We start from the raw sequence: 273,374 nt of genomic DNA on the forward strand, positions 1-273,374 counted from the left end.
AATGTTCAGAAGTAGGGAACTAAATAATGCTAGTCAGCCCAATACTGTGTTTGGGAGCTCACCAAAGCATTTGGCTTGATGAGCAAGATTTTTGATGGCTTCCTGATGGCCAACTGTGGTTGGGGTTTTTTTCGGTTTTTTCCTTTATGTTTTATACAAGCAGAGTTATGGAATGATTGGGTGTGTTTAATTATGATAAGGTTTGGAAACAGTTGCCTGTTTAACAGATACTTATGCAGGGACTGCCTTATGCAAAGAAACTAATTTATGACTTTGGATATAGTTGTGAGTAAGGAGGGGTAAAATACCGCTTCCTGTCCTTCCTCTAGGAGAGCAGAAAAGGCAGGGCTCCTCGCAGAGGCAATGGTACACAGTGCCTGCTGCAGCACCTGGCCTATGCTGACTAATCTACTGTGGTGTTTTCCTGGGGTGCTCATGCTCTCTTTTCCACAGGCAGCCAGCTCTTCTGCACGCCTACAGCTACTCCTCCCTCTCCACTTCTCAGTGGTTTTTTACAGCCTCTGAATCTCTAATTATATTCACTGACTTGACACAAGCTGAGCAGTGCAAGGATTTCTGGAAAAGAGCAGTTATTCTATGCTTTCATACTCCCCTGTACAAAGAGTGAGAGCAGCATGCAATCCGGAAGAAATATACTGAACAGAGATGAGTTTGACATTTCAATAGTCAAAGTGATGTTTTGGCTATATCTGAAGATCAACATTTATAGAGAATAGATGTGTAAATCACTTTTTATATGGTTCTTCAGAGGTTGCTTTCAGAAAATTATTTACTATTCCAGATGCCTACATACTCAAAGACATTGACTGACTGGAGAGAGTTCAGAGCAGAATAGTAAAAATGATCACTTAGTGCAGATGTTTTGATTTATAAAAAAGTGATAAAAAGATTAAAAGGATAAAATACAGCTTCAGGCTGGGCTAAGCGTTGAGCTAGAGAGGACACAGCCCTTTCCAAATATGAATAAACACCATGAATAAAACAATTACATATGGCAGTATACCACAGGGTAAGCAATGCACACACAACTCAGTCCCACAAATTATTCTTCCATGAGCCAAACTAATCAAAGAGAAGATGAGGTTAAATCTTCTGTCAAACATATCTGCACAGACCTACTCAAAGAATTGCAGAAGATGTGGAGCTTGGCAAAACAGAGGACAAGCTTCTAGCACTACAGAGGCACCAAAGAAGTTTTCTTCTTGAAAGTCTGTGTTTCTGCATCATATCACAGAATCACAGAATTGTTAGGCTTGGAAGGGACATTTGGAGATCACCTAGTCCAATGCCCCTACCAAGGCGGGGCCACCTATAGCAGGTTACACAGGAACACCTGCAGGTGGGTTCTGAATGTCTCCAGAGAAGGAGATTCCACAACCCCCCTGGGCAGCCTCAATCAACAATATTCTCTTTTATAGTAAAAAATGGCACAATGTTCACTGTCTACTTAATCATAAGATTAAAAAGATGCTGGCTGTCTTCATACCATAGGAAATTTCCTGCTGACATCAGTTTGCCCTTTCCTAGTGACAGCGCAAGAGTGAGAACCTATCTAAGAGCAAAGTCTCAGAAGCCTGACTTTGTACTGACTGCAGCACCAGGACATTTTCATCTCTCCACTGGTACTGTCCAAGACCCATGTCTCCTCATGGCACATAGGACAATTACACCTTTAAACCCATTCACCCCTACTCAAATGAGGAGAGCAAACCACTTCTCCCAGCACTCAGCTTATTCATTACTTCATAAATAGTTTTAATGATTTATTAAGTATCTTTACTGGAGTAGAACCTGAGGCAAGGACTTTGTTACGCTAGGTGCTGCATAAACACAAGACAAATGCGTAGTCCCTGTTAATTTACAACCTCAATAACAAAGCAAGAGGTGGCAAACAGCAGACACAAAAAGAAGTACAGAGGAGTGCTAAGAAAAGATAGGCCATTCTGGTCACACAAGAAAAATAATAGCTGCTATTTCCTATGGGACCTTAACATCAAGGTTTTAATATTATCGCTCTTCCTTGTTTTCTTTCTCTTGCTTGTCTACAGTTTGATGCACTACCTTGCTTTGCAGCCTGCATAAATGCACTCTCTGAGTGAAAGCTTTAGCTAATCTTGGTAGACTGTGATTCCTAAGGTCATGGAGTTTGAAATTTTTAGTTACACCTTCTCAAATATACCAGTTACTACAGGTATAGGATAGCTGTCATGCGCAACTGCCGAATGCCACTCTCATTTTCTCCCACAGGTGGTAGAAGAAATTCTTTGCAATTGAGCTCTCCTGTCACTCCAGTGAAGTGAAGCATGAATTCGAAACACCCAAAAGAAACTACTGGAGAGATTGTCTGGATGACTGATTTTCTAACAATAAAACTGAAATAACAGGAATATACCCTCATTTTCCTACGTTAGTGATTAGCTCCAATACAAAATAAGTCTGGGCTACTTCTATTATTTCTAGTATAAAATTACATTTTAAGAAATTAGAAGACATTCCAGTTGTAAAGTGAGTGACTCCTAAGCTAGGAGCTGTCAGAGGAAAGTAATTAACCTCATGCTGTTTGTGTACTGTATTTCAATCTTCAATTATCAAAGCATTGCAAGGAGATCACAAAACCCCACAATGAAGCACATGATGACCCTAAATCTTAGAGTGAAAAAACAGAGACTTTATGATGCTTTTTTTCCCAAGTGACTTTATGATGGGTTTTGGTTGGTTTTTTTCTCTTTTTCTTTTCTTTTTTTTTCTTTTTTTACCATGAGAATAACTCTGTTGGAAGAACTGAACAGTTAGTTATCCAATGTTTCCTTTTATCAGCTCAATCTGAGATAAACAGAATCTGATTTATTCAGGGTATTTATGATTCTGTTTTTAATCTTAGGAAGTTTATATAAGCTTTTATATATTCCAAGCATATCTTCCACCAAAATGAATAGCAAGAGAAAGTGCTTTCTCTTTCTCAAGCTTCTGCAAATCCACTCCCAGGTGGGTATCAAGAAAATAAAGAATATGCAGTTAGGTGATCATCAGTGAGACTCTGGTTCTTGGATGGTCTGTCCTGCATTCATCCCAGTGGGAGGAGAGCAACAAATGTAGGCGTGGGATCAAGTTCATCATCTTCGAATTGCCACACTCGTCTCTTCCTGCTAGCTGAAATCAACACTTCACTACTCTTGTAACCGGCTTGCTTAGGGGTTCATGCAATGGTGTAAGAAAAATCATACCTTGAAAAGGGGTAAGGCCTTAATTCAGAACCAGAAAAAGGGTAAGACCTGGCAGAAACAGGATAAAGCCTTAACACAGAACTTGTCAGCTGTGGAAACTTAAAGAGTGTTTAAAAATGGACGAAACTGTGTTTTTATTTCTGCCACTACAACTGAAGTAATGAGCTAAGTAAGTAGATAAATACAAATCAGCTTTAGACAAGAAGCCGTTATGAAAACTGCATCTATGTCTTTATGTTGGCAAAAATGCAAATGCTCCTGTAATGGGATCTTCCAGGGAACTTGATGTGCTGAAAACGTTCTAATTTTTTTTAATCTTTCTATCTTTATTTATTGAAAAGGAACAGTTCCTTGAAGAATATTGGAGAGGAATGTGACGATACCCAAAATCTCAGAGCCGGTGGGCAGGTAACATGGCAATGCCAGTTCCAGCCCTCTTCCTCAGCGGCCTCAGGCCTGCAGCCCCACCAGGCCAGCTGGAGAACGACGGGAAGGAGCATCACTCGTGGCAGCCATTTAGCACCAAACCCCAGAGTCCTCACTCCTCCGGCCGCCAGTGCTGAAGCCAACAGAACGGTCACACTCTGTACAGCTTTGCCTAGAGCCGCCCAGCCTGCACCGCTCCCCGGTGCTCCAATGGGAGCTCACGCCGACCACTGTTGCTAGGTAGAATAGAGATTTTGCGCCGCGTCCAACCCCCAACCCGCTGAGAGCCCTGCACCCAATGGGAGGGCTTCGAGGCGGGTTGACGCTGAACAGGGCGTGGGCGCTCGGCCGCCGGAGCAGCCAGTCAGAATGAGAAGAGCGCCCCACCGCGCACTGGGATAGGCTTCAGCGTCTGAACTGACGCGAGCAAAGCCCAATCAGAGGCGGGAAACGGGGCGGAAGGCCGTGGCGATTGAAGTGGCGCACAGTTTGAATTGGCGTGGGGCGGAGTGGGAGCGTGTGGCGGCGGCTGGGGCATGCGGGGCGCCCGCCGTCCCCCGGCGCCGCGGAGCAGACCGGGCCGCTCGCCATGGCCTTGGACCTGGACGAGCGGCTGCGGCAGAGCAACGCCCGCTTCGTCGCCTCCATCCAACGCATCTTGGATCGGGTGAGGGCCGCGCTCACGAGCCGTCCCGGCCGTTGGGCAGGGGCCGCTGGGCACCGCCCTGGGGCGATGGCGGCGGGGAAGCCCTGTCAGCAGCGCGGCCGAGCCCAGCGGCGCCTCCAGGCTGCTGCCGCTGCCCTACCTCGCTCACCTTACTCGGGCGCGAGTTCTGCTTACGGTTTCCTTCGCGGGAATGGCGTGTGGGGTGGTCGGGCCTGGCTGCCCCTGTGCGTCCCTCTGGAAGGCTGTTGGGCAGCACGGCGCTCTGCGCGCCTCGCCTCAGGCAGCGGCAGCGCCCTCCGCTCCCCTTCTGCCTGACCAGCTCTAAGTGCCGGGGTGTCATTACTGACAGGTTCCATTTTCTATCTGTGCACTAATGTGCAGGAACTAAATTCTCTTGACAGTTAATTACTTGCTGTGTCACAACCTATTTTTCCTGGCTGCCAAAAGCAGCTGTCACCCGGGGCTTCGTGCAGCTTTGCAGTTTGTCCTGAGCCGTGCACCCCTGTGCCTTGGCATGAGTAAACTAGAAAAGAGCCGGCTCCTCGAATACGTCCATAAGACCTATACCCCGTACTGCCAATATTGAATTAGTGACTTAATTTTAAGTCCAAGTTGTCTTTATGGTGCTCTTAACCCAAATTAGCCAGTATTTTCAATGAAACTACAGAAAAAAGTGGGTGACTCCCTCCACGAATCCTTACTTTAGAGCCATTTTGTATTAAAAGATGTGGGAACCATAAAGCTCTGTCCAGGGTTGCATGTATTTATTCAGGGATGTCAACATTGCCATTGAGGGAAGTGTTTTATGCTAATGTCTTGGTGCTGGCGTAAGGCCAAGTCTGGAATTTTTGCATGTAGGCAGCTGTAGTTCTAGGCTAAGTGACTACTACCAGTTACTAGAGGGGAAGTTTAGAAGAAACTCTGTAATAGAGTAACTTAACCACTTTTGAAAACTCCCTGAAAACTTTTGGCTGTGACTGGTTTATGCCTTGAAATTAAATGACTTGCATATATGCTTAAAATAAGTGTGTTTCCTCTAAAAATTGATAGTTCCAGGTTGCTGACTTCTAATTTCAGCCAATAAAACAACATATTGATAATTGAACGTTTTGGTTGAAACAAGATTGTTTAAAAACAATACTTAAAATGCATGCTAAAAGCCTTTAGTCATTTATTCTAATCTTTAACGGTCCTTTTTTTATTTAGTATAATCATCCTTTTGAAGATGATTTACTTGTTTCCATGGAAACTCTCACTTACGATACACCTGATGGTAAGAACTTCTCAAAGCTTTGATATTTACATGCTGTATATTTAGACTTACTAAAGCATGCAATTGTTGGCAGTCATATAACATTTAATTACAACAGATAGTGTATTTTGTCCACTTTGGTATGGCATGTCATATGTGAACTTTTATACATGCATGTAATACCTGGGGAATTCGTTTATATGCCCCATGTTAGTCCTGCATGCTGGTTTAGACAACAGAAAAGAGTTATTAGCAAAGTTGAGGATAACAATAGTTAATATTTGGATGACTAGAAAGAGAAAGAATCAAAATGGAGAAGACTGAGAGGAAGCAGGTATTAGCAGGAAGTTGATAGGCATGAATGGATTGTGTAGTTCCTGCTCAGAATTCTGAAGGCTGCTCTGATAAGCTTCGGTTATGTCAAATGTCAGGGTGGACTGGGCAGATAGTCTCATTCATTTCCATTGAATGTTGCCATGTGGTTAGTGTAAATCTAACCATAACCATACCACGTTGTGCCATATCATATTTTTCCAGTGTTTCATTATAACTGTTGATCTGTTATAGAGGTGATAATGCTTATGGAAAGCTTACTGTGAAAAAAACCACTGCTGGTCTAAAATATATTGCTTAGGGTTTTAGTGGGACTTGTGACTTAGTGTCTTGGTGGCTTTAATGGGAAATGAAATGTTCTGCCATTTTTTATTATCACTGAAATGAGGATTATGATACGTAGATTGCTGTATCAATTCTGTAAAGTAGTACTTAGTGGACATACACATGAAGTACTACCACAGTGTCAAGCCCAATATAATTGTACCAAATATGATTTACTTTCTAAAGGGTTTTACAGACTGGGAAGCTTGTATTTTACAGCATTTTATATACATTGTGCATCTGGAGAGGGAAAAAACATGCACGCAGCACTGTAATACACAGTCTTGGATTTGTAAAGGCTTGTGTTTAGTAACCTCTATTCAGTATGGGATGAGTATGGATCTCAGTCCTGTAGAGCCTAAATTATGGCTTTAACTAACCTCAGTTACCGTGTAGTGTTCATGGCTTAAATAACATTCAAAAAGTAAAATAATTTGCACTTTTTTTTTTTTTTTTTTCCCCCCTTTCTGTAGCATCTGGGTATTCTCTTATTTATTTTCCTGTAAGTTTTTATTTCAGCAATTGTACTAGATGGAATTCAGGTTTTGATAATATTTTGTTGCTATGTAACATGTTTTTCCTAAATGTTTTTTTTGTTAGAATGATACTCGGTATTGGCAGTGTTATGAGAAAAGCTATGTTCATATTGGTATCTCTTGTTATTTCTAGGAATAAAACAATGGGGGCAAGTGTCAACCAAGAAGATAAATAACTGGAAGAAGGAATTATTTAAGGTACCTAATAATGTAGCCCTCCTATGCAGTCAAAATGTAGCAGTAGTTTTCTTTTATATATAGGAATACATTTTAATCTTGCTGTGCCATATAATATTTGCAAGAGGTATTGATCAGTGAAGCCAACATCTGCTTTAAAATAGGGTTTTAGGATAGATTGGTTAAGTCTGTCAGATGAGGTAGACTTAAACAGATGATTGTTTTACTAGTGGTTAGTACCACTGGTGAACCTGGAAAAATATTTTAAAATGCTCTCAGATGGGGGAATATACTTTTGGATTTCCTTACAATATTGTCATGGAAGTTAACATGCATTGAATTGATTTAGATTGGTTCAGGTAATCAGCTTTTAAATTCTGAAGGGCTTACTAGTTTAATCTTTGGACTTTTTTCTGTAAAATAATGCTAGAGTAGTTAAAGTATCTTTGCAGACTCAGCACTCGCTATTTGTGCCAGTCTAAAGCCATTACTGCTGTGGGCATATCATCTGTATTTTTTTGTGCTGAGTATTTATATTAAACAAGCAGTATTTTCTTTTTCTATTTTTTAAATTCCCCCTTAAGCACTCAGCAGCGAACTTTGTCAAAATCTCTGTGTTTCTCACAGAACTATCAGAATGCACCTTGTTGCTACATTCCGATTATTTGTCTAAAAAGTCAAATCGTGTGGTGTGCCTTGGCACTTAACATGGAAGTTCTGTGTTCTGTTCTGAACCCCACAGAGTGAGGGGATGAGGAGTGAACATCAGTCTTTGGGAACAAGAGTGGATTTAATGGAGTCACAAAGGAGTCTGTGTTTCCCTTTCCACTCCTGGTAATACTTTGTGTGTCATCTACTAGGCATTGCTGCATGACTTTACAGACTACATCTGTTAAGGACTGTAAGAGGAGTTTTCTCTCTTAGCCTCTTATGTGAGCCAAGGTAGCTGTAGCTTATGTTCTTGAAGTGATTTTAACACCAACCGTATGAGAAGAACTGAATGATGGGGTAAGTTTTACCATGTATTTGTGGCTTTTCTGGTCAGGCAGTGTGAAACCTGAAGGAAATCAAATGGTTGTTTATGAAGTGCCTAATTGTAAGGTGTACCAAACTAAATAAAGGTATCAGTTAAGATAATTTTACTAGTCTAAGATTCTTTCAACTTTTTTCTTTTTTTTTCTTTTTTCTAATTGCAGTGGAATAGAGGAAGCCAAAGGAATGCAGGTAAAGTGGTTTTAAATGAATAAGTGTAATAAATTACCATATCCAGTCTTCACTTAATAGAAGCAGTCCTGATTTTATGCCAAACTTTAGGATACTGTTTGGTTTTTTTTTTTTGTGGGGAGAACCACTCAAAAACACAGCAATTCTTACATTTGTAAGGATTTTGAAATGTAGTTTAAAATGTTTAAGATTAATAAATACATTATAATTGATGTTGCTATCATCACAAATTGATTAAAGTAATCTCCTTGTATTGGTTAAACGGACAGCTTTTTGTTGTATTTGTCAGTTCTGTTTGATGTTCGTCTAATCTAAGAATTCCAACTCTGACTTACACTTGCATAAAAGTGGAGAAATTTGGAAGTTGCTATCTTTTTGAAAATAACTAGATAAGGAGGCATTTTAAAAGATGTGTGTTAAAAGAATCTCATGAAGTCACATGATGAGCTATCAAAAATCTAGCAGATTATTCTGTATACTGAATAAATCAGGCTGCCTGGAAGAAAAAGTTGTGTATGTTTATTTTGTTAAAGACCAAGTATCGTGATGGAAGTCAAATCAAGACTGCACAACAAAATGTAATTCTTATATTTCTGAGAGAGATATAACATCTGAATATTTTCTCCTTGTTCTGGAAAGGAGCTGCGTGTTTCAATAGAACACATTTTTTTATTGAGATAAATGACAGGGGGGATATTATGATGTGTAGCACAGCAAAGGTATTTTGGGCTGTATTTTCTTATGGTTTTGACATGGGGTTTTGTGGTTTGGTTGGTTTTTTTTGCTGTTGCTTATTTTATGACATTTATCTGAGAAGCTCATGCTGAACATCTGAGGACAAAACACAACCTATAGCGTCTCTCTCCCTTAGAGTCCTACCAAAAAACTTGTCCATACAGGGTTCAGGTATACATTTTGTATCAGCCTATTAAATTAAAATGTTGAGACAGGAAATAAGGGTGTGATACAAGAAGATTCAGGTTATCTATACCTTTGCCTCTAATTTCTAGAAAATATATGCTGATGGGTCTAATGTATTTTAAAGGAAGCATTACTGTAGTTTTCTGCAAAATACTGGACATAAATTTCCTGAGGCCAGAGCCTTTCAGTGGTATAATACACTTCATTAACTTTGTATGAGAGAGTGGTTTTATAGCCCAGTTTCCTACTGGTTGGAAAACTGTGCTTAGAGTAGTTGTCAATGGTCTGTGCCCAAATTGAGGGGAAAACATGAAGGATTTTTTTCCAGGGCTTCTCCTGAGCAAATTATTAGCTTATACTTTACTTAAGTAAATAGAAGAGGGGATGCCCTTAATTAACTTGCAGATACCAAACAGGGATGACCACTGTGAAAGATAATCTGACAAATTGGAGCTAAAACTTAAAGTAAACTTAGTGTAATTCCATGCAGAGAAGAATAATGTAATAGACATGCAGGAATAATTAAATGCAGGAAGAGGCAATTTTGGAGGTTGGTGGAGCCAGCCAAGAATAGTGCACACTGTCCTAAAAGATATGCACAGGTGCCTGGTATGCATAGCACAAAAGAGGTTTTCTGTGCTGTGTACCAGTGATAAAGCTTCTGGTGAAGTACCTTGTTTTGTATTCGATAGTAGCTTGCCTGGCTGGAGTGAGCCACAAAAGGGGGGAAAAGATTTTCTAGAGCCACTGGTGATAGGATTTAAAGGGGGAGGGAGAGAAAACAAAAGTAAGCCTCTAGGTTAAATATTAGAAAAGCTTTCCAAATGTAAACAATAAGGAAGTCCTGAAGTATTTTTTTTGGAGAATATGGAGTTGCTCTTAAGAATGGGTTAGACTTCTAGAGGTAAGTTAGGTATGGCTTTAAAATGGAAGAAACAGTAGATGACAGCTTTAGATTTCTTTATGCTTTAAGCCTTCAGAAAAATGGAGGTCTTTAGATGTATGCTTGGCACTATTAAGTAATATGAAGTGTTTATAGAGGTAAATGGTGCATATGTGCCTGAGTTAGGTAAGAGAGAAGTTTTCTCACAATTTAACCGAAAAAAAAAAAGGGGGGGGGGGGGCAAAATTGTGATATTTGTCATCAGCTTCTCTGGAAACAGAAATACAGGAAAGAAACCAAGGACAACAAATTCGGCATTAAACAAATTTGCTTAATTTAGGGTGAACATCTGCTAGAGCACATGTATTATTTTTATTTTTTAAGTTGAAGTTTGTCACATGCATCCCATCTTGAGAAGTCCCACTGCAGCTTTAGTACCAGCAGAGTCATAGATTTGGAGACAAAGATCTTCTCTTCTGGGAAAGATTAAATTTCTGTAATGTATGCAGTATGAACAATAGATTTATGAAATAATTTTTATGTGCACATCATAATCATATGCACTGTATACTGACTTGAAAGGTTGTAGCTTGTTACAGATAACTTTAAATCTAACAAGGCAACAGTTAGAAATGTAACTTTTTTCAGCAATATGAAAACAGTTTCTGGTCTGAGTAATTTTAGTAGCAACAATATCTGGCTTAGAGGCTGACTGTGAAATAAGCTTTTGTGGAAGTCACATTTATTTGAAGATAGCTACTTTGTGAGTCTAATATCTTTTGAGTTTCATTTAAATCCATTTGAGTTGTGACAGCTAATGAAGAACCAAATATAGATTGAAATGTAAAAAGGGGAGATGACTCCTAAATTAACAGCTCTTATGCTCTTTATATTGCTTCCTATGAAATAAAGCGGCGGGGGGCAGGGAGAGCGGGGAAACAACCCACAAAGATTGTGGGTAGGACTATCTGTGCAGGAAGACAGGCATAGTGTTTTGGAAAGCCCCCAAAAGCCAAAGTTCACTAGAAAGATGCAATAGAGTTTTTAGGCTCTACCTTCAGGCTTCAGGAGTAGTCAGTCTTTTTCTTGTCCTTTCAACCTATGCCGAAAAAAATTCTCAATAAGTTTGCAGTTGTCTTTTTCAATAAGTGATACCACTTGATAAAGGGACAAATTTTTTTTTCTGTGGTGCTTTATGGGTTAAGAAGAAAACATGTAATACAGTAGATGTACATCTCTAGCCAGAATTAGTATGCTGTGTTTGACTAGAATGTTGTTCTGTTGCTTGTCTATTCTTTGCTTCAGTCCTATGTACTACATTTGTTAAGTGTTTGTTAAACGTTTTTCCAAGATAAGAGTGTATACAAATGATGAAGTAATGAGTTCAGGTACAGCATTGATCTACGACATATCAGATTGAAATAGAATTATCTTTTTCCTCCCATGCGTGCTAAGAAATCTCAAAGGAACAGACCAGTGATTTTGAAGACGAACATCCAACAGTATGTCAGGTATGGGCACCACATTGCATCTACTTTTATAAACCCTCTTTGAGAAAATGTATTTGTGTACTCAAAAAGCTAAGAAAAAAATCATGAGCAGGTGCTCCTGTACCATAGCTGTAAAATTAGATTTTAAAGACCTACTAATTGTGGAATTGAATCACTTTATTCTCCTCAAATAAGTACTTCGGGGGGGGGGGGGGGTGAAGTAATTGAGGGCTTAATGCAGTTCTTTCACTGCAGTTCTTTAAACTGTAGATATCTTACTAAACAATTGCTTTATATTTCCCCTCATGTAGTTCCCCAAGTGTAGTTGCATTATTTTAGGAAAGATGTGTCTTTACTTACTGGGTATGCGTTCATTTAAAATTAAAATCTTCAGGTTCTAGTTAATGTTGATCATCTGGTATACTTCCCCTGATTGTTTCCTCCCCTGACACATTCTGTGCTTTGGGATGGTGATGAACTCAAGTTTTGGCTTGTGTATTTGGTGGTCTAATACATTTTGTGATGGTGGATTCATGGATTTTTTTTATTCTTTTTATTTTTTCTTTTTTTTACGATATCCCTATACATGCTGTTTGTGTGTTAGGGTTTGCATATGTTTCATATAATTACACATCCCCCCCCCCATTGTAATATTTAAGGTATAGAGTAGCAGCCATATCAGCTATGGATTTTGGCAGAATTCTACTCTTTTAAGTTTGTATAAAGGCAGAGATATCCAAAGGCAGTTGGGTATAGGCTTTAAACCATCAAGTGTCTTTTTTGTTAGGCAGTGTGCGTGTCTAACTTGTTAAATTACTATTTTTAAGGTCATCTAGAATAACTTCTTTTGACTTCTTATCTTTTTAAGGAGAAAATATTCAGCATTTGAGGAGTGATATGGGCCTTCTCACTGGTCACTCCTAATTTTTTGTTCTACATAGGTGGTAGTTAGAATTGTCTCATTTTATTGATGACAACCCCCAATATGCTAATTTTGTGTTTGGAAGAGCCAGAAAGGATTTAGATTTTTTAATCTTTTTTCAAGGAATTATGAAGAATATGGTGTCAGATGTAGACTGTAAACATTTAGAAAAGGCTCCTTATCCATATAAATGAGCTTTTTATGCAACTTCTACAAAATAGAGCAAAAAAAACCCCCTATTTGAAATACAGTATCAAGATTATTTGAAGTAGGCAATTAAGAATTGTTTACAGTGGGCAGTTTAATAACTTGTCTTATTATTTGGAACATGAATAAGAGAAAATCTCCTGTAGATACAGGATTTGGTGATTAGAATTCATCTGTCAACTGTGTTTTGCTCTTGTATAATAGCTTCTCCTTTCATTGTTTGTCTGAATACAGAAGGGCTGGGAAGAAAACAGTTTGCTCCATTGAGGAATGAGATGTGAATCAAGACAGATTTGTGTACAGATTTGTTAATAAAGATCGTGTCATTTGGACATAGTTTGTGGAATATGACTCAGTTTGTTTCACCAGCACCACCGTCCCCAAAAAGTTGAACAAGTAGTGAGAGCAGAAAATTCTACAGACTAGTTAATACAGCTTATGCTACCAGGTCTTAAAATTACTTTCATGTGCTTTTAAGGAATTTCCTGAGAACTCCCATGTGGATACATCTGACATAGGTGGGTTTTTAATTTACTTTCTATCTACCTTTTTTTAAGCTTTTGAAAAAAATTGCAAATAACTTTTTCATAATTTTCTAATATAGTAAAAATAATTTTAAGTGTTCTATAACCTTTCAGAAAGTAGAGAATAGGAACAGCCAAAGACTGAGGTACTGGTAGTATTGTGAAATCAATATCCCTGTTACTCTTTAAAATCTCAGTCCTGAATCCCTGATATGTTGGAAAGTCAACGTGGAATATGTTTAATTGCATTTTCTTAATCAAGAAAGGAAGAGTAAAACTTTGGCGTAAGTTGCAATAGAAGTTTTATTAACGATTACAATATATATATTAATTTACAATTACGTATACACAATAACTTCTAGTGGTTTGGTAGACACAAACATTGCATTCAGCTTGTCCTGCAACAATAAGTCTTCAGTAGTGTTTGTAACAGTTTTAACATCAGTCTTGTGCCTTGTCTGCAAAGTTTTGGGTGGGTTTGACCTTGTATTCCAAAATAATTATTTTATTGTATTAATTAGTAGTAACAATCTTTGACTGTTGTTTCAATGTTTAAAACTTGTATTACTCAAAACCTTTTTGTTCTTGTGCATATAAAAACTTACTGTTTTGCATCAACTGAACTATGGCTAGGTGGTAACCAGCATTTTATGATTAAAAGGGTAGTTGCAGCAAAGTATGGTTAGGTGGTGTTTAAATACTCTGGTGTATATTAGGTGATTTGTTTGCATAGCTGTCTCCAAGGCAGATTATTTCTTCTCTGTTAAGGGGAAAATAGCAATCTAACTCATCCTCCTTTCATTTGAGAGGATGGGAAACAAATTTGAGAGGCATCTGTAGCTTGGCTTCTCAAAGTGTCCTTTGTGTCTTCTGCACTCATGGGATGAGTGATGCAGTTCAGGCTGTGGTGTCTTTGTAGCAGCATACAAGAATATGATTATCCAGTCCTCCTCCTTCTCTTCTGAATGTTCTAGGAAGAGACTGGAGAGAATTTATAGCAGCCTTGGTGAGTCCCAGCTATCTCCAAATACAGTAAGACCTAGAAATTAGCTGCTTAGAGATGTGGAATTGGATTCTGCATTTAAAAGTGGAATTCACTTAGGTGTCTTGTGGTTTCGTTGTTTTGGGTGTTGGTTGGTTTGTTTGGTTTTTTGGGTTTTTTTGGTTTTTTTCTAATAAAAGGTTAACAATAGGCCATACTAACTTTTTTGTTAAAAGTATGTCTTTAGCTGCTTTAGCTAAAACTTTAGCTTTGGCAGGTTTTTCATCTTTAGTATTCATGTAGAATGCTTCCCACGTCTTGGGGAAGGCAGTGTTTTTTCCAGGTGTTATATATAATTTTTGTTCCAAAAGTATGCAAAGCCTATTAACAACAGGTACAAATAAAGTATTGGTCTGCCGTGGGGGTACTGACTGATGGCCACTGAACGTAAGCCAGCTTGTGCCCAGGCAGCCAAGCAGCCAACAGCATCCTGGCCTGTATCAGAAATAGTGTGGCCAGCAGGGCCAGGAAAGCGATCATCCCCCTGTACAGGGCACTGGTGAGGCCACATCTCAAATCCTGTGTTCAGTTCTGGACCCTTCACTACAAGAGAGATACTGAGTTTCTGGAGCAGGTTCAGAGAAAGGCAATGAGTCTGATGAGGAATAACTGAGGGAACTGGGGTTCTGAAGAAGAGAAGGCTCAGGGGGACCTTATCACTCTCTGCAACTACCTGAAAGAAGCATGGAAAGAGGAGGTGGCTGCTCTCTTTTACCAAGTAGCAAGTGATAGGACAAGAGGTAACAGCCTCAAGCTGTGTCAAGGGAGGTTTAGACTGGATATTAGGAAAGACTTCTCCTCCGAAAGGGTGATCAGGCATTGGAACAGGCTGCCCAGGGCAGTGGTGGAATCACCATCCCTGGAAGTGTTCAAAGATGTGTAGATAAGGCCATTAGTGACACGGTTTAGTGGTGGACTCAGCAGTCCTGGGGTAAGGGTTGGACTTGATGATCTTAAAGGGCTTTTCCAACCTAACTGATTCTATGATTAACATTCTTACTGCTTCCTCCACTATTGATGCTTAGTAACTGATTTCCTGTAGATAAAGTGACCACAATTTCTATTAGTCTTGTGGGAAGAAACTTTGATAATCTGACAAGTATGGGATTCAGTTATTATAGTTCTACTGGGGCCATGTAGACTGTCAAAGGCAACCCTCCGGTTGCTCAACGTTTTCACTGGAAGATGTGAAATTGGCTTGTCTCCCACAAAGAGACAATAGCATTTCTTTCATATATATCTTTATCCTAGCCCTGTGGCAGCAGCTGTCTGCAGAGCTTTAGATGATGATTACACTGATAGGGAACAAAAAAGGAAGATGGGATTAGCTGGAAAAGATTTTCATTCTGATTTTAGTAATTTAAGAACAGTACAGAAGAGGCAGCGATGTGGTAGATATCATAACCAAGATTATTTTCACTCATTGTTTTCCTTTTCAGGGTTGCTCTTTCCCTCCCTGCAGTGAACACAATTGTGGAATAAAGATATAACAGCCAGGAAAATTCAGAATTGCAGGCTTACAATGCAGTTATGTGTTTTATGATCCTGAAAGACGGAGGCTTTAGCTAATGATGAGTTGGATAGTCTGTTGCATTTCATTCATGAAAATACCCATAGAACACCTAAAAATTGAATTGGAAGGTTTGAATTTGCTTTCTAATATTTTCAATTCTGTCTTATTTCTCACCTTGGCAGTTCTAAAGCAAGTCTTGATAATAAAAAATCAAGAAAAAGTCTTGATAATAACAAACTAAGAAAAGGAAGAATTGTAGAAGGTCCTTACTATTTTTGTTGGGATACTTCGGAATGTAGTGGGAAATAAGAGGGAATGCATGCATTGATGAATCCTGCAGAGCAATACTTTGAAAAGATTTTACTCTCCAAAATAGTTCGCATGAATCTTGAAGAACTGGTTACAAAAAAGTTAGCTTCGCTCGTCTTGAACCCTTAACTATGGTTTTCAGTTGGACTTGAAATGAAAATGTAATACAGATTAAAAAAATTCTAGTGTAGAAAAGTCTTCTAAAATGAAACCAATTTAGTAAGTTATACAGGGTGTGTCTAAAAACATTTCTGTTTTGATTTTGAGTTCAACTGGATTTTATTTTTTATCATCTTCAAACTATAGGTGAAGAAAGTGATGCCGATATAGTTTCAGTAAGAAGAAAATTTGAAGACATTCACTTCCAGGTAAAAATATCTGGTGTCTAATGTAATGCTATAATTTTGTGTTCAATAGAAATGATTGAGCTATTTGAATAGCTTACACATGCCAGTGAGCAGAGTGCTCTGTGTAGTCTGCATCTTAATGCACATTTTTAGTCAGTATAGCAAATGAGAGTGTCAATAAATAATGTCATGAAGACGAATATGAAGTAATATTATGTCTTGGTATTATCAGTATATCAGAGAAAGCCGTACAATATATTGCATAAAAAAGGCAGCTCTGAGGAAGGCTATTATAGGTATAGAAAAAGAATAACCAGATGAATCACAAAGTGAAAACAGTTATAGAAAATATGATCATTCACCTGAGAGTCCAGTATAAAGAGGTAACATGATTTAGAGAAACAGTTAATCCGAGATAATGGCTGCCATAACAAAAGCAGACTGGAATCTTCTGCTGTTTCCCTAACTAGTCAATGGGTATCAGAACTACCCAAAATAGTTACATTGATGGAGAAAAATACAACACATGCTTTGTGTGCACAGCCATTCTAATCCTGTGTTGTTCTTTCTCAAATACAAATTACCAAAAAGGTAATTTAATTTCCTTATTTGTTTAGCATAGTACTAGGTATTGTCATACCTTTGACAACAGCTGATACAGACTGCTTCAGAGAGTGGGAGTTTTGCTAAGGAGAAACATTCGCTGTTTATCACCAAATGCTTTTAGATTTGGCATAAAGGTGCATTAGAGGGTAGATCTTAATTTGTATATGAAGTCATGGGGTGTGAATAATACTTGTAAAGATTTGCAGCCCTGATTACCAGTGCTTTGTAACCTAACACTAGGGCTTTTTTCCTTGTGTTTGTTTTGCTTTTATCAGGTCTTCTGAGGCACTGTGTGCTTTTGCCTATGTCAATAAACTAGTTAGTTATCTCTTTTTGTTTTCTTTTTATATGTCTTCAAATGCAGTTCCTTCTCAGTTGCTTGGAGGTTTTTTCTCCCCACATAAAATGTATGCATTAGAAACAAGTTTATGCTGGTAGGGTATCCTCATCTGAATAACACTGGTTTGAAACAGACCTAAGTAATATGTTTGGCTTTGTCAGTATCAGTAACTTTTATGTGTTTTAACTAATCCCACCCCCCCCCCCCCCCTTTTTTTTCCCCTTTAAGAATCCGAATGCAGATGATGGGAAAAATCAAGAGAAAGTAAAAGTTCAAGTGGATGTGATAGTACAAGACAATGCTAGAAATATTCCCAAGTGGATTGCGGTAACATGTTTCTCCTGTTCTAAGTTATTAGCTAGTTAGAATAAATAAGAACTCTCTAACGCTGCAGCATAATGAATTCTAATACAACTTCTCTGATGTTTCATTGTTCCTCTTTTGCTCGCTGTCTACATAAATATCACAGTATCTCACGTCTCTGACAGCAACGATTTGTAAGAAACAGATTATACCAATTTTTTTTTTTTTTCTTTAATTTATACTTCTTTGAACCCTGATGTTTGAGTTGATCTTCAGTAAGTTTTCTGATAAGTCTAAATTTGAGGTTTGAAGAGAAAATTGGTGGTTTAGCTTTATTTTGGTTTTGGGGGGTAAAGGGAATTGGAGGGAAAGGGTTGTGTTACATGGAATGGCTTCTGTTTCCTACTGGAGTTGCCAGAGATGTATAGATTATCCTGGTGTATATATACATGTGTAAGTTAGTTATATTATCTGGGAACAGGATTAGCAGTGTTCAAGGCCAGGTTGGACAGGGTCTAGAGCAATATGGTCTAGTGGGAGTTGTCCCTGCTCATGGCAGGGGTGTTGGAACTAGATGGTCTTAAGGTCCTTTCCAGCCCTAACCATTCTATGATTCTATGATTAAAGTATGATACATAGCGTAGAAGTTACAAAGATGGTAACTAGCTTTCTAAGATTAAACTGGTAAAAACAATTCTTACTGAACTCTTAGACTAAACTTTTTCCCCGTTGTCTAAAATTAACTAAACCCCTTAGAACCATAACTCTGTACAGGATCTAATATAGTAAGGAGATAGTAGAAGGAGTCACAAATAAGGTTTTGATGTTACTTTTAATGTGCAAAAAGATCAGGATATTAGATTATGTGTCTCTTGTTTCTTTGTTCTTCAGATAGCACCTCAACGCTCATCAGAAGGTCTTCATTTAGCTTCACCAGTGCAAGAACTGATCGGTACAGCTAAATCTTTTGGGTGTTAGCCAAATACGTTAGTTATGAAATGTGTTTTCCTTAAAATTTATTAGAAATAAATATTTAACTTATTGAAAGCCCAGAGGTACTGTTTATCCAACAGGAAAGTTCAACAGGCTGAATTCTTGAAGAGAAGTTAGACATGATTTTGCTTACGCAAAATATATTTGCAAAATACAAACTAAATAACTTGTATACATAATAAGGGCTCTTCTTAAATAGCCCCAGGAAAAAAATGCATAGCTACAAAATTCATCAGCATTAAGCTCAATGAGATGAAATTAATTTTTTGCTTCTGCTTATTTTAAATTCAAGGAACGTAACTGAATGGCTTTGGGTCTGCTGGTACTCAAAAGTGGTACTTTGCTAGTAAACTATCTTCAGAAGCTCTCCAGACTTGATGCAATCCTATGATAGAAGTTTGGTATAAATGATTTTAAGCCCAACAGCTACAACAAGCATGGTCTTCATCATGCTTTATGGCAAGTAAAGCTGCACTGGTACTAGCTAAGTACTAAGATTTGAAGTAATATGGAAATAGAGTAACAAAACCTGTAGGATAAGGCCATTCCTCTTGCTCAGAGATCCACAAAGAGCAAAGCAGTCTGCCTCGATTATGAAAATATTTTATATCGATATGTTAACCTAATTTATTTAATAGTTTTTTCCAACACATTTCACTTCTGTCTTGTGTAGTCTGTTAATTCAATATAGCTAGCAAAAACCTTGTAATTTTTTCAGAATGGATTGTATGTTAATCATCCTCTTAGCCTGGCAAAAATGCTTACTGACATATGCTATTACAGTAAGACTATCCATACCGTATGCAGTTGTTTCTAAGTCATGTAATATGTTACTGGAAGTGCCCTAGTGGGTTTGTGGGTTTTTTCCTTCTTCTGGTTTCTTTTGTGATTCATTTGCATTTTTGTTTTGTTTTTTGAATAGGCAACCAAGCTGCCATTAACGGAAATAATGTAGAGTTTTCAAATGAATGTTCTTCCAGATCTCTATGGTTACAGTTTTCTAGTGTTCCCGTTTCACCAAATACAGTAACCATACCCAGGCATCTGCCTTCTCCAGAACTGAATAAAAGTTGCTGGGATAGTGTCTTGGAGGAGTACCAGTCTGCAGACGAGGAATGCTCCTGGAGCAATGTAACTCTTGCAGACTTGTATCCAGCGATGGTAAAGATACTTACAAGGCTTATGACAAAGCAGTCTCGGAGAAAAGAGTTAAAATATGTGTTTGGATGCTTAAGGCACAAAAGATGGCATTCTAGAAGACCAAAGCTCAATGTCACTGTAGACAAAATAAGAGGGTTCAGACCTCTTAATCTGAAGCAAGCACAATCCAACATATGTAGCAATAGAAGTGAAGACATCCAGAATGAAACTTTTGGAAATGAGAACAGAGAACTCTGTGATGACGAGTGTTCCAATAACAATTTATCAGGTCTGGTACCTTATTCTTGCATTGATACAAATGAAATCAAAGCAGACTACTCTGACTCAAGTTCAAAACACCATTTGGCATCTGGAAAAGGCCAGAGAGTTTCCAAACAGACCCATTTTCCTAATGTTATGGCTAGAATGGGAGAGACCTTTCTAGTTGAAGATGAGTTACAGACTACTGTCTTGCTGAAGAATTCAAAATGCAAAGAAGGTGAAAAATTAGCTTACAAATCAGAACATTGTTTTATAACATCTACTGCCAGTTCAGGGTCAACAGCACTTCACCTGGTAAAAGAAAGTAAAACTCAAAAAACTAACTTTCCTTATGGTAATACCTTAGGGCTGTGTTCGTCTGCTTGCAGTTCCTATGGCAACAGTAACACTTTTGCACCAGTCACAAACTGTTCCCTTGCAAGAGCATCAAATACTTTGCTAGTAAATCCTGAAAACCGAACTTCTGAAAGACTAACTTCTTTCCAGCGCAAGCTCTCGTTTTCCTCACTGCCTATGGAGCAGAGTACTTCAAACGTGCCCCAGAAATATGAAGACGCATTTGAAAAACTCTACTACAAACTGTGTTCCAAAGAAATCCAAAAGCCTTTGACATCGACAAGACCTCTTTCAAATTCACAAAACCTTGAAGAGAAAGGAAGATTAGTGAAGAGTAATTTAAGTAATTCTGTGAGCTTTGATACGCATTATGATAGAGAATTTGACAGGATCTATGAGCAGTTGTGTAGGGAGCCTGTTCCAAAAGTTCCTGGGTTTCAGAGAGCTTCAAATTTAAGGAAATATGAAGGAATACAGATGTCTGAAACTGTAAATGCTCTTGTAAACTCACCTGTTCGAACTTTATTTGCAATTCCCAGAGTTAAAAGACTAGGAAATTTTCAAAATGATCTTCTTTGTTCACCAGTAAAGCGACTGAAAAATATCCCAGAACATTATTCTCCTTCAGCAAAATGTCAACAAGTTTCTCACAGAAACGTCAATCTTCAGACAGTTGGCATGGATTTTTTGAACACATACAATGACAATAGCCCCAGGTTTTTTGACAGTCACAACTGTCAGAGTCAGGTACTTAAGGACCTTTTAAAAAGTAAATAAATAAATGGTTGTGCACTCTTTGCTGATATTTGGAAAAAAAAATAGGTTAGGTCTGGAATCTGTTTAAACTTATTGACAGTATATGCCTGGTGCAATTTGGTCAGTAAAGTTCTTTTACAGGTTTGGTGTTTGAGGGGGAAATTGTATCAGTTCTCCTGGATCATGTAAGGAAGCTCACTATATTTCATAACCTTGAAAATGGTTATAAAATGCTCGGCAAGAGATTTTGTTACATTTTAATAGACTGTGTCACTGCTTAAACTAATCTCAAACAGTGACCTTTTTAATTAAGATGTTGCTCTTCTGAAATGATGATGTTTTATTCATTTTATAGATGGACAAGGTGAGGCAAACAAAGCTTTACTGGGTTCCATTGGAGTCATGAGACTTGTTGATTTAAATATTAAATCAGGCCCTTATTACCAGGTTCCCAGTTATTTTCTTGGAGGCAAGTTGTGAAATAATACATGAGTTTTTCCATCAATGTAATCTGTTGATGCTTTATTTTCAGGACTCTGGCTTTCATGACTCTTCAGATAAAATCACTCTTAGTATTCCTGGAACTTCCCTGCAAGGTTAGTTTCAGAAACTTTATGAATTGCTACTTTAGCAGTCACGAGCAGTTCTTCAAAGGGTAAATCTACAGATCTGAAAAGACCACTCTTTAAGTGACAGCCTTTTTTTCTCAGTAATTGAGTATGTTTACGTGTTCCAAAAAGTATAGAATCTATACAGAAAAGGGTTTCCTGAATAGCATGTTAACAGCTGTTTAAAAAGCTTTTCTCTGGGTTAGCCAGGACTTTTTCTACTAAAGATGTTGCTTATTATCAGCTGGTTTTCTCTTCCTTTTTTTAATCTTTTTCGAAGTTTGCTGTTGCTTTTACTTTCTGCATGTAAATGGTCAGCACGAAATGCATAGCTTGTTAATCCTGCGCTTTAATAACCAAATGCTTTTGTTTGGATTCTTCAGCTTTGCAAAAACTTGGTATTGAGTTGTTGCATGACTTCTGTCATGTGCTTAGGTAATTAATCTGGATAAAAAGACTTTTGCCAATTCAGGACAGTAGAATTGTATTATTAAAAAAAAAAAATAAAATCCTACATTAGTTGGAGATTTTAGATGTTAATCTTTTAATTTCCTTTTAAAAAACTGATTTTCTTAAAGCATGTTTATAACGCAACCTGAACTTTTTTTCTTTCTAAGTAAAATCACTAGTGTTTATTTTTCCATATTTTATGAACCCTATCATCAAGATAACAACTAACATGTAAAGGAAAATACTAAGGAAGGTGACTTGAAATATTGTCGGCTGGTATACAATAAGAAAATGGCAGAAGGAATACATTTATTTGCATGGTTCTTTCCTTGTTACATTTTCATTACTGATTAATTGTAAAGAATTTGATTGAGGTGTACTGTCTTATTTTTCCTTCCTCAATTTTTAACTCATACTTTACGTATTACATTTTTTCTGGACTCAACAGTTTCTTCTCTTTCTACCTTTTTCTAATGGTGATAAATTATAAGTATTTTGAAACCTAGCTTATACTTCAATATTCAGTGTATAAAAATGTATTTGAAATTAATTTTTACATTAGAATATTTTCATAAGGAAATTTGCTCATTGAAGTATGCCAGCAAAGTATTACCAATGCCTTAATAGGCTAGTGTTTCAAAAACATAGTGTAGTGCCTGTGCTACTCAGTGTTGTTCTTGCCCTTTTCATACTACTGTTTTTCATCACCAGAATCTGGGATTGCAGATGTCCACTCTGGTTGGCGTGGGGCAATGAAGAATTGCAACTATCCCAGAAAAGCCTCGAAGTGTCACCAAAGGTAAGTGCCTTTGGGGGGGGGGGGTGTGTGTGTGTGTGGAGTGGAATTTCAAAACACGTTCTTGCTGCTCTGTATCTGTATTAAAGGTATGGAGGTTGTAGCTTACACGCATACTTCTAGAATGAAAATCAGCATGGATGCTTGGGAGAGCCCAAGCTAATCAAACGTGGATTGAATTTGAACACTGGAAGGTAAGTGTCTGTGGAAAAAAAACTAGCCAGCCTTCAGCATGGATGGCCAGTGAACACGAGTTAATAAGATGGCCTAACTGAATAGCTACTCTAGTCCTTATTTTGTGTTCACTAGAGAGGCATTTATTATTTTAGATATAACTATAGAATTGTTTTGATTCTAGCTGTGTGTTTGAGCTAACAAGTCTTCTCAGATCCTTGGGGTGTGGAGAGTACAGTATATTGCCAAAAAAAAAAAAAAGACGACTTTCAAGAGTTAGCTTCTGTACACTTGAGCATAGTTACCTGCATTTTGGTTCTGTATAAACAGACAGTGGCTCTGGAAGATATCCAAGATCCTCTCCTGCTGCTGTTCTTATTTTTGGCAGTGTAGTTACATCCCTGGAAGGCGAATACTCCTTCCAGCTTCCTGGATACTGGCCTACTACATCTGCTTTTCTTAGAAAATAAGTGACTTTCAAAGCATTCTCAAGTTCCAGATTTCTTGGAATTTTAATTACAAACCAACTTAATAGACACCAGAATTAAAAAAAAAAAAAATCATTGAGAGTTCTCTAAACATGTTATCATTTTATTTTCCAAAACACTTTTACATGCTTTCTGCCTCAATGTCTAATTTGGCACCACAAGATATGCTGCCTTCCCAAACTCAGTCATGATACGCTCAAGATGATCATACAGCTGATATAAAAATTTTCTGACAATGCTGGAATTAAAACTTCAAAGGAAGCCTGAATGCATTTTTAAACTTCTGTGGAGAAGTTAACTGGAAAAGAAGCTGCATGGTTTAAAGAAAAAAGCTTCAGTTTAAGCAAAGATGGAATTCTAACTTAATCTTGTATTACAAATACATAACAGTAATTGTTCTGAAGGAAAAGGTTTTTCTTTCCTTAATGCACGTAAGTAGAGAAGTTTTTAAGAAAGAGTAGGAAATCAGGATTTCAGAGTGCTTTCTTGCCAAGCCATCTGGAATAAAATCTATTTCTTTGTTCCTTAATTACACAAATGCATGTTTGCTGATTTGTAGCCAAAATGGACTTCAGCTGGCAAGCTTCCTTAGACCTGTGGTGTGATATTCTTAGCCTTCAATGATTCCCAGGAGTGAAGGTCTTCTTCAGTGGCTTCAAAGCCCTCAGAAGTTTTATGCCTAAGCCATGTGGCAAAATGCTGTATGTTGTAATGAATGGTTGGGGAAAGAAAAAGAATATCATCTTCCTGTCTGGAACTTGATTGCCTTTATCTAGAAGATGATTATGAAAGATATTTCGGAGAAAGAAATGTTTATAAGTAATAAACTTTTCTTCAGCTCTGTGTGAATGCTGTCCTACAGCTATACTGCTATACTTTATTGTCAGATGTAAACCAAAATAGTTTAAAATAAATGTTAAAAAAAATTATGACATTTATTAAATTCTATGTAAGGAAACAATATTACTCTGACTTGTCTTTCACTTTTAGCTATTTGTGAATACATTCAAAGATTACATCTCAAAGTTCAGCAGATATTTATATATAATAGGTTAATGTAGTAGCATTACCGAGACATCAAAATGACATAGGATGAAAATTTTCCTATCCAGCTGAAAGCACACAGGAATGCAGATAAGGAGTCCTGCTGCTGTTCACAGTCAAGATTTTCAGATACCTTGCTCCAGTGACTTGTTTCAATTTCATTATGTTCAGTGTAGCTTCAGAAAGCATAGCATTTTTGCATAATTGATTTTATCATCTGAACAAATCTTTTCCATAGGGTATACAGAAAACTAAGCTACACTGATGGCAAAGACCAAAATCCTAGCAATCCCTTGGGCGACTGCCTGGTCAAAACTCACCAAGGAGCATTCATGGACTGCTGCAGAGAAAACGTGTTATAAAGTTTGGTTTGTTTTGGTTATCTTTCTTCCTCCAAGAATCAAGGCCGTGTTATACATATATTTAATCCCAGTTTATTTCCCTGTAATAAAATCTTCAGGAACTGGTTTATCTGTTCTGACGGGGTACTGCTTACTCCTTTGGCTTCATCAGGTATTGCAGGGAATCAGGGTTCCTTTCTATAGCTAAGTTTAAATTATGTATTTACTAGTGCTTATAATAACAGAATATGATCTATATTATCTTTTATCTGCTAATTAGCTTTGATTCTTAACATATTGTTAACAAGCCCTTTCTGCCGAACTCCTGCCTATTCCTGCTTTATAGATGCGTCAGTACTAAATAGATGAAAACATCTAAACTGGGCTTGGATGATCCAAATGCAGTATTATATTCTGTGATTTATAATATTCCTGCTATGTAATTTTAATGTTACATTTTCTAAGTAACTCACCAGAGTTGATTCTTAAATAAAATTTTATCTTTTTTTAGTGGACTTGATAGTTATTTGGTGTTCTGACAAAACTGTATCTAACACAAATTATATTTTCAAAATAAAAACCTGTTCTGAACAACTACCTGCTTTCAACATTTTATTTCAGGTATGTGAATTCTCAGGAGGAATTTGTATACCTACAGCATATACATGAAAATGATGTGGCCGGGTCCCACAAGTTTTCATTGCTCTGTCAGTTCTTAGCAAGGAGATTGTTTAGTGGTGTGGAGTCAAGTACATTCTGTTTGATTGGCATTGCCCCTTGTCAGCTTTCTGAGCTCCAGAAAAGGAAACAGTCATTCTCCTTTGGCTTTACTTTCTGGGCACACAGGAGTGCTCTATTTTAGCTCTTAAAACCGAGATCTTGTTCTCTTAAGTGTTGCTCTTGAATAGAACAAGAAGCCAGCTTCAGTGAGGTTTACTCTGCGATAAAACAAGGCCTTCTGCAACACACACACACGCGCGCGCGCACACACACACACATTATATCTCTCATCGTTTGTATATTGTATATTTCCTTCAACAGCAACAGAAGATTGTCTTTTGGAAATGCTTTTGTGGCTCGCTTTTCTTGCTGTTCCAAACATGGATGAACTGTAGGGAATATACTTTATGAACTACCTTCCCCTTGAATTTGTTGAGGTAATTATTTCCCAGTATTTCTCTTTATTTCAGGATTGAGAGATTGCATAACTCCATTAATGTTTTCTGTCCTGAAGCAACTTAAAGGTAAACTGGAATTGGGTTTTGGACATGTTCTGATTCTGATTATGACTTCTACACAGCAGCCTGAATGCAGGCTAACTCACATAGGAAGGTAAGTTTATTCAGACAACATAGCAATTGTGTCCCTGAAAATTACTTTGAAAGAATTTTAAGAGGTAGTTCTCAAAAAACCTTGAGGTGCTATAACGTAAGCTCATCCCAATGCCACCTTTTTGGTGCTAGGAGTAGCAAAAATTGGGAGAAAGTTACACAATTATTTTTAGAATTTGATTCTCCAACATCCATTTGAGTCAGCAGACTCTTAAAAGTATGATGCAAACAGAAGCCTGTGTTGTTTTTCCTAACAATACTGTTTAAACAGATAGCATTTGACCATTGCTGCGGATGTAGAATAATTCCTGGATTATACCTTCCTGGACTTATAAATATTTCATGGTGCTACTTGATGTCTCTTCTATCTTGAGCTCTATTCTTCTTCCCTTCCAAACATATTTGCTCCTTCCACCATATTTGCTTGTTTACTCTTCCTTCACTGTTTCATTGAACCGATATTTGAATGCTAAGCTTACTGGTAATAAATCCAGCTTCACACTGCTTCCCTCTGCTTCAAAATTTTTGTGAAGAATACTGGAAAAATGGCTTCAGTTACTAAGACAGTATAAACAAAGCATCTCCTTTACTTATTTTGTTATAATTAGTTGTACTTCTATATGTAATTAACTAATATATGATGGCTTATGTAGCTCTTTCTCTCATGGCTTGAAGATGGAGCAATATTCCATGTATAAGTTCAGTAGTCATTTGAAACCTATCCCAAAAGTCATTAGAAAATAAAAATAGGCCTTTTGCTTGCTTATTTAAGTAGACAGAGGGTAAAGAGCTGGAGGAATAAGGCGAAATCTGGACTGCAGCAGCGTTAGAAATGCCTTGGAAACAGCTGATAGGCCGTTAAAGATGATCCTGAAGTGGGGTCTGTGAGAGCAGCAGTGAAAATTGAATGGAAGCAGTGATTAAATATTGAAAGGAAGCATATAATGAAGGGGAATATTTACAGAAGCGCCGTGGTCTTTTAGCAGGCTATGTTGCAAGGGAAAGCGGTTGCTGAAAATTGTCATAAATAAATAGCTGGACTAAACAATGAAGACAAAGAATACTGAGGAAACTAGATGTACCTAAATCTCATGAAGTGGCCTTATTGTTGCATGTACCCTCCATGAGAAAAGTGTGTACTTCATTTCCATTAAATTAATGATCAGGCTGAAATCACAGGTTGAATTTGGGTAACTCAGAAGTTCTTTGACTTTGGAATTCTTAAAGGGAAGGCATAATCAAGATATTGCAAATCCTTTGAGAGAAGTGGGAAATAGCAACTTTTGTACAATAGCAACTTTCAATTTATATTGAAAATGCAGCATTCCTTGTTTTGTGTGTATGTTGGAAAACAGTGACAAAGGACTCAGGCCTGGGCTTATTGCTTGAGAGATTGTTTAAGAATTCTCTCTCTCTTAACTGTCTCAGAGGGCTGAGTATTGCACCTGATTGGTGCCAGCTAAATTGCAGTATTTTATATAAACATTATACATATTAATGCTCTTCAAATAATTTTGATATGTGATTCTAAGCAAAAGCATGTTTATGTATATTATTATTTTGTTCCTACTATAACACAAAGTATAATTCCTTCCAATCTAATCAAATGAAGTTAGTACTTCATGTGCTGATATCTTGGTGTTTAGCTTTGGATCTTTGGAACTTTGGCTTTGCCTTCCTGCTTTTCCCCCTTAGGATCTTAGTCAGGATTGTCATTTAATATGGTTCTCCATTAAAGTGGGTTTTATTGATTCTTTAACATTATTTATTTTTGCTTATCCAGTGGTGGTTGGTCTAAGACCATGAGAAGAGTCACTTCAATTCCAAGTCTACCTTGTTTCTGGGGTGTAACAGCCAAACATGTATTGACTTGATTTTTGCACACAAAAGCAAGTGCTTGCACAAGACGGACAGTTCCACTGCACGGCTTTGGCTGCAGGGATTGGCCCTTCCGTTTGGTCTAGCGTAGACTTTTCTGTTTCTTTTATCTAGATCTTTTCTTCATAAATTTGTCCCATCTCTGGATGTATCCATTCACTTCTGCTTTTAGAAGAGGTGTTGGCTCTTTGTACCATGGGGTTTTTGTTTGTTTTGTTTCACGTAACTGGTTTTAGGGCTATTTCCTTCAAGACAACCTGAAACACTTGCAGGGCTCTGTATGTGCTTGAGAGTTTCAAGCTCCTTGCCACTGTGCCCTGTGTAGATTTTAAAGGCACTAATCCTTTTGTTGAGAAGGATGAACTGTCTGACACCTAGAGGTAGGCATATTGCATCAGCATGCCTTACTGTTTCCTGCTGCTACTACTAATTAATTGCTTCCAGAATATAAAAATAAACCCCTGCTCCATGAAAGTTTACCATCTGATGAGTTTAAAGTCTTAAGATGAACGTTCACACAGTGAATTATTTGGGGAAATAAAAAAAAGCTCTTTCTACTTTAGTAAAGTAGTTGGGAACAACAACAATGTAAAACCCAATAGGAATGTAAACATGACATAGAATATTAGAAGAAAAAAATCCCGCCTAGGAGATTTATTGTTACAGATCATTTACTAATGTCTTTGTGGACTCTGAATACAGCTGGATACAACATTACGTTAGTAGAGGAGTTGAGATTTGAGATGTATCCTGGTATTGCTCACAGAAGGAAACTAAAGATAGGGATGTTGTTAGATCTTGCAAGATGTACAATTGCTACTTTAAACAAGCTGTTAAATTATTCTCCAATTATCCTTAGATATATTGTGTTGTTACCATAGACCAGTCACAGTAGGAAAGTACACAGTGTTGAACAGCAGATCAGTTTTTAATTGGGGAAAACAACTAAATCATTAAGTGTGCAAGTATGAAACATGATTTCCTTCCAAAAGTATTGCTAAAACCTTTATGGAAGAGAAGTTATAGTCTGCTAAAGCTCTCCAGAAAACAGAGTGGGTCTTTTGCGACTGTCTGAAAATCGATAGTTGTTTTAAACAAAGGATTCTAGGTGGCCCTGCCTTGGCAAGGGGGTTGGACAAGGTGATCTCCAAAGGTCCTTTCCAACCCTAAAGATTCTGAGATTAATTTTTACTGGGATCAGTACCATGTGAATGCTGAGACACCAACTTCTACGACTGCCTTGTAAAATGTCTTCAGATCCTTCAAAGTCACAGTCTGAATCTGCATTTATTTCTTGTTTAGTCTGTAAATATGCTTGGAAGACACTTTGGGAACACTTAACTTACCCATTTTATACCATTGTTTGGTATGTCAGTTTGCCAGGATATTAGCTCTAGTCGTTCACTGTTCCTCTAGAATGAACAAGCAGATCTCACTTTCTGATTACATATTTGGTTCGTGAAGACAATTCAAATGTTCTCTCCTTTTGTAGTATGAATCAAACCCATTAATCTAATGGGGTCATCATGAATGGCTTCTACTTTTGCTGTGTTTTCAGCAGCCAGCTGCTCACTATTGAGGTAAATGCTGACTTTGGAAGCCATTGTGGTGTGGTTAGATGATCTTTCTTCATCCTCTTCTAATGAAGGGTCTGTCTGTCTTCTTGGTTTTCTGCGTTTTCCCTTGACACTGTGATCAAGTGAGGCATAACACATCTGATTGGCAGACTCCACCTAGAATGAAATTTAACATTCAGTAGTTATGCTTGCTTTAAAATCATATCTAAGACTTTGAGTATGTCTGTATTCTAACCATCCATAGTGGCTGAAGTTTACCCCAACTAGCTGTAAATGAATTCATTAAAAATAAAAATGATACACAGGATTAAGCTGTGGCAGTACAGAAAACAGACCAATGTAACCTAATGGTAAATGACTCATGTTCTTAGGATAGTGGCAGTAAGGATTGTGGGAATGAGGATAGTTTACATATCAGTCCAAGTTCTTTGGGATGCAAGACATTATTTGATCTGGTTTTCTTCTCAGAAAGAAAAGAAAATCAAAGATGGATGATTCTTGTCTGTACATATGATCTCATTTTCTGTGCGAAATGTATGCTTTGTGTGTCTTTCCTCTAATTCTCTGTGTTTTTCAAGCCAGATTGCCAAGCACTTTTGACATTAGAATTTTCCTAGTTTATTCTGTTTCCATGAAGTTAATGAAAACAAATGTCTAGATAAGAAAAGAGTATTTCTATCCCCTAGAAGTATCCTGAGAGATAAGGCTGGAAATCAACTCAGGAAATTGATGCTAGGAATGCTTCACTCAGAGACAGATCTTATTGAAGCTTTCATGCTTTTAGGCATCCAGGTATCTCAATGAAATAGAAATCAATAGAAAAACAGCCTTCTTTCATTTGTTAAGACATATATATTTTGTGCTGGGCCAGAGAGAGCAGTCAAACTCCTGATTATTGTGTGATGCAGCTTGTGTTTTCACTTGATTAATTTCCAAACTAAACAAAATTAATTCTTTACATAAGCCATGGCACTAGATGCAGGCTTAATTCAGCCTGATCTGTATGCCTGTGACTGAGCTTGATCATGCCATATGGATGGAAATGAGCTGCCTGTAATTCTCCTGCTCTCTCATTAATGACCCAGATTGAACAAAGGGTCAAGTCTGTGCTTAAATTCCCTGATGAACTGAGACACTAAGGCATGGTAATTTTCATGATAAGCAGTGTAAAGGTTTTTTGTTATATATTGTCATGGGATAAACACAAGAACTCTGAGATAGACCACATTACCCTAATTCAGAAATCCAGAATTAAAATTAAAGGTACCTGTAGTTGATTAACTGGTCTTTGAGGCTGGGATGTCATCTGTTCATAACAACATTCCTCTACAATTTATCAAAGCAGAAAAATGTTTTAGTTATTAAGACACATTACTGAGTCTTAAAAGATCAGATCAACAGATCCTCCCTGTTACAGAACTAACTCCCCCACACAGATCTCTTCTTACAGAGGGGCAAATAGCTGGCAAATTCAGACACACATACTGTGAAAATGAAAATCATTTTCTGCTCATATGGATAGGAAGTTTCTCATTATTCACTAAGTGGGCATCAATTTAGGCTGCTAGGAGGACATCTTGCTGTTAGGGGTAACCATATACTGGTGTATTTTTCAGCACAGGCAGTCTTTTCTTCAGGTGAGAAAGATGCTTCGAATTGCAGCAGCTAGCGATGAACTTCTGTTCCTGCCTCTTCTTTGTTTTCTATAAGTTTGGTTCAAGTTATTTGCTCACGTTCTGTCTTGATTTAGTCATCAGTAAAATAGATTACTTCCTTACAGTTTTCAGACTTTTGTAGTGTCAGTGCAGTCGAGTGTTGGCTTAGTTAAATTTATGCAAACCCCATATAAAAAAATTTGGGGATTTTTTTTTGTTTTTTTATTTTACAGTTCAAGTATTTTGGTTTTGCTTAACCCCGCATAAGGCTAGCAAAAAGTTGTGTTCATGTTGCTTAAATACTGCTTTAACACTGTAAGGGCTTCAAGAGACATACCCTCATCATATCTAGCTCTCATGCAGTTACATGATGTTATTGCGTTTAATGTTGTATCTCTCTGCCAAGGATTATCAGCTACAGCCCACTAGAGCAGAGAAAAGCTATGTGTGCCTGCCATTCAGCTGCTGGGCTTGTTTCAGGGTGTTTGTTAATGTTGCTGGTGATCTGTGGATAGCCACAGCAGAGAACTGGTAAGTGTCTGTTTCTGCCAGCTTCTGTGGGAGCATTGACTCTGGGCAGTGAGTAGTTTATGTCTTGAATTGCTTTAACATGCTTCAATGCTATTTCAACTCATGCAGCTTTACATGTACAAAAGCTCTTGGTTTTGAGATATTTGGCTGAACAGAACCATTTGGACTGTAAAAAATCAAATTCAGTATGAGATCTGGCCTCAGTAGTAGTGCAGAATGATGGTCTGCAGTTCTATCCCAAGTAGGTATTAATACAGCAATTGAAAAGCAGTGGATTCTCAGGTTTGAGAAACACAGAAAATATTAGTCAGTGATCTTTTAACCACACATGCTCTTAAAGTGAAGCTTACCTAAAATGTCTTGATTAAGGTTGCCATAAATTGGGTCATCTTCTGTGTAATGGTTATTGTAGCTAGAAGGGGAATGGAAAAATACTTTTACTTCATAGAATATACTTTATTTAGGATTCCACTGTTTTACTCTAAACATTTTACACACATGTAACAATAGCAGATTGCATGCGATCTAAAAAACAAGAACAAAATTATCAGGAAGTGAGGAGAGCCAGAACTGGCTATGTTTCTGTTCTACTGCTTTTGAACAACATGCGTAAAAGAAGAGTATGAAATGTAAATACAGGTAGATTATTGCTCCACAAGTATCAAATATCAGCCTAAAATTTATTGTTTTCTGAAAGTTCTTTTAAATTATTATAGATTTATTGAGTTTGATAATAAATAGAGGTTTTGCTCTATCTTGCACTTCTTTCATATAGAAAGTTATCATATAAGCATGCAATTATTTCATTGTTGAAAAAATGACTGGAGTATATCTCTCCCACATTATTTTTTTTTTTTCCTATTTTCCTTGGAAAACTTTTTTTTTTCCCCACAATCATACTATTCCCTAATATTTCCAGACAGGCTGCATGAGATACTGGATTTTGCCCCATGCCATCCCTCCAAAGCCATCTGTCATTATTTATTGCTTATTTCATCCCTGTCAGAAAGAAATATTTTTGTCCAGCTTACCTTGGACTGTTGTCTTCATAGTCTTTATATAATTTAGCTGAAATATTTGTTAAAAAAAATAAAGTTAAGAGAAAATGAAAGGTGCTCTTTTAGAGCACTGCAGCAGAATTGTATTAACTTTCATACTTCTGATTACTGTAGAAAATAAAATTGGAAGCTCTGGGCGCTGAGGACCTTTGGGTGTCCCTCTGCTTTTCTCAAATACTTTTGACTAATACAAGAAATGCTTGTTATGACCCTGTGCTGTGGCTATAGAGTCTACATTAGCTTGCAGCCCCCAAAAATGTATTGCAACATGTGATTAATTCCTTATTTCCTCCTCCTTCTGCTTCTACTTCATCTTTTTCTCTGCCATGGAGGGGTGCATTGTGTTTCTATTACAAGGTGAAGGATTTATTTGTTTTACTACTTCTGTTGCTTGTATCTCTGAGAGATATCCTGTGATCCACACAGATGAAGAATCTGAAACAGAAAGGCAATGGCTACAAAAAGATTTGTTGATAGAGCTTGATTAATAACTCAGGAATGCCTGACTTTCTACCCTCTGCTCCAGCACTCCAGAATTTACCATGGTTATCTCCAATCCCATGACAACACAGCACCAGCCAGACTGACCGAAACCTTGCTCAAGGTTAGTTTTGTGAATAACTGTGATATTTCCTTATAGAAATACCTGCCTAGTAGCAGTAAAAGACAAAATAAACCAAAAAGCCCCCCCATCCCACAACACTCGGCAGCTCTTTTAATATCTTGTAATAATCTAATTCTTTTATACTTTGTGAGTGCAGTTTATAACTGCAGACCTTCTGTTCATGTAGATCATATATGTACGTGTGTTTAACGTGGTTGAATCCACCAGTTTGCCTGCCCATCTGTATGTGTATAGCACCAGTACAGTTTTCCCTGTGTAAAAGCAGTTTTCCCTGAGTGGGAGTGGTGAGGATTGTAAACTTAATATCTGTAGAATTGCATGCATACGAGAGGTTACATTGGCATAATGAATTCTGTTAAAAAAGTCATAGTTAATTTTAACAAAAACCAGAGTATGATTGTAGTCACTCTCTAGCATAAATTAAATCAGTTCCTTATTGTGACACATTGATTTAAGAGCTAGATTAGGATGATGAAAAGCAATTAGATTTTATTTTTTTTTTCCCTCCCAAAATAAACTGATTAAGTACAAAATGTGTATGAATCTGAAATTCAAATAAGCATTCAGGAATTTGGGGGGGGGGGATTTTTTCAAATTTATTTTGTAACAGTACACTTAAGAAAAGGAAATTACAGATGTTAAAAATATACTTCATAATTTAGCCAGAACTAGATTCTTCACATTGTTGGTTTGTCTTCAGAGCATGGATTTGGGTAGCTGTTTTTAGCAGTGGATTAGGCAGCTAGCGATCATTCTGTAATCATACCTAACTCTCCTAAAAACATTTTTAAGTTATATCCTCTCTACTAGAATCCTTCTTGCCAAAAGATAACTTAATGATTCAAATGAGTCAGTTTGTTAACTTGAAATCTCCCAGCAATGACAGCTTTCGCTACAGACACTACAATCACTCCAACTTCATTCCTTACTGAGAGACAACATTACTTACCTTGCTTCTTTTTCATATAGTGTGAAATGTTCAGTATCAGTGAAATAACCAGGGCCAAACTCAAAAAGGCCAAAACTCCCCAGACAGAAATATGGCAGTCCATGTCTGAAACTGAAAGAAAATAATTTTATATTTTGTCGTCTAACAGTTTGTATTCTCTGTGGTTGATTTTTGCTTTTTGTGATTGAAGCTGCTATTTTGTTGTTTATTCCTTAACAGCTATTGCTATACAAGCTAAATAATATTAAAACCAGATGCTAAATAATAAGAAAGCAACATCAATAAAGTGTTAGCAGAACTACTGCTTCATAGGAATTCAGCCAAAGGTTGGGCTACTGGTTTGCCTGTAAGATGCAGTAAAAATCAGAAATTGGTTAAGAAAAAAGTAATTTTAGTGAATAGCTTTAAAATTATTTTCATAATTGTCTTTAACTTACTATTTGCAGTAAATTTTTGGCTAAATTTTGAAGTTCATGGATGTAGTTCTGAAGATAAAGTCAGTCAAAATGACTTCCTTCACTTGAAATGTCTCTGAATAATAGCTAAGGCCATCATGTTTTAGCAATACCTGCAACAAATTTCAAAGGTTGATATGTGCTTTCTTGCACCTCCTATTAAAACCACTTGTACTTGTATCCTCGCAGTCCTTCCTGAGGAAGCAGAGGATGTAGTGGCATAGGATGAGCAGTAGCTGGGAACCAGTGAACCCCCCAGAATGACTGCAGAGAGAAACCCTAACAGCTCCTGAAGCATCCCTTGGTGAAAGACAGGTCAACTTCATTGAACAAAGCCTCTTTTTGCACTGAGCTTGCCTCTCCTTGGAGCGCTATCAGAAACACAGGAGGGAATCCCCCCACACTGAATGTATTTAGTCATTTAATTAATTCTTCGATTAACCTATCTGGTACAAATTTTCCATCATAAACAATGCTGAAGAAAATAGCCCGTTTGTGGCAGTTTAATGGCCAGAATGATCATTGTGGCTGCAAATTGCCTGCAAAACCATTCCCTGACAGAGGAAATGATGAGCCAAATGTGTGAGTGAAAGGAGTTTGAAGCTAGATTTTTCAATTTCCTCAGAGGCATGTTTATGTTTCAGATTTGGAGTGCTTGAAATAAAGCCTTCTCCCAGAAACTAATGAACTCCACTAGTATCACACAAAAATTCTAGCTGGAGCAGAGCAGTCAAGATGAGAGATTGGATGATGCTGTCGGAGATTCAAGGAGGTCCTTAGTACACTGATTTGGTATTGATATAGCTGAATTCCTTCAGGAGGCTGACATTCTGTTGGCTTCTTAATGGAAGCTGAGGTAAGGAAGTACAGGAATACATGTTCCCATGTTGCCAGCCAGGGGTGGCAAGAGGCAATGCATTTGCCCCTGCTGAGAAAACAGAACTTTGTTCCTTGGCTGACCAGCTCCAGCTCACTTTAGGAACTGCTCCTTACAAGTTTCGTTCCCTAATTATGCTGGTGTTGCAAAAGCTTTTTTAGTTTTGTTTTATTCCAAGCCACAGATGTTTTTATGATGATGAAACAAGATAAGCTAATACTTGGTAGTAAAAATACTCACAAATCACATGGCCTTCTACAATGCAGGTTTCCTTCCTGATCAGAACTCTTTTCAAAGGAACAAAACAGAGCACGTAGGCTGTAACTTTGACTTGTAACTGATTTTCACGCATGGTACTTCCAGTGGCCGTTTAGCCTTCCTTTTAAACTAAACATCCAATTTTCATTCCTTTCTTTTCTCCTACTTGAGTTCTCCCAAAGGTGTTTCAGGTTTCTCCATCACTGCAATACTACTTTTTCGCATTGAGAGGCACTTCTTTTCCCAATGAGATACAGACATTCAGGAGGAAAGACAACACGGCCATGAAACAGCTATGTATTATTCCTATTTTTCAGAGAAGAAATTGAAAGAAAGAGAGATCCGACCTGGAGAAGCTATTATCAGGCCATATGAAGAACCACCAGTGTTTGGAACCTGGTTAGTCAAATATTGGTTCAATATATGCATCCTATGCAAATCCTATATAAGTCTCAATGTAGTGCCTAAATAATGTCATCTCTCCTTCTTCTCCTGCCCTTATACGTATTCTGAAGTGATTGTTTTCCATTTTTCTTATGTTTGTTTTGTATTTCTTTTCCTACAAACTCTTTTTTTCTTTTGCAGGAATCAGAGGTAGTATTGTGGCCTAAGAGAAGTGAAGTGCATGTAACTGTAACAGAAACTACAATCCTGTGATTCATTAGAAGAAAAAGAGTGAGTAAATACCTAAAGTACGGTCCTGGCGTAAGTATGTACCTTTTTGCTCATACTGAATGCTGTAATTTATCTTTGTGATTCAGGAATCCTATTTTTCCCTGGCATTTCCAGGGTAGGAGGAGATCTCTCCGTTTCAGTTTGAATGTTTTCAGCCCCTAACTGAACTAGAGGAAACCACATTTTTTATGACAAGTATGATTTTGATTTAAATTTAAATTATTATCTAGAAAATAGTAAAGATTGGAAAAGAGTTGTTTCCCTTTTCAGTTTCAAGTTTAACTTCTACAGAACCTGAGCATTCCCACTTCTCTAGGACTGACTTTAAAAATATTTGATCAAAACAGAAGATATGAAACTTGAATTTCTAAGAAAACATACCAATGTTATAAATCTCACAATCAGTAGTTCTTAAACATGAGTTACAAAACTGCATGGGTGTGGGGAGATTAAGAAAACAACATTTAAATTTATTCCTAGCTGAACACTGCTTGTTTATTTTTGAATTTATTTACCACAACTCTGACTTAAACATCTGCTTGTATATTTCAGTAGAATCTATTCAAACATAAGTGTGACTTCAGTATCTTTTTTAGGTTTTTTGTCTTTGCAATATGAGCTATTTGTTTGTCAGACAACACTACTTACATTTCAGAAACAACAGCCGTTTTTATTTACCCCATAAAACCATAGTAAAGACCTCGATCAGACACACTGGTGCTGCTCTAAATGCTCTATGCTTTTCTAATGTTAGTTTCAAGTTAATTTCCAAGTACAAAATGTGAGAGATTTTGATTTTATATCTTAGTTTTACATCTATACAACTCCCAGCTCTTTCCAGGTGTTCTTGTACTACCCTTATAGTTGTTGCCAACATGCTAACTATTTACAACTGCCTTATTTAAATATTTACTACTTTGACAATAGGAGCAGTAGAAGCAAATGTGAGTACCTGTGTGAAGAATAATTTGTCTCCTCAGATAACTACACTGATGTCCCTATACGTAGAATAGCAGATGCAACCTGCAACAGTAAACTGGTAAACTAAAGACAAAAGAAAGATACGGTGAATGTGGATGGAGAGTGAGAAATAAACCAAAAAATAAGTCTATCAATCATTATAGTCTGTTCTGAAACAGTGTATTTTATTCGATTCTCTAATTTTAATTCTCATTCAAGTCATCTACTGTCAAATGTAGAAAAAACAGAATCTTATTTTTAATATATTACACGTTTATTCCGAAGAGCCCATAACATTATTTTGACGGGTATTCTTCACTTAATTGTTGTCAAATTGAATATTTTTTAAAATTTTGCTATCTTTTTCAAAAAAAGTCCTATGGAAAAATTAGGCCCCTGAGAATAGTACTCTGTGATTCTAATTGGATATGCTGAAATCCATCGAGGTTTTCTGTGATAGTCTATCTGTGGTGGGAAAACCTAAGAGTGATAGTAGTTTGTTTATAAGAAATCATATTGAAGCTGTTCTTAAAGTAATGTGCTCATCTGTGGAAGACAAGAGTTCATTGTATATCCAAAGGTTCCATGGCAAGGCCTTGGAATGGGGACTTCGAGCAACCTGCTCTAGTGGAAGGTGTCCCTACCCGTGGCAGGGGGGGTTGGAACTAGGTGATTTTTAGGGTCCCTTCCAACCCAAACCATTCTATGATTCTATGACAATTCTCATTTTATTGTTAGAAACAGTTGGGATGTGTGAGTGGGGAAAGTACTATATTTAATTAATATAAAGATGATAGTATTTTGAACACGTAATACCAGAAGCTTTCTAGTATTAATGATATGTTCCTATTCCTATTCTGCTGTTCTTTCATTTCTGTTTGGAAACAGGGTCAAACTCAGAGTTGCATCCAAGTAGAACATCTATGTTATGTAGTTTACTCCATCTGGATGATGTTTTTTACTTTTCTGACTTGAGGGATGGGGTTACTCACCTCTTAGAATATTTTACACTGCTACAAACTAAAGGTACTTTATTCACACAAATGAAAGACTTTCTAAAAACACAGTTCATTCTGCTTTTCCTCCTGTTTAAACCTGTTGATAACTTTCTCCACCAACAGAGACAAGACATGGAAATAAACAGACTTTTGGGCACTTGTTCTTAGGCTTTCTCTTTGCAGGCTTCATTATATTGTAATTGGAGGAAGGTGGGGGAAGAAGCAAACAAAATAAAATAACCAAATAAACAAAAGACCCCAAAACATTCTAATATTTCCTGGATGAAGTTTTGCAATTCAGTATTATTTCAACTCAAAGGAGCGGACAATTCAGGGCTAGAAACGGTTGTTCATCCTCCTAACAGCAAATAATAGGTAGCAGAAGTACTAAGTTTTGTTCCTACTTGTTTTAATATATTTTGTTTAGAGAAACCGTCACAAACAATAACAGGAAGGTATCATACTTCTACCAGTTTTTCCTACTGAAAAGTACATGAGGTAGGTAATAGAGATACCTGTCTAGCTGGACATACCATCTATGGTATCAACTCATTCACAGAAGCAGATTAATTACTTTGATTACTACCAGATTTAAGGTGATGATCTGGAGCACAAAATGGTTTGTTTCCTGTTGTTTCTATCTTCAAATTTGTCAAAGATGAGATAAAATTAGCTCTTCTTTTTTTTCCCCTCTCCAGTTAAATGGTGAGATAAATAATATTCTGTATTAATGACCCTTAGAAAAAGAAACCCATTAAGAGACTGATGAATGTTAAATTAGCATTAAAGATGCTTCCACCTGTGTGAGTTTTTAAGGCAGGATTAATTCTCTGGAAAGAATTCCTTAAACTGCAATTAGTTATTGCACAACTAATTGCTTTGCAAGATTCAACTTCATACTTCAGAAGGGAAGCGGCACAATGTAAAGTAAGAAGCCCTCAACACAGTAAATATTTTAAGTACAAACCTAACACCAATGCTTAGTCTTCATTAACAAACCTTAATTGATGCAGGTTTAAACTGTCGATGATGACTCATCATCATGATTATTACTAATAATTTGACTTCAGAGCCCTGAGCAACCTTCTTGAAGACTGGTAGTCTGCCATAGTGTGTTTTTACTGCTCCTTTGTTCACAAGTTTATAATACTGAAAAGAGAAGGCTTACCTGTTTTTGTTGTTTTGAGGACTACTCCCTGCCCCTTTATCCAACAGGAAATCAAGTTATGTTGGCAGATCTTGGATGCTCTTTTGTTTTGGACCTGGCAGCATGAATCTATCTCTAGAGTAACCCTCAAATTTTAAATGTCTCTGGTCTTTTTTTTTTTTGTTCACTTGCTTTCTTACAAACAGGAAATGTGGCTCAGGCTTTTACAACCTCACTAGCAAATGGGCAGGCTCCTTCAGTGTTTGCCTCCAAGACAGAGAGAAAATATTTATGTGTGCACTTGCATTTATTATCCACTTGTCTTGCCAGGGAAGAGCATGTACAGGACTGTTAGTTCAGTTTTACGTGATACAAACCTACTTTTGCAACATTCATACGAAACCCATACTCTAAGCCTTCCAGTTTGTGATGTTACGTTGAATTCCACAAAAGTATTTAAATACCTCTTAAACTAAATTACAGAACTATTTTACCTATGAGTGCTCTTTGACTCTTTCTCTCTTGAGGTTTCTAAACCATGTCTGAAAGTCCATTGCTGAGAGAGCCAACAGTTTGTCTGAAACAGGATATAGAGATATGATGCAGAAATTATACCATTGCCAGCTCTGGGAAGGTCAGGTCAGGATGTCATAATATGCTTCTTCCGTTCTTTAAAGTCTATGAATCATCCCACAATCCAGAACAGTTGAGGAAAGAGAGGGTAAATCAACATGTGGCTTACTGTGTATTTATCTTTTTAAAATTTAATGAAACATGCTTGTGTTTGGGTAGAGAAACCATTCTATTCTCAGAATCAGAGTAGCTTCTTCCAGGGGAAGCTTGCACTCTGAGCATTGTCAAAGAAGCTTTCTGTTAACTTTTGAGGATTTCTTGGGTTTTTTTCTGCAGAGCAAAGAAAGAGATTTATTTCCAATTATGTATAATGTAGAAGTGGGAAGGGTTTCTTAAGAGGAAAAAATGAATCGCATTACAATGTTTGCCTTTTTGCAATGCATACATTGAAATAGCCCTCAGTGTATTCTAAAGAGCAATTTAAAACATTGCTCTTCAAGAAAGGCTCTTATGTGAGAAAATGTCCTTTGCAGCATAGGCTTATTTGGGATGTTATTACCTTGGAATATTATTCTTATATTAACTGCCTTAGATCAGTGCTGAAAAAATATTTTACTGGATTAGCATCTTATTTGTACATGAAGGAGCAGGTTAGTCTTGATTAATATAATATACCCTTCCATTCGAGTCAAAAGGTGATAGACTCCTAACTACTTGGAGCTTCATCATAATGAAGTGAGCTGATGAGAAGAAATTAATATAAGAATACTGAAAATTGTGGCAATTCTTACACTTTATACTGGTTCTGAGGTTGTAATTATCATGATGAAAAAATTACACAAAAAATTATTCTATTTTAAAGTGGACATAGATTTGGCATTTGCCAGCAACTGAATTTAGACACCCCATTCATAAATACAGGTAGAATCAAAATTTCTCATTGTTCAACCAAAAAGCATGGGTTCATCACACTTCACTGTACCCCAGAATATAGAACTAGAGCTCCTTTCAGCAAGTAATGTATTCTGTGAACTTAATCTAAACTTTTGCTTTAAGAAGCTAAGAGATCCAGTTTTGTGGGCACTGCAATTTGTATTTTTGAAAGTAAACGGTTTGCTACAAGCCTACAGAAGGAGAAAGTCTTAACCAGTTATAACAAATGGCTTCAGCAGTTCCATGTTGTATGATTGAGCGAACACAAGAGTCTCAGGGCCGGCTGGTAAGAGTATGTATCTCAAGAGGAGGCCTCTTGTTAAAAAAAAGAAGGATCCTGAACTGAGAGAGAAGCTGGAAAGGCTGGGAGATATGCATTGTAAAAATGGAGGCAGTTGCTTGGTTTCTATGCTAGGAGCATGAGGGGTAAATCTGAGATCTGCAGAGGATTAAGAATGAAATGCTTATCAGCCTGAACAAGAAGCTTATAAGGAGATAATTAGGTGCATAATAATGGAAAGGTGGACACTGAGAATGCAGCAGGGGATTTCTAGGTTTGTAGTCCTGGTGGTGTGTTAATAAATCTGCCCTCCAAGAGCAAATCATTGTTGTACAGTATTAGCTTTGACTGGCTGGAGAAGCAAAGTCTACTGGATTGGATATGAGCTTGGTACACTATTTTGGGCAGCCTGCAACAGACTGGAAGCTCTGTTAGATAGCAAGAAATTACTCACTGCAGGCTGCAAAATCCATCGTGAATATAAGACTTCTTACTTTTCTTTCTTGTCCTTTATTTCACTGCTACGTTAAAAAAGGTAGTGAGCCAGTAGTCTGCTTAAAGTGGTGTTATTCAGGATAATAAAGACAAGGACAAATCATGCCTAACCTTAGAAAGAACATAAGGTAATGCCACTCTATCCACATCTACTGTGTACAAAGGCATTTCCTCTTCTTTTGAAAGTCTCCTCCAAGCTATAAACTGGTGGGTGCGTATTCTTGGAAAGTGTCTCTGGCTGCTTAGCTGCTTGTGTGATCTTTGGTAAAGATATGCTGCTAGTGTCTCCAAAATAAGAATCTATGTCAAGTAGATATCTGACTTGGTCAAGAATAGCTCTTGCTATTTGCATTCTGGGGGAAGGTAAATGGAGTACTATTAAATATTGATGTGCACAGATGTATGTGAAGGAGCAGGTCTGTGCTTAAATGGAGTCAAACAAACAGTATTGTTTTGCAGAAGACTTGAAGGATCGAGTGAAGCTGACTGAAAGATCACTTGGCAAAGTAAAAAAAGCTTATGAAATAGTATTTTGTTGTTTTAGAGAAAGGCAAGCAGAAGCATCCTAAAGGAGGCATGAAAGGCAACTTGATGTTGGGAGGGGAAGCTACGCTTAGAAAGGGATCTTGAATTTCTTTCTTTGCTCTTAGCTGAGTCTTCCTAAGCTTGTTATTAGTCTAGAGAAGTAAAAAAAGAAAGTATGTTATGGATGTGTATGGGGGGATGTGTCTTGAAAATGCATGGTGCTATGTACAGAACAGAATAGTTAGAAAGCCTGGAAGTGGCCTGTTAAGTACTCATGCTCTAAGAGACAGTAACACACTTACCATTAAGTTATTTCAACTTGTATGGTTATGTATCAGTGGTATATATGAGCTTGAAAGGTTTACACTCATTTTTTGAGGAAGGAGGTATGTGGCAGCAGCCAAACATGTTAGGTATCTATATCTAATTTCTGTGATGAGATAGCAGACTGTTTCCAGGGAGCATGGAGCTAAAGCAGTAGTTGACCAAGGAAAGATTATAATATTGCTGGAACACCAACATAGGAGTTCCGCAAGTTTCCAGAAGCAAGAAATTACTAGAAATTTTATATTTAAAGTACTTTTCTGGTTCTAGGTGAACCATGGCAGGATAGAATATTTTTCTGTGGTTTCTTAAAAAAGAAAACAATACCCTTGTAATTCCCAGCAGTCTCCTCCAAGCCTGGAACTTGCTGTACATGACTGGAAGTCTCAAGGGAAAAGAATTTAATCTGACAGTCATTTCAGAGTTTGTGGCTTTCCCCTGAAAAGCCCTCTTGACTCCTTCCTCTCTGTTTTCAAAGACAGAAGTCTTTGTTATGCTGCTAACAGAAGACTTCTGGGGACTACCTTAACTGATTCTTTGGAAATGAGTATTAAAACTAAATATTTTTCAAGTGTAGTTGTAGAAAATGCAAATAGAATAGGCAGCTGGCACAAGGCTCCAATGCATTTAACTTGATAAATCTGCATCTCTTATTTACTTAAGAAGTCATTTAGTTCAGTATGTTTTTGCAATGTATGTGTGTTGCTGGTACTTTTCTAAGATCACAGGATGCATGTTTGTTCTAGCTTCCTGAAGGTGAAATAAATTGCACAGCTGACAATAGAACCAGGCCTCAAATGCCTACTTTCTCTATCGCTACTCAAATTACAATCTTTCTTTGAAAAATTGATATTTTTAATGCCAAGTGGTATAGTGGAAACCCCCTTGCAAAGAATGAAAGCAAAACTGTAGTAAAAGTCTTGAAAAGTGTAGGTATTCCTGCAAGATGTACATGACATTTCTGTTTGAAGTGGGAATGTATTGTTAATAACGAATCTTCTAGGCTTTGCTGGGGAAAGTAACTAGAGCAGAAATGTTTTGAGGGGAGCTTATGCTGAAGTGGAGTCTGTTCTGGTTCTAATCGCACAAACGCATCGGAGAAGTAGAACTCTTCTTTCAAGCTTAGCACGTGGGCTCTGCTTAGGCTCTGCTTAGTTTGCAGGTGCAGACCTGGTGCTCTTTGTGTAGTGAACATAGATGTGTAACAATGCTACAGAAAGGTTGGCATAAAATACCTGCCAGAAAAAGTGAGGCCTTTCAAGAGAGCCTCAAACGCTGCAGAGAGCTCGACTGACTCTTACAGTGAATTTTGTACTTAATGATACTTAAAAAAAAAAAAACGGTGTCATTTGTGCATTGTACACAAAGTCCTGAATTTCACCATTTTCTTAAACCAGTGTTAAGCACAATGCTATCTATCTCATTAACTGTGCCTGAATTTATGGCTCCTATTACAAACAGTATCATGGGTTTCCTGTGGAGAAACCACAGGTTTTTCTTTTGAATGCTGCAAAACCTTGTTATCAAGGACTGTAAAGAGAAAACTTCTTATCTTGGTAATTCTGCACTGTCAAAATTTCCATTGAAAGCTAACTCTGTACACTTGTGCAGCTTTGGCTGGGTTTTTTTGTGCTGTGTGCTGTGAGATAGCTGAGCAGTCTCTGCATAACTAGCAGAGAGAAAACTGAACAGATGCCACTTCATCCAAAACCGGCAGAAGTGTGGCCTTTCCATTGACTTCAGTGTATTTTGTTTTCTGCTCAGACACATGCTGTATCCTGAGAGAGATGTAATCTCTAATGACATTTTTTTCAATAGCCACAAGAAGAATGAATGTCCTATTGAAGTTGCTATAATCCATTTACCTGGGTTTAGGATTTTTGTAATTCCCCCTTGACACACTTATACAAAGAGTGTGAGCAAATATTTTCCCCTGGGAAGTCAAAGATCTGATCCTGCAACTATTCCTCATGTGAGACTCCCTGCTGAAGCCAGTGGGCCCTTCTCAATGCTTGGTAGAAAGCTTGCAACTCTACCAACATTGACAACAGTGCAAGAAGAATTTGTGAGCAAGATATTGCTCCTAAAATACTGAGCTTGTGCTTTTAAAAGTTGCTTGGGACTACTGTGAGTGTCCATGTGGCTCAGTTAAAGCTAGCACCAAAATCATATTTATGTGGCCTGGAGCCTTGTAGAGAATCTCCCCTGGCAGTCGAAGTCCCTTCCTAAAGCAGTAAGGCTGAGCTAATACCTGACTCCTCCCTGAACTGTGCTTCTTGCTAAAGTGATTAAGCTGATTCCAGTTCTGCAGTATGCCCTTTAACCAGCTTAGCCTTCATAGTGGACTTTCTAATCCATTGCTTCTGGCTTAAGTGTTTGGCTAAGAGAATGTCAAAAGCTTGTTCTCTCTCTTGCAATGAGTTCAATTTGCTCTGCTTTAAGTGAAGTATTCCCAGATAGAATTTTGAATGAAAATGCTTTAAGCAACACAACACCTGCGCTCTAGTGAATAACCAGAGTAACAGCTAATGAATTGTTGTAACTCAGGCTGCTGTCTCTATGTTTGAACTCTAAGTCTCTTCCGCCACTTCTTGAAGCCTGTGTTACCACAGCATGGTTCATGTTGGGTCTTAACTGGACTTTGGTCTGCTCCTCTTCTGGACACAACAGCAATTCTGAGCTCTTTAAAAGTCACTGAAGACCTAGGCTAGACTGTCGTAGTGGGGGTTAGAACTCAGGCTCTGCCTTATATGTGTCTGCCCCCACCTCCTTTTGCCATGACAATGGAGGTAAAAAGCATTTAAACTATGTGGTTTTCTCCTCTGAAATCCTTCCTGCATTTTAACCCAGAGGGACACTGTTCCCCTAATGTGATACAGTTGCCAGAGGGCAGCAGGAGAACCGCAGCACTGGGAGTCAAGAAATGCATTCATGCACGTCTGTGAAGTAGAAACAGTGATGAAGAATTACAAAAATGCAAATAATCTGTGATTACATATGTTTAACAATAAGCCAAGGTATATTTGCAGTGCAGCCAAACAACCACTTAGATCTAGTTAGTGCACATGTAGATTAAGATGAAGATTTGAAATAATGACTGTGAAGCTAACGCTTGGAAAGTGGTCAGTGGTGTATTGGAGTAGTGAATTTGAACTGAATCACTCAACTACTGAACCTTTCATCTTAACAGTGTTGTGGCTGCATCTCTATTTAAAGGAATATCTGGTAAGCAGATAACAGCGCTTGTCTCACCACATTCGTGGCTGTTAGAACTTTTTTTCTTACTACTTCCTGTTCAGCAGTGCATTCGATCACAGCGAAGCGTGTCCTAGCTTCCTTGTAGTGTAAACTGTCGGTGACTTGTTAGCATTTGCAGAAAGAGAGAGCAGAGGTGCATGGAAAATGGCTGTCTTGTCCCACAAAATGTTGTAAGGCTATGAAGTGATTATTTGACATTGACATCCACATTTTGGCATTTCTCAGAGGCCAAAGTAAGTATTACATATGTTTAAGGTGTTTTCTTTAGGCGTGAGAGTCTTGGGTTAGTGTTTCTGCATGGAAAAGGCAAGACATGGACTGAACTTCTGTCTCCATGTAAAAGCTGAAAAATGCAGTCATGGACCCTGTTGGGTACCATGGGTGGCCTTACTCTGTTATGCACAAATGCTGCATCCTCAGCAGGAGGACGTTTTCCCAACAGAAGTGTCATGACACATTTCACTAAGCTTCCTGGCTAACAAGCACATATTCTCTCAGAACTATGGCATTGCTGAAAACTGATCATCTCTAAGTGAGCTGTTTTTGCTACTTCAACTTTATAAACTAGCAGAAAAATCCCATGACTTCAATTATTGCTTTGTTTCTAATCTAGACTACTGTGGTCTTTCCATTCATGTCCTGTGCTTAATAACTCTTATTTTAAGTCTGACTACTTAAGAAAGGAGTTTTTCTCTTTTATGAAAATATGCTGCTTAAGAGTATTTTTGTCATCTTTTTTTGTGTGTGTGCAGCGCCCACTTCTATAGTAGATGCTTAGGAAAGAGTTACTCTATATGCAATTATTGGTCCCAGTAAATTCTTGCTATGTTGCTTAGTCAGTACTTTATTTGTAGCACTGTCCAGAGATGCAGAAATATTTGCATGAGTGGCTTTTCTGCTTTTATAACCTAAAGAACAAAATTACATTTAAATGTGATAGGCAATTGTGCAGCTTGGTTACTATTTAGATATTTCTGTTCAGATGCTGATTTAACTGACGAATAAAAAAACCTCACATCCTTCTATATCACTACTGATGTACGTGTATGTAGGCTCAACTCTCTGTGTCAGACAAAGAGTGTGACTGGATAGAAATTGAATGACACCAAAGCATCCAGCAGTGCTTCCTCTCTGTGTGAGCACTGTAGAAATAGATGGCATTTCTGTCTTTAAAACTGGTTGGTGGTTTAGCAGGAAGTGTGCTAAAAATATGTAGCTTGTAGAATACTACTTAGGCCACTTTCTGTAGCTGCTGAAAAGAACGGTTTTTTCCAAATGGAGTTCAGAAACTTGATAGCATTCCCTTCAAGTGGAGATGTGTAGAGCAAGCCATTTTCCAACTTTACCTACGCCTCTCCAATAGAGAGTGTCATGTTAGGAAGGCATAAAGGGGGTATAGGCAGGTGGATTAACCCCTGAAGCTTGAAAATTAAATGAGGCAAGCAAGGGAGTTACTTGCTACGCTAACTACAAGTTGGCGTTACTATTTGATCTTTGTGCACTGAGGTTTTTTTTCTCCTCAGTACATGACTAAATGTATGCTTAAAGCTGTTCATCTTTGCTGTGAGCCAAGCATCCTGCATAAAGCATCGGTCTTACATGTTGCTGTAACCTGTATTTGAAGTGAAACTTTATTTTAGGAGTTATAGCACCATGCTAAAGTGGAGAGAAGACTGTCAATTATTTTCTGTAGTTCTTGGAAACAGTTCTCTATTTTAGCCGAACAGTCATAACCTGGCTATTGCAGCTACTGGGGGGGGGGAAAAATTGTGGTAAAGGCTGACCATTCTGGTTTGCAACTTTTGCTGAATGCTTTTGTTCCGTGTTTGAAACATCGTGACTTTAGATTGTGGGACAGAGGGTTCACGCTGCGTTCACAGAGGGTCACTTAGTCACACAGACGTGGCAGGTTCTGATGTGCCTTGAACGAGTTTTCCTGGAGTTGTGCTAAAACTCAGTAGCAGAAACAAAACTGTGGAGTGCAAAAAGAAAGCTAGAATTTTCTATGTATGTATATAAGACTGCTTTTCTATTAACCATCATTAACTTCTAGTATGCATCAAAAGTTTTCACTGATAACACTGTTGAATAAAAAAAGCAGTGTTGACATGCAAAATCCAGAGGTTTTTTCTCCATAGCCAGAGGCTAAAGACATTCTTCAAAAAAACCCAAAACTGTTGATAGTTTTTGTTGGGTTTTGTTGTTTTTTTTTTTTTTAATTGAGGAAAAAAACCAACTCCAACTCTGGGTGAGGCCATTTGTAGCTCGCAAAGGTTTCTATTTCACTGGTGAAACAGGTACAAATTGGATGTGTGATTCATGCACTAATGCTGTGACTTGACACTGATTTTTTTTTTTTTTTTTTTTTTTTTTTTTTTTTTCCCCCTGCTCTCATATTTCAATGTGCCCATTCATTCAGCTTAGGCAATGCTGAAATCCAGAGACAAGGTATACAGAAATGAATCTGTACTGAAGTGATTTTAAGGCTTGATATAAAAGACTTCTTACTGGACTGTCTATGCTTGAAACATATCAAAACACTGTATCAAGTGGAATCAATAAATGCTGTGCATGCATACACAGCATGATCATACACCCACCATCAAATTGCAGGCAGTTCTGATATAGAATACATCTCTTACCAGCAGAAGCTCTGTGAGATTGTTTAAAGCCATGATGGAAGTGTATCGTTGAACGAGGAATGCAGGTTGGCTTTCCCTGGGGTAGTAACATTTTTTCTTCCATACACAGAGTAATTTTTTTCTCTTTGTACAAACAAATCTAGGATGCATATGCAGAGTCTTGGCTCTGATTTTTCTCCTGAACATTTCTATATTTGCAAGTTCGGACCTGCAATGACTTGCTGAAAGCACTGATCCACATCTAATTTATCACAATACAAATCTGGAGATTTAATGTATTTAAAGCTAAATGTGTCCAGGTTTTCAGGAAGGGCATTATACTAGTACTTCTAAAATTCCTGGAGTGAGAGAGTTTCTACCCTACCTAAGAGGCTTTTAATGTGACTTACATAACAACTTAGTAATATTTACCTGTGGTTGTACAGAGCCTGACAAAGTAACCTTGAAATACTACCTGTACTTCTCACTTTGAAGCCAGTGTTTTTAAATATGTTGTATTGGTGATTTAGGTGGTTAAATTTTAAGTCTGGAGAAGCAAAGGATGGAAGCAGAGCACTATTAAAAGGAATTTCACAAATGCATGCATGGCTAGCAGCACTTATAGTACCATCCTTTATATCTCTGCTTTCCCAATGTGACATCTGCTGCTTTGACCATCCTGGTCATGAAGGGCGTGAGGGGCCCCTGTCCTGAGCTGCACGGTTAGTAGTTTGCTATGGGCAGGCTACATTTTGAGCACTCTTTCCTGACCTGCCTTCCTAGCTGCAGCGCAGGGCTGGGGTGTCTCTCCTGCACTGATTCACAGGGTAAAGCTCTAATGATGGTGAAGCATATGCTGGGTGACAATTGAGCAAGGTTGTCTTACCCCATATGAGAGACCTGACAGCACTGACAGGAGAAAGAAGAGGCTTGTTTGCATGCATAAGCCTTCAGCAGTGTATCACTGATGTCTCCTATTAGGAGCCAGAGGGGAGGGCATGCAAATCTTCAAAACTTAGAAAATGCTGGCCAAGTAGTTAGATGTATCCACTCAATTAGCACTTCTTAAAGCAAACTAGCTTCTTCAGTGGCCAGAGAGATGCTGTATTACTATACTGCAGGGTTATTTTGTACAGATCAGCCATATCCCTCCCTCCCCTCACCAGCACACTGAGGTCGCCAGTTAATTGGCAGCTGCCTTGCTGTAGCTCAGAGATGATGTTTGTTATCCAAAAGTGGGATCAATAACTGCTGCTTTATGTCAAATGTCTGTGATTTATGGCAAGCACATTTTTCTGCTACCTTAACCCAAATTAAAATTTAATTAGAGGATTTTAAAATGGTCAATACATCCATCTGTCCTGTGCGAAGACTGTTATGATGATAAGCTGAGCAGCCAGAACTTCAGACCCTTCCAGCAGACACCTGTGTTAATTTGAAGAGCTTTCCAAGCTTCTTCCTTTCAGGCCAGGTCTGTTCTATTCTCATCTTTCTGCCTTTAAGCACAGAACCAGTCCCAATCTCTCAGCAGGAGCTGGAGTCTTTTCCTAATGACAGTGAATTGTCTCATCCTCCTTTGTTTCCATTTCCTCTTCCCATCTCTGTTCAAAGGGTGGCTTATCTTGAGAGAGCAAAGCATGGAGTGAAAACAAACCAATATGTATGTACAGTAAATGTCAGGTCAAGATACCTAATCCAGTTTACCACAGCAGGGTGGCAGTTCTGAGACAGGTGTTCAAGGTACAGGAAAGGATTTTCTGAGCTATCAGATACATGGCTTCTGTTAGAAGTAATGTGGTTTGTGGTGCTTCATTAGAATGACGAACGAAAAAGCAGAGCGTGTTGAGTGCCAAACCATATTTATCTGCATGCTATATTCATCGCTTTCTCAAGGTGAATGTTCTAGTTCAGAAAGAAATTGTGAAAATGCAGACTGGGGCCGTGAGTTCCTAAGTCTCTGTGCAGCAACACATTTAAATGCTTTGCTGTTAGGAAATTCCTCGGGATATGGATTCTTGAGTTTAATGATGAACTGGTTACATCAAAGATTGAATGGGAGCATGGGTCTTTCTGGAAAGGGCAACTGGGTAATACTGCAGGGCAAAAGAGGCAAGATTTAAGATGAGGAAGACATAAGGAAAAAAGAGAGAGAGGTGGGAGAAAGACACAGAGCAGAACTCAAATCATTTCAGTAAAGGACAGACAACAAAGGTGCTCATGATGCAGGACATGCTTCTTTAAATTAGCCAGAGGCATTGAGCCTTGGATGGTGGTGCTAATGTGTCCTTGAAATCTTTGTGAGGCCCACTGCAAGAGGAAAACTGACTCCATACGCAAGGACTGTGCCAGGGCAGGGACAGCAGGTTAGAAACAGGTAATAGACATATAAACCTTATCCATTTATGTTGAAAAATCTGTGGAAGTGTTGAATCTTGCCACTTGACAAAGACTCAAATCCCAGCTACTTGCTACTCCCCCTCAGCTGCTCTGAGGAAATACCTTTCCTCCTGCAAAGGGCACAGAGCAGGCTGTGCACACCAGGGCAAAAGTCTGACTACCAATATAAAACCAAGGGGATTTTCTATGTTTAAAAAGGGAGCAGCTGTGGAGGAGCTAAGTCTTGAGGATATCTTAGTTTTCTCCATGTGGTTCATTGTGGGTTTCCTTCATTGCCAGAGGTGAAGACTCAGTCTCAGGCCTCTGAAGAATAATAACCCTGACCAGGTTTGCTATGGAATTAAGGCAGCAGTAAATGTCACAGATATCTCCTTGGGTTCTGGGGATATTTTTTGAGTTGTTTTTTGTTTGGTTGGTTGCTTTTTTTCCCTCTGTTGGGAAAGCTGATTTACAAGCACTGCACTGTATTGCTACCTCAGTGGTGCCAGTGCCACTGTTTGTGGTTTGTGGTCTTACCATTATTGTTATTGGCTGAATGCATCTTGTGGTATAGGTTAATTGCAGGTCACTTCATACAATAGAAGTGACCTGGAATTAACTTTAGAGCAACTTCTATCACCAGACTCAATAGGAAGCCATGAGAAAAATGAATGCCAGTGTGGAAAGTTATAGTCTTAAAAGGCAACTGGGAAAGGACAGAGTCCTGCACAGTACTGCATCATTTATAGCACTTTTATGTAAGCTGCCAACTTCCTTGATTTATGTGTGTATATTTGGGCTTATTTTCCTCCGATTATCCCAGAAATTGATTCTGTTTCGTCATGCCTCTGAGGCTATTTAAAGACTGCATGATATTCCACCACCTGCCTTAGTTACAGTGCGTAGACTGGAACAAATGCCCAGATGCTGCATTTCCAGAGGACAAGGGCATCTGTGCCTGTCTGTGGGCAGCTGGTTTTGCTGTTGGCTGGATCATGGATGCCTCTGTTCTGGGGAATCAGAAAAAGGGCTGGTATTCATGTGAGCTTCCCAGCATGTGTCCTCCCTCATTCTGCACTTGCAAGCTTTATCTGAACATGACAGTTCAGGGTGTTTGAGGTTTTAGTAGCCTGATAGGAGTAAGCGGTGTTACAGAAGTGTGCAGGATGGTTTTGATGTGTCTCCAATGTGTCAAATTCGTATGCTGGTTCTGAACACTGCACACCCACAAGCACTGTGTTTTGGCTTTGCCAGACTGGGTGTCACTCTGCTGCTCAGCACATTCCTGCCGGGACAACCATGGACAGAATCATGGTGAGATGCATTCAGGGACACTTAGAAAGGGAGGATCACATTAGTATTTACTGAGTGGTAGCCTTCCAGAGCGGCATAGAAATCCTGCATGTTCTCTGACTCCTTCGGTTATTTACCATGACAGACTAATCTAAAGTTCGTGGTTGAACCCATTGAGTGCTAATATGATTATTGTCCAGCCACTTTAGAGGGAAGAAGGTCTGGCAATTTAAGGGGATGAAAAGGAGGGTGTAGAAAAAGCACTTCGAGATTTCACCCGCGGGCATAGAAGCACTTTCTCAGAAGTAACCTGTGATAGAATAGAAACAGCACCATCTACCGATGCAGTTGATGGTGAACTATTTGTATACAAATACAAAACTATCTGTATACGAAGCCTTTTGTATGCAAACACAAAAAACGAACTATGTGTATACGAAGCCTTTTTTTAATTTTCCTTCTTAGTCAGGGTGTTGGTGGCTGAATGCAAGCTCTATCTGGATTTTGGTTGTCAAGATATTTTAACTATTGTCTCCCCTTTCTAATGGTGCTGATAGATAAGATGGTATGTTTTATCTGTACATGGTCTGTCCCATCCATCAGCAACCCCAGCAACAAAGGGACCTAGTTAGTACTCTCGGTACGCATAAATATGTCTGCTGAATATATCAGCTGCTTCGCTAATCCTTATTGTTGTGACAGTTTCATTCAGTATTAGCTTAGAAAAACATGTTGAGCTTCCACAGACGTGCGTCTCTTTCCACGTGTGCCAGCTCCCCTCAGTCTCCTGGTTGATTGCTGAATAATTTGTGACAACCTCCCCTGACAGCTTTATGTGTTCCATGCTGGAAACACTCCACTAACTTCAGGGGCTTCATACTGACATAGTTTGCTGTGTGTGAAAGCGGGTCATGAGGGTCCTTTCTGCTGCCAGCTCATAGGCAGACTGCTCTGCATGCACCTTAGACATCTGGCTTCATCTTGAAATGAGGAAAATGTTTCTAGAGTACTCTTCACTCACTGGCTCTCTGGATCTCGGTCAGCCTGACCTGACCCCCTCTGCTATGGAGGACTGTCTGCATTTTCAATCTTGTGTCCTCATCGCTTACTGGTTCTTCTTCATCAGAACCTCTTGTTCAGTGCCAGAATGGGCATGAAGTAGAATCCCTAAATTAGTTAATTTTGCCTTAAGTGACCTCTGACAGGAACAATGAGATCTTCACAGATACCTGGGCCTCATATGTTGTAATATCTCTATTCTGTTAGTGCTTGATGATGTATGGAAAAAGGAGCATGACCTTACCTCCTTTTTTACAGAAGCAGAAGGCTGCCTTTTTTGTTGTACACCAGCACCACTTAGTGCTGAGACATTCCAGAGGTCACTAATGGAAAAATAAGTTTATGCAGGATGGTATTCAGTTTCTAAATGAAGCCCAAGTTCAGGAGGCTTTGTTCATGTAAGTTTGTAGGAACACCTTTTTTTCTTGTTCCATCTTTACTAGCTCTTCCCTCCCTGCCCCAACTTTATACAGCTTGCAGCATCTTTTCCTACTGTAGAAGGACATCTGCCAAGTACACAGCTTATCCACTGGAATCTAGAGGGTACAATTAATTTCTTGGACCACCCTTTGCCAGCCAGCTGCCAGTCAATTCCGAAACTATAGATTTGGCAACCATTGCAGTTACAAATTTAAAGATCCGCTTCTAAGTTTCTGTGACCTCTCATGGATATGGACAGATTGAATAAATTCAGAATGTAAACAAGAGAGAGAGAATTTTAGACTGGTTATTCTGGTTGGGGCAAAACCCCAAAAGTGATCTTCTGGGTAGTGAAGTGCTACCAGCTTGGGATTTTTTTCCACTCCATTAATCAATTGATTTTGTAAGAACCATTTTCTTCTTACAAACCTTGTTTTGTAGAAACAGAACAATCTGTTGGGTTCAGTTTAGCGCAGATGATTAGAGAGAGGGACAAGGGTTTGTTTGTTTGTTTTCCTGCTTATCTATTTTCACTAAACTGGAGAAAAAAGTCAGAGCTGGAAACATAGCAATATAAAGCATCTCCTTTCCTATGTGGAAAAGAGACAAGTAAAGTTATTCTGAACCATTCTGAACATATTCTTCCTGATGTCAGGGGAATGGAAGACTGAAGCTACTGCTGCCTTTACTGACTCATAAACAAACGAGCAAAAGGAAACATGTGAGACTTAGGCATTATAAGCTTATAGCAACTGATATTTCTGGCATCTTATGTATTTAAATAAGACACTGAATATAACCTCAAGATGTTTCATAGCTAATTGTTTCCTTTTGTTGCACATAGCATGTGGTGGTCACTTTTCGACCAAGTGCAAACCAGATAATGCTTGTTTACAAACAGAAGCAGCAACAGCTCATTTCCTGGCTGGTAGAGGCAGGGCAGAACCATTTGCATCTCATGTCTAGCACTAATGACCTTTATAGATGTGTGTACCCGTGATAATGCCATTCTTCTGTGCTGTCAAATTTTATATTTGCCACTTCTATGTTTACTTAATGACTATATGAAAGGCAATATACACTTTTTTCTGTTCGAGTAACTTGCCTAGAAAGCTTACAATTAAAGTTGGCAACAACATTTACTGTAAGAGTTTTCCACCAAAAGGTCACTTTAAATAAGATTTAAAATTTTTCTTAAAAATTGTTTTGATATGTCATTCTTGAATAGCTTGAACAAGTATTTTTTGAAGGCCCACCTGTTTCAGCACCGTTTCACCATACGATTCTTAACTATTGTGGATAAATACTACTTACTTTTCAGAATGTCGTTTTAAATGGATGACTTTTTGTCCCCTTGCTCAATGCTTTTTGAAACCTTGAACTTCTTCAAAGGGCAATGTGTATTGTAACTACAACTAGTCAGACTAATGTGTCTTTACACTGCTTAGCACAGTAGACACCTTCATTTCAGTGGCACCCTCTGGCTGCTACTGCAACAACTGCGTAATCCATTTACAGAAAAAGGGAAGAAAGAAAGTCAAGTGCTTTTCTAAGTTTATTATCAAAACAAGTATTTATTACTTGGAGTGAGTCTACAGGGGAAAATGGGAACATTAAATGGAGCAAGGACTGAAGAGACAGAAGGCTATGAAATGAAAATAATACATAAATGTAAGGGAAGTGGCAAAATACGTACAAGGAGCAGTAATTAGGGCAACAAAAGATATATATCCAAACAATGAATAGCACTGAAGTTACCTGGATCAAAGGGGACATGTCTATAAAAAAGAGGACCCAAAAGTAAAAGGAAAGAAGGATTTGTATCACTGTTGAAATGAGATGTGAAGAATTACAGGGAAAGAGAAGTGTGGTGAATTTGTGAGGAAAGGAATGTAGGTGGAGGAAGAAAAGGGGCATCTTCTGTTGGTGCTTTAAGCAGGTTCAGGCAAGCTCTTCAGGAGCTGGAACATTTCCATCCCCTACCTGTAGGAAGCAGCTAGCATGTACTGTAACTGGTTAACACCTGTTGAGATGTTAAGTGGCTTACTGAAGACTTCAGTGAACTGGTGTCTGCTACCTCCTCACTATTCCAAATGCTGCCTGCTTCTGCATGGTAATATTTCTCAACAAGCCAGAGAGCACCCTGGAGGAAAACGTTTTTATTGGGGCATTAAGTAATGTGCCTAGTGGTCAGCTTCCAGGGTACGGCTCTGAGACTCTCAGTGGGTGAGAACGGTGTCTCGGAAATCACAAAGGGATTTGTGAGGCCAGATTCTGTGCCTCACAGATGTTGAACACAGCTAGGCAATTTAGAGGACTTGGGTAATGGTTAAGAAGATAAATGCCAAAGGTACAAGAAAAGGTCATTTCATAATATGCAACCCTTGTTATCAGCTCTGCTACACAGTGAATATCCTAGTTTCTTCATATCAGTGGCCTGACTGGATGATAAGGCCATTTAAACCTTTGCAATTCAAGCCAATATAACTCACCATACCCTCTTCACATCCTAATTCTGCCCTCTATTCCTATCCCCTATTTCAGCTCTGTTAGAAATAAGTGAGGCTAAAACCTGAAGAAATTAAAGGCTAGCTAGCCACACTGTGCAGACTCCTTGTAGCAGTACCTGAGCAGTCCGTTTGATAGCAAAACCTGTGTGTGGCTGGAGATATGGTGTCCTGGAAAATTAATTTCCTCCTGAGAGTCTTAGCAGCATGATTTCAATTGGGACAGGCCCCACATTAGTAATTCTCAGCCAGTATCTTGCACCTTAGTCTTTCTCCTTTTAATTCCTAAGAGTAATTTGGGCTGGGGAAGAGAGTGAGAAATTGGCTCCCTTTTGAGGGTCAGGAAGAAAGCAGCTATAAGAGCTCTAAGTAAAGCAAGCTTGAACTCATTAACCAGGAGCCACACAAAAGATTTACGGAGTTGCTTGGTGGGCGTATAAACTAACTGATGGAGCAGATACCAGCGACATCCATACGGAGAAGGGTTACCATGGCAATTCTAGACTAAAAAAAGGGACCCAATTCAAAAGTCCTTCCCTACTGAGAGTTGTGAGAACAATATGTGAATCCTGCTTCCTCCTTCACCCACACTTTCATTTGGAATGATAATTTATAACGAAGAAGTAAACTGGCTTGTAGTGAGAACAGAGCAGGCTCCAGGAGGACTGGTGACAGGATGCCCTTCACCTGAATGGCTTGAGCAGAGCATAGCAGGGCAAATGAATGTCCCCTTCAGTAAGCTGTTCTGAACACAGAAAAGGTGAGATGTGAACCTTTGAAGTACCATGTCTTATGGCAGGTAATTATAGTTTCAATTTCATTCAGCCTTTATGAGCTCTCATCATTCGGTCAGTGCTGGCAACCCAGGGCCTAACTGTTCTTAAAACAGTTCTGTATATTCTTGTAGCTACAGTTTCAGCTCTGCTCTTCTTGGCTCTGGCACTTCATTGCTGTGCTACCATAAGAGGGAGCACAAAGAGCAATCTTGCTTTTACCATCAACTGATCTTGAAAAGGAGTAGCATTGGGAAAATGCTTGGGTTTACTTCCAGAGTTTGTCTGAAGCCTAAACATACGTCGAAAAGGAGGCAGGTTGGAGGGACATGCATACAGATCACACAAATACCAAAATCTGGTGTAAAAATGACAGTACTATGTAAATTTTGGGTATTATAAAAATCTGTTACCCAAGCAGTGACAAAGTTTGGAAATTGTCTGACTGCAGGAAATGACTGGTTTACCTAATCTGCTCCCTTTCTGCTTTGCAAGAAATACCTGTCTTGTAAGTGGAAATTTAAGTAGGGAGCACCACTTATTTCTTCCTGTGTCTTCTTTTCTTCCTCTTTATGCAAGGCTGTCCAGGGAAGAACTGAACACCTGGATGACTTCTCCGTATGTGCATATCCATATTTGTCTCAAATATGTAGCTTTTGTATGCTACTTCAACACAGAACTAGCTTAGAGATCTAGCTTACAAATAGAAAATAGCTTACGAGGCAGACAGATATGTATGTGGGTTTGGGGTTTCTTTTTTCTCGTTTCAGGTAAAACCACTGCAAATTGGAGAATGTCACTGTGATGAAAACAACTGCAAGAAACACTTGGTTCGGTGATCGCATGGCTTACAAATGTTTTATGAAAAAATTGTATTTTAATACTCTTGCATACATTTTAAGCTTCAGTGCAAAACAACTTTATTTCAAAATTTTCATTACCTTGGACTGAAAGTTATCAATGTCTTTGGGAAGCTTCCTTGGACTGAAAAGCAACACATTTACCTCTTAGTTTCTTGAATTTTTGTGTCAACTTGAGTTTTTCAGAAAGTCTTCCTATCCTAAATCATAGAATGGTTTGGGTTGGAAGGAACCTTTAAAGGTCATCTAGTCCAACACCCCTGCATCTTCAACTAGATGAGGTTGCTCAGAGCCCTGTCCAGCCTCGCCGTGATCATTTCCAGGGATGGGGCATCTCTCACAACCTGTTTCAGTGTTTCACCATGATGAGTATAGTAAAATGCAGTTCCATGCAAAGCTGTCTTTTCAATAGGTTGCTCATGTTAGCAACACAATATAGTGTTGCTATGTGTTAACTTCAAATCCTTACATTTACAATGGAGACATAAATCCTGTTTCACTGTAGGGATGGAAATTAGAGATCCATAAGAATTGTCTGTCTCTTGGTCTATTAGCGGTTTCCATGCTAGGTGCTGTGTAGTGTGTCCAGGATGTCGTGACTCCTGGTCAAGTCACTGAGAAACAGGCATTGCTCTGTGACATCCAAGAGTAAACCTGTGTGGAAGACAATAGTATGGCGTAAAATACGCAGGGTAGCTCTCTCGAATCCCTGTATGTATGCGAATTCCTGACTACTTTTACAAATGCTGGCTAATAGAACCTAGCAGGAATTATAAGACCTGGTAGTTATTTCTCATGCTAGTGAATAACAACACGTTATTTTAGCAGAAGGGGAAAGAAAAAGACAGTGATTTGTGGCGTTCAACGACTATTGCATAATAATGGATTGTCCTGCAAAGAGCTATGAGGTTGGTCCTTAATCGCTGAGAATTTCTTTTGTTTTTTTAGCTATCTTTAAGAGCAGCAACACCTTCCTAGAGGTATTACCTATTGTTTGAATCAAATGGGAAAGAACATAGCATCTAATAAAAAGTATTCATGAATGGAGGCATATTGAAATCAAACATCCAGCTAATACTTGACCTGAATGGTAGGTCTAAAAAAATATGCGGCTGTGAGAATCGCTCCCTGGATCAGCTGGGTGATCAGTGCAGCAAGCCAACAGTATTTGCACCCCTACTGCTAGAGGAGTTCAGCTTGGGATTCCATTATTTTGATTGAAAAAAGAGCTGTTAATGGCTTGTGCTAAGATAATTAACATTAGAGCACTTAAAAAGAAAGACAACTTTTTTTTGGAGGCCAAAGAACAAAAACCACCCTGAAATCTACAGAAAACTTCTAAGGAGGTTGACATGTGCAATGAAATAACTAGTCCCTTTATATCCATAAGACTTGGGGATCGCCTTAATTCCAGGAAAGTGAAGTACCCTATTGGCTCTGAGCCTGGCTTGCAAGTTGCTATACAAAATCAAATTCTAATGCTCTCAAGAAAAAAACCACAAGTGAGGCTTGTGCTACTTGTATGCAGTGCTAAATCAATAGGGTTTTCAATATAAAATGCACTACATCTGCATTTATAACTTTCCTAGCAAGATACAGGAATATTAGGAGAACTCTTTTTTTTAATTTTGTTCAAGATCATTCATCTTTCACACTTGGTGCTCAGTCTTCTGATATTCATGTCCACATATACCAAGGAATCTCTTGATGGCTGTGAATGTGATCTAGCAGATGGAGATTTTCTTTGAAGATGGAAAGAACATAGAGGAAGCATTGAGTTATTTAATGCATTATTTTATTCTTGCAGTGGTAAAGGTACATCTTCAAAGATTTGGAGTTAGATTTTCTTGTAACTAAGTTATTACATCTAAAGTTTAGGTAAGGATGTTATATTTCCTGGGATGTTAGAAAGAGGAGTGCTGTTTCAAAAACTAGATGCTGTACGTAAGCGACCATCAGTATTACGTTGCTTGTCAAACATTGCTGCAAAAGCATGAAAATAGGAATAAAGGACAAAATTTTTCTATATTCTAAATATTACACAGTCTACCCATATGACTATTTGTACTTAAAGCATTCTGGACTAATATACTTTTGAATATGTACGTATGCATATATGTGTATGTATACACACATATGCATTTCTTTACATTCCAGTTCTCAGAGTCAGGCTTCCAGAGTAACTTAGCTGTTTACAGGCACAACTGCTATAATGTTTATGTAAAATCTTGTCACTGTTGTAATTTATTGCTTTTTCCACCCAGCAGTCTCCTTTCTCTGAGGACAAAAACATGCTGGAGGAGGGACTGAGTTTATCTGTGGTTGCAAAGTGCCAGAGACAGAGTTAAAAATAAACTGATAATAGGTAAGTTATTTGTGTTCTGTCCCCCTATAAGTAAGGGGTTTGGGCTCATAGAGATGATAGGTAATACCTATTAAGCTATTTTCAAGTGATCTTTTGAGAAAGCATAAAGCGGAAGTATCTTTTAGTTACCTTTGTCTTCTTCAGAAGCAAGCTATCTAGCCTATAAGTGTACCTTTCCCCCCCCTCCATGTTTAAACATTTCTGAAAGTTTGAACATACTAACATCTGAACCTGTTTATCTAAGTTGATGTTCCCTCTCCAGCATTTAGAATGCAAATGCTGTGAAATAGTGTTGCATTCGAAAGTGCTCAGCATAAAACACTAAAATGAAGAGAGTGTAGATATAGGTTATCTCCATCAACCTACTAGATTTTTCCTAGTAACTTTCTCATTAATTTACGAATACTTCTAGTCTCTCATGACTGTTGAATGAGTCACGCAATAGTTAAATAATATGAAAAGACTGAATGCATTGCAGATCTCTAAATGGCCACTTGAAGTTATTTAAATCTTACATCTGTTTTTCTTACATAATGAAAGAACTCTAAGCATTTTGAAAGCTCATCTTTCTTCTTTTTCAATATAAAAGGAGATCAAAACTTAGTATTGAATGGGAAGAACAGAGTAAAAGCTTAAAATGTGGAAAGTTCCTGCCTCCCATTACTAAACAAGAGATTGCAACAGATTCAGAGGGGAGCGTGCTGAGTTTTGTAGTTACCAGAGAGACCCTCCATGCTTCAGTAGAAGGAAAAGGTGACTCAGAACTGTTCTGGGTAGTCTCACATCAAAAGAGAATTTGGTCCCTGATTTTCACCATCAGCAGTCAATAGGAAACATTCCCATTTGAATATTTTTAGGACTCGGATCTTTTCAATCATTTTCTCAAAGCCACCTTAAACCCCTTTCACTTTTTTGTGGTACATTAGATTAAAAGGGTTGAGAAAGTTGAGTCATAGAGAAACTTGAAGCAATGTATCACTAAATAGCTTAGAGTTGAGTGGTTTGTAATGATAAACTGACTGAACTTCCTTCCAGTTTCCCTGTTTTCCAAATCTGAGTAGCACTGCAAAACAGTTTTGTCACACTGAAATTTTAAGACGCAACCTTAATTGTGTGTCACATTTCCTTTGCATCTAGATAACAAGGACAGCAAGAGAGAATGCAGCATCATGTCCAGCATGAACATTGCTTGGGTGTGTCTTTGTTCAGATTATCAGGATTTTGGCAAAGGAAAAGGACAGGAAACATGACAAATTCAGAAGAAAAGAAGGGACATGTAGCAAAAACTGGAGTAATAAAGAGTTTGAGTTAATTAATAAAATCTGACATTGTTTGCAACTGGTCACTTCCATATCTTCAATAAAATTTTCCTTAATTTACACCTGAGAGATGCATGTAAGAGACATTTTAAAATGTATTTTAGATCAAAAAAAGCAGCTGCTTCTTAGTAATATTTGGCTTGTTTTCTTTAGCTCAACAAAGTGTTGCTCAGATCTACAAAGAGGGTTCAGAAATACTTTGCTGAAGACCCTTTGCTGTATCCCAACCTTTATTTTTCACACTATTTGGGGCCAAAGTATGGAATGTCCATTTTGTCATGACTCAGAACAGCTGTTGCAGGTGCTGTGCCTCAGAATTTGTGGGATCTTATGCTGGTTATGGCATGAGAAAGGAATTGCTTAAATTAAGCTACATAAGTCCATATGCAAAAAGACATTGCTCAAATTTAATTGGGTAGGATTACAAGTAAAAATGGTCTTCGTTAGCATAATGCTATTTTTAGGATACTGTTAGGAATTAGAAGTTTCTCTGGAGAACATACAGACTACATTCATCAACAGAAAGCAACAGCAATTCTCACTTCAAGAAAAACTTCTGATTTACATAACTAGCCTTGAGTCATGATGCAGGTTTTATAAATGACTTTGTCAATCTAAAAGATGCTTGCTATTCAAATTATGAAGCCACTGTGAGTACAGGCACATTACTTTGAATACAGAGGCCATAAAAACATCAGTAGCTCTGACATAAAACTGATGTATTATGTAATAACATTTCATGTAGAACCTGGAGCTTCATTTATCAGCAATGTCTGTAGCTGGGGTTTGTACAGGTTATGAATGAAACCCTGAATGCTTCAGTCACATCACAGATGTTAATAAAATGGCATAATAGAGAGGCTGAGTGAGATGAATTCAGGATGAATGACTCCTTCAAGCCAAATGCTCCCAAAGATTAGTGGAGGAGGATGGATGGGAATCTCTACTTTAGAATGATGCTGAGTGTCTTCCTACTGATAGCAAATTGAGGCATCTGCTACGGCAGATGCAGAAGTAAACAGGTAAAAGGCAGGTTTCTTACTTAACTGTCAGCTTGCATAGTTCAGCTCATTCTAGCAGCTTCAATATTTTACTAGTTGCTGTTCTTGGCCATTAAATTTGCCTACATGTGGGTCAAAATTATAACTGGGAAAGTGAGAAGTTAAAATCCAACAGAATGCACATTTGGGAGAAAAGGTGAAACAAAGCATAGAACAGGATAGGAAAGAAAGGGTAAAAGAGCCAGGATTCAGAAAAGTCTGAGGAAGTTAAATTTAGAGCTAAAATGCAAACCAGCCCATATAACTGAAAGCTGCTCTTTTTGTCTTACAATAATCTATGTGAATATTAACCAATTCAGTGACTTAGAGAGTAAAGAATTAAGCCTTCTTGACCACAACCTGGAGCTGGAACTCCTCTGACCAAGCACTTAAGGCTTAATTTCACTTCTTCAAGAGCTCTTGGCACATGTCTGCAGCATGGGAATAACGCTGCTTCCTGATAGCACTAATTTATGTCATGTGTGAGTAGTTAAGACTCCTGTACACAGGAGGTCAAGCCTATTTAGTCTGGCAACTTTCCTAAGTAATGTACCCCGCTTAGTACCTGGAAGCAGCTGAGACAAAATTAAAGCAAGCAGTGCCTCCTGTAAAGCACACCTGCCCTTTCCTTTATGTCTCTTTAAATATACCACTCCCTGCTCCTTCTTCTCCAAGCGCTCTGCTCATGGAAGGGAAGAAAGCTTTTAGAGGTATCCATTATAGCGGAATGTCCTTACCTAGAACAACATCTTATATCTGTTGTCATGTAGATTGCATTCAGATATAGTAATATTAACAAGGCTGTAACAGAACTGTTAGGTAATATAACTTAATTTTTTAGTAGTTTGTGTAAATGGATCTATGGGCTCCTGTACTAGTATGCTTCTAATTAACTAGAAGGCAGTGTGGCTTCTTAGTATCTCACTATTCAACTTGCTAGAAATTATTTATTCTTAGAATAAAGGGAAGTAGCTATATAAACTGCAGAATTCTTGCAGACGTATCAGGTACCTTTGGAATTGTTTCTGAGACAAAATGATAAGTCTCACCTGTTTCTGTTGCTATTTTTCTAAGGAGAAAACTAGTTCTACTTTTAACAAGAATGTAGAAGAGCATACAGTTTCATTACTTTGTACACTGAAATCTGAGATTATAGTTAATCCTGTGCTTTTCAGATTTATGCTTTTGATTCCCACAGGACTACAAATCTGCTCCTGAAAGCTTTTTTCTCCCGCCTCTCTCATCTAGATCCCACATGCTGTTTCTCAAGGTGGCATGCCGCTCTTCAAACACAGGAGGAGGCGGGGAAGGAAGGGAGAGGAGAAATCATTCCATTATAAATTGGTGCAAAATGAAATAAGGCTTCAAAATGTTGCAAAGATAACATTTAATCTCCCAAAGTATTACAGGAGCAGTAGATCCCCACATTCTGCATCCCCCTAATCCTATTAGATACCACCAGGAATAAGCGGCTGGTACAATAACAAATGCCAAACAAATGCTTTTGAACTACTTGAAAGTATGAGAAAAAAACCTTGAGGTGGATATAAAGCACTGGGAGCGTGACAAGAAGCTGGGAGTATACAGCCTCTAATCTTCTTCATAATTGCCATCACTTACATGTGTCCAGTTTAGACTTGAGAAGATTCTCCCAATGGTATTAAATCCACTGGAGACTTTTTGAACTGGATATCATCTTGCATGAGGGTTTTTATGAATTTCTGCTTTCTATCAGCATTTTGATGATGTTTCTTTCTCAGCTAAATAGTGTGTTTACCTGGGCTTTGCAATTTGAATAGGTTTTCAAATAATACGGCTGTGTGAGTGCACATCTCTGTTTTCTAACATGTCCTGTGATTCACTAGGCAAGAACGAGGAGGTATTGAGGCGCTGCTGTTACCTGGTGCCCTGTTCCTTGGAACACCCTTTGCAGCAGAATGCTCTGGTAAGTGTCCTGGTAATTGCTGAGATTTTGTTGTTTTCCTTTTTAAATCTAATGCCTTTCCATTCAAAGTATTTGCACAGCTGTCATTTCTGCCTCTCAGAGGAAGTTGAGGCAGAGAATAATTAATGGAGACAATGTTAATGCAGAAAAACGATTTACATTTTAGTCCCTGTCTTTTCTCAGCCTAGTGAATTGTTCCTGTCCTCCCTTCTCCAGTGGCATAGGGTTAGTCACTCTCTAACAAAGGGAAGCGTGTTGAGGCCATAAAATGTTCCTTTCAGATGCAAACTCTAAAAAGCTTCCTAAGCATCTAACCCCAACAGCCAACTTATACTTGTAAATCACACCTCTATTAACACAGATTAAAGTTAATTTTTAACACATCTGAACTTTGAAAAGGCAGACGTGACTGAAGATCTCCTACTTCCTTATTCCATCTCAATATGGATAAAAACAGGTGTTTCAAAAATTTCTTAAGAAGATCCCTTTTTTTAAGGTGAGTAAAGGCCTCGGATGGGCTGTGTTAGGTTTTTCCCACCCCTTATGCCCCCTTCACATAAGGAGAAAATTCAACGTGAACAGAATCTTGTTGCCAATAAAATATCACTCTGCTACTTAGGACATATATGACTTTAAAACAAATCAATTACCCGTGCACAAACTGTGCATGGCTGTGACTATGACAGATGCACAGGTTACTACAATTGTAATGCAGATGACAAACTTAATATCTGATGTCTTAGAAGAGGCTTGCGACATGTCTTCTGCTCGGAATCAAAAAGTAGCACAACCTTAAAACTGGGCTCCAATGCAGGTAACTTTTGGTACACTTTCCTATAATTAGGTCAATGCATGCCTCCAGCAACAAGCAGATCCCAAATTCAGGAACTAGAAAGGAAAGAGAAGGAAGGCTGAAAAGGTTTCATTGTGACAAATCAGACCCGCATATTGGAAAGGAGATGAAAAACACACACCTGTGATAGGAATGTTATAAAACAAAATCAATAGCAAGTGTATGCACTTTTTCTTTAAGAGTCCTTTTTGTTTCAGAGCCTCTGCAAGCTGTAAGCCAAAAGGTATATGTATACAACTGTTGGTTGCTGATTGCATGGCATAAGTGTGGCAAGGAATACAGGATTTCATTTCCAAGATTTAAACTTTTGCTTCTTTGGTAAATGAGAAGTCACTTTCAGTGAACCGATATGTGAAATACAGGATTTGTCCACCACTTTGCCAAGATTTCTATAGCCACAGGACTTTCACCTGTTATAAACCCATGACTAGAGGACATCTTCATGTCAAAACAGGACTATAAGGAAACCTGGGAATTATTCATGGTCACACAGGGTCTCAGCCTGTGGATAACAAGCACAGGATTTCAGTATCCATGGCTACCGTTGCAGGTTTGAAGATTTGAGATAATGATAAATTTAACTTATATTCATTTATTGCCCGATAATTGCATCTTTTTCTTTTGTGTAAGCACCCCGTGTTTTAGCTACATTTTGGGAAGAAGGGCTTGTAAACAGAGGTTAGTAAAACCCTACCATATGCATATGTTCCATTGCTGCTTGCTTCCAGGTATGGAGGTGGCATTAAGCATGCTGCCTGGCATGTGTAGGGTCCCTTATCCCTTGGTGGAGATTCTTCACTTCCAACAAGGCAGTGTCGCTCAGAAGGTTGCCTTTAAACTTGTATTTCCCATCATCTTCGGAGAAGATGTCTTTAGCTCTAGCCTGTGCATGCCTATATCACAAGGCTAGTCTCTTCTGGGTGTTGTTTAGCAGCTGCATGTTCCAGCAGACTTCAAATTCAGCCTTAGATAGAGACTTGAAATCAAATGTACAAGCAAGTAGTGCTGATGTACCATATTTAATATAGGCTGTACTGGGAAATTGCCTTCTTGTCATAAACGGATCACTTAAAAGTTACGTCTTTGTTCTGCTCTTTTTCTAGCTCTTCAGTTAATGTTTCAAAATTAGTTCTAGGTTTTCATGGTAAGTTGAAGAATCGTTCACATCATGGTGTAATCAGCTACTAGTGTTGCGAAAATGGCTTAAAAATACCCTCTATTATAAGCCTAAAACATCTGTTAGGATCGTGGAAGCAGGAGTGTTTGTATTGTATAGCGCTTGTCTGCTGTACAGCCTTAGAGTGAGGAAAGTCTAAATAGTTGCCCAACACTTATCCTGCAACCAGTCTAACATCACTGATTTTCGTGGAGGTGGATGGGAGAATACTGTTCAGTTTGTAGTTCTTAAAAATTATTTATTTTGTAAAAAGAGAGTTTTTGAGAGGAATCTACAACGAGGGCTCTCACATTGAAAATTGTCTTAAATTAACACTGATTAAGCATCACAGCTGGATACCTGAAGTCCTTTTCTATACTTCACCCACTGAAGAAAGCATAATCTGCCTTTTTACAGAGCCAAGTGTGGTGCTACTCATTGTCATTTGGAGCACTTCCACTAGCACTGACAGTTGTGGGGAAAGCAGTGAGTACCTGCTTTGTGCTCCCACCTCAGAGGGGTGTTATGCATTTGCACGTCACTCCGAGATAATGAAATTGTTAATCACTGCTTAATTTTGATTAATGTCAAAGCACTGAAGAAGCCTAACTCCAAGTGAGCACCTTTGCGGGAAAAGTCCTTTGCATGGGACTTGGTTTCTTTACACAGTGAAAGAGCTATTGCATTTTTCCAAGCTATTCCAAGGCTTAGAGATTTCATACTGAATTATTTCAAAGTAAGTTATTGGTGTGCTTAGTTTAATATGGAGCTGCAAAGTATACTTCTAAGTACTAAGGAGTGCTTGTGCTACATGAACTGTGAAGTACTCTACAACAGCAAAATACACTCAGAAGTCAGCACACCTTTGTCCTCCTTAGGCTCTGGAGCATTTCTGAAAATGTTAAATTCCGATTCAGCTGCTCAAATGTTACAGCCAGAAGTTATCCTATCCACGTTAGTTTCCTGATTCAAGAAAACTCTGCCTTTTCTGCACATTTTTAAAGTGAAAACCAGCTAAAGATTTCTTCACCAAAAGTTGAGACCCTTCAGAACTGTCTGAGAGGTGACTAATTCAGGTATCTTGGGAGCACATGCAACTAAGGAAAGGGACCAAAATAACTCTTTTTGCAAGTTTATCTGTAATAATCACTGCAATCAGTGAAAGGTGATTTTTTTCTTTACTAACATGGAAAGCAGCTGGCTGTAAGTGGAACACTTACAGAGAATACTAATGCTTCTGTAGAACAGGTATAATTCAATTTACCATTTTAATGTTCGTAGCCAGAACAATCACGACATTTTTGTGCAAGATGCATTGAAGAAGTAGGCGGAGAAAAGATGGAACTTTCCAGCTAACTCCTGAGAGCTGAAGTTTAAACTCTTCTGTCTGTAAACAAGATGGGTATATTTCCTATGAGGATAACAAGATTTATTTCTTCTTCCCTTTCTAATCAGTACACTTCACCAAAAATTTGGCATAATAATTAATCTAAAAGCTGTAGGGAATATCAAATGTAAACTTTCATCATATAAATTAATTACAAATGTTATGCTTCCTTTTTTTTTTTTTTTTAATTTCCTTTTATTTATAAGGTTCTGCATACCAGTTTAATGGCTTTTTTATTATTTTTCAATTAATTGGTTCTGGTTTCTGTGCTCCGTTATAGATGTCTGCAAATTACTTTGTGGATGAGTGAGGAGGAGGGTTACAGAAGGTTCTGCTTCCATTCCTTTTTCTGAATAACAAGCTGGTGAAATGGAGTCAAGCATTCAGCATAAATTAAAAGCTCACACACATGAAATTTGGAAAGTATTTTGTAACTTGTTTTAGCTGTTATTGTGGCGTATGAAAGGCACGGACTCAGAGCATCTTCATGCAGCGAATCACTTTATTGCCTATTGCTCTAACTTTTATACCGTTCTAGCAAAGCTATCTTTAGCCTATTGCTCTAACTCTTAATGCCAAACTATTTTATCACATCATGTTTAGTTCCTGGTTTACAGTTTTGGTTTTTTCAACATTCTTCCTCGTTTCGCAAACAGTCCCAGAATAACCAGGTCCTTATCTTTCTGTTCTCCTACTCCTGTCCAGCTGGGTTGCTCTGCTCAATCACACAGTGTACTTTGCTGCTTCTTTAACTCTTTCTTCTCCAGCCAAGCAGTTACTTCTCTCTGGCAATAATGAAATAGTTTCCATCCTCTCCTACAGTTATGATAGAACTGAATTGATGCAGTAGAAACAATATACTTGGTGAGTACTTGAAGTTTATAGAAATTGCCTTGCTGCCAAAATGGCTTGAAGTACAGGGGATTCAGATTTAGCCCAAGAATCCCACCCAGCTGCTTTACTCTCATGGTTTAAAATGGAATGTGTTTTATTCTCTGTATTAGGAAAAAAACCAACCAAAACAACAACAAAAACACATTACAAAAAACAGCACAGAATGTAAATGAAAGTTTTAAAACATTTGGGACAAAAATTCAGACAGAGGTAAACTGCCTTCATTTACTCCCCCTCTCAAGTGGCTTCCCAGAAAAGGTATGGCCTGTCACAGCAGCAAGGATACAGTATTCGGTCACACAGCAGAAGTTGCTTGTGATGCCATATTGCCTTTTGAACTGCTGATTGAAGTTTTTAATTACCGAAGTGCTGTGTCTGAAGACAGCCAATACTTGATGTTCCAATAGCTGATAAACATTTCCTGCGACCCATAAAACTGCGGGTTTTCTCTTGCAAACAGCCTGAAAGAAGAGGACAAAAAAAAAACCTGAAAACCAGCCACTATTTATTTTCCTAGATGGTGAGAAAGAATCTGCATTCCCACTGGTAACTTGTAAACCATTTACTTTGATTATTTCTGGTGTTTAGCTTCCTCCACTGCACTGCGTTAGTCCTACATGGAATAACAATGCTCTTGTGAACTAAAGAGCAGTACTTGGCAGGAGGGAAGGGTTAGCTGTTCAATGATCTGCAAAATGTCTATGAAAAGGATAAAAATTCTTGAAAGTCATAAAGGTTTTCTGAAATAGCTGGAGGTTCTCTAGCAGAAACACAAGCCACAAGCAGTGACCTGAAGGAGGCACTCTTGTGCACATTGTATTTTAGCTACTTCAGGGGCAGACATACCAAAATCTTAGCTGATCATAATTAAGTAAACTCCAAAGGCACCAAGAAGTCTTTTTATGGCATGTAAAACTATGGAAGAGTTACAAAATTTCAGATTTCTTTTACAAAACCAAATAGAATGTAAGCTTTTTGAATAAAACTGGGACAAATGCAGGTGCCCATTAAGAATTTTGGAAGTTCAAATGTCCCTCATCCTCAGAACATAAAAAGTATCAATGTTGCAGTTCTTTTTATAAAGAAATGCCAGTATTCCATATTATAAACAAAAACTTTTCTTTAATGTATTTTTATCTCAAGTCTGGAAATGAAGAAAGCACAGAATCCTAGCAGTATAGAAGGAAAAACATGAAGATTTCCTGCGGACTGAAGTGCAGATTCTCAGACTAAGTTTGAGGTCATAAAAGGTGTTATTGAAAACTCAGATTTTTAACAATGTGAGGCTAACTCAGACGTTATTTCAAATTCAGGTGAAATCAATTTGCTGTAATTTTGTATGCATGTTAAGTAGTAAGACAATTGGAGGAAAGGGAGGTAGGAGTGAGTGAAATGTATTCAGTTGAAGACTAATACATCTCATGTTTCACTAAATCAAGGAGAAAAAGGAGCAATCTGGTATGGACTTTGAGTATTGCCTGCCTACAGCAGATAGGCAAGCTGCTCAGGGGAAGCCTGTGTGTTTCTTGCTTTGCTTGTAGTATTTTAATATAAACTGCTATGAAAGCATGACTTAATGACTAGAAATGGGGCCTGTCCCTGGAACCTAAAAGTGATTGAGATGGTTCAGAGCAATGCCAGGAGCTGCTATTCAGACTGGGTAAAAAGGACAGATTGCAGTCCATGCATGAAGCAGGTTACCTCCCAAGTCCTATGGTTTTATACGCACCAAGGACTACGTTTGGTCTCTTTCACTGCAGTGTCCAGGTGTTAAAGTGCGTATACAGATATGATGTTCTTATGCTGAAAAGAAGAGCCAGTATCTCTGTTTTATAGATAGAAACTGAAATGAAGAATAGTTTTCTGCTCACTCCACCGCTAACAAATGCTTTCAGAACCTAAGTTCAACCCTGCTATACCTCAGACCTCAAGAGCAGCATCTCTGAGTGTGTGAGAAGGTTGGTTTTTAGATTTTTCAGGAAATACAGCAGAATTTTCAGATCTTAATAGTCAGTGAGATATGAGGGGATGTTTTGAGGACTGCAGTCTTAAATGAGAGTATCAACTGAATGTAATTCCTGTGTCTAAAGATGTATGTGATATAGTGTGTTCCTTTACTACAGCTCCCTGAGGATTGATGTAATAGGTGTGTCCTGGCAGCAGTCATTCCCATGACTTCTATTAAATTTAACCAAAGCCTGGTCAATTATAAATGGCAGAGAGATGCTTGTAAACATTCTCTCTGTGGCAGCATATCATCTATTTCACAGAAGTGTAAGATCTGCAGCTGGAGGGACTGAAGCGGTCTTGCACTTTTGCAAGTCATTGCACGACAGCCTCGGTGGTCTGGGGGATGTGAGCTTCACCTTGCCTGATGCCTCTTGCCTGCTACATCATGCTGGCCTGCTCCTGGGCCAGAGAAGTGTAGTGTGGCTGCCTAAATGGGAAGGCCAAACTGCTACAAATCCTGGAAGACCCTGTTCTGCTGGGAAAAGAACGCTGCTCCTGAAGGTTGCATTACCGTCCTCTGTAAGGGACCTTTGGAAGCCACAGCCCTCAAAACACAAGTAAGGTAAAGCTGTAGTATGAACTACAGAGGTTTGGGGCAGATGTCTCTGGCTTACTAAAGAACAAAGATTTTGGATTGGAGAGCCCTCAGGTTTGGTTAATTGTGTGCCTTGCCTCTTCTTTAGCTTGTCTCCCTCCCTCCTTAAAGACTTGTTAGGGGTATGGGATGGGGAAGAGAGGAGGTGGATATATGTGGTTTAGAGCCCATCAGCAAGTTATTTGTTTAGCGTCGTCTGATCCGTCGCTTTTAATCTGACATTCACGCCTACCCATCAAAGCAAATGGCCAGCTGCTCTTGTATCAGTAGTGCTATTAGCTTCTGAGATATTAAATATGTGATTCCTCTAGCCTCTGCCTGTTTAGTTGACTGTTCCTTGAGCTAATATTGGCGTAGGACACCAGAAGGAAACACTATTCACTCCATTTGAGCAACTCCTAAATAATCATGAATACTCCCATCCTGGTAAGTCTATTAGACGCAAACTTCAGCGGTTAGTGCTCAAGGCCTTTCAGGTGCTACGTACCGCCTGTGCTGGGTGATTCCATCAATATAGAGTATTGAAGGTAAATACCTACCCATTTATTTCTCTTCATTCTCCTTCATTCAGAGAGGAAAACTGTCTAAACTAGGTGGTACAAAATCCTCTTCTTCTCAGAGTAAAATTTCTTTAGTTAGTGAGGACATATGAACTAGTATGACGTATTAACTGGTATGAATGCTTTGAGGTATCTTGTTGATTATCTCCTAGAAGCAGCAGGATTTTAAAAAGTTAATTTCCTGGCTGGCTAGCATGCACTTCTTGGCTGAAAGAAAGCATGCCTGGAACCAAGCAGCATGCACCCTGTTGCATCTCACTGCTTCATTACGTCTTAATTCCTGTCTCCTCCCACCAACCCCAAGATACTTCAGACTGCTTCACCAAATAGCTTTGGCTTTTCTTTCTCGCTAGCAAACTTTTCTCATGCCCAGGAAAATAGGAAAGAGAAAATTGGCAGCTGAGGTGCCAAGTCATTGCAAAAGCAAGATAAACAAATTCACTGAAACCCTAATCATGTTTCAGTAAATGAGCAGAAAAAAAAGCTTGAGTGTTCCCATGGTAAGTTAAGCTCATTTACCAGTTTGTTGTCTCTTGCCAAAATCCATAGATCATCCTTAACTGTGGAAAGAAGGATAAAGGGAAGAACAGGGGATTTAAGATACTGGTGGATGGAAATGCAAAGTGTTTGCTTTGCTAAGGCCATCTTTTCCCAGCTTGTCCTGCTGAGAGACTGGAAGACCTTTAAAGCCTGTTCTCCAACATACATGATTTTTCCATTTAGGACTCCTGATGGCTACCTCACTCAGCATAGGAACCTGTCTCTGTGGCAGCCCAATCTGAGTGGAGCCAGACATCCTTGTTAAATACACAATTCAGCCAAGCTACCTCTAGCTAGAAGTAAATTCTAAAGACAGGGTAGGCTAGGCTGTGTGGGGGTTTTAAGCCTCTGCAAAAGCTGCATGGATGAAAAGTCTGATTTATCCCTCCTCTGATTGCACCTCCTCTCTTTTCTGCCTAAAGTCTTGCTCAGTCTCTTCCTACCTGTCCCAACTGATGATTTCTCTTCTGTACTCCTGCAAATCCCAGAAGAGAAAAGGAAAAGGTAGTGTATAAGCAGCAGAGGCCCTCACAGCATGTGAGGGAAGCAAAGCTATTGCAAAATTGGGGGACAGCCTGGGCCAAACAAACATCTTCTATTTACTAGACTAACTGCAGAATCTCTGAAGACTGCTGTTACCCTGCAGCTGAATATGAAACTATATCCTGGCTCACACTGAGACACAGAAGACCACAAGCGAGGTTCGTTCTAACAGAAATGGCTCTGCAAATAGTTGCACATGTGAAAACACTTCACATTACTGAACTAGTTGTAATTATGCCTTTTGCCTTCCAAGATGAGCCTTAAAAAGTACTAAAGATTAAGGTCCATCCTGGACTGTAGTCATGGGGATTGATTAAATCTCACAGATCTGAAGATAGGCTGTTTGTGGGGAATGCGCTTGTTCCAGCTGCAGAGAAGGTGATGCATGAGCCTGGCCACATGAAGGTCTTGCCTTTAGCCCTATGTCTTTCATGTGACAGAAACCTAAAATCGTTTTCTCTTTGCATCACTGACCATTTCTGTCACTACTGTACTGGAAAAGTGGAAAGTGGAAGAGCCTAAGGCAGGCTGGACAGGTTCCTATTCACTATGATATTCTTTGCAGTTTTAAAGTTGGGAGTACCAGTAGAAGAAAGAACAGTACCGAGCTGAATATAACAACAATATTCTGTCTGGAATTCTTGTTCTCTATGTATGTTGCCTAGTGCCAAAACATGCAATATACAGTTTGAAGTTTCAAATTGCTTCTTTTCTTAGGCTGAAATGTTGCCCTGTGCAGCCTGTAATAGCCTTAAAAGTGATATTCCCATAAATATCAGTATGAGTAATAAGGACAATGGAAATAAGCCCTGCGTGATGGGATCCTGCAGGTTTTGTGCATTCTGGTCATGATTCAGCTAAGCACTTAGCATATGTTTTTGTCTTACATGCATATATTGAACTCGGCAGGAGTATTTGCATAGTTAAAGGTAAAGCAGTCTACTGGATTAGATTCAGAGCAATTCTCACCTGTCAAGATCCTGTTTACTGCAAATAACGTAGCAGATTGTGCAAGAGAGAAACACTCATGTTGTACCGGAAAGCACTGCTTTACTCTTCAGAAACCACCAAAGTAACTACCTACATATAACCACAGTTCAGTTATGAGGGTTCCTCCCAGGCTATAAATATGTTCTTAACGGACAGGGGAGTGTTTATGTACAAAACAGTGTGATACAACTAACTACTTCAATTCTCAGTCTTGAATGTTGCTATGATAAAGATGAATTTTAAAAGAAAGACTTCTACCTACAGAAATCCACATAATGTTGAAAACAGAGAGAGTTATTCTAAATAAATGCATATGTACAATCAGATTTGAACCAGTTTTTTGAAAGTTGGATGAACAGATCACTGTTACCGAAATGAAGTTGTCACCACCACCATTCTGCTCTGCCTAAATCTAAATAGGTTTTATTGGCATGTCAGTACTAATCACTGTATTTCTCTTAAAGAACTCATTATATCCTTTGTCTGTGAATCAGTAAAGTTTGTTTCTAGGTCTTTTATTCTTGTCTTGCGTGCAATTCACAGCAAAATATTTCCTTCATTCTAAAGTCACTTCAAAAGTGAAAGAAAGTGAAAGGGGAAACAGTTTTCAGACAAAATATGAGGCAAGTCTTTTTCATCAGCTACTGTATTGGGCTTTGTTTTTTAAAATGTTGTTTAGCTTTGACAATTTTATATGATAGATCCCATGAAAAATAAAATCATTTCAGTCAGTCTATTATTCTCAAAGTTTAAATATTCCATGTTGAACAAAAGCATTCAACTAGTCTAATGACTCTTAATAAATAAACTTGTGATATAGGAATCCTGAAAATCTTCCCTTTCACTAAAGAAAACAATATTCTTAAAGAAGAAAAGCATGCAAGTCAAGTTTGCCTCTGACCATTAGTAATATAAAACAAGTATTAATAATACTTAGTTCTTTATTCGAATCAACATAATAATGATCAAGTAAAAGTTTAGACAGTGTCAACAGCTAAAAAAAATGTTTGTAACAAGTATATAGGGACCATACCTTCATAGTGGATGGGTAAGCTCTTATAACAAGTTTTAATTACACAAATGTAAAACAATGCAAATAAGGCATGAGAATACCTTGTTTTACTGTGGCTGCCAAGTTAAACAAATGGCACCTCTCATACACACATGAAGTGAAACTTTTTTCCTCAACTCTGTTGGTAATGCAGAAAGCATTTTCCAGCCACTTATGTGGGGCTTCTCAGTGGGGAAAGAGAAAAGTGTTAACTGTAGAGGAAATGTGAAGCTAGACTGCTCTTAAAGTGGCTGGAGGGAAGGGCAGAGATGGGAGGGCTGTAACGAACAACAGTAGAGTAATGAAATAAGCCCATGGGTATCACCAGTCTGTAGGTAAATAAATTTGAAACAACCTTTAACCTTACGGAGATTACATTTCATTTAGACATTGAATGAGCCAGCTGCAGCAGCAAATCTATCTCAAGGGTTACCATTTATTCCTGCCTGATGTTGAACTCTGTTACAGGCTGCAGGCAATGAAAATTACTAATCAAAACTGTGTTTATAGAATGTTTGCAGTGGGGTCATAAACTTCAGTGAGCTATATTTGATGGTTTTGGGGGTGAGGAAGTGTACAAGTGATAAAATGGTTACAGTTTCAGTTGTTTGTGATTCTCTCTGGCTGGATCACAACTTGCCTATCAATTCTGTCCTTCCTGTTGAAATAAGATTGCATGGGCTAGAATGTAACCAAATACTCTGTTTGCTTGTGTGTTTTTTAATTCAAGAGCTCAGCCAACAGGACTTTCCCACTCGTTTCCAGAAGAGTGGCCTGTAAGCAGCACCCTTGCAATGGGACTATTGGCATGGCTGCAGTAAGAATACTGCCTGGTACAAAGTAGAACGATGAGGGAGGAAGACACCCTTTTACTAGCATGTTAAACACATGGGAAATTCTCCAGTTCAGTGGATCACACACAACCTTTTGCAACCGATACAAGTCAAGAAGAGAACTCCAAGTGCAAATCATCTAACCCTCTTTAATCCCAGACACAGCTTATTTGTTGGAAGCAGTTTCTTCTCTAAAAATTAAATGCTTGAAATTACAGTGGATTCATAACAAACAATGACACGACTAAAGATAAGAGATACCATCTCCAATTTTATAATGCTGTATGTTGTCTTTTTTTGGACCTCTTGTTCCTCTTATTTGGAAAATAACTTTTAAAATCTGAGTTGTAAAAAGTTTTTCTCATAAGCAGTGTTGAGGGACATTTTATTTCTGCAGCCCCATTCTGAGCTGACTTAGCATTTATGACAGACTTCTTGAGGGTTTAACCCTCTAAGTTTTGGCAATTGTAATGGTTGTCACAATGAGTCCCAAAGCAGGGAATAAAGAGTCCAAACAGTCCTGCTTTGTTGAGGATATTTTAGTGCTGGGTATGTGCATGCTGAATTAAGCTCAAGCAATTAGTCTGGTGTATAACTTGCTTCAGCGGTAACTGTGTGCCTAAGGAGAAGGAGGTAGTACAATGAAGTGTTAAATTGTTAGGGAACCCTTTGTAATATAAAAGAATACTCACTACTTTCTCTGAAACCCAGCTCTTTCTTCAACAGATACATATGTATGAAGCATAAGCAATAGTTTAGGTCTGCTCCTGAATGGTCCCAGAACCCGATGGTTTAAGACTTCCATTCCAAATGCAAAAATATGGGATGATTCCAAGCCATGCTTGGACATATGCGTGTTTGTTCTTTTCAACACATGCCCCAACATCAAGCCTGCATTATTTCTTGTAATATAATTGAACATACTTTATTAAAAAGTAAGGATAAAGTGTGTAAAGATCTTGAGAACCCATAACTACTGTATGATTTTAGAAATGGTTTCTGTCATATTGCTCCGCTTTTCTCTATGCGAACTGGAATTTCTTTCTGGAGACAATGCTTATCTGTAATGGGCAGCCTGGTAGGCTACATGAAGAGTGAATGATGCCTATCAGACCAGAAAGTGCTAGTTCTTCCTTACTGATCTGGAGCACATAATCACAGTCAGCCTATGAAGTCATTCTGGGCAACTGTGGAAAGGATAGGACACTAATGGGGAATACATGTTTTGAAGTTGGCAGAACAGGATTGTTGGGGAAGTGTCATGCTAAAACAGTGATACAAAGAAGAAATCTTTTGAAAAGCAGTGGCTTCATGCCCCAGGCTTGTCAGAGGAATTTCCATGAAGTAGCCGTATCTGCTTTTTCAATCATTCTTTTCCATGTACAGCGTGGGGCAAAGATTGTCCTTGTGTAACACTTACGAGGGCTGAGTTTATTAACCAGCAAGGCTAGCTGAAAGCTTTTGCTTTGTCTCAAAGCACACGATGGTAGTATAATTATAGTATTCAAGACTGACACCTGGAGTTATTTTGGCCTTGGTGACATAAGCAAGGTTATGTATGGTAATGCAACTCCAAGTACAAAGAACTTATCCAAAAAGGCTGAGTAGCAGTGCAGAGGTCAAAGACATTATGAAAAGCCCCACTGCCTGTATCACAAAGTCACCTTAAAATATGAAATAATTAGCTTGAGAAACTGGAGAAGAGCCCCAGTTTCAGCTTCTTGTTTTCAAATAGGTGCTGTTGAATCTTGTGCTTGCAAAACAAAATGAGTGGTTTAAGAATAATTCTCCAGCTTTTTAGCCAGAATCCTCAATTTGATGCTAAAGTTTGGATTTCTCTAAGGAAATACTGTGATTGAGCTTGAAAGACGTTCTTCTTATGAAACAGAGCCTGATTTGACAGTTGAAACAGAAGTTGTCTCTGTACACAAAAAAAGTTGTGGTTTTGTCCCCTGAATACCCTGTATAACACATCCAGATATGCTGCAAACTGAACATCCTATTTAAACAAGGCCTTTGATTTTTGTCCTTACTGCAACTAGAAACAGTAATGTTCTCCAGTTCCTATAATTTGACTCCACACTAAATACCAGAAATGAAGAGTTATAATTAAGTGTTATAAAACGTGTGGGATTGACTACCATATAGGTTGCAGTCAATTGTAGCTGTCTATATCAGGCTTAAAAGTACGTAAGATATAAAATAATAATTACCTTGTTATTGCACAAAATTACTAAGATCAACTCTTTTGGAGCTCCTTCATTTATGCCAGTTTTGCACCATTATTTTAGTCCCACAGATCACCTCCTGACTTGCAATGGAATAAAAGAAAAATTGAATCCCCGTCTCCATTCAGCAGGGACCAACATTATGACTGGATGTCTATATCGGCAGAGATCTAATGTCGAAATTACAGACTGCCAAATTTAGCAATCACAAGACCTTTCCTCTCTCTACTGATAAAACGGACATTGATATTTCTTCTGCAAGTCATTGAGGTAACAGGCCAGAAAGCAAACAGTATTCATTTCAAATGAATAAATCTAAAATCTATATGAAGAAAGTAAACAAGCAAAGGTGAGCCTTGTTCCTTCTGTGATCACCAGCAAAGGAGACAAACAGATTGCTGTAAAATGAAGCACGAAAAGCATCAGAAGCACACGAGTAACATCAAGGAAGCTGAAGCAGCTGCTGAAGGAGGTGCAGCAAAAGACTTTAGCGATTCAATAACACTCAATTCAATAAGTCTGTAAATTTGTACTAGCACAGTATCTCTTAGAGATAAACAAGGAGACATGTGGGCAGGAAAAGAACCAAGAACAGTAGCTGAGGCTTTTAGGGCATGGTAAATAGACTGGACTCCAAGAGAAATTGTTGCCTTTCTGGAAATACTTGCACTCAACTAACCCCATCACATCACAAGCAAAAATGAAAAAAGAAAATTCACATAAAAACCAGGAAAATTCCAAATTAAAATGCTGAAAACTTGTAATGATTCCTTTGATTCTAAAAATCTCACACAGCTCCAGCAAGCCCTAGGCCTGGGAAGGGTGTCCTGACAAAATGGAATCAAATGCAGGTTTTTCCTTTAAGGAAAAAGAAATTATAAATTGCTTTCACTTATAGCAAATGTTCAATTGTAACAAATCTCAATAACTTGAATCTGAATTATCAGAAAAGGGAGGAATATATTCAGGCCCTGTGTTCAGAAGCACAGGAGTGCTTAGTTAGATGGCTGAGTCAAATGTTAACAATTCTCCACTGCCAACTAGGAGGGATTACTGTACCCTTATCCAAATGATTACAACTGGTACACAAGGGCTGCTCTCTGTATAATCTCCCACAGTCTCATTTTGCATGTAGAAACTTAACTTTTCCAGGACAGTCAAGCATGAAAAGGCACAATTTGTAATATCGAATAGATATCAGAGAAGCTTCCCAAAGAAGGTACTCAACCATTTATTTCCTCATGTCTGTGCCTGGGGTGTGTAGTGGAGCAGCTGCTATGGGAGCAGAATACCAAGGTACCTGAGCCCTGTGATGTCTGCCAAAAACCATACATCGACAATGTAAGAACAAAGTGGCTGCTCACTGCTTCTGCAGGCTGTTACACGCAGGTCCTCAACATGCAGGCAAGCAACACTTTGTTGTGCCTCATTGAAGATGGCAGCATCCCAACTGGTACAGGCGGTACAACCAGGGGAAGCTCTGCTTAGGAGAGTACTTTACCAAAATATGTCGGCTAGCAAGAAAGAACATAGTTAAACCAGCTGATGCAGAATTGATCCTGAAGATCTTGAAAAAAGAGCTGACTGTAGCCACCGCAAGCTCAAAAACATGGCATAACTTTTCTCTGATGCAAATTCCCATTATACACCTTCCAATGCTTTCTAATTATTCCTTCATTTATTTCCAGAGGAAAGTTATGGCATAACCATAAGTAAGGTCTCTGTTTATGCTGAGTTTTTGTTCTATCATCTACTTAACTGAAGAATACTTACATCAGTTCTCCTTGATTTAACTGGAGAATGGTTTTTTCAATAATTGCTTAATAATAAGTTCAAACAAATTTTGTTTAACGAAATGGAAGAAAATCACAGTGCATATCTGGACATTTGCTAAATGAATTTCCAGAAGAAAAAGGCTAAAAGCTAAGGTCAAGGGACTTGCTTTTTTAAAATGTTATTGCTACTTATGTGGTTTAAAACTTTAAAAGTTCCATCTCTTAATCTATTAAAAAATTTACTTATTATGTCATAGAGGTGGTGTATTTCATTTTCCCACTGAAATCTGAAACATAAAATTATGAGTTGGCAGTATTTGTTTATTATATTTGTATGGATTATCCTTTTACCGTAAAGGTCTCTGGTCCCTCTTGAGTATTGTGAAAGAAAAATAGCTACATGGAGAGATTTGTCTAGGACTGAACGGAATTCAATCATGATCATTTATTTCTCCCAGTCCTCTTACTATCTTGGTTGCCAAGTGTGCTAAGAAATCACTATCATCAAGTCTGAACACAATCTTCATCCATTCTTTGGATGACAGAAACTGAACCAACTGACTGCCTCAGATGCGGCACCATGGGCTTTTCTTAGGCTTCTCTTTGGTTTCATAGCGATGAAATCATCTTTGTGCAAATTGGAAACATTTGGCTTGAAGTTAGGAAAGACGCATAGCTGTGCAGCACAGTGAGTGAGTGGCAGAACAGCTTAGGACTGGTATGTGACCACAGAGAATTTTATCATTTTTATTTGATAACTTTATTCCTGCTGCTGTGTCTTCATTATAACATTTGTCTGTATCTCCTGTTGAAACATGGTGTGCTGACATACTGAAAAGACATACCGCTATTTAAAAGTATTTATTAAAAATGAGAGATGGTTATATAATGCACTGGTTTTTTCTGTGGGTTGGAACAGATTAAGCTTCTTTGTTGAAAACTCTGTTCTCTCATCCTAATTTTGTAATGTTCTTAGAGCTGATATCCAACTGCAGCCCAAACACACAGAATAATTATCCAAAATGCTAAGCCTGATCTTTGATCATGACAGCTATCATGCTGCTTTCCATTAAGGAACTGTTAGAGGCTTTTATCAATATAAATCAGGAGGTGACTAAATACCAATCTCTCTGATAATACAGATCCCTGTGATCTTGAACTTGCCTTTGGTTTGTGCATCACCCACCAGCTACATTAGTGTTTCTGCAAGTATCCGTTCTGAATAGTAATGTAGATTGGAAAGTTGATTTACATTTTAACACTTTTAAAAGATGTTCATTTCTGCTTCGGAAGCAGAAAATATATTAGCTCTACTGACTTAAGACATTGAATAATATATTTCTCCATGCCTTTAGCACAATGATGGCTAGCAGCGAAACACTGATTGATCACACAGATACTCAGCAATTGTGAACAGCCAATTAACCCGTCAGGTAAGTGTTTCTAATCTGACATAACAACCTGGCTATAGATATTACATCCTGAGAGTATAGTGACTGAACGGTCACTAATTAGCTAATTAGCTAATTCACTTTATTCAGGAAAGAACATATAACAGTACCCAGCTGGCTGTATTTTAGTATTAACTGTGGACAACCGAAGAGGGTGTCTTGCAAAGCACAAGCTTGTGTTGTGACCCAAGAAATAAATAAGCACCATAAATACAGCTATTATTACACATCTGATATATAAAGAACTGGAAGCTAGTCAGTTGGCAGCTGTGAATTCTTATCCAATTGGCAATGCAAACACTTTTTTAGGGTTGTTCATTTTAGATTAATCGTTATCTAGAGGCACAGTGCCATCTAGAGACCACATAGAGATTTTGAACAGCTTTCAGGTCTTAGAGGAACAGAGAAGTCTTTGTTGTCGTACTTACGTTTCACACATTACTCCTTGAGAACACCACTTTTCACTGAAACAATGACTTGCTTTGTGGTTATTATTATTCGGTTTTGAATATGGGCCTATCACTTGTTTTTGTGGGGATTTTTTAAACGTGATTTTTTTTTTTCCCCTGAAAAAGCCAAGTAGGCTGGGGACTGGTGAAAGCAGGCTTAGACAAAACTAACCTGACAATCAAGCTCTATCCCTGAAGTATTTGCAACCTGAACTGCAGCTGTGGTGGTATGCACCAGAAGGCACACAAGATAATCCTTGTGAACTTCCAAGCTAATACGGGTGGCATATCCTCCCCCTTTCTATATTTATTGGGGAGAGGGGTAAGGCTCAGATAGAAAGTACTTTGCATCTCCAGCCTTCATAGTAGGACTTGTGTTGGGAGGCCTGTCTGCTCAGCTCTGGCTAACGTACCCTTTCCAAGCAGGCAGCTTCACAGCTATCACAAGGAAGGGAAAGCTGCAGCCACAGTGAAGCGAGTGGCTGGGGAGCATTACTTCTGCTCCTCTAAGTAATCTGTGGGGAACAAATGCTTGGCAAAAAAACATATACCAGAAGGACCAAGGTAAACAATCTGGGATGAGCAATGGAAAGAAGAAACATGTTTTAGGGTTGTTTTGGTTTTTTTAGTTAAATCCAAGAGGTTTAATTAATGGTCTGTAATGACAAGGAGCTAGTCTGAATTTTCCTGAGACCTGTAATGTGAGTAGAGATCTGACCCTATTAACAATTGCCTGTGGCTGTGTCAGAAAGTTTGAGATTCAAGCAGCCTCACAGTGAAGAGCCAGCATCAGGAGCTAGATGATATGGCTCTGTAGATCATCCATGGCCATAGTTTGTGTAATTCCATCAGGCATCCAAAATCAGTTGGGTTATGTCTCTGTGGAGAAGATGCAAACATTTCATTTAATCCTCAAAAGAGCACTCAGGACCACAGAGGTGCTGTTATTTATGCTTAGACTTCATATTCTCGGTGCTTTGAAGAGGAAGGGAAAGGAAGGTTTGAAGCCCTGGCAGGACTTACAGATTATGTAGGGAAGCCCAGCAACTCCACTGTGCTAGCAATCCAACATCCAGCCCTTCTCAGTGTCTGTAAAGCTACTTCAAAGCTGAGATGACAGCTATCCCCATCTCTCCCAATTTGTTACTTTACACTAGCTGCTTGACTACATGTGTCATCTTTGCATACCAAGCAAGTTTAAAATCTTCAATTTTTCCCTTTTAAACAGAATGTAAAATGGAGATGGGATAGCTGCATGATAACAATAAAATACCTTGTGGGTTGAAGGAAAACCACTGGCAGGCAACACTGGGCCTTTCTGGATCCTCATGTCTCTCAAAAGTATGTCTCTACATCTTCTTGAAGAGATTGCTCTTCCCCTGGCAAAAGGAGACCATGCATTTTTGTTGCTCCAGGGATGAGCATGTGAGGGCATTTAGCTGTCATATCCTGATCTCACTATGTTGTTTTGGTCTCATGAAAGGGTTCTTTTCCTTCTGGAAATGAAGGCAGGACAGCAAGAGGAGCTTGACAACTGCCACAGCCAACCCAGGACCATCCTTCTGCAGGGAGAGAAATTGTGCATATCTGCATCCAGGGTCTGCCAGGTGATCACCACGCAGTGTAAGTCTCAACCCTTCCTGAGATGGCTGACAGAATGTGTATGTGTTGGGAGCATTCTAGGATTGTGGAGCCAAAGGAAGTCCTTGATAAAGAGCACACTACTGCTTTTTTGTTCATGCAGTTGCTGTGCGGTGCATGGGGCAGCCCTGCACCTCCTGCACCATCACAGTGATGCCTCTGGAGAAACCAGGGTAGCCCCCTGCTGAGGAGAGTGTACAAAACCCTGCCTTGCTGTCTTCTGTTCCTGTTCTTTCACAGGTAAGAATCTTTTTTTTTTTTCCCCCCACTTTATATAAAAGTGGAATTGATCCATGAAAATGGGACATACTGAAATTTGGGAACTGGCCTCAGCATCCTGCTGCAGTCCTCAATCTAGGGAGTAAAGTCAAAGCAAAAGGGACGCAGTGCATTTGGGGTTATCAGTCACCACCAGCCACAGGGTGCCGTGTACCCATTAACTTGACTCTTTCCCATGATGATAAAAAAGAGCCTTCCTTTTTTCTCTTTTAACTCAGCTGAGTGAAATGTAAAAAGGGAAAACAAAATGACAACATGTCCCAGTCAAAACAATTTATGAAAGGGAGCCCTGAGGAAGTATCTTGAGCTCAGTCTCAATTATGGATCATGTCCCTTCATATGCCTTCACAGGGCACGTCTTAGAATGGCAGTAAAAAACACTCTCTGCCTTTGTCTAGATAGACATGTAGACAGATGTGCATTGCTTGATTATAATACACTAACACAGAGAGGAGGTCTCTTTATGTTGCTGGTTTATATCAGTTACCTTGTTGGTTCCTTCTTAGTTTCTCTGCATAATTTAGTCACAGTTTAACAGTTTAACAAACAAGTGGACAAATTCCGTAATATTATCCAGAAATATGTTTTCTTTCCCATTATGAAAGGAACCTCTCATGTGTTTTGGGGGTCTAAAGTTTAACAGTTGAGTACCTTTCCAAAGCCAAAGTCTCCCTGCTGTTTGCCCAATATTAAATGTAAGCATTGCATATTTGCCTATAACAAGCTGAGCAAGGTGTTATTTTATGAAAGCTTTTGAGGAAAACTACAGAGCTCCTTTCAGTTTGACAGGGCAATTTGTTGAATCACTTCAATGTGGCAAATCAGCATGACAGACCTGTATTTTTCGGTAGTCAAGAAATAACTCCACACTAAAACAAAATGCCCAGCATGTATCAAAAAGCGAGGGCTGTGGAGCAGAGGAGTCTAATTGGGCTCTCTTAGAGGGTGCACAAGAAAACCTATCTACTTGATAGTTTGCTGATAGCTCTGTTAAAAATCACTTTACAGTTTGAGACTAATAATACTCAGATTTGAGAGGAAGTCTGTGGGTAAAACCTGGGTTTGGTGTAAATCCAGATGTTTTGCTTGTACGGTTTTACAGTGATGTCCAGGACTTTCTCCGTGGGGATGTGGACAGGGTCGGACCAGGCAGGTCCTGCTGGAACCAGAGTGTTCTGATGGGCCTCGACTGAAAACAGCTCCTTGGTGCAGGTTGCTCTCCCTTGGGGGCACACAGGGCCCCTCTCAGCCATGCCCGCCACCGCATGGCAGGGCTGTGCTCAGGGCTCTTGCAGTTTGTAGCTGAAGAGTTTCTGCACTGCATTTCCTTTCTCTTGGTCCTATCTACAGTAAGTGAGCATTTGGGGGATTTTGCATATATTTTAAGTAGTGTCTTACAATTTTTTTTCTTCACAGGTGAGAAATAAGGTCCTTGTGAATTCATATCTGAACAGATGTCTTCTCTAGATCACAGAAGTGAGGCAGTGAGCTGCAAGTAGGACAGACTCAACAAAACAAACCCGTGAGGGCTTGCCAAACATACTACCAGTATGTCAGGTTGCAGAGCTAAGAGCTGAGACACTGGGAAAATTGCACGGTAAGATTTGTTTTGCTACTTTTTAATGGAGCGCATCTATATACATAGATTATATCAGTCTTTATGCGATCACATTTTCTTATCCTTCTCTCCTCTACAGGAGCTAAGTGAGCTTTGCTGATAAACTCCCTGATTTCCAAAGAAAAATCTAAGTGTTCATGCCACTAATTTTCATTCCAGCTTTCTTGTTCATGATTAATTTAACCAGTGTAGTGGAGTTATTTTCAGAGGCACCAAGTCAGAGAATCATTTCACACAGCTTTCATGCTGTGAGATGGAGCATTTGGGTTTGAATATGAACTTAATAGTAGCAACAGTAGCAGTGGGAAGCTTTTTCTGCCAAAGGGAGTCAAAACGAAACAGAACTGAGAACTCCATCAGCAAGAGTTAGTTACAGCTGTGCTGCCATAGTTCAAGTCCTTTCTTTTTCCCCTCTTAATCAAGTGACAGAAAGTGTTCCTGCCTGGCTCAGCAGTTCAAATCCAAGTATGCTGTAGAAACAAAGCCCTTGATAAATGTTGGCCTCTACTAATTTATGTCAAAAGAACAGAGGCTGGCTAACTAGCCTGGGGATCTAGAAGAGCTAATTTTGGCTCAAGAGCTACATTATAATCTGGTTTCCTAAATCTCAATCTAATTCTTTGCAAAATAATGAAAACTAGTAGAAGACCAGCTAGGGGTTAGGGAGAATGTTTGTCACTGAGACAAGGGCATGCCTTCACAGGTAAATAGTAAGCTGCCAACATGATGCTCTTAGGCTCTGAAATCCATGAAAGAGGTGGGAATCCTCAGACGGCTTCCCCTCAGGTCACTTTTAGAAACTGTCCTTGAAAAAAAGTTCCTCTGTTCAAATACAGCCATGCTGGAGAAGATCAAAACTAGCCTTGTGAATTTAATCAGAGAAACTGATCAAAAAGCTTCTCTTACAATGCAGGATAACCATATTGCAGTGCAGTTCATGGGTTATATTTACATGAAAGTCATAGTTCTAATGCTTCTGTGGAAACAAATGTGCTTTCTATGTCTTGAAGACCATGTTATCATAGTAGTGTAGGCCTGTTACAAACAAACATCTAAGTGTTCTTCTTACAAAGATCTATGCCGTTTAGGATGGATTGAATTCAAGTAAATCATTTTCTGGGTGGAACTGGTGTTTCACTGAAGTCTACAGAGGGATTTTGGTGGCATCTAGCACCTGGAAGTTGTTACCAGTCAGCCTGAATTGTTCCTCTGCATTTGCACAGCAGCTGAAGAGTCCAATGCCAGTGGGATTCCACATCCCTCAAGCATCTGTTCCCCCCAGCTGACCAAAGTCTTTCTGGAGGCACCAAGGTCTCTTTGAGGGGCCTCTTTATGCCACTAGTTTCGTCAGTTTAAAAACACTGAAAACTCTTCTAAAAACTCTTATGACAATCGAAACCTTCTTTTTTCTTTTTCTTTTTCTTTTTTCTTTTTCTTTTTCTTTTTCTTTTTTTCTTTTTCTTTTTCTTTTTCTTTTTCTTTTTCTTTTTCTTTTTCTTTTTTCTTTTTCTTTTTCTTTTATTTTTCTTTTTCTTTTTTTGTCTTTCAGTTTTTCTATTTCTTTTCCCCCCTCCAAGAATAATATTAACTTATATACAAAAATTGGAACTCCCATAAGCTCAGGGAGTAATTGAATATGGATCACTGAGATCCCTGACAACAGGGTTGTCAGTGAGAAGGAAAATGTTATTTTGTGACTGTATCTTGCAAGTAAATTTTTAAGCAAAAGTCTAGGTAATTTCAAGACCAAAATCCACTATTACACATACTCATGTATTTCATAGATATAGATAACCTTTTTAATTGTTTGGTTCTATGAATTTTTAATTCTAATTTTAGCACAGAGAAGTTTACATTTTGAAGGATCATTTTCCATTTACTTGTATTTTAAAAAACAGACAACATGTTAAGAGGGTTATAAATCATTCTTTTCCTCATAGGTTTACATTTGATTAGAAAGCTCATGGCAGAGTTCTGGAGCCTTGGGGAATTATTCTGGCACTGCAGAGACAGCTCTAGCACCAATCTGTAACAGACACACTAGTTAAAGTTTGTTCTTGAATTTACATCACGATTTTTCTTTTGGTCTAAAGTAAATCCTGCCATCAACAAATATCAGAAAAACCCTTTGTACCCAGGTACAATACATTGCAAAAGTACAAACTGGTGTAGGTATCATTGCTACAGTTGTGATTTTTTTCAAAATTAAGCATCATTTGTTACTGTAACTGTACTTTTGCAAAAACCTTTACTGGTTCCATTTGTATAGTAAGCCACAGTATTGTAACTGCCTAGTGATACAGTTCAATGAGAACTCAAATTTTCAAGAGACTCAGCTTGCTTCCTATTTTCTTATCTTGTGTTTTTTGCTGTCTGATCAAAACACAAATGACCCTTCAGCTTCCTGTTTTATTCATGACAGTTTTCATGCACACTGGCTTTGCTTTTAGCAAGTTTTGACTACAGCTTTCAATCTAACTCTGGTCTCCCACACCCTCCCCAGTTACTCACTGAACACTTAACCCTCAGTACTGTCAAGCAAGCCAACTCTTCCTCAGATTCCCTATTCTTGGAAAAGGCACGACCAAGAGTTTTGCTGTGCTAGAGCTGCAGCAAGGAGAGGTTAAAGAACCAGAGCTCCAAATGCGCACGGTAATATGAGGTGTCATAATGAAAAGCCACCACTAAGTCCCCCAACAGAAGGCAAAACTGAAACTGGGTAAAGGTAGCAGTATGGCAGAAAACAAATTATATATCAGGACTTGACACTCCTGCCAAAATGTTGCAGGTCTTGTTTCTGTAACAGTTGTTCTATGTAAGGAAGAGTAACTAACTGAAAAGAGCTTTTTGATTAGCTCTTCTAATCAAAAGGTTTCATTCAAATTTAGGCATCAAATTTTATAGAAGTAGTAGCCAAAGTGGTGTCAGAGAAAAGCAAAGTGAACAACTGCAAGAAAATGCAGCTTGTAGGAAAAGACTGAAGGAAGTGGTTGCGCTTAGTTCAGCAAAAACCACAAGACTGAAGGCTGTAAGTGGTGTGATTTTTAGGAATGGATAATCTAGATATATTTTCCCATGTCAGGGTAGAAGCAGGCCAGCAGGCAGTCTCTCAGGAAAAAGAATTTCACTTTTTCTCCTTTTCTCTGATATCTGATAAGCTAGTTAGTCACTGCAGGAGGCTATCCTAGGAACTGTGACCTCCTTCAGTGGATGAGAAGCAAAAAAACAACTTAATACTATTTTGGAGCAGAGTAAAATGATTTTAAGATCAGATTCACAACAGCAACAGTTTGGATTAGTGTAGCTAGGATTTGCCTGATAATGCCTCGAGGCTCAGCCTGGTGTGACTGGCTCAACATCTCAAGCCCCACTGCCTTGGGGCATCACTGCCATTCTACCTTCCCAGGCCCCTTATCAGAAGCTGAATGGAATTTGGAGCAGTTCCTGGTCTTTTTTTTCCACTGAAATGAAAAGACCCTATTGTCATAAACTGTCCACAGCATGAATTTGAGTAGGTTCAAACTCTGTCACTGCTACAAACACAGACAACATGAGAATGAGTTGTAGGTGAGAAATGAGACCAGGCTCGCCTACTGTGGTTTTCACCAGGCAGGTTTACAGCAGCTTCCAGGAAAGGGCTCCTTTGCACTGACCAGAAGCCCCATCTCCACTCTGGATGCACAAAAGTTGTTATGCCATGCAGTATCCCAGATTCACTGAGAAAGACTCTGCTCCTAACTGTCATGTAGGCAACAACCCCGCCAGTTCTCCTCTATTCAAACAAGAGCCTCTCTTAACATCAGGCAGTCTAGAAGTCTCTATCAGTGAACAGTGGTGAGGAAACCCAGTGTCGCTCTCTTTCTACATTCCCCTGGCCTATAAACTGAAATACACGCAGATTTCATTGCAATTAATACCACCACCTTGTATTTCTGACCACTCCTCAGACTCAGCTGAGATGCAGCCTGGGTATGCAGGTTCATGAAAGCCAAAAATACTTGCTAAACTTGTTAAGCCAGAAATACTTGTTAGGAAATGCTTGCCCAGAGTTTACAGCTAAAAATGGCCCACAGAGATATACTGTTACGTGATCCCAACATACTTGGTAAAGATTTGATTCTGAGTGGTAGAAGTCATGGTGAGGCTTCGTGGCACAGCTTTGTGGTGGTTGACAAGGACATCTCCCACTGCCTTCCACGTATTGATACAGCATCCATCAACAGGTGTGCCAGGCTGTGATCTGCAAGTCCTGTTTTGTCTTTGCCAAAGCCTTACTTTTTTGCCCTGAACTAGCCCACAGTGCCAGAGCAAAGCATATATATGTAGATATATGCATACATGCAAGACACAATGTGGAGTTCCTGTGTCTGGCCACTGAATCATGTTTGCAGTTTAGTGACAGACCAGACCATATTTACAGCCTCTCTCTTGTTTCTGCATCCACTGTCTCACTCCTTGTTCTGTTCCTCCCAGTCTCCCCAGTTGTTGCTCCTGCTGCCCCACACAGAATCTGCTCTTCATGCGTTCCCTGCCACTGGCATGTTTTCTCCAGAGAGACCCTGCTCCCTGCTTCCACATGCCTGATGCCCTTTGCCTGGATCTCAGTATCATCTCAAACCTCACCATATCTTTCCCAGAGCTAGTTCCAAGTTTCTGAAGAGCATTGATAAAACAGAAGCATGCTGACTTAAGGACTGGTGCCAACGCTGCATCTGCCATTGGCAGGAGAAGTAAAAGGCTGGGCAAGAATGAACCTGGTGTTGCCTGAGGAGGAAGGTGGTCAAGGCTGTGGATGGTGACTGCTGCAGAAAGGAGCCCCCATTTCTCCTCAAACACTTCCTGCTTCTCAAGGATTTTTTGCGATCAGAGAAGTACTCTACTGAGGAGTCAGTGGGCAGAATATTGCTGCTCTTTCCCTTTAAGTAACTTTTAGTTTCACATCTGCAAGATCTACTGAAATTATTGTCTTCTGTTTCAGTGACAAGCTAATGAGGTCTTTAGGGAAGATTGTGAAGAACGTGTAGTCATTACCTTCCTGAAAGAGGAATTTGCAGTTGTTTCCTCTGTGCTTTACTCTCAAGGCAGAGGACAGAGAACCTGCCTGAAGCAGGGCAGCACTGAGGCTGAGAAGCTGCTGCTCATCCTTTCCAGAGCTGGGCTTCTAGAAGAGTGATTCACCTCAAAATACCTCATGGAAATCTTTTGTTTATAAGATGCGTAGACAAAAGCCACAAACAGTTCTAACCTGTAGGAAAGTAAAGGTGTATTTGATAACAAGAACTTTTGCCACATGCTCTTAAGGATGCTTGCATGGCGAAAGGGGACTATTGCCCCCCACTCTCACTATCCCTTTGGGGATGGGGACTTGTTTTATTGGTAATTCATGGCCACTGCTCTACAGACCTCAGCTTTAGCTTCCCCCTGGAGTTGCCATTTCTAGGCTTTTCTCTTAGGAGATCCTTTTTTTCTAGGTCTCTAAATTTCTTTGACACAAAGCTGTACCTTTTTGCTTTATTCCTGAACTAAGATGCCATCTGGAAATGCTCTTAGTATCGTGCATGATTAACTTGCAGTTAAACACACTAATGTCAATATAAGATTTTTGTATGTATAAAGTTGTCAGACTAAGAAACATGAAAGTTACAGCTGCACATACAATATTGCTGCTTTTGCTTGCTAGTGTTCTGTCAGTATTTACCACCCTGTGGTCAGGATGTCAGTGCTCACTGTATCTCTCACTTTGTTTCTCTATTAAAATCCTTGTGTAGTTCTACAGCTTATTTTGACCAACTCTGTTTAAACTTCTGCATGAACAGAGGATTGCCAAGAGTTTTCCATGGCTTCATGACTCAGGCTGATCAGGACATCACAAACACTCATTTTCTTTTCTCAAATTCACTTATTAATTGTGAACAAAAAAGACAAGAGTTCCTATAGTTAACTTCTCCCTCCCCTATACAGTCCTGACTTATTCCTGTAGCATAGTCCAAGGTACGGCTTTAGTGAGGTAGGTGACACACAGATAAAATAGGTGTCATAGAATTGACCACCCCCACCATCAGACCTGATCCTTTATCCTACATCATTTGCACAAAAGGAGGAGAACTGAGATTCTGTAGGCATGCTGTAGCTAGGCCATATCCTAACTGTCAAGTACTTTACAAGTTTCTTGGAGCGTTGCGAAATGGGAGAGGATTTGTGGAAAAGAAGCGGGAAATATCAAAATGGGGTTTTTTTGGCATTCCCTTGTCTTCTGTGTGGATCATCAGCAATGTGGATCCTGGAATTGCACTGCGCAGGGCCAATGTCACCAGTGCTAATGGAGTAAGTGGCAGCAGGGATGCCAGATCCTGAACAGAAATTGCAGGGCTCATTGCCTCAGGGCAAGGGGTCACCAGAGCAGCTTGGCAACAGGGAAATCATGGCACATCATAAGAACTTCATAGTTCCTAAGGAGTTGGCCCTAGGTGTGAGAGCTGGGAGGCGAATGTGCAAATAGCATGTTTTGAAATCAGGAAGATTTTTGCCAGTGCTAGCACTTGTGCATTTGGGCTCCGGTTTGACCTCACGGACGGGCTGTATTGCAGGGGTCCTAGATCCTTCTCCTCTCCTTTGAGGATTTTCTCTCTCCTGCCATTCCTGCCCTCTGAATCACTGCTTCCCTCACATCTTTATGTAGTCTTTCAATTTGCTCTCCCTCACAAACACTGCTCAGCCTGGTCCTTGTCTCCTGCTTCTCCAAGTCTGTGTGCTCTTCCACAGGTCTGTGGCTTCTATCAGAGAATGTAAAAAATGCCTGGGAGAACACGTCCCATGGAGCTGGGCAGCATTTCCTCCATCAGGGAGCAACAGTTCCACATGTGGCTGTATCCTGTCCTTGTTGAATTGACAGCAAGTTCCCAGGAGTGACAAAAGGCACTGTCTGACCTCCTTCTCTTTCCTGCCAAATTTCCTGAATCATAGCACAGAGACAGCAAAACTTCTTGATTAAATATCTATACTTTAAAATATGAAGCCGGGGGGGGAAGGGGGCAGGAGAATGCTTTGTTTTGAAAAATCGCATTCTCAGATATTGCTGACTAACTTTCACCAAAAAAAACTCAAATTGAACAAGTGTGTTGAAGGCAAGTCTGGCAAGGAAAGGAATCAAACCAAGCAGCATTTTTCAAAACTATGGGCAAGAAGCCTATCTGCAGGGTTTTGAACCACTTTAAACCTAAAAGTTAACTTAAAAATGTAAGCATACTTCTTAAAAATATACTTATGTGTCAACTTAGCTATTGAATGGCTTGGAAGTGCGCTACACAACTCAAATGTCTGCTGATACAATGTGACAAAAGACTCTTCCCTTCTCATGTGGACTGTGACCAGTGCACACAAACCATTTCCCATTTCCTGCCTTCGCTGCATTGGTGACCTGCAAGCTCAGGCCAGTAACCAATTTCACTGGTTGATGATAACGGCACAGATGAACTTATGTGTGTACTTAGCACCTCTAATGTTGGTTGTCTGCACTCAGCTGCTTTTAGAGTAAGGCTTCTTTCAATGCCAGGCTTCTGACTTTCTGTGGAATTGGTTTGAAAGGCAAGAGACCTTGTTTTCTTTTGTCCATGGATCTCCCATTTTTTCATGGAAAGATAACAAGAAGAACCTGTGAAGAATTGCTGAGCAAGAAGGGAAAGAATGGTAGCTATTTAATACGAGAGAGTGAAAGCTTGGAAGGAGCCTTGTGTCTCTGTGTTTTGTAAGTACTCTAATACTAATTTTTTAATGAATTTTCAGATAGATCCAAAAACAAGCATTCATCTTCTCTGAGATTAATAGTTCTTCCCTAGTATTAACTAGAGTATATGCTTCAAAGGAATTTTATCTGATGTAAGAACACAAGCTGAGACAGAAAGCCATAATGCCCTGTTTGAACTCATATGACAGGTCCATGAACAAGATGGGCATAGAAAATGAACACCTACTTCTAGTCCTTAACTTTAATCAATACAATTGACAAGTTATTATTCCCTTTTCCCACAGAGAATAGTACTTTTATTTCCCTTCCAAGAAGCCTGTTTTACACTTTTCATATATAATTGATCTGTTCTTAATGTGTTCAAAGTTTGTAAATCAGAGTCTGAGTCTTTCTTTCTCCGATCTTATGAGGTTTTACACTCTTTTTGTGGGTTTGTTTGAGTATGACATGAAAAATTGTTAACATCACATCTAATTACTTCAGAAATAGAAGAAAATATTTTATTAATAATCAGAAATGCATTTCTTTTGAAACAAATCAAAGAAAAAGGGAAAAAGTGTGAGAGGGAAATGGAATACTATGGGGTTGGTGGGCAGAAGAAAAGAGATCCATGAAATGACAGAATAAGGAGAAGAGAAATAGCAAGTTGGGACAAACAGAGCCTTTAGGAGGGAGCTGTGGGAACCTGCTTTCAGTATGGTGTAGAAGCAGACAATTTAGGGGGTGCAGAGAGGGCCGGGAGCATGGGAGAGAAGGGACAAATGGGAATCCTGGCACAGAGTAAAAATGACAATATTAGTCCCTGACATGGGAAGATGGCTGTTGAGACCTCATGAAGTAGGGGTAGATGAGAAAGTGAAGGCTACTTAGGTGTGTGCAATGAGTTACAACAGAGGGCACATCTACAGATTACATTGTGGGCAGATGCTAGCTGACGTAAAGGTTAAGCTTGGTGCCACACTAGTTGCTTTTTCTTTCATGAATATGAAAAAATATGTGACTTCTAGCCTCTGTGAGGATTTAGTGTTAAAAATGACAGCTCAATTCATGTAGCTACAGCTGAAGTCCTGACGAACATGTGTACCAGTCACAAGAACTTGTTTTCAGATACTTTTTCCCCCTGCTTGTTTGTGGTGTATATTTCTTTGTCATTTTACTGCCTTTTTTGATCATGGTCATGATCTCCAGTTCATCTTCTGAATAGCTGCCATTGAGGTGTTTGATAAAGCTTTCATTTCTGTTAACAAAATATATCCAAAGCCGTCAGTAGCCTGAGTTTTCCAACACCTACATGTTATTAAAAATAATAATAAAAAAAAACCAGTGAAAAGCAAAGGAAAAAAGATTTTCTTAGAAGTAGGACCTGAGCAGCCATTTTCTGGGTGCTGGTGACTGAAGGCCATTTTCTGCTACCATCTCTTCAAGAATTCAACAACCTTCTTGTGATAAACCTACAAAATGAAGTCTAAGGATGTATCACACATGAAGAAGATAAGATAGATAAGAGGATGGGATATCTGTGGAATAAAATTGCTCTTATATAAAGGCCTGTGTTAGATTTAGTTCATAAGTTCCTTGAAGCCTCTGGTAAGAGTAATTTTATACTTCAAGATATGAAACGTTCTCTCATTTTGCAAACTGTAGGCTTCCTTGTTTTGCTTTTCTGTCTCATTCAATTTTACTGTAAACTTCTCATGTCTTTAATACTACCTGCTGTCTGCAGACATTTCCAGTATCACGTTTTGTTAACAATGTGGTGTCTCTTCCTTCCACCACAGTGTCTGCTTTCGGCAGCAGAGGTCAGAGGCTCAGCCCTCTGTTAAGTCCCTAATATCATACATGCTCTTGAGTATATGTCCAGTATCATATACATTTCTAGCTATGCTCTCATCAAATCAAACATAATCTAGGTTGAAGTAGCCTGGTACATGATCACATCTGGAATACATGAAGGTTCAGACAGCTAAAAGGGTTACTGTGTGGGGCAGCATGGGCGCAATAACAGTGTGAATTTATAGCGCCACAATTACCTGAGGGCTCCCACAAGGAAAGCAGATTACATGAAAAACATTCTGCAGCTTCACACTCCTGTGTATTCCATGGAACCCTCCTCACCTATTCTCTTCTTCAGAGAAATGCCAGCAGATCTTATCTGAAAGGTAAACTGTAAGTTTTCTACAGAACCATTTGTTACCGTTACTTGGAGTAATCTGGTTTTCTTTCTTTCTCTCTCCCCCAACATCCTTCCCAGCTTCTGTCAATATGACAGAAGATATTCACAAAGACAGTCTTTCAGGGCATCACTCCATGCCAGTGTGCTTGTTTCCATACAGCATTGCAGTCTTGTGTCACATCCCATGTGAATCTCTTGTCCGTGTTCTCAGCTGTAGATCAGTCTGAGAGGTGACTGCTTCTCTTATGAATGTGGTAATTAGTTGAAAGCCAGCCCATTTTCCCTTAGGGTATGACTTCAGGGAAAGAAAAGCACCTCACTTTTGGTTTTGTAGCTAGTTAGATCTCTGTTATAGCTCTTGTGTCTTTATTGTATTGCAGTTTTCTTTCAGATACAAGCAAAACCAAAAGCTGGCTGACAAGATCAGCTGTAGCAGACTAAGAAAGGTGCAGTGGCCTGAGAGTTGATAAAAAGCATAATGTATACAACAATGTTTTTCACAGATTTGAAAAAGTCATCTACACTTACCGCATCTTCAAGGAACATCAAGGATATTTTAAAATACAGGTAAGTAACTCTTATGTCTTCTGTAAAGATTGCACTAAATGTCATTTTCTTGATTTAAAAATTCAGTATACATGAACAAATTACCTTAGCAAGCATTTCTAAGTTTGCTTTCTTCTCTACTCAATTCTTGATTTTTTAATGTTATGCTTATTATTACATATGAGCTTAGAAATAGAATTCCCTTACAATCTAAGTGGATCTGTTATTTGTTGACCAGTTGCTTTCTGATTTGACCATTTCTTTTTGAAGAAAATCTATCACTTTTGTTTCTTGCTCCTGTTCCTAATTAGCTTTTGCTATTTGAAAACTCTGCCATTGCACCCAGCATCTTATAGGGATTTGGAGTATTGCAATGATCTTTTTGATTTAGAGAGACCTATCTTTAATTCTGTGTGATGCTGAGGCTCCTGAAGTGATGACCACAGATAATGCTGCTCATTGCTTGAATAAGTGTAAGAGCAGGCTGCATCAAATCAATTCCTTTGGCATGGTGAGAGAACACTTAAAAAGCTGGCTCACTCCTCCGCTTGTAGTAGGACAGCCAAGAGGACTGCCAACAGTTAAGTAGCGTTTAAGTGGAATGAGGAACTCGTTCCATAAAGGACACACTAAGCTCTCATATGCTGGTAATTTCTTGCTTATTAGTGGTTTTAACTGAGTATGAAAGACACAATTTCCCATGAAGAAGAATATTCTTCGTCAACAAACCAATCTACTTGGACCATAGCCACTCTGCTGCAGTTTGCTGTCATGCCTATCAGCAGATAATAACTCAAACACATCCAGTGTTTTCAACCCAAATTTTCCTGACAAGGTTTTGCCAAGAATCATAGAATCATAGAATAGTTAGAGTTGGAAAGGACCCAAAGATCATCTAGTTCCAACCCCCCCCCCCCCGCCATGGACAGGGACACCTCGCACTAAATCATGTTGCCCAAGGCTCTGTCCAACCTGGCCTTGAACACTACCAGGGATGGAGCATTCACAAGTTCCTTGGGCAACCCATTCCAGTGCTTCACCACCCTCACTATAAAGAACTTCTTCCTTATATCTAACCTGAACTTCCCTGTTTAAGTTTGAACCCGCTACCCCTTGTCCTACCACTACAGTCCCTAAGGAAGAGTCCCTCCCCAGCATCCTTATAGACGCCCTTCAGATACTGGAAGGCTGCTATGAGGTCTCCACGCAGCCTTCTCTTCTCCAGGCTGAACAGCCCCAACTCTCTCAGCCTGTCTTCATACGGGAGGTGCTCCAGCCCTCTTATCATCTTCGTGGCCCTCCTCTGGACTTGCTCCATCAGCTCCATGCCCTTTTTATGTTGAGGACACCAGAACTGTACACAATACTCCAAGTGAGGTCTGTTTTTCAAATTCTTAAGTCAGATTGGTTTGTCTTACTAACATCATAGGCTGAAATAATGTATTGATGGTGAAGGGGATATTGATCAGGTTTTTTAAGGGCCAGATTCAGCTGTAAACTTCCTAGAGTATGGTGGTCTGACCTGATCAGCAGCTAAGTACCCACACAGCTGCTTGCTCCCTCCCCAGCAGGACAGGGTGGGGGGAAGAGAACTTGAATAGCAAAGGTGAGGAAACTCAAGATAAAAGACCGTTTAATAGGTGAAGCAAAGTTGTGCATACAAATTAAAGCAGAGAAGGAGTTTAGTCACCACTTCCCATGAGGAGCAAGATGTTTAGCCACCTCCTGGAAAGCATGCGTAATGGTTACTTAAAAGAAAAATGCCATAACCACAAACATCCCCACTTTTCCTAAGCAAAGTCTCTGCACAGATCACTGCAGGGCTGTGCTGTGGAAGCAGTTCAGTCCAGATGTATGAACCCAAACGTTCAAAAACAGCTTGTGACAACACTGTTCCGCCGCCTACGAGTGCCACCCTCTGTGTTTGGCCTCGGGAGTCTCCAATGAAAGTCACAAAGCTGGACAAATAATAAACTCCTGCCTAAAAGTGAAAGCTAGTGCTGGGGACTTTCACATGGATCCTCTGGCACATCCACGGCTTCTGCACGTGTCTTTTGCTTGACAACGCTGATATTTTGTAAAACGTTTGGCTTCTGCTTCTCAAACAGTTATTTAAATGCATTATTTTAAGTGAGAACTACATATATTGCCCCTGAATTTGTATTCAGAGACCAGAGTAATGCCATCACTCTTCAACACTCTGCTGTAGTAGATTGCTGCAGCACATACCTGAGGCAATATTTTAAACAGATGTTCTTTTTATTAAAAAAAAAAAAAAAAAGGTGGTGAGGGACTTCACACTTGTTGCGCTACACCGTGCCACCTCATAGGTGTTCCTAGCGTTTAAAGGATAGTGCAACATTCTGTCCCCAAATCTATGTGCAAAACAGCCCCTTGGTAAACCAGAAACAACTTATCCTTTCTTTCATTTAGGTGTCTCCATGTGAAGGGCACTTGCAAACAAACTTTATTTTCCTTTTGCAGACTTCTGAAGGTTTTCCAGAGAACATCTTCCGAACATTAAAAGACCTAATATACAATTATGAAAAGCCAAATCAAGGCCTAGTAATAAACCTCCACTACCCAGTGAAGAAACAAGAGGCCTCGCACAGAAGCCAGAGGTTCAAGTCTGGAAAGGATGTAATTTATGATGGTGAGAAATTTAGCTCTGCCTTTTTTTGTTCGGTTTTTTTTTGTGGGGGGGACGGTTTGGTTCATTTGGGTTTTTTTTTAAGATGACTCCGTTGACAGGTTTGGGGTGAATAGTTGCTAAGTGTCCTCTGAGACCAGCTTACATGGACAGAGAACCTCAGCATTCTTCCTTCTCACTTATATTCCCTGGAAAATGTTTATTCCCAGCTTACAGAGAATCCCTAGTTACATACCCTCATTCAGAGGACCCATTTGCAATCACAACTTCTTTTATTTTACTTTACTGCTTTCTTTACAGAAATCGATGACAGCGACTACGTCACTGTCTTTCCCTGAAGGATCTGCAACCTGACGATTTTGGAAGCTGCTGTTTCAGGCTGTGCTGCAGCACGAGGGATCCATAAACCTCTCAAATTAGTCTCCTCCTTTTGCAGACTGTCAGAGCAGGAGCAGCTGTATTTTCCTCCAGCAGGTCCAGTACAAGCTACTATATATTTTTGTTCAGCAATAAAAGAACTTATTTTTGTAAGAGACATGTGGGGGAAGGGTGCCTGTGTGCATGTGTGTGTACTTTGGTTTTTCAGTCAGCAAATTGTCCAAGATGTCTACTGCCGAAATGAACAATCTGTCAGAAAGCAGCAATATAAATACAATAAACAAATGTGCATAAAGCAGTAGTTCACGGCAGAACTGATATGTGTTGATAGAAAACATACACGACAAATTTTCCCTTGGCACTATATGATGCTTAAAACCCTCTCACCTCTGTTATTTTGTGCATGATTGATGTTACCACATTGTTGGACAAGTGGATAGTATGCCAGGGAATACTAGTATTATCCTGTAGTTTGGAATAATCAAAATTAGAACCAAAAGGCTGTGTTAAATCCATGCCATGAAGAATTAATCAACAACATAAAAATGATTTGCAATACTTTTAATGTTGATGAATTGTTCTGGTAGATTGCAAGAGGAGCACAAGTTCTACATGGCTGTCGGTATGCAGACGTCCCTTTTCTTTTTTTAATAGGTATTGTACATATGAGAATCCTTACCACATTTCATATGCTACTGCCATTAGCTCTCTATTACAATGTGTATGATTCTTGAAGTGGGTTTTTTTTCACGTAAATGTACTTCTCTGATCTGGAGGAAGACATTTATATTGGTTTTGTGTTTATTTCACAAATTATTTATGTATTGTAATGGGCAGTACTAGTTAGATTGATTTCTATGCTGTTTCTTTCACACTGCTATTTGATAAAGGACTTTTAGATCTTTCAGTGCTTCATTGTGAATTTAGCAGCAGTACGGGGTTAGGAGCCACACTCAACTGGTACTTGTAGCATGAAAAAGACAAAATATAAGACTATCGATTAACATAACTCTGGCGATGCCACAAATACTAACACAGGTGTCCCAAAAACATGAATTGGAAAGAAAGCAGATGTCCATGAAAAATGGACTGGAGAGAAAAAAAAAAAAAACAAAACAAAAAAACAACCAAACAGCCCTTGCTCTGTACAAGCACATACACTGACGTGTGTCTCTTTGAAGAACTCAGCAGCCTCTCTGATAGTTGGTTACCAAGTGTATCAGCTGAGCAGCTGCCACACTGAGACACGCCAACTTCAGCAGTCTGGGCTTTACCAGAACAGCCTGTCCAGATCCCTCTGTGAAGCCTTCCTACCCTCCTCAAGCAGATAAAAACTTCTGCCAAAATTTGGATTGGCTGCAGTGTTTCCATAGATTAACGAGGGACTGGAGCAACAGCTCGAGCAGGACACTCTTCCTAAGCGAGCTCCAGGTGGTTGGGGCGTGCTGAGTGTCCCGGCTCCAAACCCCCCCAAATCTCCCCTCCAGCTCCGGAGGGCAGTCTCAGGACTGGAGCTGCCGCAGGTGCCCACCTGCGCCCACAGTCCTCTTTCCTTCGCTGCTGCCTTCCTCGCCCACGCCAGCCGCACTCTCCCGTCCCCCGGCTGAGGGGCTGAGGCCACGCAGCAGCTAGGCACCCCACAGCCGGGGGGGGAGGGCTCCCTGCCCTCTCCCGTGGGAAGGGCAGGAAATACAGCGAGGGAGGGCCCAAACGCTCCTGCCAGCAACAGGCGGACAGCCCAAGGTGGCCGCGCCCGAGGGCGGCCCTGTCTGGAGCCCGCGGACAAAAGCGGCGGGAGGGGCTCGGACCCGTCCCTGCGCTGCCCTCAGCGTTCTTCGATGCAACCACTTCTCTCCTCCGTCAGCCTTGGGCGCAGCGCCCCCTACAGCCCTCACACCGCCCCGCGCCCCGCCGCTCGCACCCTCCTTCCCACCGCCCTGCGCGCCCGCCCCGCGGACACACGGGCGGAGCCACGGACGGATGGTCAAGATTAGCCGTTCGCTGTGGTGCAGTTCTATTTCTCGCGACCACAGTTTGACTGGGACGCATCTATCCCAGCCAAACGCACCCGTGAGCACCACCACTGGCGGCTGTCAATTGAACAGGGTTACGGGCTGCAGCCATGGGGAAGGACTTGTTGGAGGAGCACGAGTACCCCTAAGGGAGCATAGTTTGTGTCGTCACACGCTGCCGGCCCTCTCTCACTGGCCGTGGGCCAACAGGTGAGTGGCGGCTGGCGTGGACGAGGAAGGCAGCAGCGAGGCAAAGAGGGCTGTGGGCGCAGGTGGGCGCCTGCGGCAGCTCCAGTCCTGAGGCTGCCTCCCGGAGTAGGGCGGGGGACAGATGGCTCCGAGACGCTCAGCACGCCCCAACCACCTACAGCTCCGCTTCGGAAAAGTCTCCTGTCCGAACTGTTGTTCCAATTCCTCTTTAACCTATGGAAATGTATGGACAAGAGAGAGACAACACTGTTGTGCTGGTTTTCGCTGGGGTGGGTAGTGTCAATTTTTTCAGAGTAGCTGCTGTGGGGCTGTGTTTTGGGTTCGGTCTGGAAGGAGTGCTGATGACACAGGGATGTTTCAGTTGCTGCTGAGCAGCGCTCACACAGAGCCAAAGCCTTTTCTTCTGTCAGTGAGCGGAGGGGGTACACAAGCAACTGGGAAGGGGCGGAGCTGGGACAGTTGACCCCGCCCGGACCCAAGGGATATTGCAGACCAGTCACCGTTACACATGATGGAGCCCTGCTTTCCTGCAGATGGCTGAACCCCCGCCTGCCGATGGGAAGTGGGGAATGGATTCCTTGTTTTCTTTGCTTACATGTACGGCTTTTGCTTTACCTGTTAAGCTATCTTGATCTCAACCCAGGAGTTTTCTCACTTTTATCTTTTCGATTCTCTCCCCCGTCCCACGGGGGGAACGCCGCGCTGGAGCAGGTGTACTTCTGGAGGCATCCTAACCCATATAGAAGGCACTCCACAGCCCGGGGAGGGGGGAAGCTCCCTGCCCTCTCCCATGGAAGGGCAGGAAATAGAGCGAGAGAGGGCCCAAAGGCCCGGAGGCTGCTGCTGGCACGACAAGGAGGAAAGCCCAAGCTGGCCGCGCCCGGGGCGGGGGGAGCCTGGTCGGGAGTCCGCGGACAAAGGTGTCCCTGCGGTGCCCTTCGGCTCGGCGTCCCGCCGCGCAACCACTAAACTACGGCGCCGCCCCGTCGGCCGCGGGCGCAGCGCCCCCTACAGCCCTCACACCGCCCCGCGTCCCGCCGCTCGCACCCTCCTTCCCACTGCCCTGCGAGCCCGCCCCGCGGACACAGGGGCGGACCCACGCGCCACCTACCGCAGCTACCGCACCCCGGCACCTCCCGCATTACACCCTGCTCTGCTGCCGCACGCACGCCAGCCCGGCTCTCCCCTTGCCTGGGGTGACCAGGCACCAAAGCCAGCTCAGGCTGGGCCACCGCTGCCTTCCCGCTGCTGCAGTCAGCCCCAGGAGATGCAGTTTATCTCCGGGGTTACAGCAATTTAAAGGGATTTTCATTATAGAGTCTTCACCCCTGCTCCTCTTGGGCCAGACCATCGGCTTTAACACTGCCATGAACTCCTGCCATGGCTCCTGCTCCAAGTGGCTTGGACTTAGCCACGGACTACAGTCGTAGGGGCGCTCTGAATAGCTCTATTATTATAAATCATAAGAACTTTCTTAAGAGGTAGGGAGGGAAGCGGATAGGTGATATTGTACATTGCATAGACATGGTTAAGGAAGCATGAGTGAAGGAGCCCATTCCCTGCAAGGAGGAGGTCAGCCCTCACTCAACCGGAGGAATAAAGGGCAGCCCATGGCCAGTGAGAGAAGGCCGCCAGCGTGTGAGGACGTGACCTACACTCCCTTAGGGGTACTCGGGCTCCAAGTGGAACCTCCTCCAACAAGTCCTTCCCCATGGCTGCAGCCCGTAACCCTCTTCAATTGACAGCTGCCAGTGGTGGTGCTCACGGGTGCGTTTGGCTGGGATAGATGCGTCCCAGTCAGACTGTGGTCGCGAGAAATGGAACTGCACCACAGCGAACGACTGATCTGAACACCGTGCGGCCCCTTGACCATCCGTCCGTGGCTCCGCCCGTGTGTCCGCGGGGCGGGCGCGCAGGGCGGTGGGAAGGAGGGTGCGAGCGGCGGGGCGCGGGGCGGTGTGAGGGCTGTAGGGGGCGCTGCGCCCGGCGTTAGTGGTTGCGCCGCGGGACGCTGAGCCGCAGGGCATCGTAGAGCAGCGCAGGGACGGGTCTGAGCCCCTCCCGCCGCTTTTGTCCGCGGGCTCCTGACAAGGGCCCCCCCCTTATTCTGCCTCTTGCCATCGCCCTGGCGTCGCCCGAACTGTTGCTCCAATTCCTATTTAACCTATGGAAACTCTGAAGCCGACACGGATTTGAGGGGGAGCTTGAGAAGGTTAGGAAAGCTCTGCAGAGGGATCTCGACAAGCTGCATCAATGGGACACAGCCAACTGCGGCTCATCAAATCTGAGTGCTTGGTCCTGCATTTGGGCCACAACAACCCCATGCAGTGCTATAGGCTTGGGGAAGAGTGGCTGAAAAGCTGCTCGGTAGTAAAGGACCTTCAAGGGCTGGTTGATGGCTGCTGAACATGAGCCAGCTTGTGCCCAGGCAGCCAAGAAGGTGAGAGCATCCCAGCTTGCGCGTCCAGCAGGTTAGCCCCCTGTGTTCAGTTAAACCTTGAATACTGTGTTCAGTTCTGGTCGCCTCACTGTAAGATACTGAGTCTGGAGCAGGTCCGCAGAAGGGCTACGAAGCTGGTGAAGGGCCTGGAGAAGAAGCCTGATGAGGAGCTGCTGAGGGAACTGGGGTTGCTCAGCCTGGAGGAGGCTGAGACCTCATCGCTCTCTACACCCGCCTGACAGGAGTTTGTATCGGGGCGGGGATCAGTCTCTTCTCCCAGGGAACAAGTGATAGGACTAGAGGAAATAGCCTCCAGCTGCACCAGGATAAGTTTAGACTGGATACTAGGAAAAAATTCTTCCCCCAAAGGGTTGCCAAGCACTGGAGCCGTCTCCACAGACACCTCCTCATTCTATTTCTGCAGCGGCTCGGCCGGGTGCGAGCCCTGCCGCCGGAGCCACCCCCCAAACGGCTGCATCTCTTAAATTTCCCGCACGTCTTCCTCAGGCGGCGGCTGCAACCCCCCCTCACCCCGCGGCAACCGCAGCCCCGACCCGCCGATGCCAATCACCGAGCCCAGCCCCCCCCGGCCGCTCCCCGTCTCCACCCCCTTGAAGCAAGATGGCAGAGGCGGTGGCTACCCGTCATGCCCCGCGGACTCGGCGGCCGCTGCCATTCAGTGGATGTCGCCATCAAAATGGCGGTGGCGGCGGGAAATACGAGTGCGGTTCGTCGTTTGCGCTGCTGAGAGAGGAGCTGAGGCGCCATGGATGCCTCAGGCTGCATGAAGTCCCTGCTCCTGGCAGCAACGCAGTATCGGGCCGCCAAGACAGCTCCCAACGCGGCGCTCCTGCAGCGCAGCCTGGAGGTGAGGGCGGCGCCGGTCGGGGGCCGCGGTTGGAGCGGAGCGGGGCGGGGGTGACGGTGCGGCCGGGAATATGGCGGTGGCTGTGGTGTCTCCTGGGTATGGGGACCGCGGTGGCTCTCCTCGGGGCCCGGCCTCGGCCGTCTCCGCCTCGCCGTCACCGGGCTGGTCGGCCGCAGCGCGGGCTCCGGAGCCGCCGGGGCCTGCGCCGCCCGCTGCCTGCGGGCGCCGGTGCCCTGCGTGCGGAGATGGGGAAACTCGCCCCGTGACCCATTGCCAGGGGAGCTGCTGGCCGGGAGAGGCCGTCGGACAGAGGAAACGTTTCAGGTTTTAGCAGTGCTTCTGAGCTATTGCTATGTTCTCTTTTATAATGTTTGGCGGTGGTTTTGTGTGTTTACAGGTGTGTGCAGTTTGCTTAAGTGCATGTCAGCTAAGCATATTACAGGCCTTATAAGTGACTTCACCCCCCCATCCCATATTTCTGACCCTGAGGATCATTTATTTTCACACCTTAAAAACCGAGTTTGAAGGATGAACTGGTCTTGTATCTGGGGTTTGCTGGTGTAATGGAACATGTAATCAGTAGTGTTTGTTGCTCAGGGGTAGGCCTGTCCATCTCCCAAACCCCCAAGTCCAGCCTTGTATACAACCCTTGTGGTGGGCATGCTTGGTATGGTGAGAGATTGACACACTGACTGAGTTGCTTAATCTGCAAGGTACCTTTGTTAAATTCAGATTTATTTTTTTTTTAATTGCTAAAACATTAATATAAGAGTTAGTATTCAGACTTTGTATGTTAGTATTCTTCTTTGTATCCATTTAAGAGATATATACACAGGATATGCAAGAACAACATTATGTTGCTCTATTATGCAAGGGTAATTCCCGGCTACCTGTACTGATGTGCAGGTATATGACTTTCAGCATCTTCTTATATACGCTTCCTTGAACTCCCATTTTTTCCTCTTGAGCACAGAGTGGTCCCAAAGCAGCACTGCCTGTTACTGCTTATCCTTCCTGCAGAGCAGCACCTTTGGATTCGTGTCCACATCTTTAGAAAGCAGGCTGTTGGGCTGAGCTGAAGGCTGATTACAAAATGTTTGCAGTGTGGTTGGTTGTTCTTTCAAAATAAATAATCCCTGTATTTTATCTATGATAAAACACATGTAGGAAGAGTAACCTAGTATTAATTTTCTTCAATGTGTGAAGAAATAGAGGTGTTGCTCTGCTACAGCTATGAGATTAAAAAGAATGCTATTACTATGAATGCTGTCAGCAAGCAAACAAAAGAAGCCCCAATGTGTTATAGATGATCACAATGTAAACTTGATGTTTTCCAAAAGTAAAGGGAAGATATCCACAACAAGGAAAACAAGATGATTTTTTTTTTTCCAGAATTCCCCCCCTCCAGCAAATGTGAATACAAATATTCTGTTAGAATGCATTTACATTCTCAGTTTGCCAGATAGGGCAAAGCATATTTAATACAACTCTGTGTTTTGGCTTCTGTGTTAAATACTTTGTTGCAGTTGAGTAATTAAGGTTGGCTTTCTCCTTTCATTTCCAGGTTATCTCTGGCCTGAAGCTTACACGATTGTTTGCTTCAAATCAGATTCTGCCAAGTGAATGTCTCAGTTGCCTAGTAGAACTCCTTGAGGATGCTAATATAAACCCATCTCTAACCTTGTCTGTGGTTACTTTGCTATCACAGCTAGGTAAGGTTTGCATCTAAACTTTTTATCTGGGAAAGGAAAGACAAGATGTGTGCTTATTCTGTGGCATGGGTGATGAACTTGGAAGAAGTCTAAGGTGTGAAAGATAAAGTGGTTTTCATTTTTAGTAGAGCGTTTGGCTGAGGCACATGAATATATGTACAAGGCCAGATAAGACGATATATCACATGAGAAGCAGATTTGAAGTCATCACTGAAATGACAACTATCATGCTTGTCAGAATTTGTTTCCACCCTGGGTAGGGTAAGGAATAATTCTCTTGTCCTTGATTTTTTTGAGCTTGAAAAGACTCCCTTTTTTTAATGAAGTGACAAAACCTGCCTAGGGGGATGTAAAGATAGGGAGCAGCCACATTACATCAAAAACTGTCATCACTTTAGTTTACCTCTCCCATTGGAGTGTTTCCTGGGCTGCAGGTTGGGGTCTCCAATGGCCTGGGCACGTATGCATCAAGTTTCCCAATTACAAAATAGGTTGTGCTGCCTCTTGCTTGTTTCTGCTTAGGTTGGTAGCCACTACACCTGTTGCTTTTGCTGTCGGACAGGTGATTTGTTTTGGGTTTTTTTAATAATTCTTAAATTCTAGCTTTAGACAATGAGACTAGAGAAGCTCTTCAGGATACCTACAATCTGACCAGTGTGCTGGCAGGAGTGGTTCATCGAAGTTCTACTAATCTTAGCGACCCGGTCTTATTACAGGTAACAGGAACTAATGCTTAATAATATTTGACTATTGTCATGTAGTATACATTATACTGTATGCGTATAGTAACTCTTCCCAAGTGCTGTCTGAAATAACGTGTTGCAGGAGAGTTAATCTTAGCTGTGTATTTTATTTGTTGTGTGAGGCTAGTATGACAGGATTTTAACACTGCATAGAGTTCTTTGTATTGTCTCTTTAATCCTGCTTGTGTTGCTCACCTACTCAAATTAAAAAACCAAAAACCAACAAACAAACCAGAAGCAACAACCAACCAAAAAAAAAACCAAAAAGTCCACCCTGTATTTTAAATTATTTCACGAAATCGCTGCTTCAGGGCTTGGAAGGTTATTTTTGGTTGAAGTATTTAGTTATTTCTCCTAATGTTTGTAACAAAAGCATGGACCGTGTCATCTAATCTTTGTCAGGTAATTATGAAGGAGTGAAAGAAAGTGTTCAAGGCCAGGTTGGATAGGGCCTTGAGCAAACTGATCTAGTGGAAGGTGTCCCTGCCCATGGCAGGGGGGTTAGAACTGGATGAACTTTAAGGTCCCTTCCAACCCAGACCAGTCTATGATTCTGTATTAACTTCATACTAACTCAGTTATGTGCCAAAAGAATGCTGTCTGAAGGAATTTACTACCATTGAATCTGTTGGCAGTCTTTACAGCAAACCTGTTTTCCTATAAATGTACTTTCTGTAAGAGGATGCAAGGTGCTTTTGGATTTTGGTGGCTCTTCTAGATCTTCCAATAGGAAAAAGCCCCTTTCTCACTGACAGAATGGAGAACTTGCTGGTGTGGCAATGGGGAGAATTAGATGGGCGAAAGGTAACTCCTCTGTCAAAATGAAATCTTATTAATCTGTTTAGGCTTTTACTGAGTACATCAGTGTGGTAGGACATTACTCATTGTGCTTGCAGCAGTTCATGTAACTGTTACGTTAACATTAGAAAGTCTAAAAATTTAGTGGTGGTGTCTTGTTATTTGTCCTTTCAGTTTCAGCTTTTGTAACTTGTAACATTCTTCAGTGGTATGCTATAGGAAAGACATGTGAATAGCTTTTTATTTCCTCAGAGTATTCAGCTACTGCAGAGGCTAACCTACAATGTTCCTGTCTTTTCCGCTGGTGCCCATATCGATGAATTGATTTCATTTCTAATGCAGCATGTGTAAGTGTGTACTTGGTTGTCTTTTCTTATGGGAAGTATCTAGCTAAGTTTCCAAACTTTCTGAAGGCCATTAGCATATTGCACTAACCTGGTCTCCAGAGTGAGCTGTGGCATTTTTGCTCTGAATGCTTTGAAAACCATGCTGTTACAGATTGCCAGCTGCACTGGTTGTGGGACTTTGGGTGATTGAATATTACTTTGCCTCATAGCCCAGCCCCCCATCCCTAGGAGCTAACAAAGAGAAAAGCCAGAAGAAAATTCACGCCTGTCATTAGGAACAGACTTGTTAGATTAATACAAATTTTGTGCACATGTACTCATAAAAGGTCTAATGACTGTTAAAAGGACCTGCAATAAATGATCTTTGATAGCACTGATCTCTGGTACTGGGGTTTTTTTTCAGATGTACTCCGTTAAAATCTGCCCGCACTGTGGTGACTGCAGTTTGAATTTCGCTTTGCTTGGTGGGATGGTATCTAATTAGAAAAACAAACAAAACCCCAAACCAAAAAATCCTCCATGCCTCCTGTCCCCCACACTACAACTTTTTGCAATTAAATTCTGGATGCTTTAATAAAATTATTTTTTTTTTTAACTTCTGGACTTTTCTTTTAAGTCAACCCACTGAAGACGAGTTAACAATACCGTGTTTAGGACTCTTGGCAAATCTCTGTCGTCACAACTTGTCTATTCAAACTCGGATAAAATCTTTGGTAAGAGTTTTGCTTTTGTGGCATGATCATCTGGCTTGAGGGCAAAAGACTTGACTCTGGGGAATTAGCTTAGTATTTCTTAGGCACTTTTTTGGTGGCAGTAATAACCCTGGCCTGCTTGTTCTGCAATGCTGGTGTTTTTTTCTCCCATGATTGAGAAAATAACCAGTAGCTCAGGAAGCTGGATGTTCTTTTTCCTTCTCTACATTGCTGTGTTGTTGCACTAGTTTGCCTTATGCGTTCACTGTCTGCAACTGTTCTCTGCACAGCAAAGGTGAATTTAAAATTTGAACATTCTTCCATAGAAAAAATACATGTTCTTAACATATAAAGACTGTAGTTGGATTTTTTTTTTTGTGAGCTGGGTTGGTAGCTTTGGCCAAGAAAGAGATTTGCCTTTTAAAAGACATTAAAATACCACTGATCTTGATAAGCAGAGATAATGAGCAGAGAAGGGACAGGGGTCAATTTTCAGTGGTGATTTGCTATTAGAGACTTCAGTAAAATTGCTTTCTCACCTTTCTTTAAAATAATGATGGAATTTCTTCCTTGGGTGGTTTTGTTGTTTTGCTTGGTTTTGGGTTTAGTTTTTTTTGTTTATTTGTTTGTTTTTCATTGTAAAAGTTCGAGACATAACTTAGTCATTGACATCAACACCAGAATTGTGCCATAGAACACTAAAATACATTTCCTAGAGAACTGTTACTGTTCTAATATGGTTTTTGTATTGTTATTCAATATTTGTATGGCTTATTTATAAGTATGTATAATCTGCAAGTTTGGTGGTTTTATAGAACAGAATAAAGCTTGTAATGCCTGTGTTTCTCCTTCTTGTTTTAGAATAATGTGAAGAGTTTCTATCGTACCTTAATAAGTTTCCTGGCCCATAGCAGTTTGACTATGGTTGTGTTTGCACTTTCACTATTATCAAGCCTTACTTTAAATGAAGAAGTAGGAGAAAAAGTAAGTAATACTTGAATCTGTTATATTCTTAAGTTGTAGATAAAGCGAATAGTCACACTGGCAAATAAAATTCTAATTCCAGCTAGTCTTACTAAAAACCCCAGCAAAGTAAGTATGTGCCCATACATAACTTTCTTCTTCCTTTCAGCTCTTTCATGCTCGAAATATCCATCAGACGTTTCAGTTAATATTCAATATTGTTGTAAATGGAGATGGTACTCTAACAAGAAAATACTCTGTTGATTTATTCATGGATCTTCTGAAGAACCCCAAAGTTGCTGATTATCTTAGCAGGTATGGCTTCACTTCCTCAAAGTACAAGATATTTGTCCTAAGCTCTTGTTCAGTTTCTTTGCTGTGTGCTATTTGTATTCTGAACCAAACACTGGAAAAAAAAAAAAATCCCTAGGTGCTTTTGGAATGTTACTACTTGAATATGACTGCTGTATCTGCAACTGAAGGATTCTTGTGTTACTAGTTTCACATGGATGTGTGAATCAATGTATTATTTTTTTTTTTCATCATCACTTAACGAATATTTAATAATGTGTTCAGTAATTCTTTGTCTGGACAGTAATTCTTTGTCTGGTGGTCAGACAACTTGGTGAGTAGCTATCTTGCCTGTTACAGGTCTATATTATCTTGAAGTGGAACAGTATGGTTGAAGCTGTAATAATTTTACTGGAGGGTGTTAGAGCTGTGGAGAGCTTGACTAGTTCTGCAAATTCAGATAGTAGATTTTAGTTGCTGAATTTCAATCTAAACTTAATAGTAAAAATATCTGGAAAATCTTGGCTTAGTTGAAGGAATTTTCTTTCATTCTTAGAAAATTTTTAAAGCTTAGTCTGTTTTAAATAGAAGTTACATTATCAGACTGTCACTGTAGTTGAAGTGTTTGGGGGTAAGGAGAAGAACAGGGCACTTGCATTTGTCACTTGGTACAAATGTCAGAGTGTAGTAAAATTCCCTTTTATTTTATTTCTCTCCTCCTCTATGCATGCTGTAGATATGAGCACTTTATCTCATGCCTTGGTCAAGTGTTAGATCTTCTTCATGGAAGGGATCCCAATTCATCATTCAAGGTATTTATACTTTTTCAATTTAAGGCTAAGAGGGTACAACTCCGAATAGAGTTCCACTTCTGCAGTCACAAGTAGGCTCCTTGTGTACAAGGGTTGATAATGAAATATGTTGACTTCAGGATTCCTAAAAGACCTATGATATGCACCAGATTTCTATACTCTAGTTATTCACAAGGGTGTCAGGTTGGATTTGTAGTGGTTGGTTTTTTTGCCAGGTTGTGTCTGCTTTCAGGCAGCAGACCTGAAGGCAAAAAGCCGACATAAACACCTTTTGTGCTGTGGCTACTAAGAAATCTTGGGATCTACCAGAAATGCAGTGTGTACCCCACGTCACAAGCTAAAGCTTGAATTAATACTACTAGGAGTCTGCTCACTTCCAAGACTTACTCATACATTCTCTCATATTAGTTAAACAAATTGGTGCCACATTTGGTTAAGCAGTTAAACTGTTGTATTCAACTTTGACTCACTATCACTTTATGTAAATGAAATATTGGCTATCTGTTGCTAAAGATTATAATATTAAATGTTGTGAAAATATTTAGGCTAAATACATCTGTGAGACAACTCTTAGCTTTTCTTATGAATGTGTTTCACATCATAGTAAATAATAAATGTTAAGGTTTCTGTATATGTGATTTTGTTGTTGTTGATTTAGCAAGACATTGACAAGGAGCCTTTCAGAGTGCTTTCTTCTTCATCTCTGAGAATGCACATGTGCATCTGTTCATGTCTTAGAATATTTGCCCTTCCATAGCTTTTGTCATTCTGTGTATATGCATTTCTATTGCTTATTGGATAGCCAGCAGTCATGCTTTTTAAAAAAGAAGGGAAAGCAATACACTCGATGCTGTCACAAGCCTTCACCAGTCTAATGAACTGTGTTTTGCTGCTGACTTGGCTGTAAGGAAAGAATACTATTCTTCAGAGAATTTTTAAGTGCTAAAAGGAGTTGCATAGAACTTTTATATCTTTCTAGACCTGTGTTATGGGAGTTGCAATTTCTGTGTAAGTACTTGATTTAAAAACGTTTAAACTCTCATTCACTTCACACAGATCTTAGAGCTCCTGCTTGCCTTCTGTTCTGTGATGGAACTGCGTCATATCCTGCGGCAGGCAATACTGGAACCATCTGGCTTGCCAGTCTCTGGAAATACCAGATTTGTGACTCGCTCAAAGACTTTTGAACCATCTGTTGCATTGGTGCACTTGTCAAACCAACCATTGGAAGGCTCTGAAGACTCTTCAGTTCTAGCACTGCAACTATTCAAAGAGATTTTTGAGGTACCAAGACTGATAATTGAGTTTAAAGAGCTTGTTAGCAGCTAGATTTTTAATTGATTTTTAAACCACTCTTAGCATTTTACTTGAAAAATAGCATGTAAAAATATACCTTAAATAAAATTCTTCCTGTTCTAGAATTCCATACTTTGTAAAACAACTTTTCTTTTAAAGACATGCAGTGTAGAAAATTAAGTGGAAGATGCAGCAGTTTGTGAAGTCATGAGGTAGATGCTATCAAAGCTATCAAACAGTTGCTTACTAAGGCTTGAAGCAGCGAGGAAGTTTCTGCTGTTTCTTTGTTAAACTCCCTCCTTAAGTATCTTACTAATCCGCAATCTTAAACCTGAAATAACAAGAGGCTGGGAAAGCAAGAAGACAGCCTGGTGGAGGAGGGGGTAGAGTAAGCTTGGCTTCCTTGCTCTGTAGTTTTAAAAATTACCATAAAATGTCTTTCTTACAGGATGTTATTAATAGTGGGAACAGTGCCTCAGCCGAGCATTTTGTGGATCTTTTGCTGCCTGTTCTTCTCGATCATCTTCAGATGCCAGAACAGATTGTGGATGAGCTATTAGTGAAGAAGTGTGAAAGAATGGCCAAGGCTATTAATGTCCTGACAAATATCCTTTTTATGTGCCTATTGGCTGTTAATTTATTCCTCCACCATGATCTGCTCTAAGATGTTAGAAGAAATGTCTATCTTGGGTGACTTTAATAGCTTTTAATGACGATAACTGCCCTATTTCTACTTAGGACTGTCATCTTGAAAGACCTTAAGTAGCTTTCTAATTGCTATGAAATTATTTTGTAATCTGCTGGTGCAGGATGAAACGTGGTGGCTATTCAAAAGTAGAGAAGCACTTTGCAGATCAAAAATGAAGATGAGTGTTTTCTGTTGAAATCACAAGGGGAGTTTGGGTGGCCATCTTCTTGCTCGGTATAGTATTTTTGCCTAGCTAAGTCAGGTGCAGCTCCCAGCCAAATGTGATACAAATTTAGATCAGTGAAATAAGGAAAAATAATAATGTAAAATGATGCAATTTTGCACTCTTCTTGGAGTCCTTAGTGTCCATGGTGTCAAGGAGGACATGACTGCATCTAAGCTGAGTTCTGTGAAGAAGTCTCTTTGCCAGTTCACTCCTAGATAACTAGTTCTTTTATTGGGGACTGATTGTTGACTGCCTTTTGCTCATCTTTGTGCCACTCATTTTATTGTTTCCCTTAGCTGTTTGTGTCCAAGTGAGTGTGTTTTAATTGAAAAGTGAAGCTTACTTGGTTTGTAAGTTAAGCATGGCTGAAGTGGTTTATGTTGTTGGGTTTTAAAAACGTTTTTGGAGGCTCTTGTGCTTTGATACACCAGCTTTTGTGTCCTCTTTTTATTAGAAAATATTCTCTTTTTGTGCCAATACCTAAGCATAGGTATATGAAATTTGTTCTTAACTCAGTCTACTGCTCTGTAGAGATGACATACTGAAAATGCATGCCTCGAAGGTACTGACTGCCAGCCAGTGCACGTCTCTAATAGAACACCAGTTTACCTATAGTGGGATCGATACTGGGTTTGGGACGAAAGTAGGGGACTCTAAAATGTGGTGAGCACACATTTATATAAAAACTAATCTAGTAAGAATTGTTATGATATTGTTTCAATGGGAAGTATATTGTTGTTGAAAGTACCATTTAAATGCATGTAAATCAATACTGTTTTAAAATCAAATTTAGTATTTCTGTGGCAATAGAAATCCATGTTGCTGGTCAGTTCAATAATTAAAACCTAATTTAAACATTCAGATACTGGTTTTGGCGTAAGCTGGGGAGCCACTTACGTGGAGCAAGACCTTAAGCCTCCTGCAGTAGTTCAAGCTTATCTAAGATGAAGCTTACCAGAATTGCTTAATGCCCCTAATTTTTCATTTTGATTTTATGCAACCAGAGTTCAAAAGTACCACACGTCAGTACGGGAAGGAATTATTGCACTGAAAATGGAATATACATTCCTTCAGCTCAGTGTCATTAACCTGAATGTCTATATAACCAAAAGTTATATGGCCAAAAGTCAGAGAAATATAATTGGACCTATGATTAAAACCCTTCTCAGCTTCAACTTGAAAGTGTTTTTTTGGTCTTCACTGTTGCTAGCCTTGGCATGCTGGAGAAGCTCAGCAGCATGTCCAAGGATTTCTCTTGATGATGGCATTGTTGCCTTGATAGGCATACTTAATTTCATTGTGAAGGTATTAATGTATATAGGAATTGACTAAACTTATTTATCAGTGCTGGTTTGACAAATCTCACTCTCCTTCCCCCCTTCTTTCCTCTTTGCTTTTCCATTTGTATGTTTAAAAGCAAACTCTCTGCTGATATTGTTTTGAAAACACTTGATCTTATGAGCAGACTGAAGCAGGATGTACCTGGTATGGAGGTCAGCTTCTACAGAATTTTGCAGGTATGGTTTTAAAATGTCGTATGAAACGTACCTGTGAAGGGAAGTGTCACTGCAGTGCAGTAGTTCTAGTTCTGAATGTTTCGTATGCTTATCTCTGAAGTGGTAAAACTTCAAGGAAAATACACTCCCCTAGGCACATTTCTTAAAGGTTGTTTCATTGTTAATTCTTCTAAAATAAGAGCAGTTGGCTTTTTACTGCAATTATTTATTTCAGTAATGCGTGTGAAATCATACTTCAGCTACCTGGTAAGAATTACCCTTTTAAGACTGCATTAGGACTGCAGTTTAAAGGTAGCAAAGTAGGAAAAAGTGATCACAACCATATTATTTGTGCAGTTGGTTATTATTAAATATATACATCTAATTTGTGACTTTGCCTACTTAAAACAGTTCCTGGTAACTATTAGTCAGATGATATCTTAACAATTTACTTGGTAGATGGAAAAGTAATCCAGACAGTCAAACACTTCCTGCTGTTTCCGAGGGTTTTCTTTCAAGAATGGAAAATATGCAATTTGATAGGTAACAATAAGAGTTTCAATTCTCAGGAAATCCTTGTAAAACTTATGCTTTATGATGGAAATCAAGCACTTGAAAACTTGAAGGAATTTGTCTCTTTACCTGTTGCATTGGCTTTAATGGGAAAACATGTTTCTGAATACTCTGAAGTGTAAGCTATTTTTAAAACCGCTTCTCTTCCATAACTTCAGGCTCAGAAACTTAGAAGGGCAAACTTTAAGGTGGCCTAAGTTTTGAAGAAAACTTTTTTGTGCTAATGGGCCTTGATGCTGTGATGTCTGGGTGGTTTTGGGATTTTTTTGTCATTGACTGTTATATCTTGTTTTGACCAAAGCAGTTTCTTTTTTAGGATCAACGCTTGATTACACCTTTGACGTTTGCTTTAACATCAGACCACAGAGAGCAAGTCCAAGTGGGACTTAGAATACTATTTGAGGCTGCACCCTTACCAGATTTTCCTGCCGTAGTGTAAGTTTCTTTTTGCGATAGCCTGGTAGGATTTGACATTTTTATAGGTTTAGTGATATTGATGTTTGTTGGCATATTACTTTATTTGTAGTTAAGAGACAGTAGTGATCTTGGAGGCCAGAGGAAAGAAATAGTTCAAATGCTGATGGTATTCAATTAACATCGGATCCTAGAGAGAATAGTGGTGTCTGACTTCTGTCCCTCAGACTTCATGTGCCTGAAGTCGGTGCTTGGAACTTTCTATTTGGAGCGTGTCTAACAATCTGACTGTCAGATTGCTCTCTCTGTTGAACTTTGACAGGCATGTCACTCTTCAGTTCCTAAAGCTTTGTTTACTCTTTTGTACTAACTTCCAAGAAAGAACAGAATAGGATAAGACACAGGCAGATGGCAGTTCAGGTAGTATTTAAGGTGGTCTGAATAGGGGAAAAAATACTAAGAAACTCTATTTGATGGAGTCCCTATTTCTGTAGATGTAATAAAATAGGAAAAAATATCTTAAATTGTATCATGGTCTTTGCAACCTCAAAAACCAATCTGAAATTTTTTTCCTTTTTGTTAATACAGCTTTTTTGGAAAAAAAATAAATAGAGATTTCTTGAAAGGACTTCCAGATTGGCTTCCTTTTTGGCATTTCAGCTGCTTTTTTGAGTGAAAGGTTTGTAATATAGCTAGCTTATCTTGGAATTGTGATCGTATTACTACTTATATTGGAGAAAAAGAAAGTGACCTAACCAGATCATGCTGATTTGCCTCATTGTGGTTTTTTGATTGTTTTTGGGAAAGCTTGTGAAGATAGTGGCATTGCAGGAACTTAAGAAACCCCTCTGCTCAGCCCTGGTGAGATCACATCTGGAGTGATGTGTCCGGATCTGGGCTCCCCCTTACTAGAGAGATACAAACATACTGGAGTGAGTCTAGTGAAGGGCCATTAAGATGTTAGAGGGATGAGCATGTGTCATTCAAGGTGAGACTGAGAGTGCTGGGATTGTTTGGTTTTGAGAGGACTTGGAGGGTGTCTTATCAATGTGTATAAATTATGATGGAGTGGAACAAAGAAGTCTTCTCAGTGGTGACCATTGACAGGACAGGAGGTAGGCACAAACCAAAATGCAAGGAAAAAACTTCTACCTTTCTTTAGAAGGGCAGGGGGGGAGGACACAACACCACCAAAAAACCCCAACAACTTTTACTGTAAGGGGAGTCAAACACTGGAAAAGGTTGTCCAGAGAAGTTCTAGAACCTCATCCTTTGAGATAGTCAAAACTACTGGACATAGTCCTGGGCAACTTGCTTAGAGCAGGAGAGCTGAAGCAGATGATCTGTAGAGGTCCCTTTCAAGCTCAGCTATTCTGTGATCACATGGTTTTGAGGATACAGGAAACATTTTTATAAAGGCCAGTAACAAATAGTCTGGCTGGAAGAATGAAGGATCTGTACAATCCAGTATGCCTGGAGTTGTGCAGTGGAATAGCCAAATAATATGTCTATAAATGCAAGTTAAAAATAGGCTTTGTTCACTTATGAAGCAATTGAGACAGCACTTTAGCGAAGTGGCTGGGATAACTTAGTAAGGATTTTATCAGTAGGAAAAGATTTTTGGCTGGTGCTTCAAAAATTGGCTCTTTTGACTTATCTCTGATTGGGAACATGTCATTAGTAGCTGCCTCTAAAATACCAACCACATGTTAATGCATACACTGGAATATAGGTACTGTAATTACTTCTATCTAAGCTTTTGTGTTCTCTTCCCTGTACAGATTTTAATAGATGGCACGTTTTTTATCTAAACTTTTGCTAAAACTTACAAAATTAAATGTGCTGTACTCAATAGTGTATTTTAAAATAGCATCATAGACAAGGAAAAGCTAAGATTTATTGGTAGCACTCTGCCTTTTTATGATTTAATCTTCTTTTTGTGCCTAATAAAAATTCTTAACCTTCTCAATCTACCTACTTACAAACAGTGGCCCAGTTAAGTTGAATAATGACATGTGAAATAACCTGTTCCTCAGGCTAATAGGAGACAGGTGATCTCTTCTGCTCAAGAATAGCTAAACACCATGCCCTTTCTGGTGAGGTACTGCATTTGTTTCTAAAGGTTAGCCATGACAGGCTTTAATTTTTTCTGCTTTCTGCAGAAACAGTTTGGGCACGTGTCTAATACTACATCTTAATGCGTGATAATGCAAACGTGACTGTTGTGTAATCTGTTTTCAATGAAAGAGAAGTTATGTTATGAAATGGTTCTCATCTTCAATCCTTGCAGTATTTGTAGCAGCTTGTTTCCTTAATAGTCTTTATGTTTACGCAGGCTTGGTGAAAGCATTGCGGCAAATAATGCTTATAGACAACAAGAAACAGAGCATGCATCAAAAAGAATCCAACTGCTTTCACCCGTGACCAGCGTTACTTCAGTGAGGTGTTCTGCATCCTGTCTTTCAAGTGATGAATCTGCAACTTCAAATGTTCAGGAGTTAATACAAAAACTTCATTCTGGACTAGAGGTCAGTAGAATTGATATACCCCTTTTTAAATATTTGACACTTTTTGCCGCGGGGGCAGGGCAGAAATCCAAGTGTTAGGCTGTAGCTCCTGTATCAGTTGAGTCCAGTTTAGATTCCTGCCTGTTTGGAATGTGCTCCTTTTACTGAGCCACTGAGCAGAATTCAATGATGATTCTTTGTGCTGCATCAGAAGCTGGGCTGCTTATTGAGATCTCTTTCTCCAGTGGGCTTACCCATACACTTCTTAGCTGTCAGATGTGGAGGCAGGTGTCGGATACGGTTGCATCTGCCAAGACTTGCTGTAACATACAGGGAGCCTCTTCTTCCCACTTCCTAAGAAATAGCCTGTGATGTAACAGAGATGATATGCTGCTTTAGAAGTGTATGGTGCATCTCTTGTACGCCTGAACATGCAGACAAACATTTTCTTTCTTTCCTGTAGCTGACTCTTTAGCGTTTCCAGTTAATCTTTTTTGTGGCCTTCTTGGAAGGGCACTATTATTACTTCAGAAGTAAGTTTTTGCTTCCCTGTGCAGCAACATGCATTGTGAATGAGGCAGCCAAACAAGCAGCACATACAGTGTGCCGCTTTGCAGGCCATACTGTCAAACACTGAATATATTTCCTCTTTCTCTTTTCTGTTTGAAGCAAGTTAGTTGCTTTGTAGCTGCTTAAGACTGAGTGATGGATTGTTGTTTCTCTTTGGCTTAAAAGAACAGTATGTAGATTGGGAAAATGAACATCAGAAAGTGCCTGATAATGGCTTGATATCTGTATTAGTGGCATTGCCTCCAGCCTTAGCTTTGCAACTATCTTCTTTCTTATAATTGATAAGAATGAAACTCAGCAATCTATTGGTTCCAGTCAGCTGCTAGAATAATAGTGAAAAAGGTTAAGTGAGTCTTGGTTGGCTTACTTTGTACTCTGCCACTGAATGCTCTCATTGATCATTCTTTTCAAGACAGCACGTGACAGCCTGTAGGTACATTGCTGTGTATATATTAATGTCAGTTAAAGCAGCCATAGGTGCCTGACAGTACTAGTGCAGCAGCTTCCAGGTGTGACAGATTGTAAAGCTGCTTCGATTTCTTTTAGAGGAGAAATTTGATGCTGAATTGAGTGAATCTTTTCTTAGACCTTCTAATTAGTAGAACTTTCCTTTAAAAATCAATATACTCATTCACTTGAGATATGCAGTACTTCATCTCGCTGTGCATTCTGTCTGTTGTGTGAAGCTCAAATGTGTGTAAAAATGTAATTGAGAAAAGACTTTTAATAGTATTACTGTACAGAGTGAGTGGAGTGAAGGGAACTTACAGAAGCTTTTCTTACAGTAGTAATATCTAAAAGGACATAGAGATCACAAGTTTGCAAGCAGGCAAAGAAACTACTTGTTTCCTAATTGAGGGCAGGAGAATGAGCTGAGAACTGGAGCTGGGCAGGGACTACTGTTAATATGCAAGAATCTTACATTCTGGTTCAAAATATTGCAAAGATAGTACTTCTCAGTAGGTGTTCCTTGTATGAAAAGCTGGGATAGCTTGCATTTGGTTATGCATCAGCATGAGCAGCTGCTCAAAACTGGTGTTATAGTAGCACTGCCTAAGAAAAAATATCCCGAAATCACCAAGTTGCATTCTTACTTGAGTTTGGGCATATATTTTAATAAACACTTAGGACTTCTGCTGTGTATGCTAAATTTCCTCTAGTAAATGGGTAAACTTATTTAGTTCTGTTCTGTTCTCAGAACAACTTTCCTGAGCCTTTTCTGATAATCTGTATGTTGAGAAGGCCATGGAGTATGAACAAGGATTTTTAGCCACGTGCATTTTGTGCTCTTAATATTAGGGCAAATTACTTTAGGTACCCTATGAGGGTACTGCTAATTCCAGCAAAGGTTAGACCAAGGGGAACCATTTTAGAGTAGTGATGCTACCTTTTCAGAGTGCTGCACCGACAGTCTTCTGCAGATGAATCCTATTCAGCCTAAATTATTTTTAGTTCAGTTGTTCACAGACTTTCCACAAGAGTCGGGTGGCTGCATTTGATCAGTTTCAGATAGAAAAATAAGAAGTCAAAAAGCTAATGGATGGGTGGAGTTCACAAAACTACCAAGCTCTTTAGGCACACGTTATATATCTAAGTAAATCCACATGTACAGTAGTAGTAATTGGAAAACATTTCCACAGATGAAGGAGTCGCTCACTGATACGAGGATATCTGACATAATGGATGTCTATGAGCAGAAGCTGTCAGCATTAGCAGTGAGTACAGCCTGATGTGTATGGGTACGTTGCTGTCTGTACATTCAGAAAATGTTAATGAAATATGTTCTTCCTATGTACAGTCTAAAGAAACTAGGCTGCAAGACCTTTTGGAAGCAAAGGCAGTAGCTCAGGCTCAGGCTGAGAGGCTGATGACTCAGTACAGATGTCAAAGAGCCCAGGCTGAGTCAGAGGTAAGTAGCATGGAGCTTCCTTCTGGGACTCTGAGGTGGGACTGAGTAATAATTGTCTGGGTAGCTTTAATTGTGATTGCATGTGTGGAAACTCTACAATGCTTAGTGTAGCTATGCTTGGAAGTTAAGGCAGTCTTCATTTTTATTATGAACATCCTGTTTTCCTCTGGATTGTTTTGGGAACCATTTTCTTTAATGTCCTTTTCCTTGTAGGAAGTCAACAAAACCAACCTACTGTACTGATTATTATTCGTTAACCATTAGTGTTAATTTAATAGTAGTAATCTTGAAAATGAGTATAGCCACATACTAGAATTCTATGTAGAATTTGGTGGTATGTGAAGGACTGTTTCCTGTTGTGCCTTTTAATCACTTGTCCAAGATGAACTTTCAAATAAAGCTTGCTTCCATGTGATATGTATTTGAGGTGTGCATTGAAAACTTGGAATAATTTCTATTATCTAAAGGTTATAATAAAGATTGGGCTGCAGATTACGAAATACATAGTTAAAATATATCATCTTTTACTTTCTCCCCTTTCCCCTCGCACTGTCTATAAAGGAAGCCAAAGGAAATTAGTGAACAAATTAAGCTGTAAATAATATTAGGTGAGAGAACTAATTAATGTAGCTGATGGCATTTTAGTGTTAGAACTATGGTCTCAAATATGCCTATTACAAAGTGACTTGTGAAACAGAATAACTTGTAATTGTGGGGCTTTTTTGGTGGGGGCTGTCTTTCTACTCAAAGGCGAGAACTCTTGCTGCAATGTTGAAGGATTCAGAACGAAAAAATGAAGAACTCGGTGATTTGCTGAAAGCTCAGCGGACCGAATCTGAAAGAGCACAGACTGATATGGAACAGCTTTTCCAACACAACAGGAAATTACAAACAGTTGCTGAAGAATATGAGATATTGAAAAAATCCTCTGCTGATCTTCTTCAGAGGTAAGGCATGTAAGATCTCTAAGCAAATAGTTCGTATTCAAAGGGTGAGGAAGCCCTTTACTGGGCTAAGCACATTAGAAGGGCAATATTACATGCTACTTTGTGTTGTTTGGTGAAAAAGTCATTATTTTTTCTTCTATATGCTTATCCATGAGATCAACTTCAGTCATTCAAGAAGTTAATATGTTAAATGGCATGAGAACTAAAGTTTTAGGTGTTGAAGGTGCAGTTTGGGAAATTGCATGACCTTTGTATAAAAGGGAGCTTTGTTCTCTAAGAAACAAAATTAACAATGCTTAGTTTCTGTTAGTATTATACCATGCTCTTTGATGTCTGTCTTTGCTCTTATATGCTGTCTTGATGACATGCTATAAATAGTCTGGAGAAGCAGCCAGTAACAGTATGTCTGCATAAGGTAGAGGCTTGCATCTTTGATCACTTCTGTAGCAAATTTGTTTGAACTTAGGTTAAGTGAGATAGAGAGGAAGGAGGCACCTTGTGTGTCTCATATTATTTATAAGCATCATTTTTTTAGGCTCTTAAGCTGAAAATGGACGTGTGAGACACACAAAGTATATAAAGATAAAAACTATTTATGAAAATAAAGCGTGCTTTGGAAGAATAAAAGCTTAAAAGAGCTTTGGCTTTAGAACTCACATGAGCCTGTCTCATCACTAGGTGTCAGCAAGGCAAAGAAGCTGGTAAAATTGAGAGCAAGTTTCTTGCTCAGTAATGGAGCAGGCATTATATTTGACAATTTTGAAGGTATATTGCTGCCAGTAAGGGAGCTATTGAGGGAGGAAAACTGTATAAAACTTTTGTTCATTATGGGGTTTCTTGGATAAGTATCTAGTATGGTCGATGTGCAAGTGCCTCCTTTTTTGCTTGAACTGTATGCAGTCATACTCTGGGAACATGAGTTTGACTAATGTGAAATAAACCAGCTTCAATTTAGTATCTAACAGTTGTAAATTCTCCAAAGCAGGCATAAAATAGTTTTCTGATCCTTACAATGTGTTTATAAAGCAAAAATTTGCTTTCTAAACAATATGCACGCTTTAAATATGCTGTTCCTTAAAAACAACCAGATAACTGACATCAGGGGAGAAAATTTTCCTTTTGCTAGGAAAATGGGAAAACATTTGCTTAAAGCATGAGAGCTACCTTATAAACTTGTATTAAAGGCATTCTGCATTGTTTTCAGTGTGTTCAGTTTTGATATCACAAGACAACAGTCACAGACTGGCTCAAAAAGTCCTTTAAAAGATGACTGCAAATACTCAATTTGTAGCAGTTTGTGTTTGTCAAATTTCTAAAGGCATCTGTATGTTTTGTCTGTTCTGAAGAGTTTTCTGCTGGAGGAAAGTTGCTTCCTGATCCTTAATAATTAAGGATATGTCAGAGGTCCACTGATGCTTGGCTTGTTGGGTTGGGGTTTTTTCTTCCTCCAAGTATGTTCATTAAAAAAACCAAAACGAAAACAACACCCAAACTACCACCAAAAAATTGTCAGCCGACACCGCCTCCCCAAAACACCTTGCTTTTAGTTTGAGTGGGCTGGCTGCACAGACGTTGTCAAGTATTTTTGTTTGACAAACTGTTATGTTAAAGTAAAAGCTCTTTGAAAGCACTTAAACTCTTCAGCCATAACCTCCTAATTCATTTGTAGGTATGAAACAACTGAAAGACAGCATAAGGATTTACAGATTACATGCAATTCACTACATAAACAAATGGAAGCAATGAAGAAACTAAATGAATCACTCAGGCAGCAGAATGACAGGTAAGTTCAATTTGGTCTTTTTAAAGCAAATTAAACAGTAAAACTAAGTTGCATTTAATCTCAATTTTTTGCCTGAGCTTGAGGTAACATCTGAGAAGTGGAGTTACAGGAAGCAAAAAATAATTCAAGGTTGTTTTTATATGTGTATGTTAGATGAATATCCATATTAGTGGCTTTGGTTAATTTTGTTTCCTCCTGTATTGGGGTTGGGAGGAATACCCAATATGCTCATAGGCAGGCCTTGTATTCAGTTGAGAAATAAAATGCTATTCTTGGTTTTACTTTTAAAGTTCACTTCATCCTTCTAGGCTTTTGCCTTGTCACTAATCAGGGCAGTCCAAATCACTGCTTTGAGTTCTGATCCAAATGGAAAAACTTTCATACTGATATATAAATTTGCTACTGAATAAATTTGGACACTTAATTTCAGTGGTGCGATATGCAGCTCAGTGTAATTGGGAAGATATTCTGATGACAGCTGCCCCTTTTTAAAGGCAGGCTGGGGGAGCAGTTGTTATATAGATATTCTTGAACTGTCACGAATAAAATGTAGACCATGGAAATTAACTCTGTCCCTCTCTTGCTTAGAGGCTGCAGCTTAGAAACGGGTAGATAGGAAGTGGATGAATAAATAAACAAGAGTGACAGCAGGTGCCATATAGGCAAAGCAAGTGGCAGATAGAATATGCCTTAGAAATTAGGCTAACTAATAATGGAAAAGGTGGATTAGCTTCACAGGTTACAGCTATAATACTGATAGATGACAGTACCTACATATAAAATTATTGTGGAAACTAAATATTATCCTATCTAATGAAGACTGAAGCAGCCCTATATATGGGCTTTGGTGATATCTTATGAAATCGTTGGTTTTGCCTAGTGTTGTATGACAATCTGGAATATGGTATTGGAAAATCATTATACACAGATGTGCTTGCATGAAACAGGCAATGGTATTGTTGACTCTGGAGCATACTAAGAGGTAAAACCCCAGCATCCTTAGTCACTAACGGCAGTGAATTTTGACTTTGAATGACAATTTCAGTTCTGTCATGGTATTTTGGATGCTTTGTGGCTGTAATCAAAAGCGACAGTTTCTGGCATTTAAGCTTCAGGTAGGAACTTTTTCAGTGGTTTCTACTGTGTCTCCATGATCACAGAAAGGAAATGACTGTTTCATGGGGGGAGAGGAAATAAGATCTGTCTGTCTGTGCTCACACTCTGCAAATTCATAGGTTTGATTTGAAGCTCCTGACAGGAATTGGAAACGATACAAAAATCATTCTAGCTTCTTAGGATAGAGAAATGGTGGCAGATCTCACTTTGATCGTTAAAATTTATTTCTCTGCAATTTTAGGATTGCTGCACAGTTGGTAGAAACCGAAGATCACAGAAAAGAATTGCAGCAACAGCTAGAGGAGAGAGATGGCAAAATAGCAAGTAAGTCACTTACTTAAACATCACTGAACCTAGAGAACTAACTAGATTAACTAGATGTTGTTGTTATGGGCTTTGGGTAAGCAGCTATATCTTACTAAGTAACTTGTACATCTTAGGCAGGGATATGTAACAGTTGAATGAAACAAATACAGATTTTTGGTTTTAGAAAGGATACATAAACTTAATTTCCTAGACTACATGGACTTGACTGAATGTCTGCACAGCATCATATTTCCTTTCGGGGTCTTTTTACAGCATGTCCATTTGAACTATTTTCTGTAGGGACTGCAAATTTTGCAAGAGCTTAATTTAACTCTTCTGCAAATGTGACTGGAAGCAGGCACTAACCCTTAACAGTAGGTGGCGCTACTCAGTAATTCAATTATTAGCAGCTATGATGAGTCTAAAGACAAAAACAAGCCCCAAAATCTTGTTTCCCTGGCAATGCAGTATCTCTTTTCTAAGTTTGGCAACCCATCTTTTAATGTGTTCGTTTTCTTAAGCTTTGCAACAGAAAATAAAAGTTCTGGAAGAAAAACTGAAAGCACAGCAGAAAGAAAAAAAAGATATGGAACAAACTATAGATATTCTTAGAAAGGAATTAAGTAAAACGGAGCAAGCAAGGAAAGAACTGAGTATCAAGGTAAGGAATTACTTGCACCTGCATTCTAGAGACCAGAATTCTAGATATCTATTTAACTGATAGAGTTGGTAAACCTGTATTTTTTTTGGTAAAGTAGCTAAAGAAACTGGAGCAGCCTATGTAGTCGACAGGGAGAAATTCTCTCAACTTTAATTGTATACCTTTTGAGTTTTGAGTAGCTGAGCCTGAATTTAAGAGAAGAGAAGTCAGGGTCAGATTCTTATGAGGCTATATGAGGTGTGGTGTGTGACCACAGAATGTTTGGAAGGAAGGAAAAAAAAAAACCCAAACCAAACCTGTAGAACAATATTAAATAAGAGAAGGTAGCACATTCCTCTTCAGTAGTTTTGACTACTGTAGAATGTGGATTAGCTTACTTTCTCCCCTTGCTCGCATCCTGAATTAAGGTACCCATGCTATATATATATATATACACACCAAAATGCATCTGATGTTTTTTGATCTTTGAAATTTTAATAAAATACCTATTTTTGTCTCTAAGAAAAATAGTGTCTTTTCTCAAAACAGAGACCAGTTTGGCTATACAAAGTTAACTAAATAGCATTTAAAAAAACATAACTAAATCCCCCGAACTTCAGTGCAGCCTCTCTGCCCTTGCCTGTAGGTAAGGCTCTGTAAGCTCACAAGGCAGAGATTCATTTTCATGCAAACTGATCAGCAAACGCAAAGTGCACAGTCTGGCAAACACATTTGCTGTATTTCCGTTCCCTGGAAGCAAAGCTTAATCTCTGCAGGCAATATTATCCAGAATATAGCAAATATTTCCCTTGTTCTTGGTAAATATTTGCTGGTGTGGGGCTTGAAATGACATGTGGATGGCTTAACTGTGAACACTTGTGCTGCTGAAATGGGACAATGATATGGTAGTCGGTGGTGTCCTGTGGTATCACTAAGTGTGGCAGTCACTGTAATCATTAATGTGCACCAAATGTATAGCTGAGAGATTTCCGAAAGGAGCTTGTAATTTTACAACTACTTTTTAATTTACTTGCTTAAATTGACCACCAGGCCACTGAGCTCACACTGCATTATGCCTGCTTATCAATTGATAATGGAGGAAATGATAACATTTTGTTTGTTTCTGCAGGCATCTTCTCTGGAAGTTCAAAAATCCCAGTTGGAAGGACGCTTGGAAGAAAAAGAAGCACTTGTAAAACTACAGAAGGAAGAATTGAACAAACATTCCAATATGATTGCAATGATTCACAGTCTAAGTGGTGGCAAGTTAAGTGCAGAAACAGTGAACCTCAGTTTATAGGGTTTTGTTTTTAAGAATTTAGTATTTTATACATATGTATGAATATATGTAAAGGTGTTTAAACCTGAGGCTAGCATACTATCTGACTTGGGAAAAAAAAACCCAACTAAAATTAAAGTAGCCTAACTATCAATTGAGAAGCAAGAGTGGTAATTGTGGAAGCTTTGGTCTGAAAAAACTTGAGCTATTGTGTAGCAAATAGATCTCGTGATGGTCTTGGTAGAACTATTGTCACCTGTATTGGGAGCTGCATGCAACCTTTGCTGGTGACTAACCTTTCTTAAATATATATAGGGAAATGTAAAGCAAAATAGGAGTCACTGTCAACTTTTTTACCTGTATATTCTTGTATTGGCTGTCTGGCAAGGAGCATGCTTCATAGGTTAAGCACTTCTATAACCTCGTTTATTTCAACTCTTCTGAATATCATTATTGTTTGTGCAGTGTTGCTTTCTGATGTTTAAGGTACAAACATAAAAATAAAATGGATTTTTTTCAATTAGAACATGTTATGTTGAAAGCTGTATTTATCAGCGTATCGGTGCAAGTGCTTCATGCAGTAAACGTGCGGAGGCGTTTATAATTACAAGGAGATATGAAATAGAAAACCACATTTGAATGACTTTTCAGCAGGTAGCATCAATTAGGGAAACCATGCTATAATGAAATACATGAATGTACAAATATTTCATAAATACTAGATAATACTTTCCTAATCCTACAATACTTTGCATTCTTTAAAAAGATCTGCACTTTTCGACAGTCTTATCTGGTACCTGCTGGCTATTCTCAGCATTGCTGTTTGCTGCTGTACACCAGCAGGATTTCCTAAGTTGTTCGTAGTATAACTATTTAGGTAATTTTGTTTTTTAAAAAATGTACTTTCATATGAAAGACTAGTACTAGAACCTAATGCACACTATTGAGTAGGCAGAACACTTTCCCGTCCTTAGTTAACACGTGACATGAATAACATGTCTTTTAGCAGTTGGCAGAACTATTTCATTAGTATCTGTGTTTTGGTAGAGTTACCAGAGTTTTGAGTCATCTAATGTATATTTTTTTTCTTTTTCTGTAGCATTGCTGCCTTTACTTGTATCTAATTTGTAATGGCTAGATTTTAAAATACCTGAGATTCTTTGTTTTTCAATTGTGTAATAGAAGTGTCTTACTGATCTGTTCAACTCGTGTCTAAGTACATCCTTGTACATTCTGTTGCAATTATACGCATCTGATGAGTTGTATTGGTTTTAACCTGTTATTGAAATACAGTGTTTGTAAGTTAAGCACAGGCAAGAGTCAGATGTTCTGGTCTCTGTGAAGACCAGGGGAATAAAACAAAAATCAATTGCTCTATTTTCTGTGTCTTACATATTCTCTGAAGTAAGGTAAATTATAGGTATGACTGCCAACTTTGTGCACAGTGCATGCAGTTTGGTTGCCTTTTTTGCATAAAATGCAGTTTCTGCTTAGGAAGGTCAAAGAGATTCCATCGGAATTGCTGAAGTGAGGAGTTTTGTTAGTTTTGCAAGCTCAATTAGGAAAGCAAGCTTCATTAACCACAAATTTTTACTTCAGTCTAATGGGTTAAATTTGAATGTCAAACTACATTTGCAGACGTGGCTTCAGTTCTGTTGAACAAGAAGGGGGGAAACAGTAAGTGAATAGATTTTATATATACATTTTTTTTTTCTCCTCTTCTAACAGCAACTGTTTATGTAAAGAAATTAAAGAAGGAATTGTCAAGTATGTTACTAATTAAACTGATAAATGTTGGTCCGACTTTATTCTCACGTGGCGGAATGAGAGGGCAGAAACGCCAAGCTGCTCACAGAGTAAGGTTATTCAGCAACAAGGTTCATGTCCCCAGAAAATGCTAGATGAATCTTTGAAGTTTACATGATAGAATCCACAGTAATATGCATGATGTATAAATATTGATTGCTTTTTTCCCCCTGGAAAAATGTGCTGCCTCAGAATGCTGTTCTAAGCCAAGTGTTGCTGAACTCTGTTGGGTTGCATAGCACGGACACATCATGCTACTTTGACAGCATTTTTGTGTGCTTTTCCAATTTGTAACGAATAGTGGCTAATGGAACCAGCAAATAAAAATTGATGGCTGTTTAAAATTTTGTTCAAAACGTATAGCTCTTTTCACTGTAGAAAAACCTGTAGATTTTTATACTTCATGCAAAGAAATAACTGTGTTCTGAGGGTTTCCTTTTAAGCATCGTGGTATTATCAGTGTTCAAAATGGTTCTGTAAAAAGGTTCCCTGTGCAGTTTTAATATTCTTGTACATGCTGTATCCAATATGCTATTGGACTTTTCTTCTTTCCCCACAGGCTCCCTCATTTAGTGAAGAGAGTAGCTGGCACCAGCACAGTGAATAGCAATTCAATAGAGTCGATTTTTAATTATGTGTCACATCAGGTTGTCAGTTGCCTGTTGTACAAGTGCAGAGACTCTTGAGTTGTCTTAGTGCAGAGTAACCTCACGTCTCAATATCGGGCGCACTAGTACTTCTTATCTGAAAGTAGCTGCCCTTTATTCTACATACTCTAGAGAAAGTTTTCCATTTGGCATGTGGTTCTGCATGGCTTGGTGTATTATTTCAATGCTGCTGTAAAAACAGTATTTTTTTTCTCTACTGTGTTTTCTGTGCTCTGTTTATTTTTTTGGTGTACTTTTTGGGGATGATGAGGTAGTAAACAGTTTGGAGTTGATGCTCTTCAATTCATAATGTGTTGTATGTTGTCTTCACCTTACCACTCTTCTTGGTCTTGATTCTGCATTCTTTGATCTTTTTCTATTTCCATGCTAGTGGTTTATTTTAGGCTTTCACTTTCCCCTACTTCTCCATCTCTCCACCTCTCTTTCACCACTGATTCAGAGTGACAGTGCCTACCACTTGCTTTTCCCTGGTGAGGTCTGTCTTGTATTGAAATTAGGAAGCTTTTCTTGTGTGCTGTTTGGATCTAGTAGTGGAGCCTAAACCATCTCTGGGATAAAATGGGATGTGGAATGGAATTTTGCCTTTTGAATTAAGTTCAATTGGTCATCCTTGCCTCCACAGAAGCTTTTCATGAACCAATTCCCATGGTGTCGTTGTCCTCCCCCTACACTTGTCTCTGTTACAAATAAGGCAGAGCATTTATTTTTTTTCCTAGTTAGTGTGGTCAAAACACTTATGCTGTGGTATTTGTGCTAGCATGTGCAGCTTAATGTAGGCAAAACCTCCCTTTCCTCCCAGGCTTGTGAAACTTTGGCTGGCACTTCCATAACTTCAGGATGAAGTTAATACCTTGCACACACGGTAAGACTTCTGAGCTGTACAAACTGAAAGCATGGCCTTGGTGTAGAAGGTGATCCTAAATGTAAGTGCTGGTAAGTAAGCCTGTTTAAAACAAGCAATATCTTGAACAGCTGATAGGATTTTTTTTTGATAGATGAGGTTTTTTTTTCAGAAAGTACACAGTACTGATGGTGAGTAGTAAGATTTATTTAGTGATGGTATAAACCAAATACAAAAGTCTGAGTGAAGAAGTCTTAAAAACCACTTATGCTACCAATTCAGCAGTGCCAAGTGTTGACTGCTGGTCATGATCTATGTCTTATTTATGTTTACAATTTTCTTGATTCAGAGGTACATGCCTAGTTCTCCAGGAGTTCTCTAGCAGTGCACTTTTCTGGTACAAGTGGAGGCCAAAAATGGGTCAAACTCCACTAAAACTGTGACACCCAGCTTTATAGGTTTGGTTTAAGTGCTCTTGTGAAGATGCGAGGAGAGGTTCTCTGCTCCTTTTTCTTAGAGTTTATTGTTAGCAGCCAAAGATCGAGTATTTTTAGGCAAGTACTTATTTCACAGAAAATGCTTTCAACCTAGCAAAGTTGGTTTATGTATAAATAAACTCCTCCATGCGCTCCCATCTGGTTACTTTTGAAATCTTCAGATTTGTTCGCTGTCTGAAACATGCTTCCTTTCCAGCTCTTTCTCACCAATTTCCCTTCTGCAGTGTGATGAAATTGAGAACAGTCTGCTAGCTTTAGATCCTCAGTGACACATTTGTATCTATCTACCCTGGTCCCCTCTAAATTGGCTACTTTCCTAGGAGTACATAAAAAGGAGGGATAACTAGTTTGGCTGAATTATGCTACACTGAAAACTGTACAGCTGTTGATGTAAATGTCCCGCTAGACCTGGACCATGCCTGACAGCCAGGGCAAGGTGCTTCTCCACCTCCAGAGTGGCAGCCTGGATTATTCCAGTCATGCTGGAAAAGTTGTGCACTTGTATCCAAGAGGGTGTCCATTTCAGAACAGAAATAACAAGGTAGTAGGATCCTCATTTTGATGTCCAGCCTCCATTTGGATCTGCTATGCCTGAGGTTCTCATAGTTGCAGCGTGTTAAACTCTTCTGAAGGAGCAACCTCATGCCCTTTCTGACATGTTGTCATTTGACATGGGATTAACTGATGGTCTTGGCTGAAGAGCTGGTGGTCAGCAATAATATCTTGTCTTATTGTGAATGATTCTTGTAAAGGGGAATTGGTAAGAAGAGCCAGCTGGACCCATGCGTGTGTTTCATGCTTGGCATTAGTGTCATGTATGTGATTAAAAACTCTCCATGTCTCTTTTTATGCCTGTATGGCTTTCTAACCAAACTATAAATGCTAGGTCAAATCTGGAAGGGGGGTTTGGTTTGGGTTGGGATTTTTCATGGCCATTAGCTTTTGCCTAAAAATGGAAGCTTGGGAATAATGAGGGCCCTTATATGTTGCTACCACTGATGTGTTTGCCGTTTGTTTTCCTGACCCACAATTGTCAGGTTGTGTTGGGTTTTGAGCAAACATTGCAGCCACTTTGTTCATAACAACAGATTTACTTTATTTTTTATTGAGGATGTCTTTGGAAATGGAAATATACAAATCTACTGGTGTAACCCTGTTAAAACTTTAGTGGTGGTTGCCCCACAAGCCTATCTTTCCAGGAGAATATGTAAGACCATCACTGCATGCACACAGCATATTCTCTGTGTCTGTGTGTGTATGTGCCACAAACCTCTGGGGCCCTTAAAGGAGAGATGAAACCAGGGGCAACACATGTTACTTGGGAGTGGGCATTGTAGCTCTTGTTGCTTAGATAGACTTTGAAAGCACTGTTTGCTTGCAGGGCTTTAAAACATCTTTTCCTTCTACAGCTCTGCATCAGAAATGAACTCTTCAGTGTTTGAGAAATGTGATGAAGGTGGCTTACACATTCCTCATTGCAACGTGGGAAGCCTAGGGAGACAGCCAGTGCAACTTTCTTTTTTTCCTGTGAGATGTTCCCAGCACTGCTTATGCTATGGGATAAGAAAAGGAGAGAGTGCAGGGAGAAGGAGAAATTGTATCACCAGATCCTGAAGAAATTGATAGGAGTGGAAAAATCCCAGATTTCCTTGGCTAAGCTACTGTAGTATAATAGTTGGCTGCAGTTTTCTTTTAATGTGGTTGGCTCGTGATACAGTCTCCAGCCTGTGGGCTGTCACTTAATATGTGCTGATTAAATTCTGTGGGATCCTGTTCGTTTGGGCCAAAGAACATCTTTGAAAAGGTTATCTCTGCATGGATAACAAGCACATCATACTGCTGGGATCTCCCACGTAGCAGGGACAGCTAGCTCTTTATTTATCCATGCATAGCTAAGTCCTTACATGCGAGAACAAATACTGTATTAGTTAAATGTTTCTTCACAGTAACTGAACTAACAATCTGGTTTAGGGTTTTGCACTGTATTAAGTTCTTACAAAATTAGTTTTTAATTAAGCAGCTGTTGTTTTGTCTCAGTTTTAATTCAGAATAATCTATCTGGTGTATTATTTGCTTATATTGATACTCGAGTGTTGCATTTCAGTTGTGTTTTACAGTACAGCCAGAATGTCCTATAACCTTTGAAGGAAATATAAGGCTGTAGTAATTCAAAAATCCAGAGGCTTCTAATAAGCCCCAGGGGAAAAAAAAATCCACAGCTGCTCAATTACAATATATTTTGTTTAATCTTGGTTGGAGGGTGGGGGCCACAGGAGCTATTTCTGCTTGCTTGTGTCATATCAAGTGCCTTAATTGTTTCTCTTTTTATCTTTTGCAGATAAAGCTTAGAAAAATCTTTGGTTTATTTTTATCATGTATCCAGCAAGTGGAAGTGAATCTAGTTTTAAAAGAAGCCTTTAATTTTCTTACTTATATTCAGGATGAGGTGAATCAATACAACTCCTTTTGTTGTGGCTTTCTAAGGCAGCAGGAAATCTGAGAGCTATTGTGTTCGTTTCAGTATCAGTTTAACGGTTTCCTTTGACACTGAAAAGCTCCTCAGAATATGCTTCAAGGTATTGTACTGTTGCCTTGCTTGTGTTCTGTAAAGACCAAGTGAATACTTTTATGCCTTTTACTGGCAAAAGCAGGAGCCATTTTTATGGGGGGAGAGAGGGGTGGTGTTGATAAGCTGGGTAACAGCATCCTTGCTGCATGCGAGGCTGTTGTCACTCCTTCACCTGTTTAGTGTCTGTGGCTGAAGTGCTGTATATTTTTAGGCATGGTGCGCTTAGAGAGCGCAATCTTTGGGCTGGCTGATGCACAATCCTCTCCAAGGTGACTGTTCTCACTCAGAGAGGTTAACGGGCTCCTCAGCTCTGTGGAGCGCCAGAATAGAGGTTGCTCCTGCTTCTCCCTGCACGAGCAGATTGCAGCTGCCACTTGTAGCTGCTCAAACGCATGCTGCTGCTTAGACTGTGCTGGAATACTTGTGTATGTGTGAAGAACCTTTGCCTATATGTGGCTATGAAATAGATGAAGATGAAATATCTAATGCGTAGCCTTTTCCACCCATTCCTTTCTGTATGGTACTTATTGTTACAATATCTACATACAATTACCTTCATGTTACCAGCAGAGAATCAAGATGCAAATTGGAGTAAACTGCTAATTTGGGGCTCCTTATGTGAAAAGCTGAAAGCCTCTGTTTGCAAGTACATTAACACTTCAGGTATGCATGCACAGATATGCTTTCTGTAGCTCCAAAGAATTGTTCTTAGTGTCTTTGGCTGCAGCCCTAGTATGCAGTATTTCCGTGTTCTTCCACTCAGCATTTCCATGCAAATTGGGAGTTTTCAACCTGCTTGCATAGAAAATAAAACCAGTTATGGTGGTTGCCTGTCTAAAACATGGTGTAAATGGTTTGTTTGCCATCACATAGGTACCTTGTGGTGAAGCCTCCTGTCATACTAATGCAGCAAGCAATTACTCGAATCTTAAAATAATTTTTTGTTTCCCATTTGTGACTCATACAGAAAGGCAGCTTCTGCAACAGAGTGGAAAGGGACATGCAGACAGCAGCATCTCCTTCACAACCTGACTTTGCCTTCCTCCCCACGCAGGCCTATCTCATATGCAGAATGAGGCAGAGCCCCCGGGGGAAAAATAGCATCTAATCACATCACTGGAAGCAGAGCGCTTACACACGCAGGTGCTGAAGCGAGGTCGCACAGCCTCCAATTTTAGTTCTATTTCTGAAGCCTGGAGTACTCAAATGACATTTTTTCCTTCCCCCTTTCCCTCCTGTTTCCAAGCCTTGTTTATTAGAAATCTAACTACTCCAGGCCCGATGATAGTGTCATGTTTATTCATAACTTGGTGAGCAGAAAGGACGGAAGCTAGACCTAAATTGCAAATGGAATTTTATTAGCTTACCAAGTCTGCACACAAGGAGGACGGCAAGTGACTGCTGCTAGAGGATGAGAAGCCTTTTGGCCAAGCCCAAGCGAGTGCAAGACCTGAGTTACGGTTCTCCAGGAGATGATTTCACTGTTTGATGGGGGCATGATAGTTAGTAAGTCTCGTGTATCTTTCCTTAGTACTCTGTTGAGATAAAACTGATATTTTATGTCAATAAGCCTCGGGTTAGAGGGAACATGTTTAACATGTCAGGGTTCAAATTCTGTAAGAATCTTAGCATCATGTGTGCAGTTTAAAAAAACTCCTACTACAGTCATGCACAGCCAGGACAGAGGAATGTTATTAGCCCCACAAGCTAAGAAGCATGGGATGGCATTGCAGAAAATGGATTGTCCCTTCCAGCTCCCCAAAATTCTTCTATTTCTCAGAACTTGAGGTAGAAAGTGATTAGAGGAGAGATAGGAGGAGTGGTGCTAATCTTTGGGAAGTATTTTCCATTCATTGCAGTGTTGAAGTGTGATAAAAATTTAAAATCAGGTAGCTGAAGTCTGGCATTAGTCTCTGTCTGTTGTTCAGTGATAACATTTTCCTGGATTTCTCCCAGACTCATTAAGCATTGTCAGTCCCAGGCAAATCTAACAAGGACGTGTGCTCGGATGAGAGTTCTGCTGGACTGAAATATTAAAGACCAATCATACCACTGATACAAACCAGCAGTTTTCTGTTGGATAGTTATAATGATGCCTCACAATTTAGGGATTCAGCTAAGGGATTTAGTGGGCTGCTGTGCCAGCTGGGCTATGGTAACTTTAGCACTTGTGCATAGCCCAAGGTGAAGTTAAACTCAGCAATTTAGGTCAAACCTGTTTCACTGCTGTCAAAAATAAGTTGCTTTCCATAGTTCATGCCCATGGCCAGCTTCCTCTTCAATAAGATTCTGTGTAACCATTAAAAAATCACAGTAGCTTTCAGCTTTTCCTAAGTGTCTACATATTATTCCTCTGTGTAAATGTCTCTGTAATGTCTTTAGCACTTTCAGGGGAAGGAGGTGTGATTTTCCCTTCTTTCAGCAACAGGTCTGTAGTCTAAGCTACCATCTGAATTATTAATTTTACATGTAAACACCACTATTTACTATAAAGAGTGCAATAGCACAAGTAGCACTTGCTCCATGTCCTTTTGGGGAAATCTTTGCTGCTTGGCTGAGTTCTTCACAATACACATGTACTTCCTTCTTTGCAATGTTTTTGTCTCTGTAAAGGATAAGAAAGAATGTGTTTATTTTTACCCATTTAGAAAGGGATAAAGCTTAGATCAGATTTGAGACTTGAGTTCAGCTCTCGGGTAGCAACACTTACAAAGGCTGATCTAAGCACGTGAAATTGCTTTTTGTTATCTTGTGTTAAAGGCTCTGGCATGCTTGTATCTTTAAAACATTAAAATGTCCTCAGATTCAACATCCTTTAGGCAGGAAAAACGCTAATGTGGATGCTAGCTACAAACCTACTTTGCTGTGAAACTCCATCAACTCATTGAAAATGGTTTTCCAACACCTTAAAACTATTAATACCTTGACTGGAAAGTTTGTTTTAGAGATATTACTGCCCATCAATGTTGCATTTTTAATAACCCTGTTTAGCAAAGAGAGTATTGGCTGGCTTATATAGACTCAAGTGGGTCGATAAGTGGGTAACAGATGCATGTGACATGCTGGAAAACCACTGACAGAACAATAACCAAGGTCACTCCATGTCATTTCTGCAGCATGGCAGTGGCAGAACTGTGGGGCCAAGCCTCCCTTGCCTACTCTTCCAACCAGGAGAAATGTAAACTCCTGTTTGTAGATCCATGCATAAGCGGATTGACTTCAGAAGAGAAGGAAGACTCAGTGGCAGGAGCTGGTTACTATGGCTATATGCATTACTCACTCTAAATGGCGAAATCAAGCCAACAATCATTGTATACATTAACTATATTTGTATATGAAGGAAGCTCGTTGCCAGCAGCTGTGTGAAGGTGTCGTGCTGAAAATCCAACTTTGTTCATACCAGTCAAGGACTTAGTGACTTTCATGCATTTAAAGCAGTGCATACTGAAAGCAGGAAAACTTCTGCACTGTTGGTTTGGGTCCTTGGTCCTCCTTAAGCCTATGGTTTTCTGTATGGGAAAGTGACCTGAGTTTCCTCACCTCTGTGCCTCTAGTGATCATATAACAGCCTGGGTTGGAAGAGACCTCAAAAGGTCATCTGGTCCAACCTTCCATGGGAAAGGGAGCCTAGATGAGATTATCCAACACCTTGTCCAATCACACCCTAAAACCTCCCAGTGATGGGGGCTTGACCATGTCACTGGGGAGGTTGTTCCACTAGGATGGAAACAGCAGGTCATGATTGGAAATTATGGAGATGCTAGCTGGACCAGGCTCTGGTGCATAGGATATGAGAAAAACAGCTTCTGCCCATGTTGGCTTCAGAGTCCAGCTACTGACTTGTAGGACTGTCACCAGAACCACTTTCCCTTGCCAAATGTCATTGGAATCAATTGGTGAGGACAAAAGTAACTGTTGATGGGGAGAGATCTACAGTGTAACCACAGCCCTATTTTTGTTGGCTACGAATTTAAAGTAAAATATTTTATCTTTGCTTTTGAAGTGTCCATTGAAGCTAGTGTTTCTGTGGGGTATCTAGCAAATACAGTTGCCTTATTTTGTTGCAGGATGATTGTCAGAGCTGGGTGTTGTTTCCTCCCTTATACAGTGCTCCACAAACAGGTGAGTGTTTGATAGGTGAAGGAGGGGTTAAACCACGGCTATTACCACCAAAAGCTCTGGCTAAAGTTCTTGTCCCTGTCTCAAGCGCTCAGATTTCCATGTAAGTAGGAGCAATGGACTTGGGTATTCTCTAGACATGGTTTGTAGCTTAGAGCCCAAATTGATGGAGCACTTCTATTACCTGCTGTCAGCTGCAATGCAGCCTGTTAAGGCTGAAGAGGTTTTTGCACTAGAAGTAGGGGCTGAATCTTTAATCTTAACAGAAAATAGAGCGTATTTGCTGTAGACATCAAGGCTTGCCTTCTGAAAATGGACTGGATTGCTGCAATCTGCAAATCTTTTAATTAGCCTGAGTTCAAATTAATTAAAAACTGTCATTTAAAGAATTAGGCTTTTGTGGGTTTAACTGAGTTCTGAATTATCTTAATGGAATAAAATGCACTTTGAACTTTCCATATAATTAAAATAATTGAAATTATCTGTCTGCATGTATATGAAGAAATCAGCTAATAATTAAGCCAAGTTATTAGCAACGGCTGTATTTAATGTTACATATAGAGTACAGCTAGCCTAAAAAAATCTTAAATAGGTCCACCGTGATCTCAGAGATAATGCCACTTACTATCATCTCCTGCACTGGCTGAAATGCCACTCATATTGGAGAGACAGCACGCACATAGACTTTCACTGGTGGATTAACTGTGTCGTTTAGCTTCGGTCTTTAAAGGTTAAAAGGCTTCATGGTTGAGTGGCTTGCGTGTTTCTGCTTGAAATGTCCCCCATGCAACTGAACCCTTGCCTGCTGGTGGGAACGAGGGCGAACCACAGAGAACACCAGAAGTCTGGTGCTGGTAGGGCTCAGAGAGTAGGATCCCTGCACCGTTTCTTTGTATGTGCTCTCTCTTTAAAAAAAATCCTAAGCCGGTTCATCTACTGCAAATTAAAAGCTGAACCTGTGAGTGGAATGGCCTGCTTTGAGGTGCCAGTCACACAAAATAGGTGCAAGCCTCTTTAGAGGACTGGCAACCACTGGTTGTCATGCTTCTCCAGTAGCTCTGGCCTTAAAATAGAGCTCTGCTGTTTGCTCTGCTGCTCCAGAAGGCCAGAAATCTTGTGCAGGAGCACCAGCTGGTTCTCCTCATTCTGTCTCCACACAGTCATTTTGAAACAGGAACTTCCTGAAGAAAGGAAAAGAAAAAAAAATAAAGCCTGACAAAATGAATGAGAGCTACTGATTACTCATTCAATGAATTCAGAAAGGTGGAATCAGAGTTAAAAAAGCTTGTAGGAATACAAGCACTCAGATACCTTAGTCATAGCCTGTCTCCACTATAGAGTGACATTAAGACTTTTGGAACTCCCTAACTGTATGCTTCTTAGTTTAGTTGGTTTTCTTTTTATCTAATCTCTTAATTTCTGTATCAGTGATGCTAGGTTGGAGGCTAATGGCAGCATCACTGTCATACTCCTAACTGTAATTCTACCCTTCATATGTATTTTTCTTCAGGTTGAATACATAAATACTGGGCTAGATTTACTTAGACTGGCTGATCAGAAATACTGTTGCTGTAGGAGGATGGTATATCTTAATACTAATGATCTGTTCCTATCATCAGTTCATGCAGAATTTTCAGCTTTTATTTTATTTAAGGGCTCTAATCCTTTATGGCGAGGAAGATTCTCTCTTAGCAAGTGCTGAATTCCTTTTCTGGTATCTCAGATCTCTAAAGAAATTCTGATAGACATGACAAGTGCCAAATCTTGAGAATGAAGACTTACATGTCAGTGCTTAATACATTTTGTCAGGTTGTAAAAATATCCAAGGTAATGTGTCCATCTTCTTGTTTCAGTGGGGAGTTTATTTTGGGGGAGGAAGGAGGCGTCTTTGAGGATAGTAATGAATAAAGGAGGAGTAAGATTGAAACAATATCTAATAATTATTCTTTTTTGCCTATATATGGCTGTCTTTTGTTTTGTAAATGCACAGCCACAAGCAATGAACTCTCCTGGTGCTCTCCTCCTGCCATGTGTTTCCCCGGAGTCCAAGAAGAGAATGATGAGGAGGGAAATTATGGGCCAGCTCCTAGATCATCTTGTGCTTAGGTGAGGGCAGGGAGAGAAAGGAGGTGATGCTGAGGAAAATTACATGATATGGATATGTTAAGGCATGGCTGAATGATTGGTATTTGGCTTGCTCTTTGAACGCATGCCGTTAGAAGCAACCTTCACATCTGGCTGAGGTCCTTATGTGTGCCCTTGCACACATGCTCTCCTCACTCAGCCCGTTGCTGCTGAGCTGGACAGTGGAAGTCAGACTTGAGCCCTATCCAGTGAGAGAGCACTGTGCAAAAATATCTTTCCTTTGTTAATACCTTTTCACTTCTGGTTCTGATAATGGTGGTGGGAGGCACTTGTTGGAGATAGCTGGATTAAAGCAGGCATTGCTGACCCCCAAAGCTTGGCTACTGTGAAGGTACTTGGGCAGCCCTTTATCAGTGATGTAGTGTCAGAGGTCTGGAACACAGCTCAGCAGAGCCCTGTGTGACATGTCACACATTGTTACTGCTACCAAACAGGCTGTGGTATGGGGAATAGGAAAAGAGTGGGAGATTTCATTTCACTAGTCCTTTCGGAACCTCCTTTCCATAAGCTGTACAAAACCGCTCTTTCATACTTGTTTGTTGTGTTTTAATGAGCATTAAAAAACACAACCTTGAAGCTGTAGTCTGAAAGACTGTGTCAGACTATTTGGGTGGTTTTTTAATTTGAACTTTATGCATACACTGTGATCAAGTCAGTAAGACCTGTCTGCATTGCATGGGTATGGGGTAGAATTGGTGACCAGTGTTGCATTCAGACTTAAATGTCATTTGATTTATTATTTCTGGGGAAAGGATCTATAAGTCTGCTTCCTGATTCTCTCTGTCATTGAAATAAATTGTACTGATTGGTCTCACACTCCAATTTTCATGCTTTTTTCACACCAAGACACAGACGCCCTGTGTGGCAATAGAAAACTGTAAGTAGTTCAGGTTATTCAGGATAGTTTTCTGATTGCTGCAAGTAGCTAAAATTCAAGTCTGTGTGTCCAGTGAAGAGTAAGCCAAATTTCCCTGAGACATAACTTGAGACATAATGGGTATTGCTATTATCTTTGAATGTATCTACCTATTCCATTTTGAACAATAGTGCTATTGCTTCTTATACTTTCAGTATCTAAAATCTGTCCTTCTTGCTCTTGATTCAGAATAAACTGGTTGGACAAGAACAACCGGCCATTAGTGTTTACACAGGTAAACTTTCCTCTTTTTAAACCAAGTGAGCATGAAAGAGGTGACCTATCTGGTGAGAAGCCTGTCCCCACAGAGAGAAGAGTGGGACTTGCTCCCAGGGCACTGCCAAATCCTTACAGCCCTATTGCCCGGTGGTTTTTCCTGGTCCAACAGCGTGACCATGGACAGGCTGCTTAGACCCTCTTCTTTGAAGGTATCAGCTTTGTAACTCCACACAGAGGAAGCAGTGGGAATTAAATGCCTCATTGGTTGTACAGATGTAGCTCCTACCTTTGCTTCAGCCAGCTTCCCTTTCCTGTTCAGTAATGGTTGAATGTAGGTATCCAGACCATGCTGGCAACACAGTGGAAATAATCTGCATATAAGCTCTGAAATTCCTTCTCTGTGGTTCTGGTGCACATTTTGGTGAGGATGTGAAGGGAGTCTTTTCTGCTCTGGAAAATGCCTGTTCATCAACTGCAATACTACGAGAAGGACCAGAGTTTCTGGCAGGCAAGAGGCAGAGTAAACCAACTTGAAAAATAAAGCTTCCTTCCTCCCCACCCCTGTTATATTTTCGTACCCCAAAATAAGCTATATTTTTGTCAAAGTTCTGGGTTAAATTTTGCAGCTAAGTCTCCTGCTGTAAATTTTGATTCTCTGAAATCAAAATTTAATTATTTTTAATATGTATATATTTTTATATTACATGATTGTTGGTGGTGATTTTTAATATGCATATATATATTTCTGTAGTATATAAATCAAAACATCATTTTGTTGCCCTGCAAGAGTTATTGTTAGGATCCCATTCTCTCCTCTAGCAGAGGCAAGACACAGGCACCAGACCTGCAGAACAGCATCTAGAAAGGTGAGATGAATAACCCTTTCCATTCACAGGGCATTTCAGCAACAAACCTTCAGTCAAGTCTGTTCCAAAATACTCTCTTGGTAAATAGGTTTGCATAGATGGAGCTGCTGGAAAGAAGTTTCTGTGGGACAGGCTGGATAGATCAAAACTTGATGTTTTCTGTTGAGTGACTTTTGATGAAAATTTAACAAGTTACTCAGCTGCACTGGTGGTCTTGTCAAATGAGCTGTTTGCTGGTTTCATGCTGCTGAGATATTGGTATTTAAAGTGAAGCTTCAGAGGCCCTTGCTGTGTCAGGGCATATTTCCCATTCTTGCTTGGTGTTTTTATATCAATCTAGCTTTGCATCATCATACCAGATGTGCTATTTCTTTTGTTCTTTCCCTTTCCTTTTCTCTACCATTGTGTGAAGCCGAAGTGCCTAAAACTCTGCATGTGGCAGGTACTTTGGCTTTGTGCAGTAAGCATCGAGCATATCTTCTGGGGGTTTTTTCCTCCCTATCTCCTTTGTTTTGTTTTTTTTTCCTGTAAAGACAAAATGTGTATTTCAATTAGAAAAAAAAATTAGATTCAATTCTGTTACAACATAATTAGCTGCTGCTGGGGAGCCAGCAGGACTCTGAAAGGAGTTATGCCTGTAACCTCATTGGAAATCTCAGCTGCTACTCGCTCATGCAGCAGAGGCAATGCCTGGCTGACCTTGGCACTGGTCTCTCCGTGGGTTCTGGTCTAGACATGTAGTGCAGCCTTTCTCCAAAGGGCTCTGTAGGTTTCTCTGGGTGGGCCAGCATGGCGCTTTTTCTCCCTGTGGCCTCCCCAGCCCTCTCTCCTGCAACTCCAGCATCTCTGCTGTTCCCAAACAGTGCTGAAGCGGTGGGACTTTGCAGCAGCCCAGTGTGCTGCTGCTCCCCCCTTTCTGATCTCACCCTGCTGTGCTGCTTCAGAAACTAATCTGGGGTTAGACAGGATGTGCTCATCCAGCAAAGAAGAAATGCCCTGTGCATGAAGAGTCTCAATCTAAAGTGCTTCAGGGGCTTTGCTGGCGGCAGGATTTCAGCTCTAGCGTCAGCCTCTGTCTCGCTGGTGCTGAGCCTGGGTAGCAGAAGCCTGGTGGAGTGAAAGTGGGGAGCACAGCAGCGGTAGAGGCTACCATGGCTCAGCTGCCATGGATCTATTCAGCAGGTCTCCAAGGGAAAAGCTGATTTTATCTATTAAGCTGTAAGAGTGGAGCATCTTAAACTGGGAGGAGAGAGCTTAGAAAATAAACTTCACACTTCTAAATCCATATATGTGTGTGTATATATGTTTAGATATACACACAGACATATAAATATATATATGTGTGTGTGTGTGTATATACTTATATGCGCACACCAGCCAGTTGCTCCAGAACGTTGCTGCTGGAGAGAAGGATGTCATGTCCATTTTTGGAAGTGTTTAAATTTGACTGATGAGAAGCGCCGAGTCATTTGACCATGTGAGAAGCACAGACCTGTGCTTTTTCAAGCTTACGGCAGAAAATAATACCTCTGGAAATAGGTTTTCTTTTAAAACTGCCCTTGTTTTTTCGAGGAGCTTTACTGCCTGAGCTTCCTGGAGGAAGTGACCAGCTCTTGTCCTTGCTTACAGAATGTAAATGCTGAAAACCTCACACAGTTTGCTTCCTGCAGTGCCTTCTTGCTATTTAGTGTCGTGCCAATCACACCGGGTTTAATCTGTCAGCACTTGCAATATTAATAAAATATCCCCCCATGGTAATTATTTCATCAATTAACCTGTCACTGCATTTTTTAGTATAGTTTGCAGTTGGCATATGGTAAATGCAAGATAGCAAATGATCCTTGACAGAAAGTTGAGTTACAACTCAGAAGGAAAAACAAGTTGGAAAATTGCTTGTGCCTAAAATGGCATGAATGTTTTCCTTCCTTTCTCCCTCACCTCCTGGGTAAAACAAACCTCCACAGCAGCAAACCCAGGCGATCAGCCAGGACCATACCACCTCTCCCATACCTGAAAGGCAGGCTCTGAATCCTTGAGGGTGAAATGGAAAGAAGGCACAGAAAGGCAAGTTGTCTTGCAGGAGCTTGGCACCAGGAGCTAGAATGTGTTGTGTCTGAAGACCTAGGGGTATTTTAGGGCAGTGCTGCCTATTGAGATGGAAATGTGGTTTTCTGGCTGCTTGAGCAGAGAGCATGCATCATAGTTAAAGGCTGAAGTAGGGGTAATGAAGTACCTTGGTTTTGAAGCGAGTCTGTGTAATACAAACCCTAGAGAGACATTTATGGATTTTTAATTTTTTTAATATTTTTTTTCCCCCCTGCATTGATCAAGGCTAAAATATTTCTATTAGCTTCAGAAGGGCATAATGGAATTGGCGAATGGGCTATGGCAACTCTAATGACGTGCTGTGCAAATAAATGCTTGGTTGATGAGTACTGAAAAGACTAACCTGAACTACTTACATACCTGATTAGGGCTTTTAACTCCCTGCCCTCCCGCAGTGGTTATTGGTAATGCAAGGCCATTTAAGGTGGTGTGGGGAACCCAAATCTCACTAATGGCCTTTAGGATATGTGAGAGTTGGGAAAATTATGCACAGCAATTCTGAAAACATGCTGTTGCATACTCTCTGACCTGACAGGCATGGTGGGATGCTCAAAATTATTGGAGACTGAAAACTTTTCACAGACGGGATGGGGGAACATCAGCTTTTGGAGAGAGAAGAGAGAGAAGGCGCATGACAAAAACCTTCTTTCCCTTTTCCGGTACATCTCCAGAGTGGAAGAGCTGAGGCCATTTGTTTGGTTAGGCTCACTCTTTACTGTTTTCACCTTCCGATTTTTCTTAGGGCTGTGAGTCAGTTTGAGATTGATTTATCAGTGCTGCTAATCTGCTCTCAAAGCCCTGTCAGTCTTGCTCCCAGAAGCCGAGCTCTCCCATTAAAACCCTGACCTATTTAAGCGTTCTTAAGATACCGTAACGATCAAATGTCAGCAGGGGAGAGGCAGCAGTGACAGCTCTGAAATGTTTATTATCCTAGCCTGGGTTAGGAGGGGAGCGTGCCGATGCAGCCTAGAGCTCGACACTTGGCACAGGATGAGAGTTGGGGGCCGGCTGGCCCAGGGATGGATGCTGCTCTGCGCTACCAGGCTAACAACATCGGCTACTCGCCTCTTGTGGTTTTGTGCATTAATTCTCCACAGTCACCGGTGATTTCAAGCTGTTCAAAGTGGGAAGAGGTATTCTGTTTCAGGGTTTAGCGTGCTGATAGCAGCAGATCATGGATTTCAGTGGCTTAAAAGGCACTTAAAACATTTTTGATGACTTAGAAATTATTTCCCCAGGCATGTTTGCTTGAAACAAGAGGCTTTCCACAGAGAAATTTAAACTTCCTTTATACTACCACACCACATAGTTGCTATCAGCAAAGAATTAGTTGGAGGAAACTATTTAAAATGGTGACTCTGAAAGGAGCGTGAACACAAGCTCCCTCTGCATCTTCAGGTTCCAGAGGCTTGTGTCCACTGCCTGGCCTGTGCACTGCAGCAGGGGGAGCACAACAGCTTGCAGAAACCTAAAAATCCCCAATTCTAATAATGTGAATCTAGCTGTCGTAAACACACTTTAAATGTACTGTTCAGTGCCAATTTTACCATCCTTTAGAGATGTAGCAGAGTGCAACTATTTTTAAAGCTAAGCTTCTCTCCCCCTCCGATTTCTCTTTGGGGCCTCAAAGGCTTGAAGAATTAAACCATAATTCTTCACAAGAGAAAATACATCCCCTCTTACAGAATGGCCCCAGGTTTGCTGCTGGGTACGATGTTCACATTTTTCTTCTGCTGAAACTATTCCCAAATGGATAGCCTTTCTCTTTCAAAAAGCATCTGACTAGATCATTTTGGCTCTTTCCCATTTCTCCTTTAAATGGAGACTGCAACAGCAGCAGGGACCAGTGATTAAAAAACAAACAACAATCACCCCGAGGTAAATAACAGGCTCTCAATCTCTTCAGATGCATCTCATGGAGGGATAGTCTGCCTGCTTGCTTATGAAGCGGTCCAAAGGATCCTGACTCAGAAGATGCTTTCTCCAAGCACCTGTATCTTGTTGTAGCATCCTTTTATCTTGTTGATCTTGCTGTTCATGAGTGCCAGGTTATTGCAGCACACATTTTATTCAGAGTAGTCTAAAGGCCAGCTTTTGTCAAAACGCAGCTGGCTGGTCAATCTTTTTTTCTAAGAAAATAGAGAGGGTTCATAACTGGACTTTTACAGATCTCAAATGCCAGATTTTCTATATAAGACCACAATATTGACACTATCTGTGTCTAGAGCTGATAAACGTTATTGCATTCCTTTCCAATATGTAATGTTATTAAAAATAGGTTAGTCACAAGGGCTTCTTATCGAAGTCCCTTGTTTCCCTAGAAACAGTGACCAGCATTAACCTTTCTAAAAGTAGCCCCTGCGAGAGACAAATGTCTTTAGTTGTCAGTGTTACAAATTTGATCTAGGGGAAATGTGCTGCAAATTCTAGTTCACATTAAAAGAAAGCAAATAAACTCCAGAAAGCCAGGAATAACATGCAGTATCAATTCACATCAGGCTAGCAAGGAAAAATAGATTGATCATGTTTGAACCAGTGCTGGCTGTGTCCCTTTCTAAGTGACACAAGCATTGAAATTGCATTGGCATCAGCTACGAAACAGTTGTTTGCAGCCCCAAAAAAGAAAAGGGAGGCGTGGGAGTGAGATTGTGGTGTTCGTACAGGACTGATGAAAGCTGAATATTTGCAGAACGGAAAAAATGTGATAGCAGCATATTTGTAAAAAAGATGCCTTCTAAGCAAAGTAGATGATAATGGGAATATTGTGTTCAGAAGTAAAGCTACTGGCAATGTGAGAGAGGAGCTGGCGGGAGGGTATCAGCATGCTATACCCTCATGGTATGAAATTCTCAGTCTTCACATCAGATCAACAGCATCCATAAATCTTGGTGATGCATGCAATTTACCTTGTTTCAAATCAGGAGTGTCTGCTTGAATATTTCACCGTCACTCACCATTCACCAAGGAGTGAGATCACTAGCTCTATTATCTATTTTGACAGATATAAAGCTAAAAGGTGATGAGTTAGATCCGACATCAACATCCACCCGTGTTGTGGGGCACCGAGCACCTCTAAAGGAGCAGGCTGGGAGAGGTGGGAAGTGATTCTGGTTTAACGAAACAAGGGAGAAGAGCGCAACAATCATTCAAGCGCTGGAGTGTGACAAACACCACTCATCTTGAGCTCAAGTGCATGTTCTTTTCACAGATATATCCAGCCTAGGACCGAAAGCTTCACCCCCAGCTTTAGCAGAGGTTTCTCTCCTCCACTTAAGTCTGTCTTGAGATGTGCATGTCTCTAGTAAAGCAGTAGTGATTCTTCTTCTCTTGGTTGCATTCCCCAAATGCTAAAAATAACTGGTTGCTAAAGCACCCAGGTCCTCAGACCTGCCACATCAATCTGTCTTTGAGCCTATCACTCCCATAAATTGCTCTGCTTCTTACAAACCTGCTTTGTCTGTGCAACCTGTCACTGTCCAGTCATCAGGAAAACAACTTTAAAAATAGCAGACTCAGTACGCAAACATTTTTCTTCTTGCCTGGTCACAAACCAAACCACTTGATCATGTGGGTATCTAAGAATTCAGTGAAGCTGTGGATAAGCTCTCTCCTTGCCCCCCTTTTTCTTCCTTGGAATTGAGTGTTCTAAAGCCCTGATATATTGTTCTCCTTTGTGGCCAACAAGCATTTTCCACAATATTCATTTTCCCTTGTGCTTTTATATTCAGTTTATGCTAGAACTGAAGGGAACCTATATATCTACCCATGGCGGTAAAAACAAATCAATCTGCACGTGTCAGTTGTTTTGCTATTTATGGGTTGAAGCGAAATGAGACCTGAGTTACTTATGGAGCTGGTTTTACAGGAAAAATGAGTTTACAATAAGAAGGCCAGTCATTGCCTAAACTCAGTCTCATAAATGAGTTTCCTGAAGCAAAGCACTCACTAAAATTGATGCCTACTTTGTTCATTATCTGTGATTCACTTTCCAGGCAGAATCAATATGTTAAATTTATTCACCATCTTGCCTTGTTCCTGAGCTGGGGAATACCTGTGTATCCCAAACCTAAGCCTATAGGCTTGGCTTTTAAACCTCTGGGGCCCAAGAAGGGGATTTGAAGCACTTGACTGAGATGCGAGAACCCACATCCTAGCTTTGTTGCTCGAGGGCAATTTGACTCGTATAACCAAATTCCCTTTATAACCACTTGTCCCTTGTGCAAGAAGCTTTGATTTTCATATTCTAGGGGAGTTACATCTGAGAGTATGAGTTTCCATTCAACCCCCCAAGCCCATGGTAATTAAGTTCTAAGGCACTTGAAAAGCAACACTTGCCCCTGTGAAAACACAGAAGCAGGAAAAGCTTCTTCCATGAAGTCATGGAGCAAGAATGGAGTGGTGAGGAGTGTGCTGCTCCCCACCGACATTCCTGCCCCCCTCCCCTCACCAGGGCGCAGCCACATGTGTCCCCTCCTCAGGCATTGTCTCCTCACCCAGGATCCGGCAGACAAATATAGGCATGGAGGAAAACTGCAGATGCCTTTAAACAGTTATCACCAGTGACCTTGAGATAGGGGCATATAAAGCCTGGACCAGGCAGAGCTGTGACGCTTTCTGTGTGCTCTCCAGGGTGAGTACCAATCTTTCTCACTTCTAAATGTGGGTAGCCGGCTGTGCTCTAACACTGTACTGTGGGTTTGATGTGACTAAAGCTTTCATGTGGCTTAAGGTTTTAGTAGTAATATCACTAAACGTATAGTTCATGCTACTCATCCTAGGATACTGCTTAATGCTAGGATAGCAAATACATGTTTCCTCTCTAACATTAGTGCATTCATTTAGCCAGCTAGAATAACCGCTTAGGTAAGCATCACGTCCCCTGTAATTATGCATCTGGGTATACTGATTAGCCAGTACCTGCAAATCATGTTTTCTGCCTTCTCTATCATCTGCAAGATGTGATGGCTTATGCAGTTTCCAATTTTAAGCAGTTCGTTGGTCCAAGTTCTTTAATCCAACCTGAGTTACAACCCTTGGAGAATTACTGGGCTCTCTTTCAAAGATAGGCGATGCCTGCTGTTGCTGCTATTGCAGGTGAGCCCTTAGCACTACAGCAGCTCTTCAAATAGGCCAAGTAAAGAAAAACAAGGTGCTTCCTTTCCAAGTCTGAATTCGCCACCAAACTGTTGGTGGTCCCAGGCATGCTACTTAACTTTGTGTAACAGAAGTGGCTTTCTACAAGGAGTTTGTGTTTTCAAGGATCTTCCAATGTTCATATAGAAGGGCTGACTCTTCTTGTTAGCTAGAACAAACTGGAAGGAAAGTAAATGTCTTTAGCCCTGTCTTATTTTTCTCTACTATATTGCTTTTTAAAAATAATACAATAACCATAAACTAAACATTTCCAATTTCTCTTATCTGGCAATGGATTTGACTCCCTGACTTCTCTGCACCCACAAGGTGTGCGCTGCCTGGGCTCTGACCTCTGTTGTAACTCCAAGCACATAAGACTGATGAAGATAAAGGGTTTCTCTCCCAGCTGCCGTAGTGCTGCTTTACACCATCACTTGCAGCCAGGGTTGCCCTGAATATATGGGGGGGAGGAGAAGAGATAAGAAGGTGATAGCTGAGTAACTGTCCCTAAGAGGTCTGCAAATGGAGCTAGATTCAACAGAGTAGTTTAGAGTACTTTAGTGTGTATTAGGACTTGTGAGAATCTGTCCTGAGTCCTAGAGATTAACTCTGGAGTGGTTCCTCTGGCACTTGCATGTTTAATGTGAAATGGCACTTACATGCTATAACACTGTTCTGTTTAAATGTATGAACTGATGTAATTTCATTGCTCCACTAGAGCCAAGACACACTCCCCCTGGGAGACAGACTTTGCCACGCTAGTTTTGAGTTGTGCCTTCAGTTGGGAATTTTGGTCAGTTCAGATGTTGTTAAAATAATTGGCAACGGTTGTGCTTATGTAGGTCCTTAATCTTTAAAAAAGGAAAAAAGTTAAGTCTAGGACTGAGGAAGAAAGTTTTTGCTGTACAGCAACCAGACAGAAGGCCTCGAGTTTGTACTGCAGCAGCCGGAGAGGGCTGAATGTAAAATGTTTGGCAGTTCTGCTGTCTTAGGACTTTCTGTTCCCCAGGAGGAATGTGCTGGAAAAAAAAAAACACCTCAACAAAACTGCCTTGGTTGATGAAGAGTTTTTATCCCTATCAGGATTTTGTTAGAAAGAATTGAATTAGATTTTGAAAGACTTACAGCATCTGTCTTGATAGGGCTCTTGAAAATTCCTCCAGCTGCTCTGGGTATTGCACAGTGAATGAAATGAGGGAAGAGGTAATATCTGAGGGTCACTTGTAAAGCTTCGAATAGCAATCACGTGGTGTCTTGATTTTAAAGAAAACAAATCTGAAATTCTTAAATTGTATGTACATTTTAGTGGTGGAACTTCTTTTATACTTTCTCTGGACAACGCCCTGAGTATTTTACATATGTCTGTGTGTGTAAATATTTATATGTGCGTGCATATAGAAAAATACATAAATAAAAACATTTCTGTATGATCCCTTTAGAGAGTACATAACCAAATTAACTGCTTGGCAGTGCAAATCCAGCGAATTGGTCTCACACCCAAGTCCCCTGTCCTCTCTTTCACGGTAAAAGGCTCCTAAACACTGTGGCCTTGTTATTTGAGAAAATGAGTGTAGGTATTAAGCTGGACTAATAAGCTCAAATCAGTCTAAAAATATATGAAGCCATTGCATCAATACTGCAGACACACTTGCTCTCTGCCATGCCTTGCTTCAGCTGGATATACCCAAGCTGGGCAGTTTGGAGGTACCAGCAACTTGGGAAGCTGCACCAGCAGAGGACCTCCCCAAGCTGTGTTAGTTCTGGTTTTTCTAACGTGCTAATTCATGCAGGCGGAGGAGTGTGCTGCAGGTAGCAGAGCTGTTTCCAGCTCCAGTGCTGGCTTTCTCCAGCAGGAGCGTGGGCATACATCCCTGGAGCCACATGAAGTGTGTAACACACACCCTTGCAGCAGTTCTCAGTTTGCAGCAGTGAAGCCTTGCCCCACAATTCCCAGAAAATGCTTGCCTGAGACAATGCTTGAAGTGGCTGAGTGGCATGACCCCAGAGAGATGTGCTGGACAGCATATGCCTCCTCCAGCCAAACTTGAAAAGGGTCAGAACAGGCCCTTGCTATGTGGTTTTTAAAATCACAGCTTCAAATGGTCCCTCCTGCTCTTAAGCACCATTTGTGCCACAAGGAAGAGATTAAGTTCTCTGGTGGAGATAACTGTGACCCATGTTGATGTTTTGAACTACACAGGATCTGGCTGGCTTTAAATAAGCTGAGCCAGAGAAGGATTTAACTAAGGGTGCAGTGTAGCCGCAAATCTGTGTTAGGTATTTGTGTTTCAAATTAATCATCACTTTGATCAACCACCTGCCACATTGTGCTGTTTTGTATTGCCTCTGATTACCATAAAATAGATTTATTTGTCCCCCTCCCTTTCTTTGGCAGACCAGCTCCTTTTCTTTTTCCTCTTTGAGCTGTGCCACATTGAACCCTTGCCAAGATGATGGACATGTCGGAATTCGGGGAGGCTGCTCCCTACCTCCGAAAGAGCGAGAGGGAGCTTATGATGGCGCAGACCGTAGCCTTCGACGGTGAGTTGTGGTACCCTTTATGCTGCCAGTGGCTGGTTGAGGGGGATAAGGGTTTCATCCAAGTGTAGTTCTGGAAGCACAGAGCAAAGCAGGGTGCAAAGCCTCTGTTGTTCTCGCTGTGCTGCTGCTGCTGTTTGAGGTAACTGGTTCAGCCAAGTTCTGGTTTCTTGATTCTGCAAAGTGATTAAAAAGCCCCAGCTAGTAATAAATAGAAATAATCTATCAGTTTATGGTAAGTAATTAACTAGATTTAAAAGCAAGGTGTATTTGTGCTTATCTGCTAAAGCGGGGATTACTTCTTTATCCATTTGAGACAAAACCACCACACATTGATGTTCCTGTAATGAAAGAGATTCTGTGGCCTGACTAGATGTCTCGTTATATGGTACATCTGTTTGATTTGCAGGCTGTATGACAATCCGATATTAGCTTTTAGTTTCCCATAATAAATTTTTTTATGAAATGGATTTATATGTGCCCTAAGGTGTTGTAGTAAGTATAAGCACAGCAATAACCACAGCATTTTGCTATTCAGAATAGTTGCTGTAACTAAAGACCTAAAGTCTAGTGCAGCTACTTCAAACTCTAAAAAGCCACATACATAACTCAATGTGAGTTCTTAAGATTTCTATTTTTCAAGACAAACCTCTGCAGAATGTGCAGGAATAAGGTTAAATCTGATAGCTGGCAGGCAAATAATGTGGGCCGAATTCCTCGCTCAGATCACAATTTTCTGTGTGACTTTTTAGCAAACGCCTTAATTTGGGCTTGGATCTCAGTTCCTCCATCTGCACACTGGTGATGATGATTGTGGATTTCCCGTGGAGGCTGAGGCTTAGCCAGCACTTGTGAAATATTTTGACACCTTGTGCTGGAAGGATCTAGAGGAAGCCAAGTGGTAGTTTCAAAGGGCAGAGAACATTTGGGAGCCCTACACCTTCTGCTTGGGCAGGCAGCTCCCCAACACTGTGGATCTGCTGCAGTCCCAGAGGTTTTGTGCTGCTTGTGCAGAAAAAGTAACCCAGGAGTCTTGCTTAGCTAAACATGGTGTTACTGTTTGATGCAAGGTTGTGAACTCTACGTCTCTTTGATTTCACAGGGAAGAAGAAATGTTGGGTTCCTGATGACAAGAAAGCTTATGTTGAAGCTGAAATTACAGAAAGCAGTGGTGGAAAAGTAACTGTGCAGACAGCAGATGGAAAGGTACAGAACTGGTTTTGTTTGATCTGTGTATAACCAGACTGGAGCAGCAAGCTCTAGAAATTACCTGTCCTGGTTGAAGCTCAGTTGCCTGTTTCATGAAATAGGTTGTGAATGGGAATCCACAGTAACTGGTGCCATATCAGAATGGCGCTTGAAAAACCACCAAGGGAAAACCAGCAATGTGGCGGGGGGTAAACAAGCATCAGCCACTGCACAGCAGCAGGAGGTCTGTGAGCAGAGGTATTGCAACCAGCTAGTTCTGGCTTGGCCCCAGAGGTAAAAGCCCAGGCCGTAGCTAAATCTCATGTCTCCTTTTGCAGCCATACCACCATCCTCCTTGCTTTTATCATCTTGGCCTTTCTCAAATAGCATTACGCGCATAGGCTGGGTTTAAGCTGAAAGACTTCCCCCTGTGGGGGAAAACCAATACGTTCTCCTCTAAGGTGTGTGAAGCAACAAAAAATCCCAGTGTTTCCCAGTGTGGCTGTACTTCTCTGTTTTTGCAGACCATCACTATAAAAGAAGACGATGTGCAGCCAATGAACCCTCCCAAATTTGACATGATCGAGGATATGGCTATGCTGACCCATCTGAATGAGGCATCTGTATTGTACAATCTGAGAAAGCGCTACAGCAACTGGATGATCTATGTAAGGTTCAAGGGCAGACTTCACTTTTGAGCATGTGTTCTTTGCATTCAGTTTACAGCTTTGATAAGTCTCAAAACTGAGGTGTTGCTCATCTTTTCATGAAAGAAGTTGCTTTGAGCTGGCTCGTGTCTGAATACAGACAAAACTGAATGAATAAGATCGTGTCTAGTTCTTTGTTTTTGCTTGCTTGCCTAGGAGAGGGATGTCACGGGACATATTTTCAGCAATCAAGGCATTGGAGAGACCTAATTTATTTTTACTCTCCTAATATTAATCCATGTCAATACCAGCCATGGAGATTCTTTGTTAAGAAACAATGCCTCAAGCTTAGAGCACACACATAACTTCTCTTAAGTATGAGCCTTTCTATCTTTAGTTCAGTAATTTTATTCCCTTCATTTTCAGTGCGACATCAGTCTTGTTTTGCTCTGGCCTTTTCTCTTGCTCTGTATCTTCCCCATGACATCATTAACATAATTTCTGTCAGCAGCAGAAGAAGCTTCAATAGCATCTAATTTTATGAGGCCAAACTTTTCTCTCAGTTTGCTACATTCAATTGTGTCTGAAATCGGGGGAATCTATAGATTTTCTAGCCAATCCCTGTTCTGGCTTTTGGTGTTCATCAAAGGAGTGAATCCAACTTGTTCCCATTTAAATTCTGATTGTTAAACATTTTCTGCATTCCTCTAATAGCCTCTGTATGGACAAGTATGGCCTAAAGCACAGCTTTGCTTGCAGATCAGTGTAGGTAGAAAATTAAATCTGACATCTTGCCTTACTCCATTTACTGGTTGGGGTTTTTCTTTTCCTTGTAGAAAATTCTGGAAGCAACTCCTAATGCTATTTTTAGAGGAAGATGCCTGGATTTCACCTGAAACTTAATCGAGCTCATCCATCTATGTGCACATAGTGCTTTTATACCCATGTAATAATTGGGGTTACAACTGAAAACTCATTCTTACTCAGAATGACCAGGCCCCAGCTAACCGATAGAGACAGCCCAAAGAGAGACTGTAAAGATAGACTTTTACCAACTGTTTTTCTCCAAATGCTAGAAAAAGCTCCATATCTTTGGGGAATAACACTATGAAGTTTTTTTCTTTTTGAACTCCTACCAGATATTGCCTCAGAGTGTTCACATCAAATCAATAATGGGAGATTTCTCCTCTTAAGAATGGAGTTCAAACAGGAAAGCTGTAACTTTCCTTTGTAATGACTCTTTTCAAGAGGAAACAACTCTTGTGGGCTAGCAAGGCAGAAACTCACACGTAGGCCTATTTGCTGGTCCTTTGTTTTGATGAAGGGGCTGTTTCTGTTTCTGGTTGTCATCTTGAAAATACTTTTCCCCCTTTGGAAAACTGTTTAATATCTGTAGTTTTGATATCAATTGTCAATAAGAAGTCACTTAGCAGACCAGTTTCTTTAGAAATTCAGATCAAAGGCTGAAATTCAAGTCAGAATTCGAACTCACATCAGAAGCTTGCAACTCCAGGTCCTCCTTGGTTAGCTGAGTTTGTTTCTTATTCCTGGAGCAGTATTTGTCACTTTTGTTTTGTGTTTCTCTCTAGACCTATTCTGGTTTATTCTGTGTGACTATAAATCCCTACAAGTGGTTGCCTGTCTACAAGCCAGAGGTGGTTGCTGCATACAAAGGCAAGAGGCGCTCAGAGGCTCCTCCCCACATCTTCTCCATTGCTGATAATGCATACCATGACATGCTGCGTAGTAAGTGGCACTCTTTGATTTCAAATTCGGTTTTGCTTCATTTAGTTGACATGCCTGGTAGTGGATGGAAGTTTGTGAGAGCTTTTGCAGTGTCCAACAAATGTGCACATATATGTATGTGTATAATATGTCTATGTATACTTATATATATATATAACTTTAAGCTCTCCTGACTGTCCCTGTGTAGTTCTGGTAACAGTAAACTTTGCATACGGATTATCTGCAAGGTGCACAGATTTAGTTGTCTGAACTAGGTAAATCCATCTGTTTGTAACAGATATGGGGCCATAGTTCCATATCTGTAAGTATTTCCCTTAGAAAATGGGAAGGCCTGTAAGTATTTCCCAATCTCAGAAACAAGCTTACTGTCAGTTTATGCTCAGTATTCTAACACTTATAAGATGTATGCATGCAAAGGTTAGTGAAGGCCTGCTACCTAGGGTGCTGTGCACACACAGAATCATAGAAGGGTTTGGGTTGGAAGGGACCTTAAAGATCATCTAGTTCCAATCCCCATGCCACGGGCAAGGACACCTCACACTCGACCAGGTTGCTCAAAACCCCATCTAACCTGGAATCCACATCGCTTGCATGAACCTGCTGTGGGTCAGTGTTGCACTGACTGCCGTGGGTCTGGGCACCAACACTGTGGCAACGAACTCCAGATTTTCCTTTGAAATTCTCTCTCCATGACCCTCAAGTTACTGGAAAAAAAGGAGTTTATCAGCAGAGGGCAGCAGTGATGTGCTCACACCAGGTCCTGCGAGGAAGCAGGGTAAATCCCAAAGGGAATGTGATAGGAACACATCCTGTTATTACCTGGTTTTAGTGAAAAATGAAATGCCACAGCTGTGAGGGGACAGAAAGCGCTGGGCAGAGGGGATGTGTGTGTGGCTGCAAAGAGATGCTCTTTTATCAGGTAAGGGTTAAATATGCCCTATATGTAGTCTGTTACGATAACTGGAATTGAAAAAAGACAAATTTAGGCTCAACAGCTTGGAGAGTGGCTATGATTTAGCATTTGCTGAACTTTTGGTTAACAATATATTAAGGTTGCAAAGTGCTCTAATAAATGCTTATTTCTGGCCAGGCCATTAACACTGGGGACACCGTAAAACTATGAAGCACATGGCCAACTGAAGAAGCATACATATGCATAGTAAGGAATGGCCCGTGAACAAACAGCAGAATTACTTGGGGTTTAGTATTTCAGTATTTTTAGTATTTAGTATTCAGGTATTTTAGTATTGCAGGAGCAGAAGACGTACTCAGGAGTAAGAAAAGAAACATTTTGATGACAGGAAATTACTTTCTTTATTATAGTTTCCCAGACACAGGAGGAACATGCATGACTGACAGGTCTTTAATACTGCCTTGAACAAAACATGAGAGAAGGATTCGGGGCAGGGCTAGAATTTGCACTGCTGGAGGTCAGGCTAGGTGATACTGGGTTTTATCTTTCCATCTTACCTTTGTGTGATTCTCTCCTGTCCTTGCAGGACTGATTTTGGAATAGCTGATACTCATTTGCAATTGTAATAACCAATTTGTACAGCCTACTAAGCCTACTAAGATGTATTTTTTTTTTTCCCCTCCACAGATCGGGAGAATCAGTCTATGCTGATCACGTAAGTGCTGCTTTTGTGACTGATCTGAGACTCTGTTGCTATGAAAAACTTAGAAGAAAAAAAATCCTACCAAAATACAAGTTGTCCCTTGAAAGCTCAGCTAAATTGCCTGGAACTTGATCCAAGCCATGTAACTGGCAATTTGGCAACCTGATGGCTGTCTTGAACCCCATGGGAAAGGAGTAGCTATGGGTTTTATGGAGGCTGGCCCATTTCTGATCCCCTGTCTGGTGCTCATTCCAAGTAGGCATGAAAACAACTCAGCAGGCAGTTAAAGAAACTTCTTCCAGGGTTAGTCTTGCTGTGGCTGCCCTCTTTGGACATGGAAGACTCCTATTCAACATTGTTGCTCTTGCTTTAAATTCTATTTAAGAATGTTGATTAGACACATCTAAAGGGAGGGAGATGACCAAGGCAGGAAAGAAGAGGCATGCCCTTTACTGGCAAGCATGAAAGGTAGAGAGTTCTGCACAGTTCACGTGTGGCTGTGGATGATGCCAGCAAATCACTGCAGCTTTTCTGTACGTTATCTAACTCATCAGCTGTATATATGTATACCTTAGATCCTCAGCTTGGATGTTTGTAACAAAACTGCATGCCCTTAAAGGAAGCTTAGTGCACTAGAATTCTGATGTTAAGTCACATTAAGAATTAGTTACTGCTATTGTAGGCATTCATCTCTTCATTCAGTTGATTTAATGGGATTTCAATGGAAATGTCCATTTCCACTGCAATGGACAAACAACAGGCTGCAGAAATCAGTCAGTGATTCTGAGAACTGCCTCTGTGTGGGGAGGAGCTGGCAGGACAGGAGGGTGAAAGGATGAGTTACAGCTGTTTGAGCAGTGCCTCTGTCATCTTCCTCCTTCCTTTAGCGGAGAATCCGGTGCTGGCAAGACTGTCAACACAAAACGTGTCATCCAGTACTTTGCCACAGTGGCAGCCCTGGGTGAACCTGGTAAAAAGAACGTAAGTCTGCTGCTGGCTGTTTCATTTCAGACTCCCAAGGGTTTTCTGTTACATACAACTAACATCACAATTCTGCATCTTGAACGCTGGACCATGTGCTGGACCTCAGCAGGCATGATTAAGAAAAAGGAAACTTGAGAAAAGATATTGATGTTTCCAAATGGCATTACTGAGAGCATGCTGTTCTGAAAGTAGAAAGGCAATGCTCACCTGAACTTGCCAACTCCAGACGCAGCAGTAAAACCACTCCTGGTTTTGAACAGCTGCTTGTTGTTACTGCTTTTTTCAAGGAGTTTTAGGGTTTATGTGTGTTAAATATGTTTCTGATCATGTTAAATCTGGACAAAAGATGGGGAGACTGTGAAGATTAAGAAATTTGATATTTTTTCGCATGGAAAATAGTCTTCAGAAGGACTAGGATTATCATTTCTCATCAAAATGTCTGTTTTGTTGAAAGCTTTTTTTGTCCACGAAAAGGAATGTTTTGACAAAAGTTTTTTTTCAATCAGCTTTTCTGTATTTCTCTTTATGTAAGTGCTGTTCTGCTTATAAGTGCTCTCTAAGGTTACAGTGAATACTGTATTCATGCTGTCTTTCATCTTGTGTTGCTATGAGCTTATTAACTATGAGCTTCATTGCACTTGAAAGCTCAATGCTCTTTTGTGGTGAATTAACTGATTCCGATTAACTATATTTAGAAGGCCAAAATTTCAGCCAGGCTTGGATTCTCCATGCATAACTCACATCACCAAAATCTAATATACATTAACCTGAGGCCTGCAAGGCTCTCTTAACAAATGATTGACTAGTCCAGAGCCAGCTTCCTGCATGCAATGAGGTTAGGGCTTATAATGGTGTCTGGGACCTTGTGTACTCATGGAGCAATTGTGCAAATAACAGATATTGCAGCTGGAAGATATTCCATGTAATTTATCTGCTTAGTTCACATTTTATTTTCATTATCATGGCCCTCATTTTTTAATTTTTTTTTTTTTTTTTTAAATAATCCAAGAGTTCAAGTGCAGCACAATCTAATCATCTAAATCTGGTCTGTTTGCATTTATACCCTTTTATTCTTACCAACTGGCACCAGTTTCTTTTCTCTGTCCAGTTAGTTAGCCTTTTGGTTCACTGTGGAACACCTCCAGAGCAAACCCAGGTAGATGCTTCGATCAGGGGTTAACCCAAGAACCTGAGTAGGAACAGCACTTGGCTATTTTGTGATGTATGCTGAATGCGAAGTCAGAGTTGCACGTGCTTTTTGAAGGAAGACTTCAATAAGTCCTGCTGATGTTGGTGCCCACTAGACATCTAACCTTGCTAATGCTTGCCTCCTTATCTTTTGTGATGTCCTTCATGTTAAAACTCACATTCTCTCTCTCTTATTTTTTTCCTCTCCATTGTGTTCCTCTTTTGACAGCAACCAGCTACCAAAACTGGGGTAAGTCATCAGTTTTGCTATTTTATCTTTTCCATGTGAAGATGGCACTGGGCTCTGTCATTTCATGTCATGAACCTCAGTGTCTCACTTTACATACTTTCCCAGCAACGGATCCCTGGAGCCCAGGCAGTTAAAGTAGTGTGCTTCAGCCGAATGAAGTTTGTGCGAGTGACAGTTAATGCTCTTCTCATCTCCAAAAATCCCAAATATTACAAGCTCAGAGTGCTTTAAAATCTAATGCATTTTAGTGCTTGTCACTGTCTTTAATAGTCCCTCTCCTACACACATTCCTTTGGATGTCCTCATATGCCTCACAGCACACGGGAAGATATGGTGATTTCTTTCATGTACAGATGGCATAAAATACAAAATCTGCAAAGCAAAACAGTAGAGAGCAGCAAAATGTTTGAGGTCTTTTAAACAATAATTGACTGACGATCTTGCTATTATGCCATTCACACTGTACCCCTACGGTAGAGCTAAATCCACTGCATCTCTAAGTGAATGCATGGCTGACTTACAGTTGACAGCTGAGTTTGTGGCCTGTAGGTTTCTCAGTAGTATTTCAACCCTGATTTCTAGGGAACCTTGGAGGATCAAATCATTCAAGCAAACCCAGCCCTAGAAGCTTTTGGAAATGCCAAAACTCTGAGAAATGACAACTCCTCACGTTTTGTAAGTCTGTAACAATGTATGTCCTCTTCAACAATGGCCAGTGAATAATGTCTCTGTAATAATCCCTTCATAAACTGCTTTTCATTAGCCTACTAAAATGATTGGATTTCCACACAGTGTAAGAATAGCAAACTAGGATTTCATCAGGAAAAACTACTGAAATAATTAAAGATAAAAAGAAACAAAGAAAGGTCCACCAAGAATAAGTGTTTAAACTGTATATAATCAGGAGACAAGCAAAGCCTAGCTTTATGAAGTCCTTTGAACAGCAATGGCAGATCTTCCCCAGGATTGCCTCTGCTGCATAGGATTTTTTTTTCCTACCATGGTTTCCATTAGCCTAAGTTATTCCCTCTGCCTATAATAGCTCTACTTTGTCACTAAGTAGAAATACACCGCAGTCTCTGATCCTTCCCACATCTCGCCTCTCTGCAGATCTACACCTGCAGCAGTACTCCTACCTTGATTCATACTGTCTGTCTTTATGGCCGAGTAAGCTGCCTCTGCTTGTCCCCCAGTGCTGACGCGACCTTGGGGCTCTCCTCATTTCCATTAGGCTTGCAGGATAGCCATCCCCTTGGGAGCTCTGCCTCTGCCACATCTGGTTAACACTGGCTCAAAGGTCCAAAAAGAATGGCATGAGGATGACAGCCTGAGTTTATAGCCCATGCTTCCCTGACAAATCCAGAGGTGCAGAGGGTCAGAGTTTTTATGTGTCTGTGGAGAGCTACACAGTTATATATGGAGTTTGTCAGGTGGAACGGAAATTAATTACTTTAAAATTTGATGTGTTTGAATATGGGAAGTTAGAAGAAAACTACTAATTTTTGTATGAGTTTGGGGGGATGAATATGCAAATTTAATGGGCAAAGCAGTGTAAAATCACAGCACCTTTCTGATGTAAGTAGTTGCATATAAGTTAGGACTGGAAATGAGGAGTCAAAAAAGGAGCCTATGTGTCTTATGCCCAGGCTTATTGCTCTGAGTCCAGCATTACAGTAAACCTGCATCATGAAACTGGAAGCTAGGTGCATCCCCATATCTTAGCGTGGCAGACTAGTACACTGTTATCCTTTCCCCAAAAGCTGATTACATAGCTGTATGTACAGATTTAGGCTTGGAAAAGTGTAGTATCATTGTTTGATATTTCTCTTTGAAAATCTGCCTGTGCAAAACCAAGAAGTTAGCATAAGCTGATTCTTTGGGCCAAATGATTGCCTTCAAGCAGCATCCTTTGTTTCTCTCTGTGTATACTATATGCACTAATTAGAATATTCTTCTGTGTGAATTAGGGTAAATTTATCCGAATCCATTTTGGAACCACAGGAAAGCTGTCATCTGCTGATATTGAGATCTGTAAGCAGCAAACTTTCTCCTTTTAAAAAATACAATTGCTCATCTGAAAGTTTGGAGGGCCTTACTCACTGAATTTTCGTTTGTGCAACTAGATTTATTGGAGAAATCTCGAGTGATTTTCCAGCAACCTGGTGAAAGAGACTATCACATCTTCTACCAGATCCTGTCAGGAAAGAAACCAGAGTTACTGGGTAAGCATTACATGGATCCACAGCTTGTAAGAACCAGCCTTTAGGTGAATAGACAGTGGCTGAGGAGAGGGCAGGGGGCAAACCCATCTGTAGAAAGGCTCTTATGCATCCACTTGTTGAAACAGAACTTCCACTGTCAAATATACTCTTTCAAAGACGCTGTTTCAATGGCAGCAAGAGAGACCAATTTTCTGTGGTATACTGATGCAGGTATGCTGTAAAGTGAAATGTAGTGAAGGAACTGGTATAGCTCAGTCTGGAGAAAAAGAGGCTGAGGGGAGACCACATCGCTCTCTACAACACCCTGACAGGAGGTTGTAGCAAGGTGGGTGTCAGTCTCTTCTCCAAGGGAACAAGTGACAGGGGAAGGAAATGGCCTCAAGTTGTGCCAGGGGAGGCTTAGATTGGATATTAGGAAAAATTTCTTCACTGAAAGGGTTGTCAATCACTGGATCAGGCTGCCCAGGGAAGTGGTTGAGCCACCACCCCTGGAGGTGTTTAAAAGACATGTAGATTTGGTGCTTGGTGACATGGTTTAGTGGTGGACTTGGCAATGCTGGGGTAATGGTTGGACTCTACGTTTCTAAAGGTATTTTCCAGCCTAACCACTTCTATGATAGGAGACTCAGACAGGACTTTCAACAGGTAGTATTATAAAGGCAAAAACCATCATGCTGAATGTGTGTAATCCAAGATCTCAAAACATCTGGAAAATCCTACACCTCTAAAAGCATTTGTGGTGATAAAACTTTCATGATCCATTTTTTTCACATATAAGGAGATTGGTTTACAGGTCCATGAAGAAAAGCTAGTTTCCTCTTTCTGCCTCAAGAGACAAAACTGGCATCCTAGCATGTTGTGTAGCAAGAGAGAATATGCAAAGCTGCCTGCTGCTGATTATGTGGTGATTACCCCTTTTAAGCTTCCCCTGGCTGAATGCGGTACCATAGACCCGCTGGAAGAGTGCAGGGAGTAGATGAGGTCTCTGTTCCCACCTCCTAATGCTTTGAATAAAACCTTCAATAGTTATTTAAGTGATGTGGTTTGCTGACTTTAATTTGTGCTTTGATGGAACACATTTTATAAAATACCTTGAAGAGTCACTTTATTGCTCTACTAAACTCCTACTGAGCCATAGCAATCATAATCTGTTTTGAAGTCTTATTATCCTGATAGTGTGCAGTTAAGTCCCTAACCCTCTTAGCTTTTATGTGGCCTAATTAGTGACAATTATGGGAAAGATTTCAAGGAAGCATTGTACTGGATTCCCATGTGAATCCCTGTGCTGGGAAAATATGCTCTTTCTCATAAACTGTCTGTCTGTATACTCTACAAGCACACACCTTTCTGGCCAACAGGAGCATGTCTGCAGGCCCTTGAAGGGGCTGAAACCAATGGTGCATTCTGTTTTGTAGACAGAAATGCATATGTTTGTATATAAACCCATACATGTATAAAGGTAGATAAATGAATACATAATATAGTGACTACATAGCAAAGACAGATACAGAGAATATGACTTAATATGCACATATATTGATAGATACATATTTATACATATACATATTTAGACATGTAGGTATGTGTGTATGTATAGAAAAGATTGAAATCTAGACTAAACCTTGGTCTGCTGAATGTGGATGAAACTTTCTGTTGATTTAGGGAAGAAGGACTCTCCCTGTAGTTTTGGAGCCAGCTAGCTTTCTAGAAAACAACTCTGCATTCTGGGGTTTTGGTGTGAAGGAAAAGGAAAAAGCAGGAAAAGAGAGCGCCATATTCACTTTTGCTCGACCAGAGCCAAGTGTGTTCTGAAGAGAGTCCTGGAAGTTGCTATTTTGTGAGTCTGTTATAAAAGAGGGGAACCATGCCCATCATCCCTGTCTTAGATCATACTAAAATCTTTTTCTCCTCTGCATATATGGGATTTTTTACACTTATTCGCATGCAAGGCAAAGCAAAGGGCTCTATGGGAAATTATAAACTCAGTATACTGCAATACATGCTTAATAGATATGTATGCAGTATTTCCATATCCTTTTTATTCATGCTTTCTCTAAATCTTGGTCTTCAGACTGGACAGTAGAATGAGAGAGTTAGTTGTTGCCCTGCAGTTGTAGAAAAACCCAACAAACCAACAACAAAACAGAAAACTATACACAGTTGTGCAGAGACAAATATATGTCAGAGTTGATCTTTCAATCTGTATTTTTGGGATATTCTGAATGGATGGAGGTTTTGACCTTGACAGTTCTTTTACAGATATGCTACTGGTATCTACCAACCCATATGACTACCACTTTTGCTCACAAGGAGTAGTTACAGTGGACAACTTGGATGATGGAGAAGAATTGTTGGCAACAGATGTAAGCTTGTATTGATTGCTTCATAGATTAGGTGCACATGGGGAGGAAAAGTGCTGGCAGGAGCTTAACTTCTGTCACTGAAACCACTGGACTAAAGTAAAAGCAGAAATGGGTCTTAATTGTATTCATACTATGAAGCATGAGGCCTGATAAACTATTATACTTTTGAATCTGGCTGTGCTCCATGTAATGCCCATATATAAGACTATTGTGTCTTATAATTTTGATATAGAAAATGCTAGATAAAAGGAGCTCTCCTCCTGCTCCCCAGCCACTGTTGGATCCTCAGGGTGTTCCAGTGGCTGCTTTATGAAATAACACCCCTTGGAAGGTTAGTAATATCAGTCATGCAAAGGTAGATTGCAGAGCTGCAAAATACAATTGCTTTTGAACAGGGAAGTGACAAAATATCTACATTTCCTTTTCACAGCAAGCCATGGATATTCTGGGATTTGTGCCTGATGAGAAGTATGGTTCCTACAAGCTCACAGGTGCCATCATGCACTTTGGAAACATGAAATTCAAACAAAGACCCAGGGAAGAGCAGGCAGAGGCTGATGGCACTGAAAGTAAGAATAACACTAAAATTACTCATTACCTTCAAAAGTCTGACATGTATCATCCACTGTCTTGAGGAAGTTAGGAGCCTGTTTGCTTTAGAATCATAGAATCATAGAATCGTAAGGGTTGGAAAGGACCTTAAGATCACCTAGTTCCAACCCCCCTGCCATGGGCAGGGACACCTTGCCCTAAACCACGTGGTCCAAGGCTCTGTCCAACCTGGCCTTGAACACTGCCAGGGATGGAGCATCCACAACCTCCCTGGGCAACCCATTCCAGTGCTTCACCACCCTCACTGTAAAGAACTTCTTCCTTATATCTAATCTAAACTTCCCCTGTTTAAGCTTGAACCCATTACCTCTTGTCCTACCACTACAGTCCCTAAGGAAGAGTCCCTCCCCAGCACCCTTATAGGCCCCCTTCAGGTACTGGAAGGCTGCTCTGAGGTCTCCACGCAGCTTCTCTTCTCCAGGCTGAACAGCCCCAACTTTCTCAGCCTGTCTTCATACGGGAGGTGCTCCAGCGCTCTTATCATCCTCGTGGCCCTCCTCTGGCCTCGCTCCAACAGCTCCATGTCCTTTTTATGTTGAGGACACCAGAACTGTACGCAGTACTCCAAGTGGGGTCTCACCAGAGCAGAGCAGAGGGGCAGGATCACCTCCTTCGACCTGCTGGTCACGCTTCTTTTGATGCAGCCCAGGATACGGTTGGCTTTCTGGGCTGCAAGCGCACACTGCCGGCTCATGTTAAGCTTCTCGTCAACCAACACCCTCAAGTCCTTTTCTGCAGGGCTGCTCTGAATCTCTTCTCTGCCCAACCTGTAGCAGTGCCTGGGATTGCCCCGACCCAGGTGTAGGACCTTACACTTGGCTTGGTTAAACTTCATAAGGTTGGCACTGGCCCACCTCACAAGCGTGTCAAGGTCCCTCTGGATGGCATCCCTTCCCTCCAGCGTATCAACCGAACCACACAGCTTGGTGTCGTCGGCAAACTTGCTGAGGGCGCAGTCAATCCCACTGTCCATGTCGCCGACAAAGATGTTGAACAGGACCGGCCCCAACACTGATCCCTGAGGGACACCACTCGTTACAGGTTTCCAACTGGACATCGAGCCATTTACCACAACTCTTTGCGTGCAGCCATCGAGCCAGTTTTTTATCCACCGAGTGGTCCATCTATCAAATTGATGTCTCTCCAATTTAGAGACAAGGATGTCATGCGGGACCACGTCGAACGCTTTGCACAAGTCCAGGTAGATGACGTCAACTGCTCTGCCCCTGTCCATCAGTTCCGTGGCTCCATCATAGAAGGCCACCAAATTGGTCAGGTAGGATTTCCCCTCAGTGAAGCCATGTTGGCTGTCACCAACCACCTCGTTGTTTTTCATGTGCCTTAGCATGTTTTCCAGGAGAAACTGTTCCAAGATTTTGCCAGGCACAGAGGTGAGACTGACTGGTCTGTAGTTCCCCGGGTCTTCCACCTTCCCCTTCTTGAAAATGGGGGTTATATTGCCCTTCTTCCAGTCATCGGGAACTTCACCTGACTGCCAGGATTTTTCGAATATGATGGACAGTGGTTTAGCAATTTCATTCGCCAGCTCCTTCAGGACCCGTGGATGGATTTCATCAGGTCCCGTGGACTTGTGCACGTTCAGGTTCTTAAGATGGTCTCGAACCTGATCCTCTCCTACAGTGGGCCTAAGGTCTTCATTCTCACGGTCCCCGCATTTGCTTTCCAAGACTTTTGTGGTGTGGTCAGAGCATTTGCTGGTGAAGACTGAGGCAAAGAAGTCATTAAGAACCTCAGCCTTCTCCAAATCCATGGTAGCCAGTTCTCCTGATAGCTTCTGGAGAGGGCCTACATTGTCCCTAGTCTGTCTTTTATTTGCTACGTATCTATAGAATCCTTTCCTGTTATCTTTTACATCCCTTGCCAAACTTAATTCTAGCTGGGCCTTAGCTTTCCTAACCTGGTCCCTAGCTTCCCGGGCAATGCTCCTATATTCTTCCCAGGCCGTCTGTCCTCGCTTCCACCTTCTATAAGCTGCTTTTTTCCCCTCTAAGTTTCCTCAGCAGCTCCTTGTCCATCCATGGAGGTCTCCTGGCCCTCCTGCTGCACTTTCTTCTAGTCAGGATGCAACACTCTTGAGCACGTAGCAGGTGATCCTTGAATATCGACCAGCAGTCTTGGGCCCCCCTGCCCTCTAGGACTGTATCACATGAAACCTTACTAAGGAGGTTCCTGAAGAGGCCAAAGTCTGCTTTCTTGAAGTGCAGGGCAGTGAGCTTGCTGCATGCTCTTCTCACTGTCCTGAGGATCTCAAACTCAACCATCTCGTGATCACTAGAGCCAAGGCTGCCCTGGAGCGCCACATTTCCAACCAGTCCCTCCCTGTTGGTGAGCACAAGGTCCAGCATGGCACCTCTCCTCGTCGGCTCCTCTATTGCTTGAAAGAGGAAGTTGTCTTCCACACAATCGAGGAACCTCCTGGATTGCTTGTGCTGGGCCGTACCGTCCCTCCAACAGATGTCAGGATGGTTGAAGTCCCCCATGAGGACAAGGGCCTGCAAGCGTGAGGCTGCTCCTATCTGTCTGTAGAGCGCTTCATCCACAGAGTCCTCTTGATCAGGCAGCCTGTAACAGATCCCCACCGTAATGTCCCCCGTTGCTGTTTTCCCTTTGATCCTGACCCACAAACACTGTTACCTCATCACCCATCCCCAGACAGAGTTCCATACTCTCTAGCCTATCACTGACATAGATAGCAACGCCCCCTCCCTGTCTGCCTGGCCTGTCTTTTCTAAACAGCCTGTAACCTTCCATTCCGACACTCCAGTCACAGGAGCCATCCCACCATGTTTCTGTGATACCAATGACATCGTATTCCCGTAGCCTTGCACACATCTCTAATTCCTCTTGCTTGTTCCCCATACTACGGGCGTTTGTATAGAGGCACCTTAGCCGAGCTCCAAATGCAGCTGACTCAATGGCTGGGGCAGCTGGAACATCTCTACATCGCTCCAAGCACTTATTACAGGTGCTGGCAACTGACCAGGAATGTTGGGATGGATCAATGCTCCCCTCCCCCAACACATCTAGTTTAAAGCTTTCCTGACCAGCCTGGCAAGCCTCCTACCAAAACAGCTCTTCCCCTTCTTTGCCAGACCAGCTCCACCAGCCTCCTGTAGATCTGGCCTCCCAAATCGTGTCCCATGTTCTAAATAGCCAAACCCCTGACTACGGCACCAGCATTCTAACCATTTATTAACCTGCCAAACACGCCTAGCTTTTTTAAGGTCCTCCCCTTTGTCCTGAAGAATCGATGAAAAAACTATATCTGAGCTCCAGAGCCCCTAACCACCTTTCCCAGGGCTCTGTAGTCCTTCTTAACGTTCTCCAGGCTACTGCTATCTATATCTCTAGCACCCACATGGACCACTAGAAGGGGGTAATAGTCAGCAGGACTTACTAGAGCAGGCAGCCTCTCGGCAACATCCCTGATCCCAGCCCCCGGCAGGCAACACATCTCCCTCGAGACTGGATCAGGCCAGCAGATGGGTGCCTCTGTGCCTTTCAAAGTAGAGTTCCCTACTACTATGACCCTCCTCTTTTTCCTGGAGGCACCAGTAGCGATCCTCTTTACTGGTGCATCAGCAGGGTGCTCATTAGGTGTGGTGGGTGCTTTCTCATTAGCCTTCTGCAGAACCGCGAAGTGGTTCTGGGTGGGGACATCAGATTTAGGAGGAAGCCCCTTGTCATTAATTGTCCTCTTCCTCCTTTTTTTGTTCGTTTTTCTCGTGACTAATTCCCAGCTTCCTGGGTTGCTGCGCTCCTTCTTTCCTATATGAGCAATGCTGGACGTTTGCGGTCCCTGCACAGTTTGGGCCTGGAGCAAGCAGCCCAGCTTCCTCTCAGCTTCCCTGGCATCTTTTAGCTCTCCAACAGCCTCCCGCAGCTCAGCCACCTGCTGCAGGAGGACCTCCACTAGGGCGCACCGAGTGCAGCCCTGTCCATTGTGCACCCTCGCCTCAAGAGACCAGTCGAGGCACTCTCTACACTCCGAGGTCTGCGCCGCAGCCTCCCCTCTCATCGGCTCTGTCTGGGTGCCGACGCTGGCCACCGCCGGGGCAGAGCTCCCAGGGCGGGCCCTGGTCCTGAGGCGAGTGCTCACCATCCCGCTCGCTGCCCGCTCGCCCTGCCTGCGCGAACTGCCGCGCCACACCCTGACTGACGTGCCACGCCCTGTTTGCCCGCCCTGGTCGCTCGCGCTCCCTGGGATGGGTTTTACCCACTGAGGGCTGGTGCCGTCACTCCTGGCACCGCCCCCTGTGAGTCACTGCTCGCGTGAGCTGAGCTGCCGGCTCCTGGGCAAGTCCTGTCGAGGGCTTGAGGCTCCCTCGGTCGCTCTTGCCGCTCCGAACTGAGGCTCCTGGACGCTGTGCTTACTCCCGCTCCGCTGTTAAAGGCGTCCTCTCTGGAGATACCTCGGCAATTGATCTTGCACAGTGTATCTCCTGCTCAGCAAGAGTGCTGTGCTTCATTTGTAGCAGGGACTTGCTCAGTGGTGGGTAACCTTACTTAATAGAAGGCAAACAGACACAAGTCAGGGTAACCAAATTAAATTCCATTTTTGTGACCATTTGAGCAAAATGTTTGTAGAAAGTTGTTGCCTTAGCTTTCTCTTTCATGTCTTCAGGTCTTGCTTCTTTACTTCTTCTTGCACCTGAAACTGCCTTAACCGGCATGGAGATACGTTCTTTTCGCTATACCTGAGGAGTTTCTCAAGTGTGATTCTTGCAGTAATTGGGGTCTAAGGTAGCTAGATTATCTTCTCTACCACAAGGGACAGTACAGGAACACCTAACGTAAATCATTAAAGAGCAAGGTCTTTGTCTGCTTTCTCTCTGGAAGTGGATATACTTAATGTTTTTTGTCTTGGCTAGGCATGTTTCCATGTAGAAGTTCAAAGCCAGTTAAAACCCTGTTTCTCTTGATCAGGTGCTGATAAAGCTGCCTACCTAATGGGAATCAACTCCTCTGATTTGGTTAAGGGTTTGTTGCACCCTCGAGTGAAAGTTGGGAACGAGTATGTGACCAAAGGCCAAAGTGTCGAACAGGTAAGGAGAAACTTTCCGGGTATTTGGATACCTGTCCTGCAAGCCTTAAGGAGTCATCTGTAACATCTCAGAGAGACAGACAGCTGCAAGAAATACTAATGTGTACCTCTAGTACCTGTTCCCATTTTATATCCCCCAACTTGGGGGAATAGACAGTGAAAGTGCAGGAAACTGGTAAAGAGACTGACAAAGGAATAGTGGCTGACACTGCCTTTGATGGAGTTGTTTTTCTGATGTGTTAGCAGCAGCCACTGAAGGAAACCAGGTGCAGTAAAACCACATGAGGATTGATATCTGATTCTGGTTGAGAATAGTAATCCAGAAGACTTGAACCATGGATTATTTATTCACTCATCATTCATTCATCCGTTCATTATTCCCATGATTTTAAACTCTTTGTGACCTCAATCAGCTAAAGGCAATATCCACTTAAAGGTATCTCTTAATTTAGAAAACAAAAGTCATTGAGTTGGTACTGCTGCAGCTGTAGCAGTGTCATAGAAGATGCTGCAGCATTTTGGTTACAAGGACAATTGTTCAAAGACAGGCTGTGGTTCAGGCTCAGAAACCAGAAAAGTGCTGGAGAGAGGTCTGTTCTTTTGGTGTATCCTTTGTGCAAAGGCTAAAGAAGAGACTTTTGACAGACTTCTCCTGTTGCTTGATTATGCCATAGCATCTCTCAAACATTAGAAGCACATAGCAATATTCAGCCTGAGCACAGACCTCCCCTATTTTGGCAGTAGCTCTGGACATCATGGCTGGTATCCAGCCTGTGAGCTTTCTGGTACCTAACTTCTATAGCAATGTAAGGGATTAAAACATTTGCAATTTGCTGTCCAGCTGTTTCCCAAGAGGTACTTTACTACCACTTTATGTACGTGTTATACGCATACATATACATAACGATTTGAAGAAAAGTCAGCATAGATAGTGGCAGGAGCTGTGCGTTGTACTAAGCATGCCTTGGTGATTGTAAGAACCATTGTGAAATTTCATTTAAACCATAAGCAGGGATTGAAATAAGCTACTGCTCTGAAATCCTTGTGTTCCACAGTGAATTCTGTTCCACTCACTGATATTTTAAAACACATATTTTAGGTTTTGTATGCTGTTGGAGCCTTATCTAAGGCAGTGTACGATCGAATGTTCAAATGGTTGGTGGTCCGTATCAACAAGACCTTGGACACTAAGTTGCCAAGACAGTTCTTCATTGGAGTCCTGGATATTGCTGGGTTTGAAATCTTTGATGTGAGTATTAATGTGTGAGAACCTGGTGGAAGGATGTAAAAGATACCAAGTGCTAGCTCTTGAGTGGGAATTTCTTCTTCTATATGAACAGAAGGCAAAGAGCTAAGAAAGCCATAAAGCAAATAGTGTATATGATTTTACAAGGGTTTTCCACGAATAGATGGAGAAAACACTCAGCATTCAGCACAGCTGGACATGCTGATAGTTCCTGGGAAGGAAGAAGGTGGTAATCTTTAGCAAAGACAACATATCACATGCTTTGGGCAGTGTTTTAGGAGAATGTATTGTTCCATCTATTTCTCTTTGAGAGAAAGCATCTTTTATAAGGTGTGATATTTTTTCCTTTTTGTATCTCAATATGAGAGATATATCTTCATCTCAATATAAGAAATTACTATTTTACAGTGAGAACAATCATTCACTGGAACAACCATCCCAGATACTTGGTAATGTCCCCATCACTGGAGTTTTCAAGATGTGATATTACAGGGTGCTATAAAACCTGATCTAGGGCCCCTTAACCACAAAAGGTTGGACCAGATGATCTTTCAAGGTCCCTTCCAACCTGGGCATTTCTGTGATTGTGCCATCATTGTAAAGAACTGTATGTGACAAAAGCACATCACAATTTCTTTTTCTCAGAATCCATTCCCAAAGATAAGTGCTTAATGCCACTGCTCCTATGTGTTGCAGCACAGCAAAGAGTGTGTTGGCTCTGCTTTACAGGACTGGTGTGGCATGCTGCTGAAGGAAAGGCACGTGCATCCTGAGAGACCTGAACAAATCTGGGCATCCTCACAGTTCAGAGGACAGTATATGATGCAGCCATCAGCCTGCTACTGAACTCCCTCCTGTTTTGCATTCAGTGTTATGCCCAGTAGTTTCTCAACCAGTTACTGTTTAGAAGGTTTTAGATGTAAACAGTTTTCTTCTTGCTGTTCCACCAAGCCTTTACCATAGTTAACGTGTGGTGCAAATGCTTCTTTTTTGTCTCCTTCTGCAGTTTAACAGCTTTGAGCAGCTCTGCATCAATTACACTAATGAGAAACTGCAACAGTTTTTCAATCATCACATGTTTGTCCTGGAGCAAGAAGAGTATAAGAAGGAAGGCATTGAGTGGATATTCATTGATTTTGGCATGGACCTGCAGGCCTGCATTGATCTGATTGAGAAGGTATGTACAGGAGTGCTAAGGTGTATTTACTGATTTGGTTTTCTTCATGATACTTCTTTGGAGATGTCCTCAAGGCCCAATGAACAGAGGAGAATAAACAGTAGGACAAGTTTCTCTCCTTTGCATGTGCAATAGGGAATGAAATGAAAATCAGTATTTGTGGCATTTGTGGCTACTTGGCTTTACCTCTGTAAGTTTGCATTACAGAGCCAACAGTAACCACAAGCTGTAACTGTTAATTTGTATGGCTATATAATCTTCCTTGGTTTTCACTTTTGTCTTTCTCTGTCCCTACTGTTCTTCCGTTTACTTTGTTCTACACGTGCTTATCAGACTGGCTTGTCAGCTTTTCAGGGAAAAAAATTTCAGTCACATGTCCTGTCCCTCTCCCTGTGAGGTTCCCATTTCCTACATTATGTGTTGATGTGTGAAGTCCTTTGTGCTCTTCCTAGCCTGGAACTATTGCTTCCATCTCACTGCTTCCCTACTGTAGGATATGTCTTTCCTTTTCCCTTCTTTGCAAGTATAATGTGGTCCTGGTGGGGACAGCTGTCCCTTGCTGTGTATCTTTATGCCATGTCTTATGGCGTGCATCTAACCTTGCTGATCCATGAGAAAAAATGAAATTTTAAGTCTTGTATTAGCAGGACATGTGGAATAGCTGGAGGAGAAAGGCTAATCATTAAGAGCTTTTCTACTTGATCAGCTTCTTCGCTGGGGTAGGATATCTGCACATGGTCCTAGTCCCTCAAACAAGCTGTTCAGTGCTAGGAAGTTTGATAATCTTTTCCTGCAACGTGAATGATAAAATGCTAGTTGGTCCAACTGTCCTGGAAGGTAAATCAAACCCTTTCTGGAAGTCATCGTAAAGCCTCCTAACACAGATGTGGCATAATGAATAGTGAAAGGTGTGGTTACTATTTTAACATAATAGTCAAAGGCTTCCTCCTCAGGTATAAGAAGAAATTTTGCAGGCTTAAAATTCCATCAGATCAAACCTAAAGGCTGCACAGCTACTGAAAGCAGGCAGCCTAAGCATTTTCCAACAAAGATGTTCTTAAATCCACAGCCATTGGGAATCCTGTCTATCCTTGAAGAGGAATGCATGTTCCCGAAAGCTACAGATATGACGTTCAAAGCCAAGCTCTATGATAATCATCTTGGCAAGTCACCTAACTTCCAGAAACCCAGGCCTGATAAGAAAAGGAAATACGAAGCTCACTTTGAACTTGTTCATTATGCTGGTTCAGTAAGTTCCTCCGCTGATGGCTAGACGTTGTATTAGAGGTCTTCCAGGTGTGGTTTGGCCCATAGCACACAACAAGGGAGGGTGGGAATTATGAATAGGGGAAGAAAGGAAAAGTGAGGAGTAAAAGCACTCCTCTCTGCATGAGTATCGCAAACTGAGGAAGGCTAATAGTGCTTTTGCTGAAAATACGCCTCGCCTTGACTTTATCACTTTTCCTACAATCGGATTAAGACTCGTGATTAAACAGCAGCAGCATCTAACTTTCCATCTTGGTTCCCTATACAAATGAACTGGGTCATTTCTGCCTAACTTCAGGGAGGGGTAAAAAAAAAGAAAAAAAAAAAAAAAGATTTGACATCACTTTTTATTCACGTTAGGACCAGAGTGTCAAAGCAGCAAAAGGAAACGTGGTTCAGCCTGCTGACAAGGTTTTATTAACAGGTCCAATGACCATGGAGTAAACGGGAATACAATCCAGAACTGTGATACCTGAGCCAAAACTTGCCAGTTTCAAAGCTCTGTTTTGCAGACCAGATAGGCTGAAAGATTTTGAGATGGATACAGGAAAGTTTTTGTCAAACTAGAGTTGATACGAAGCCTCAGCAGAGCAGAGATGGAGCTTACCTGATGCTGTTAATTTCAAATTAAAATTTAACACTAAGCTAATTTTGTATTTCTTAAGAGAAATACTGCCCGTCTTGGTCTTTATCTGTAGTTGTTAATGTATTCGGTAAAGAAAATGAGAATTTCTATCCCCTTGTGATGCTAATAACGGAACATATTTTCCCACCAAACAGAGTTGTGGCAAAGTACTGCAGTTAGATTTTAATCATGAAGTTTCTGTCAGAAAACCTTAATTATTCCAGAGTAGCATGCTGCTGTGAAGTGAAATTATTACTGGTGCATTTCATACTTCAGCACTTATTAGTAGGGATCCTGGGGTGCTGATGACATGTGGTATCTCTGCAGCCAACTTCATGGAGTCCATGAGATGTAGGGACCAGATAGTTTTGAAGGGGTGTGCAGGATTCAGATGGTAATTATTAGAAACAGAGTTTTGGGAATTACGAAGCAAAGAACTGGATGGGAAGTGAGGAAAAAATGGGTGGCTGGTACTGCTCTGAGTGCAGCACTTCACCATAAGTCATCAGCTTCAAGCCAAACCATAAAGAACTACTGGCTGCTCTGAAGGGGAACATTTGCAACCTCTGGTTTCTTTTCAATTTGCTGTAGGTTCCCTATAACATCATTGGGTGGCTTGAGAAGAACAAAGACCCACTTAATGAAACTGTAGTAGGTATTTTCCAAAAATCGGCTAACAAACTCCTGGCAAGCTTGTTTGAGAGCTATGTTGGTGCTGACAGCGGTAAGCAGAATCAACTCATATGGGGTTTCTTTTGTTTCTGGGATGTGTGCTTGGGAATTAATTTCAGAAACAAAACAATTCTCTCCACTGCAATTGACTGAACGCTAAATGAGGCAGTGACTAATTATTTAGATTCACACAGCATCTGTAGGAGTTTGCCAGTTCTACCAAGGAGACCATTAACTCAGCTAGTTTGAATGCGTAATAGCTCTGAGCAATTTTGGCAAGGAAATCTGTGTGTTGTGAATGCTCCAGTGGGAGTTTGAGCATGCAAGTGTTCAGATATGCAGGCAAGTGTTGCACAGAAAATTTTGTACATAAATGCCTATGAAGTAGAACAGCTCTTATTTCCCACATGTGTGGTCCTCCTTGCTAGCCACCCTGAATTAAATAAGAAATACAAAATTTAAGAGAGTTTTGGAGTATTTTTTTGGATTAGTGGCAAGTAGACACTAAAAGTACCCGAACACCACTCCACACTGGCCAAAGTAGAAGATTTTGCTAATACAATCTTCTATTTTGCTTGCTGTTGTTTGATTGTTTGACAAGATTAATTTATGTCTGAGAATGTATTTAAGCTGTATGCAGTACACAGAACTCTCTTATTTGTGAGAAGACAAGTAGCAAGCATCCCGAAAATTGATCTTAAGTAAATAAGACTGCCATTCATTACAAAGATGTAGCTCTTAATGTCCTGAAGTTGCAATCACTTACAGCCTATTTATTAGTAATCTCATTTCTATAGATGTTGTCATGAATCATAAAACACTTTCTGAGGAAGCAAGCAGGCTGCAGACTTTATAATGTGAATAAGAGATGGAGCTGAATGCAAATAACAAAAACCCTGCCACTAGCAAAGTTTTGCAAGTTACTAGCTGCCTATTTGCCTGTGGATATTCCTGTCTGTCAGAATACTACCTTGCTCTTCTTCAGCATCGGGAGAAAAGAACAGCCTGTGCAGATCAGCCTCTTCCAGTCTCAGCAGTGACACTTTCAAACGGGGGAAAGGCTGTGTATAATTGTATCAAGCACATTGCAGTCTTCACTCCTCCTTTTATGTTGACTACTGTTGACAGGTGACAGAATGCCAGACCTCCTGGGAATGATCTAATAGTCTAGTGTTTAGAAAGCTGCAGCAATCGCTGTACATTTCTAGGTCATGTTTGGCTCTTGTGAAACTTGGTAAAGGTCATGCCAGAAACTAGCATTTTTTTAGAGGATCAGAGTGATTTTGACTCTGTGGCTTGAAGCAAGATTCAGGGCATGTAAAGCTACTATACTTCAAATTACAAATATTCATTTTCCTCTATTCTAATGTTACTTGCACAAGTTCAGTGTCTGTATAGCAGACACGTGAGGATCAGTGTCTACACAGTACAATGTACAGTATAAATTTTCCATAAACATTACTGTTCTTCAGCTTCTACATCGTCTCACCCTACAGGCTGTTTAACAACTACAAATACCTTCATTTTGTTAAAAGTTGTTTTTCTGTCTTATTCATATTTATGGAGTTTCTGCATGACAAGTGTTGCTGTGTAGATCTGAAATGCAAATGCAATCCAGAAAGCTTACAGTGGTCTTTGACAAAAATCCGAAGCATGGACAGAGAGCTGCAAACTTGGAATATATCACACTTGATGTTCAGAATGTTCGGTATAATATTTGAGCAATCAGAGCTACCAAGTCATTAGCTATGCCTTTCATTCAAAGGGAGTTGCACTATTAGAACAGTTTGTCTGTCTCTCATGCCCTGCCTGCACCCCTTTCTGAGATGGAGCCTGTGATTTTTTTAATCTCTTTTTTTTCTTCCTCTTAGCTGACCAGGGTGGAGAAAAGAAACGCAAGAAAGGTGCTTCCTTCCAAACAGTGTCCTCATTGCACAAGGTTTGTTTACCCCTCCCCACCTGATGGTTTTAGTTAAGATAATACATTGAAGAGGAGTGTTAAGGATTGTAATCGACAAAAAAAATTTGTATCCAACATCAGAATTTGGTTTAGGGCCTGCGTTATTGGCCTTGGCTAAGTAAATACAGTGTTATTAAAGCTCCATGTATTAGGGGCTGCTCCCTTTTATCTTCTTTGAGCATTCAGGAGATTGTAGGTTTTATTCTGTTAGAGAAAGTATCACAAAACATTGTGAACAACCTTTATCATGTATTCTGTGGCTTACATCTTCATGCATGTCTTTGGAATAGGAACTAATTACAAGTAATTTCCTAGTACCTATCTGATTACTGATTGTAATTGGATCTTAGGGTTAGAGAAGTCATGGAAAACGAAAGTTGTTGAATGGAATGGCATAAAGCCTCTTTTTTTCCTGAGTAATTCCCTTCTACTGGGGCTGGCACAGGCTCTTGGTGGAAGCTGTTCCTAGGACCATGTGTGCAGAAAAATGGGGCCTGTAATTTGCCATTAGTACTGTTTCTTATGGGTAACACTGAAGAAGCCATAATGTAGGTAAACCTTTCATAGGGAAGGAAGTAGTTAACTCTCACTAGTCATGTCATTCTATCTTGTTTGGAGGTACTCCTCATGAAGGGAAATTACAGGAAATTGAGACCTGTATCTTACCAGCTGAAGAAGTGTAAAAATAGCTAAGGATCACTCAGGCAGTAATTTAATACTCCCTAGATAGAAGCCCACTTACTTTACAGCACATGAGGAACTGCTAAGTACTCAGCTCAGGTTGTCTCATTTGTCATTCTCACTGAGTGGGGAAGTGATTAGGCAAAAATGCAGTTGGCTTTACGGAAAGGCTCTGCAGGATGATACTGCATCTTGCTTGCTGTTCATCTGGTTTCTGACATTTCTGGGGTTGTAAGTAAAACACGTGTCTTCTTAAGACTCTGCTAAAACTGATGTGGATTCCTATAATTAATTCATACTTCAGTTTATTTGAGCAGATTTCTCTGTAATAATTTTGGTAAGCTTATAATTTTGTTGGAGGCTATTTAGAGATATGACTTTCATAAACTTAACAACCAATAAACCAAGGAAATAAGTGTTTGGAATCCCACTAAACCACTGAAGCTAATTATGTTTTTAATATGTCTGTTCTAGGAAAATTTAAATAAGCTGATGACTAACCTAAAATCTACATCCCCTCACTTTGTACGATGCATTATCCCCAATGAATCAAAAACTCCAGGTATGGAAAATAAAACAGTCTTAAAACTTTGTATATTCTAAGTATGTCATTCCAATACTTAATTCCAAGTCACCAGATTGTGTTTACGTACTATCTGTGTTTTTCACCTTATCCGATGGTGTTGCTCTTTCAGGAAATGACACCTCACATTTTCCGGTTCCTTTACTGAAACGAAGATTAAACTCTATGGAGAAGCTCCATTAATTTAGCCTTGTTTTTTTCCCTGTAGGTGAAATGGATGCTTTCCTTGTCTTGCATCAGCTCCGCTGTAATGGTGTCCTGGAAGGCATCCGCATTTGCCGTAAGGGTTTCCCAAACAGGGTGCTTTATGCTGACTTTAAACAAAGGTAATGAAGAGCTGTGCTGTCTCCTGTCCTAACTCATTAGTCAAAATAAACAAAGCATGTCTTCTCATTTTTATTTTGAGGTATTTTATTCTATTCAAGTATATTTTCAATTCAGTTTTCCTGAACATGGAAGGCAGAATTCTGCTCTTGCTTGTATCAGTGCTTTTTAGGGTTTGGTTTTGGGTTTTTTTGGTTTTTTAGCTTTGGGGTAAGATCGGGGTAGAAGGGGAAGCATAATCTAGGCCAATTTTTACTCATTGCTCATCTGTTATTAACAGATACCGCATTCTGAATCCAGGCGCGATCCCAGAGGATACATTTGTGGATAGCAGAAAAGCTGCTGAAAAACTGCTGGCATCTTTAGATGTTGACCAGAACCAATATCGTTTCGGACACACCAAGGTAACCGGCAAAGACCATCATTGCTTATGTAAAGAGAAAAGTGAGAGACCTAATATCTAATTTGCAGAATACGATATCATGCAATTTCTGGTGGTGGCAATTAATGAAGAGTTAATAATACAAGGAACCAACAATATAGCAGCAAAGTGATACTAATTTTTAAGCTGTGATAGAGAAAATTAATTTCTTTGGCTCAAGCTTCCATGAAGCTTATATTACAGTGTCCTGGGCTCAAACCACGACATACAGCAACACTACAAGTGGACTCAGCAGCATCTGATGCTCCATGTCCCACCCTCCCCCTAAAACAATAGCTAATATAATATATATAATATAATCTAGGTACAATCAAACATAGATGGACCACAAAATGAGCTACAGATTTTGAAATGAGGCCATATGCAATTACGACATGATCCTATTAGCAGGGATCTCTGGAGCTGGGAGTTGTGGTTCAGCTGACCTGCTTTGAGCCTTGCCACAGTTCAAAAGTACTGTGGCAATAAAATTGTAACAATGAAATAGTCTGGCTTATTCAAATCTGGGAAGATGTGACCAGTTTTAAAATATCTTTGGATCTGTACAGTGCAGTCCCTGATGTAAGTAGTATTTGACCCCCTATACTCTTTGACTTCATAATGTGTCAATAAAAATACCATTCTGCTGAAGGATTTCAATAAGGTCTGTGTAACTCAGGAATTCAATCTTAGTTTATGGTGAAATGAAATCTGTGCGTGTACCAGGTGTTCTTCAAGGCTGGTCTCTTGGGCCATCTAGAAGAAATGAGGGATGAGAGACTTGCAAAAATCTTGACAATGATCCAGGCAAGAGCACGTGGCAGACTGATGCGGATTGAGTATCAGAAGATAGTGGAGCGCAGGTATGAAGGCACCTCCTTAAATCTCAGTGGATAATAGTCATTACCATTTAATTGTATGTTGAATAGAGCCGTTATTACAGTCCCTAAGGCTATAGCTAACCCTAAATTAAAGGTCTAAATTCCATGTGTGATAAAAATAATAGCAACTGTGTATTAGTTGCCTGCAATTCTAGTGAAAATCAAGAGATATGGAGGAAGTTTCTTGTATAGTTTGGAACCTAGTATGGGTTTCTAGTATTACTGAAAACAAAGCCATAAAACTGACTGAGAATGAAAAAAAATCTCACTTTCTCAAGTAATGCTAAGCTTTAGGGGATTTTGTTTGTTTCCTTAAACCAGGGATGCCCTTCTTGTAATTCAGTGGAACATCCGTGCTTTTATGGCTGTGAAGAACTGGCCCTGGATGAAGCTTTTCTTTAAGATCAAGCCTCTTCTGAAGAGTGCAGAAACTGAAAAGGAGATGGCCAATATGAAGGAAGAGTTCTTGAAGCTGAAGGAGGCTCTGGAAAAATCAGAAGCCAGGAGAAAGGAACTTGAAGAAAAGCAAGTCTCTTTAGTTCAGGAAAAAAATGATTTGCTTCTCCAGCTCCAAGCTGTGAGTAGACACATATATTCATAAATTTATGGTGTTATTTGAAACTCAAAGGCTTACAGACCAGAGTGTTAGTGCAATTCAATTAAAATAAGCTGTTGCTCTTGTGAGATGTTCTGGCATATAACCACGTGGGCTAGCAATGCAAATCTTAAGAGCTGTTCTGTCCAGGGCAATGTCTGTGGCAGTTAGATATGGAAGAGTTTTATATGCCAGTAGTCATGCTTACCACTGTCTCATCCTGCTCTGCTAATTACCTGTCAGTTTCGTCCTCTGAAATCAGGAGTACAAAATTTTCCTTATGCTTCTCTGTAGCGTTGGATCAGACTCTCTGACCACTTACAGGATGGGGGACAAGTGAGGAATTAAAAAGGCCAGGCAGTCATTGCTGTCCTCTTTCTTGTGCCACACCAGGAGCAAGACACTCTGGCAGATGCTGAGGAGCGATGCGACTTGTTGATCAAATCTAAGATTCAGCTGGAGGCCAAAGTCAAAGAACTGACAGAGCGGGTTGAGGATGAGGAAGAGATGAATTCTGAGCTGACTTCTAAGAAGAGAAAATTGGAAGATGAGTGCTCTGAGCTCAAGAAGGATATTGATGATCTTGAAATAACACTTGCAAAAGTAGAGAAAGAGAAGCATGCTACTGAAAACAAGGTACCTTTAGAACTTCACCATGTATTCAAAAGAGGTTGGGTATGGATTACCTTTATGATGAAAGCTACCAGTTTTCTGGTGGTTTTACACCGTCTGTTGCACAGGCCACACTGAAAGATCAGTATATACACAGTTATTGAACCTTACGAGGGAAAATGTCTTAACTCTGAGCATAAGTTTCCCTTTTTCTGAAGTGAGTTTTGCTGCATTTCAGCTAAAGAATTATGTCTAGATCATGCATTTTTAAGAAGTCAATTTTCTGCTGTGACAATGAGTTCTTCCAGCTCTTCTCAGAGCCTGTAAATCTAAAGCTCATCTCCTACTTCTCCCAGAGAGAATCAAAAGCTGGAGTCCAACACAATGAGAGTGACACTGAAAAGAATATTTGAAAGAATGTACTAAATCCACAACAAGAACTGGCACGCATTGGCTCCCTGATGGCAATTTCACTCAAAAAGCCACAGGGGGCAGAGAGGGAGAGATCCCTTTCTTTCCATTGTCTTCCTGCATACAAGTTCAGTACAGAGAGGCATTTGAGCCAGGTTATGATATTCCCTTGCTTCAAAGGCCTACAAATACATCTTCCTTTCTCACACAGGTCAAAAATCTGACAGAAGAAATGGCGACCCTTGATGAGAATATCAGCAAACTCACAAAGGAGAAAAAGTCCTTGCAGGAAGCTCATCAGCAAGTTCTGGATGACCTGCAAGCAGAGGAGGACAAGGTCAACACACTGAGCAAAGCTAAAGTGAAACTGGAACAGCAAGTGGATGATGTAAGCTGGCTCTACCTTCATGTTTTCCCAGGCTTGTTTGTCCACTTAACAGTTTTCATGAGTCTGAAATGTTGCAAAACTTTGACCTGTATTCCTGTCCTTTTAGAAATAATTGAGGATTTAGAAACACAGTCCATGTACTGTCTGTAAAAGGTATAACTGCAGGAATACTATAAAACATTATCTGTGTAGTTCAACCTTTGAAAGGAGTGCAATAACAAGGGGAAATCCACTCAGTTTGCATTTGCAGTGTAACCGGCATGAAGTCAAACAAAACTTTGCTAGTAGGAGAACTGTAGTGCTTGCACAGATGTAAAGCATGAAGAACCCTTATGTTATATTTCTTTAGTCCACATGCCCACTGGCTGCTAGAAAACAAAAAATGTTAATTGGGATGCTTGTACTGAAGTACTTCTGCTTTGCAACTTGCTAGAGCTCAGCACAAAACCGGGCTCAGCATACATCTGACTGTTGTAAACTGTCTGTGTTCAATATCCTTAATAAGTGACTTTGTCCCTAAAGCTTGAGGGCTCACTTGAACAAGAGAAGAAAGTGAGGATGGATCTAGAAAGGGCCAAACGCAAACTGGAAGGGGATTTGAAGCTGACCCAAGAGAGTGTCATGGACTTGGAGAACGATAAGCTGCAGATGGAAGAAAAGCTTAAAAAGTAAGAGACTGATTCTGTTATACAAAACCAAGCAATGAAAGCACTTTCAGAGCCTTCAGTGTCATCTTGCTCTGATGGTGGCTAAAAGAAAATTCCATGACAAGCAAGTGTGGAGTCAAGGAGGGAGGGAAAATCACTCTTGTGCATGGTATATCTGAAACATTACAATTCATGACACTTTCCAGCATTTAAAAAAAAAGTTATTATGTATGTTTCTCAGTCTCTAAGAAGTTGTTCATACTCACTAGCTATGACAGTGAGACCTGACTATTAAATATATTTATGACACAAAGAACCAGAAATATATTGCACAAATACATGCAGAGTCTTACCTTGAAAATCTCTGCCCAGAGGAAGATGTACTTTCCTGCAAATCACAATACATGAGGATTGCTTTACTTTTTAGATAAGATAGAAGTTTTATTGAACAACTCCTTAAAAATTGCAAAAGCCAAACTTGAAAAACAGGGGAAATTGTCACAGTGGAATTTTCCTTTCCATGGCAGGAAAGAATTTGAAATGAGCCAACTGAATTCCAAGATAGAAGATGAACAAGCTATTGTGATGCAGCTGCAGAAGAAGATCAAGGAGCTTCAGGTCAGCTTGATTCTTTTTCATATCTCTTTGGATGAGTTTCTCTTTGTGCCTCAGTAAAGGGCTTTGCGGAGACTTTTCATGGCTAGCTGCAGCTTGGCTTTGAGACCCAAATTGCTGCAACTCCATAGCTTCCCAGATGAATCCTTTTCCCCTCAGGATGCTTACTCTGCAGTGGCTCCTTCCCAGTAGTAGGACATATGACCACAGAATGCTAGATGTTTTAGGCAAGGCAGGAAGGCCCTGGTGTTGTGTTTTAAGCAAATAATATTGTTCCAAACCACTGACCTGAGGGTAGATGCTGGGGAGGAGTTCAGCAGTGATAAGCATAGCTTTGAAATTTAGGGGAAGAACTCAAATGACAGGAAATTTTCAACAGAAATGAAAACGCCAAGGAAAGTCAGCACAGTCCAAAGTGTCTTGACCCAAAATATCAGCTCTGTTTTTAGTAAATAAAGAACATTTGCATAAATTGGACATGATTGGTCAAAATAACAGTTTCATAAAAAAAAGACTGCTCCCAATGAATATTTATTATTCAAGCAATTCTACACATTGCTGTATTTGAAATCCTGTCCCAACAACCGTAGAGAGAAGTTGTTTTTGTCACAGAACTCTTAAAATGGGAACAACGAGTCCCTTTCAGTGAGTTTGTTGCTGCTACTCCTACTATCAATAAAATTCTCTCACATACTTCATCTAAACGTCAAGTACATGAGTATAAGGTGAATGCGCTTGACCTATATGTCCTGAACTACAGGTTGTAGAGAAATCTACTGTAAGAAAGATATGACTCATCATCCTTAGTCTAGTTCAAGATCTGATTTCCTGGCACAAATGGTCAAGTCCTTCACCTGCTGCACTTCTGAGTTGTAAAGCATGGGCTGGCAGAGGGTTTAACAATTTGTAAGGTGCTTCATGGTCTTATGAGAACCATCATGAAAGTGACCCAAAGGTGCTTGTGTCTCTTACATAGGCTCGTATAGAAGAACTAGAAGAGGAGCTGGAAGCAGAAAGAGCTGCTCGAGCCAAGGTGGAAAAGCAGAGATCAGATTTGGCCCGAGAGCTGGAGGAATTAAGTGAGCGACTTGAGGAGGCTGGTGGAGCCACAGCTGCCCAGCTGGAGATGAACAAGAAGCGTGAGGCAGAGTTCCTGAAGCTGCGACGGGACCTCGAGGAGGCCACGCTGCACTACGAAGCCACAGCTGCCACCCTGAGGAAGAAGCACGCAGACAGCGTGGCTGAGATGGGGGAGCAGCTGGACAACCTGCAGCGGGTCAAGCAGAAGCTGGAAAAGGAGAAAAGCGAGCTGAAGATGGAAGTGGATGATCTGTCATCCAACATGGAGCAGATGGTCAAGGGAAAAGTAAGGGTCCTGAGGCTTCCCAAACCCCCAAAGGTCATGTGTAGCTAAGGTTGGTCTGAAGGTTTCCCAGGATACCAGGGCTTCTAATCACTACACATGCTCAGAGGAGGGGTCTTAATCTGGGCCGGGGTCTTTCTGACCTGTGGATGAGATTTTTAGTATTATAATGAAGGCAGTTTACTTCAGGACAACTTAAAAGTTAATTATTTTGCTAAGTTGATTAATCAAATTGTCACTTCACGAAGCTGTCAAATAACTCATCCTTGGTACTACCAATCCTATATATTCTACCTTGATTTTTCAAACAGGACCAGGACCTGGTTTTACTCATGAATTCTTTATTATTAAAGGTCATCTTGACCCAGGCCCAAGATGCAGTGACTGGGTCTGTGACTATGAACTGCAGGTGTACAATATAGATTATATCAATCCTTCCCCTGATTCACAGTTTTGACATGTTAGCAAGGAGTGCAAAGCAAAGGCTTGCATGACTACCATGTGTATTTTTATTTCCTATGGCTGAATTCTGGATTTTGTTTCCTGATTAGATAGTCTTGGTAGCTTTCAGAGCATTCTAAAGAGTACTTTCAGTGCAAGTGGTGAAATTTCAGTATTCTGAGAGTTAGAAAGCTGTAATCAAACTCAATTTATGATAAATGGCAATTAAAGCAGAATCAGTAGAGCAATTTTCATTGGAGGTGATTTTCCCATGTAGTAATTATGAGGAGGCTATGCCCCAACTTCATAGCCATGTGATTGCTTTTGAAGTTCTTGCAGAATCTTTTTACACTGCTGCTTCCATTCAGAACACAGTTCAGAGAAAACAAATGGGGAAGGTTGTCTGATGGGGAGTCCCCTGGCCTGGGACTGTAGACACACGGATACTATTCCCTGTCCTCCTGCTGTGGTATTTGTGTTTTTGTTATCTGCCATTCCTCTGAAAAACAAACAAACAAACAAACAACAAAACATGGATACATTTGGAATGCTTCCAAATGGCTGTCCGGAGGCTACAGCTTTGATTGTCTTTTCTCCTGATTCCCATTAGGCGAACGCAGAGAAGCTTTGTCGCACTTATGAAGACCATCTGAATGAGGCAAAAACGAAACTGGAGGAAATGACTCGCCTCATGAATGACCTCACTACTCAGAAGACCAAACTCCAGAGTGAGAATGGTATGTGCACAGTCAGGCCAGGTAGACTGTTTCCCAGTAATTTACCAACTGTGCCTCAACACTGCATTGGTGAGATGTATTGTGCAACGGCATCTGCTCTGAAGATGGCTGGATTAGGATTGCTGAATGGAGCAATAGCTTTGTATCTTTTGACACTCATATCTTCAATATTTTTATCATCTTGATGGGGAGACCTTGCCTCGGACTGGCTTTTAAAGCAAACCTGTAATTGTATTTACCAGCATACTGTGATACCATCTCATGAGCTGAAATGGATGTATTGGCTAGGTACCCAGTTTCAGGAACAAGGACATGTACATCTATGTTGCAATGCTAGAGGGAAGATGAAGGAGTCAGCATACTGCTGCTGTATTTGCAGATACCATCTTCCTCAGCGTGACCTTGGGCATTGCACTCTTGAAGATGCTTACATCTGCCAAAAATGCCACAAATCCTCTAAGTGCTTGCTACCTTTTTAGCCATATTTCTACTATTTAATCTCTGCATCCTCATCAGATAGCAGCGCTCTGTGTATTTACAAACACATATTTTTCATTTCCTGTGTGTTTCCTTACTAGTTCTATGTACGCCTGTAAGGCTGCAGTTTCCACCTCGCAGTGATGCCCTTCATGTGATAAATGAAGTTTTCCTTATGTATCTCTCTGCTCTGTATGCTGGTCATTGTGATGTTCTCGGAGCGCTTTGCAGCCCTCTCTGAAAAGAAGTCTGTGGAAAAGCATGTAAAGTAATGGAGAAAAGTATAAACTAAACCAGATACAACTGCACATGAAAGTAAGCATCAGTCTAGTCTGATCCATGAGCTGAACTAAAATTAATGAATCAAGGTATTGGCAGCACAAAATAATAACAACAACAAAACAAAAACCCCCAAACAAACATAACCCTAAGGAAAATGTCCTGGTGAAGTGTCTGATGGTTACAACTAAGGAAGAAGCTTCACAGTGGCCAGCTATAATCACTGCTAGTTCTCTTCCTCATCGGAATTGGACAGGACTTTGATTTTGTCTGGGGCTTTGTTATTTCATCCTCTTACCTTTTCTTGGTTGAATCCTGTGGCAGGTGAATTTATAAGACAACTCGAAGAGAAGGAGTCACTGATAAGTCAGCTGTCCCGGGGGAAAACATCATTTACACAACAGATTGACGAACTTAAGAGACAGCTAGAAGAGGAAACCAAGGTAATTCTTTGACTGTGTCCCTTTCCTCGAAATGAAATGGGGAAAACTGTTCGTGTTCATTTGTAGCCTGGATAAAATCTGAAATGAAACATAGGAGAGAGAATGTTTCCTGGTAATTGTACTGATAAAGGTTCCTGCCCCTGGCTGAGGCAAGTCACAAAAGAAGAGCTTGGGAAAATAACCAGCATCCATAATTCTTAAATAAATCTTACCCAGTAGGATAGTCAGAATCTCGGATCTTGTACCTTAAAATTTTGGATGCTTCTCCAAAGATGTTAAATTATCCATTTTTAGCTATTATTATTAGCTATTAGTCTTATTTATTATAAGAAATATAAAATAGTAAATAAATTATAATAAATATAAAATTAGATAATATAGCAATACTTTATATAATTATAAATATATGATTATATAAAATTTACATAATATAATAATGTAATTTATTATAAATTATAATAAATATATAATATTAGCTAATATTATTATTTATTAGCTAATTTTGATAGCTTCCTCAGCGTGTCACCAGTTAGGGATGATTCCAAACGCTTCTTACCTCACTTGACCTAGACTGTCAAGGCTAGAGGCAAAAAGACAAAAAGGCTTAAGCCTCCATTTGAACTTCTAGGGCTGTTTGTTCGGGTTTTGCTGTAGGTAACCCTGCAATGCTGTGATCTTTCTATCCCTGCAGTCCAAAAATGCCCTGGCTCATGCCCTACAAGCGGCCAGGCATGACTGTGACCTCCTGCGGGAGCAGTATGAGGAGGAGCAAGAAGCCAAGGCAGAGCTGCAGCGCGCTCTCTCCAAGGGAAATGCGGAAGTGGCACAGTGGAGAACAAAGTATGAGACTGATGCCATTCAGAGAACTGAGGAGCTGGAGGATGCCAAGTAAGTGGGTTATGTGGGTTTCATCCTACCCCTGGCTGGCAGGATTGTGCTTTCTGGGACTTGTTATAGTGCTAAGAAAATAGGGCAAAATAGTTGGAAAAATCTCTCTGCTCATTGATGTCATTTGTGGCTGTCCTTCTTCTGTCCTTTCCATTTCCTGAGCAGGTCAATGCTTCTGCTGAGCCCTTGTCTATGGGGTGGTGGATGTGGATACTGGGGTTTATTTAAGAACTAACAAAATTAGATTACCCTACTTGGTTATCTCGCACATTCACTTGCTTTGCATAGCCCAGTGCTATGTTCCCTTGGTCTTGACTTCCTCTCCCAGCAGGGAGATGATGGTTTCCCTGGGAAGGTAGGGCAGAAAGTCATGTTGGCTTGTGCTGTGCAGCCACTCCCAGCTACTAGTCTCAGGCGTTATTGCACAAGGTCTCTGAGCATCTCCGGCATCCGCCTCCGTGCATCTGTGATCTGCAGGGTCTTCCCCCACTTCCCGCTTTCTCCACCTAGCATCTACATGTTCTTCTTTCTGGGCCCTCCTTTCTTTCCAGAACCTCTTCTTGCTGGGATTCCCAGTCCCCTGTTTTCCCAATCTAAATAGTCTATGAACAAAAGCCCAATGCATGACAAGCCTCCTAACTGGCAGTTCTGTCTCATATCAGTTAATTGGAGGAACAGGACACTTCATTTAGACCAGGTCTTACCAGAATTTACAACCAGACCATAGTGGTTACAGCTAGCAAGTAGCAAGCTGCTGCTTAACAGTCTAAACTTTCAACTTCAAATATTCAGACACTTACACACACATGCACAAAATTATGTGCCACATGTCAGCATTCATAATTTAAACTGGTTTTTTTGCCTATCATAATCCCTTCTCTCTAGAGGCCTAATTTCCCCTTTCCTTCTCCTTGCCCCCCAACTTCCCTTTCCAAAACTGATTTATTGAGATACTGCTTGGAGTCAGTTTTTTCTGGATAACATGGGAGTGGTGACTCTCAGTCATTTCACTGTCTTTTCCCACCTGGCAGGAAGAAGCTTGCTGCTCGCCTGCAAGAAGCTGAAGAAGCAATTGAGGCGGCCAATGCCAAATGCTCTTCTCTGGAAAAGACAAAGCACAGGTTGCAGAATGAGCTGGAAGACATGATGATTGACCTGGAAAAGGCCAACTCAGCAGCTGCCTCCCTGGACAAGAAACAGCGTGGGTTTGACAAGATCATCAATGACTGGAAGCAGAAGTACGAAGAGTCACAGGCTGAGCTGGAGGCTTCCCAGAAGGAGGCCCGTGGCCTTAGCACTGAGCTGTTCAAGCTGAAGAATGCCTATGAGGAGACGCTGGACCATCTGGAGACATTGAAAAGGGAAAACAAGAATCTCCAAGGTAGGCTTCATCCACATCCCATGTCCAGTGTGAGAGCCATAGCTGGAGGGATGCAGGTGCCCCATAGCAACTGTGGGGAAAGGTGTTTATCTCATCCTTGAGACTAGCTTTCCGATATGTTTGGAGACACTGACTGATGCTGGCGATGGTGATTTTGAACATAGTAATTGGTACAGCCAGAGGAGAGGAGGCTTCCCTTTGCTAACTGTCGTGGTTTGAGCCCAGCCGGTAACTCGGAACCACGCAGCCGCTGGCTCACTCCCCCCCTTCTTCCACCCCCGCTCCCGGAGGGATGGGCAGGAGAATCAGAAGAATGTAAATCCCACGGGTTGAGATAAGAACAGTCCAGTAACTGACGTATAATACAAAACCACTACTGCTACCACCAATGATAATAATGATAAGGGAAATAACAAGGGGAGAGGATACAATTGCTCACCACCCGCCGACCGATACCCAGCCCAACCCGAGCAGTGATCTCGGCCTTCCAGGTAACTCCCCCCGGTTTATATACTGGGCATGATGTGCTGTGGTATGGAATACCCCTTTGGCTAGTTTGGGTCAGGTGTCCTGTCTCTGCTTCCTCCCGGCTTCCCCTCCTCCCTGGCAGAGCATGAGACTGAGAAAGTCCTTGGTCAGAGTAAACATTACTTAGCAACAACTAAAAACATCGGTGTTATCAGCATTGTTCCCAGGCTGAAAGTCAAAACCACAGCACTGCACCAGCTACTAAGAAGGAATAAAAATGACTGCCGTAGGTGAACCCAGGACACTCACCTGTCAGTGAAGCTCACTGGCATAGGTGCCAGTCTTGGGAGATGACAGAGGTGCAGCAGGTGAAACCTAGACAGCTCCCAAAGCAGAGCACAGTGCTGCTAGCCTACAGATCACAGATAAAAACTAAGCCACTATAACCACCTCAAAAAGTGTGTACAAGAAAGTCTGCACCTTTAAGTTGGTCAGGTAAAAGAAGTTGCTGTAACTGAAAGTAGGGCAGTGCTTGTGCACAGACAAGCCCTTGAAGTACAGGTCCTTCCATCCATGCTCTGTGACTTGCAATGTGTTCGGGACACTCTGACTGCCAAATCCATCCACTCTTTTTTGTTTCAGAGGAGATTTCTGATCTGACTAACCAGATCAGTGAAGGAAACAAGAACCTCCATGAAATAGAAAAAATCAAGAAACAGGTTGAACAAGAAAAGTCAGAAGTTCAGCTGGCTCTGGAAGAAGCAGAGGTAAGGAAAGAAAGCTCAAAGGAAGAGGAAAAGGTGTCTTCCTTTTTCATCCTCTCAACAACATAACCAGTGTTTTGACTACAGGCAAGTGCATCCTCTCTGCAGTCAGCTCCTCCAGCCTCGCTAGCCAGTGTTTTCAAGAGTGACTGATGACTTTTGGAGATGTCAGCTCTAAGATCATCAGTGGAGGCCCTTTCAAAGGAGGTGCCTCGTAGGTTTTGGTTTTTTGTTGTTGTGTTGTGGGTATTTTTTCCCCTTTCAGGAAGCTCAGACATCTTATGCCCACCTCCTGAAAATCCAGTTCTTGCTTACTTCAGCACAGAGTATTTCAGTCTCAGGAAACAGGAACTGCTGAGAATTATGGTCTTATACTGTTTTATCAGATATTTTTAGTGTCTAGTTGCCAATAGCAAATTCACCATCTCCTGTTTTTAGAGAATAAGAAAACAAACCTTCTGATGACTTTAAATTTTATAAGGTCACAGATACTGTATTGGATACTGCAGCCTGCTTAAAAAGAATTGGTAGCAGTCTCAAACCAAATGAAAACAAGCCATTGGAAAATCCTAGACTCCCAGTAAGAGTTTGGCAAAGACATTTAGCATCTCTGCACTAATTTCTACAGTGACAAATATGCACGTACCCAAGATGGATGCCTCATCCCAGTTTCCAACAAACAAACCACAGTACGGGACAAGTCAACTGGCAATCCTGGTTATTCACTTGAAGGGCTCAGTTGTCAGCTTTTTGGAAGTCTGGTACATTGCAAAGCTAAGAAGGGGTGTAGGTGTTGCAGGCTAGAAGCAATACAGCACAGCACACAGCAAGGGATTTTTAGTGAAGGCTGCATTTATCTGGAATTGTACTCCAAATAATATCTGCTCAAACAAACATCACCCAGTGACAGGGATCCATTAATACCTTACATGCTGTGCAACCTCTTTTGTCTGTTACAGGATGCTTTATACTTTGCAGGAATTTCACAGCCAAATAAACAGGTCTCATGATCAGAGCAGAGGAAAAAGCTTGCCTTTCTTCCACAGCTCTGAGATGTGGAGAGTGATTACATGGTCTGTCAATAACTTTTTCCTAGAAAGAATACATCAGTTCTTGAGGGATCTAAGTGACACACTTTACTTTCCTGGGCTGTGTGGAATGGCTTCCTAAAGCTCAGTGATATTAGGAACTAACAAAAGTAAAGTGGTGATGTATCTTATTTTAATTGTGAAAGAAAGGGTTTAATGCAGATTTTTCTCTCTTCCTTATGAATTTGGGTCCCTGGCAGTCGCCACTGGTGACACAGTACTTCTGTGTGCTGTTCCCACTAATACGTTGTGGCTCCTTGGCATGAAGTGTGGGTTTGACTGACCTGTAGCTGCTGCATGATGACTGGAGTTGGCAAGGGTTTTGTACAGCTTTGTCTTCAGAAAGTCTGTTCTGTTTCCATCATCTCTTGAGGAAAGCATAGTTAAGCCTGTGCAATTCTACCCTTCAGAGAGCACTTCCAATATATACGATGTTCAGTTCTGTGCTTTCTTTCCCAGTTTGATGTGAGCAGTAAGGAGACAGAATGCCACTGAGCCTGGTTATGCAAGACCTGGAAGTCAGAGGCCCTGTTATTTCACTATGGGCTGTTATCTTAGTTCTTGACTTCCATCTTTAACAGAAAGGTAGGAAAAAAGACATAGGAACAAACCTCTCTTGTTTCATAGACTTGTCTTCATGTTAATTGGAAAAAGCAGACAGAGTATTTTTGCATTCTGTCACATAGAGCTGATGTCTGTTATTTCTTTCCTTGAAGTCACATTGCCTGATAAGATTGCATAAATAGGAGGCTTTCAACACTTTATGATTTGGAGAGAGCTTTGTGTTCTGAGGCATGTGTGGACCCCTTCACCCTCCTAACTACAATCTTCTTTTAGCTTTTGCCTATCCCTTAGAGGCCCATGAATTTCTGGAGGGTGTGTGTACAGGGGCGTGGAACAGAGAATGTCTGTCTGTTGATCTCAAACCATGCAGGCAGGGCCTAAGGTGGTTTGTGGTTTTGTCTTGTTTTTGTGAACCATGGACTGTTTGACAATTTGTCCTCTGAGGAGCGTGCTGCTCAGTTTTCCAACTGCCAAGTTACATTAGAAGGCAAATAAACGTTTTGCCATGTAAGTTGATCGTGTCCTTCCCTAGAGAGAGAGGCAAGGAGGAAACAGTGCTATTGTGAATGAGAAGAAAAGTGTGAAGGGATCATCTTTGTGCAGCACTTTGTAATTCGGAAAAAAACCCCAAACAAAACCCAACTCCTGGCATGCAAGCTCTTGGTGCTTTCTATTTCAGGGAGCTTTGGAGCATGAAGAAAGTAAGACCCTTCGGTTTCAGCTTGAACTTTCTCAGCTTAAAGCAGAGTTTGAAAGGAAACTGACAGAAAAGGAGGAAGAAATGGAAAATATAAGGTACTGTGCAGGAAGCAGCATGTTTTTTAAGGGCAAAGTGTCTCAAAAGACCAGAAATATTCTCAAGACCCAAGCCATTCAAATGCACCATAGGTAGTTATGCCAGTGTAAGAAGATACGGCCCGTACCAGAAACCAAGGCAGCTCTGACTATTCGCCAAAGGGTAGTCCTACAATATACCATTTCTTAGTTCAAATATTCCCGTCAGCTCAGTCTTTGCTAGTGTACACAACAAGTCCATCACACACATCACGCAGCAGCTGTAACACAACTGACCGGCACAACCAAAGTCACAGTAGATGAAGGACCGCTAAGTCTATGTGTTTGTACGGAGACAAGTAGGTCTAGAGAGCTGCCTTCTCATAATCTTCTAGGATAGCTGCCTCCCAAGGTGATCCACAAGCAAAATCAGCAGCACTACCTCAGAGATGCTCAAACCTGTTATCTGAACACATTTAGTTAATTTATGCAGTTACAGCTACACTGATTGTGGGAGGATGTGAGGAGCTTGCCATTATGTGTACACCATTTAGGTAAGCAGTGAGAATTGCAGTTACAGAAAGTATGAATATAAAAGGAGAGGAGCTTGTGGGTGAAAGGGATAAACAGGAAAAATGGAAAGCAATTAGATGAGAGGAGGCTGATGTCTTTTGTCTCTCCCCTCCCACCCAGCACAAATGCTAATCTGATTTCCAGCAATGTATTTGTGCAGTCCTTCAGAAAACTGCTTTTGAATTAGTCAGTGTTGCAACACTATTAATCCAAGCAGCATGTCATTGTAGATAGGTTAAAGGGTAGGGAAGGGGAAGTCCAAGGCCCACCTTGGCCAGAGTAAATACAAGCATTGATATGTTAATTGCTTCAAAACCAAGAACGTTTCATCCCTTTCAGATACTATCTTCTGATATCCTGCTGATGTCTGGATTACAGAGATCTCAGAACAAGCTATCCTAATCAGTGCTTTTTGCCTCAGTGTCGTTACAAGTTGTTTTGCTGCTAAGTTGTTCAGCAGACATGCTGTGTTGCTCCCTGGGAGTCTAGGGCACAGTTCAGTATCTTGCTGAAGCAATAAGACCCTCAAGGTTTTCCTTGTTGACTCTGTAATTTCCCAGAACTCCTACGCTTTCAGCAAGACTTGGCCAGCAGCGAGATAAAGGTTTCCCTGTGTGAGTCATATTCTGTGGTTTGAGTTATCTCTGGCTGTAAGAAGCAAAACTTTCATCATAGGACTTGACTGTCATAGAGTCAAGAAAATCAATCACCTGTCTGTATTTGTTTGCTATCTTTAAATTGACACTAAGCTGCCTTTCACAGGGGGACAAGCTTGTTAATTGGGTAGGCTTAATCTCTTCTAACTTTAGATATCCATAACACAGATTTCTATTCCTGAATTATTCCCTTTATAATTAACATAAGAAATGTTATTTTCAAAATGTACTTTAAGACACAATAAATTACAGCCTACACATGCCATTTACTATAAAGAGCACCTAAAGTAATTAGCTTGGAATGTAGCTGTCTACCTTCAGTTTGATTAATCCGCTCCACTGACACCTTCATAAAAAGGCTGAGATGTAAAACATCCCAGTAAATGATTCAGTAAATATCCATGCTTCACGTGCTTCTTGTTATGGTCAAACCACTACTTGCTTGAGTTTACAGGAGATCTGAGAGAACTCCTTGCTCCCATGTTGCCAAAGGAAACACGGGAGAAGGATGCTACAGGTGCTTACAGGCCAGGAGTTAGCCGAGGGTGTGAAGCACACTAGCCAGTTAGACAGCAGTGAGGCATTAGAAACCTGTGCTATGTATGTCATTCAGAAATACACTATTTCTGAACATGAGACACTTTCAGAAAGTGAAGTACTGTTGCATGTAGTTCTACATTCCTGCACAGGGGGGAAATCACTTCATTTGCCCTTCGTGTCGTTTCCAGGAGAAATCAGCAACGTGCCATAGATTCGCTGCAGTCCACCCTTGATTCTGAAGCCAGGAGCAGAAATGAGGCCATCCGGCTCAAGAAGAAGATGGAAGGGGACCTCAACGAGATGGAAATCCAGCTCAGCCATGCTAATAGGCATGCTGCAGAAGCAACAAAGTCAGCGCGTGGCTTGCAGACACAAATAAAGGTACTCTGGCAACTACCAGTCCCAAGTACTCAATGGTAGGTGTGGGCCAGGTTTCATTAACACAGAGCAAACAGCAACGGTGGTGGTAATTAAGAGAGAAACTACTCCCAAGGATGTGCAGGGAAAGTCCTTAGCGATCGTGTCTGGCATAAGGAAATAGGGAAATATGGATTTCTTCCAAGATGTGCATACAAGCTGGATGAGATCCAGTCATAAAGCCATTGCTGGCTACAGCCTCCTGCAGAGACAGAAAGATACAGCACGAGGAACTGAAAATCTATGATTTTCTTGTGAGCTTGCAAGTCCTTTAAAAGTGGAGAGTGTCAGTTGGCTGGAGTACAGGGAGTGTGTATTCAGCTTTGTTGATTGCTTCAGCATTTGTAATAGCTTAAAAAAGTGCTTTGCTAAGACACCTCTTCAGTCGTTGCTTCTCCCACACCTAAGCAGCTAGTACTGCCTTGGGCAGAACTGCGAGCTTTGAAGGGTTTGAACATACAGGTTTTTTCCCGCCTTGCACCATGTATCACGAAAAGTGTCCAGCTTATAGTGTGGAGGAAGCCTTTCTCCAATAAAGCAGCACTGAAATTCTTGAGGTGTGCCCTGTGCAACCTCTGCAACCTGAGGTCTTCCTGTGTAAGCACAGCGGCTTGCAATGGAAATGCACTCGTAAAAAACCAAACATCTGTTTTGTTATAGGAGCTTCAGGTGCAGCTGGATGACTCAGGACACATGAATGAAGATCTGAAGGAGCAGCTGGCGGTCTCTGACCGGAGGAACAACCTTCTCCAGTCGGAGCTGGATGAGCTGAGGGCTTTGCTGGACCAGACTGAGCGCGCAAGGAAGCTGGCAGAGCATGAACTGCTGGAAGCCACTGAACGTGTGAACCTGCTTCACACTCAGGTTGGCTTTTTCTGTGCCCTCTCCTCCACTGGGTTAAACTGAGCATTGTCAGTGAAGCAGTGACACGGTTTGTCCAGGGCTGTCATAAGTCAGACATACCTTGCCCTCCTTCAGGTGAGAAAATGAGGGAGAGGATGTAAGTCACTCTGTAGATATGCCACCTCCCTCCCTTCAAGTTAGCTGGAACTGGTGAATCAGCCAACGGCTTAAAACAGTTTCCTGAAAAAGCAATGGTGGAAAATAAGCAGAGTAAATTTTCTTTCTTTCCTTCTTCCATGCTGTAAAACCAGTTTCCTGCTTTAGTTAAGCCATGTCTGGGATAGTGAGGCATTTCTTTGAAGAAGTGACACAGGCACTGTGTTTGTGCCATTGTTATTTAGCACATTATTTGGCAATGAATAACTGCAGAGGCTGGGTTCTAACAATAGGTGTGTTGTGCAGGGCAGGAATCTACCCCACCACACCCTGCTGTGTCGCAAGTCTTTGTTAAGAGAGGCCTTTGGACTTGGATGAGTAGATGCAGATGAGCACTGCAGTTTTTACAGGGCCATGGAAGGGAATGTCCTGACTTACCAGCATTTTTTGCTACAAAACTAAAGCTTCTCTTCATCAAATGATGGTCAGAAAGAAATGAAAATGAGCTACAGGCTGGCAATGCTTTGCAATGTTTCCTCCAGCCCCTTAATGACATGGGGCTTCTGTTTTAATCACCTCATTGACTAACTGATTATGGATCATTAGTTTTCCAAAAAGAACTGCCTTATTCATTCTTCTGTATTAGCCTATTGCTTATTTATTTTATTTGAACCAAAATCTAAATATTTACAGCTTTGAGAGTATTTTTAATATTCCCTTAGTCTGAAACTACGTATGCTAGTCAAGGACAGCCCTTACCACGTACCTGGGTCTCCCCAAATACAACTCTGTGTAATCCAGCAGTTGCGAAAATCAGTAAGCCTTGGTGTGCTATGGTATTTAGAGGAGTTATGTCTTTAATCATCACTTTTCCTCCTTTTCCACTGTTCCTTTGGGGAAAACTTAATAAAAGAACACCAGCCTGATCAATCAAAAGAAGAAGCTGGAGGGTGACATTTCCCAGATGCAGAATGAAGTGGAGGAATCGATCCAGGAGTGCAGGAACGCAGAGGAAAAAGCAAAGAAAGCAATCACAGATGTAAGTAGGCTGGTTCCTTACTCACTTCTTTTCAGTCCTGCGACATCTTACGACAGCCAAAAAAGTAATTTCCAAGTTGCCATTTCTGTGTCTGCTACAAAACTCACATCCAAAGCGCCCCACAGTTATCTGGAGGTAACTGATGAAACTACAAAATAAAGCAGTCTAGACCTGAAAACAGAGGAAGTACCTTTTCCTGATGTTTAAGTTTTGCTTGGTTTGGGGTTTGGTTTTTTTGGGTGGTTGGTTTGGTTTGGTTTGGTTTTGTGTGTGTTTGTTGTTGTTTTGGGTTTGTTTTGGGGGGAGATGTTTTGGTTGGTTGGTTGGTTTTTGTTTTCCCAGGAATGCAGTTTCCACTGATCCTCAAAGTCTCGGGGTCTTTGAATCAGGTAAATCATACACCCAGATATGCTAAACCAGTTCAGACTGATCTAGTGCTAATGTACACATAATCTGATGCAAGAAACAAAACTACTAAATCCCAAAGAGGTACCTTAGAACTAGGTGTCTACTGGAAAAACACGAGGCCTAAGATCCCAGGAGGAGGGACAGTGAATTATTCCTCTAGCAAAGATATAATTCGGGCAGGTATACTTTCATTTCCCTCAGACCTAGAGAAATCCATGTCTTCAGAGTTCAGCTGATGTATCACACCATACCAGCAGATAAAAGGAAAGCTAAAACTGGAGGTTTTTGTGAGTTATGTGTCTGGAATGCCTGGACAAAGCTATTCCTGCACCGTGGTCTGTACTGCTTGTCAGCTGACAGCAATATTACTGCCTGGCAGAGAAGATGCTGATTGTCCTTGATTCAGTTCCAGCCTGGATTGCAATGACTGCTGTCTTCTGATGACTGCTCAGTGATGGGTACAAAATCTGTAAATGGCTGTCAGTGGCAGGCACAAACATCAAAGCAGGAACGAGCTAATTGGCACCTCTGTTACCTGTCTTACAGAATGGCCAGGGACTATGTAAGATGTTGACACTGAGCTTTCTATCCCAGTACAGGCTGCAGAAACTGCTCTCTTTACAGCTGCTCAGGCAGCTCTCATCTATGGCTGTGCAGGGAAAGTTGTCTGCCGGTTATTTTAAGCTACTACCTTTCAAAAGCTCCAAACACCAAGATTAGATTTTGAATAAGTTCTAGGAAAAATATCTGTAGTGAATGGCACAAGCTTACTTGTAGCATTATAAATGAGGACATGATATAGCACACATACTAAAATTAAAAAAAGGAAAATAAAAAAGGGAGGGGTAATCTTAAATCACAGCATATTCTAATGCTGGAAAAGAGGAGGGAAAAAAGGCCTCCAAGGCTACCTGTCCTTGCATTTTCTCTGTCCAGGCAAGGTATGCACACAAGATATTTTCGGGAGCTTCGGGTACAGTGAATGATCCAAATCGGAGTAATCAAAGATTGATCTTCCGTCATTTCTTCTGAGACATAATCCAAGAGCATAAGAAAGTTGCTGTAAAATGTGGTTGTTTTTCAGGCAGCAATGATGGCTGAGGAGCTTAAAAAGGAGCAGGATACTAGTGCTCACTTAGAGAGAATGAAGAAGAACATGGAGCAAACCATTAAAGACCTCCAGAAGCGACTGGATGAAGCAGAACAAATAGCCCTGAAAGGTGGCAAGAAGCAGATCCAGAAACTGGAATCCAGGGTAAGTTTGTGATCCAACTTCGGACCCTTGTCCCCTGCTTATAGACCTGGGACTAGTTAGGCACCCTGGGGCAGCCTGATAAGTTCATAGAGGCCAAGCAGCAATACTATGAATGCTTTCCCATTTCACAAAATTCAGATGAGCAGTTCTTGGAGGCATGCTTCCCTGTCTTCATCCAGCTACAATAAGATGTTGTAGCGCAGCAGATGAACAAGCCCTTAATTAAAAAAAACAACAAAACAACACTAAAAAATCCCAGCATCTACAGCAAAAGCCTCTCAAGTACTTGCTTCATTGAAATTACTTTGGCCTTCACATGCGTCTACTCCTTTGACTGGTGGTGCAGTTTAAAATATTCTGCATTTTATAAAAGCAGAATCGAAAGGTGACATTTTGATCTATTACTGAAATTTGACTCTATGGAGATGCTGAGAAAATGAGCATTTCTTGAACTGTGAACCAAATTATCTGCTGCTTTACATGTGGGTAGCAAAATGGCAAGGGGGTTTCTGTTATTGCAGGTTCGTGAGCTGGAGAATGAACTTGAAACTGAACTCCGTCGCAATTCGGACGCCCAAAAGGGAGCTCGCAAGTTTGAGAGGCGCATCAAAGAGCTGACTTACCAGGTATGCTGAGGACTCTAGTAACCACTAGGACACTGGAAAGAAATGTGGTCTCCCAAACAGTGTCTAAAGTTGCCTCAGTGTTTCAGTGAAGGATGAAGGATAGCATGACCCAGAGCTTTCTGATTGTGGGAAGCTTTAGGGGTAGGAGGAACATGTCCCTAGGGCTACCATCATCTTGCCTGATTCATTCCTAATTCATTCATAATTCCCGATTCATTCATAGCTGATGTTAGGAAGCCTCTATTGCTGGGACTTGGACAGTTTTAGCACAGTATTAATATGGAGCAGGCTTAGATGACTATTTTCACTGCGAGTGAAGAAAGAGCCCAGCTGTCTTTCAGCTGTGCTGATGTTGCTAAAAAGAGCCAGAAGGATTCAGTTGACTCTAATGCATCACTCAGTGTAGGGCTGCCCAGTCCCAGGGCTGTCACCTATGGCTGAGCGGCAAGGTCTAGTCTCCAGCCTCCTGCAGGTTTGCTAACAGCTGCTGTTGCTGCTTGCCTTTCAGAAAAGGTCTTCAGCACAGAGCAGTGATCCTTTTGCTTTCAACAGCATTCTTAAAATAATCCCATCCATCTGCTGTAGGAGATTATTTAGCCTCCTAACTGTTGTTTTACTTCGTCTGTTGTCAAAGTATTGCACGCAGAGGCTGAAGGTTGTTCTCTTAGAATACAGTGCACAGGCAGAATTAGCTAGTTCTTTTGCTTGTGGAGCGTGACAGCTTAAAATTGACTCCTTTTACCAGAAATGCCTCCAAAACAGACTTTAAAGTATGCAAATTACACATTTTTAGGCCTGTCTATAAATCTGTTTCACTAAATAATGACATGCTTTATAATGACAAGTGTGTTTCTCACCCCTGAGCAAAGAACTCTGTGCTTATGTATGTGTATACCTCTGAAAGAGCACACACATATATACCTGTATTTGCGTATCTATATTTACATATATATAAATTGAGAGGGTACTCTCTTTTAGTCCTCAGCCTTACAGATATCTTCAGTCATCCTATAGAAATTTTTCTCTCATCTATACATAGAGTGATCGAACACACAGCTTGTTTGTATTTTGAACTATACATTTCTAAAACAATGTGTATAGCACCCGTACCTACTGCACTGTGGGAGCAGGCCTTTAGGATTTTTTACACTATATCAACCCAATTTATGGTGTTTTGATACAGTCAGAAGAAGATAAGAAGAATCTGGCCAGGATGCAGGATCTGATTGACAAGCTTCAACTAAAAGTGAAGAGCTACAAGCACCAAGCAGAGGAAGCTGTAAGTAACTATTTGGGCCTTTTTACCTTTGAAAACTTTATTGTTCAAAATCCACAATCTTCAACCCATAGAAGCTTTTAGCACAAATACACTTCTTGTGAGTGTATTAATATTTGTATTTATATCCATATAAACCCTGTCTGTACAAATGTATTTATAATATATATATAAAATAAAATATATAGCATGTGTGTGGATTATATTTAAGAAAAGGTATTCAATTTTATCTTAAAATTGCAGTATAATTTGCAAGGAAAGGGGGAAACGGAGGGAACACAAAAGACTTTTTACTCCTAGTCCCTCAGAAGGGATGTTGAGAGCCTCCCAGTTCACTTACCATGGAAAGTGCCATTGGAAACATTGACTCTGTAGAAAAACAATCTCGGTTCTCCAGGAGGCAACTGGTTCCCGTACGGCTGTTACCTAGTCACACTGAGCACTTCTCATCCACTTGAAATGAAAAGCTTTGTTTCACATGGACAGGAGGAAATCAGCTGCACTGTTTTCTCTCACCAGGAAGCTCAAGCCAATCTGTACCTTTCGAAGTACAGAAAACAGCAACATGACCTGGATGATGCTGAAGAAAGGGCTGAAATAGCTGAATCTCAAGTTAATAAGCTGAGGAGCAAGTCAAGAGATATTGGCATGAAAAAGGTATGGTTATGCTGTACGGGTAAATGTGACTATTTAACGCACAGTAGTGGATGCTATGTATGCAGGAAGACCTGTTACATGTAGCATGGACTAGAATTAATTGTTATTTACTACATTTTTTAATTTCAGTCTACCTGTTATTTTAGCATTAAGGTAAGCCCTTAGGACAGCAATCTGATGCTTAGGCAAAATGAATTCTCTGCCCTCTTGATGTTGTCATTTAATCTCTGTGTTCAGCAACCAGAAGTTTTAAGAACTGGTGATTTTGGTTTGTTTTGGGTGTTTTTCTCTTTTTTGTTTTTTTTTTTTTTCCTTCCCCCCAAGGGATATTAAAAAGCTCCATCTCTTTCTCCCTCTGATGATGTCAATTTCTATGTATGTAATACAGCCTGGTGATTACTGCACTAGCAGATTGCCAGATATTTTAACATTGCTCTTTCACTGAACTTGTATTCATTTGAAGAGCCGGATGAAAAGAAAATATTAGTGATTAGTCACTTAGGTGCTGGGAAATCATTAGTACTTAGAAATATATTTGTGGTGCTTTGCACTTGAGCAGAATGGTAGTAGAAAAATATTGACGAAGCTAAAAGGTGCCTAAGAACTTGGTCTGGAACTGAAAGCAAACCTTTGCCTATCTATGCTTGCCTTGTGGGTAAAGGGGTTGTTACTTGTGGGAATGATAGAAAGTAGGGCTGGGTCATAGCTTAGTCTATTTCATTTGCAAGAGAAACAAACTGCCACGCTTAATGGTCATAGGTTTGATGGGGTTGACAGTTCCTGAGTCAAGAAAAAGGAACAAACCACACCTTTCTGTATATTTTTTGTGTTTTTATCCCACTTGATCCCAACACCTTCCTCCTCTGTTCTGTATCCACTATTCTGTGGGAGGAAACGGATCAATTTCTGCTTTTATATTGGACTAATAAAGTCACCTTTGACTGATCTAAATGATTGTAGCTCCACTGACTCGAGCAGAGGTACATTAAAACTGCGTGAAGATCTGATCTCTCACACATTTATGTATGATGAAAGCACTACTGTAATTGAAGCTCAAGAAGAAGTTTCACAGCTTTTAAGAGTACCGAATTCCCACATATTTTTCTTTATATTACTCCAGCCCTACAAAAAAAAAATCATGTAAGTTCACAAAGCCATGGCACCATACAGATACTGAAATAGGTAAATCATGAAAGTAAGTCATTCTTTTTAGTACTGAGTGCTGTTTAATACTGAGTACTTACTAGTAGCCTCTTTCTGCCTCAAATACACAGAAGTTGTAGAAAAGTGGATGCCTGTTTTTATTAGTCAGATGCTAGTTTGTCAACACCAATTCCAGCTCTGGCTTAGAGTTTTTTACTGTCAAAAGATGAGCTCAATGGCACACATAGAGGTTTCATCTCCACAAAAAGGGACTTGTGGCAGTAATGGTAGTAGCTGCCAGGAAACATGTTCAGGTGGTGAGTGCTGTCCCAAAAGTCATGACACATCTCCACTGGGGAGAGAAAGGTGTTGGAGAGACTAATAGTATGGCATTAGAAATACCTTGTCTACTGCCACTAGTACCCATGTTCCTGGAAACTCTGGGAAGCGTGTGTGATTTGGAACAAACACTACCATCTATCGAAACAGGGTTGTCTAGAAGTCATCTGCTATCAAAGAGATGTATGCTCTAGCATAAGGACAAGAAACCAGTATTATTAGCTGAAGTAAGATGGCAAAGGTTGGCTAGATTGGTGCTAGTCTATTTCAGATACAAATTACCATCCAGAGGGACCTTGACATGCTTGTGAGGTGGGCCGATGCCAACCTTATGAAGTTCAACCAAGCCAAGCGTAAGGTCCTACACCTGGGTCGGGGCCATCCCAGGCATTGCTACAGGTTGGGTGGAGAAGAGATTCAGAGCAGCCCTGCAGAGAAGGACTTGGGGGTGTTGGTTGACGAGAAGCTTAACATGAGCCGGCTTCAGTGTGTGCTTGCAGCCCAGAAAGCCAACCGTATCCTGGGCTGCATTAAAAGAAGCGTGACCAGCAGGTCAAAGGAGGTGATCCTGCCCCTCTACTCTGCTCTCGTGAGACCTCACTTGGAGTACTGTGTACAGTTCTGGTGTCCTCAACATAAAAAGGACATGGAGCTGTTGGAGCGAGGCCAGAGGAGGGCCACGAGGATGATAAGAGGGCTGGAGCACCTCCCGTATGAAGACAGGCTGAGAGAGCTGGGGCTGTTCAGCCTGGAGAAGAGAAGGCTGCTATGTGGAGACCTCAGAGCAGCCTTCCAGTACCTGAAGGGGGCCTATGAGGGTGCTGGGGAGGGACTCTTCCTTAGGGACTGTAGTGGTAGGACAAGGGGTAATGGGTTCAAACTTAAACAGGGGAAGTTTAGATTAGATATAAGGAAGAAGTTCTTTCCAGTGAGGGTGGTGAAGCACTGGAATGGGTTGCCCAGGGAGGTTGTGGATGCTCCATCCCTGGCAGTGTTCAAGGCCAGGTTGGACAGAGCCTTGGGCAACATGGTTTAGTGCGAGGTGTCCCTGCCCATGGCAGGGGGCTTGGCACTAGATGATCTTAAGGTCCCTTCCAACCCTAACTATTCTATGATTCTATGATTCTGTGATTCAGAAGAATTACTGAAGAGAAGCTTTTGTCATTTATTTGTGAACTTACTCTAAACCCCCCTCAATGTTTCCATTTTTAACAGTTGTATCCTATCTCAATTCCATTTCAGGTTCATGAAGAGGAGTAAATACAGTCCAAGCTGACAGATATGAGAAGATGCTTGATATAATCAGGCACAACTGAAAACAGATGTAGAAATAAATAAGCACTTACATAAATAAACATCAAGTGAAAATCCAAAGAGACTCTATAGTGTATTCATTCATTTATTTATATTTCTATTTTGCCAAGCCTCAGGGATCAATAAAAGATTACATCTTGCCAACAGCCCACTTCATTATGTTGGAACAAATCCTAATTGGCAGATCTCTGACAAAATCAAAACCAAGGGCAAATCCAGTCATGCTTCGCAGCCTTATGTATTTCACATGCAGATTGTTAAAGCAGCACAGATTAAAGCTGTGCAGGGGACAACATTAAGCCTGGGATAACCCAGCTTCCATCTGTCCTGCCAGTCGGAGTCTGTATGAGTTTTGTAGGAAAGCAGAAAGTAAACTTTTGCCTATAAACAGTTTAGAAGCTTCCACTACTCCCAGACAAAGCACTTTTGTTCACCAGCTGCAGAAGAGATAGGAGATGCATCAGGACTGCCTGTGGCTCAGAAATGGGGTGTTCTCTTAGATCTTTTCCACTTTTGAACAGGTACATTGTCTTTGCTTGAAATTAAAATACTATATGAAGTGCAAAACAGTAAGTTCTCTCTTTCCCTTATACTGGGAAGAAAAAGAAAGTCCCACAAAACTGATTATTTTTCTGTGGAAAGTTCTTCACTGTCGCTTTAGGATATCCAAGTTCTAATTTTCCGTGCTGACTCCTCACATTCAAGGGTCAACTGACTTACATTTATTTTTTTTCTTACCAGTTCTATTGTTTGTTACTGTTGCTCAGATAATCACATTTCCATGTGGCTTTTCATGTAACTCAGCAAGAAAGGTGAAGGAATTCTTTGTTCTTTTCAGCAGCATTTGTGTGTGCAGAGGGATTTTCTCCCACTATGTCAAGGTGCTCATATGACTTCTCTTCTTTTGCATTTCTAGTTAAAAAACCAAAATGTTTGTAAGAACTACTAATGTGTAAAATTAATCCCATAGCGGGAACAGAACAAGAAACACTCAGTAATTTCCGTTTTAACATTATGAAGTCAGTATTTTCCATTTTAACATTAACTGAGTAAAACAAACATCCATGTAACAGTGCAGAAACATTCCTGTTTCTTCCATGTAGTCCTCCATCAATGTAACCAGAGCTGAGTTAACCTATGAACTTTCACTTCCTCTGATTATGATGTGTTAAAGGTCTCGACAGGTCCCAAGATAAATGAATCTCGCTTAAATTCTTTAAATTAAACAACTGCATCTCGAAAGTATGTTATCATCTCTAAAGCATGTTAGCATTAAAACTGACTGATAAGAAGCATGCAAGTGAATCTGTAAGTGAAAGAAAAATGAAAAAAGACTGAGACCTAATAATTTTAGAGTTGTCTTTCTGGTGTGTTCTTATTGACCCTCATGGTAACCATCATAATAAAACATCTCCTGAACTTACTTAACAAATTCAGGCTGTGACAAAATCTTAAGGCCCAGGGAGTTTGAAGGTGTATCTCTCCATGGATAGGGCTCTATTGTCAGACGCAGAAAGATGGACCCTAAGGACTAAGAGCCAAGTTCATTTTTTAAGGATGCTCACCACAAATGCAGAGGAAGGAGAGAGAATATTCTAAGACAGAGCCAGCCTATTGCAAATGCGCAAGAATAAAATGCATCCACTTGAAGATGCTGTACGCCAGTAAATTGGAGAGCTGCAAACAGTGTTGTTGTAACAGTCTCCCTAGCAAAGCAATTAGTATAACTTTTCACACCAAAGTTTTGGTGAGCTTTCCCATTGGATATAATTGAAATAGTAATTTGGGCCCTAATGAAGACTAGGTATGTGCATTGCTTGAGGCACTTTATGTTTTGATTTGAAGGATTTTGTTTTGTTTGTTTGGGGTTTGTTTGGTTTTGATTGATGGATTCATTTATCTTTTTTCTTAAACACAAGTGAAAGAAAATGAACCAGTCTGGTTGTTTTTAAAGCGAGTTATCAGAAAGTGTTTGTGAAGGGTAACCAATTTTTAAGTCTTTTGATAGAGCAGAGGAGAGCACCTTGTCAAGGGAAGGGCATGTTAACATTGTTATAACCAACATACTATTGCATTCAGGACCGAATTGGATCTTCTGGACACAGAAAATAGTAAGAATGAGGACAATTTATTTATGCTGAGACTTACAGTTCTACATTTTGATTCTTTCTTGTATGCTTTATCCCAGGAAAATCAAATTTATGTTTTAATCAAACATTTGAGGTCTGGATTTCAGCTTAAAAGTACCTCTAAAAATGAATCACTTAATGATTGTACATACCTTGCACAAGAGGCAGAGACAGACTCCTGCTACCAGCGCCACAGTCACTCCTGTGACAATTTTCCAGGCGTTACCTGAATTTTCTTTAAAAATACAAGTTCCAAAACATTTAACAAAAGTGCTTTATATTGCAAATTAATGTTCACTATTGTTCAATAAGTATATTAAAGGTACGATTTTTCTCTTGTTTATAGTCTAAAAGCTATGATTTAGGGAGAATGTCTCAGTTTCTTTTTAATGTTACTAATACAACAATGTTCAAGCTACTTGACCCATACTGTGAGACTTTAAAGTGATACTTTAATTACGTAAGTGTAAATAGCTGAGAGCAGACTATTTTACTTAATTGTGCTGATACAAAATTCCATGAGTGCTCATGTGGTATGATTTGACAATTTCTTAACACAAGTCCCATTTAAAAACAATCAAGTGCCCAGTCTGGCAAACACTGCCTGCAGGTACAGTGCTCGGTACCATTAAGGGTACTGCTGATTTCCAGTAGAACAACTCAGTGCTATCCAGCCTGGACCACAGATTTCACAATTTCTGTTGTGAAATCTTTGCATTTTTCATCTAAAACGTTTTCCAACTTCATGATGCAACCATGCAATCCAGGCGGGCACAAGAAGCAGCAGATCCTGAGGTGGGTGGTAGCAATGAATTCCATGGGAGATAAGAGCCCGTCTAGCAGAAACATGGCACCAAGAATCTCATTACTCCAACCAATTTCAACATGAGAACACTCAGACCAGGAGGACTCATTCCCTAAGTATATTTCTTTCACTTTAGGCTTCCTTTCCACTGCTGCATCTCATTCAAAGAATGTGAAAAATTCTACATGCCTCTGGAAATTCCCTATGGATGTCTCGCAAACAGTTAAAATATAGTAACTCCCAAAACAGAACATTTAATCTAGTCATTGCCTTTAGCTTGGCTCTGCCCCCCCACACAGACCTATGTCAACATCTTGTCAATGCCTTTGGTAGAGCAGCTTTAAGCTGCAACCTTTCTTTACACAGGAGATGGCTTCTGAAATGATTATAAGTTCATCTCACTTTTCCCCTTAAAAGTCTCCTTTTTCAGTGGCACTTGGAAATCTTTCTGGTGGTTGAGCAGCTGCTGTGCTATGACCACCATCAAACACACTGATCTAGCTCATTCCCGTGTGCCCTGCTGTCCCTATCTGCTTATCTGCTTTCAGGCTGTGCTTCCACAAAGATGATAATCTCTCTGGTATCTTCTCCGTTCTGCATTTCTGGTCCATGAGTCGGAAAATTTGGTGAGTGGAACAGTAATTTAGCCACTAAAGAGGGTACTGGTATCACCTATAGCTACTGCGAGATAGAACTGCAGAGAGCAGCTAGAGAACGGCATTTGTAGAGGATGACCCAGATCATATTTGGACTGGGCAGGTGCATGTGTCTGTCTGCAGTAAATGTACATGAACGTGAGCATCAGTTAAGTGTGTAACTCCTTGGAGGTGTTCGATGCTTTCCACTTCAGAAGCACAATACTAGGTTTACAGGACAAAGATCATCAGGCTGGGATTTGAGCTACAAGAAAGTATGTTTGTCTAACGTAACTGTTTTAACTCCCCTCCTCTAGCTTGCATATAGCTACTGCCATTTAAAACACACCTGACATCAAGTTTTCAGATTGAAACTAAGCTATAATAGGGGAGGAGGAAGGAAAGAAATAAAACATATGCAGTTCTTATCACCTCTTCTAACCCCTTTTCTGCTATGTTGCCTCTACTTTTCAGGTACTACTGGCTCGTTTCAAGTTCTCTTCAGTTCCCAGTCTTTCAGGTGATTTTAATTGCATAAATGCCTATGTATGTGCTACTGTTTCAATGTTTGGGGATTTTTTTTTCTCCTCCTTTAGACTGAAGTTTAAGGAGGCTGCATCCCAAACACTATTTCTGGAAAAATCTCTAATTTGTTTGCACTTTAATATTAGAAAGATGGAGTAAATTATTTTTAACCTTCAGTAAGAGTTTTCAACAGACAGGAAAGCTAAGCAGCAAGTTAATCTCCAGTCTTGAAACTGGAGACAATGAAAGAACTGTAACTAAGACTTCATAGCTGGAAATTTACTATGGTTCATAAAAAAACACAGGCATGCACATAAACACTAGAACCCCAGGTGTAAAAAAACACCTGCTGTGTAGAATTAAAGCTTTGAAAATAACAACTGTGCGTTCTCCTCAACAAAGTTTCTCTGCAGGCAAATTTATACCACATCTTTGGGCTTCCCTTCATCTCCCTGTCACCTTTAAAGACCATATTTGCTACCAGCAAAGCATTTAGGACATGATTCTGAGAGTTTCCCTGTGCCCTCAGCTCTGAGGGCAGTTGGTGGCAACTGAGGGCAGCCACTGATTTTGAGACCCTTGCCACAACCAGCTGCTGACTGAAAAAAGAAACTTCGAGTCTTTAAATAAATGTGTTAACTTATTTTCTATGGGAGAACAATAACAAAATATCTCTTCTACCCCCCTGTACTAAATACTCAAGATTATCTTTCTCATTATTTTACAGATTTCTGACTGTCACTTTGGCTCTGCGTTCCCCTCTGTGGTCCCCATCTCCAAAACGGAAAGAGCAGCAACTTACCAACTTCCAAAGTTCTCACAGTAAGTTTTGTGTAGTGAGGTGTTGAAACATTGCACAGATATTCTCCACTGTCGTTCGCAGTAAGATCATTCAAGATCAGTGAAAAATCACTTTGATTAATCTGGACTCGAGGTTGGTAAGAGTGAGATGTGCCATTGAAGAAGGCCAGGACTGAAATCGCTGCATTTCTGTGCAATGTCCAGACAACACTGAAACCTTCACTGATAGCAGTCTCATTGCTATATCCACAAGGAATTGCAGTGCTACTTCCTTTCACATGAGACAGTTGGTCTGCAACAGATAATTGAAGAACTCTCTGCAACTTCTTTGGAAAGTACTGTGAAAGTTATCTAGGCATTTTCTGACTCTTTTCTTGAGTCTGATACAACTATAGACAAACATAAAAACATATTTCACTATTTTGATATATTCAAATATCACAGGATGTTTCCAGAAGCATTTGAAGATTTTAAAAGCAAACCTCTTACATCAAAAAATATCTAACTGGTATCAGCTATACTTATGAGAATTATGTTGGTGTCATTTGCCTGTTTCTCCTCTAATTATGGGGGCTCACAAATATAAGCTATTGAGTCTAGTCTAAGTTACAAGTGAAGTAGCATGAAATTCCACATGTTGGGAGCAGAGACAAAATGCGACCTTCACATTTGAAGCACAAAGGATAAAACTGTTACAACGTCATTTAATTAAAAGAATAAAAAGTCTGTATTTAGTTAGAAATAATTTTCAGCTATGGTGGACTTAAGCACTTTACCTGTGTGGAACACTTACGATTAATGCACAGCTTCTAAAAAAAAAAAGGAAGAGGAAGGAAAGAGCAGGTTAAGTGGAACTAATAGCTAATATATGAAATACTAATGTAAGACAAATTAATATCAGAGCACAACTATCAGTGTGACAGCAGGGATTTGCTGCAAAGGAAGGAAAACCAGAGGAGACTGTGGAGGGTGGCAGTCTGCTGGAGAAGAAACTAATATGTTATTTTGACACTTGCTTTCTGTGGGGGGTGCTGACTGATCAGAGCTGCAGGACTGAAAACCATGAGGACAAAACAAAACTGTACCCCACAGTGCTATTACATAAGGAAAAGGAAAGCAGTATATTTTCACAATGTTCTAGTGGGAGGATAGATGGATGCAGGGAAATTCAAACAAAGATGTCATGAAATATACCTTTTTCTCTTGTGGATCAGAAGGATAGATTAATAAAATAGACAGTTATAGTGCTCTTGTTACTTAATATAATACCATACTTGAAACCTTCCATACTGTAAGCTACTCTATGTAAAGTAAAAATTGCACTCTTGTTCTGAAGCATATGCAGTGGAACTGAGAGTGTCTGGGTACACTTCAGGGGGAAATGAGGGCAATGGAAGCAGTCATGCACATCTCACAAGGGAACTGCTCTTGATCCACTAAAAAAAAAATATTTCCTAAGAAACAGGAGAGCTTGAAAAGTACCAGTTATTTACTTGAACTGAATTTCCAGTGAAATTCAGGAGGAGGATAAAATGGAGAGTTAAAATTTCATAGTCTTCTTTTCCTTAACTAACAAAATGAGCTGCTGTTCGCTCAAATGTGAACAGTGCTTGCTGCTCTCCACTCCCATGCACCCCCAGCACTCAACCTGGGCACTCAAGGATGCACTTGAAGAGAAGTACAATGAAAGGATCAAACGGTACTGATAAAAGTCCAGCAAAAGATGGGAAATGGACTGAATAAGGAGCATACACATCTCGAGCAGCAGGCCAACTTTCACCTCCCTCATATAACCCACAGGATCACTACGGTTTCCATGTATTTTGTCTGAAGTTTGATTATTAGGCATCTCTTGAAATGTGAAACCGATATGGAAGAAATGGTCAGAATAAAGCTAACTGTGGAAGCGTGAGCTACCCTTCCTCAGCCCTACTTGTTGGACACATGCTGCCTTGTAATTCTAACAGATGAGTTTCAAAAAGGAAGGTGCATCCTTTTGCACCATCCCATATCCGTGTTGCCCCACTGCAGAAATACTGGATTCAATTTGGCTCTGAAACCAGCTGTGACATTCAGTAATGATGCAGGAAGAGACTTCAATTTATTCCTACCTTGCATCTTCCATTCTGCAGTCCACTCTTCATCAGGCAGTTGAATATGACAATAATAAGGCTCGCCTGTGTTTATAATGTTCTGGTCACTTCTAAGAGAATAGAGAACTCCATGCCTGGTTTCTTTCTGACCTGTTTCTTGGATGGATGTATTGCCTCGTACCCAAGATATACGTGGTGCTGAGTAAGTGAGAAAGGCATAGCACTTCAGCATCCTTTCTTTGTTTGTCTTTTGGTATTCCAATGCATAAGAAGAGGATACTATAGACAGATAGAAAAAAGAAAAGAAAAGAAAAAAATCAGTCCTACTACTTTCAAAATCCTTTTTAACTTGAAGTGACTGGTCTTTTGAAATAACATTAGGGAGAATAAATGTAACTGAGATCAAAATTTAAGCTGTGTTTGAATTCAGAAGAAAGCATAGCACACGAGAAAATTTGTTGGTATAATCCCCTTTCCACTGGCACAATCCAAGCACTTTTGATGTCTTACTGACCTCTTATGTGCAGCATGACTTCCACTTCTGTTCTGGTTTGCTGGGTTCCCACATAGCAATTATAAGGGCCCTCATCAGTCAAGGTCAGGTTACTAAGTTTCAAGGAGGCATTTCCACTAGGAATATTCTCATGGAAAAGGTGCGTTCTGTGTCTGTAATCTGGGTCTTGACCTTCCAGCTGATCCGTCTGGTAGTAGTAGCTGTGCACATATTTGTCCCCTTTCTTCCAGTAAATTACTTCATCATCCCCAGGTGGGAAAAGACAGGGGAGAATGCAATCCTTGGAAAACAGTCCTGTTACTGTTTCCTGTTCTGCAAAACCTGAAGCCCGTTAAATACAAATGAATAAGTTAAATCTAGTCTACAAACATATTTCTGCCCCTCCTTATCCCTGACAAAACAAAACGCTGTGGCAGGCAGCACATTCCTACCAAGCATACCAACAGTTCTTTCACAGCTTTTCTGCAACGTGAGTCTCTGGGACAGCAAGGGTCTTCGGTCAGTTTAATCAATATTGTAACACAGAGCTCTGGTCTTTGAACTTCATCATCAGTTTAAGTAGATATTCTGAGTAAGCACCTACGTATTTAAATCAGCACACCACCACTTTAGCATCTGAGCTTTCCAAAAGCACCACCTTCTCCCTCAAAACCTTTTGAGCTGCAGCTCGCTACTCGCTCAGCTGTTCATAGTGCCACGTTGCAACGATCCAGGTTACCAATAACCCTCACATGGTGCCAAGCCATTGTACCATCACAGGAAAAATAACATGATGGTTCAACTGACAGGAAGGACAGAACTTCTTGAAACAGCTTCAGCAACACCAATGAAGCTCAGGGAAGCTGCTCAGGGAAGCTGCTCAGGGAGCTCTGTCCCAGCCCCAGGAGTTAATTTCCGTGTGAATTCCCCAAAACTAATTTGCACAAATGGTAGCATCTGATTGCTGATAGCATTTAATTTAGGCCTTGCTGGCACAAAAGAATGATTTTAAATGAATCTTTAAAAAAAACCTGACTGTGTTAACATAGCATTGGCACATGGACCTTCTTGGCCAAGGCCAGAGAACCTGTTAGGCTGGTAATGAGTGTCTTGGAAGATTTGATGCCCTCTCAAGCCCAGCTGGCAGGGCAATCTGGATGACTTCTCAGTCTTCTCAGTGCAAAGTCAACCAATGCACTTCAAACCATTTTCAGTACAGACTGACAACTACTGCCTGCTGAGCAGTGACACAGCGCACTTCACCAGCTGAGCTGTGGGGCAGAAACGTTGGCAGGTAACAGTTTGGGTGCTCGATGGCCACGTGCAGTTGTCTTTTGCTTCAGAAGTTTTTTACATTACCCCAGATTGATTTTTTTACCAGTAAGAATCAGCTTTTAATTAATTCCCCCTTAGTTAAAAAAAATGGGTAATAGTCTCTCTTATTTTGCATAAACAACAGAGCTAAAACCTACCCCAAATCTGAAATAAATAGATGAGCAGAGATTGTATTTTCTGTCCCTTCATGTCTTCTTTGGTTCATAGTAGACTCATGTCAAACTGACGGCATAAAAGGAGGGGAGAAAACCTGTTTAAACACAAACAAAAGATGTACTCTAATTATAGAATTTCCTTTGTACAGTTTATTAAGGACTGTAGTTCCTTTGCATCTTGTTTTTTGTTTGCAACAGCCTTGGCCCAGATTTTTGGCCTTAAGATCATTATGTAATACTATACATACCATAATGGTCGAGGCCACTCATTATCATGTAATCCCTTGCAGACTGATATTTGCTGATTATTTTTAATAAATAGAAAGTGATTACCCTCAGTGTTCTTGGAGGACAAGGGAACATGAACCTTCCTCATTCACGAACAGGACACCAAGGAAAAATTATTAAGTACAATTTCCAAATGTCTGTAAGACATTCCCTGTCAAGGCAGATTTTTCTACTTCCTGAAATGTATTTCTGATTACTGCAACATTTGCCTTTCTAGGGTAGGAAATTAGCCTGCATCTGCAAATACTGCACATACAAAGAACTTGAAGATTCTTCAACAGGTCAAAAGGCCATCAGCTGAACTGCCAAAAATGCGTGTATGGAAGTCTAGCATAGGAATGCAAAGGAGAAGGTTCAGCCATCATATCTTCTGGTTTATCAGTTCAACAACAATGAACTGGAAGCTCCTGTGGGCAATGAGAAAAGAATAATCTTACTGCAACTGACTGGCCGCACTCTTCCTCCACCCAGGCACACTGTTCTGAAACACAGCGTGCTGCAGTGGCGAAATCACCTCATGAACCAAATGCTTTGAAAAGAGTTTAAAGAGCTGCCCTCGGTCCTTTTCATCTACCCAAAGAGTAGGTACCATACCTAACTTACAAAGGGCACAAGTTTAGCCAGGCTTGCCAGCCAGATCTTTTAATACTATGGGATAGTTTTGACTGGTGTGACTGTATTTGTGGTGGATGTGAATGTCACATCCCAAGGATTTTTGCATGTTATTTCTTTCGTAAAGCTAGTGTGATTATTTTACGTATTCTCACTTTTAGGGGGGGAAAAAGCCCTCAAACCAAACAACAGAGGAGCACCAAAGTATTAAACCTGACAGAATTGATTCAAGATTAAAATAAACGCTTATGATATACAGTTTTGTTCCATGTTAGCAGCCATTGCCAGTACCTACCTACTTTTCTCCTTGCATTGGCAAGTGGTGTACATCATGTTTTATTGGATTTTTTGCTCATTTGCTCATCACTTCCAACTTTATTCATACAATATATCATGCTTGGTGTTTGAATTTCAGAAACTGCAGTCAATAATAAATTTCCCTTTGTGAGTGATCTGCCACATTTAACAGACAGTCACATTTAATTGGCAGCGATGGTCTGAGTAACATCGTTCCAACAGTACCCCTGTGATGCCTTTTAGGGCTGCACCAGGGAGGGAAGCCTGGACAGGGACAGCACAGGCTACTTCACATCATCTAGCTGTACTCCATAGCAGGTGCTGTGCTGAAATACAGAACTAGAACTAGTTAGCTGAAAACTTTCATGTTCAGCACAAATCTTAGTGTGTCGATAAAAATGTTTGTTGGTCTGCAGAAAAACCTGAGGAGTGTAGGCTCTGGCAAGTCTTCAGCGGGTCTGGGGTCTTACAGGCAAAAAGCACACGTGTAACAAAAATTATCTATTCCTTCGTAAAAAGGATTCTGATTAATTCCTTTTCAAGGTAACAGCAGCACATTTCAAGCATACATACTTATGAGGACTGGAAATGCCTGAGGATTTCAAGTTTTACCAATAAACAAACAGGAAAAACAAATGTGTTTGTTCTAAAAAACCCATGTTAATCACACGCTGCTAAATTCTTGTCCTAGCTGCAATGATACTAGCTTTCCAGAATTTCACCACTGAACCCTTCAGGGAGCACTTTCTGTAGTACAAAGATAATTGAATCTCTGCCTCCCCTCAATGAAACCCTTATAAATTAAATGCTAACTCCATACTTGGCTTGCTGAGAGACAATCTAAAGGAACAAGGTTCCCACATTCTAAACATCCAAAATTGTCTTAGGAAGTAGCAAAACACACTGCGTTTTACCTCATTATACACATATCTTATTCCTCCCCCACCCCATACACCATAGAGCTGTTATAAGGACAACAGGTGGTTTTTTACCTCTTATGATTTCACAAGTAGCCAAAAAAAAATCAGTCTTGTCATTTCAGGTGTTTCATGCTGGCAGGGATTGTATATATATATAAAAATAAAATGAAGACACGGCTCTCCCAAAGCCGTGGAACTTGGTCTCTTCCCGTCTTTTTCGCTGCCTCACCTTTGCACACTATGGCCTGAATACTTACAGGTCCTTTCCTGCCCAAAGATCAAAGTCAGTTTCGCTAGTGTGAATCACGTTTTATACACACAAAGCTTCCTTTGAGCTTAAAAAGCTTTCTCACTTAACTATTTACTTTTCCCTGGCTTTGTTGACTAAACTCTTTAATGTTAACTCCTGTGAGCTGGAGTAACAGAAGAAATCAGTTAGTTGTCAGAAACATGATTCCTACAGCAGTGGTGATGGCACTTGGGGATTGTGCTCGGGTATTACGAGACTGTGACTGCTGCTGCAGTAGAGACCAGCAATTCTCTTACTAAGGCAGAGCACGTAGGAGCCTGATACAGGGAGAGAGGTAAATTCTACATGAGCCCAGGACAAAAGAATGTAAGATACACATTATCACAAAGCTTTTCTCAGAACGCTGGTAATCTGAAACCAGGACAGTAGGTGCCTTGTCTGCAGGGTTAATTTTTTCTAATGATATTTCACTAGTGCTGCATTTTCTCTGGACAATTCAAGCCTGGTGTGTGTTATTTGATTTCCAATAGAAATAACTGGTTTCTAGCAGGAAAAAACTGATAGAACAACTCAAGTATTTTAGGGAAGATGGCTTACTAAAAGAAAAAAGAAACAAAAGAAACCAAAACCTCCCCACCCAAAAAAACCCCCACCCCAAACCAAAAACCCGAAAATAGAAAACAACAAACCCAGTATGTGTCCTCAAATATCCCAGCTGGTGTTGGCAGTACACGGGTGTCTCCAGCATTTCTGGGAGAACCAGCTTTTCCACCCGCTCTCTTCCAAACCAATCCCCAACAGTTCCAGCTGGCAGCTCCAGCCGATCTCCAGCTACAATCCCGTATTTTTCCAAACATCCAGCTGTAAATACCACACCTCAGGCCATGAGTTTTGCTATCAGTAGGTATAGAATTAACTGGGTTGAAAAGACCTTTAAGATCATCAAGTCCAACCTTTACCCCAGGACTGCCAAGTCCACCACTAAACCATGTCAGTAATGGCCTCATCCACATGTGCTTTTGAAGACTTCTAGGGATGGTGATTCCACCACTGCCCTGCGCAGCCTGTTCCAATGCCTGATCACCCTTTCGGTGAAGAAATTGTTCCTAATATTCAATCTCAACCTTCCCTGGCGCAGCTTGAGGCCATTACCTCTTGTCCTATCACTTGTTACCTGGGAGAAGAGACCAGTCACCTCACTACAACCTCCTTTCAGGCAGTTGCAGAGAGCAATAAGGTCTCCCCTCAGCCTTCTGTTCTCCAGACTGAACACCCCCAGCTCCCTCAGCCATTCCTCATCACACTTGTGCTCCAGACCCTTCACCAGCTCCGTTGCCCTTCTCTGGACCCACTCCAGCATCTCAATGTTGTTCTTGTAGTGAGGGTCCCAGAACCGAACACGTTATTCGCGCTGCGGCCTCACCAGTGCCGAGTACAGGGGGATGGTCACTGCCCTGCCCCTGCTGGGGACACTGTTTCTGATACAGGCCAGGATGCTGTTGGCTTCTTGGCTGCCTGGGCACAAGCTGCTCATGCTCAGCAGCCGTCAGTCAGCACCCCCAGGTCCTTTTCCATGAGCAGCTTTCCAGCCACTCTTCCCCGAGCCTGTAGCGTTGTGTGGGGTTGGTGTGGTTCAAGTGCAAGACGGGGCACATTATTGCTGCCTCTCTCAGCCTGCATGGTGGAACACGTTCAACAGCTTAGCATTAAATCGTGTAGAAGTTAAACCGAGGAACCAGCACAAAAGCCCCGTGCTGGGAACACAAGCCCAAGGTCGAGCGACCCGTCAGGCGGAGAACAGCAGCAAAGCTTTAAGAAACACAGCGCCCGCGGTGGCTGCGGGCCGGGCCCACACCGTCAGGCTTTATCCGCTGCAAGCAGTGTGAAAGGAGCCGTCCCTGTGGCGAACACACCGCGCCCCGCGCCGCGGCCCCACCGCCTCCGAGCGGAAGCGACCGGCCCCGGCGGTCCGCCAGCCCTCACCGCGGCGGCGGCGTTCGGCGCGGGGAGCTGCGCTGAGGCGGCGATTGGAAGCTGCCCCCGGCATGCTTCGCCTCCATTGGTGACGAGCGCTGGACAGGCGTGGCCTCTCGGCGCCCTGGGCGCGTGTGATTGGGGAAGGAGGTGGGATTCGAGGCCCGGGCAGGCGGGGATTGGTAGGGCCGGTTGCCTCGGTTACGGGCGGCGGCGCTCCAAGATGGCGGAGGAGGCCGCGGGTGGCGGCGGGGTCAGGCGGGGGGCAGCGGGGGACCGGGAGCGGGGCCGGGAGCGGGACGAGGAGGGCGCGGCCGAGCGGGGCCCGGCCGAGCGGGGCCCGGGCGCGGCCTATCACATGTTCGTGCTGATGGAGGAGCTGCTGGACAAGCTGAAGCTGCTGAGCTACGAGGAGGAGGCGCTGCGGCGCCACAACATGCGGCCGCTCTCCAGGTGCCCCTCGCCCGCTCCGCCTGGCCCCGAACGCGTTCGCGTGTCTGCGGGCGAGGGGGGCGGCTGGGGTCGAGGGTCGCGCCGCCCGGTATGAAGTTCCACGCGGGGGGGGCCCGCCGCGGCGAGAGGCGGGAGTGCGGCGGGCGCGGAGGCGGTGTCGGCGGGGGGAAAGCCCCGCGGGCGGTTCCGCCCCTGCGGCAGCATTATAAGGGGGGCAGGCTGGCTCTCGGGCGGCAGGGTCGGGTGAGAACCAGTCAGCTGCGCGGCTTCCCGTGGGGCTTCAAGCTTGCAAAACGGGAAGTCCCTCTAAAGGATGAGGTGTGGAAAGTGGGGAGTGACTTGGCCTTCCCTGCCCCCAGCAGGTGTTGAGTATTTGAGTGCCGGTGTATGTGTGCAAAAATGATTCTACCCTAAACGAGTTTCTTGTATTCAGGGTAACTGCTTGTGGGGTGTGTGTAAGGGGGCCTGGCCCCACTGAGTTGAACTCTGGGTTTTTCATATCTAATACATATTGATTTCATCCGTAATTTCTTGCTTTTTAATTATGGTAGGAGACAGGAAACTTGGGAAATGGGACCAGTGTGCTCCCAACATCCACTTGCCCAAATAACTTTTAAATCCATGTGTCAGTTTCAACCAGGCTCCACAGCAGCTGGTCACACAGTTTGACTTTCCATAGGAACATTTTGGTAGCAGGTGAAAAGTAGTCCAAAGTGTTATCTTGTTGGGAAAGAGGCTTGTGTATGAGCGCAGTGGCTGTGAGCTGGTTTTAGCCAGCTGCCAGATCATCAGTATATTTGGAGCAAGGAATTAAACCTTTACTTGTCCACGTTAGCAAGCAGCCATGTCTGTAAAGGGAAGCGTTTGGTTTCGAGTATCCGTTGCGCACATGAGGTATATTTTTGGGGGACTGACTGTGTTCTGACTACTGAATTCTTGTTAGGACCACATCTTTCAATTTAGTGTGATCCAAAGAATATCCAGATTGTGTACCTTGCTCTCTAAAGCAACCCAAAGCACAGTAGGTGGGGATGGGTGGAAAGATGGCTTCAAAAACCTGCTCCTGATCTGGGCTTATGCACTGATTTAGGTACACCAGCCTCTTGCCACTCCTGAGCAATGTAGGAAGAGGAAGAGGTTTGGGGAACTCTGGAGCAAAAGGAACTGGTTGTATCGTTGTTGTCAGGGAGAGTGTTTGAGGATGTTAAGAAGGGAACAGGAGGTGAGGTTACTGTGTATCACGTCATCGATGAGGACAATATGCAGAAAGAGGCCACATCTCTTCAGGCAATGAGGCTTCAGTGAATTTGTTCTCCCCTCCTCAAGTTTTCATGCAGTCACTTGCTGTCACAGTTTATTAATTTATTTATTTAATAATTTTTAAGGAGGCATAGTCATATACTCATGTACAGATAACCTTTCTTTGTGCTCTTTGGCTAAACTCCCTTTAATGGAGAGCAAGATGCACTTCTAAAACATTTTTTCAATGTGTTCTAAAGTAGATAACAGAGGCAAATCCACCCTGGCTTCTGGTGTCATGGGTAAAGCTATAAAGCTTCAGCAATGGATTATTTTAATTTTGGGGTTTTCTAGGTAGGCCGTTTGCTGTGTGATGTTGGAATTATCAATCACTTCTGCTAATCTATTCAGAGGAAGTTTTTCACATCTGAATTTTGACTTGCACTCTAAATCACTGTGAGAAATGCCTGAGATTTAGTAAAATCCTAGCTTATTAATGGCTTACAAACTAATGGCAATTGTGGATCTTTGACTTGTGATTCATTTGAGCTTTGAAGTATTTTATGTTATGCAAGTGACATTTGAATTAATCCATTGCATAGGCTCTTAATTAGTCTGTGGTGGTATTTTATGAAGTGATGGGGTGGATTCTGCATCCCTTAAATAGGAACAGAATTGAGCTCATCATGACTTGAGACTGTTCTGGTAAATAAGAGAGGTAACTTGTGTTTGTGTGGAAATGTTAATTTGGTGGTGGTTAACTGAAGCTGTATAACCTTGCTGGCAGGGGAGAGGAGTACCCAGTTTCCGTTTGATTCCTTGGAAGTCTGATGTTGATTAGTAGCTTAATCAAACAGATGAGCTGCATGTAGAAAACTTAGTCTACTGTTCTGTTATGTGTGAAACTAGACATCCTGAATTTAGTTCAGATGGATCACTCATTGAGAAAGTCAGTTAAAGAAGCTGCTTTCTAGCCTGTGCTGGCTTTTAATGCTGTAATAGCTTTAGGAGCTCAAAATATTTACCATCTTTTTCCCCTTTTTAAACAGGCACTACTTTGCACTGCCCACTAATCCCGGGGAGCAGTTCTTTATGTTCTGCACGCTTGCTGCCTGGCTGATCACTAAAGCAGGACGTCCCTTCGAGCAGCCACAGGAATACGATGACCCCAATGCGATAATATCAAATATACTCTCACAATTGCGATCGTTTGTAAGTGTTGAACTTGCTGTTTTCCCCAGTGTATTTCAAGGGTGTGCATCTCGTTCAGAAACAACAGTAATGGCACACTTCTGCTCCTGTCTGATGTTCCCGAGGGCTGGGCAGATTTTTGTATCTCTTAAGTGTGTTAATTAGTTAACTGGAAGTTTATATGGTCTGCACCTACTTGCTAATTTTTTGGCACTACAAAAATGGTCTTACAATATTATATATGATTCCAGTTAGTTTTGTTCCACATTCTGTAAAATGGATTATATCTGGCTTACTTGTAGTGCCACATATGTCTCTCATTTACAGTAGTATAATTTACAAAGATTTTATCTGGAAAGTTTACACGGTGCTTGTGATCCTGCTTCTGCCACAGTCAATGATATCGTTCATGGTGAAGAAAATGGCTTAGAATTATGTTCATGTTTTCCTCACTTCTTATTTTATTGTTGTTAAGGAGTAAGACGTTGCACAAACTGCCAGGAACTATTGGGATTTTTTTCAATATTAAAAAAAAACCCAAACCCGAAGGTCAGGAGAGTGTATCAACTTATGGGAAATATGATCTTATGTAAGGTTATACTGTGGTGCAACTGTGAATGACGTTAAGATCACTGTTCGTTAAAGGACTTAAACCATAACAAACTAAAATGCTTGTTCTGCAGGACAGCAATGAATAAAATATTTATAAATAAAATCTGGAACAAACAAGGCAGTGTTGAAAAGCTGGTGGTTAAGTCTCAGTACCTGAGTTTCTCTGTAGCTGTTCTTACCTTGCCAGCACATCACTTGTACACTTGACCATGTAGTTCCCTTCTGACTCTTCTGCTTCCTATGAGTATCCTCTTACCAGGTGCTTAGAGACTTCTGCATCTGTTCCTTGGCTTGTTCTGTTTTCCCTTATGTTTGCCAGACTGGAGCTGCATGGGGGAAGAATATAAATTAACATTAGTAAAATCTTCATGCACAATTGACACTTTGGGTTTAGTGTAAAAAATCTTGTTACTTGGATTGATGGGCAGCTACTAGTAAACAGTATATCTCTTTGTTTTAGGGAAGGCCTGTGGATTTTCCTCCCTCAAAATTAAAGGCAGGTTACGGAGAGCAAGTGTGCTATGTTCTTGATTGTTTGGCTGAAGAAGCCTTGAAATACACTGGTTTTAGCTGGAAAAGGTATAGTACACTTTTAAGCATTCTCCCTTATGCATTGTTTTCCAGTAAACAAACGTAAGTTGTAATTATAAAGACAAAACATGGTAATTACTGAAAATGTCTTACTTGATGTTTCATAAGATGCAGAATTCCACCAGGCTTGAAGCAGTGGGACCAATTAATTCCTATTGCAATTTCACACAATTTAGTCTATCACCACCAAGGATGAGTTTGGGCTGTTACCAGACTTAGCTAATCAATAAAGATTTGACTGGTGACTTTTTTTGGTCATTTTCCTATGGACAACTCCTTGTTAACCTGACAGTTGAGTTGATGTCCTCTTAGGTCTTATCATTCAATAGCTAAATTTTTGACCTCTTCAAGTTGGAGGTACACACAGTATGTGAGCATGTTACAAGTATGCTACAGTGTCTTTGCTTATTTAATCTGAAGGAAATCTTGGGAGCGATGAGATGACAGATAATTTCAAGTATATGAACATTTCTTAAAAAGTGTTCTTTATTTCATTCCTTCCCTGTTTGGGGGAAATGCATATAGCTGTGTAATGTCTACCTTGGAAATATTTTACTGTTACTTCTGTTCAGTACGCAGATTCAACTGCAGGCTGAAAATAAGTCTGTGGTGACTTGCACTTGAATTTTAAGAGGTTAGACCAAAAGAGAAAACAAATCAAAATTTACTCCCCAGATGCCTTTGTGGTAGGAATGTACTGTACTGCTTAGAATAGTAACTAACCCTTACTTCTAAGACAGATAAACAAAGACTTTTAAGGCTGAGTGTTAGTTTTATTTAAGTACATGAGACTCTAATCATTGACTAGTCATATTCCAAATCATCCGTACTTCTCATAAAATGTTTTGTTTGCTTAGGAGCAATTTACACAGGTATTTATAATTTGCTGTGTTTAAAAGCTCTGTTTTTCTTGGAAATGATTTAGGCCAGCATATCCAACAGAAGAGCTAGAAGAAGAAGAAATAACAGAAGATGATGCAGAATTAACACTTAATAAGCTGGAGGAGGATGTTGTGGTAGGTTTACCTGACTGGTTTTGATTGTAATTGGTCAACTATGAGGAAATTTTTACTCACAGCTCATTTTGTTCTTCTTTGTTTAAGAAGTCTTTTCAATTAGCTGTTCAGTTGCCCTTTTTTTCCTGCATCTCCATTCCTGCATCGTCAGCTTTTCTGTAGAGTTTTCCCGTTTCCTTTCAGATAAGGTTATTAACTCTTTGGGACAGACCATATATTCTTATGTGCATTTATAGTTAATGCAAAGTGAAGTGGAATCTAACCATACATTAAAATTATATAGATTCAGAATTGTTTGTTTTCTACTGATACAAGCTGTTGATGTTAAACAAACCTTCAATCTCTGTTTACAGAATTGGCTAATGTTTGGTAGAATTTGCCCAGCACTTGCTTAATAGAGTGTTCACTGCTGTAACTCAGATTTCAGTGCAAATGGGAAACATTAACTTTGGTACTTAGTTGGTCTGAAGTTCTGGGAACAGAGTAGACAGTAAAGAACTACTGGAAAGAGAGCATTTATTTAAATACACCAACAAAGACCTAAATAAAGGTTGCAGAATTGTTTCTTTAGACAAGGGTCATGGCATCTCATCGCTGTATATTCCATGAATGGAATGGTAATATCCCATCATCCACTCTGACTGCAGAATAAGCCTTTCTCTGTGCTTTGAAATACTTCTTACCAACAAGATGGCAATGTTTGAGGATCAACTGTTTTATTTATTCCTTGTTATCTCTAATAATTACAGTGAAGTTGTCTATGAAGCAGCCTATGAAATATACCTGTAAGTTTATATATGCTTTTAGGACGTACTGGTGGATGGGTGTTGAACAGAAGTTACTTCTTGCTGATTGGCTTTCTCAGAAGATTATTTTCATGAGAGATGGAATCTCATTGTGAACTGATAGCATAATGTGATCACAAGACATTGTCATTTTCACAGGCTTCTGTCAGTCTTGAAGTGAGTCTTTTTACTGCTGACTTAAGATTTTTCTGAAGAGGGAAGTTAGCTGAAGATAAAGTGAAAATTACAAAAGGAAGTCAGTTTCACATCTGATTTCTCCAAAAGCTGATGAATCTTTGCAAAATAAATGTAGATGAAAACCAAAATACTGAAAGCTGTGAGCCTGGGAGTGCTCATTTGCTGTGTCAGTAAATTACTTGAGGAGACATCAGTTTTCTGGAGTGGTAAGGCCCAGCAATACTGGGTAGAAAATGCCGTAAGTATCCCATTTTTTGTGTTTACAGTTTTCAAGTGCTTGGGAAAAATTAAAGGTCATAAAAGTTGAAAATAAAACACCAGTAATGTTATCATATCGTTTTGATTATAGTCCCAATTTGTATGCCACAATAGTCCACAAGAATGTAACATCAACTGTTTGATTTTTCTTCTTCCTCTTCTCACAGTTTTCCTCTGTATCATGCTATTTTTCTCAATTTTATCAGCCAAGAAAAAATCCAAACTCTTATTCATAAATGTCATACAATATGCAGATACTGTGATGTGGATGTCTGGTTTCATTTTTATCAGCTTTGGAGCCTCTACAGAAAAAGTCTTGAATAATTCTGAGAAGAGTAAGCGACATTCTGTACTGCGTGTTTGATCAGTCTCAGAAATGTAAGCTGTTGGCTAAAAGCTTTAAATATGAAAACAGCCAGCAGTCTGCTCTTTTCTGTGTCTCCTTAAGGTCCAAGATGTTTAAATTGGGAAGTGGGGATGAAAGAGTTAACTAAAGCACACTTGAAACCCTTCAAAGAGCTGGATTTGCTCACATCTCTGTTAGCTCTTCCTAGTTTGTGAGTTAATAAAACTGTTGAGCTAGGTTTATACCAAGTGGATCAGCACTTTTTAAGGCTCCTAATGGTTCTGTGGATATTAATTATATGCCAGTGTAAATTTTTTCACCAGTCCATTGTTGCTGCCAATATATCTTGGAGTACTGTGTACAGTTCTGGTGTCCTCAACATAAAAAGGACATGGAGCTGTTGGAGCGAGGCCAGAGGAGGGCCACGAGGATGATAAGAGGGCTGGAGCACTTCCCGTATGAAGACAGGCTGAGAGAGCTGGGGCTGTTCAGCCTGGAGAAGAGAAGGCTGCGTGGTGACCTCATAGCAGTCTTCCAGTATCTGAAGGGGGCCTATAAGGATGCTGGGGAAGGACTCTTCCTTAGGGACTGTAGTGGTAGGACAAGGGGTAATGGGTTCAAGCTTAAACAGGGGAAGTTTAGATTAGATATAAGGAAGAAGTTCTTTACAGTGAGGGTGGTGAAGCACTGGAATGGGTTGCCCAGGGAGGTTGTGGATGCTCCATCCCTCGCGGTGTTCAAGGCCAGGTTGGACAGAGCCTTGGACCATGTGGTTTAGGGCAAGGTGTCCCTGCCCATGGCAGGGGGGTTGGAACTAGATGATCTTAAGGTCCTTTCCAACCCTTACTATCCTATGATTCTATGATTCTATATCGATGTGTCCTGGATGTATTAGCTGTATCCATGGTTGAATTTAGCAGTATTTCTAGTAGTTGAATGCTAATGATGAGGTTCATTGATTGTTCTTTGGTTTTGATTCTTCTGACTAAAATTGATGTGGCTGACAGAGACAAGCCTAGTTCAGTAAATCTTGGGGAATTGAGTAGTCCATTTTAGGTAGCCAGCAGTAACCATTGAGGCTGGGTGTGCCAAGAAACCTGAACAGTTCTGTTTCTCAGTTCTGATAGCTAGTCTTGTTGTTATGATAGTGTTGTAATATGTTCTTCTAAGTGCTGCACAAATATATATTGCCCATTAAGCAAAAGATAGTCCCAGTCAAGTCACTGTTAATTTCTTGCAGGTATTCAGGGGACTAGGGGCAAAGATACCAGAAGAAAATGAAGTGGTCTCTGTTAGTTAAAAACTAGGTAACAGAGGAATAAGCTCACAGGTTTTCACTGTGTCTTGAAGGGTTCTGCCTAAGACTTGTGTTATTGCAGCTTTCATGATTTGTCTAGAAAGGAGGTGGACAATGAAATTTGACTTTGGTGGAGAAGATAGTTAACAGAAGAACTACAGAAGGACAACATATATAAGGGTGAAGTGTAAGCGTGATAAAATGGCAGGTGAAATTCAGCATAAACAGAGGGTAATGCACAGATAAAAGCATCTTTGACTACTTATGCGGTGATGGTCTCTGAGCTGATTGCGGTCACTGAAAAATGCAATCTTGAGACTATAATGGAGAATTCTATAAAACCATCAGCCCAGTGTGTAGTGTCATGGGCACGAAAACTGATCGATTGCCTCAGTTTGAATTGTACCATTCTCTGTGCTTAAAATGTGGCATCATTCTGTAACACAAAGATGTAGTGCAAACAACATCTTGAAAACTATGTTTAGGTCTGATTGTGGTTTGGTTTGGTTTTATTTTTAAGGCAGAGCTTTCAGAAACCCATAAGAAATAACAGTTACCATCCAGCTATTGGTAATGGCCCATTTGATGTGAAAGGGCTTAGTCTGGGTTGGTTTAGTTTTTAAATAATGTGCCTTTAGAACACTTTCCCTGAGGGAAGTGTGGGCTGGCTTTTATCTTTCAGCTTGTCCCGGATATTGTCTCCTCACAAGATTTTAAGTAAATACAAACTCCATTGTCATAAACTCTTCATGTCTTGTTTTGTTTAGAAGTACAGAATTTAATACTCCTTGTCCTGTGCTCCTGCAAGATAAAATTATGGCAAAAGATTGCTCATTACTTACTGAAGTTTTCCTTTGCAACTTTTCTTAAGGAAGAAGAGTCAGACAACGAAGAAAATTTTATTGACCTGAATGTTCTAAAGGGACAGACATACAGATCAGTAAGTTGTTACCCAGCAGTCCTCTCTCTCGAGATTTTTACATCTGTAAAAATGCATCAATTTACTTCTGTTGTATTTAAGTCTGAAAATCTTTCTCTAGTCTAAACTTGGAAAAGCATTCCAACTGAAATGAATCAGCTTATTTTAAACAAAAATGTGCAGCCAGTTTCTAAACTGATATCACTGCAAGGTTGCTGGAAACATGTGCAAGAAATTATTGCAGACTTTTAGGGAAATGTGGTATTTGTTTCCCTAAAGTTTAACACACACACCCCCCACCTGCTGTTTCTGGTATTTATTGTAATTTCTTATTATACACTTTTGATTCTTTTCAATTTTCTTTGATGAGAAAATATTTTGATTACTAATCCTTATGAATTCAAAGAAAGCCATTAAAGAAATTTGTTACATCTGTACTCTAGATCATTCTGGATATAAATATTTTTCTGAATATGAACACTGTAAGCTATTGTAACATGATTTCTAGTAGTTCTCACTGATGAAAATGATGGTATTTTGTGTATAAACTTTGTGATTTTTACACAGGACATGAGCGACACTCCAAAGCATGAGGAGATTTTACAGTCCACGACAGATGCAGTAGAGTGGAATCTGGAAGTGGAACGTGTGCTTCCACAGCTGAAAGTTACAGTCAGGACCGACAATAAGGTATGTGAGAATGGATTCGTGTGTGTACACTTGGTGATTAAAGCGTGATTTCGATCAATGTTGTTACCATTTTTCCTTTTGTCATGCCAAAAATTGTGAATAATGGGCTCTCCAGTACTATCTTGCCTGAACCTTTGTCATTTACTTTGACCTTGGAAGCAATAATTTTCAGTAGGTTTTTTTTCCCAACATTATGTAAGAATATTTTTTTTCTGCTACTTACAGGGCACTTTATTTCTATATATTTATTTCCATATATTCATTCAGTGGAAACTTCTTAAATTGTTAAACATTTCCAATGTATTCACACTTTGAAAAATTATACCATCAGTCCAGTTTAGCGGCTGATGATGATTAAAACATCTTCCTGGAAGAGAGCTAATGAGCTGCTAATCTTCAAACTGTTCCATTTGTCAACCACATGAAATGTTGATTGTGCGGAATTCATCTTGCTGAACTTTACGTGACAAGAAAGTAGGTCTGTACCTCTGATCTAGCCATCACGGGCTCTCATGTTTAGCAAAAAGGAGTCAGTGCTTTTTCAACTGATTTTACTTACCTGTCCAGATATCTGCCTCTTAGAAATGTGTATTTCTCTCCATAACCTATTTCAATGAGGCTAAAATGAGCATCTTAGAAATACTCATTTAGCTTTGACAAACCCAGGACTTACTTCTGGCATTGCCATATCCACTCCCTCTAGGAGTTTGTATAGCACACACAGATCAGCGCAGTGTTGAAACTGTTCATTTGTAGTGACCTGCTAGTTGGGGTGTTGGAGCAATCTGCAGCATTGCTACAAAACTCAATGAAAGATAATTATCTTGCCGAAAATAGGCTAAGCTCTCAACTGTCTGCTAAATTGCTTGCCTGTTTTACGCTATACTGCATTCTTTCATGTGAAGAATTGCCTGGTTTGAGCCACCTTTCTGTGATCCTTGGCAAGCCCATCTGTCACAGTAAGAAATTAAAACTCTAATAGAGACATACAGGGAAAATTAAAGCCACTGTAAGAATTGAGGTTTATTAGCTTCCAGTTTAATGCACCATCTCTTGGCTTTAAGGAATATATAAAAATGAACATGAAAAGAGGATTCTTCTTTTCCTAGCTTCCGTGCTGTCACACACAACAGCAGATAGTGAGTGAACCTCGTGGGCTGAACAGCTGTTGGAGATGCTTGGCTGTGCTCTTCTGAGTTAGAGAGACAGAAACACCAGACCTTTGGTAGTTTTGTGTGTCCTATGCGGGGGGATATCCTCACTTCAAGTCAGTGGAACTGCCTGTGATTGAAGGATGGCATGTGTTTAAGTGTGCAGCTGTTTAAGCCAGGATTTGTTCTGTACCTGTACACTTGAAGTAGCTGTATCCTCCAGGATCAGGAATTCCTATTGCTAAGGTGCTGCAGCCCAGCCCTGTGCACCTGTGCTCTCATGGGTCCCCATCCCAGACTCATGGATGCAGCTGCTGCTTCTTTTCTGTTTTGTTTGCAGGTTCAACTGGTAGCGAAGTTAAGCATGCATCACATAAACACACAAAAAGACCTTGGCAAGGCCGGCTACACAGACTGCCACAAACAAGGCCCTGTCTTCAGCAGCACTTGTAGGACTCCCATAAAATAGAAGTATAGACAGCCAAGCTGCCTTCTTCCTTTTCAGTTAATTAAGATTGAAGTTCCATGATGAAAGCACACCCCCCCCTTCTCTCTAGATTCACAAGCACGTGCACACATGCATATTCATGGCTCCCTCAACTATGGTCCTTGTCTCTGTCTGATCCCCCTGCCTGGATCCTGGGCACTCTTAACTGTTTCATTGCTCTTCTATTTGTCGGCTAGTCCAGCTTGATGCTTGCCAGCAAACAGATGGACACACTCATGTTCTCACCTTAAGGCCACTACATTTGTGGGTCCCCATGAATATACCCTGTGCCTGCCTCGTATCCAGGCCTGGATATAGGGCCTGTTACTCAACAGATAGTTCAGTTTTAAGTCTGCTGTGGAATTTTTTGCGTGCACAACAGGTTTAGGGAACATGCAAACACTTGCTGTCACCACCCCAGCAGCTGGCACCAGCAACACGGGCTTGTGACCTGCAGTCCCGCTCCAGCTGCTGGCACTGAGCCCCGTACTTGCTTTACTCACACACCGGTCCTTCCCAGTACCCAGATTTTGGGATACACACCAGTCCTGCCTTCGTGACCAGGACCCTCACCTGCTCCTGTGCCTGGCACCAAGACCCGCCACTCTCTAGCTGCAGGCACCACAGGCCTGGGGCACCTGCAGCCTTGACCTGATTCCAGTTGCTGGCCCTGTATGCCCTCTCACCAGCAGCTGGCACTTAGTCATTGCAGCACTGACACACTCATGGGATAGAGTGAGACTGCACAGAAATATAGTTTTAAAGATTTAGGAAGAAGATGAGACAGACTGCAGTGATCAGGCATAGGGCTCGGGCAGACAAGTGGAATGATTGGCAACAGTTAACATGTGACCAGCCCCTCTTGTACCCTTCTCTGTTCCCTGCTTTGTGCCTCACCAGGCCCCTTCCCCTGCATGTTGCTTCATCAGTTTGCATAGTTGCACCAACCCTACCCTCCTCCAGAATATCCAGAAGCTGCAGGTTTGCAAGGGCCACATTCAACTTCTTTGAAGTGACGCTTGCAGTTTCTTGACAGCCCATCAGTTAGTGTAACTGATGAGCTTTGTTTCTTGTCCTTGTCTCTCTTAGTTTTTGTCTGACAGGTCTGTGTCTCCCTAGGTTTGGTTTTTTTCCCTCCTCCATTTCCATATCATTCCATTTTGACAAGATCATTGATCAGATAATAGCACTGATGCAAATATTATCACACTCCCCATGCTCTTTTCCATTAGTGTAACTGGCCAGGTTTATTTCTTGTTCCTGCCTCTGTTATTGTTGTCAGTCAGTTTTGTGCCTCTCTCTGTTTTGCTTAGCATCCTTTTTATCCAAGTCCTTGGCCAGATAATCCTAGTGAAGCAAACACTGTTACCTTCCACCTTTCCTTACAGTGCCTATTTTACAAGAAAGTCTCCTAAGGTTTGATTTCAAGTGATACAGATTTATTAATGCAGGTTGGTTTGGGTTTTGGTTTTTTTTTCCACACCTAGGCCAGTACAGTGCCAAAAACTTAAAAATCTTAAACATGTTTTTTAGCATCTTCAGAAACATAATACTGAAATAGCAGTAGTTCTGCAGTGCTGCTACTCTGCTTCATTTTGAACTCTTGAGTCTGTCTCCAGCTGTGCTTTGGGTCTGGGAGGTGTAAAGAGTTTGCACTGATAAAGAAAAATTTGTCACAAACCTTGGGAACTGGAATTGATTTCTAAGTAAAAGATGCCACCTATCAGGTTAAACCAGCAGCTCTTGTCATCCCCCATCCCTGAGTCTGTGTATGTTTCCTATGACCTAGCAGCTGAAAGTAATTTTCCCAATCCTAATTTTGTCCCACTATCAGAAAACAAGTTTAGGTATTTCTGCCTCTATCATTTCTTTCCAATCTCTCCTGGTAACAGTAGGGGCTAAGTAGCAAAGGAAGATCTGATAGTCTGGAACTGGTAGTCGTTGGGTATTTGAAGCACTCATTTTGTCTAAGGATAAGGTGAACTAGTGCAGCCATAATCAGTATTTTCAGTATTTGTGCCCAGAGTGGTTTCAAACAGAAATAGTTCCATGAAGATCAAACAGACTCTGAAAAGCATAGCTACTGTGGTGTTAGAGAGATGTCAGTGTTTGTGTATGGATTTGTCTGTCACGTGTGACATTTAGGAGATTTGTAAATTATGTCACATTAAGCAAGTGCCTCTGGATATGAACATAGCAGTGGCAGAATGATGCATGGTAATAGTCTAAAAGAGAACTGACCCTGCCTTGCATACCAGCCTTTGCTTAGTTACTGGAGAAAGATAAAAGTTGTACTGACCTATGTTTACTTTGTGGCATCTTTTTTAGGATTGGAGGATTCATGTAGATCAAATGCATCAGCATAAGGATGGAATTGAATCTTCTTTGAAAGAAACTAGGGTATGTCTTGTATGCGCAGAACAGTTCACTGATCTGTCAGCATTTTCCTTTTCTCTTTAATTTGATAGATGTTAAGAATTGGATTGGTTTTTTTTTTTGTTTTTTCTCTGTGCTAACACTGTAAAACACAGTAATGGTGATTAGGGACAGTGGGACTGGCAAAATACCTGGTGGGAAAGAGTTGTATGTATGAGGTTTAACAGAGATATTAGGGTTCATTAACATATGCATTACCATAAGTACATCCTGGCTGCAGAGGGCAAAATAGAATAATACAGTAATACAATATGAAAACAAGTGCTGATAAAAAATAAAATCAAATAGGTCAAATACTGTTGTTACAGTAACTTACTGTCATTGACATTTGTAATTTATTGAGGGTGAGAGAGTGATGGAAGCGGTAGAGCTTGAAATATATGGTTTTGATGTGGGCAAACTAGAACGCATCAGGAATAATCTTTTGTTGGCTAAACACAGCCTTTCTGTACTATTTTTCTCTCTCACTTGCAGGTTTCCGTTTCCTTTCTTAATTACAGCACCATTCTAATACCCTTTGTGTATTATCTGTATACTGTCAACTCACAATATGATTTTCTAGGGTTACCTTGACAAACTCCATAATGAAATCAGCAGAACATTGGAAAAGATCAATAGCAGGGAAAAGTACATCAACAATCAGCTGGAGCACTTGGTTCAAGAGTACCGTTCAGCGCAAGCCTTGCTGAGTGAGGTAATGCACTGATCTTTTGTTGTTGCCTTCTCTAGTATTAACTTGCTATTAAGTAAGAGTGAAGGCAAAGAAGACTTAGCTGGTGAATTCTGTTGGATTTAAAGCAGAGGAAATGTTGATTTTTCTGTCAAATTATATAGTTTTAAGCTAAACTAGCAATTTTTATTCAACTATTCTACAGGGAAAAGTGAATGGTTTTTTGCCTGGATAATATGTAAATCTGTTGCCAATCTTGAGCAGCTAGTAAATTGCTAGTTCTGCTTTCCCTGTGAAGTTCACCCATCTGTGATGAGTGGGAAAACTACAGCCTTAGTCCAGCACTTATCTCTTACATTGATTACTTGTGCTAATGTGCACAAAGCACTCTGATTACTTCTTTGCTTCATTTAGTTTTTATGCCAATAGAGTGCTGTTTGAGAAGCTTTTTGATCCCCTAGGTGGGAGGCCTGTATAAGCTGCGATTTGGCCAGCCCTCCTATTTGTGGGCATGATGTCAAAATCAGGCTAACAGGATTTGACCTCTTGTGCTTTCTGTTTGCCTTACTGTTAAACTGTAAGAAACTGCAAGGTCATAATTTGTTGTTGACAAAGAAGTATTCTTGGTTTGCAGGACTCATTTCTGTCTGCATTCTGGTAAATATTCTTTATGTTTATTTCATCATGTATATGATCAGAAAACATACTTCTTATTGTGTATGTATTAGGACTATTACAATTCTTAAAACTGCTTTAATTTTTTGAAAGATAGTCATTACAGGGGCTGATATTTCAGGCCAGTCCTCATGTGTAGTGCTGTAAACGTCATTGGGACTTTGTGGGAGAGTTTCTAGAATTGGGATGTGTGAGAGCAAATTTGGGTGTTCTCTCTGAGCTATCTGCATACATTTCTTCAGCTTTGTCATTACAGCAAAAACCCTGTTTCTTTCCAGGCTAAAGAGAAGTACCAGGAGGGAAGTGGAGGAGTAACTGAAAGGATTAAAGTGCTCTCTGAGGTAAAACACATCTTCCTGTAATTTCTTTTGCTTATTTTAAAACAGAGTTGGCATTTGGTGTTTGCAGTTTTATGAACTCAGCTATTGCTGATTTGTTCTCTGTTAAAAATTAATCTGTTTAGTGGATGTGATATAGTCCAGTCCCTGAATTTTAAACCCAAGCTGCCATTGATTTTTAACTTGTGAATTGGGCAAACTATTGTAAGATCTTAATTTCCTCAGTTTGTAAAAGATGTTCTGTATTTTATAACCTGTATCCTACAATTATTGAGGATTAATCAAGTTGTGCCCATAAATTCTTTGGAAGAAGAAAAGTTTAACTTTTCTTTTTAGTTAAAATTAATAATTTGAACCTTTCCTCTTCCAAGCACTTAAAAGCAATATTTGACTAAATGGTAACTTTTCCATAGTAGTCAAATCATCTTAATACTTGAAACTATTTTTCTGTTTGGTTTTTTGGGGTTTTTTATTTTTTTAAATCAGTGCTCTGACAAATTTAAAGAAAAATCCCCAGATTTTTCCTAACTGCCTCCATATGTGGAGTGTTTCTTGGCATCTCATTTAGAATTGTTGCGTGATTGACAAATATTTCAACCCTTTGTCCAATTCAGAAATTATTTTTTTAATGGCTCTGTTGTTTAGGTTTGAAAACCCCATTTTATTCATTAGACATGTTATAAAGTGGAATAGTCATATAAAACAGATCACACTACAAGAATGTGCTGGAAATTGTAAACCAAGTTTGAGATGGTTTAGAATAGAATAGGTCTGTTGGAAGGGACCTACAACACCCATCTGCTCCAGCTGCAGTAGGTATATCAGTTTTCTAGCAAAGATTTCAGAGTGTATGGATTCTGCATCATTAGAACTTCTTTCTATTTCACAGTTACTTCTTTAAGCTTGAAAAAGAGAGTACAATGACTTCAGGTTTATAATGTGTTTGTGCTTCCAGGACAGCTGGCATGGTCATTTGGTGAATGTCTGTGGGGGTATTGGTTCCAATCTTCCATCCAGCATCATACTGCAATACTTACACTGTTGTTTTCACTGGTTTGGGATCTGCAGGTTCTCAGTAACACTATGCTGTTTGGCCAACTTGCTACTCTCTTTGCTGTAATTTTTACAGCAATATTTTATTTAAATTAAATTTTTCTTAATCTTTGAAAAAAATTGTTCCTCCATTTACAACAACAACAAAGACAGATTAGTTCATTTTTTTTTTTTTACCTAATGCAGTTAGTCAGCAGAGAATTTAATATTGGCGGGTTTTTTCTATTTGAAATTCATCTGGTTTAAGAAAAAAATATCTATTTTAAGATTACAGAAGTATTAGAAAGAGTAAAGCAGGAAACAGAAGAGAAAGGAAGCAGTATGACTGATGGTGGTAAGTATGATTTTGCCTCAAACCAAACATCCATTTTCTCAGTGACAGTTACATAACTTGTCCTTTATGAAAGAAAAATAAAACTAGACCAGAGTGAGTGACTAGTCTAAACTATCAACATTAGAATTTGAAAAGGTGTCTAAGAAAATCAGGCGTCTAAACCTCTTTGAAAAGGTTTCATAAGTCTGCAGAAGGGAGAGATTCCAGGATTTCCCCCTTTGGTAAATTATTTGTAAAAATTGGAAGAAAAAAGAAAAGAAAAATGGTTTTTGTCTCTGCTTTGAATAGTTATCAATCCACTGGGAGGAATTATCACATAGGTTCAAGCCCTTTTACTCTAAAATAGTTACTGGCAGTAGTTGTTAGATTCCCTGACTAAGGCTGGCTGGAGTCAGGGAGAAAATTCTTTTTGGTGTTTTGATGCTTGGACTTATTTAATATTTAAAACTACATAACAATTTGAATTCATTTGTTTCGGGCTTGGGATTCGGTTGTTTGAGATTTTTGCTGATAAATGCATTCTGTTGCAAATGTATAAGGAGTATGATTGCAGAAATAAATAGATGCATGTTACAGTAGGGCTAAATATGCAAGCTGTATCCATATTTAACTGTAACCATTACAGCTAATTTACCTAAGTAGCTGGTAAGCATTATTGTTTAAGGAAATTTAGTGCACCCTTGCTTCACTGCAAAGGAGCTACTCGCCTGCCTCACAATACCTTTTCTGTATTATGGCATGGCCAAGCTGTCAGGGTAAAATCTAGAGCCCAGAATTGTAAGGAGCACTATGATGCAGCAGCAGCATCCCTCAGGTGATATTAGTGGGAAGTGAGGGATAAGCGACAAAGTATGGAGCACAAACCAGTTTAATAGCTTTTCACAGGCAAGATGTGAATGTGACTTCAGTTCTCTACCAAACCCCAAGTCAGGTATCAGGATGAAGCTTTCAGCTGAGCAAAACACACCATTGACAAACCTATCTCAGTGTTGATGCACATCTTTATGCAGATCTTAGATGTCAAGAAGACAGCAAAATTGTCATCGCCTATTTCTATCTTTAAAGTGTCTTGCATATTAAAAACGACGTATCAGTACAACCATATCTTTAGAGTAGAATGCCCTTTTGTTCATTCAGCTCTTCAATTTTAAGGTGTAAATTATAGAAAACAATGCTTTAAGTAGCTGACAGAGTTGCACTGTTTTTATATATATATATATATTTACTTTTTTTTCCAACAGCTCCTCTAGTGAAGATTAAACAGGCCTTAACAAAACTGAAGCAAGAAACCATTCATATGGACATACAAATCGGTGTAATGGAACACACATTACTCCAGTCAAAGCTGAAAGAGAAGTCCAATATGGCTAGAGATATGCATGCAGCGATGATTCCAGAAGCCACAGTAGGTGCCTATTAAAATTGTTTGGAGCTGACATGGTTTGCCCGAAATACAGTTTTTCTACTGTTTGTTATTTGATAATTCACAAGTTTCCTTTTTGTTGGGGGAGGGGGTTTTTCTTTCTTCTTGTTTGTTTTTCACAAGATGCTTGTCATGCACTTTTAAGAAGTAACATGCACACTTTGGACTGAACATGGAGCCATGTGTAGTTTTGTGCTGTAAAGATTTACTGCAGATCCCTTCCAAATATGCTAATAAATTCTTATTAATGAACCTCTCTACTTCACTGGAGAATGTTACATAGTGTGAAAGTCTATAGAATGATACTGACAGCCTGTAATCTTGATATTCTACAGTGCTGAAAGAAAATTGCTTGCGGAAGACTTGAAAGGAATTTTGAGTGTCTATTACTGCCATTTACATGCATTCATTATCAAGTATTTAGTTGATGATATTGAAATAATACAGCATTGCCCTTTCTAAAAGGCTGGGTCAAAACTGATACCAGTTGCAAGTATAAGTTAATTGTTGCTTTGAATTGAAGTTTAAGAATTCAACAAGAAACTAACATTTTGATAATACTGGCATGCTCCTAGGGCAGCCCTACCCAAATTCGCGAATGGACAACTACCTTGTTCCTCACTTGGTTTTTTTGAGTTGTCATCTAGGCAGATTGGTATGGATGTTTTTTGTAATTATTTTTATTTTTACACTGTCTCTAGCAGGAACTATGATAACAAAATCTATAGAAGACCAAAGAATGTGGAAAGTACTGTTTGGAAATTGCTGTTGGCTATATCATTTTTTTTTCCATGTGTCGTCATGTCTCAGAGTCACTCCATATTAGCATTGGATCGATTGCTGCTTTCATTTATAGTATGTAGTACAGCTCCATGGACATTTTTGGATTATTCTTCTTTTCTGTTCTTGAGTCAGAACACTTAATTTTCATCTCTGTTAAGGAAAAATGTTGCCAAATCTAGTTGTGTAATACGGAATGAGAAGTAGGAGGAAGGTGCTGGAAATGGAATGGCAGCAGGGAGCTCCCTTTGTCTTGGTAAATGTGTAGGTAGGGAGTGATTCTAGACATTATTGGTAATGAAGGACCGTGGAACAAAGAAATAACCTTATTCAATTACTAGTACATCTTTTTGGTTACCATTATTCATAAGTCACAGACAATACTGGTACAATTCCGGTGATATTAAAATCCTCCCCTACTTCTGTAGGCAATTCCACTCACTTTACAAATAATTTCTCTCACTAAAGGTGAGTGGTATTTTGCAGAATCGGTGGATCAGTTCTGCGTCTGAAAGTCAAGACACTTGACACAGTCAGTACCATGTGCCAGTTTCTTAACTTTGCTGTGCTTCAGTATTTCAATCACCAGGAAGAAAAGGCCCATCAGATTTTAATAAGTGAAAAGCTGTATGTAAATGTCAACTATTATAATTTACCTATGCAAGCAACTGCTGAAAATCTCTATGAATCACAGTGGAAATAGGTTTTCAACTTATTTTGCTGCCTACCTATATCCTCCCACATTCAGCTTAAATTAGAAAAGTTATTATTCATGTTCCCTTTGTTAGGTGGTGTTGCTATTGCATATTTACTTTAACAGTGGGTTTACTTCAACCTAAGATAAAGCAATCCCCTTCTGCATTGCCTGCAAAGCAGCTCACTCATGCTTTTTGATTGCAAATGTTGTGCTGTGTAAATGCTGTTTATGTAAATACTCTGTCCCAAAACCTACTTCTTCATGCTAATATAACAAACAATTAATCAAAAACCTTCTCTTATGAATTGAGCCTTTTATTCTACTAGAAGTGAATCTGTTGAGACAAGCATGGCCAAAATCCCTCTAATATGGTAGGAAAATCTCCAGAAGAAAAGCTATCCTCCTTTATGCCTAAGTAATTCTAAAATAGTGTGCCAATTATATGTAGTTAATGAACATTATTTTTCACGCTACTGTCTGAAACTGCATTAATCTAAGCAGGACACTTCTGCTATTGTCTCAAGAGTGCTATGTGGCCCTTAATTGTTATCTGGCAAAGAATGGTATTTGCCTATTTGCACAGTAAAACTACTTGACCCTGCTTTGAAAGGAGTCTTACTGATCCAGCAAATGGCCACACCATCTTCCTTAAAAGCATGAGGGGAGCAATGAGGTCTGTCACAAGCAGCCTAAAAGGCTGTTCTAAAAAAGCAATGATCTGTGTAATTATGCCACTGCTGGATCAGTGCAGGAAGCAGAAGCCACATTAAAATTAAATCCCTTGATTCACATCTTTCATCCATCCTCATTATCTAACGCAGCGTCAGAACTGAAAACCAACAAAACGAAGGTGTCCTTAAGTTAGTAGGGATGCATGTGGAGCTGTGCTGTGCTATAGAACAGTCTCTCTTCTTCTGAGAAATATTTGGGACAGAAGGACTATTTGTAGAGTTAACTTTTATATACAGCTGTCCCCTTCCAAGGTCTCTTTTAACATTTTCAGTCCTCTGAAATACATCAGCATGGGGGCATGGTGTGACTGTTACACTTCATGAATAGAAGCTAGCTGTAGACAGAACCAGAAGTAGCACAGAAGGGACAAGGAGTTTGATTTTTTGAATCTGGTCAGAGAAACCATGGGGTTTGTCCTTGCCGTGAGGACTGCAATAGTTCAATCTCTTTTATGTGGCCCCAGGGAGAGCTGAGACTTGGCCCTCGGAAGCGTGTGGCTGAGGAAGGCTCATCAGTAACCAGCTCACGCTCCTGCATGTACTCCTCAAAGCTCCAGGAAAGGAACACTAACGACGTTATTACTTGTTAGGGTTTCTGCAGCTCTGAAATCCCTCTGAACCTCATAATACAACTCAATCTCTTATTTCCCTGTGCTGTCTTATCTCTAGGCTAGGATGTTACGGGTGCAAGTGCCCTGCTAGGAACTGGAGTAAGCCTTAGTGCTTGGAACCCTATTAGAGGTGCTGTTTACAGGCCATTTAGTATGTTTGAGAGCGATGTTAGGTGCATTACCGTCTAACTTTAATAAATGTAATATTCCAATCCCCATTCTCTTCTAACGTCAGCAGACGGCATGATTTGCGGAATATTATGTGCTATGCTGGTAAAAAGTGCAAAATAAGTGCTGTATTTTTACCTCTTAATCCAATTCTTCTATAGAGAAAAGAGTGGAGTTAGTGGCTTAGTATTGAAATTGCAAGAGTTTAATAGTGGCTTTCAATCGCGTGTCAAGAAGTCAGTATTTTGGTAATGACACAAGTAATCACTTGAGCCTGCATCGATAAGTGCTGTGCAGGAAGGTGAACCACAAGTTCACATGAATTTGGGAAACCACCAACTGTTACAAACAACTCCCGGATCTGGTCATAGTATTCTCACTCTTTTCTGCTGATGGCAATAAAGGCTTTTTCTTCCCCCCCCTCTGCAGGAGAGGAACTTCAGGGAAAATTCTTTCTTGAAAACAAATGCCCACCTACTATTAAACATTGTCACTTTTATTGGAGTATAGCTCTGCTGTGCACCGTGACATACAAAAAAAATCACTGTATTGCTAATTGTAAGTTACAGTAAGAGCAATTAAGTCATCTCTGCATGACCTATAAAAAAAGACTAGGCATAAATGAAGAGCCTGTATGTGAACATTTCCAGCTTATGAGCTCTTAGAATTTTGCGTCCAAATTTTGCGGTCTGGGCTTCTCTCCAAGTTTGACAAATGTTAATTAAAAAAGGAAGAAATTAGTGTGATGCTGTTTCTTTCCACGCTGGCTCTCAGCCTGCTGCCTGAATGTCAATGCTGCAGTGTGCCTTCACAAGGCAGCTGCACGTGCATGCGCACATGAGGAGGCATACTCCTGCCTGTCAGTTGGTCGAAACTAGCAGTAGACTTCAGCAGCACCACAACGTGCCTGTGAAGTTCCCGCAGTGACACTGCCTTCCACTTTCTCGTTGATGTATTAATGTTTTAGGAAATGGTTCAGTGTTTTCTGACAAAGGCGTGAAGCAAAATTTGGGAAAAGCCCAAGGCCGGTGAGATTAGTAACTGTGAGCTTAAGTAAACAGAGGATATGAGCACTGGCTTTTCTGCATGAATACTATTCATAGGTGGGGAATTTCCACAGGAGGCTCCGAGATTGCAAAAGTGCTTTTTGTCTGCCACTTCCTCCTCTCAATGTATTTCTCCCTTCAGCAAACACCATTACCAGGGCTTTCTCAGGTATTACCTAATACTTAGCTATTGCTCCAGGGCTTGGTGTTGCTGGAAATGTCTGCCTTTCAGCCTCCTAGTAACAGCCTTGCCATTTTGCAAACAGTTATTCCCAGGGAACACTGGTATCAGCAGGGTTGAAAGGTTTTTACTTAGAGTACATCACAATTTGAGAAATGCTAGTCTTTCACTTACTGGCTATTTTCACTCTGTTCTTTTTCATTCCTGGTCTTAAGTAATTAAGAGTGGTTGTATCTGTACTCCATCCCAGAAGTGGCTGAGATATGCTTGTCACTCACGTGTCTTAGCTACCTGTTGTAAAAATGAACAAAGATGAATGCTTTAAGGTCAGGAATACAAAATAATTCTTTCTAATGCTGTTCCTCTTGATGACTCACTAATTCCAATTGTTCATTCAAAATATTTTCCTGTTTCTGTGGCTTTAAAGGAAAGTACTTCAAATGGCATCTTGGTGTTATTCAGCAGTGACATGAAGATTTAAAACTGCGTACAGTAGGCAGCATTGCTGGTCCATGAACATTTTACCTTCTTTCAAAGAATCCATTTGGGAAAGAACAGAAGCCAGCAGTCAGACCGGGGGAGACAGGCTGTTTGTGAGTTTTTTCCGGAAACTAGTGCTAAAGAAATGGTGCCCAAGGTTTCAAGAGGTTTGACAGCATCTGTCGATCGTTGCTTCCTTTGTTATAGGAAGTGCACAAGTTCACAGTATGATGGCGGGAGGGATTTCTGCAGGGTTTGACAAATGCTATCAAACAACAGTAAAACCAGTGAAAACTCTGTGATCTTAGAGTGTCACTCATTAATTTTGTACTAATCTGTCTAGCAGCCATTTCATTACAGCCTTCTGTAGAGTGCCCATATTATACGCTCAGATAAAATATACTTGAAGATTTTCATCATCTTCAGCTGTATCATACTGACAATAAAGAATAAAAAATAATTGTTCTGAGAAGACTTTGTTCCTGGGGCAGAAAGGTGTACTCAGGTGCGGCAGGTTTAGAGAGGTTTTTTGCTATAAGTGCTTTAAATGTAAGTACAGTACTTTAACATTTCTGTTTGAGTAACAATGTACTTAATACTGGGTTTGGGTTTGTGAGACCTCTACTGAAAAACAGAGATGCAGGTAACTGTGTAGAGAAGATGAAACAATTGAAAGTCAGATTTTCGCTTGGTTGTGAACAGATTGATAGACAGGTAACAATTCAAACAGAATGAAACAGCTCCCTTTAAAAAAATCTCTTCAATATTATCTTTGCCTAAATATGGAAAACATGACTTCTCTTGGTTATATTCCCTTCGTTGCTTTTTGTTAATCTTCATCCCTCTCAGGTACACAGCATACTCCTCTGTGATGATGTTTCCCTCCAAACACTTGAAAGTTTGACAACATGATCTGAATATAACCGATGCAGTCAGTCTGTCTGAGCTGCTGCTAACTTGAGCGGAAACTGCCTGCTGTGTCTCTGTAGAGTGCCATGTGTAAGCAGCCGCTGCTGGGAGGCCTGCTGACATCAATTGCTGTGGGTGTCAAGGGGAGATAAGAAGCAAGAAGCTGGCCCCACCTATCCTGTCACACAAACCCTGGTTTCTCTACAGGGTATTTAAGAAAACCCTGTAGGAGGCTGTAGAAGGCCAGGCAGACTGAATTCACTGTTACATACAGAAGGCAGCCAAACACCACGGTGCTTGTCGCCCTTCTGCTAAAAGTAGCTGATCTCATTGATTGCTCTAATCTGGGGGAAGAGAAAGCAGTGGTGAAACCAGGTGGTAACATCTGTGCCCAGAATGTATCAAAGAGCAGAAAATACATAAACTGCTCACAAATTCAGATCTTCTCCTGGTAGACTTGATCTCTTGGGTTTGTTTTGAGGGCCAGGCTAAATGTTCTTCTGAATCAGGATTAGTTTTGCTACTTCACCTGGATTTTTGTGGATCTTCACCACTTCTCTCTTCATACGCTGTAACCTCAGAACTCTGGATGGATCTGCTTATCTTTTTGTCTAGAGGAGAGATGTCTTTGTGTTGCAGTTTTCCAAACTCCTTATATTTCAATCACCTGCTATTGCAAAGGAACTTCAGTCTTATCTGCATCTTGAAGAGCTGTGCTGATACTCAAGGTTTCAAAGCAGCTTAACTTGACCTTTATCAGCACAAGGTTTGGCTAGGAGGAGGGAACCTTTCATTTGTAAAAAACAACAGCAAAAGAGAGGATGTTCTATCCAGGGGTGGCAGAAAAGGAGAAATGAGAGAAGATATTGCCACAGGATGTAGCCTTTAGAAGGTTACAACATTGCCTGGAGGACCCAGATTTTTATTCTGTGGGGTGCCTCTGAACACCCAGATTTGCCATTCCTGATTTTAGCATAGTGACCTCAACCTAAAGCTTTGAGAATATAGCAATGAACAGGACCCACAGCATACAGAAAGATCTCTCACTGCACAACAGTAAACTAGTCTGCATCTGAGAAGAAGCAAGGCATTGATTTTTTAGTTACTCAGAATACAAAATACCAGTTTATCAGAGTGAGGGACCTTCTGACAAGCAGAAGATAGAGCTTTGCTGTGATGCAGCAAATGCAACAACGGTAAAGGACTATGAAGTCTTTTTATGACTCTCCATTTTATATTTCACCCCAGAGAATGCTGATGCCTCCTTTTCTAAGTGTGCTAGCTCCAGTATACAGATCCTGATCTTTAAACCGTGCTTTGGCAAATGTATCCTTTGTGGCTCATCTGTGATCGATTATACTTTACTCAGTGCCATAATTGTTTACACCATGCCACAGTCTTCCACTGGGTGAAAACACAGACAATGGTGCCAGTGCTGATCTGATCTTATTGGCCATTTGAAAACAAAAGGCATCTGTTTCCAGCGGCTGGTCAGGTTAGTACTAGAAGTCACTTCTTGGTGCTTTTCACCCTGTGTGGGAAGACAGCTGCCAGGGCTCAGGGTCCCCTTTCATTCAGGACCACCTCCCTAGAAGTGTGCAGTGCTAATTCTAGCACTGACCTTGCCTTTTGCAAGCTGCGCAGGCAAGTTTTCACACTGAGTCACTACAAATGGTTTGTGCAGTTAAAACAGCCAAAAGTGTCAAAATGAGTCATATTTTTCTACTGACAATTGCTATTTCGAGTGGCTGTTTTACGTTACGCTTACTGGGATACCCAGGAACCAATGGTTCTCCATTCCCAGCACATGACCAGCTAGGGCAGTTACACCGCTCGTACTGCTGAGCCACACCTCGCTCTTGCCCAGAAGTCATATTCCTGGACGTCCGTGTCACCCCATCAGGAGGAGGTGACTGCAGGTTTCTATGAAAAGTTGCTTCAGGCAAAGAAGGGCATTGCTGTCAGTGGCCACCCCACATACCCAGTGCCCCTGCCTTGGAGAGCACTCAAAACAGAACTGAGAGCATCTACAGCAGTACCCGTGTGCAGAGTGAAGAAAGGCAAGGTTAAGGACCTGGTAGTTGTGATTACTCCTGTGGAGGCCAGACTTGGAGAACAAAAGCTGGTGAACATGAGGAAACAATTGGACGTGCCCACGCAGAGAAACAAGCCCAGGCTGCAGCATGAGAAAAGTAATTTGTACCTGGATGAGGATGTTTCTGTGATGTAAAGGGGCAGAAGGTAGCTACAATTGCAGAGAAAGCCAGCAAGGAAGCAAAAGCACTGGAGCAGATATATTTTCTGTGAGAGCAAACAGCAAGAGAAAGGCAGAGTTGATAGGAGAAAAGTGCAGCTCACTTAAAGAAGAGGGAAAAAGAGATATAGAGGGTGGGAAGAACAGACTGGTATGAAATTGGAGTTCACTACAGCCTTGACATAAGCTAGCATAAATCGTAGTACTTACCCCCCAGCATATGCATGCACACAAACACCCCAAACAAATAAACCACTCTTACATTTACCGGAATAATCTTTGGTGTTCAAAAGCCACAGGAAAAAAGTCAAAGGAAAAAAGGAGAGGTGAAAAATCAGGGGGAAGTCAGGAGGTCAGGTGAGGACGGAGGCTAGGCAGCTTCAGAAACAGATACACAAGCAAAGGAAATTGTAAACGGAAAGAGAAGAGGAAGGGGGGAGGAGGAGGAAGGCAGAGCCCAGTGAGCTGAATATGCTGGAATAATGCTGGATTTTGCATAGGCCTCCTTTGTTAGCAGCTCTTCCAGTTCTGCTCTCTGAATAGCTGGAGCTGTTCCGGCTGTTATGTAGGGAGCTGTTACATTATCTGCTGCAGCCACAAAGACACAGTTAAACAGCGTAAACCGTTGCAGGTGTACAAGTAAGACCCTACTTGTAACAGCTACAAGTCGATAAAATTAGCATTGAGGAGAAAGGGTAAAAAAATTCTTACACTAATCCTTTCCAGGGCACTGTGTTTTCCCTCTTGCTTTTTTCCCCTCCCGCTTTGGAGATGAACTGCATTTATAGGTTGTTACTTGTTAGATGAACAGGGTTTCATTCTCAAATATTGTATGTCCAGTATAATTTTGCAAGCAATTGGGAAATTTCAAGCAAAACTAAAGCCGTTTTACAGTTTTTTCAGTTCACCAGTGGTAACTCCAGTAGAGTTCCTGTTGAACACTTCCTTTTTTCCTCTTTGCAAGTTCAAATTTGCTGTCAAAGGGCAGAACCCACAATTATCACATCTGGCAGGTTTAAAGGCAGTTATATTTAAATCAAATAGTTGCAAAAACATCTGTTGGAGACCAGCTCCTTGGGGAAAGCCATAACCTAAAGTTGCCTCAAATAACTTGGAAAGTAACTTCTTCCTTGTTTCTTCTTTGTCCCTGCTCGAAACCAAAGACTTGTGACAATGAGCTGGTTGAAAATACTCTTGTGTAACCAAATTCAGGTGGAAGAATGCCCACATGATGAGGCCAAAATGCTCTGCTTGAAACAAGGCAGTTGCAGAATTCAAGCTAGGGTTCAGCTGGAGTGCTGCCTGCATCCCTGGCATCCTGCCCCAGAGCCACAGACCAACCATATGTCTCCATGCCCTGGGCCTGGGCCTGTCTGCCTGGGAAGACTCCTGACTCCACAGAGATCCACCAAGCTGGAGATGGCAATGCCTCATGGGCTCCATATACTGGCTCTGAAAGCTTCGTCCGCCCCAGCTTTAACAACCGCTCGGCTGTCCAGGTAGGCGTTGGGATGAAGGCTGTCTGGAGATGCAGCACTCACCGGCACCCACAGCAGGAAGAAACAAATGTACAGCCCTGGGAGTTCAGCTTTACTGCTGGCTTCAGCTGATCAAACAAGAAGCTGCTGTGGGTAGGTTCAGTGTTTCCTTATCTGCACCTTTCTACCACTCCCCCCTGCATGAGTTGCCAATGTAGAGCAGTGTGGTGAGCTGGAACAGCTCTTGGAACAGGCTGGAAACTAATCCCATAGGAGCCCCCTCTACCTGCCCACCCCATGCAGTTGGCTCAGCAGCCCCCTGAGAAGACACAGAATTGGACACAAAGGAAGGCATGGGGGAGTTTTCTGTTGGCAATCCACAGTTAAACCAGCTTCAGCTGGTGGTCTGGCTGCGTCCTACAAGGCCAGAGACTGTGTTCCCTCATTAGCCATTAATCGCTCCTACTAGTACTGAAGAGTTTCACCAAGCAGGCAGGCCAACAGTACAAAATAACTAAAACCATAATACTCTGATAATTATTCCAGTACTTAGTGTTTCTTGCATTTGAATTTGATCTTGAGAAGTCCTGTCAGAGAAACAAGTAAATGATCCCACCTCCACCTCACAAAAGCTTTTAATATCAAGAAAGAACAGATGCCTTGCCCCCCGCCCCTGTCCATATTCTCTTGAATATAATTTTAAGACCTTCATGGCTAAATTAAATACTGGACAAGAGAATGGCAGAATGCCAGCCTCTTTATCTCATAATATTCTAATAATAAAGATCTCATATAATATTATTATCCTTTTACAGTAATTTTGGCCTTCTCCCTGTTGCCTCGGAACATCTCCTTTGTCATTCATTGATTTTATTCTTAGTAATAGCATTACCCTGAAACACAGGCTAGACTGAGGCTCACGCACATAACCATACAAGAAGAGAGAGCAATCACATTCACCCACGGTGCTTTTCAGTGTAATATCTGTTGTCTTCAAGGGAAGTTGCACCTCCTCTCTCTCCACTGAGGGCTCTAATAGACGCAGAAACCAGGAGCTCGGGGAGTCTGAGCTAAAAAAGACTGGAGGCTGAGGAAGCAAGAAAGTGAGAACCACCATAGCAAGAAAGCGAGAGCTACCATAAACATCTTCTGCAGGCATCCACGTCTGGGCACTATCATTACAGGACATGGGGCTAAATTGCTTTTAGGGCAGACCCAGCACAGCCTGTTTCATATATGATACAGCACCTGAATTTGGCTCTCTGAAGTGGTAAGAATTAAAACCTGAATCTCATGGAATGTCATCAGCTGACAATTTTTGTGATTAGCAAACTATACAGCATCACAAATCATATTGCACAGTCACTGGGAAACATTCTTCAATCAGTTCTGTTTCCCTGTTCAAACAGCTTTATGTGCTATTCATAATGCTGTACAGGAATGGCATACATGACATTACATGCACATAAAAACTCTCTAAAAAAATGGAACACTTGCTAATCTTGTGGAGACATTGTGCTAAAAGTGGCGCATCCATCAAAGGAAAACCAAATTCCATTTCATGCAAGCTCATCAAGAAAACATACACAATATGCAACCATTTCACAGCTGCCAAAAGAGATCAGTCTAATTTCTTTTTTTAGCTAGAAGGGGGAATCTATCCAGGCAAAGAAGCTGGGAGCCAAGAAGACTATTTAAAAAAAAAAATAAAATAGTAGAAACCATCCACAGTTTCCTCCAAAGACAGAAGAGTTTGCCAGTGAAATGCGCACGCCACGCCAAGTGGAAGAGTTGTGATGTTAATGAGGCTGCACGTGAGGTATGTCAGTTAGTGAATTTGTTGGCGGGTGGTTTGTAATCCTGGGAACTAGCCCTACAGAAAACATTTTGTGCAGTTCTGTTTCTGGTATTCCTCTGTCCTTCTCTCTCCCATCCTCACCCCTCTCCCATACAACAACTGGTTGAATGCTCACAACATTTCTCTTTGTGCCTATGCAAATACCATGAGATCCAAGCATATCTCATGGAATTTGAGGCTATCATCTGTTCAGGGTACTGGGTAGTCAGTGACTTCCACAGGACAACTATTCTCCTCACCCAGCTTTCATTTTCTTAAAAGCATCTCAGGAATGGTTATGAATTGTCCAAATGTTTAAAATCAGTACCAAGAGAAGCCCTCTCACTCCCCCATCCACCCCAACCTGTGTGCCACCACAAAACCATTCAGCCCAAAGAGAGGCAAGATGTTAAAACCATTTGGAAAAAATGAGTGTTTGGACTGTGGGCAGGGTGGCTGGATTGTCCTGCCCCGCTGGAGAACGAGAGCTGCTAAACCAGGATGGAGGGAGGACAAGGGCTGCACCATCCTTGCTTGGGCTCTGGTGGGAAGCGGAGTGGAGGCATAGGCTGCTCCTGGGGATGGCATGTGAGCTGTCACATGAAAGATGGCTCCAGGCTTTGTGCCTCAGAGACACACCTAGGAATCAAAACTTTTCTGCTCTCTGGGAGAGGGCAATTAATGCCTTCCTCTGGAAATAAGTGATCCTTGTCTAGCTTTGCATCCCAATGCCACTGCCCATTACAGACGCTATGGGGATATGCTTACATGTTTCTGTGTCTGTGGTGCTGTCGCTCTTTAGGCCCACATGGCTTCCAGCCACTTGATTAACCTCTTAGGACCTCTGTCACTGCCTCTGAATGTGGTGATAATGTCCCTAGCTAGCTATTCCTCAGATGAAAGAAGTGCTATTATAATTACTACAGCACCATCCTGCTGCAAATGGACTGCTTGTGCTTGGTTACCTACCACAGATTTAATCCGTGAGCGTAACAGGCTTTTCTCTGTGTTTTCACAGCCTGGCTCTGCAGAGGAAGGCCCTTTGTTCCCAACTAGGATGATAAATGGGCTTTAGCTTTATTTTCTCAGAGGGAAGCTTATGTGATTGCGTTGTCTGTCATCTGTCTACACCGATAAGTTTTTAACTGCCACAGCCAATTGTAATTATCTCCAAAGAAAAAAATTGCTGGAGGCAGACATCTCCATGATAATTGTATTTCTATGGATTTTGAGAGGCAGCAGCAGACAGGGTTGGGGCCAGGGAGGAGAAGGGAGAGGGTGGAGCACTAGACCACACTGGGAAATGTGTCAAGGACATCTGTGAGGCCTCAGCTGATCCTCAGCACATCCTGGCCGAAGGCAGGCAGCCAGCCTGCAGGCGCTGGAGGGTCAGTCGGCATGGGTGTCTCTCCAAACAGAGCAGAAGATTCACCACCTCTCGCCAGTAGGTACTGTTTCATAGGGCACATCACTGTGGCTGCAGCTGCCACTGTGCAGAGGGGAGCAGGCACAGACCTTTCTGTGATGGAGGGAAAAGGTTTTGTTGCTTTGATGCAGGCGGTGCCACTGTTTTGTCCCGGGCCTGTACTTGCAGGTTGCAAAACCTGGATGGTGGCTGGGCTGGGCTTGTAAGTGCCTCCAGGGAGGATGCAGTGCTCCAGGCTCAGTGCAAGGCACGGTTAGAATGTGCTCCATGCTGTAACTGAACATAATAGGTGTGTTGCTGACAAATACTTGTAATGCGGAGGACAGTGTGTTCCCTGCGCTCAGAGATCTGCCAACACACTAATGAAAGCTTTTGAGGCCAGGTTTGCAAATGCATTTAGGCAACTGAGCCAAAATATCTGAACATAGGTAGAGCCTACTTCTCTCTGACATCAAAAGGGATTCTGACTTGTGCTACATAGGAAGTCATGTCTTTAAACAGCTTTAAAGCTATGAACCTCTCTTAAATATTTCAGAAGAATTGACTCTCTCTCTGAGTGGATCTTGACTGCAGTGAGAGGTTTCTTGAACTGTCCTTGAGAACTGGGTAGGCAATTACAGTTCTTGCTAAACTGAACCATTCCCTGGAGTGATACATACTGTTTCACCATTTCAGAACTTCCTTGGGAGGGGCAAAATGGCTAGGGTGAAAGCAGATCAGCACCACCACCACCTAAACACCATAAAGTATGATTTCTTTAAGTGTGCTGATAGTCTAATCCAATTCTCCAGGAGTCTCCCTTAAGTGGAGGGCAGCTGCAGGTTAACAGCCAAGACCAGGGTACCAGCCCTCCCTAAGCTGTCTCGGGCAGTGGCCTGTAGCGGGTGTTCAGTGACCTCAACTGCAAACCTCCTCAGCGAGTTCGGGAGCCCTTGTGGCAGGAGTGTTTCCCAGGCTGGGTTTTCAGTGGCCACTGAGTCACTAAAGGGATAAGCTGTGTGATGAATCCCAGCAGCCACAGTGGCTGCTGGTGAATAGAGAATGCAAACTAAAAATGGAAATAATGGAAAAAATATGCATTCAGATATACAACAGGAGTAGAGAGTGAGGAAGGAGAAGGGGGAGCATGAAATACGCGCTATTTCCTAAAACAATTAGTTTTGAAATGGAGGAAAAATTACTGCATTTTAGCCCTATCAAGCAACTGTGAAAGGTTAGCACTTTTTCGCAGCATTGCTTTGTTTTCGACTAGGTCTCCAGCAACTATTACTCAAAAGTTAATTCAGGCTTTGGTCTTTGGGAGCTTTTTTAATGTGCTCGTGTTTAGAAGACCATTAGTATTTATAATTGTCACTTGAATCCCATTTTTACTTTCTTGCCCAGGCAGGATCTCTCTTAAGAAGAAAATATTGTTGGTTTTCTTTTTTTTGTTTTTTTTAAATAGAATTATAGTAAGTTCAGGGTTGAGGCTGTTCTAAAAATGTCATATTCTACACAGCTGTGATGTATAGTTTTGGTAGCCTGCCTGTGCCCCCGAGATGGGACTGAGGGTTAGATCATAGGCCTGGAGAAATGGGTATGGAGTCTATTCTCAGCTCTGCCACTGGCTAACTATGCAGCCTTAGTCAGTTCATTTAACCTCAGCATGCCTCAGTTTCCAGATGAAAAAAGAGAGGGATAACAGGCTCCTTTGTGAATGGTTTTTGGTGCTTGAGGGAGAACAAGGTATTACCCATCATGTTGCTGCTGCGCTGTGACTCCCGCGTATGGATGGTTTCTGTGAGCGTTAGGATACATACGTCAGTGGAGTCCAGGAACACAGATGGATATCTGGCAACTGCATTTCTTGCTGAGGGAGACAGCCCTCACAGTCAGTTTGACAAATCACAGCCACAGACACCCTTTGCTTTAGGCATGCAGGCTTATATGTCACTTTTCAGCATTTTCCTGCCAGTTGTAGCCGTCGCTGTCTCCTGTACATGGGCTTGTGTATGTGATTAGTGCCTGCTGCAGCTTCACTTGCTGACCCCAGACAGTGATCAATGGCGCGCTGAAGAACAGAATTCTTCAACCAGTTCTTAAACCAGTATAAAATGGCAATCAGTGCCTAGTAGTGGTAATAAAACAGTTGCCTAATTTAAAGTCCAAATGTGTGCTTTGGAAGGCATAAATGAGGGACTCATACAGAGTCATCAAACTGTATGACCTATTGCTTTTGGAGCACTTGGACCCAATACGCAAGTCAGAGATGGGTCTGTCCTTTTCACAGCTCTAGAGGGACATGCAGTAAAAAAAGAGGAAATGATCACAGCGATGTTAGAAAAAGTGGTTAAAAGCATGCAGCTTTTTTATTACAGCAGGGTGTGCTTTGCATACCTGGCTCAGAAAGGAAAGCAAAACTACCTAAGCTTTCTTTCGGTAGGGATTAGAAGCATCAGAACCGCCTCGTGCTGTGCAGTCCTTCTTCCTGAAAACATCAGCAAGCAGAGGCACTGCAGGCCTTTCTCAGCAGCAGAAGATGGAGCATTACAAGACAAAGCAGTGTAGATGCACACCTAGCTGGATGGCACAGCTATCTCCAAAAACACCAGGGAAACTGCATGCACAGAGCATTATCTTTTGGGGATTTGTGCAGCCCAGTTCAGTAGTACAGAGACAGCACCTGATGCAAAGCAACACTCTAATGCAAGACTCCTCGCTGTGTTTAATCTCCCATGTGCTGTTTTGCTTTTAGGCTAGCGTGGGTGCGCTACGTGCTGCCTTAGCAACGGCAACAAACGTGTGCTGCAGCTGCAGCCTTCTCTTTGCAGCAGGAGGAGAGCATCCCCAATTGTCGTACAGCCAACATGCTACTCAGCTCCCCACAGAGCTGATCCTGTCTCCCAGTGCCTTCCTGTGGCTCTCAACAACTGTGTCTGGGCACAGATGCATGAGCTACAACTGAAGCAGACATGTCTTCCCAACTACGCTCTGCTCCAGCCTGTTTCTTCTGGGCTCCAGAGAACATCATCTGAATCAGTCTGGCAGAGGCAGGATCAGCTGCTTCATGCCAGCCCCCTCCATCGTTCCTGGAGTCAGATGGCTCCCACTGCTCAAACCCCTTTACTAAACTTGAATGCTGGAGGATGTCTGAGAGCTTTATGAATATCTGGAGAAAACACACACAGTAGTCAAGGCATCAGTATCCATTAGTAACTTATGGAAGGCTGGGGAAGAATTTAAGAGTATAGAGTCTCAGGAAGCAGGGAGTGGGGGGAAGAACCAACCAAGCCAATATTAATGTTTCAGCTAAAAAACCACCCATAAATATAGTAAAACCATGTGAAACATAAAAAACATGGAAATTGAGTTTCTCGTAGAATTTTGATTCTGCCCTGGTTTTCATCCTCTGTGAACTTTGGGACTTGTAAAACCATTATAGATATATAAAATATATAAAAATGGTTATATATAAATGGTATATATAAATATTATATTTTTTTTCATATATATAAAATAGAATCATAGAATGGTTTGGGTTGGAAGGGACCTTAAAGACCATCCAGTTCCAACCCCCCTGCCATGAGCAGGGACACCATCCACTAGACAAGGTTGCTCGAAGCCCTGTCCAACCTGGTTTTGAACATACATGTACATATGTGTGCGTGTTCCTCAAATATATACAACAGTCCATTTTTTAATGCTTCACCAACACATACGCCTGACAACAAAGTACGCATTCAGTGTGCGAGTATTCACAGATCCAAAACTTTGAGATAATTCTACCTTAAAAAAAAAAAAAAAAAAAAAAAAGCCCTAAAGAGGGCTGCTTCTGGAGAAAAAAACGTTTGTTGAACGATTGCTGAAATAGCCAACGGTGTGTTACTGCACACGTAGGAAGCAGGTGAAGAGCGCATGTATCTTCGCTTTTAATTGAAGGGCAACAAGGGATCATTTACAAGCTCTTCACCCCGTGTTTTGCGCTGTCTTTAAAGTCTCTTCCAGCCGTACGCGGGTCCGCGATACCGAAGGCTGGCGGCTGGGGGGGCGCTGAGGCGCCGGCACCCCCCCGCGCTGAGCGGGAGCCGGGGAGGCGGCGGGACGCGCTTCCACCTCTGCCAGGAGCAAACGTGCCGCGGGCAGGGGCAGGTTTCACACAGGGATCGTAACGGCGAGAACTCCTCCGTTCTCCTGCCCAGGGTTATTTATAGGTGCCATGTCAGGTGATGAACGAGAAAGGGACCGAAACCGCCCGCCGCCCCCTCCTCCCGTCTCGTTAGTCAGCCATTTTATTCAGCCGTTACTCAACACACGACCTCCGCCTCCGCACTCGGGGGAAAACAAACGGAACGCCATGACCGCGGAGCTCAAGCGGCCAAGGGAAACATGTCCCGGTAACTAGTTAAAGAGCGAGGCCGGAGCGCTGTTGGCGCTACTCTCGCGGGCTGTTCTGGCTTCTCTGGCAGAGCGACGGATGCGGGGCAGCCCCCGCTAACGATGCCGAGCCCCCCCGCCAGCAGCCCCGCAACTCAGCCCGCCCGGCGCCTCCCTCAGCGCGCTGCGGGGGCGCAGCGCAGGGTTCCGCGCCGCCCGCCCCCGCTCCAGCGGCCGCAGCCAATCAGCGGCGGGGGCCGCCCCCTCCTCACCCTCGGCCCCGCCTCCCCTCGTCCCGCCCCGCGCGGAGCCGCCCGCTGCGGCGACCAGCTCCGGAGGCCGAGGGGCTGCCTGGCCGCGCCGCCCGCCGCCGCTCCGCCATGTGGCTGCTGCCCGCCTGGGTGCTGCTCAGCGCCGTGGGCGCCGGTGAGTTCTCGCCGCCCTCTCTCCCTTCTTCCTCGTCGTGCCACCTCCGCAGCTGGGCCCGCGGCAGCCGGGCCTGAGACACCTCCGTCCACCCCCGCCGTTGACGGGTTCTGGTGCAGGCGCCCCGGCAGGGCCGCGGGGGGGTGGTGCGGGCGGGAGGGCAGAGCCGCCTCCCCCGGCCCGCGCAGCCGGTGGGCAGGCGGGAAGCGGAAGGGCGGGTGCACCCTGGCGGCGGCGGAACGGGGCTGGGGCGGCCGGTCCCGCGGGGCGAGCGGAGCCTGCCCGCTCTGCCGCCGCCGCTGCGGGGGGCTCGGGTTGCCCCCGGTGACCGCCGAGCAGAGACCGTGACGGCGTGTGCGGCTGCGGGCGGCTTAGCTGTAGCTTGCTGTCCTCGGGGTAAGGGGGGGCTTCCTCCGGCCCTTGCCGCTTCCCTCGTCCTCCCGGTTTTGGGAATGCGTTGCTTCTTGCAGAAGTTGCGGGGGAGACGAGGGGCCAGCGCAGAGCTCCTCGTCGTCCTGTGCCTAGTAGCGTTAGGGCAGCTCAGCGCAGTGTGCTTTCTTGAAGAAATAGCGATGATCAAGCTGCTTGTCTACTGTACGGTTTCTAGGGTTGGCGGCATTCCTCGATCTTAAAAGTTTGGGTGCCACTGGTGTGTAGATGACATCTCGCAATCTGACTTACGTGCCTCAAGAAGAAACTCGGTGGGAGGAGGGAGAGTTAAAAAAAACCCAAAACCATAACATTTTCATAGAAGTGCAAATGCGGGATTGTTCTGTCAGTAAGGAGCGCATCTAGGCCTCCGTGTTTAAAGCTAGTATTCAAATTCATGTCTGGGTTCCTGAATTAGCAGTAGACTGGCTTAAATGCTGAGTACCCTTGCATGTTTTGTGGTCAGTGAGAAATGCAAGGGTCCATCAGGCTGGGCTTAGCCAGTCTTGACATAATGTGCAGCATCCCCAAATTTGCACTGCATGTATCATTTGAAACAACCTTTCTGTGGCAGCTTCACAACTGAATATTCTTCAGAAGGAGTCTCTTCCAGACTGCTTAGTATAAAGCTCTAAAATGGTTACCTTAATGTGACAAAGCTGATAGATAATCCATGCGAAAGCTTGAGGCTAGGAGCCCACCTTGTAGTTCACTTCTTGCAGGATTTGGAAACTATTGCCAAAGGGTTCTTCTGATGATTTCCTCATGCCATGAGAAAAAACGTCTGAAGTTGGTAGTGAAAATACCGTCTACAGTAAGCTGTTAGGTCTCCTTTAGGGGGATAGCAGCTACGCAACCCCTTCTACCAAAGCAGTCATGTTAGCAGAGGACTAACGCGCAAGTCGTGTGCTGCTTCTGTTGCTGCCTGTCTGCAGCCTGCTCGTTATTTCCCCAGCACTCTGCTGGTGGAGCAGTTTATGTGAGTGCTTCTTAATTGGCTTCAGGCAAAATATGCCAGCTCTCATAGACTACACAACAGCAAACTGGTGGAATCAGTAATTTACAGCCCCCTGCCGTTCTGTGCTAATACTAGGGAGTAAATTGTGGTAGATTGGTTTTAATTCCTTCAAGATGGCTCGTTTTTTATTGCTTTGGTAAATATTTGGAAGTGTAGTTGCTTCTTTTAGTTGAAAATCACCTTTCTCAATGAAACGGAGCCAGCAGTGGATGAATTCTTCTATGAAATGTAAATGTGCTAGCTCTAGGGCAGAACAAAAACCCCAAACCCGAACAAAACACAGAACCTAACAACCCCACACTCATAAACCTTTTATTGTGAAATAGTATTAAAATAAAACAGATGTGATTTCCCCCCATCCCCAAGGACCGTTGAAGCACTACAGCTTTTAATTTTGCTCATATGGTTTTTATTAGGGCATAGTTTGAGGTTTGGCTACAGTTTCCCTTTGTTCTGCTTTCATTACTTTTATTTTTTCAAGGTACAGTTAAAACAATGCAACACAACGAGTAAACCAGAGAATAAATCCTTCTTCATTGTAAAAGTGCTGTCATGTGTAATATACATGGAGCCAGTTTATTATAAGCTTTTGATATTCAGTAGTAATCCAGTGACCCGTGTGAGAATATTAAAGCAATGTTTAAAAATCAGTACTTTTAAGATTTGATCTGAGATTCTTTGGCTACTGCAAATAGTGACACAGCTTGTACTGATTTTGATTTTTTTCCCTTTCTCCCTTTCTCATAATTGAATTTAGTCAACAAATACCTGCCACGCTTCTGAGCTGGTTTATACCTGTGAGTACCAGTAGTTCCTCTGAAGTCACTGGAGATACTCCAGTTTGTAAGTCTGTGTGCTTACGATATTAGGGGTTGTGGTCTTGTTTTACAGTACATATCTTTTCCCATACGTGGTTTTATCAGCTGGATATAGTCAAGGGTTTTGAACATTTAATGCCAACGTGACTTTGGGGAGCGATGACTATTAGGACAGCTACTAAACTAAGCTACAAGTGAGGAAAAGTATGGAAAAGATTCCAAGCCTTCATGTTTTGCAGTTAAGCTAGTTTAATTAATCTGTCTCTTCTGGTTCCTGGTGCAATTTAAATACTGATGTTATCATTCTTGGTATTCTCAAGAACAGATGAAAGGATCTTCGTTTCCAGTAAAATCTCAGCATACAATGAGCTCTTTCTTGAACAGCGGGCAGTCAGTGCTGCTGTTTTAGAACTGTGCTGCAGCATGGGAGAGAAAGGGTAAAACCCAGCAGTGATAACTTAGTCCCGTGTTGTGGTGATTTTTCGTTACCTGCATTTGAATGGTGTCATTAGTATTGCTTAACAGTGATTTATAATAAAGGTCGTTTATTGTTACAAATTCTCCATTTTCAATTCTATTGTCTATATGCTCAAATACTAAGTAAGCAGTGATCTTATTTAATATATAGTATTGTGTGTGCACCTCCTCCATCAGAAAGGAAAAGAGAGAATTTGCAAGGAACGATCTAAACCTATGGGCATTTGGCTCCACCTTCAGAGATAAGAAGGAACAAATGACAAACCTCTGTTGACTAAGCTGCCCTGCCAGCCTTCTCTCAGAAGCGTATAAGTACAATTTTTCCCTTGAAGAACTGTAAAAGATGCTTGTGTGGAGCTGATGCCTGGACCTCCGTTTTTAGATACCCGTGAGATCGGCAAAAATTTGAACATCAATGGGACAACCTGTGGTTAATGTTATGTGCAGGCTTTGCAGAAACCAGGCCTTAATGCAGTATTTCTGCCTATGGCATTCTAGGGGAAGTGTCCGAGTAAGTGGCAACCCAAAGTTTTATTATTTTTTTCTTTCCTTTTTTTTCTTTTTTAAATTTATGATAGTCTATGGCATCTGTACATTAAATGGGTGTGAGAATGGCTAAATCTGTGTAGAGGGGCTGTGGTAGAATTAGAGTAATTATATGATTAATAATAACGCCTTTTTTCCTCCTTCTGTTACTCCCTTGAAACATGGTTCTCTTTGTGTGGTTTCATGGGAGAGCTGGTTTTGTTTTGCCAAGTCATGCGTTGTAATTATTTTTTCTTTCTTCTATTGTATATTAAGAAATAATTCTGAATGTGTCAATTTTCATGTTTCTTTTTAGGTTCTGCCCAGTTGATATTTAGTGGGACAGATGTTGTTGAAAGAACTGACTGTAATAAAACTGTCATTTTACCTTGCTATGTGACTAATCTGAAGGACAACAATCCAAATGTCACGTTTGTGACGTGGAAAAAACAAAGAAAAATAATTTTTTCTTTTGATGGAAAAAACCAGGAGTTTTTCAGAGATCCAGAGTTTCAATCAGCTGACTTAGTATCTCGGGCAGATTTACCCAAAGGTATTGCCTCTCTAATGCTTAGTGGTGCAGAAGCAACTGTTGGAAATTACAGCTGTGAAGTAACAGAATCGAACAGAGAAGGAGAAACAAGAATTGAACTTAGAAACCACTCAGGTGAGTTGCCTGCCATTGTTTTAGAACCTGTTGGGAGAGAAAATAAGCAAAATCTTACAGGAAAGAGAAAAATAATGAATATGTCAATGTATTACCTGAAAATAGAAAAAATATACCACCCAAGCCTTCTAACTTGAATGCTAATATGGGTTATTTTGTGTTAAGATATAGAGGAGTGCTTCTGTGGGGAAAGATCTGAACACATTTTTTCATTCTGTAATAAAATGTAAAGATCATTTACATACTGAAACATATTCTTAATATCTTGTAATACTGATGTGAATATGACCATCACAGTGGCTGCAGAGATCTTTTCTTTGAAGAATTGCTTCTTGGAATCTTCAGTGGAAAGCTTTAGCTGGAAAAATTACAGGTAGAACTAATAGGAATTCTGTATAAGAACTCTCAAACTTGAATTGAAGACAGGCAGTTTTCTAGTGAGGTTGAAAATGCTGCTACTAGCTGGTAACTTGTTATGGTTGTTTAGCATTAAATGTCGTCTTTAGAAGGCGATGTGTAAAGTAATGGTGACTAAGTGATAAATTTCTCATTTAGTGAGCCATTTTATCTTGTCTTGTTAGACGCAGCCCATGTGCTCTAGCTCCTCAGCTATTGAATAAGGGGATCTGCTGTACATGTGCAGTCTGCCTAGTATTCTGCAGAAGCGACAGTTTCACTGAATATAGATGTGTGTCATGTATCTGTTCTGCACAGGAGACTTGCCTCCTGCTTCTGGAAAGCTGCTCAGAAGCGCCGAATGCATAGCACATGGAGTCTTACACGTGCACTGTAGAATTGTCCTAGGATGTTCTTGCTATAAGTTTTTGCATTCATTATAATATTTTTGAAGCTCAAAGAGATGTTACTTCTGTCCTGCTGCAAACATCTGTGTAATTTACAGTTGGGTCTTAACCATATATGCTGCAAAACAAATGTAATCCTGAGATGGATTGGGAGGGGCACAGACACTGAAAGAGTGAGGATGCTACAAAATCATTCAGTTCATAGAACACTGCAAAACAGGGGAAGAGGTACAGGCGGTTTCCTCCCTTCTCTTAAAGCTTCTTCATTACTCAACCATATTGGACTGGTTTTGCCATTCAGTTTTAAGCTCTAGAAGAGGAAACAGTACTTGAGGATGTAGCAGAATCGGGTCCCTTTTGGAAGCTTTATTGTTTTATTTTTACTTTGTGTTTAGAATTTTGAAAGCTGTATAAAGACTACAAAGCAGGAAACTCATGTATTCTTTCTAATTTCATTTTCTAGTTGTCAGTTGCGGCGAGGAAAATACCTCAACATCAAAGGAGATATGTGGTTGGTGAATTTAATAGTTGCAAGGTCACATTAAGCTTGAAAGTATATGGTAGGAAATATAAAACTTAGTCTTATGTTTGAAGGTTTCGCTGGAAGTAAAACAATCACTTGTTCTCTCTTTAAATTCTTCTGCATAATATTTTGGGTTTTGTCCTCATTGCTCTAGAAAGACTCTTGAGATGATAAGCTAAAAGACTAAAGTGTAGCGAGTGAGTTTTGAAAAAGGTTAGCGAGTAACAGAAATCCTGTACCAGTCTTCGCTCTGTCATTCCTGAGCACCTGATTCATGCCACCACTACTACTTTGTTCCAATTGCTTCTTTCACAAAGATTGTCTTTCAAGAGCCAACCATTCTCCATCTCACTTCACAGAACTCCTGGCTTCACCTAGGAAGTGGGTAGCAGAATGAGCAAGATTATCTGTGCCAGTGCCCTTGTCTTTGGGAACGTTCTTTCTGATCAGTTATCTTCGCTGGAGAGTGACAATAAAGTTTCCTTTTCTTCTTGTGTTTTCCTAATTTTCTTTTTTCTTTTCTTCCCTATATTTTTCTTTTCCTCTTTCCCCTCTTCTCTTCCTCTTTTCGTTCTTCTACCTTCTCCTGCCCTTTTCTTGATGTCTGGAAGTCTATCTTGATAGTTCGGAACTGACTTCATTATATTGGCTCTCAAAGTAATACTTTTCCTAGGAGTTTACTGCTGTAAAACACCAGAGTAAGGGAAATGTACTGCCAGAAATATGTGTTCACCTGTTTCTCTTATTTGCATGTTGCAATACCAGCAGCATTGCAAGCATTTCCATACCATAAGTGCTTTTAGACTCTGAGACTGGACCATACGTAGTTCCATATTGCATGTTGAAGTCCTAGAACATACCAGGCTTCACGGCTGCTTGCTTTCTATTTGTAATACCTGGTAGTGTCATTTGGAAGTGCTGCAGAGGATGTGAAGCTGCTTTAGAGTTTCTGCTTGCAGATACTTTCTAACTCATTAGTAAATCTCAGTGGCATCTAACAGCATTGCTGGGATTTGCCTGTAAGATTTGGCTTATATACAGAATGGCAACTGTACATTGAAGTTAGAAGCAAAAGGGCTTCCTTTAAACAATGCATTCAATTAGGCTTGTTTTGGCCATAAGGAAGTTGGCAGATATTCCTCCATTTCTCTGCCTTTAGTATATTTTGTGATTGCCTTGTATGTATGTTGTGACCACAGTATCTTCTGTTACCCCTTGTGGGAAGAGGAGAGGGAGAAGATGGAGAATTTGTGAATTTAAAACTGTCTTCAAGGTATTTACCTGGCACTGAAAGTTCTGAGGTATTGCTTCTGAATTCCGTGTTTCTGGAGCTGCAGATACAGCTTTTAAATATGGAGAGTAAGTGCAAGGATTATGCATCTTCATGATGACTAGAAATTTCTGGAAGCAAATGTGCAGGCAGAGGAACAGTGGCAAGTATAATGTAAAAAATGAAGACTTTGGATTCCACTGAGTGAGTCTAAATGAAGTTATGAGCAGAGATGCAAGAATCAGCTGCATTTTCTAGTTCAATGGAGATATTTTATGTTGGAAGGTGGCTTACATGGTCTTACAGCACGAGTGACTGAACAGCCTAAGGCGTCCAAGATGCAGGGGAGAAAAGGCTAAATGGATGATGGTGGGAAGATCTAAAATCACACGTTTAGAAATGTGTGATTTCTAAAACTAACAAAGCAATGTTTCCTTCTCATTAAGGTTAGCTCCTGTATTCCTTATTGCACATCTGGATTTCTTCAGGCATTACAGTAGTTGGAGATAGAATAGAATAGCTGGGGAAGCATCAATATCTTTTTTCATTCGATATCAATTTTCATATCTTCCCTGCTTAGCCTAAATGTACCGTTTTTCTGATCTACTGTGCTGTTTGTAGTACCACAAGCTAACTAGCTTGTACTGCCAGACAACAGCATAAACATATCCTCTGCTCTAGAGGAGGTTAAGACCTCCAGTTTGGAAAATGTTAGGGTAGCTAGAAGTACTGGGGAAAAAATACAAAAATAAAAAGAATAAATAGGTTGTCTCACACAAGATCAGAATGAAAAATACGTAGGTAGAAGTCATAGCTTGCTTAGCCTATTATAACTCTAATTGCTAACTGTTACATACAGTATTGAGCAATGTAGAGCATAGCTGAAGAGGAGCAATAAATGTAAAGCTAATAACCTCAGTTCGTGTTTTCTTCCTACCATTTTTCTTTGCTTGTTCTCTAGGATCATGGTTTCTTCTAATGGAAAGGGCTATCATCATAGCATTACTGTTCTTAGTTATTACTTTGTGCGCGGCTCAGTCAAGTGTTATCGGTGAGTATTGACTCTTTAATTCTTTGCCATTAATGATTTGTCCTAAAGATTTATCTTAAAATCACATGTGTACCTACAGGCATCTGTGTAAGATGAAAGATATTGCTTACATCTAAAAGATGTGTGGTAGAATTAATTCAGATAATACACAGAAAGGTAGCACGTCTGCTTTGTCAAGTATATTGGCATTTGGTTTGCTCTAGAATCCTCTCTTGATCATCCATGCTGTTACTTACAGTCATTTTTGGGCTTGGTTTTGGCATGAATCGGCTGACATCATGAGAGAGTTAATTTGTATACAGGTCTCAAGATAGTTCCTAATGAGCGGTGTTACTTTCAGGCTTTTGCGCTGCAGTTTTTCCATTTCCTTTTCAATGAGCCTGGCACTCTTTCAGGACACATAGCATACATTTCTGGCATCAAGCTATGAAAATGCTAGTCTGCCATAGTGTATGCAGAGTTTGGGACCTTTGAACTGAGAATATGACCTCTTCGAAAATATGGGTCTTGGGGCTTCAGCGTGCCACAGTCATGCCATTGTGGACGCAGGCCCTCTGTTGCAAGGGGTCTAGCCCTAGGCAGCAGGATCTGGACCAGTCTGCTCTGTTTGCTTGGAGGTCAGGGGTTGCTTTCTGGGGTTAAGATTTTTAACAGATGTATGTCTTCATAGACAAAAATATGATGTGCAGCCTAAAGGGTCTGTGTTTAGAGCTGGTCTGCCATGTGGTGGTGTTTCTGCTGGCAGTACTGTTGGAAACTGTGAGCTTTTTTGCATGTGTGTAATTTTTGTGGGGTATAATTCACAATGTCTACTGTCCTTGGTTAGAACAAGGAAGCTTTTTTTCACTGTTGGTTTGCCATAACATTATTGAATCATTAGAAATAGAAACATGTTTCATTTTACGGTCATAAAATCAGTATTAGAGAAGGATGGTGTTTTCTTGTTAATATAAAATTGTTCACTAGTCTTTTAGCACTGGCTGAGTTATAATTTAATATGGCCATTAATTGTTTTATTCAGTGTTTTCAGAGGCAATAGATCCATCAGTGTCAGACATCCTTAGATGTGCTTTATACCAGTCTCCAACATTGTGCAATGTAGAGTGTGCTTTATGTCCTAGTTTTTCAGATGGTTCCCTGTGGTGCAGTTTGTTACATCAGTCTCTGATTTTTTTTTTTCCCCAGCCTTTTTCAATTTGTAGACTTCTAAAAAATAAATAAATTCTGCTGAGAGTTGAGTCCATAAGAAATAGGAAGAAGTTGCACACAGTGTGATTTATAGTAATCACATACATATTCAGCCATCTGTATATGATTCCCTTTATTCCCTTTTCATGAACATCTGGAAGTGGTGTGTGACTCTTCAAAGGTCCATCCGTGGTCAGAGGTTGAAAACTAATACATATTTTTAAAATGCCAGTGCATGTAAGTGGGATGGTAATTCTGGACATGCTCCGTGTTTTCCTTCTTGAAATTACCTACAGTATTTGTTTTCTGTTTGTGATTACCAATTTCAACATGTACCAAGTTGTTGGTATATTAATTTTCAAGCTTGGAGCAAGAGCAGCCTTTTTTGTCTTAGTTTTAGCAGTGTATAAGGCAGAAACAAATACAGTTTATTATGATGATGTATTTGTACTGTTCCTTCTTTTCCGAAGACTACTAAAGTGCTGCTGCTTTGAAACCCTCCACTGGAATCAACCATTTCTGAGATAGCTGCTATTTAGCAGTGCAGTTTTACTGAGAATTAGTCTTGTCTACAGCATCTGAACATGTAGGTCATCCTGTACCTACTCATCTTCAAAGTATTCTGGTCAGATGGGAATCCTGTTCCCTTGGGGACAGAGGTGATATATCTGAGTTCACACCGTGTCACAGGGAAGAGAATTAAACCTGTAATTTCTAAGTTCCTGTCTGACACTCACCTGAGTAACAAATTCGCTGTAATATTATTTGTCAGTGATGCATCTGCCTGAATTAACCTGTGCTATGTCCCAAAGTTACTTTGATAACTTACCACCTGAATTTTATAGAAGGTTGGAATAAGAATTTTACTAGAACTCCAGTGTGAGGTTTCATTTATCTGAGTAAGCCATATTAACCATATCAAACAATGAAAACAAATGAAATACTGGTAATACATATAGTTCTGATTTTTTAGGACTGTATTTTTTTGTTTAGGATAACAGTCCTAATCATAAAATCTGTGTATTTTAGTGAGAGAATTATCCATGTCTGATTGTTTTCCTCTCTGTCTCTGTTTTGTCTTTTAAGTATTAAAATATGAAACGGTACCTCAGAAGAAAACAGGCATTATTGTAGCAGTTATCATCTTCGTAGTTGCTGCTGTTGTAGGCACGGTTCTGTTTGTCCAAGGTAAGTGTATTAAAATTGCCTTCCTAGTTCAAGGGAATAAGAGTACCAGTGAATCTCTTCCATGCAGTAGTATGGAAGTTAGTACCACTTCTTATTTGCCATCTACTAATTTTAAACCAAAAAAAAAAAACCAAAACCAAAAATTTATAGAACACAACAGAACCAGCATTGTGGTTGTCAGGCCCTCAGATAATCATAGGGAGACACAGACACCAAATATATTTCTATTTTCTGTCGTGCTACTTCAGGTGAATATTAGGGGCTAGGGGGTGACTTCTGGTGCTTCAGTGAGATTTTTGTTCTGCACTCTAAAAACTCTGCTAATGATTGACTTTTGTTGCTTTGTGCTTTATTCCAATCAAATATTTTTGTTTTACTAATTTCCATACAAATGTTTGCAGATGGCTATACTGCACAGAATCAAGCTGGCCTTGGCCTGATTGTAGTCCCTGCTGTGATTTTGGTACCGCTTCAATATGTTATGTTTGGAATTGGTAAGCATTTATTTATTCAGTAGCTCAAGAACATGCTGATATTAAAACTGAGTTCCTTTCCCCCCCCCCACATGATCTACATTTCATTTTTATAAATACTTTCATTTTTATAAATAGGTGCTACAGTAGCATCCTGGATTCTTGACCTTCCTACTATTTGAAAACAAAATGTTTAACCTGTATTTGTTTGGTAAAGATACTTCAGGGAAGAAGTATAAGTTACCTGCTTGAAAAGTGAGATTAGGGGTAGGACATCTGAGTGATCCCTGCTCTTCCTTCCCAGGTCTTGGGGCTGGGATGAATAATTAACTTATTTGTATGCGTTTCATTTTTTCTACTTGTGGTTTATTTATAAATTTATATATACATAAATGTTTATGTGTCTGTGTATACATACAAGAGCCCCGAGTGACTTGCAGGGACTTGTGAGTTTTGTTATTGCACTGGCTGACTGAGCTTGGAATTCAGGAGAACCTGTTTTCTAGCTTTATATAAATGATCTACCTTTTGTGTCTCTGTAGTTAAACTTTAAAAATTAAAATTCTGTTTCTCTTTCTTTCCCAGTTTTCGATAGTCTACCACAAGCAACATTTGCTCTGATAGGTTTGCACATTCTTGGTTATGTAATTGCTGTGGTTGGTTTTGCACTGTGTGTCTCAGGTAAGAAATCTATGTTCTATAAAAGTGTCTTTTTACTTTTATCTATACCTCATGTTTCTTTATGTGTAACACTAAAACGCTGTCAAAATGGCTTCACTACATTGAGTGTTAGCAAGTAACTTCTGTAAATGTGCTTTAGGTTTACTGTGTTCTTTTATCTGATGAAAGAAGAATAGCCCAAAGGTAGTATTACATATATCAGTTTCATTAGTAAGACCACATCCATCATGACTGCATTCTATGAGCAATTGCTTTAAAAAAGAAAAGTTAATTAATTTTGCAACAGTTAGTTCCATGAAGAGTCACCTGAAACCACCACTAAGCTTTATTACTGTTATTGTTGCTGAGGCCTGGGGTACTTAGAAACTAAGCTAGCGTAACAATTTTCTCATGTTCAATGAATAAATCAGAAATTCCTTGTTAATCTCTGCTTGTATGCAACTGATAACTGAATTGCTAGGAAACTAATACCATTGAAGCAGCTTAAGGAGGCAAATGCAGAATCAGTAAACTTGGAAGCATTTTTGGGACTGTTGTTAGTCTGTTTGTGGCTGGCATTCTGTTTCAGCACTGAAAACCAGTCACTCTTTTGAAGGAACACCAACTGAACACCACATACAGTGATACCCCTTATCCCTGCTTCTAACTCTCCCTTTGTCCCCTGCCTGCCTTCCCCTCTGCCCACCAGAAAACCCCACAGCAGAGAAAAGGGTGAATTTAGGACTAGGCATCCTTGGCAGTATATTTAGTAGTAGAATACATACTCCTGCTCATTGGAAGCACTTTAAACCCCTGATTTTGTTTCATAGAGACATTCTTCATTTTAACCATTGATTTGGTTGGGTACTTATTAAAAACTCTTTCTTCTTGAAGTGGTTTCTAAAGATTTGTCTATTCTGGGTGAAATTTCAGTGGAGTTATGATTTGAATTTTATGCTTATTGTTTAGTATTTACAAAAGTATTTGTAAGGGGCACCCAAGTGTTGTCAAATGTAATAGCTAAATAAGCTGATGGGAGATTTCTGGTAAAGCTCTAGAGTCATGTAAAATGGAAAATGTTTTTATTATGCTCTCAAATGGAAAGTCTTCCTGGTTTTTCAGGGTGACCTTTTCAGAGGCCATACAAGGTAGATGGTACCTGTATTTCTGGAAATTAGGCTCAGTGACCCTTATGTGTCAGTAGAAATAGCTCATCTTAGGTTGAGCTCACAGATAGTTGAGATGACTGCAAGCCCCTGGAAACAAAGATCAGAGGATGATGAGTTTCTATGGAGAACTAGGGTTAGTTTGAATAGTCTGTTCCTGCTCTGTGATATCCCTGTAAACATGGAGCATTCCTGTTATCTGTGGTGGATTTGCCTCAGAACTAGCCTCATAATCTGGTGCCTTCCCTTTTTTTATTCTGTTTAGTTAGTAACAGTATTGTATTCTGTAATTAAATGTAGTTATACTTGAAAATAATTGGGATTGAAGATGTAAATTTAAAATAAAATTAACACAAGAATGTTGTCAATTGCAGTGAGTGGCAATAGAATAGCTAATCTGTAGTAGAAGAGTACAGCTTAGCAGGATGAATCAGTGAATGCCTCTGTATTGTTAAAGAATGTATACAGAAAAAGCAAGATGGGGAAATAGTTCTGGGATAGCTTTGAAAGAGAAATTAATCATATCTGGTTTTATCAGGTATATTTATTTTAATATTCATTTATATATGAAAATAAAAGTTTGTGCTTTTACTTGTGTCAGATGATTATTTTACCCTGTTTTTAACAGCCTGTCCTCCATTACACGGGTCTGTTGTGATTGCTGGCTTAGCTATTATGGCCATTGCAAATTTGCTTAGTCTGGCTTACGTGTTTATTATGGGTAAGTAGCACCTAATATTCTGTATATTTTATTTTTTTTTAGTACTTAAATATTCAGAAGGCCAGTTTTTTCTGTTTTGCTTTTCAGAGGTAGACACAATTTATTTGAACATAAGGTGCAATTTCATAGTTACATAGTTCAAAAAATTGCTGAAAAGTTGCCTGTATATATTGGCTTTGTTTCATAGAGCTTGAGGGGAATCTTGAGTAAAGCAGTTTACAGCTTATCATAATAAACTGTTTTGAGATCAACACATACAGGTTTCTTAAGTAAGAGTGTTTCAACTGTAGGATGGATGTTGCTGTTTAATCTCTGCAGTTACACAGCTGGCTAGCTGGAGCTTAGAACAGAGAGAGCAAATGGATTTCAAGAATTCTGTAGAGTGGGTTATGGGGTGGTGCAGACAAAGGCTTATCAAAATATGAATTTAAAGAAGCAAAATCTGCCTAGTGGTTTCCACTGGTTAGAGGCAGGTTAAAATAAGAATGATTTGAGTGCACACCTTTCATTTTAGTGAATCCCAGGTTTTCTTGCGCTTAATTTTAAAAGCCAGGGAAAAGAATAGCAATACTTTGTTTCAGAAACTGGCCTGTTCACCAGATCTTAAAAAGATGAGCAATTTAAAGGTAAAAAAGCCAGTCACGCCTGCTAAATAAGCAAAAACCGTGGTAATGCTGTGTGATTGGAGTGCTGGCACACCACAGACTAACATTATGTGGACTTTACAGCTTGGGTCTGAGAGCAGAGTGACTATTTGTTTCCAGCTGTGCATGAAGGCTCTTCAAACAGCTTGTTAGATTGTACACAGAACCGTGCAATTAAGGATACATTGCTTCCAGACTCAAGCTGATGTGTATGCAGTTGGTGCTGTCCCTAGTCTGCAGCGAACTGTGCAGTCTTCCAGGTTTAGTATGGGAACACCATGTGTGGGCATGGTCAGAAATAACAGACAAGGTGGATTTCTATTAAAGAAGAAATTAAGGCAGAATGCCTTGTATTTAATATGAGATAGATGAAGATGAGTCAAAAATGTGACAGACGTGAAGCAAGCCTTTTTACAACAATAACAGTAACTTACTGACTTAGGGCTACTCATTTATACAACTTTGCTTTGTGCTAATGTTATGCATAAATATTGCATTTGTAGTTTGATGATGATGGCTGAAGAAGTCAGATGTGACTGTTGGGGTGGATTCCAGCACACCAAAATAATCACAGAGAATAGTGTGTAGCATAATTCATTTTTATAGCTGAATGGATGAGTGAGACAATTCACAGGCTGTACGTGACGAGATTATTTAGTTCCTAAACAGAGGAGTGCTTAGAGGCTTTAAGAATTTGCAGATCATCGTATTATGTAGTTTTGGATAACAGAAGCTTCGATTTTGTGTATTGCTTCTTTATCAGATATTGTCATTCGCTTGATAATGACATTTATTCATTTGCCTGGTCACTTTTTTTGTAATTATTTTAGGTTCCAGAATGAAAGATCATCCTCGTCCAGGGGTAAGCTTAAAATTAATAAATTTGGGGTGACTAGATGGCTCAGGGGATTGTAGTGAGATACTGAACCTTTCTTCACTAGTTCGAATTCAGACCAGGTTGGTAGCAAGCAAAAGTTCTGGCTGTGTAACAGATGTCTAATGTGGAGTGAGTTGGTGGTCTTCATTGTCCCTATTGAGTGTGTCTATAGTACTGTAATTGCCACCCTTACCTAATGGCTACTCTGACTGTTGTGCCCAAATTGAGTTTCAAGGGCTATCACAAAAAGGTGGTGGATGTGAAGGGAAGTTTGGTGTTCTTTTACAATGCACTTTCACATGAATTTATTAAGACCTTTTGCTCACCTTAATGAAAATGCTTTTCATTAAGCTGAGTGCAAAATACCATTGAATTTTTTCATCTAGGTGGCCTAAAACAAAGACTTAGGGTTTTGTTTTTTTTTTCTATGGTCTTTTACACCAGAACCCTTTAATATTCTTTAATTCAATATTACTTAATATTGAATTCCCAGCTACATTGATGCTGGTGGTCTTGATCTTTTTATCTTTACTTATTTTCCTATAATGCCCCTTAATTTGATGAGACCATCTGAAAACAGAATGTCTGTCTTTAGGTAACACAGAACAAATGGAAAAGCGCTTTGTTTTTTTTTTTTAAAGAAGGCTTTTCAGTCATTTTTTTTTAATTCTAGGGCATTCCTAAAGCAGTAATTTTCACAGGCTTATGCAGTGCTTTCTGGTGATCTGTGAATGTGAACTGCCCAATTTCTGGAGTTTTGCAGAAGCAAGTAAAGAGGCACGACTGTGAAATACCAGTAAAATTTCCTTGTAGCAGGGGAGCATGGCGAATACTGTCACTCCATTTCTTGGCTGGCAGCCATCATTTAAGGCACATTTCCAGGTCTCCTCTTCAGTCTACAGCCTGAGACCCAGCTGTTGAAGAAAGATGGTTTCTAACCGTGGGGCAGGAGAGCTGACTGCAGATAGGACAACAGAGATTTATTATTTTTTCTCCTTTGCTTTTTCTCATCTATTTTAATTTTAAGGAACAGTATTTCAGATGGTTGGTCTCTTACTTTTGAAAGGAATGTAAGTGCATGGAGGGGGAAAATCAAAAAAGGTTCACAAATTTAATTGTTATAAAAATGAGCCAAGAAGTGTATTACAGGTACACTTCTTTCAGAACACAATCTTGCCTTTGTATGACATCCTCATGTTTACTTGAGAATGGAAGCAAACAGGGCAAGAGGAGATTTTTTTTTTTTTTTTAAACTTAGTTTTTGGTTGTAAATAAGCTTTGAAATAGAAACATCATGGAACTCCGTTCTCTTCATGCTCTCTTCTCTTTACGCTGCAGCAAGGATTTCACAAATAAAGAAATAGCCACAACTTACATAGTAGTGACCACCATGTTACTCTCTGAGTTGAAGACAAGAATTAGGTCCAAAGAAATTTTTAAAGCGTAGTGGTAGTTGGAAATCTCAGTCACTGAAAATAGCAGTTAGTTGGAGGGTCACATACAGAGGAATTCAGGTGACAATAATTTGTGCCTATGAACTTCTGGAAGTTACAGGGACCTAGTGAAAAATGAGGTGTTTTAATATGTGGCTTGTTTCCATCAAGGGCTGTTCAGCATATATTGCTGTACTTTGAGGCAGTAAATAGGTGTGATGTTTTTGAAAGTATACTTTTGAAAGTATATTTTGAAAATATACTTTGATTCTGTGTAATCTAAAGACTATGGAAAACTTACTAACAGTGAAGTGCTTCATTTTGACACTGGGGCACACTTACAAAACACTGCTTTATATTTTCTTCAGTCTGAGAGGGGACAAGGTGCCTATTTTGAAATCTGCCATCTTAACCAGTTACTAATTGTTTTTAATTCTTAACATTTATGTAGATTGCATGTGTTGTTCCTGATGGCTGCCTGCCAGACTAAGCGCACAACTGTGGTGTATTTCCTTTTGAGAAATACTTTTGAAATACACTCACTTGGTTGCATGGCTACTGTCTTTTTTTAGTCATGCTGCTTTATTACTAACCTTTGATCAAATCACAAAAAAAATCAGTTAGGTGTTAGAGCTTGAAAGTAGTATCTGCATGCGTTTTGCTGCCACCTACAGGTATTTCATCTGAGAGAAAATACATTCTGGGAAAAAAATAACCTGGAGAATGCAGTTATTGGTTGATGTAATGTTTTTCAGAACCCTAGTCGTGAATTTTATTAACGTCCAGCTTTCTTCATTTTCATAGAATCACTACTTACTGTATATGTCAATTAGAGTAATTTAACTGTGGCGAGCCAGAAGTAAACATGAAGGCTTTTTATACATATATATATTTTTAAATGTTTTGCAGAAAGCTGTAGAAGAACCACTAAATGGTAGGTGATATTCAAGGCTTATCTTCTAATTAAGGGATTAATTGTGGAAAAAGGTCAAAAAATAATTGTAGATCTCAATACAACAGCACTGAGATGGCAGATCGGTATGTCAACTACTGTGCTTCTATGTGTCAGTAAGAGCTTAATCTCCTGATAAAATTATGCCTGCGGCTCCAGACTCCCTGTTCTAACGCTACTGTGCTTGCTAGCCAGTGGCATTGTTTGACTGCCTTAGGCCAAATCTAATACCAGGATATTATGTCCATCCGCTTTGCTTTGCAAAAAGTTCAACTTCTAAGTGGAAAAGAGGCACAGGTCTTGAAAGTTGATGTTAATTCTTCATAAGCATTTATCTTGGTGGAATACTTATGATCATAGCAAAATCTATCCTTGTCACTCTGTTCTTTTCATATTTCTTTGGGTTGGGGAAACTCCAACATGGTGTTGGGAAACTCTGATAATGCTTAAGATTGGGGAAAATATTGAGAAAGGGATGACTCTATATTTTAATTTTTTCTTCCTTTTTTTTTTCTATTCTGTTCACTAATTGGCATGCTGAGTAGTAGCAAGTGCTAACCTGAATTTTATAATTAATCTGAATATTAATTATGAAGCATTTCTTGCTGTTTTGCTCATTACTAATCCATTTGCTTGGCTTTTAAAGATGCAAAAGGAGTGATGTTAGAATGATGGTAAGTCCAAGTATATCTCCAGATACTTGTTTTAATTAACATGTATTTGGGGATTTTGCTGTTCATAGTTACCCAGTACTAACATGATAGAATTTGAAGGATGGGTTTCAGTGCAGGTGCTGTTTCTATTCAGAGTATATTTCATTGAAAAAAAAGAATACATATTTTCTGTATCATACATAGGGGAAGAATGTGTATTTCTAAGCAATGAAGAGGATGAGTCAGAGCTATTAAATAGTATGTTTCTGATCAAATGTGGGAAGTCAAATAGCTTGTATGCTTCCTTTATGCTTATATAGTATTTAAGATGGATGGACTGTTTCTTTGGTGGTGGGTTGTTGTGTTTGGTTTTTGTTTTGGTGGTGTTCTTTGTTGTTGATGTTAATATAGCTAAGCCTTCTCTACATGTTCAATTGGTGATCTCCCATGGAAGTTCACAGGAAAGCAGACTTTCTCTACACACCTGCACCCCCCCTTAGATGTTATTTTGTTAGATTGTTTGTATTGCAGTCAGATTTCACTCAATTTTATTATTTGTTTTAGGGTCAGATAGTTTTTAAAAGCGAACGGAACTGAAACACATCTTAATAAAATTTAAGAACAGCTTAAATAACTTCAACTTCTTTTTGACAAACCTGAATTCTGATCTTCTAATGGTACACTGTGACTTCTGCCCATTGGATATTCTGTATGTTTAAAGATCTACCAAATATTGTAAATGAAGATGTATTATTTCAGTGTCCTCATCTACCGTAAGATTTCTTCTGATTTGAACTGTCCTCAATGCTGGGATTAGGCCTTTTTGATTTTTATAATGGCCTGTAAGATTGCAACATCTACTACATGTAGACTCCTAATTTATAATACTCCATGAAATGAGAGGGACTGTGTTATCTTGGCCCCAAATTCCTACGTAAATTAGGTAGCCAAGTTTGCAAAGATTCTAGGTTCCTGCAGCTCATATCCATCAAAGAGTAACAGAATTTGCCTGGCCAGATTGCGCTCGCTAAAGATCTTAAATTTTAGGTTAGATGCTCAGGTTTAAAAATTAAAAGTCTTTTACTGATTCTTTTCTATTCAGAGTTTGTATTTCCTTTTCATGGGAGTAGGATAAAAGAGCACTTGTTGATGCTGTTGGTATTTAGGTTTCTTCCTGGAAGCTAAGCAAGCTTGTCATGAGGTATCACTATAGACCCTTGGCATAGTACTCCTGTGTCAAGTAGGATGTTTTGCTAGTCAGGAGTAAAGTGACTCTAAATCTGTTAATTTACTTGAAATATTTTTGTATCATGCCACCTCTGGAAGGCATGCATTGACAGTGTGACAATAAATGAGGTACTAGTTAGACCTAATTGGGAAAAGGTGTATTAGTTGATTTTTAGAAACAGGCTTCCTTACAAATACCATGTGTTTATGTTTTTACGTGATTCTTCAAAATACACCATTGGATTATTTTCTAAACCAATAGGAATACAAGCACTTTTGCGGTACAAAGAACACGTGTATTGGTTTCTCCTAAATGTGTTGATAAAATATTAGTGTAATCTGGAGTGGGAGGTAGGTCCTGCTTGTTTTTCAAGGCAGTGGCTTGGGATCAGGAAACAAATAGGTATTTGCCAGTCTATTGCATTCAAAACCGACCAGGAGGGAGATAAGGATGGGATCAGTACAGTTACGACATGCTGAAGGACAAGGCAGAGTCTTGCTTGGAGATCCAATTTTAAAGTTGACTGTTTCTTGTTAGATCTCATTTAGTCCTATAACAACGTGCCTCCTCTTCTAGTGCTGAGGTGCAGCTTCCACAAGCACAGGAATTGCTAATTATCCATTTCATTTTGACTTTTAGGGTAGGGTTAGAAGTCTGCTTATTCTGCCCTGAAAGATGGCTCCTAAAAATAACAGGAGGTTTTGTAGATCGAAAGCAAGGGCTCTGACTTGCAAGCTGGAGGCAAGAACCTTTTGAGCTCTACCCACTTTTGTAACCTTTCCTTGAAAGTTCACACACACACGGGGGGGGCAGATGAGTCAGATGCACACTAACTTACAAAATAGCACATGAAAGTAAACCAGCATTAGGAGTAAAGACAGGAGGGGTCAGACAGCTAAATCTGGGAGCTGCTACAGCTGATTCCAGTTCATGAGTCAGAGCTCCAGGACAGTGTCCACTTTTCTGTTGTAGAGAGGCTGAAACATCATTTGCTGTTCCTACCACTCAGCATTAGAGCTGAGTGTGCTTTCAAAGTTTGAGATAAAAAGAAGTTATTTTTTAAGCTGTAACTTGGGCAGGCAGCACAAAATGTTGCTGCTCTTCCCGAACAATCTTTTCCTCTTTTTTCTTTCTTTTCTTTTTTTTTTTTTTAATTCACAGATCTGCAGAGCAATGTGATATGTGAAAAGTACACCGTTGTTGATACACCGTGGCCTTGAAGATGCACTACTCAACAAGAAGAAATTCAGGAAACTAGTTGTTTTGCATGTGTGGCAAAAGTGCTTTTGATATAAATGAGGTAATTTTATAGTCACAGCAGCTGTAGCAAGGAATGTGTGGTTGCCCACATGTGATCTTTATTTCTTTTATTATGGTATATGTGGGATATTTGAGGGTGAGCATATGAAAAGCACTGTTTGCCCACTACAGGGTCTCCCTGCAGTAATCCTTAGTGGTATTATTTTCAAAAACTATCATTAGTCACTGCTTTGATAATGGGCCTGCTGGGCCCACAGATTGCAATACCATTTAGACTATTGTTTTCTTTATTTGTGTGCATGGGCAAGGTATGGTCATATGTCTATGATACAAGCAGGAAGTCAAGACTGTACAAATACATCTTTTCTGACATTCAGCAAAATTTTTATAAAAAAAAAAATAAATAAAATGCTTATACACAAAGTTGCATAAGTACGAAGTTTACTCCCAGCTCTTCTTAAGTTATTAACTGAGTTCTCCTAATTCCACGAAACAGTAGTGTTCCTCTCTACGGGCAGTAGTCATGTGTGCTCTGGTGGCCAATATTTTAGTCCAGTGAGAGAGTTCTCTGTGCCTCTTCTGTATTCTTTGATGAGAAACTGCTCAGCTGTTGGAGCCTAATTCAGCACTGGAATTATGGAGCACAGCAGCTAGTAATTTTCATGCTGAATGTGGTTCTTGTGTATGTTCATGTTGTGTGGTGTGTGGTACTGGAAGCAACTTCAGGCTTTCTTAACTCAGTGAATTTGTAAAAGTCATGGATGCTTCATAAAAATAGGAGTTGTCCTATTTAGTGTATATTTGACAGAGTTTTAAAATCTTATTTTGGAAACAAGGAGCTATTTCATTTCTGACCCAAGTTTGTGATGCTGCCATTACATCACAAATAGATAAAATAGAAAGTAAGTAGGAGGAGCTGATGAGAAGCGAGGAGGCTCAGTTTCTGTATATATGTAAGTGGTACAGTTAAAAATCGTTTTTTCTAGGACTTGCACATTCCATGAGATTTTACCACGTTTTATAACTGTTTTGAGAGTTGTTCCAATGCAGTTGGCTTCTCTTGGGCTTCATGTATACTTTGTAGAAATCTTGACGCTGTCTCCTTTTCGTACTAAGGTAGTATCTTTCAAAGGCACACATGGTTTTCTCCTCCTAACAATTTAAAACTTTGGAAAGCTGTTACCAAACAGTAATGTCTTTAAAGGTTCTGAGTAGTTTGGTACGTCTCAGAGTTGGATGTTACGAACTAAGGTTCATATCC

At 40.7% G+C, this 273,374-nt stretch overlaps 8 protein-coding genes and 2 long non-coding RNA genes across 29 annotated transcripts; 7 read left to right on the forward strand and 3 right to left on the reverse strand.

Annotated features, from left to right (window-relative positions):
* The first annotated feature begins 4,180 nt into the window (after window positions 1-4,180).
* Window positions 4,181-25,514, forward strand: HJURP (Holliday junction recognition protein). 3 transcript variants are annotated; one of them, XR_003989403.1, is made up of 14 exons: window positions 4,181-4,338; window positions 5,545-5,611; window positions 6,917-6,981; window positions 8,157-8,184; window positions 11,444-11,499; window positions 13,086-13,125; window positions 16,302-16,363; window positions 17,517-17,615; window positions 18,483-18,543; window positions 19,507-21,089; window positions 21,631-21,694; window positions 22,868-22,955; window positions 23,042-23,146; window positions 24,897-25,514. XR_003989403.1 is itself a non-coding variant. In XM_030471816.1 (13 exons), exons 1-13 carry the CDS (start codon window positions 4,261-4,263, stop codon window positions 25,018-25,020), a joined length of 2,415 nt encoding a protein of 804 aa, XP_030327676.1. In that variant the 5' UTR covers window positions 4,181-4,260; the 3' UTR covers window positions 25,021-25,514. The 3 variants fall into 3 exon arrangements, 1 of the variants encoding a protein (XP_030327676.1); XR_003989404.1 differs by lacking the exon at window positions 24,897-25,514 and adding an exon at window positions 24,174-24,191; XM_030471816.1 differs by lacking the exon at window positions 23,042-23,146.
* Window positions 25,515-28,899: 3,385 nt separating this feature from the next.
* Window positions 28,900-40,134, reverse strand: LOC115601591 (T-cell receptor-associated transmembrane adapter 1). 2 transcript variants are annotated; one of them, XM_030471818.1, is made up of 6 exons: window positions 39,995-40,134; window positions 34,604-34,714; window positions 33,003-33,039; window positions 32,322-32,383; window positions 31,053-31,111; window positions 28,900-29,941 (listed from the first exon to the last, which is right to left on the reverse strand). In XM_030471818.1, exons 2-6 carry the CDS (start codon window positions 34,704-34,706, stop codon window positions 29,678-29,680), a joined length of 525 nt encoding a protein of 174 aa, XP_030327678.1. In that variant the 5' UTR covers window positions 34,707-34,714; window positions 39,995-40,134; the 3' UTR covers window positions 28,900-29,677. The 2 variants fall into 2 exon arrangements, with proteins under 2 accessions (XP_030327678.1, XP_030327677.1); XM_030471817.1 differs by lacking the exon at window positions 39,995-40,134 and adding an exon at window positions 35,041-35,064.
* LOC115601593 lies at window positions 33,435-91,572 on the forward strand. Of its 4 annotated transcripts, XR_003989406.1 has the most exons (10): window positions 33,435-33,633; window positions 36,511-36,592; window positions 36,779-36,868; window positions 60,538-60,635; window positions 64,860-64,939; window positions 81,710-81,787; window positions 83,738-83,877; window positions 83,999-84,135; window positions 85,591-85,771; window positions 90,266-91,572. It is a non-coding gene; the product is annotated as an uncharacterized LOC115601593 (long non-coding RNA). The 4 variants fall into 4 exon arrangements; XR_003989407.1 differs by lacking the exons at window positions 33,435-33,633; window positions 36,511-36,592; window positions 36,779-36,868 and adding an exon at window positions 57,292-57,397 and having other exon boundaries at window positions 60,535-60,635; XR_003989408.1 differs by lacking the exons at window positions 33,435-33,633; window positions 36,511-36,592; window positions 36,779-36,868 and adding an exon at window positions 57,292-57,397.
* Window positions 91,573-93,277: 1,705 nt separating this feature from the next.
* On the forward strand, window positions 93,278-99,442 carry SH2D1B (SH2 domain containing 1B). The gene is made up of 4 exons (XM_030471820.1): window positions 93,278-93,536; window positions 96,213-96,276; window positions 98,740-98,908; window positions 99,206-99,442. The coding sequence occupies exons 1-4, from the start codon at window positions 93,403-93,405 to the stop codon at window positions 99,241-99,243; spliced, it is 405 nt and encodes a 134-aa protein (XP_030327680.1). The 5' UTR covers window positions 93,278-93,402; the 3' UTR covers window positions 99,244-99,442.
* A 5,177-nt stretch (window positions 99,443-104,619) lies between these two features.
* Window positions 104,620-128,298, forward strand: CIP2A (cellular inhibitor of PP2A). Of its 2 annotated transcripts, none has more exons than XM_030471859.1 (21): window positions 104,620-104,813; window positions 106,378-106,525; window positions 107,129-107,241; window positions 108,319-108,413; window positions 109,030-109,126; window positions 109,967-110,089; window positions 110,238-110,383; window positions 111,096-111,171; window positions 112,228-112,455; window positions 112,916-113,072; window positions 113,903-114,044; window positions 114,799-114,898; window positions 115,767-115,885; window positions 118,200-118,392; window positions 120,582-120,656; window positions 120,740-120,850; window positions 121,601-121,797; window positions 123,467-123,580; window positions 124,938-125,020; window positions 125,524-125,663; window positions 126,772-128,298. In XM_030471859.1, the coding sequence occupies exons 1-21, from the start codon at window positions 104,712-104,714 to the stop codon at window positions 126,940-126,942; spliced, it is 2,730 nt and encodes a 909-aa protein (XP_030327719.1). In that variant the 5' UTR covers window positions 104,620-104,711; the 3' UTR covers window positions 126,943-128,298. The 2 variants fall into 2 exon arrangements, with proteins under 2 accessions (XP_030327719.1, XP_030327720.1); XM_030471860.1 differs by lacking the exon at window positions 104,620-104,813 and adding an exon at window positions 106,651-106,786 and having other exon boundaries at window positions 106,476-106,525; window positions 126,772-127,444.
* Window positions 128,299-151,256: 22,958 nt separating this feature from the next.
* On the forward strand, window positions 151,257-203,302 carry MYH15 (myosin heavy chain 15). The gene is made up of 42 exons (XM_030471596.1): window positions 151,257-151,347; window positions 152,447-152,550; window positions 153,057-153,200; window positions 154,769-154,925; window positions 156,526-156,553; window positions 157,429-157,540; window positions 158,943-158,963; window positions 159,546-159,638; window positions 160,931-160,994; window positions 161,087-161,185; window positions 163,445-163,548; window positions 163,979-164,117; window positions 169,108-169,226; window positions 170,325-170,474; window positions 171,478-171,648; window positions 172,718-172,897; window positions 174,131-174,263; window positions 176,083-176,150; window positions 177,327-177,414; window positions 177,644-177,761; window positions 178,040-178,163; window positions 178,907-179,043; window positions 179,383-179,638; window positions 180,050-180,292; window positions 180,891-181,067; window positions 181,590-181,735; window positions 182,242-182,332; window positions 183,306-183,695; window positions 184,744-184,870; window positions 185,951-186,069; window positions 186,761-186,957; window positions 187,989-188,338; window positions 189,449-189,573; window positions 191,902-192,017; window positions 193,954-194,146; window positions 194,843-195,046; window positions 196,095-196,220; window positions 197,713-197,883; window positions 198,405-198,509; window positions 199,693-199,788; window positions 200,305-200,442; window positions 203,167-203,302. Exons 1-42 carry the CDS (start codon window positions 151,257-151,259, stop codon window positions 203,182-203,184), a joined length of 5,832 nt encoding a protein of 1,943 aa, XP_030327456.1. The 3' UTR covers window positions 203,185-203,302.
* Window positions 203,303-203,305: 3 nt separating this feature from the next.
* On the reverse strand, window positions 203,306-215,335 carry HHLA2 (HERV-H LTR-associating 2). Of its 3 annotated transcripts, XM_030471593.1 has the most exons (8): window positions 214,399-214,466; window positions 213,632-213,732; window positions 212,192-212,304; window positions 210,741-211,061; window positions 210,245-210,505; window positions 208,135-208,425; window positions 205,520-205,602; window positions 203,306-204,150 (listed from the first exon to the last, which is right to left on the reverse strand). In XM_030471593.1, the coding sequence occupies exons 3-8, from the start codon at window positions 212,241-212,243 to the stop codon at window positions 204,124-204,126; spliced, it is 1,035 nt and encodes a 344-aa protein (XP_030327453.1). In that variant the 5' UTR covers window positions 212,244-212,304; window positions 213,632-213,732; window positions 214,399-214,466; the 3' UTR covers window positions 203,306-204,123. The 3 variants fall into 3 exon arrangements, with proteins under 3 accessions (XP_030327453.1, XP_030327455.1, XP_030327454.1); XM_030471595.1 differs by lacking the exons at window positions 213,632-213,732; window positions 214,399-214,466 and adding an exon at window positions 215,266-215,335; XM_030471594.1 differs by lacking the exon at window positions 213,632-213,732 and having other exon boundaries at window positions 214,399-214,471.
* Window positions 215,336-216,702: 1,367 nt separating this feature from the next.
* IFT57 (intraflagellar transport 57) lies at window positions 216,703-236,080 on the forward strand. The gene is made up of 11 exons (XM_030471591.1): window positions 216,703-217,003; window positions 219,292-219,454; window positions 220,506-220,624; window positions 221,562-221,652; window positions 225,408-225,476; window positions 226,023-226,145; window positions 230,112-230,183; window positions 230,782-230,913; window positions 231,843-231,905; window positions 233,223-233,289; window positions 234,531-236,080. Exons 1-11 carry the CDS (start codon window positions 216,774-216,776, stop codon window positions 234,707-234,709), a joined length of 1,308 nt encoding a protein of 435 aa, XP_030327451.1. The 5' UTR covers window positions 216,703-216,773; the 3' UTR covers window positions 234,710-236,080.
* A 15,859-nt stretch (window positions 236,081-251,939) lies between these two features.
* Window positions 251,940-273,309, forward strand: CD47 (CD47 molecule). 11 transcript variants are annotated; one of them, XM_030471555.1, is made up of 12 exons: window positions 251,940-252,089; window positions 255,673-256,023; window positions 257,290-257,337; window positions 259,581-259,670; window positions 261,945-262,046; window positions 262,448-262,540; window positions 263,105-263,200; window positions 264,974-265,066; window positions 266,541-266,572; window positions 268,930-268,954; window positions 269,619-269,646; window positions 272,015-273,309. In XM_030471555.1, exons 1-11 carry the CDS (start codon window positions 252,044-252,046, stop codon window positions 269,642-269,644), a joined length of 1,002 nt encoding a protein of 333 aa, XP_030327415.1. In that variant the 5' UTR covers window positions 251,940-252,043; the 3' UTR covers window positions 269,645-269,646; window positions 272,015-273,309. The 11 variants fall into 11 exon arrangements, with proteins under 11 accessions (XP_030327415.1, XP_030327413.1, XP_030327419.1 ...); XM_030471553.1 differs by lacking the exon at window positions 269,619-269,646; XM_030471559.1 differs by lacking the exon at window positions 257,290-257,337.
* Window positions 258,154-258,465, reverse strand: LOC115601486. The gene is made up of 3 exons (XR_003989365.1): window positions 258,400-258,465; window positions 258,313-258,315; window positions 258,154-258,232 (listed from the first exon to the last, which is right to left on the reverse strand). It is a non-coding gene; the product is annotated as an uncharacterized LOC115601486 (long non-coding RNA).
* Window positions 273,310-273,374: the final 65 nt, after the last annotated feature.

This window comes from Strigops habroptila, chromosome 2 (genome assembly GCF_004027225.2).
Source record: "Strigops habroptila isolate Jane chromosome 2, bStrHab1.2.pri, whole genome shotgun sequence".
NCBI classification, from domain to species: Eukaryota; Metazoa; Chordata; class Aves; order Psittaciformes; family Psittacidae; genus Strigops; species Strigops habroptila.

Coding starts and splice junctions, on each gene's coding strand:
- CD47 (XM_030471553.1), top strand. CDS start 252,044: ATGTGGCTGCTGCCCGCCTGGGTGCTGCTCAGCGCCGTGGGCGCCG. Junction 252,090..255,672: donor GCTCAGCGCCGTGGGCGCCG/GTGAGTTCTCGC, acceptor GTTTCTTTTTAG/GTTCTGCCCAGTTGATATTT. Junction 266,573..268,929: donor AAGATCATCCTCGTCCAGGG/GTAAGCTTAAAA, acceptor AATGTTTTGCAG/AAAGCTGTAGAAGAACCACT.
- MYH15 (XM_030471596.1), top strand. CDS start 151,257: ATGATGGACATGTCGGAATTCGGGGAGGCTGCTCCCTACCTCCGAAAG. Junction 179,044..179,382: donor CAGAAGATAGTGGAGCGCAG/GTATGAAGGCAC, acceptor TCCTTAAACCAG/GGATGCCCTTCTTGTAATTC. Junction 198,510..199,692: donor TCAAAGAGCTGACTTACCAG/GTATGCTGAGGA, acceptor GTTTTGATACAG/TCAGAAGAAGATAAGAAGAA.
- CIP2A (XM_030471859.1), top strand. CDS start 104,712: ATGGATGCCTCAGGCTGCATGAAGTCCCTGCTCCTGGCAGCAACGCAG. Junction 104,814..106,377: donor TCCTGCAGCGCAGCCTGGAG/GTGAGGGCGGCG, acceptor TTTCATTTCCAG/GTTATCTCTGGCCTGAAGCT. Junction 121,798..123,466: donor TCTGCTGATCTTCTTCAGAG/GTAAGGCATGTA, acceptor ATTCATTTGTAG/GTATGAAACAACTGAAAGAC.
- SH2D1B (XM_030471820.1), top strand. CDS start 93,403: ATGGATCTCCCATTTTTTCATGGAAAGATAACAAGAAGAACCTGTGAA. Junction 93,537..96,212: donor GCCTTGTGTCTCTGTGTTTT/GTAAGTACTCTA, acceptor TGTTTTTCACAG/ATTTGAAAAAGTCATCTACA. Junction 96,277..98,739: donor AAGGATATTTTAAAATACAG/GTAAGTAACTCT, acceptor TTCCTTTTGCAG/ACTTCTGAAGGTTTTCCAGA.
- LOC115601591 (XM_030471818.1), bottom strand. CDS start 34,706: ATGGACTGCCATATTTCTGTCTGGGGAGTTTTGGCCTTTTTGAGTTTG. Junction 32,384..33,002: donor TATGAAGACAACAGTCCAAG/GTAAGCTGGACA, acceptor TTCCCCTTCTAG/CTACAATAACCATTACACAG. Junction 31,112..32,321: donor CCTTAATCAAGACATTTTAG/GTAAGCTTCACT, acceptor GATAAATTGTAG/AGGAATGTTGTTATGAACAG.
- HHLA2 (XM_030471595.1), bottom strand. CDS start 212,243: ATGAAGGGACAGAAAATACAATCTCTGCTCATCTATTTATTTCAGATT. Junction 205,603..208,134: donor TGTGAGAACTTTGGAAGTTG/GTAAGTTGCTGC, acceptor GTATTTTTAAAG/AAAATTCAGGTAACGCCTGG. Junction 204,151..205,519: donor GTCTCTGCCTCTTGTGCAAG/GTATGTACAATC, acceptor TTTTTTAACTAG/AAATGCAAAAGAAGAGAAGT.
- IFT57 (XM_030471591.1), top strand. CDS start 216,774: ATGGCGGAGGAGGCCGCGGGTGGCGGCGGGGTCAGGCGGGGGGCAGCG. Junction 225,477..226,022: donor AGGGACAGACATACAGATCA/GTAAGTTGTTAC, acceptor ATTTTTACACAG/GACATGAGCGACACTCCAAA. Junction 226,146..230,111: donor CAGTCAGGACCGACAATAAG/GTATGTGAGAAT, acceptor CATCTTTTTTAG/GATTGGAGGATTCATGTAGA.
- HJURP (XM_030471816.1), top strand. CDS start 4,261: ATGGCCTTGGACCTGGACGAGCGGCTGCGGCAGAGCAACGCCCGCTTC. Junction 5,612..6,916: donor CACTTACGATACACCTGATG/GTAAGAACTTCT, acceptor TGTTATTTCTAG/GAATAAAACAATGGGGGCAA. Junction 21,695..22,867: donor TCCTGGAACTTCCCTGCAAG/GTTAGTTTCAGA, acceptor TTTCATCACCAG/AATCTGGGATTGCAGATGTC.